General features: G+C 30.6%; 1 protein-coding gene across 10 annotated transcripts; it reads left to right on the top strand.

Annotated features, from left to right (window-relative positions):
- The first annotated feature begins 1,724 nt into the window (after window positions 1-1,724).
- Window positions 1,725-227,945, top strand: LOC142320478 (solute carrier family 66 member 2). 10 transcript variants are annotated; one of them, XM_075358298.1, is made up of 8 exons: window positions 1,725-1,952; window positions 160,667-160,877; window positions 190,542-190,791; window positions 196,928-197,064; window positions 202,702-202,755; window positions 217,327-217,543; window positions 221,644-221,825; window positions 225,495-227,945. In XM_075358298.1, the coding sequence occupies exons 2-8, from the start codon at window positions 160,799-160,801 to the stop codon at window positions 225,509-225,511; spliced, it is 936 nt and encodes a 311-aa protein (XP_075214413.1). In that variant the 5' UTR covers window positions 1,725-1,952; window positions 160,667-160,798; the 3' UTR covers window positions 225,512-227,945. The 10 variants fall into 10 exon arrangements, with proteins under 10 accessions (XP_075214413.1, XP_075214420.1, XP_075214416.1 ...); XM_075358305.1 differs by lacking the exon at window positions 160,667-160,877 and adding an exon at window positions 183,952-184,065; XM_075358297.1 differs by lacking the exon at window positions 1,725-1,952 and adding an exon at window positions 133,844-133,974.
- The last annotated feature ends 28,337 nt before the right edge of the window (window positions 227,946-256,282 follow it).

A 256,282-nucleotide genomic window follows, 5' to 3' on the forward strand; every position in this document is an offset into this window, starting at 1 on the left:
TTGATTTCTAAATCTTTGCTTAACCATGATATAAACTATCTGATACCTTGCAGTATCACCTGGCTTTTTCAATGAGTATATTATTCTATTATGATTGTAAAACTGGATGTGTGCAATTACTAAATTATACTTCGTGCAAAACTCTATAAGTCGGTTCCCTCTTTCATTCTTTTTGCCCAGCCCATATTCACCCACAATATTTCCTTCCTTGCTTTTTCCAATGCTTGCATTCCAATCTAATTATTATGAAATTTTCATCTCCTTTTATGTGTTTAATTGCTTCGTCAATTTCTTTGTATACACACTCAACCTCATCATCATCATCATGGGCACTTGTAGGCATACAGACGTTAACAATCGTTGTCGGCTTAGGTTTTGATTTAATCCTTATTACAATGATTCTGTTGCTATGCATTTTGAAATACTCTACTCTCTTTACAAAACGTACTCCTGCCTGCCCTTTATTTGAAACTGTAAATTATTCTAAAATTGCCTGACCAAAAGTCATTTTCCTCTTCCCACCAAATCTTGCTAATTCCTGCTACATCTACATTTAATCTACCCAATTCCCTCTTTAAATTTTTTTCTAAATTTTCAACCTTTTTTTAGACTTCTAACAATCCATGCTCCGACTTGTTAAATGTTATTTTTTAATTTTCTGGTGACCCTTCCTTAGTAGTCCCCACCCAGAGATCCGAACAGGGGACTAGTTTACCTCCAGAATATTTTACCTAGGAAGGCGCCTCAATATTTTTTATATGAAAATGCAGAGAGTTACATTTTCTTGGAAAAAAAGCAGCTGTAGTTTTTCATTGCTTTCTGCTGTGGAGTACTCAGAAGATTGAGTGACTGAGAGATTTTGATATGGCCATTTAAGTCCTCCTGACCTACGCCCTTAACAACTACTGAAATAGCTGCTGCCCTCTTTCAGTAACCATTCCTTAGTCTGGCTGTCAACAGATACCTCTCCAATAAGGTTGCACCTTCGGTCCGGCTACTCTGTATCACTGAGTACTCAAGCCCCCTCACCATTAGCAAGGTCTCATAATTCATAGATGGAGGATTTAAACGGTATTAATTTAAAAATATTAATGTCTCAACACAGGTAGTTTATATTTTATTGGTACCAATAAAGCCTGACTGCTGCAGACTCTAGGAACCCCTTCCCTTGGTAACTATTGTAATAATAAAAAAACTTATTATTCAGATGATTAATACCTATAATACAAGTATAAACTATTTATTTTTGTACTGTATACAATAAGAAATATTTTTAAAGAAATTATTGTCTGAAGTTAAACAAAATGATAATACATTTTAATTCTGTAAAGAATTGTTTATATGAAAGAATTTGTTTTATATGAAAATAGTTACATTTCTTTCTGGTTTCTGGATAAGATTAATGTTATGATAAAAGGGTATGCCCTGTACAGCGACTGTCTGTCAAGTACAAGTAAGCATTTATTTTCATCGTAGTACTGCACGTTATTGAGAAGAGCAATAATGAATAGAATTCATTTCAGAATTTTAAACGTAAACTTACGTCTACTTCTCTAATTCATTACAATTGTTAATTATATTTATTGAAACCTTAATTATAATTTTTTTAACTTTTAAAATACTCCTACACATGCCAGGTGAAGTCTATCAACGAGAGATTTTACAACGTTTAGTTTCCGACACTGTTTATATCAGCTGTTGAAACATCTGTCAGTAGTCCATTCTGCCAGTTGTCATGGTGACTTGATGGTAGAACTTGTGTCATGTTTTGAAAAGTAACTAAATTTTTGTAAACATACTGTAATGTTTGTTTTGTGATAATATTATAAATGTTGTGGACTGTTCCTGATTTTATGAAAACATTTATTTATTTCATAAACATGGAGAAAATATATAAAGGAAGGCGTGTTCCATAATAGCAGCCATTGCTAGAATTTGGATACTTAACCTAGGTAAGAATTTTAACGTTATCGGTGTTACAGTTAAAAGTTACAGTAAAGTTACAGTTATCGGTGTTACAGTAAATTCTGTTGTTGTAGGCGTTTGTTTATGAATGAATCCAATAACATGGCGTTTTGTTTGTGGTTATAAACAAGCGTTAATGAAATACTTAATTTATTGCAATCTTCTGTGTAGCAGTTAAACGTTTTTTACTTTAATCAAATAAGAAATGTAGTGACAGTTAAAAAAATTATATCATTTTTTAAGTATAAATCGTTTAAATGATAGGTACATATTCCAAAAAATTGCTGCAGTTATACTAAGTAAAATATACTACTTAAGTTAAACTAGAAATCTTTTGCAAATTTTTTCTGTGGTTGTTTGTAGAAGAGAATTTTTTTTTTAATCTGAATATATTATAATATTGTTTCAAATGTTTTTAAAATTGATGTTAGCATATAGATTTGTTTTGCACATTACCTTTCAAGGTTTCTAAGTGTCTAACAAATCATTATTTTCTTTTTTTTACTCTTTTAGTCATAATATAACTTTACTAACTTTAAGATTATTTTGAGTAGATAAAAATAATAACCTTAATTAACAAAGTATACCTAGTTATTGTAAACTGCCTTGATTTTTTATTTATAGCCTCAATAATTTCTTCAATATAAATCACAATTTAAATTTGTATTAATAACAGTCGCTGATAAATTGTTTGCTCAAAATGTTTTATATCTTTGTTTAAATTGAAATTATTTTATGAAATGATTTTTTTCACTCTAATATTATTCTAAAGGTTATAAAAATATCTACAACTTCGTTTACCATTATTTCCAATTCACTCTAATGTTACTATTATATACCAGAGTATGATATTTATTTATAACATAGTTGTATAAGTTGGTTAAATTACTTTTCCCTGATACTTTTACTATTCTTACTACTGTGCTTTTATTATTTTACAGATAGTAAATTGCAACAGTTTACTTTTTATTCATAAGAATATATGTTATAGTTAGTTTGAGTTTTTAAATCGATTTAGACTGTAGTTAGCAAATTTGTTTTTATTTGTTATTTTTTTAAGTTAATTTTAATTAAGGATTAAATGCAGATTGTCCATATGTGCTTGTTAATTACCTTTTAGAGCCTAAACTGTTTGAAGAATTTCTATCTTTTCTATGTTATACATAGTAAAAGTGCATTAGAATGAGAATATCTTTTCTTTAATTGTGTCTATTTTATATAAATTTTATTTGTTATTTTTAAAGAAATTTTCTCTTTTTAAAACTGTTTCCTATATTCATAAATATCTACTGTCAATGTTTGTCACCTGTAATTTTATTAAGAGGTATTCAGATGTGCTAGGCCTATTATAAAGAAGTTACATTACCTTAGATTTTCCATTTGTGAATTAAGGTTAAAACAGGGTTTACCTGGCCTTATTTTAAACATTTAATCTCAGTTTTGATATTGCACTATAAAGATTTAAAAAAGGTACATTGATTAGAGAAATTTTATGTTTTTAATGAACATACATTTTACATAGAATTTCACATGTAATTTAAACTTACTGAATAGATGTAGCCATTTTAAATTGTTTACTCTTTTTGAACGTACTGAGTGCTTTAGGAGGAAAGGAATATAATTTGGGAACTGATCCCAAAGTTTGAAATAAGGAAAAAAGTTCACACAAACTTATGTTTGAAAATACTATTATTTTGTTTTGGCTAGCGAAATATTTTGCCTGGATTTCAGATTTCCTGGTGAAACGAGTTAATACTGAAATTTTTAAGGCCTTTTGTAAGAGGTAAGCTCTTATGTAAGACCTGTAGTTTTCATGTTATCCAGTGTAAAACAGAACTTATTTCAAGATTTGAAGTAGAATAGTTTTGTTAATTGGTTATTAAATGCATACATTTTTTATCAGAATTTGTAGAGAATTTAAATCTGAGAAAATTGGTGTGATAAAGCTATGAAAAACAAATAAACGATCAACTTTTATTAACAGAAAAATATTGTGAGTTTGTAAAATTTAAAAACAGCTGTTTTTAGTACAATAAATTTAGTTCTTTGAAAAATTAAAATACTTATTAATTTATTTAAAAAAAAAGAAATACTCACTGTGGTTTATACTGTATTAATGAACAATTGTTTGAAAATTCCTTCATTGACATCAGTGCACTTTCCAATTCATTTCCTTACATCTTCTGTCACCAACCTAATGATATCTTAATGCTCTTTGATGAGTGCAGCAGCATTGAGAATGCGAGCGATCACAGGTGTGCCTAGCGATTGCAAGTGCCTACCTTTTGCTTATAGACCTTGTATTTCATCCATCCCCATAGCAGTAATATAAGGGAGTAAGGTCCAGTGATCTAGGGCCAATTTACCGGCGCTCTATGTGTAATCCATTTAAATTTTTCCAAGTAATCCAAGTAAATTTTTCATTAAGAATTGTCTTACGTCATTCGTGAAATGTGTTTGTACTCCATCAAGTTGATAGTACATTTCAATTTATTTCACCAATGAGAAACTTTCAAGCACAGCACTAAGAAATTCATTATTTAAAAATTCCAGATAATTTCCTCCCATGACATAGTATGAAGGGAGGAAACTATTAATTGGTTGTCAAAGATGCCACACCAAACCTTCACTGAAATCATTGCTGGAAATTTGACATTTTCTCAAATTTAAATTCTGTACAAGGTTTGATAATGAAATTCGTGCATTTATTTTTAGTCATTTATCAAAGGTATTGTATTTCAAACCTAAAAACATGTATTTTGTCACCCAACCTTACTGTTTTGCATTGTATGTCATGAAAACTACTTACTGGTGATACAGTTCTGGGAGCTGTTTTTTTCAAATTTTCATGTCAAAAAACATTAGAAACCCTCACTTTTACCCCTTATATAAAACACCTTAAATATGTCAGTATGACCTGATTTCACTGGTAGCTGAAATCCAGGCAAAATGTTTCGTTAGCCGTTAACTTTATAGCAAGGTGTTTTCGAACACATTTGTATGAATATTTTTACCTACTTCAAGCTCTAAAATCTGTTCCCAAATTATTTTCCTTGCCTCCTGAAAAACATTGTAGTTATTTTGAGTTTTTAATTTTCAAAAAAATAAGTTTCACAAAGAATTACATTTTTTTTGTTTTTCAGCAGATCCTTCATTAACATTTTACAGTTTTATCAAGGTCTATCTAGTACCTATCAAGCTTTGGTTACACGTTTTCTTTTAAATGAATTCTGATCATTTTTTCTGTTTATTTTTCAATTTGCCCGTCTAATTACTTTATTTTAAAAGTATTCACCAGTACAATCATTAAAATCTCAATTATTACACATCATCTCATGTAGTCACTACATCCAATTAGGCTATTATTATAATTTATACATTGTTTATATGTATTCTCTTTATTAATTAACAGTATATATTTTTGTGGTTATGTACTGCAAAATGCATAGGTTTGTTGACTTAAAATTAATTTTTTGAAACCAAGTATTTTTACTAAATTTTATTGGTATTTAAATTTAAAATAATGACCATTCAAACATTTGTATATGTCTATAACTCAAGTTTCTTTTAATCCAATTGTGCTGCACACAGAGTAAAGTTTATTGTTTATTTTCTAGATGGTGTTTGTAAACTTTGATTTAGAAATTATTATATAACACTGTGGACTTAACATGTGTGATAAGATTATGTTAGTCTTCGTTTAATAGATTTACAATTAGGTTTCTTCTTTTTAAACATACTCTATCAAAATGAAAGTATCTTAAATGTGTGACAGTTTTATTGTTCATTTCTCTTTATCAGAAAATTATTTTTTAATATTACCTTGTTTTTTTGAAGATGTACTATACACAGTGTATCATTAGCATTTTTAACATTAGGTTTATTTTAGTATTAATTGATGTTTCAATATGTACACTGTAGCTAAGAATCCTAAAAATTTGTGCTAATAAACTGTTAAAATGTTATTTACATTTTTTACTTATCTGTATCATTTTATTACCCCAGAGATACACATTCAACTTGACTGATAATTAATTATTTTATAATTGAGTAAATTAGCCGGCCTCCATGGCATGACTGGTAGCGCCTTAGCCTTTCATCTGGAGGTCCTAGGTTTGAATCCCAGTCAGGCATGGTGTTTTCATAGACATGAAATTGCCATTTCATCTCATCCTCTGAAGCAATATCTAATGGTGGTCCTGGAAGCTAATAAAAAGAATTGAGTAACGTAACATTAATATGCTTAGAAATTTAATTAATATACATATAAGAAAATAAAAGTGAAGTTTAATTTCCGTATATAGTTTTATTCTGTTTTTCATTCTTATGCACTGACACATTATTATGATATTCTGTTAATATCCAGACATCTAATACTGCTTTGTTGATTCAGGGTCTAGGCCTTTGCATTCAATTTGATACTGAATAAACTTGTAACTTATTACATACTTAGATTACCTAGACTGGAATTTGTGGTTATTTAGAACGTAACATTAAATTGGTGACTAAGAGATATTATTAAAAAGCCGTTAGTGTTAAAATATAGTGTATTCAAAAGAGGAGGACCCATCACTTAATTTAGTCTATAAATAATGGTTTATTGGCAAAAACATATGTAATAATTTACACCACTGTTGTTAGGTGTACGCTGTCTATTTTGAGGATGGCATTGATAATGTTTTGTCTTCAATTCCTGCTTGGTGTGTGAATTGCTCCTATAAATCATTTCTTTTAAGTAATCCCACAGAAAGAAGTATGAACTAGTCAGATCAGGGGATCTTGGTGGCCACAATCCTTTAGAAATGATTTTTCCACCAAAAACATTGTGTAGCATCTCCATAGCAGAGCAAGCTATACGGCAAGTGGCGCTATCCTGTTGCAAGCAGCACTCATGTTCATCTTCTTGCAGTAAGCCTATGAACTGAACTGTTGGATAATTTCCTGGTAGATGGCAGCATCTACAGTTTTTTTTTAAAACAAGGCTTCTATCATTCATTGCCTTAAAACCACACACCATACACCTATTTTGATAGATTAAAAGAAATGTGCGGGTTTTCACTCTGCCCACAGGTCCGGTAGTTCTGTCTATTAACATACCCATCAAAGTAAAACCAAACTTCATCTGTATAAAACTTTGATCTAAAATGCCAATGTTGCCTCAAGAAGTTCTCGAGTCATTGACAGTAGTGAACCCTTTTAGAATAATCAGCATTAGTTATCTCACGAAAACCTGCATTTGACAACAGATAACATTTCAGCATCCTCTCACTGCAATTTGGACTGAAGTTAGTGAAACATTCTTTTCCTGGCTTAGTCTCTTTTTTAAGAAGATATTGTAACTGCCTCTTTAATGCCCTCTACTACCTGCGTTGTTAAAACTGACGTATTTCTGGTCTAACACTGAACCTGTTTCACAAAATTTTTGAATAATACTTTTCTCTTGTGCTTCCTTTTTAAATTTCTCCCTGAACTTATACAGACGCAAGTCTCTAAATAAGTTTCTGTCACGAATACATGTTCATCAGTTAACCTCATTTCAACAAATACATGATTACGCAACCTTGTTCAAAAGCCAATGTTCAACACAGACTGACAGTACTCAAACGTGCAGGCAATAAACAAATCTTCCCCACTGCATCACCAGTTGTACCAACATTTGGCATATTATTTTACCCAACTCACACCATTATATGAATTTTAACAAAAATATGTATTTAGTATAAGCTACTGAGTGATTGGGTCTCAATAGAAAAACAAATAAACCACCGCATCAATCTCTTTATTTAGATATGCCCCATAAACAGAACTATTTGGGCAAGGATGATTGTCAAGACCCCTTGAGAATAAGGTACCCAAAAAAGAACAAATGTTAGTTTACTGCACCCAAACCATAAAGAGATTAATTAGGATTACAGCCATCCATATTAATAGTAAATTCTGATAATTGAATCATTTTTCCTCAAAGATCCAACAATGATATACTTTTAAGTTATTTTTATTGTTTTAGTTATTTTACTTATAAATACAATTTTATTATAAATATTTTGATTTTATTTGCTTTTAATCCAATTAATTTGTTTATTTAATAAATTAAAACAACAGTCTTGAATTTCCAGAAAGATGACTTGGGTTATTAAAAATGAATGTAGTTTAATTGCAAGTAAATTGGAGTCAGTAGGCTAGCTGATGAAAGTTTAGTTAAAGTTGTTCTGATTTGTGAATAAAATTACAGTTCTTTCACCATTTTAATGTTTTTTTTTAGTTTTTTCACCACTTATTCCCTATCAATTGATAGATATAATTCAAGACTTGCCTATCAGTAGCTTTGATATTTGGTTTTTCTCATTTCTGTTTTTATGTCAATTTATTTTGTTACCTGAATCATTTTATTATTTACATTAGGTGAAAATATTTGAGTATGTGAATCTGTTATTGTCATCCCTATGAAAGATCTATCTATAGTGTTGTAGATAGATTTGGTGGATTAATATGTTTTGTTTTCGTGATGTTAATGAAATTATTTAATTAAAGGTATTAAATCATATTTTTAATTTCTTTAAATATAATATAATTTATCTTCATATGGTAAAACATTAGCTCATTGAAACTTATTTGGGCTAATTATTTTTGTTACTCTTGAGTTTCTTTTATATAACATTTTTTATTTGTTTAACAGTAAACAGTTATAAATGTATGATGTATGTTTCATAATGAAAACTTGTTAACTGGTCTGTAAAATTTTGAATTGCATTTAACTTATGTGTTTTACAAGTTATAACATTAACAAGTATTGTACAACTTAATATTTATACTTAATTTTGTTTTTGTTATTATATATGAGATAATTTTAGGAAGATTGTGATGAAAAGTGACATTTGGATTAGTAATCAATAAATGTCAACTGCTAGTTAATCGGCTTTGATGATCGTTTTGTAATCATTTCTAGTATTTTCTATAAGCCTGTATTAAATCAGCCTATTCAGTTCTTGTCACTGATGGGGTCTTGTTTCATTGTACATCTTTTTATCACAAAATCATAAATGATTACCGGTGATATATATTCAGAGTTTATTTCATTGATTTCAAACAATGAAATAAACATTGATGTTAAATATTTTTAAAAATCTAATCGTTATGAAATGTTTAGAACAGTGCAGTTTTTAAATATTTATTAAAATTCAATGAATAAGAATGCAATAGATATAAATTTGTTCTCTGTTGTTTAATTGACAATAATTACCAACAATATAAGTAAATATAATCTATATATATGACAGAAAGTTTTAATTAATAATTAAGTTTTAATATATATGTTCTGTTTAGGATTTAGTTTATTTTTCTAGTTATTAATAAAAAAAAAAAAAAATTGATTTGAGATTAATGTATTAGATTATTATGAATTGATATGAGGATTGTTTTAGTTAAGTGTTGTATTGAATTTATAATTTAAATTTGCAAAATTGTAGTGATATAGATGGTCAAATATTTTACCACATCTTGGCAGATTTGATTTTTATATTTATAAAGTACAAATAACATTTGGTTAACATATAATATATAATGTATATAATGCGTCTTTCAAATAGTCTTTTGTTTCATTTGTCTCCTTTTCATATGCGGTGAAGAATTGAAAGAATCATTATTAATCTCAGGAACTCATGAGAAAAAATTATCCGAAAAAGGATGAAACTATCATTCATTGTTGTTTTTCTTCAGAACTGTTGTAGATACAACGGATAGGACTATAGGATGGTAATTAATGGGTGGAGAAGTACTTCCAGATTTTGCAGTCGTATTTTTTTTAGGTTTTGTTAATTATTTAATAATATCATACTAATTATAGTTTAGAAAGTGAAAATGCATTTGTGCAGTAATTTTATCTGAGGTGTCTGAAGTAGTGTTGGGACTGATAAGTACAATGGAAGGGAAATGTAGTTCAGTGGTGGCAAGGTGTTTGTGGCTTACAGGTCTAGCATGTCAACTAAGTTCTAAACTTCGACAAGAAATACCGTATATGATTTCTCCTTGAGAATGTCTAACCTTGATTGAGACTTAAATAACAAGATTATAATGTAAATCATTTTATTTGTGTTCGTAGTGATTATTTACATTTTTTTAATACTCTTATTTCCTGGAATTACCAGTATATTGTTAGAAATATCGGAATCATCAAAGTAATTCATCTTATGCTTTATTTACATACATGCGCAAGTGTAAGCGCGCGCGCACACACACACACACACACACACACACACACACATACGCTTATGTAGTTGTTTAAATATTGTTAGGAATATTGTAATCTTCAAAGTAATTCATCTTAGCTTTATTTACATACATGTGCAAGTGCAAGCGCACACACACACACACACAACAGACTTTTGTAGTTGTTTTAATTGCATTGTATAATACATATATGGGTAATTTCCAAAAAAATCTAATACAAATGATTAAAACAAATTTTTCACTTTATTGAAATAAGTATAAAATTGATTTCTGTCCCTGTCTGGTTATTTACACAATAATTTATGAGGGTTCATTTAATCCTATTAAAATTTTCATTAATTTGTTATTAATTTTTTAACTCGATGGTTGGTTGTATGAAGGTGAGCCAAATTTTCCTTGAACTTACATGTTTAATATATATATATATATATATATGTAATTTATTCTTTATTTTTCTCTGCATAATAAAAGTAATAAAAAATAATTTGGCTTTTTCCCAACGTAGCTTTAATGACTACTGAATGAGTTACTTTCTTTTATATCTTACTTCTGATTTATAAGACCATATGTCTGATAATTTTTTTTTATTAAACCTATTTTTCAAATGATGGTAATATTTTCAAAATTAATCACCAATTATTTTATATCTGCTTTTTTAAGTAGGTATTATTCTGGGTTAATATTCTTAAATTATTATTTACAAATGGGATGATTTACTATTCGGATGAGCGGTTAGTATTTATTATTAACTGTGTTGTTTCTTCCACACCAAAGAAAATTAGTATTTTTATTATTTGTCATATAATTATGCACATAATATGCATCTTCTGGATAACTGATTTCTATAACCGCATGTTTTTATTATAAGATTTTATTTTATCAAGCTTCGTTCAGTAATGCCATTATTAGTTTTAATTAAAACGTAACACATGATCGCGTTGTTTAATCACTTGTCTGGAGTTTCATTATGTTTTTTTTTTATTGGTTAGCGATTTTATATCCTATTATGGGAGGACTGTTCAGAAAATAACCGAACATTATTAATTACACGTCAACGGAGATATTTAGTGATGTGTGGTTGGCAGATTGGGTTCCGCATAACCTCCTCTGTAACCGCATGTTCTTGGATTGTTGATATCCGGTTTTGTTTTCGTGTTATTGTTAGTCGATTACGACATGTTTAAGTGTTAGTAGCTGTTATCGGGAGCAACGATACAAAGTAAAATTTTGCGTGAAAATGGGGAAAACTGTCACAGAAATGTTTCAACTTTTGAAACAAGCTTACGGAGATGAGGCTCCGGGTCGTACGCAATGTTACGAATGGTTTTCACGATTTAAAATTGGTCGTCGGTTAATTGAAATGACCCTCTACTAGGAAGGCCTTCGACTTAACTGATGACACCCGCGTTCAGAAAATCAACGATCTGGTGCGCGCAAATCTGTCAGAGGACTTGCAGGAAAGGTTAGCATCTCGATTTGATCATGCCGTAAGTACTCATCGAGTTGCAGCGAAGTTTGTTCCTCGTTTGATGACCGAACTGCAGAATGGACATCGAGTGGATGTTTGCCGGCAACTTGTTCAACAAGCCGATGACGATGAAACATTCACGTAAAGGATCATAACGGGAGACGAAAGCTGGGTTTACGGTTACGACATCGAGACAAAAGTTCAATCAACACAACGGATCTGGAAAGGATCTCCACATCCCAAGTAAGCGCCTTAGTCTTGATCCGACGTCAAAATGATGCTCCCTGTTTTTCGGTTAATGGGATTGTGTATTTTGAATTCTTCCTCAAAGAAAAACAGTGAACCGTGCCGTATTAGCAAGGAGTTTTACAACGGTTAGGTGAACAAATCCGCAAAAAGAGACCAGAGTTGTGGCGAGACAACTCATGAGGTTCCTTCACCAAGACGATGCGCCTGCACACCCATCTTTGTCAATTTGTCAGTTTTGTTTCAAAAATCAGATGACTCGCCAGACCTGGCTCCTTGGGATTTCTTCTTATTTCCGAAATTAAAATCAGTGATGCCATTTTGAGACTGTTAATGACATTAAAGAAAAGAAAATTCGTTACGGACCTTAAAGGCAATTTCAAATGTAGTAATCTAGGACTGATTCACAAAGTAGGAACACCGCTGGGAAAAGTGTGTGAATAGTGGAGGGAGTACTTTGAAGGGACAAGTACCACTAATCTGTAAAATTAATAATAAAGAAATAAATAAAAATAAACTTCGGTTATTTTCTGAAGAGATCTCGTACACATATTTGTTTTATTTAAAAATAATTAAAGATTCTTTTCTGGTTGGTTGTCATTATAGTTTTTAGTTGCTTACATTAAATTTCCATGTCTGTATAACTTGTTTAGTTGATTACGCTTGATTTTTTTCTTACTTTTATTTAGGTCAAATTACTATCTAGTATCTTTATGTTGCTTAAAAATAACTTCAATACAGTTTACTGTAAATTTGTCTAATTTCCTTTTTCTTGTTTCCCCAGTTTTTCAAACATTTTTATCAAACTTTGATGAATTAAGTCGTGTTTCTGTGACACACATTATTGAAAAACTATTTCCTAATAATGTGCTTTGTTAGGAGTCATTCGATGAGCTTCTTAGAGACATAAGGATGATCAATTGTACATCATTGGTATACATTTTTTGTTTTCTAAAATATATATATATATTTTTTCTAAAACATTCTTGCATATATAAATAGTAAATATTTTAGGAAAAAATTATTAATATGATTTACAGAACAAATTGAACCTATTATGAGTAGCAATTTTTACGCCGGTTACTGAATTGCAAAATTATACAATGTTATTCTCCAATATTATATTTATTAGAATTCTAGTATTATATATCAATGTACAACGTCATATTAAGAATTAGGAAGTGTGAGTGAGGTAGTGATTGTCTATCTGTGTAAAACTGCCTATGGACTCTGGTTTTTATACAGAGGATTGCAAAAAACTAAACCGGCAGTGAAGATACATATTGGGTAAAGCCATGCTTCCTATTCCTCATAAGGTATAATTTAAACTTAATTTAGTGTAAGTTACACCGTGTGAAAGTACATCATTCAATCGATTTGAACCAGGCCTTCTGATGTTTTACATGTTAAACTAATTTATTCACCCAAAGATTATTTTCAATTATTGTCAGAAGTAAAAATATGTAGCGATATGTTACTTGCTTGTTTCAATTATTTCTAGCGTTACACCATATCATATTTACAAACTTTGTTTGTTGACATTTTATTTGTTTTAATGATACGCTTGATTTTTATGAGCTGTAATATTGAATTTGAAATACACATACATTTGTGAAATACCCAGTACGTACAAAATTCAGATTTTTGTTATGCGGCTTGTTTTGAATCTTGCACTACACGTGTTGTAATTAGTAATAACATTTTTAGCTGAAATTACTCGATTTGTATAAATTTTATTTTTTTACCAACAATCTTTCAGTAACAAGTTAATGCTATTCATCTTCGTTTATTTATTTATTTTTATGTTAAAAATGTATGTTTTGCAAATTAAGTTAATTTATTTGTGGATGAGCTTAATTCAAATTTTTATTTACTTACTTATGTATACTTACTTATGTATAGTATGTTATTTTATAAATCATATAAATTGTTTGGTTATAGATTATGTTATATATACTATTTATAAGTTATAAAATGATTTTATGTGTTAGAGATTTATTTTGTTTTTTTTTTCAGTTCTGCATATATGTAATAGTAATACGTGATAAATGTCAAATCATACTTGATCATATGTGCTCATTAAAATCACTATTCATGTTATAACATGTTTTATTACTTTTAGATAAGAATAAATTTGTTTTATTATTTTTTTTACGTAGTTATATTTCTTTTATCGGTCCATTTTCACAAATGGCATTTTATCTATTCATATAATGATAACTCAAGTCATCCCTGTGCACGCATCACACAAAAACTATTGGACAGATTTTAATAAAACTTTGCAGGTTTATATCTTAGAGGTTTGGTCATTATCACCAATTTGAATTATCACAATATTCGTATTCATTATAGAAAAAAAATTAATTCGCCGTTATATTTCTGTTACCATGGTAAAAGGAAAAGATCTCTTGAGTTACCGGTGTTCTTTGGTGGTTGGGTTTCAAGTAACCACACGTCTCAGGAATACTCAACCTGAGACTGTACAAGACTACACTTCATTTACATAAATACATTCATCCTCTAATACCTTAACAGTGGTTCCGGAGGCTAAACAGAAAAAGATCTGTATACCGCTCATCTAACCATTAGTTTATTATTATTAAACTTGTACTGTGGAAATTTGTGATTATTGAATAAGTGATTTTCAAATAGTAGGACAATTAGAAAAGAAGGAAAAATAATAATTATTGAGTAATGTTGAAAAAAGGGCATTGGAAAATTAATAATTTTGGAAATTTTGCATTGGAACTTTTGATTCCATAGACTTCAAACTTGTCGAGATGCCACCAAAGAAAAGAAAAGTATTGTTCAGATAACTCCTGCAGCCAAAAAAAAAACATCGTGCATTGCAAACACCTGAACAATGGGAGCTTCATCTACAGCAGAAACGTATCAGATCTTCTACATCAAGAACAAGGGAAATGTTGGAAGAGAGTTTAAGTTGTTACGAGTATTTATCAGTATTATTCTCACAACCATGAGGATAATGAACACAACGAGGGGTTTAGTTGGGTTATTTGGGAAGGGTGAGTGATGTTAGCCCAGACAAGCTAGTTATTTTTATAATGTTATTCTTAATTTTTACTAAATTAAAAAAAATTAATTTTTTCAGATATTTAAACTATGTATATGGATTTTGTGTTGTATTTTTTATCTATTTCTAAAAGAGCAGAAAGCTATTGTTATTAAGAAAATGTTAGGTATTTTTTTAAACTGTACCACCTTGCATATGTAACAAGGATTGACAGACAATCAATTTTAGAGAACAGGCGGACTTTTATCAGAAATTTTTTCTACTAATAGATATATATATTTTTAGCATTTTTAAATTTATTAACCGATTAATAAACCAGTTAACTGGTGCGTGCATGAGATCATGCACGCATGTGGCAAAATTTTCCATTTCTTTTTTTTTGTCTCCAAGATATGAATACAGTTTGTATCAATAATCGACCCGTTGTGAGTGATTATGATACAAGACAAATAAATTAAAGAGCCCTTCATGTACGTCTCATTTCTTTCAGCTCTATTCAATTTATGACCAAAGCGTAGGAGAAGTATATTACAAGAAAATAATTTTTCCTTTATCAAATAATCCTGATCTTTTGAAATAAAATAACCAAAATTATTAGAACAGGAAAATTTGAGAAACAATGCTCATTCTAATTACAGTGACGTGTTGTCATAGTACCTGAACTTCACAACATTCAGTTAGGTTTCTAATGTGGAATTACTTTTATTTTAGTAGCCTCTTATAACTATAGCTCTTCCAATATATCAGTAAAGTGGTTTTTCAAATAATGTATCGTTAAAAAAAATTGAATTCCAAATGAAATTAATGAATTCTTGTACTCATATTTGAATACGTTTGATATTGGTGTATATTCATTGTTGGAGGTCTATTAAAAAAAAAAGAAAAAAGTGGACTAGTACAAGATGGAAACGGCCAAATTCCAGAGTTCTTTTCTTCGGTTCAGTTTCAAAGGAAATTAAGCATAAATCCTTGAGATTCATTCTTTCTGACATAAACCTGAAGGTTTACTTCTGGTTTGTAGTGCTACACCGACACTGTGGTGGGTCAGCCAAACATTTTTTGCAGGGATAACGCTCTGATTTTTTGGTTGTCCTGGGACATCTCTTCAAGGGTTACAAAAGAGCTCGATTACTGTAGCGACCAAAGTACCAATGGTAAAATCGGATCGATAGGTTTACCCTGCTTTAGAGACTGTGGATAATGCACATTTTCCCAGAGATAGAAGAACAATAAACAATTTATCAGTTTACAGTATCTTTTCTAATATCTCTTGTCGGTGTGATGGATGTAAAGTTGGGGTACAAACGGCACAAGTATGAGTTGCTTTCTCTGAGATTAATGACGTTAATTATGCAGCCAGCTCGATAGTACAAAATGTATATTTAATAATCGTTTACATGTGTATATGCTTCCTTTGATATTCTTTTATAATAATGTACATCATTCATAGTGAATTTTTTAATATTATTTATAAATATATTTAATTAATTGTGTTACATCATGTGTGTATTGTGCTTATTCTTTCATGTATGATAATTATTTTTGTAAGAATACGTATTTGTAATACTTTTTTTTTTTGAAGTGATGAGATACTTTACAGTTCAACAATACAGTAACACTTTATATGTATTCTTTAAAACATTTCTCTTTTTAAAGTATTGTTTTATGTATATATGTACATTTATAACGTTATGTGTAATTTTGTTTTATGTTGTAACTAAAGTTTTACCGCTTATGTTAAGATTGTGGTTTGGTGTAAAAAGTTATTTTCTGAAAATTTATCTTTTCCTTTTTTATTATGTGTACTGATTCATTAAGTAAGTAGTACAATTTTGAATAGTTATTTCTTAATTAATTCCCTTAGATATTTAGTTATAAAAGTTTTCCCATCTGATGTTTTTCGCTAATGATTTATAGCTCTACAATATTATAAGTTAATCCTCTGATTTCTTTGGTAAATGTTTTTTTTTTTTTTTTTTTGTCTTCAGTCATTTGACTGGTTTGATGCAGCTCTCCAAGATTCCCTATCTAGTGCTAGTAGTTTCATTTCAGTATACCCTCTACATCCTACATCCCCCAACAATTTGTTTTACATACTCCAAACGTGGCCTGCCTACACAATTTTTCTCTTCTACCTGTCCTTCCAATATTAAAGCGACTATTCCAGGATGCCTTAGTATGTGGCCTATAAGTCTGTCTCTTCTTTTAACTATATTTTTCCAAATGCTACTTTGTTCATCTATTTGCCGCAATACCTCTTCATTTGTCACTTTATCCACCCATCTGATTTTTAACATTCTCCTATAGCACCGCATTTCAAAAGCTTCTAATCTTTTCTTCTCAGATACTCCGATCGTCCAAGTTTCACTTCCATATAAAGCGACACTCCAAACATACACTTTCAAAAATCTTTTCCTGACATTTAAATTCATTTTTGATGTAAACAAATTATATTTCTTACTGAAGGCTCGTTTAGCTTGTGCTATTCAGCATTTTATATCGCTCCTGCTTCGTCCATCTTTAGTAATTTTACTTCCCAAATAACAAAATTCTTCTACCTCCATAATCTTTTCTCCTCCTATTTTCACATTCAGTGGTCCATCTTTGTTATTTCTACTACATTTCATTACTTTTGTTTTGTTCTTATTTATTTTCATGCGATAGTTTTTGCATAGGACTTCATCTATACCGTTCATTGTTTCTTCTAAATCCTTTTTACTCTCGGCTAGAATTACTATATCATCAGCAAATCGTAGCATCTTTATCTTTTCACCTTGTACTGTTACTCCGAATCTAAATTGTTCTTTAACATCATTAACTGCTAGTTCCATGTAAAGATTAAAAAGTAACGGAGATAGGGAACATCCTTGTCGGACTCCCTTTCTTATTAGGGCTTCTTTCTTATGTTCTTCGATTGTTATTGTTGCTGTTTGGTTCCTGTACATGTTAGCAATTGTTCTTCTATCTCTGTATTTGAACCCAAATTTTATTCCAGTCTACGTTATCGAATGCCTTTTCTAGGTCTATAAACGCCAAGTATGTCGGTTTGTTTTTCTTTAATCTTCCTTCTACTATTAATCTGAGGCCTAAAATTGCTTCCCTTGTCTCTATACTTTTCCTGAAACCAAATTGGTCTTCTCCTAACACTTCTTCTACTCTCCTCTCAATTCTTCTGTATAAAATTCTAGTTAAGATTTTTGATGCACGACTAGTTAAACTAATTGTTCTGTATTCTTCACATTTATCTGCCCCTGCTTTCTTTGGTATCATGACTATAACACTTTTTTTGAAGTCTGATGTTAATTCCCCATTTTCATAAATATTACACACCAGTTTGTATAATCTATCAATCGCTTCCTCACCTGCACTGCGCAGTAATTCTACAGGTATTCCGTCTATTCCAGGAGCCTTTCTGCCATTTAAATCTTTTAATGTAAATGTTTTATATATGTATAATTAATTAATTCCTAGTAATTAATCAAACTGTATTTTTACAATGGAGAGGTTGGGATATTATCTGTATTGAAGGATATTGTGTTAAACTGTTTTTCCTGAAAATACTGATATCGAAAGGAATTTTTCATATAAAATTAAGATAAATATTTATAAAGACAAAGTAACATTTTGCAAAATTTTTACTTCTCTTTGAGGAGAGATATTTTATTTTTAGATTTATAGTCGTGGATAAAATTCCTGCAGTGAAATGATTCCAAATAGCTACTCTTGGAGCTATTGATTATCGAAAGTGTGCATCCCAATTTAAAACATTACAAAAAGTGTATTGCAGAAATACATATTTGTAATCGCATACATATTTGAATACAGAATGCACATATTTGGGAAATATTCCAAATCATATTTGAGAACCTTTGATGCACTCTGCCTGTATTGCAAGATACTACGCTGGCTCTACGTGTACGTACAGTTGTGTGTTTAAACTTGTCTAATATCTATTTCCTATTGTAGTATAAAACGTAAATCTTATTCTTGAAGGTACGCTGAAAAAGAAGATGTATCTAAGTAACACGGTTTCTTTTTTTAAGTTTAAAGTAACTTTCATTTTTATTACTTTATTTAATATTTAACACAAAAGCGTACTGCTTACACAAAGATTAATTGCGATAGCTAACTTGAATCCTCAATTAAAATGCGGGTACTTAGATTTACCCTGTAATAATATTGTGCAGTGTACAGTTAGACTAATTTGAGATGGAGTTAGGATTCCGTTTTGGATTGGATTCAAAAGCACATTTTGGGAAAACAGTTATACGTTGAGAAATATACGACATGATCATATTACACTTGCAAATAACATACCGTAAAATAAATAAAAAATTACTACATAGAAACAGTTATTTTCTGAAGATGCCTTGTTTTGCATTAACTGCCTAAACTAAATTTATATGAAACTAGACTTTTGTACGAATATCCTTTAATATTTACGTATTTATTTCAGGAAGAGAAGGTTTTTATGGATAGTTAAATAAAATAAAAAGAGCTTTTGGTACCGTATTTAGTTTAAACGCAGGAAGTTCTTCGTGGTATTTTTTTTTTCATGACCGCGGTTTAAAAAATTTATGATGTACGGATCATGTGATATTATTATTACATTTTTCCGTCGGGATTATTTTAAAATTGGCTACCTAATTCCTCCCGAATGCATCTTCTAAATTGCAATAAATTATAATGATGTTGCTGATAAAGATTCTGTTTAGAGTCGTTTTATCAGGACAGTTGAAATGAAGAAATGTATAGATCATTACTACCGACGTAAATATGAAGGAAATAATAAATTGAAAACTGATGTGCGGATTAAAAAATTCTGACTGTCAGAACGAGGTCATAATTTAAATTTATTTGGAAAGGTAGTACGTCTCAGAGAATTATGAAAGGACCCGTTTATTATTTTTTTTTAAATTGAAATCGTGTACGATTTTTATTATACTTCAATTTAAACCTTTAAGTATTTATTAAAGTTCTTCATCTGTTGTTAACCTCAATTTAATTGCGTATGTGTTTTCAATGACTAGCTCTTGTCTAATTATAGTTGTGTATATATATATATATATATATATATATAAACCAGATTTTCTAGGCGTTGATGTTTGCAACAACGGGAAAATCTTGAAAACTTATTCATTACGACCTCAAAAATTGAAGTTTTTCCAAAATTATTTAAATCATTTATTTCTTGTTCCAAAATATTAAAATTCTTAATATGAATTTACTTCTTTAGTAAACGTAAGGAACGACGTCTGTAAACGTTTTAGAACTTTGAAAGTAAGATTTATAAAGAAGATAAAAAATAAGGAGAGGTTTAATTTAAAAGACCCAGTTTACGTATTTTATTATGCATTTTCTTTTTATTTATCTTTTTATTGTAAAAAAAATAGTATATTGCGTACAATTTGTTTTTTTTTTATTATTATTTTTTTACATTTCCATGGATAACAATCAAATAGGCTGACGTATCTAACTAAATAATTGCGTTACTTACTCGGATCGAATCGATTTCAAATATCGATAGTACCACAGTCTTACGATTGACCTAAATACTTAGTAAATCATGTTGTACCTACTGTTTTTACTTATTAAAAGTCAGATCGTGTAGTTATGCCGTAAACCTTTTTTACAGTTTTAAATACCTTAAAATCTTTTTAACTTATTCAGGGTTCTTAAGTTATCCGTGGATAAATAAACGCTGAAGAAAAATGCTTACAATCCAAATACAATTTTTTTTTATTTTGACTTTTTAATTGAATTAAAATAGCTGTACAGAGATGTTTCTTGCTATTGAACTTTATCGCTCTATCAACGACCGTTGCTAAATTTAAACAAAAATTTCGAGTTTTTTTACTTTTGATGCTGTACTTGCTTACTTAAATTCTATTCCGTGATTTCGAGTTTTTTACTTTTGATGCTGTACTTGCTTACTTAAATTCTATTCCGTGACTTAAATTCTATTCAGTCTGGCTTATTCGTAATAAAGTATTTTATCAGAAACTGGTTTGTCGAGCTGTAAGAGAAACATCATTGGAAAACTTCGGATTTCGCTGATCGATTATGTAGACAAGAGAATTAGTACACCAGATTGTATTAAAATATTTCAGTTTCAAGAAAAGGTTCTCAATTTGACGTGTGTTTCTTTTGTTATTCAAACCGTTCTTTGCCAAATGAAGTTTTTTTAATTTTTTTAGAAACTAAAACTAGCGACTTCGTGCAAGTTTTCTTCGAAACATGAAGTTGCAAATTTTTTGTGTTGGAAATTTCATCGTTTAATATTGAATTTTATTACAGTAAGCTTGTAGTACGATTAGATAGTGAAGTGAACTGTGATATGACGTTGAATGTAAATAAGCTGTGCGATAAAAAAATGGCTTGCTGGAAATTTAACTAAGGATTTTTTGTACGTCAGATTACTCTACCCGCTGAGGTACCTAAACAATTATAAAATATTATCTATTTTTCTATCGCATTAAAGTTGCCGATTAAAAATTTTATGGATAAATAATAAAATAAATTTGTATCGATATATAAAATAAATAATGAACCAGAGATGCGAAGGTAATAAAGTAGATAAAACCAGTGCATGAGAACAGTTTTGAAGTATTAATTGATAATTGAAATATTTCAGCATATAAAGAGTGATTAACTGAAATAGACGATTTTTTTTTGATTTGATGGTATCGCCACATGAATTTGAAGATTGTGCGTGAGGTATGGAAATTGAATTTTGTAGCATATGAAAAATGACATACCTGATCGGGATTCGAACCCGGGATTTCCGGATGAAAAGCCGAGACACTACTCTGCCACGGATATCAGTAAAATGGACTGAGCTAATTTTGATTTCGGAATATGGATTGAGCTAGTTGCGTAGGAGAATGGGCGAAACGGCGACTTCCATTTGAAACTTCCCGCTTTAGCGGGAAGTTAAGTTATTCAGTTAACAATACAGACGTGGACAATAGCGTCCTTAGCTGTAAACTTTTATTTCAACCTGTAAGATAAGATGAGAAAGTGGAAAAAAAAACTACCCCCCCTGTAAACATTGGAAGAGTCCAAGCAGTAGGAAGAAGTCTTCGCAGATCGGCTCTTCGGTACCCCTTAACACTCGGCTTTAACTCTCTATCATGTGGATATTCCTTAGCGTGGTTACAAAATTCCCAAGTTGTTGATATTGTGAAGCAAGATTATCATACCAGCCGAATAAAGTTTTGTCAAGAATGCTGCCCATAATAAATAAAAACGAAGGGCTTGTTAATAATTTACATCAAGAGTGATGAGTCCCACCTTTACCTTTCCGGCTTATTAAATAAAATAAAAAATAATCGAATGCAAACCATGAAATTCTCCATTTAAAGTCTTTTCCACGGTACCAAATTGATTGTGAGGTGTGATTTCATTTTTTTTTTAGAACAGTCGAGCCCCTTTTTTTAGGACAGAAACTGAAATTCGTGCTGAGCGGTATGTAAACACGTTGAAAAAGTGTTAATTCCTGAATTTCATTGTCGCCCGGTTAACAATTTTTTCAGCTGACACATTTTTTTCTTGGACATACATTACTGTATTGCTCGGGAATCGATGATGATTTTGAATTATTTGTTTCCTGATCATTTTATCCTTCGAAACGGGAAATATCCCTTGTCACCCAGATCCCCCGATCTGAATGCATGTTATTTGCTTTTGTGGTGAAGGTACTTAAAGAACAAAAAATCTTCCTAACACATCGATACAAGTAAGACACTAAAACAACGATTTCGGGAAGAAGTCGCTCAAATTCTATTAGACATGCTTTAAAGTATGTTGATTATCCACACAAGGCTTATTGAATGCTTGCAATGAAACGGTCATCTGACCGGTATCATTTTTAAATTATAAAGCAAAACCTCCTTTATGTACTTTCATTTGTTAACAGTTTTTTTTTGTTTTAAATCTATTGTCAGTTATTTACAATCTCTTGATATATCCCATTTCACTGAATTAGCCTTAAGTTAAACAGCCTTTCTGTTAAACGAAGGTGGATAGAATATCGGCTTAATTTGTTAAACCAATATTTTATTAAAGGAAGCCTTACAGCCTGTGCTGGGGAATATAGTTTGTAAATGTATAACGTGTGGAAAAATATCAAATCTAACCAGAATTCGAACCGAGAAACTTCCGAATAAAATCCAGAGACGCTACCACTTCGCTATTACATAATTAGTATTATTCTTAAAAAACCTCATTAATGTAATAATATAATTTTTGTGATATCCGACTAGTTATTTTCATAAATTGGAAGTACTACCGCGCACGCGCGCGCACACACGTACACACAGGAAAAGGAAGGAGAGTGGGAGAGAGAGAGAGAGACAGAGAGGATTTTTAGTAATAATGCAGATTAAATCAATATGTAGTAGCGTGCAGCATGTTTTATATATCTTCTCTTTATCTAATTTGTTTTATCAATTTTTGCAACGTGTATATATTATGTAATTTCGATTCAAGTTTAGATTAAGTATATGTATCGGTTACCATAACGATACATATTATATGTAACGGTTGTAGACTCCTAACACGAGACAGTTACGAAGAAACGAGTCGGTTAACGTTCTCAGAAATGTTATAAAATTCCCGAAAAAAAGATGGCAAATTTACTAAGCAAAATGAGTTATTTATCATTTAATTATATCTTTTAAGTTATCGTGTAACAATTTTAACATTTTTTTCTCGGTATTTCAGGTGTTATAAAACCAGGTCTGCATATTAAATTAGTAAATACGGTTTACAAAACTATTTAATGTACATGTGTATTCATACAAGTGTGGTGTAGCCATGTCTTTTTATAAAACAAAGACTTTGTGTAATAGTAATAGAAAAAAATTGTGTTGTTTCCTTATGGAAAATTTTAAGATTATACTTGTTTTCTAATAATTTTACTGCAATTCTCTTTGTTTTCCTCCTACGGTAATTTTATATAAATGTATATAGTGGTTAGGATTTCAATTAAGAGATAAAACATTCAGCCTCCTTCTACTAGATAGTACATTACGGTGAAAGTGTTTACATTACAGTTTATAACTAATCGATCTGCAACACTATAAAATCCTTTTGTAATATATATATATATATATATATATATATATATGTGTGTGTGTGTGTGTGTGTGTTGGTGTATGTGTATATGTGTGTATATACACACTCAAAAAAAAAAATAATTCAAGGTTAACATTTTTGCTCTTGAGATATCGCAGTGGAAACAAGTCTTCTGTGAAATATGGACAACGTTGTATTGTATTGTATTGTTTTACTTAACTGTTTTTTTTCGGAATTCTTATCTAGATTTCTGTTGACGTGTTTTTATAAAACTGATTCTTTATTGTTGAGTCCGGACAAAGTAAAGCTTGGTTAATTAGTGTATATTTTAGTGAATTTGTAGTAGGAATTTTTAAAACTAACAATCTTAATAAGATTAATGGCATTTTCGTACAATTCGGCTAAAAACTCAAACAATGAAAAGAAGAAGAATCTAGCTTATATTATGTCGTTAAATGAATGACAATGAAGAAGCATTGTGAAATTTCTATGGCAAAATTTTATGATGATGTAATAAATTCGACGAATAGCGATAAAGTTTGCCAAAAATCGATTTTTTTTAACCTTGAAAAAATGTCATTTAAAATCGACATTTAGGTGAATCGGTCGATGGGAGTTCTTTAACAAAGCGAAGAAAGGGAATTTTCTTGTGACAGGTAGTTAACGACATTTAAGTAGCGAATCGGTTTTGTAAGTATTAATAGTTCAAAAATTTTGTAAATTGTACCCCAAATTATTACTTTATGATGATTTCTTTCTCTTGGTTTGAAATTTTATCATTCTAATTCACATGGCCGTTAATTTTGATTTTCCATTTTTCCGGCTGTTACCGACCCAGTTTTTAATTTAGTCGAACGTAGTTCCTGAGTGTAGTCCCACGGACTAAATTCGGGAAGCACAAAGCTAGCTGTGCTAAGCCAGATACTGTGGCGGAATTACTAATGTAGATGTCTCTCGGGGCACCTGCATCTGCATCAGTGGCATCTCTCCCGAGGCCGGACTGAAAGCTGTAGAATGTGATCAGTACGAGGGCAAGAAGATGACCTCCGTTAAAGCCATTACTGGCAAGGAACGGAGGGGGTAGTGTAGCGACCGGACACGCTACGTTGGCGGGATCGGGGAGGAATCGTGATGTGCTAAGCCAGGTTCGCGCTTCCGCGTGCTCGGTTAGCTAGTTCAGAGGGATTCCATGCGGGGCATTCAAGATGTCCAGACGAGGCCTACAGCGAAGGTAATAAGCCGAGTTATTAAATCACCGATGCAAATGTCTACCGAGGAATTTGCATCGGTGACATCCCAACGAATACTGGCTTATTACTATGTGCTAAACCAGCTGTGCGTCCAGCTCCGGATCTGGTGGAAAAATTACTCTGAGTTTCTGATATTACGTGCGTCTGTTAGCCTCTGATGATGCGGAGGGTAACGTCAAAATGTTCATCGCGTCAACCGATTGAGATCTGGATCCGTAGGGATAATAAGAGACCTGCATCATTTAGGGAGGAATAGAAAGTTGTATTTTTAAATCCGGTAAGTTCTGCTTTGTTCGGATAGTCTGTAATTTATCCTGATTTTGCGGACTGTAGTCTCTGCCTTAGGCCTATACAGGCGAGATCTGGTTTCCTGCGCGGATATGCAGGTTACCGAATGCCGAGTCGAGTCCTTCTGGTATACAAGTCCAAGCTGTATGCAATTAGAAAAACTTCAGTTTTTTAGTGTTGTAATGGAGGTATGCGTTCGTATTATCAATATTTTACCAGGGTTATCTTTGTGGTGAAAACTATTACTAAACGCATCGCTGCTGTATGTCGTTGAAAGTTGACTAATTTTTATTGTACGATTAGTAGCGATACTAGTAACAAGTCGTAAGAGTTTTGTAGCCGAGTACAAGCAGTAACAAATTTGGATATTCCGCCGATTTGCTTCATATCGCAACAGCTCAGTATTTCAAACTGCCGGTTAAATGCGGTAGTAATTGCTTGTTTATCAGCGGTTTTGTCTCCTCGATGAGCCGACTGGAGTTAGATAAACGTACCGGAGTAGGATTTTCCACGCCATAGTCTTTTTTGAATCCTATACTGGTTCTGCTCCCGACAAAAATTCTTGCTGTGGCCGTGAGTTGTACTCGAAGCGCCGAGAATTCATTCACACGCAGCTCGGGCGGACATATCGAATGTTCGCTTGACTTTGATTGGCGGTTGGGAATGTTGTTAGATGAATAACATTAAATTTTGTTCTGTGACTACAGCGACACGCGTAGCGGGAGAAACAGTCGGTGTCCTGCTGAGGTAACGGTCAACGCTGCGTATAACAGAAACAGTACTAGAGTATTACATGTGAATGCGTTTTGCAACGGGTAGAACCGGACTTTCAAATTTTTTAAAATCAAACAAACATTGAGCTAATTTTTGTTACCTTTTATCGATTTCATAAAAAATTAGCTTTTATTATTTCTCTCTTTAGAATTTCTTTTAGTTCTAAAATTAAGAAAAACTGACAACAAAGTTGTGATGATACTTCTCTGGCATTGTTATTTATTTTTATATAGTGAAAACATAATAATATATGAAAAAGGTTAAAAAATTAACATTTGATCGGCTCTCCCACCCACAATATTGCCTCGAAAGAATTTTTTTGAGTCCACTTGCACTATTACTTTGCTTAGGGGGACAAAAAAATTCGGTTCAAAAATATGAAGTAAATCGAATTTCGATTTTTAAGGAAGGAGAGAATTTGAGGGCAATTTTTTTTTTTAAACGGTAAGATAAGCATATACACATGTACTGAGCATATATAAAGCGGGGTTATCTTTGCGAAAATGTGAGAAAATTGACCCCAAAAGAAACTATTTATCCCACCTATGGGGATATTGATTTCAAATTTCCCTATTATGCATATTATGCACGAGTCTCTGTGCCAAATTTCATCGAAATCAATTTATCCTGTCAAAAGTTATTAAGCTTCAGTCAGGCTTACACGTACTTACGTACGAACATTACTTCCCCCTTTTTTTCTTTTTTGGAGTCCTGGGTCATGAAACGCCGAAAAATGCAAAAACCCTCTACCGCATTTTTTTTAAAGATTATCATACCTTTCTTTTTGCAGCAAAGTTCTGGAGCTATATTTCCAGGAAAGTAAAATATATATTCCAGGTATATTAAATATATAATTGTGGAAGGGTTAAACAGCTTAAGACCTATGCAGGTGCTTGAAAAGTTCGAGAACTTCATCATCACCTTTTTTTTTTAAGTACTACGTAGTCAGGATAGCATAACAGTTAGGGAAGTACGGTTTGAAATATATGAAAATGTATGAATGGAACGCTTACTTGGCTTGTTTATGAATCAGCAGAATTATTTGCAGGGTATGCAACCATCTTTCCTACTCTATACAGTATTAAAATAGTTTTAATAATGTCTCGTTTGTGAATGCAAACGGTTGTGGTATAAAAATATTTGTAAAAAAATTATCTAATTATTTTCTTTGAAAGTGGACTTAACTTATCACTAATTTTAGAAATAATTTTAAAAAAATTACGCGTGAAAGTATGTGTTTTTCCAGTTTGTGCGTGTTCGGTGAGTTTATAATTTTACTAATCATTGTTTAATTTGTTATTCGATTATTTTTTTTAAAATTCAGTATCATTTGTTAAGTTGTAAAGTTTTAACCGCGTTTCCATCTTAATCCTACGAATTAACTGAAATGGTTTTCTTCTTAATAGATGTGAGTGCACTGATCTCTGTGCTTTGTGGTTTTACTTTTGTATAAAAAATGCAAATATAATATTTTCGCTAGTAGTCTACGAAAGTCTATTTCCTTTATTTACATCTTATATTTGTTTCTCTTGTGCGCTTTATATGTTCATGTTATTATTTAGTTATCGTATTCTTTGATCTGATCGATAACTTCAATTATTCTGATATATTCAATAATCCTTTTTTTAGAATCTGTTAAGTACGTTAACGTTTTAAAAATATGTAATCGGACATAACAATTCATCTAATTATTGGCTCGATTATATTTTTTTATATTTTTAACTTTGCGTTTATCTATTTGTACTTTTATAATTTTTTTCTGTTTAATATTTTACGTATTTGTTTTACAAGTCTACGGGAAATAACTATTAAAAAGAAAAACAAACATAAGCGTCTCACGGTGTCACCATTTCTCGGGTGTAAAATAAAAAACTTTATGAATTTATTTATTTTCGTTTTTTTCTAAAGGCACTGTTATTTTTAACCTACTTTTGAAATCAATTCGAACTGATTAATTACTTTACTTGGTTTACCTAATGAAATACAATTAATAATAAAAAATTTATTTCAACCGTACATTAGTTATAATACTTGAACTAGCCGTAAACAAAATCAATCTTATGTGACCGTCCATTCCAGTTTCTTTCGAAAAAATATGACCTAAACTACTGACAGTCATTTTGTTTTCACGGGAGATTTTGAGATATTAGCATTAATTAGTTGAATATATATGATAAATATTGAAAAAATAAAAAATTTAAAAATTGCTTTTGTAATTGGATTTTCGTTTAATACTGATGGTCTAGACAAAGTTTGAGGCGGAAGTAACAGTTGAATTTTGCTGTTAAAGAGGTTTTTCGCAAATCACGGCCATTGAAGCTAAAGAAAGAAAACAACTGCTGATCGGGCCCAAAGAGGCCTGTTTAAATCTTTGTCATTTTTGTTTCGTTTTAATCAAAAGTTGTTAACTTGTTAAATTTTTATGTTGCTTTTTTTTTTACGAAACTAAGGGTATTTTTTCACCACTTAAGAATATTGACGGTACCTGTGTTACTTTTTATAGGTTACCTTACTTAACGCTTCTAAATAATTATTATAATAAACCACCTTATCGAGAGCTTTAAATCATCTCTTTTCAATGCAAACGTTTGGTTAATATCTCGTTGACATTTTTTTAGATTCATGTAAAAAATAAATGTGAATTAAAAAACGGTGTTAAAATTTAAAAAGAAAAAAATTAATAAAAAACAAAAAAAACTCTATATTGTTAAAATATTTTAATTTGCATGGAGTGTAAAGTGAAATTCTTTCCTTATAATAAAGTTAGAGTGTAAACTCTAACGACGATTCTTATTTACTTATAAAAGTAAAAATCGTTCTTGAATAATTTAAAAAAAAACAAAATATCATAAAACTTTGTCTTTATGATAGATAGAATTTGTTCAAAAAACCTCAATTGATAATATTTTGGGCTATTAAAAAAAAATAAATAAATAAAAAATTTCTTCTTTTCCCTTGTAAAAAAGATAGGTAAAGCATTTCAGTCGTGAAAATTCCTCATTACCAAAAAAAAGTTCTAACTCGAAATTAGCGGGGGTTTATTTATTTATTTACTATAGTAGAGTTTGAAGACAGATAACGCGACATTCTATATAATAATAATAATAATAATAATAATATTCAAAAGTTTAGGGTAGAGATATATTATCTTCCAACTTTCTGATGAAAATAAAAATTTGCTCCTCTGATAACTCCTATCTATAGAAAAGATATAGTTTAAATGAAAAGTAGGAAGATGTATTTTAATAACTCCATAAAAAAGCATGAGGTTCTCCGTTCATCCCGTATGAGTTTTTATACGGAAGAGCATTTTGTGGAAAATTACATTTTCAACATAGATGATTTGAAGATATTTTACTTTATTTTGGTCAACGCATTACTTAGTAGCGTTACAACTCTGATAGTGTAGTAATGATTTGATTATTCAAATTATTGTTTTATAAAAATATATGAAAACTGCTTAAAAATCTTAAATTAAAAAAATAATCGTGTTACTGCATTCCAGACAACCTTAACTCGTTGTTGCTTTGCATTCTTTTTCATATATTTCTGAAGACCAAGATTTCAACATTTACGTTCCTTATGAACGAATTTTGTCCTGTAGTTTTCATCTTTTGAAGATATCTGTCAGTAAAATAACAATAAACAAAGAAAAAATTATAATAAATTTTGAGATAACAGACTTGAAAACCGCACTAAATTTAAAAAGTGCACTTTTTACACGATTGCCCAAGAAGGAATGTAATGTAATTTATGTATTTAATATATGTGTATTTCTTCCACCGTAGCAGCTCAATGTTTGAGCTGCTACAATTTAGATGTATGATCATACAATTTAGATATGATCCCTCGTTGGAATCCTTACGTTACCGGGAGTGTCGTAGGCTATATATAAATAAAAATATACGCAGGGAAAAATTTCCCTCTGATTTCAGTTCTGGTAAAATTTCAGTATAACAAGGGTAAATGTAATGGTTTCTTAAGATTTTTGACCTGAAAAATCGAATAAAACTGGTCTCAGAACTGCATTTTCCGAAGTTTTCATCATATCCAATGTAGAACAAAACTTGGGTGACGAAAAATCTTTTTTTAGGTTTGAAGTACAATAACTTTGTTAAACGACTAATAAATGCGTAAATTTTATTATCAAAACGTGTAGAAAGTATTACTCTGAGAAAATCGAAAAAGTTTATGAAAAACAAACAAAAAAAACAAACTTTTATTAAAAACTTAAAAAATATGAATTTGTAAAAATTAAAAACTCCTGCTTTAAGTAAATAAATTTAGACCTTTGAAAACGTAAAATATTTTTAATTTACTTTTGAAAGATACGTGGGGGTATATGTACGTAACGTTTGTTCCACCGTAGCAGCCAAACAGCTGAACCGATTTAGATGCCTGACCCCTCGTTGGAAACCCTACGTTACCGGGAGTGGCGTATATAAAAATGTTTAAATAAATTTAAAAAAATTGATAACAAAATTATACTTGTGTACACGCTTTTTAATTATCCTATATTAAACAGCAATGTTTGTCAGCATTTTTTTTTTGACAGTCGTATTTTAAAATTTTTGTTTCTTGTTTAATTTCATTATATAAATTTCCACTTTTTGAAGTCGGCGCCAAATTAAGTATCGATAGGTATTGGTAGTTATTTTATTGACTTGACGACTTCTAAAAATTTGTATTTAAAGAAAGATTGCAAAAAGTACTTGAAAATTTATATTTTTTATATAATTTTAAAGGTACATATTTACCTATTAATATACCACTCATTTTTTTTTTTCTAGAATCTGTACACAATGTGCCACTCCTGATATCATGGTAATTTAACGTTAAACCGTAACATTACAACTGGTAGAAGAGAAAACAAGCCATCCATACATACAGACTTTTATAACAAAAAAGGTTTTTAGGTATTAGTTCAAGAGGTTTGGGGATTCCGAAATGTAATTTAGAAATACCGGGATAGGACAACAGTCAATGAGTGACCGGTAAGAAGACTATAATTACTTCCCTGTTTACTGTAATTGCCGAGAAGTAAAAAATTTGTTTCGTATTTATTTTTTTACCTGTAAATAAGAAAGTAATTTTTAACGTGTTCTAAGAGAACTGGTTTCCAGTAAAGAGGAATGGAATTTTGTTAAAATTAAATTTGAATATTAACCTATTTTTAAAGCCGTTGTTAGTTTTATGCTTATAACGTTCCGTAAGAAATTTATTGTTGTACAACTATGTAGACCTAGTAGCATCTAACCGTGTGTATGCACGGTTGGATAAATAATAGTGTAATTTGATATGAATTTTGTCCACAGTAGATGGGAAATGTTTCATTCAGTATACGTACCGACATAGTATAATTTTACGAAGTAATTTTATTGTCAAAAGAAAAAATGACATCGTATTAAATGTATGCTACTATTATTTGAACTGTTAAAATATCTTATGATGAATTATTACTGTAATTTAATTAAAATACATTAAATTCAAGTAGCGTTTATTTAAGATACAGTCAAATGGTGATTACCTGGAATGTTGTACAAGCACGACATAAAAGTCGGTTCTGTAAATTCACTTCGTACGGTGACGTAAGTCATAATGTTTTAACGTGCGTTGGCGAGTTGCATTAAATGTGTTTTACTGAATTACCTAACAACGTAACCGGTAGTTAAAGATTCTTTAATAGCGTAGTTAAAATTATATGTCGTGGGCTTTTTTAGTGTTATTTTTTATTTAAGTTGTTATTTTAAAATAAAATATCGTTCTTGTTTTTGAGGTTTACTTCTCGATCCGGTTTTAAATACAGGTGTCACAATAATAGTTACAAATATTATTCGTTTTAAAGTACTTAGTTTTTATTAAATCACTTAGTTTTATTATTCGGCTTCGCTCGGGTAACTTTACGTACAGCATTGTTTGTTTACATGTACTAAGTTTTGAAACAAAGAGATTTTTTTTTAATCGGTCAGCTGTGTTTTAAGGTAGGAATATAATACTGCTGAGAATTTTCTTATAAAATTGATCGAATCACCTTAATTCAACTTTGAAAAATATGAAAGGACAGACAGTCAAGAGTGCAATATTTTTTTCAAATTGTCTTTAAATTTCGAATTTTTAGAAAATTAGTAATAAAATCATATTAGTAATTCAATATCTTAATTTGGTTTGTATTCAGAAAGCTAAAATTAATAAGTAAGAAAGTCGAGATTAAAAATAATAAGAAAGTTTAACTTTTTATTTGGGGGTGTTTTTTAATATCGGCTTTATTATTAATAAAAGTTTTATTTTATATTATTAGGTTTTTTATTTTTATTTGAAATACTGATAATAAAAACACTACCCGTCCGAAATATAGCCGTTTTCAAGAAAACGCGAAAGTGAAAAATTCATCTGAATAAAATAAGAAAAGGGATGCAGAAAAATGTGAAGACTAGTATCGAACTTAGCTATTTTTAGAAATGTGGTAATGTGGATCATTATTATTAATTTTCTAATACTAGAATTTAATTTATAAGCAGTTACGATGTATTAAGTTCAATGGTGATAAAAAGACCAACCGAGTTGGTCAGTGGTGAACGCGTCTTCGCAAATCAGCTGATTTCGAATTCGAGAGTTCCAGTGTTCAAGTCCTAGTAAAGGCAGTTACTTTTACACGGATTTGAATACTAGATCGTGAATACCGGTGTTCTTTGGCGGTTGGGTTTCAATTAATCACACATCTCAGAAATGGTCGACCTGAGACTGTACAATACTAAGTTTCACTTACACTCATACATATCATCCTCTGAAGGATTTTACCTCCAGAAGTGATTTTGAAGTGAACAGGGTAAAAAAAGAAAAGATGGTGATTAAAAAAATCATAAAGAAAAATCGGATGAGAAACAATCATTATTTTCTGTCAAAGAAAATAATTTTTAGTTTAAAAATTCTTCCGCTTAAAAAATATGGTAAACGCTTACAACAGCGTCATTAGAGGAAGATCTTCTTTACAAAATAAAAACACGAGTCTTCGAAATCGTTCGAAATCCAAAAATGTTGGAAATTCTGTAGAATTGAGAACTCGTTTTTGTAAAATACTTCTAAAAGTAATCGGGTTTCACGATCGTTCGCTCTGTATCATAATCCCAATGATGATGATCTCTGGGGTAAGCATGCCTATTCTCTTCAGTATGCTTCCCCCCTATGCTGCAGGAACCGATCGCACATGCACATCGTGTGTTCTGCGATCTTCTTCTCTCCGCAGTAATCGCAATCCGCGGTAGGTCTCGGCGCGGGGCCCGCAAATATGCCTTAAAAAACCCGTGACCAGTAAGGAACTGGGTCAGCTCTTACCTTAGTTCCCCGTGTTCTCGGCACAACCATCTCTGGAGGTCCGGGATCAGTTTGTAGGTCCAGTTGCCTTTCGTCGACCGATCCCGTCTCTCGTGCCGGTTGCGGAAAGCGATGCCTCCGCATCTGCCTTACCCCACTAGTACGCCTGCGGCATTGCCAGAGATGATACTGTACCCGAAGCGAGACAGCCCTGTGCACCGACTAAACGAGAAGGACCGGACTGGGGCTCCATAGAGTAATTTTGAGAGTACCGCTTGAGATAAGATCTTTCTGCTTCGATTTGCGGGGACCTCTGATGTTAGCCATTATCGCACCGATCGCGGCAGCCGTTTTCTCGGCTTTCGCCTTTTTTTCTACGTGGCATTCTTATCTAACCGCACCCGGAGATATTTCACTGCGAGGCAGTGGCGGCTCGCGTATAGGCGCTGTAGAACTGCAGCGTGCCCTATTTTTACTTGATATTATCGATAACATTTAATATAACGAGTCCTTTTTTCTTTAATTCTTTCTTTATACTTGTACAATATATAACCCTTAAGCTCAATGTCAGTAGCCATCCCCCAGTTCATATAGAAAGATACAAAGATCTTTGTATGGAACTGTGCGCTTCACAGTTCAAGCGGCGTGGTGTTTGGCTGATCTGTTGTGAGCTTGCGCACATAGGAAGCTGCAAGCGAGGCTGCGAGGGAGAGGGATCCTGGCGTGCTGGTGGAAGGTAGTTTTTTTTTTACTCTGCGTCTGTATGGAACGTTCCTTGTTCGTTCTCTTTTCTAGTTTAGTCGGTGGATGGAATATGAAAGTTGTTTAGTTGTGGAAAGCGAGGGCTCTTTGATCGCTAAATACGTCCAAAAAGATGCTGGAAGGGCGAAAGAGAAGGTAATTAATAAAAATTATTTATTTATTTATTTCTGCGTACATAGAAATTTAAATTAAGCACCGTTGGCCTATAGTGTTTTTAAGCGGACATTTTATTAAGTTATTATTTAATAATACTAAAAAATATTATCTGTATTGACATTTTATTATCTATTCGGTTAAACCGATTATGGCTTTTAAGCATAATCTGCTTAAAAACCGTGTACCATATTCTTGGGTGTGATAAAGTGTACAATTAGATCGTTATCCTGCTTCCAGCTATTCTATGTCATTCATTTTTTTCGGTTCTTCTATTTTACAAAAAAGTTTAACCACGGCCTTGAAAAGACCCAGAAAAAAATTTTTAGGAGCAGCACCCTCATTTATTTTAGCTATGAGCCGCCACTGCTGCCGGGGTTGGATGGACTCCTGTGACTGTCAAGTAAGCTGATCCTCGGGTCAAGCTTACGCCAACCCGAGACTACGCCCGCTTGGGTCTTCTACTGTGAAATGCTGTAATCTCTGAAATTCTCCGAATGTGAAAATGCCTTTTATTTTAAATCGTTAATGAATATGAAATCTCTTCGTATTTCATTTGAAATAGGTAGCTTTAACATTTTATCGTATAAAATAAATAATGTACTTTTGTTAATAATTTTAAACAACTATTTTATTTACGGAAGATGAGAATGGATGGCAGACAGTAAAAGGATTTGAACCGTGGAGATAATTTTTATCGAATACGTAAATTACGTGTAATAATAAAATACCTTCTGCTGAGTACAAAAGCTACATATGTTCAAGCGGGTTTCCGGGTCCCAGATAATTGTGTCCGGGAAAGTTCATGCGACACTGAAGCGGCGTCGGCGGCGGTGCGGCTTTTATACGCTTTCACGCGGCTACCGCCCACACCACCCGGTTCTAGCGAACCGGTCACTTGTTCGGATCTTTTTCCCGAAAGGAAAAAGATGCAGCCTCGTACCGAACGACCGAACCGCATAGCCGCTAATGTATCGGAAGTTCGAAGCGATATTATTACAAATATATGTATATTTGTCTAAGATAGACAAATATAGATGTAAAGCGGTTCAACATGATAATTAGCCCCTTCAAGAATTAAAAGAATGCTGAATAGAAGGGAATGAAGAAGTGCACGGAACCGGTTAAGATATTAATAAAAAAAAATCTGATTTGGACACTACATTACTTCCTTGTACGCCTATTTTTAAAAAAGTTTTTTTTTGTTATATGGTGATCGAGTAGTATGGTCATTTGTCCTCGTCACATTATTTAAAATAGTAATTAAATCAGCATCAGGTTCGTCATATGTAAGGGTGTAAAGGGCCCTTACATTCTATTTAAAAACACCAAAATATACAAGACATTTAAACACAAACACTGAAAACACTTTCAGGGTCTAAAGAGCCCCGATATTAAAATTAAAAATAAATAAAATACAAAAATATAAATAAAAAATAACGGCTTCACAATACCGACGTTTCCTTTTTTGGCTCCCATATTTTATTTAAGCACCCCCGGGGCAACCGGAACCGCCGTTAAGCGCCACATCAGTCGCCCTAATTTAAATTAAATAACAAATAAAAAAGGAGATGAAAATTTTATTTGGCTGTAACTCTGGAACTAATGAAAATAAGTGCCACTTCATATGTCGTTGAAAAGCTCTCGATGAGGGCTTGTTACTGCAGTTAAGAAGAGTCCAAAATCCAAACCTTTTTGGTTTTTGGGCTTTTGGACAGTCGATTGCAATCAAAAGAGGAGGTGTACAATTAGATGTTGGAATAGACTTAAATCCAAAATTTCAATATCCTACGTTTAATCGTTTTTGAGTTACGCGAGATACATACGTACGTACGTACAGACGTCACGTACACAACTAGTCAAAATGGATTCAGGGATGGTCAAATTGAATATTTGCGTTGAAATCCGGAAACCGGAATTTTTCACGATTACAATACTTCCTTTATTTCGTACAAGGAAGTAAAAATTATTAAGAATACTTGCGAATTAAAATATGGTTTATTAGATTATAAAGAATAAGTATTTATAACTTTTTCGTTCGAAACGCACTTGGTTGAAGAACGCAAGTCAATTACTGTAACTGTAACTGTAATTATTATTATGTTTGAACTGCATAAACTATATTTTATCCTGTTTTATTTTGTCATTCCCATTTTCTTACTCGTTTGTATATTTTAAAATTACGCTTTTATTTATTATTTAAAAAAAAGGCCTGTGTTATATATAAGCGTATGGATTATAATACCTTGAAATTTTGTGTTTCATTTAAATTAACTGTTTTTAATGATTTGTTATTGTAATTCCAGGACTTTTATAGAAAAAGAATTGTGGCTTTTAAGTGTTGGAATTTGATACCGAGTAAGAGTTTAATTAGCTTTATTTGACGAAAACGAATGCCTGTGAAAAAATAAGTTAAAAAGAATAAAATAATTATTGAAACTTTTAAGTTATTTGTCTGTCTGTTAACTGTAATTAGTATTGTATTACTGTTACAATATTTTTAATATTACCGTTACAAATCTTATTTCTTTTGAAACTGAAGGATATAGGTTATAAACATTTTAACAAAGACGATTAAACTTTTGTCTGTCAAAATCAGTTTGTCTTGACTACGTAACAATTTGTAATGATTTTGTTTTACCATTTTGTGTGGTCGATTATTTTTAAAGTTGATGTGCTTATGAAATCGCTTGCTTGGTTTCTAGAACTGTCGGTGAACTATGAAGATAAGTTTTAGCTTTTATTGCTATTATTTATTTATTTATTGTTATTTTATTTAGTGAAATTGCGGTCCGATTGTTATATACTCATAATGACAACACAACATTTTTTTTGCTACTTTAATTTTGTTTCCGCAAAGCTAATTTTGTTTTCTTTTACGGATTTGTTTGTTAAAATAAACATCCATAAATTTTGTAGGATACGTATTTTGTTAGACGAATCTGGAATATCGATGCTGTTTTTTGTGTCTTCTCTATAAATATAAATTCCTTGTTTTTAATTGCTAGAACATCACCAGGTATTTAAACAAAATAAGTACGCGTTGAAAATACAAAACTGCTATTTAAAAGTCATTGTGAACTGAAATTGACCAGAAAAAAAAACAATAATAGTTTTTTCTTTTTAATTTTATTAATAGCCTTCTTACAAATCGGTGCGTAACAGAGCTGTATTACTTTTGAAAGTATATATAAAGTAATATTGAAAGTATGTATATCTTTGTAACCCTTGTTTTAGGTATAAATATACAGCGAAGGAAACATAACATTCTTTGTTGTTAATTTTTACCGTACTACATAAAGATTAATTTTTTACGCCCCGAAGTTTTTCAACATTTTATAAAATTACTATTATAGTCCGTGTACTATAATTATATTTCGTTTTTTAATCATTGGTGTGTACGATTTGCCGAAAAGGTAGCTGTACACCCGTGTAATACAGTACGCATCTTAAACGGTCGAACCGATTGTGTCAGGAAGATTTGACCGACATATGCTTTGCTTGTCGTATCTAGAACGATGTGGTAATTTCAAACTTTCACAGTCATGTAGTGTAATTTAATTTTACTATCATCAAAAGTATTATGTAATTGTTTTTTTTTTTATCAGGGGTTTATTATATAATTTTAAATAATACATATTTTGTTAGAGTAATTTAATAATAAGTTAACTTCAGTCGGGTTTTATGTAATTGGTTTTTCATCCTGCCCTTTATGTTATCATATTATTCGCAATTAAGGAGATCGGAATATTCATGATAACTTGTTTATTATTTGTTTCGTATAATGCAGTAATCATTTCGATTGCGTTTAAAAAAAAAACATCTCCGTAATAATCACTGCAAAAACCAAAGCTTGATAACAATGAAACTAAGAGGCCATATTTTAATATTTGTTAATTTTATATTTTAGATAATTGTTTTAATGAACAAAATCTTGGAATTTTAATATATTGCGTATATTAAAAAAGAGTATAATAAAGAAATTCAGGAATTCAGGAACAAACTATTTGTTACATACAACGAAAATGTTACAAAAAACTGGATGCAAGGCAATTTGAGATAAGAAAAAACAAATATTCATTTTCTTTTTTGAAATCATTATCATCATACTGTATTCCGCCTGTTGGCAAGTCCCCTGGCACCATGTTGTCTCCCGTGTATCCGTCTCGTGCTTTTCACCTCATGATAACTTCACTAATTTTTATGTCGTTTATTAACTTCAGCCTCTTCCTTTCTATTTTTTTCATCTTCAACGGGAGCCTTCAAGAAATGTATTTATTATTCCTTTTCGCCTAATTATATGACCGATCCAGTTTCCTTTTCTCCTTCTGATAGTCGCCATTATTGTTCTGTCTTCATTTATTCTTCGTAATACGTCTACGTTACTTAACCTGTCCACACATTGTATCTTCTCCATCCTGCTCCAGACCTACACCTCAAAAGCCACGATCTAATTTTTTTCCTTTTTCTCCACTTCCCGTATTTCACTAACGTAGAAAAGCGTATGCCATAGCATTTTACCAATCCCTTCCTCAAGTTACAGATCCATGTTGCTGGAGAGTAGGTATGGGCGCTCTTCTTGCTATTCTATTTTTTCAGCTGTTCCTAATTCGTTTTTTCTCTCTGAATTCCTGATTACTTCACCACCTCTTAACTTCTCTTCCCTCCCATTTAATCCGCTTATCCCTACTATATCCGTTTTATTTATTTTTATCTCCAAGTTTTCCAACTTGCCTGATGACAATAATGTTCTCACATTTCACGTACCGATTTGTACTTCTTTGTTTTTCATGTGACACGTCTGCTGCTTTCCCCAGGAGATCCCAATAGGAAGTCATTTTACCTCCGAAATATTTAGCAAAAGAAGACATCACCGTAGCGCCTGACAAGGTAAAAATAACAGCGGTATTCAGTTGCCTTCTGTATCCTAATGCCGTTGACATCCTATAGGAAGTTTCTTTCGCCTTTGGAGGCGATTTCTCACCCCCCTCGGCAACAGAATGCCCCAAACCCCTATTGCTCATCCGCCTCTGAAAAGGCTGTTGGCACTTGTGCGGGTGGAATTCCTTATCCAGGGAGCCGATCGATCCCTTCATTCGTTACAAACCGACTTTAATATATACAATCGTTGCCCCCCTTTCTCTACCGCGTGGAGAATTTTCCCTTCATAAAATCTAAGACCTAAATGGCATTTCTCGGGTTCTCTAGTACTTTCAGAGAGGCTTTTAGAACTAAAAAACCAAACTTAATTGAGACTAAGTAACGGTATCAAATAAGAGTGTGTTAAAAGAAAATTTACTGTTTTTCTGTCAAGGCCTCCTGTAGGATTTGTAATTGTATTGCGTTTGAAAAATCATCAAATAGGTTTTTAGTTGATTGAAGAAAATTATGAAGAACGAGAATCGAACACGCAATATAATTTTCTTTTTATTTAGTAGAATGACGTAGCTTTTTTAATAAGCATCTCGCTTTCACTGAAATTTCATTTATTCTTTCCATTAATTCATGAAATTATTTGTCTATTTTGTAATAGACTAAAAATACATCCTGTATCAGTCGAGTCCTCTAAAAAAAGGACTGTGATTCGTTATCAAAAGTATTGATTCATGCGCAAATGTATTCACTCCAAACTGTCATGAAATACTTCAAGAAATTATTCTGCGAATATTTTTTATATAAAAAAATTAAAATAATTTCAGTGTGTGTCTATATATACAGAGCTACAGGATAATGTTAAAAATCAGATGGGTGGATAAAGGGATAAATGAATCGATGAAGAAAGAAGCATTTGGAAAAAGGAGAGACAGACCTATAGGGCACATTATTAAGGCATCCTGGAACAGTCGCTTTAATAGGAAAGGACAGATAGATGGGAAAAATTGTGGAGGCAGGCAACGTTTGCAATATGTAAAAGAAAATTTTAAGGATAGAGGTTGTAAGGGGTATCCCTTACAAAACGACGCAGTAGATACTCAATTTGGAGAGCCCGATCCGCGCAGGCACGGCTTTTCTTCTTACGATAGTCAACCATTACTGGCAAGCAACTTCTTGTGACCTCTTTATCTGGAAACATCCTGGTTTATCACCCAGTGGCGTCCTCATCTCAGAAAGTCGAGGCACGATGAGCCCAGTGTCTCAGCTGGTGTTCAGCCACCCATTGGCGTGCCATGGCAATAAATCGTTATTCCTACCTCCAACTATACTATTCCTACCCTATGACACAACCACCCGATGACAAGCTCTCGAAGTCAATATGATTTTCATTTTAAGTTAAACGTTTTGAACTGTTGCTATGAAACAGTATTTATAATAATTTTATCGTTACTTTAATTTTAATTTTTGTATACTTTGAATTATTATTTTTATATACGGTGTACAGTTGTTACGTTTTTCCACGTAAAATAAATGATATCTTTAGTTGTGGTTACTGGAAATTTCTTTTTCCCTTAATGGATGTCCACCCTAATTATTTTTCAACATTTTAAATATTAAGTATTTTTATTTTACCTAATTATTTAATATTTCAAAGGTTTGTACCACTATACAGGCGGTACCATAAGTACATGTATGTAAAGAAAATGATGAATTATCTTTATATCTTACGTAAAGTACTGTTCAGATGGTGCAATAACAAACAAAGTTTAAATAAGTATACATTTCCGAATAACCGCGGTTTGTTAGATCGATAGTGTATGTATGATGTATGGAAATATTAATTTATTAATATTATTATAATCATTCTGCATGTCTGACGCAGTCTGTTTTTTCACTCGTTCTGTAGTTCTGATGTACACGAAACCTTTACGTACTGGTCGATCGTTACCCCAATGAAAAATTGAACGTGAAATAATTACAAAACGATCGATAAAAATGTTTTTGTATGAACTAAGGATAGTTATTTCGTGAAAAAATGTAAATGACAACTTCAGATAAGTCTGGCGCCACGTCGTAGATAAGAGTTTAATTTTTAAATAGCCTCTGCTGGTAAATTACTCGTAGCCAAGATCTCCGTTTTCTCCAAATTATTTTATTTTACTGGTCGTAGAAATCAAAACAAAATAGTGTATTCACAATCTGTACGGATTGATCGGTAGACAGAATATAACTACTACAATGATTACATCAACATCGATGTGAAACCTTAAAATCCATGTACGACGCGCAGGTTATTTTTGCAACCGTCATTCCGGACAAAATGGTGCGCGTGGTACGTGGTTTATGTAATTTATTTTTGACGGATGGCTTTTCTTGTCCTTTTAGCTTTTAGATTTTTTCTTGTTGGTGTAATAGAGGAATATTTTCTCTTTACTACTGCTATTTTATTTGCTTGATGCGTATGGCGTGCATTCTATTATATTGTACAAAGATACTGGAATGTACTTTATTAACTATCCTTTATGTATTTAAAGATTATTATTACAGAATTTTAGCGGAAGAAAATCACACTATAAGAAAAAATAATAAAATAATAAATAATAAACAAAAATCGATATCTATTTTTATTTTTTTTATTTCATATTTTATTTACTCATTTTTTTATATATATAATATATTTATATTTTTTAATATATATAATTTAATATGAAATTATTGTAATGTAAGGAATCTGTTTGTTAATAAATTTGATTACATTGTTTTTACTTAAGATTGCATTTTTTATAGTATTGAATTTTAAAAAAAATATTTATCTTCTTTAGTCTATTTAAATACTTTAATCATTTATTTATCTGACTGATAAAAAATAATTTTAATACGATTTTTCTTTAATTAACAATCATAAAAGAATTTCGTTAACCGGCTTTTTAACTTCGTAAGAACATTTGTAAAAATATTAATAATTTTTGAAATTAGAATTTATTAGAATTTTTTTATCGATTTATGTGCCGGCTTGGTGTGACCTTATCAGAATTTATTTTTAGGTTTAGTAATTATTATTCCAATATACTAAATTTGATTGTTCTGTAGGTTCTCATTTTGGACGTTGTTATTTTAAAAAGGTTAAGATTTCTACCTAAAGTTCACGTAGACATTTACCTTTTTTTGAATGTCATGGTTTATAAGAAAAAAAAATTTCCTCACTAATGACAAGGATTTTTATTACCTTTTTTATATTATATATTTTTTCCTTTGAAAGTTATTTTATTATTTTATATTTAATAAATGTACGGGCAAATAAGAAATATACTTATAATGCGCTGTAGGTTTTTTTTAATAAAATTAGATTTTCAGAAAATAGATTGCTTTTTTCTTATGTTGACACAAATCCATTGATATGTGTTGGTTTTGTAAACATGAAACAATACTGTTGTGTCAATACATAAAGAACTCGAAACTGTGTTTTAGAAGAAAAAAACAGAAGTTTGGTCGTTAACGAGTAGACTCGTTTAAACAAAGCTTTTTTTTTTTTTTTTTTTTTTTTTTGTCTTCAGTCATTTGACTGGTTTGATGCAGCTCTCCAAGATTCCCTATCTAGTGCTAGTCGTTTCATTTCACTATACCATCTACATCCTACATCCCTAACAATTTGTTTTACATATTCCAAACGTGGCCTGCCTATACAATTTTTTTCTTCTACCTGTCCTTCCAATATTAAAGCGACTATTCCAGGATGCCTTAGTATGTGGCCTATAAGTCTGTCTCTTCTTTTAACTATATTTTTCCAAATGCTACTTTCTTCATCTATTTGCCGCAATACCTCTTCATTTGTCACTTTATCCACCCATCTGATTTTTAACATTCTCCTATAGCACCGCATTTCAAAAGCTTCTAATCTTTTCTTCTCAGATACTCCGATCGTCCAAGTTTCACTTCCATATAAAGCGACGCTCCAAACATACACTTTCAAAAATCTTTTCCTGACATTTAAATTCATTTTTGATGTAAACAAATTATATTTCTTACTGAAGGCTCGTTTAGCTTGTGCTATTCGGCATTTTATATCGCTCCTGCTTTGTCCATCTTTAGTAATTCTACTTCCCAAATAACAAAATTCTTCTACCTCCGTAATCTTTTCTCCTCCTATTTTCACATTCAGCGGTCCATCTTTGTTATTTCTACTACATTTCATTACTTTTGTTTTGTTCTTGTTTATTTTCACGCGATAGTTCTTGCGTAGGACTTCATCTATGCAGTTCATTGTTTCTTCTAAATCCTTTTTACTCTCGGCTAGAATTACTATATCATCAGCAAATTGTAGCATCTTTATCTTTTCACCTTGTACTGTTACTCCGAATCTAAATTGTTCTTTAACATCATTAACTGCTAGTTCTATGTAAAGATTAAAAAGTAACGGCGATAGGGAACATCCTTGTCGGACTCCCTTTCTTATTAGGGCTTCTTTATGTTCTTCAATTGTTATTGTTGCTGTTTGGTTCCTGTACATGTTAGCAATTGTTCTTCTATCTCTGTATTTGAATCCTAATTTTTTTAAAATGCTGAACATTTTATTCCAGTCTACGTTATCGAAAGCCTTTTCTAGGTCTATAAACGCCAAGTATTTTGGTTTGTTTTTCTTTAATCTTCCTTCTACTATTAATCTGAGGCCTAAAATTGCTTCCCTTGTCCCTATACTTTTCCTGAAACCAAATTGGTCTTCTCCTAACACTTCTTCCACTCTCCTCTCAATTCTTCTGTATAAAATTCACACAAAGCTTAAATAATTAAATTTGTTGTGGTATTTTACGTTTATATATGTTATTTTTCACAGTGATTTATTTTATAAACATTAATATTAATTTGATTTTATGTACTTGTAATATAAACCTGGAAGAAGTATTTTTTTTTAACTTTGAAAATTAGTGATTCATCTAATTTTTTATTATATCTATTATTCCAAGCGCTGTTTTATATATTGTGATTTATTTTTCATTACTAATATATATTTGTTTAAAAATATAACTATATTTTACGTCAGAATGAGAGAAAAAATCTTGTAGTTAAAATTAAATTAATTTTTTTTGTAGTATTCTGAATTAATAGAGTTTTTTCAAATTAATAGCCAGGCTAATATTCTTTGTTAATTTGGATAAAGTAAGTACTCGTATACTAAAATTTATTATAATTTAAACATTGTTTAAACTTAATATTTTGCTTCTGTACGATCTTCAACATGTCTGGTGTCTGAAATGTAATGAGTACGAGTAAATGGTTTTACATCTGTTCGTAAAATAACCGAACATTTTTAATTACACGCCAACGGAGATATTTAGTGATGTGTGGTTGGCAGATTGGGTTCCGCATAACCTCCTTTGTAACCGCATGTTCTTGGATTGTTGATATCTCGTTTAGTTTTCGTGCTCCCCATCTCCCACCAGGAATACGATACGACGACCATACTTAGACGCGACATCGCTTCCGAGTCTTAGCATATCGTTTTGAATGTACACTCTGTCACCAGTACGACGGCTACGCTGCTGCGACGCAACCTATTGGCAGCCAGTAGTGGGAAACCGAAGTTTTTCGATCTCTGTACGACTAGCATCGCGATAACCATGGCGGAAGAAGCTGAAAATATCGCTTTCGTTTTCGAAGTTGAGAAATATCCTTGCCTGTGTAATTACAACCTGGCTGTGTACTCGCGAAGGGACGTAACAGAAAAAGCATGGGCTGCAATTTCACACGTAAACAGTACAGGTAATCAGTATATTAATAAATATTACGTTTTATTTTCCAACAGTATAATAAATAATATGACTGCAAAATACATAGTTTCCTTCATTTCAAACAATACTTTCATCGCCAAGGAAGGGGTCCTCTACTTCTGAGTTGAAATGATTAGCTAAGAGAGTACATAAGGCTGCGCAGGTTATGTAGATGTAGGGATAGTTTCTGGTCTGACATTAGATGGAGCAGATATAATATTTTCAGGTAATTCAGAAGACGGCAGATACGCGCGATCTTCTCTTTTCCCGATAAAATTATAAAGAACACAACAAGCTTTTATTATAAGATTAATTTTGCATTCACTGCGACAGTGAAGAGCATTCCTAAGTAGAGGGAACTTTTGAACCGGCGCATTCCATAGTTTTTCTTCCTCTACTTAATCTATAATTGAAAACACGTTTTGTGTTATTTACTGATCGCTGAGGATATGGTCTCATACTATAACGTTTCACTGGAAATGCTTCGTCACATACAAAAATAAGAAATCGTTAAACTATTAGGTAAAACACGGTCATCGGGTTTGTTTAATCTACCTCGCTGCAACCACTGTCCAAATTTAGAGGCATCAAAAATGCCAACGTCACTATTTATGCCAGGGAAACCCGCTTCAACCGAAATAAAGTTTCCATCTGCATCACTACACGCCATTAGCACTAAAAGAATGATACGACTTATAATTAAAATTTAATGAGCCTGTGTTAGCAATTTTTTGAATTCTAACATGTTTTTCGTCGACGGTACAGACACAATTCGGCAGATTCCACAGGTCGGAAAAACTATAAGCGATTAAAATCCATTCTCCTTCAGACGGTACGGCCATGTATTTAGATTGTAGTGCATCCCATATTGCTTTTGTCGTCTCGCAGATCACTTTTCCAATCGTATTATTTCCCCGAAGAAAATAAAATGCCAGAGCGTTGAACGTACATTCATTTCCACGGTACCTAAAAGAGGTAAATTTATCTTAGATTTCAGTTTTAATGTTAATCGTTAATTAATTTTGTAATAATTTTTTAAATACACGACTTATTAATAACAAAAATTTCAGTACAAGTAACATAATTATCTTTACACGTCGTACGTTATCTAAGTGAATACAGCTACAGTCGATTTTTCAGTTACATATTGTAAAGAAAAGTGAAAGCTTTTTTCAGTAAGAGAACTTCCTCCAAGTCACTTTTAAAAGTGACTTACTTTTAAGCCCTTTTAAAAGGGTTTAAAAGTAAGTTTTTCTCGATTGAATTACTATTTAACATGTTAGATTACATTTAATTAATTAACATTTTACGTAAATCAATCATGTAGGTTTATCATTTTCTCAGTATGTCTTTTTTTTATCTATAATTATTATACTATAATGTAACACCCTCACTATAAAATTCGCTTTTACTTAGCAAGTTCTTTTTTTTTTTTAAACTTGATCGTGTCTGTATTTTATGATTACTTTATTATTATTATTATTATTATTATTTGTTATATGGAATATAGAAATAAAGGTAGTGTAAGGGAAAGGTCATATATCCCCTCGTATTATCTTCGATTAAACAGGAAATGTTACACAAATCAGACCTTTGATATTTTAAATTGTGGTGTATTCGTTACAAATTTCTTTTACATTATTTTACTTAACATTCCCTTTTTTTTGTCCGACTCGAATTATGAAATTTTTTTAATGGCGTTTTATTACGTAATCAGTTTTAAATGCACTTGTCACTTTATGCCTTTAAAAATCGTATTTTCCATCTTTTTTTTACAATACTGTAATATCGTTTTCGTACAGCCTTGTTCCTCACTATATCGATTATTATTACAGTTTCATATTCACATTCGAAGTTTAAGTCGTTTAACGGGAAAAAATTCGGGAATCATGCTTGTTTTGAATTCATACGCATTCCGAGTTTCTTAGAATTTTTTCAATTTGTATTTTTTACTGTTTTGAAAAAGTAGGTAACAATATATTCAAGTCCCATACCTTTTTGCTGCCAGTTACAGAGGAAATATATGACGTATTAAGAAAATTATTCTCTTTTCTTTACACGCTCAGATATGTTTTACAATAAAATGTTTATAATCAGCTTTGTAATAAAAATAAATGTATTTATAAAGCAACATTAATTATCATTAAATTCTGTTATTTAACATAATTAATATTTGCGAAGAGATTTTTTTTAGAATTTTATCTCTTTTTGTTGTCATTTACTTGCTCAGCATGAAATATAATAAAAACTTTAAGGGAGAAAAATTAATTCTCATAAAATGTAAAAACAATTGTAGTGTTGCACTTGTTAAAAATTTAACCGTGATCGGAGACTTCTGATTGTTCATTGAATTTATAATACGGCCTTTTTATTTTATTGACATTGATTTTTATCGGTGTTATTGAGATAACGATTAGAAAACTGTGACCTTTTTTCTTAGGTATCCATATCTAAAAAGGAATTTTCTGTAAAATCAGTTTATTTGACCTTATTGTTTAAAAAAAAAAAACTTGAACGGTTCTTAATTTTAATGCAAAGGTTATGTCATTTGTTGATGTTTAATTAATTATCAATCTATTTTTATTACCTCATTTTAATCGAATGATTATTTTTATGATGGATGAACCGTTATGAATTTTTAATTTTACGAAGGTTGTATTAAAGATTTCTGATTTTCTACTCGCGTCAAAAATATCTTAAGCCGCGTTAAAAATGTTCATTATATTTTAAGTTACGTTCGTCTTAAAAATTATTATATCGTATTTCACGTAAATCTGTTATCGATTTTTAACAATGAATTTAATGTATTTTTTTTTTTTTAACGTATTGTTTCTCTAGCAGCTACTCTAATTGATTAATGAAGTACGGACAAAAAGCGAAACCGGTTATTGTATATTATGTTTTAAAGTATACATTTTTAAAATTATTAGAAGATAGTTACGGCTGATATTTAAAGCGCGATAAGTAATTAGCAATCGCCTCACAAACGTTGTGATCGATCGTTGTTGTTAAATATCGCTATGTTTCTAATTTTAATAACAGATTCAAGCTATTGCTCTAATTGCAGATATTAATTATTGAATTTACCCGCTAACGAAATAACGATTGTATAATTTGGTTTATTCATTAGATAACAGCTTACAGGAAAGAAGTATTTCCGCTTAACACTTCATATTGAATACTACGCCCGTGGTTATCCTGTAATTTTTAGTTTTATTTTTGTTTTTTCTTTTCGAAGGAATCGTGATTTGTTACGAACTTATTGTATTCTCAGTCCCTAATTTATTCGATTGTTTTAATTATTATGCGTGTTTGCATTCGATCGTAAATATAGATTAAATCAATCGACCGTTATGTAATAGATTAAGTGTCTTATTGCAGTTGGTGCACAAAGCTTTCCCCATGTTATCTATCTATCTATCTATATATATATATATATATATATATATATATATATATATATATATATAACATGCCATGAGGCATTCGTAATAAACGCCCAGCAAAAACTACTGAAGATAAATAGATGAAAATTTGTATTTAGTTACTCTTACGATGTAAGTGTATACTAAGAAAGGATTCTTTGAAATTCTGAGTGTAAAGGGTAAAAATGGAGTAACAGTAAAATTTTTTTTTCGATAACAAATTTAGGTATATACTTGATTTTTGGTACGACTAATCTTCATGTGTGTATCTTAAAAACCAATTTTAAGATTTTTTAAATTCCGAGTAAAAGGGTTAAAATGGATTTAATTTCTTTTTTAGACCTTACTATTCTTTTTAATTTCTCGATCACAAATGAAGATATTAAATTGATTTTTAGTGTGTGTAATCTTCATGTAAATACCTAAAAAGGAATTTCTATTTTTTTTATTTTTTTATTTTTTAAATTCAGCCTTGAAATGAGCCTTGAAGCTCAAGAGGTGAAAAGAACAATCCAAACAGTGGATGCATTCTCATTCTCCCAGTAAACCAGAGAAGTTCAAACGAACCTTCTCCAACAGAAAGTGTATCGCTACTGCGTTCTGGGACCGGAATGGAGTTCTCTTGGTGAAATTCATGGAACGTGGCACGACCATCACTGCAGCCTCATACTACGTGACTCTTCAGTCTACGAAGGACAATTTAGAATAAGCGGAAAGGAATGTTGTCAGGCATTATCTTTTTCCATGACAATGCTCGGCCGCACACTGCAGCTGTAACAAAGAAGCTCCTGCAGCGTTTTCGTCGGGAAGTGTTTGTTCACCCACCATACAGCCCGGACTTGGCTCCATCCGATTTTCACCTCTTTGCTCACATGAAACGCCGGCTACGAGGACAACATTTTGGACAGAAATCGAGCTGAAGACCGGCATACAAACACGGCTGAAAACACAGGCGGCTCCGTTCTACGACGAGGGTATTGGAAAGTTGGTACCACGCTACGGCAAATGTCTAAATCGGAGTGGCGACTATTTAGAGAAATAGCGTGAAATTAAAACCACAATTTTCATTGTGGTTTTAATTTCGTAACCGATCGGACCTTGAAAAAAAAATAACCCTCGTACTAAGAGGTTTATGTATTTAAAAAAGTACGTTAAAAAAATTATCGATAAAGCAACCGCTCCTAAATTTGAAGCGTTATAAATAGTAAATTCTTTAGTGATTTAAGCTACTTTACGTTTACCTCTAACGAGTGGTCTTTTGAACGTTAATAAAATTAACTTATTATTTTTTTTCTTTATTAAATTTTGCGTTACTTAATCTGCATTGCGGAAGCGTTGTCCTTGTGTAGAGGGTAAATAATAACTTGCTCCTTGTCGTCCTTAAAAATATAAATAAACGAGGGATCAGAAAAAAGTAAATTAATTTTGTTGAATCGCACTATCTATCCGTCCGTTCTATCTTTTGGTGCGATGCAAGTAAATCATCTGAAATAAAAGAGGGAATAATCGGGATTCCTCTCTCTGCGAGTATTGATGTTCAGTATACAGCCGGTTTCTGAAGTAAACTAAGTGAAAGTGTCGTATAGCTATCGCATCCATTTCGGTGGGCTTGGCATCCTGATAAGCAATGTTAATTCAATGTAAAAGATAACGAGAAATCACTTCCCTTCTCACTTTCCTTTGTAAGCACGGCATGGAATTCTTGAAAACGTGCATTTCATTTTCAGGAGTGACTTATAACTGATTTTGGACATATAATCATTACATCGCTATCAACGATGAGACGTTATTAGAGTTACATTACTTTTCACTTAATTTTTATCATAATGTTAAGTTGTACATCTTAAAATTTTTAAGTTCTTTATTGAATAGATCAAAGTATATCATTTATTGTATTTTAAAAAATAATTTTTTTATTTCATTTTACTTACTCCGTATAAATCTTGGGATAATTCAGCACTCTCAATCTCAGAAAAAATAAATTAAGATTTTCCAAAAAATTATGTACTCTTTTTGCAGTGTACAAGCATTGTAAATTTTCCCATTTATTAACGTTTTCGTAATGAAAGATAAAATACAATCGATCAACCGGTCACAAAAGGAAAGCATTATTTTATATATACGTATATAAAAAATTGAATGTTGTATTGTTTGTTTGTCTGTCCCGTATGCGTTCCTATACCATACGTCCGATGGCGATGAAACTTTGGTGAGTTGTGGGCACGCCCGCGGAGGTTTCTGAATTAGTTTGAACCGGCTAGGTTGCACTGGTGTCGAGATATTTCGAAAAATTGTATTTATGATACGATTTGGCTTATATTCAGAATGTATATTAGTTACGTGAAAAAAGAAAAATTTTTCACACACTTTCTTTTTCTATATTTATGAAAGGCAATGTTCGTATGTGCGTCCGCTGTACTACTGGACCGATTTACGCGCGGGGAAAAGAGAAAATCGAAAAAGAAAAAAGGGGAAAGAAAACCTAAGGGGAAAAAGGAAGTAGGATAAAAGTGACAGGGTTAAATTTTATGAAGTTCCGTAATGTTAAGTTCTATATATACTCTATACTCAAATCTAGCAATATCAAAGCATTGCCGGGTCAGCTAGTTAATTTATAACAATCATATTACTACAAATAGGACTGAATTGAATTTAAGATAAGACAATTCTTCTAATATAAGAACAGAATTAACGACTACACGAAACCATCTTTTTGTGCGCCTAAAAACAATACATTAACATTGATATCTGGTCGGCGGTGTTCAATTCAGTCCATTTTATTCCGTGTTAAGTGAAGTAATTTACACGAACTTTAAATAATTACCTTGGGGAAACCGTAAAAAGCAGTATGCAGTTTAGTGTTTGTAGTAATTATGAATAGCTGCAACAGTTTTATTTTGTAATTACATCTATGTGTGAAATTTGTTTATACTTGGCCAAGCCAATCTACTAGCTAGTGACGTCACGAGCAGATTGCGTTTTACTACTCGGCCTGAAAACATCAACGCAGTAATAACTATCATATTTACATTTACTAATTATACGCAATACGTAATTAATTCTTCTATAATTTTATTTGAACTAAATTATTAATTTTTAATAATAAACAAAAGCTTACGTACTTTTAATTTTCTTCATGCATCTAATTCAAACTACTAGCAAGTTCACCATCCTCGCTAAACGTATCACTGTCACTGTCATTTTCACTTTCACTTTCACCATCACAGTTTGCACGTTTTATATAACGTTTTGTCATTTCATCTATCAGTGATTCCAGTTTTTCAGTATGTTTTACTTTTTCACTATAGAGTTTCCAGTCATTTTCATTCGTGGAATTCATTTTTCAACATTTGTGAAAGAAAATGTGTTATGACTCGCCACATGTCTTTTTACTGCTGACCATAACATCTCGATCGGATTCAAATCAGGGTGGTACGGTGGGAGTCTAAGAACACGATATCCAAGTGATATTTTTGTACTTTAGTTTTATGTAACTTATTTTTGAACTATACGGAATATGGATTTTCTCCAACCAATCGGTCATATCTTTTCTTCTGGAGTTAGAATTTGGCGCTTTATCAATACCTGTATTGTGATAAAGTACGTTATCAATAACTACTGCTGATATTGGTGGTGGAAGATTTGAAATCGGTTTTTCACGCGCCCATTTCATGAAATTATCTGTATTCATGTTATCGTGGTAGTCGCCACTTTTCGAACTGGCTTTCCCAGTTAGTAATGCGTTCGGAATAAAACCGATTTCCCCTCCAACATGAATTACTATTAAACGGTCACCTTTGTTAATCGGCACATAAAGTCCCTCAACAATACCATCAAACCACAACTTTGTCGATCGATGCGTACTCATAACGTGCGTTTCATCCAAATAAACAATTGTAGCATTGCTTTGCCTGTACTTAGCCATTCGCCTGCAGATATTCAATTCTCTTCCACCTGATATCGGATTTCTCGATTAAAAGTTTTCTGTTATTTTCAGTTTTACGCCATTTGAAACCTAACTTTCAAAATAACAGCTAAAATTGATTCACTGCCTTTAGAATCGATAGATTACTGCAGTTTTGATTCGTTCGAAGAGTAAACATCGGGAGCGATTAGCGTGTTGGTGTTTGATAACTGGTGAAATGCGGAATCTTATTTTCGCGGTAGTGATTGTTGTTAATTGTATAATGAAATGGAACAGTATTTTTAGGGTAAATTAACTTTGCGTTCTACGTGAGTACATATCAACAGAGGATCTATACGCCGTATATTATTCAAAATTTATTATCGGTTTATTATTACTGTTTTAAATTACTATATCGCTATACATTGCTGTTTACGCCGACATCATGCCTAAATGTGGAGTTTGTAATAAAAATATAACCACTAAACATAGTAAAATAGCTTGCACCGACCGCAAGACATTATTTCATGCAAGCTGTAAAAATACGAGCAATGATGACATTGAATTGTTAACATTTAATAATGAAATTTGGAGATGTGAACATTGCGCCTTAAACAAAAGAAAAGATCTTCAACTAGAAACTGCTGTACAAAAAAACAACTTTACACTTGATGACGTGATGTCTGCTATAAATGAATTAAAGAGAGCCCAGAAACGTATGATAAGTGATATGAATGAATCGCCAGACCTCCTACACAAAAAGACTGATGATAACTCAAAAATCATTGCTGACCAGACAATAAAATTAGAAGAGTATGTTCAAAAAATTAAGAATTTGGCAGCTGAAAACCATAATCTTCGTCAACAAGTTAAACAGCTTGAGTTCAGACTTGAGGATGCGGAGCAATATAGTCGTAAAAGTATGATAGAAATTCACGGTATCCCCAAAAAAGATGATGAAAATATTGTTGATACAATTAAAAAAGCGGGAGACGTAATTGGTTTCCAAATTACGGATGAGAGGATCGACGCTTGTCACAGATAGCAGGGAAAAATAATACGTCCGACAGAATCATTGTCAATTTTGTCAGAAGGCGGGATCTAAAATTTATCACTACGTTAAACGTGGGATTTACAACTGATAATACGGTGTACATAAATGAGTCGCTCTGTCCACCAAGGAGACGTCTGTATGCGCTCGCTCGGCAGGCAAAAAAGGTCTAAAGGTTACAAGTACATCTTGCTACGAGATGGGAAAATACTTATGCGTTAGAATGAAAAAGACAAAGTTGTGCAGATTAGGAATGAAGAGGACTTAAACAAATTACCGTAAGCACACTTATTTATGCTAAAATAAATTCTTATTATTTCTAATGATCTTATTAATTTTAACGAATAGTGAATTTAAAATTGTGCACCAAAACATTAATTAGTAGTCTGCGAGAGAAATTTTATGAAGTATTAGTTAATTTATCTAAATTTAAAAACATGCCAGATTTAATTGTTTTATCGGAAATTTGGATAATGTCAAATCAAGTACAAAATAGAACAAAATTATGATGTAATAGCTAATTGCAATGAAGGTTATTAACCTTCATATAGATAAGGTGGAATAATTGTTTATATCAATTCTAAATTGAACTAACGAAGGGTTTCTTTATCTCCGTCTGCATCTGATGCGATTCTTATTGACCTAGTGCACAAACGGTATTGAATATACAATACTTGCACTATTAGATTACATAATAAGGATAAGAGGCTCTTCTTAAATGAATTTAATGATGTGCTGTCTAAAATTAATTTTAATAACCGCATAAAAATCGGTTGACTTTAACTTAAACCTACTTTCCGAATCCCACTTAACAGATGAGTATAAAACTATTTATAACTGCCGTGATTTTGAATCGTTAGTCGATGAACCCAGACGACTTGCAAGTGGAACATGCATTGATCACTTACTGTCGAGAATAGAAAATAAAAATAATTCTGAAATAGTTTGAGTCATTTGCAGATAACAGATCATAGTCTTACAGGCGTCGGGATATCGCATATCTCCAATGTGACGCATTCCAATACTATTAAAAATGAGAATAATATAAATGCTATTAAAATTATCATAAATTCACTTCCCTTATCGCTAAACTAGACTGGCGGGATGTTTATATGCATAACGATGTGTCAGCAGCTTTTGAGATTTTCATAAAAAAATTTACTGAAATAATAAACGAATCTAAAACACAATTAGTGTTACAGGGTAAGCAATTCAAAAAATTAAAACCGTGGATAACAGAATAAATGTGTGAAATTATATCAATACGCAATTCATTATACAAAAAAAACAATAGCGCGCTCTAATAACTTACATTTAATTAATCATTATAAAACATATAGGAATAAACTTAAAATTAAGATTACATCGGCTAAACAAAAATACTATGATAACATGTTTGACAGATGTAAAGGAAATTCTAAAAAGGAGTGGGAAGGAATTAATTCCTTAACCGGTCAAAAAAGAAAAGATAGTTATCGAACTAAATAATGAAAATAATAAAAATATCTCTGAACCGTTTCAAGTAGCTAACATATTTAACGATTTTTTCATAAATGTTGTAAGCGACTTACGTAAACAATTAAATGAAGGTTGTAACGATACAAATAATGACCTAGCAAATATAAAATGTGAAGCGTCATCAATGTTCGTTGAGCCTGCCCTTAATGCTGAGATTGAAAATATTATCAAAAATCTCAAAAACAATAAATACCCTGGTATCGATAGAATAAGCTCAAAAATTGTTAAATTAGCGGTAGATCATATATCACATGTCTTAACCTTTCTTGTAAATATAAGCCTCCAATCTGGGAAATTCCCGGACGCTTTTAAAAAAAGCAGTAGTAATACCCGTCTTTAAAAAAGGAGATCAATATAGACCGATATCTGTTACTCGATATAGACCAATATCCCTACTATCTATCTTCTCTAAAATCTATGGGAAATGTATGAAGAACAGATTAATATCGTACCTCAATAAAACTTCTTTTTTAAATAAAAACCAGTATGGCTTCATGGCTGGGAGCAATACTGAAAAGGCGCTCTTGAATTTTGCTACCCAAGTATTTCAGGGCATAAATGATAAGAAATGTGTGAGCGATGTATTTTTGACAGCTTTTGATTGTGCAGACCAAAATGTCCTCCCACGCATTCTGTGGATGAGTGGTATTAGAGGTGTTTTATTTGATCGTTTGAGAGCTATCTGATCAACAGGAAACCGTGCGTGAGAATAAATGGTGTTTCAGTAATTTTGCTGGGATACAATATGGAGTCCCACATGGATCCGTGTTGGGAGCCATACTATTCATAATATTTGTAAATAGTGTCTGTTCGGCCCGCTTAAAGGTAATGTATATGCGTTTGCAGATGATACTGCCTTGTGTTATGTCCGCAACACCTGGATAGAAGTGGCTGAGGTATTCAATCAGATTTGGACGCACTGCGGTTATACTTTTCAAATCATTATACGATCTTGAGCGTTGAAAAAACTTTATATATCAACTTCTGCTTAAGGGGGAAAATTAAAATTGCCACTTACAATAAAATATAAATGTAAAAAATGTGTGATAAATAAATCAGATTGTTTAGAATCACGAACAACGTGATATTTATAAATACTTGGGCATTGTGTTAGATAACGGTCTAACCTGGAAGAATCATATTGCGCTAGTAAAGCAAAAACTATTAAGCTATCTTAATATTTTATTTTTTAAACAAACTATAACCCAAAAATAACCGTGAGAAAACTTTATTTTGCTATTGCGCATAGTCGACTAGACTACGGCATCGGCTGTTGGGGAGGAACTTTGTTACAAATTTAGATTCCATAATTAAAATCCAGGAAAGATTCGTTAGAATGAAAGTAAAAAAAGAACTACGGATCATTCTTTGCCAATATTTAGGGAATTATCTATATTACCGCTACGTTATTTATATGTTTATAAAGTAATGACAATTTTCTTTATCGGACGTGGTCATAGAGATAGTACGATAACCGAGTATGAACTTAGAAGTAAAAGGAATGTATATGTCACCAGAGCAAATAAGACGAGTTATATGTAGTTCTTTTCAAGTACTACTCCTAGATTGTATAACGTACTTCCTAATCATATAAAGACCAGTAGGAACCTAAACACTTTCTTAAAGCTATGAAGACGATGGCTAATTAATATTGAAAGTATGTTCCATGTAATTACATGATTTACGATTATATATATAATTAATTATTATGCTTTGTACTATCGGTCTTAACATAGTAATAGATTTTTTACGTATATAACCTAACGGGTAGCACCGGATGAAAGTTTTATTAGTATACATAAATATTTGACGACGATTTATCTTCTCTATACTTAACGGCAGAAAAGATAAGTTTCCGCCAGAGTAAATCGTGAATTGAACCGAAACTAATATAAGATAAAACCGTTTCCTTTTTGTCCCCTTACTCTAACTAAACAGATTAATATAAAAGGGATGGTGCCACAAAACGGGCAAGACCCTTGTGGACACCTAATCTTTAATCTTTTACAAAACTTATTTCCGATCATAAATCATACATATACGTATAATTAAGTTAAGTAATAAATATTAATTTGTATTATAAAACTATGTTAAATTAAGTACGATTAAGTTAAGTAACGAATATTAAATTGTATTATAAAACAATGTTAATATTGGTTCTGGACTAACCTAAAAGTACAATTATAATTAGTATTAGCATTACTCCATTAATTATTAATTTTGTAAAAGCGAAAGAAATAAAAGAATTTGATTTTGATTTGAGTTCTTACCTTTTTTTTTAAAGTAGGTAATTCATTCTTCTTTGAATGAAATTCATTAAATGTTCTTTTAACTACACCTAAATCAAAACTGTCCGTCCACTGACAGGTTTCAAACGTCGTTTATACTTTCTCGTCGTGCTGAAACAATGCGATTGAGATGTCGATTGAAGAATCGTGTCTTTTTTCTCTTACGAGTCGTTGAACCTGTGTTCTTGATATCGTAGAAGTAGCAGCAGTTCTTTCTTCGCATTTTTGAATGCCAGTTATACGTTTGTCGTCAGTTAATTTACCTACTTTTAGAGCTTCTTTTTTTATAAAATCATTAACATTATTGGTAATTTCACGTGCTTGACTCCTAAGTTTCTTTTTCTTAACTACGGATTTATATTCTGCCATAAGAAATCACACTAATAACACTCAAACAAAAAATTAATTGCGAAAAACAATGAGTAATTATGAAATAATATGACCGCACAAAAACGTTATCCGAATAGCTTCACTGAACACTATATAAATTGCACTAAAGTTAATTTTTTTATTCACATATTGTGTACTACGAATGACGAATCTAAATATAATCGTGACGAAAGACATCATTTCTAACTGCATCTATAATTTTTTATAGGCGTATACATAATACCAATCAGAAAATTAGTCGTCGGTTAAGGAATTGTTTTCGAGATTGAGTCGAGAATTTTTGTACGTGTAATCAACTCGAGCGGAAAGAATTGAACACACAACATAAATGTTTTGTTTGGGCCCCCGTATTGTTTGTAAGTCGAAAAATTAAACAGAAATAATTACACGCAAAAAAAATATTTTGGCAAACAATAACATGAGATGCCAGCACGTGTATTGTGATACAGACGTTATTATTTTTATCTGTAATGTTGAAACTAACATTATAAAATACAGGTTATCGATTCATTATTTACTTTAAATCTGGAAAATTCAGTTAACAGCTGTTATTTGATGTTACCATGGGATATTTATTTTTGTTTACACTTTCAGCAACGGTCCTAATACTAAAATTATTAACTCGATTTACCGAATTTTTTTCAGTTAGCTGTTTTTATTTTTTTTAAATTGAAATAAATTTTTTTTTTGAAAACCAGCTTATTAATTATTTAAATTCTAATCTAGACACTTGTAGCCGATTAACACGAATAATTACTACATCCAAACAGTCCTTCCGGTATTTTTAAAAATTATATGTTAACGTATTTACGTTCTACATAAATAATTAGCGACAATCCTAAAGTAAAATAATAAAATTAATTAAAAATAAATGTTAAAAAAAATACAGCCATCTTTAACTTTTTGAAATTACAAGTCGGCGTGGAAATTGAAAACCGAAAACAACTTTTTTTCAATAGTCGTATCGATAGTTAAAGTCATTAGCGACTTATACCGGTAAATGTGTAGTCTTCAACAAACTCAGGTCGACTATTCCTGAGACGAGCGGTTAATTGAAACGCAACCACTAAAGAACACCGGTATCCACGATCTAGTATTAAAATCTGAATAATAGCAACTACCTTTATTAGGATTTGAACCTGAAAACTTCCGAATCGGCTGGATTCACGACGACGAATTTACCACTAGACCAATCTGGTGGGTTGCTAATATTTAATTTTGCGTTTTTTTCAAAAAGTCGACGTTTAGGAAGAATATTTTACAATATGAGGTCGATTTCATTTTTATTTAAAAAAATGATTTATTTAGCATTTTTAATTTTTATGTGAAATTCGGATAGGAATATAATAAATCTTGGTGCAGTTTTGTGCAGGAAAACCAACTTTTTGTTGTTTTATTTTGTTCCACGTTCTAACTTGTAGCTTCATAACGAACCACGCTTACAACTTGCTCTGCTCAAACATTTTTTTGACCTTAATTTGAGCGTAATTTAAGAACGATGCGATCAGTCTTCATTACATTTTGACATGGACAACTTCAGATACACTATTACAGCATATCTAAATTTCATTGAAACTGACGTAATAGTTTTGGAGGTTTTCGAACCACAAAAGTATATACATAGTCTTATAAATAATATAATTGCAAAAAAATTCAGCGTTTAAAAAATGACTCGACCTTATGGGAAAATGAGTAAATTACAATAGTTGTTGAATGCGGCTTCCATTAAGCGATTCACATAATTGACTATGACGTTGCATGCTCTTAAACAATGTTATAACGTTTATTGAGGAATTGCAGCGACAGATGGTTCAATTTCGCTGTGAAATTCGGGAACGGTGTGAGGAGTTTTTTAAGGAGCATCCTTAAGGTATCCCCACAAGAAAATGTCAGGCGGGGATAAATTAGTAGATCGGGCCACAACCCCTTCGAAGTCACTTGCCCGTGAAAATACTGATCCAAATAAGTCATAGTGTTGTTGGCTGAATGAGCCGTAATATCGTCCAGCAAAACCACGTTTACTCTAGGCGGTCTGTAGGTATAGTGTTTACAAATTGTTGCACCGTCTGTACGTAGCGCTCATTCTTCACTGTGCTATGAAAAAATGTCATGAATAATCGTTTACGTGCTATTGTACACCAAACACCCACGTTTTTCCGTGCAGATGATGTGAATTTTCCGTACTCCATATACGTGAATTCTTTACATTCACGTATTCATCAAGGTGGAACCATACCCTGTCAGACCGGAACCTAACATCGAGTTATTCCCCGTTTGGCGTTACAGATGACACGATCCGCCGACAGAAAACTATATGCGTAGCAGTGTCTGCAGGTAACAACACGAATTCTTTACGGATTCATCTTTAAATACTTGCGCAATGCCGTGTGGATACTACCGATCGGAGAGACCTAGATAGGCATCGCAAAAACTTTTTGACTAACAGAATTGGCAGCTTGCATGTCGATCACCTTTTCTGGTGTTAGAACTTTCGGTCGACCACTTCTGGCTGCATCTGCCACATTCCATGTCTCTTGGAACATGTCGTACAGCCGCTTGATGGAGGACTTGTTCGGAATTAAGTATGCACGCCGTACTTTTCCCTGAAGGCAAAAGGGCATAACGGCCCTTATGCCCTGGTTCTGAACGTAACAGGCACATATAATGTATCGGGAGACAATTTATATTCTCTACTGTATTGTGTAACCCGTTTCTCCTCAATTAAACCTACAACAAACGAAGAAAACATTCTTCAATAAGGTTGCGTCTCTTTTTGAACATCCGTTATAAGACCACAATTCTAAGCGAATGGTATTTTCGTATTCCTTACACCTCAAGACGCGTAAATAAAATTCATTTTCACACCCGCTCCCATCATGCGACCGAAAGTAATACCGTACTTTTCTTCAAAAAGTCTGTAAATCAGACTTTTTGAAGAAAAAATCTGATTTAATAAATAAATAATAAATATAAGCCCTTCATTAATAAATAATGAACGGCTTAGGGTAACTTCCTGTATGAAAAAAATCCGTTGGCAAGAAACGTCAAAGTAAGAAACTTACGATCAAAATAAGAAACGAATGCAAAGAAACGACATAAAGAGATAATGAATTCCAATTCAAAAATCATCTGTATAAGATATAATTTACAACTTGACCCCTTTAATAAGTTGATCCATTTGCTGAATAGTTAGGCGTAAAGAATCGATAAGAATCTCCTCCTTTATTAAAGGCCGGAAAATATAACGTATGTATTTGACGAAATATATTTTAATAGATTAAATATTTAGTAAATTTTGTTAATATAGAGTATGTAATTAATCTGCTTTCACAAATTATTGCTTAGAAGAAAAGACCCACGCTAATCATTTTAATGCTTAATTTACTCGAATCGACGGTAAATATTTGGTAACCTGTTCATTTTCATTCCATCAATGTGTTGTATAACGTTGCTGGTTATTTTTTTTTATCGCTGTAGATCGACTCTCGCTTATTAATTTGTTCATAAACGAGTGTAATTTTTTAGTTTTATTTTAAGTGATCCTATCCGACTTAAATTATTTGGAAAATCGATCAAGAAAATTTCAAGTGTAACGAAAAAACATGAGTTTCAATTAGGCAGATGTATAAAAACTTTTTCGCGTTTAACGTCGATGCAGGTTTAAAAATGTAATCAAAAGAGGTGATATTCTTGTTTTCCTTCAGATTTTTTATTTTATATTTTAAATAAACGTATTAAAAATGTTGTGAACTTTCATAGATACCAGAAAAGTTATGGGGATAAAATGCGGAAAATATATACCCTCGGTTTTTACTACTATTATGAAGCGAGTTATTTGGCTTTAAACTAATCGGCAAATATATATTACCGCCATCGCTACCACTATACCGTTACCTACCGCTACGAAAATGTACGTAATATTGTCTTTTTTTATTTATGCAAGCGGATTTTCTTGTTAAATAATGTATTATTAATGTTATAATTGTATATGCTTGTGCTAAAAAATTTTCACTTAAAGAACACTTAAAGAATTTTACTTTTTTTAATGGGAATTAAGTTCACTTATTTGAGTTTCGTGTTTGCCGAGTTGTTTAGTTAGCACGAATATCTTGCGTGCATTCAATAACATTAAATGAAAATATTAATTTGATTGCAACGTAAGTTTTGTCGTTGATTCTTTCAAGTAATAAATTTATACATCTTGGTGTAGGTTAACTCGTTTTAATAATAATTAGACTTCGTAAGTTACTCGATTTAAAGTGTTTATTTTTGCTTCGCTTATTACTTCGTATCGGTAGAATTATTACTTTAAATAATTTATCGTTAGGTAGTGTAGTTTTACATAAAGAACAATAAACGTTTACAACCTTGACCGAATTTGGAACTCTTTATTGATGAAAATTTAACATTTTGAAGTACTTCCTGCAAAAACGTGAAAATGCTCCAATATTTCTACAATATTTTAACTTTATTTTAATGAAAACCAATTCAGATGAGATTTTCCTAAATTTAAATTCACTGATTTCACTTTAGAATTGTAGGTTCTCGGCAAGGATAGATATAGACCTAGTTCTATTTCGTTCAGGTGGTCACTGACTACTCCTTTTTGGTGAGGCTTGTAAAAAGCAAAAAGTCATAGTTAAGATTTCATCCTTATTTTAAGATACTATGTTATTTATAAGTTTTCGTATGAATATAACAACATTATTTTCTCTCTCAGTGTGTCGTCTACTTATTGACCAACGGTTATCAAATAACCAGGATTATAGTCTATAGATTCTGTGTTTTACAGTGTGCGATTCTGATTCGGTTTCGATTGTTTTTTCTTTTCTTTTTTTAAATTACTTTCTGTGATAAAAATTTACAAAATTAAAACTCGCAAAATAATTCTGAAATAGTATTCGTAATTTTACCCGTTAATATTCATAAACTACATTTTTTTAAAGCCGTATCTGTGTATAATAGGGGCATTTCATTTTAATTCCACAAGTGCTTCACTATTTTTGATTTTGATAATATTTGGTATACGATAACTATCCACCTTGTAGCGGCCAAAAAAAATTTTTTCTTGAGTAATAGACTGTTTTCTAACTTGCCCACAGATAAAAACAGCCATTTTCGTCACCTTTTCCATGAGCTGTAGCATTCTTATTTTACATTATACAGAGGTGAAAAAGGGCTTTTTAGAAAGAGTAAAGATGGAATTTCATTTTAATGTACTCATTTTGTTACATAACCGAATATTGTAATTTTTACTGAAATTTCGTTTACAAATTGTTGTTTTTTCAAATTTTGGACTCAAAATAAATAATGAAGGGCTTAGGGTAACAGGCCTGCGTTTTACCTTTTAACTCTTAGATACGAGTGGTACTTATAAAAAAAAATTGACTGTTACAGACTGTCCTTCATTAAAAAAAAAATGGCCGGCCAAATCGTACGATTTTGAAAATATCTCATTTTTGGGGCCCGAAAACCACATGCGGGACAGGTAGCAAAAATATGAAACTTTTACAGCAGTAAGTACTGTTTATGTACTTTAAAACCAAATAAAACTTATTTTGTTACTCAAAGGGGGGTGATGAGTAATAAAGCCATCAAAACCGCTAAAAACACCGTTCCTTCTAACCGTGAACAATGTATCAAAAAATTTCACAGCATGTATTTTTTTCAGAAAATGATGTAGGCCTAATATACAAAATATTTTGACATGTCTATAATGAGACGGCTTATATTGTGGATAGTTTGTTACTTAAAAAGTACGACTCGTACACACAAACTCATATTTAAACACAAAAGTGAATAGATATGCATGGACATGAATGTTTGTGTAATCCTGAAGTTGAACATTGTAGAGTAGTAGTGGGATAAACGACTCTTTTTGAGGTATCCATTCTTTCGATTCGATTCTCAGAAAGGATTCATAAAAAAGAATCGTTCGTCCGATTCAACGATTGTTTTACTTGCCCATAATACCAGTAATGTAAACTCTAATGCGCATGCTCTTTTTCTCTTCTTCAGCCATGTTTAGCGGTTCATCTCTCTTTATACTCGTGTTCGACTCGACTGATGCATCCCTACTAAATTTCTTAGATTCTTCTCTTTTCAACTCTTATTCGACTCCTTAATAAAGATTGCTACGAATCGAATCGAATCGTAACTGAGAAAGATTTGGCTTCCTATCGTCTATCCAATTCATTGTTGAGAATCGTAAACAGAATTGGTTTCTCCCGCACCGATTCTCGATTCTTTCGTTCGGTATAAAAAATCGAATCGAAGAAACGACTCGTACTCGATACTTCCCATTACTATTATAGAAGGCTCAGTTACGGTCTTGATTTTAGTGTGAAATGTTGCAATGTTGCTTGTGTTAATACTGTGGTTAGATAACGTACGCTTGTTTGTAAAGCAATTTTATTAGCGGTGAACTTTTCTTTTGTGCGATATCTTTTATTTTTAATGTTATTAATTAGAGAAATTTTTATTTTAGATGTAGAGAAATGGGATAAGAAAAAGTGAGGTGTGTGTAGTTGGTAGTTTTATAATTTATACTAACTGTACTGTTATTGTTAGAATCCTTGCGCTTTATAAAAACAGATTATGGAGTGTTCAATTAGCATTCACACTGAAACAGTATGTCACAAATTGACTTACAATAGATCTTCAGTATTGCAATATATTTTAGAGTTTACTGTACAGCAAATAACACTGATATCTTTAAGAAGCGGGGGTACTGAAACAAAAAATATCTGTACTTTTCATAAAACCGAATATTTAGATAAGTATTTTCATATTAATGGGAAAAGTTGCTGTGACTCGTATAGCTGTTTTAGTAAACGGGTTATGAAATCTCTTCGAAAACTATCTTTGACACTTTCAAAACAAGCAGTGCAAATTTAAAAATAATTCCAGGCAAAGCACTGTTTACAAAATGCTTAAACAAAATACAAAAACCACAAGATGATACAGAAAGCGAACCGGAATGTCAAGATACATTTGAGCCTCAATGTGTTATAGTAGAGTCGGTGAACAAAGTTTGTTCAGCCTTTGGCATTTCTCCCGTTAGGGTTCAAAAATTATCGAGTAGCGCAAAGGAACCAATTTAAAAAAATAAAGTTACAAAAATAGCCGCGTCGGTTACCAGTAAATTAAACGATTCCTTTAATTTAAATATTTCTACAGAAAAAAAAACAGTTTAGTATCGCAGAATTATCCTGATTTAGGTAGGGAATAAGAAGAAGAATTAATCGTTAAAATAAAGGGTAAAATGAAAACAGTTACATCAACTCAGGAAAAAACTAATATTTTAAGTTTATTACCAAGCAGATGAAGCGTTCAAAAAATTCAAAATAAGTTTAGTGTTAGTCAATATTTAACCTGTCGATCCAAACAATTACTTAAAACAAGTGGAATTTTGCCACAAATCGGCAAAAAGAAATCTAGTCACGTAATTGATGAAAATATTATTAAATGTGCCCAATATTTTTACCAGAATGACGAGCACAGCCGAATGATGCCAAGCAAGAAGGATTGTGTCTCTGTAAGACAAGCTAATGGGAAGAAAATTAGTATTAAAAAAAAAGGCTTGTTGTATGGAACTTAAAATATTGTATACAGCCTTCAAAGAAAAAAATTGGTTTTTTAAAAATTTGGTGATTTAAGACCTTACTTAATTTTGTGTTCTGGCTAGTAGGTCAGGTATTCACTCTGCGTACGCGCGCGCGTGTGTGTTACCCACCAAAATGAGAAACTCATGTTATTTGCTCTAAAAATGAAATTTGATTTTAAAATTCTCCTTTCAACCGTGGTATGTGATAGAAAATGTAACGTGCATACTGTCACAGTATGAAAAATGTCCAGGCACTAACGAAGTGCAAGAGAGCTGGGAAGATTTTGATTCTAAGATTATTTCAAATAGTGGGTTGACCGTTGTGTACTAACTACTCAAATTCTTCCATTTCAAGAGTACTTACATAAACTTACTGAAAATTTAAATAATCTAAAAAGGTTACAAGCTAATTTCCTCAATATTAAAAAGGAAAACGATTGGAGGAGGGTAAATGTATTGTAATGGAAGAGTTCTATCAAAATTTTCCTTTTGTGATACAGGATGAAATCCAGTCATACCACTGGTCAAACACTTATGCCGCAGTACATTCATTTCTCATATATTTTAAAAAAGAAGGAAAATTACAAACCCAAAGCTACTGTGTGATTATTGAGTGTTTGAAGCACAATATTACATCGTTCTTCTGCTTCCAAAAGCAAGTTATTAATAAAGTAAAAACAACACTGTTACCACAAGTTAAACAATTTTTTTATTTTTCTGATGGCTCCTCACCCCGGTATAAAAACAAAAACGTTTCGTAAATTTGTGCTGGCATCAAGAACATTTTGAAATCGCAGGCTAATGGCATTTTTTTGCCTCATACCATGGAAAAGGACCATGTGATGGTATTGGTAAAGGGTTGTGACTAAAGCACGCCTGCAGTGGACAGTCGACAATCAAATTGTTACACCTTCTGAAATGTATAATTAATGCAGACAATATTAAAAATATAACATTTATTTTCTGCATCTAATAAGATGTTCAAAAGACTAAAGAATACCTCAGTTCTCGTTATCAGGTAATCATAACAGTCCCGGAAACAAGAACTTTTTGCCGTTATGTTCCAACAAGTCAGAGATGCATTCTGAAGGTCCGGGTGGCCCCTGAATCACAAATATTTACGTTAGTATCGGTACACAAGGACATTAGTGTTTCTGATTACTTTATAGGTTTGCCAAAGCCAGAATGTAAAAATTATGTCTGGTGCGTATACAATGGCAATTGGTGGTTAGGCGAAGTCATTGAAGTCAAAATACATGAAAATGAAGAGGAATATCGAATACACTTTTTCCATCCGCAGGGTCCTGGTACTTCATTCAAGAAATCATTGAGGGATAATCAAACATGGGCTCAGCTGGAAAATATTTTAAAGATTTTCACGCCTCACAACAACTACTAGAAGAGGACACAACATTACACCAAAGATGAATGAGGACTTATCAGTTCTACTCGATAAAAAAAATGGCAGGAGCACTTATATTAATTAAAGTTTGTTATCAAAAAGTGTAAGATTTATTCATAGCTCTCATTACATGCGGTAAAAGTGAATTGAACAATTTGTTCGTGTATTTGAATAATCATTTTGTAATTATTATTTATAATTTTGTAATTGATTATTTATTAATTTTCAATTTATTCATTCTAATGAGTTTAGTTGTAATTTTTATAATTTGAAAAAAAACACAACGTCAGAATTTTTGGATAGTTGTTTACGGGTAGAAAGAACGGTGATTTTAGCGGTTTTGTTTGCTTCATTACTCGTCAACCCCTTTGAGTAACAAGATAAATTTCATATGGTTTTAAAGAACATAAAACGTATGTACTGCTATAAAAATTTCAGATTTTTACCACCTGTCCCACATATGGGTTTTGGGCTCCAAAAATGAGACATTTTAAAAATCTTACGTCTTGGCCGGTATTTTTTGTAATGGACACTCTTTAACAGTCCAGTTTTTTTATAAGTACTACTCGTACCTAAGAATTAAAAGGTAAAACGCAGGCCTTTTACCCTAAGCCCTTCATTATTTATTTTGGGCCCAAAATTAAAAAAAAAAAAAAAAAAAAAATTGTAGACGTAATTTCAGTAAATATTACAAGATTTTCTTATGTAACAAAATGAATATTGAGTACACTAATATGAAGTTCCATCTTTACTCTTTTTCAAAAAGCTCTTTTCCATCACTGTATGATATAAAATAAGAATGCTACAGCTTATGGGAAAAAGTGACGAAAATGGCTGTTTTTACCTGTTGGCGAGTTAGAAAAGTCTATTATTCAAGAAAATATTTTTTTTTTTTAATATAAAAAAATATTTTTCGGCCACTACAAGGTGGGACGTTAACATATACCAAATATCATCAAAATCAAAAATAGTGATGCACTGATTATTGGTGAATTAAAATGGAATACCTATGGATAATTGTGTGTATTTCAATGTACTTATAAATGTGTGTATGGGTATATGTATTTTTTTAGAAATGTCTGTTTTTAATAGGTGTGCTCAATTTGTTATTTAGTTTATGAAAATGCAATACACGTTTTTTCTGTAATTTTCAAAAAATATATGTATTCTTGAGTATAGTATAAAATCAGTCACACCGTATGTGATTCTTCATAATAATATTAACTGAACTAGATTAAATGAAAATAAAGATTAATAAGTGTTGATAGAGATGAAACTAATTTTTTTTTTCTAAATAGTATTATGAAAGGAATTGTTAAAATCTTTAGAAATGCAATCGGAGAATATGAAAACATCTTAAATTAGGGTTTATTTTTGAACTCATCAGTAAAGAAATAACGCGATTAATAAGGTGCTTACTTAGTAAAACAAGACAAACGAAAACAATTCTCTCGCCGGGGAATTTAAAATTTAATCAATTAAACTACGGCCAATGAAGAGATATGAAGAAAAGAATAACGAAGTCATCGAAAACGATTCTAGAGGTCTCTGAGTGAATCATTCTTCCCCTTGCGTTGTTGGTCAGCGGTTAGGAGAAGCGAACAATCGAAATATTCTATTTTCGTCATCCCTCGCACTATTATCGGATGGGTTTAACTTCTACGTTGCTGCCCAATTGAGAATAAATTAATCACGTCCTATCTTGAACCGCGTTAACAAGAGCGTTTGCACTTAAACCCTTTTAAAAGTCGTCAAGCCTAGGTTTTTTTTTTATCCGAACGCTTAGAACACCTTTGAGGTATACAAAACTAAAGATTTGTAACTGATCGAACCGTTTGTTATTATTCCCGTTAAATTCTGCCGCTGACATCCTACTGTTATATTTCTCATTTTAATTAACGCGTGCCAATCCTGAAACAAAAAAAGGTCATTAACAGAAGAACAGGACCAGGTTTTCTGAGGCATTAGCTCGACAAATTCTCTGACAATTTCGTTCTAAAACATCTGATTAAAATAATGTGTTGGTTTTTATATATTAAACGGTTTAATTGTTTGTAAAGTCTAATAAATTATTGTTGCAATATTGTGGTGGGAATTTAATTTAAAATTTTAACTCTAACAGTGTGTCGCGTCCTTTATACGATGAAAATCTAGATGCATATTGTACAAGAAATTAGTAAAATATTTGTGTAATCCTCATAAAAGCATGTCCAAGCTATAATTATTAATTTACCGCAAATATTTCTAGTCGGCGTTGTAATTGTATTTTGAAAAGGACAATTTTTTAACCGTTTAAAAAAATTACAAATTTTATTACGTAAATGTGGTTATTCCGTTTAATTTTTTATTGTATATTGAAAAAAAAACAAAAGTAAACTTCCGTTTTTGTTTCCCATACATAGATGCAAACAATGCGAATAAAAGTAGCTATTGGTTTTTTAACAACACGAATTAAAATATCTCATGTGAAATTGTATCTGTAACGTTTGCTAATTTAATTAATAAAGAAACTTTTAATATTAAAAATTAAAACAAAGATATCTTCCTCCTAAATTTTTTTCATATAGAATCTTGAATTGTTTTGCGTTTCTCGATAAAACTGTACATTTTTGGCAGAAATGTGGCAAAATTTACATTTTTGGCCATGCAAAAATATAAATTTTACAGATTTTAACTGTATTTTTCCTTAATTTTTTTTGAAGCGTAATTTATTTATAACTAAGGGTGATTTACAGCTCTGTAATGTATGCAAGAAAGCAATTCAAAAAGCGGTATCACACTTAGAAAAACGTTAACAAATTTTTTTTGTCTCTGTGTAATTTTTTAATTCTTATTTACAGTTAAGGCAGTCATTTCACAGTAATGAATCTTTAATGAGACGCCCACAGAGATTTTTATTTTTTATCCGTTTCGCCGAGAATCCCTTGGAAATTAGTGGAATTTTTACCCAGATGAGACGATCAACAATTTTGGATTGATTAGCATTAATACTCACAGACGTGTAAAATTAATTCTCTTTTAGAAAATTAATAATTTATAAAAAGCTCAGGAGAACAGGGCACGATTCCTAAACGTACACTGCAGACCGTTTTCGGATCGTGTTGCGTTTGGAAGTTTATAAATGAACTATAACATCTAGCCGTTTGGCTAGAACGTGTAAATCACAGTAAATAATTTCATTCCAGGAAAGGGGGAATTACCTACCGGGTTGGTTTAGTGATGAACGCGTAATTCAAGTACTAGTAAAGGCAGTTACTTTTATACGGTTTTGAATACTAGATCGTGGATACCGGTATTCTTTTGTGGTCGGGTTTCAATTAACCACACATCTCATGAATGGTCGAACTGAGACTGTACAAGACTACATTCATACATATCATTCTCTGAAGTAATACCTGAACGGTAATTTCCGGAGGCTAAACAGGAAAAAGAAAGAAATGGAAAAGGGGGGACGTAAGTCCCGGATAAAAAAAATAAATTTACTAGGAAAAATATACCAGACTGTATTCATGATTTTTTTGTTGAAATTTTTATTAAAATGAAGCCTCAGGGATTAAAATATATGTGTATTATTAACGTATAAACAAACGTTTGGGATATTAAATATGAAAACTTTTCTTTAGTAATACGTACGGGGTGTTCCGAGACGTACTCGTCGAACTTCAGGAAATGATTCAAGACATCAAAATGAGCAAAAAAGTTCATATCGACATAGGTCCTATTTTGCTTTGTTTTTCTTCTGGACGCCATTTTGTAATTTTCAATAAAAAAATTATTTTTCAGGAACTACTTAAATTAAATCTTGAAAATCTAAAACTAGTATTTCGTTCTCTTTTTGAAAACGTCACCTTCAAAAATTTCAAACTGGCGGCCGTGTTAATTTCTTAATCTTTAATATCTTTGTAATTATTTGTTTTATCAAATTTTTATTTAAAAAAATTTATTAAGCATTTTATTTTTAACAAAATGACATTTCCATTTGTAAAAATCCGTTGACAAACAATCGAGTTATTGCAGACTACCCGGCAGTACGCTTGCGCACCTAATGTAAGGTTATAATTTTTAGTATTATTATTTTTTTTTTAATTTACTATTATTATTTATTATTAATCATTTTTAATACATTTAGTGGAGGAAATAAAAACAGGCTAAAAATTGTCAGCTTTCATTACGGTGCGCCCGGAAGGAAAATAAAGCAAAATAAGACTTATGTCGATACAAACATTTTTGCTTCTTTTGGTGTCCAGAATGAGTTCGTTCGGCAAATACGTCCCGAACACTGTATAAGGTGTGAAAATATTTTCGTGAATTTCGGGCCGCCTCCCGTAAATAAAACATCGAAAAAATTTCAATCGAGTCGGATTTTTTTTAAATCGATTCGGCCTCTCTTGGATAAATTGACAATCACCGGACGCAAATTTTGATAACGATTCAGGATTTTTTCTTTTTACTTTTATTAAACATCAGAACATATAATTTTTTTTTCTTATTTGTTAGAAATAATATATTATGGAAAGCGGAAATATAATTCGGTTTATATTTACTTTCTATTTTATATTAAATCTTACTATTAAATATATCACCATTGCGCTTTGATTTCGTCGGTACGATATTGCAAATATTGAATCATCACAAAGGAAGTATAAGTCACAGAGAACTATCTCTACAATACTTCTATATAGAAGGATTATTCAGTAGTTTCCTTCTTAAAATTGTGACGTTTAATTTATTTGTTGTATCTTTGTAATTTATAAAATCGGACTGCGTTTATAGCGTGACTTCCAGCGCAATAAAAATAGGTAATAAGTTATTTTATCTTATCGGATTATTGTATCCGTAAATAATTTTTTTATAAAAATAGAATTGCCTTTTTTTGAGGAGGCATTCTTTACTGAATTCTCTATAATATAAGAATTTAGTTAGATGATAAATTATTTCTGCCTTAACTTACTGACCGTAAGGTCAGGTTTCATATAGACGAAAAAAGGTTGCTAAGAAACTATAAGAGATTTAAATTTTGATAGACTAAATGTATTTAATTTAAGATTTTTTTGCAGTGGAGTTGGAAATGTTAAAAAAAAAAAACTGCTATACTATATTACTTGTGTATGTACAATTTTTTGAATTTATTGATTATTGAGCTGTTTGTTCTTTCGAACTTTCACTTTTTAGTTCTAAAAAAAATTTATATCGATCTTCATTTTTTTTTTCCGATTTTTAGTTTTTCTATTTGATGTAAATTATGACAGTGGTATTCATTCGATCTTTTTACGCTCTAAATAAAAGTATTTCTAACCTGTACCGGCTCGAGGCCAGAATTCAGTAGAAACAATATTTTAATCGAATATACAAATATTTATGTTGTTTTATAGGACTACACTACGTACCCTAAGCCGAAAGGGTGTATCTCAATATACACATTTTTACATTTATACATATACATTTTTGAATTTAGTTTTCTTAATTTTTTTTTACAGCAGTTTTTTACGTGATCGTATTGCACGCTTTATGGTGTAATAATTTATTAATTGATGTATACATTATTTATTTAAAAAAGTTTTATTTGAGAAGAAAATTGAGGTACGCCTATTTGGCTCAGGAAATTCTTAAACTGTTATACGTTCGCTAAATTCAGTTTTGTGTGTCGTTTGTTACTGCTGTAACACATTTATTACGAAATTGACAAATAATAATAACTGAAATTAAGTAACATCGATGTCCAATTACTTATTTTAATTCCTTCTAAGTTATTTTATAAATACACAACAAAATAATAAAATAAGATATATTTTTTAAATTAATTTTATTGACCCGCGGACTACAAAAATCTTTTCAGGCGAGTCACATGCAGATTTAACCGTTGATTAGGAAAATATAAATTAATTTGCATCTATTAGATGAAAAATTTCTTAGGAAATGAAAGCCTGATACGGGATGCTTGTTGTTATTCTTGGGACTGGCCTTGCCATTTTTTCAGATGAAATATTTGATGTCTGGTCTTACAATCATTTCGGTTATGGCATATTGCACGCGTACATAATAATAAAATATCTCAAGTCGAAAGCGTAAAATGTTTTAAGATTGAACTATTTCCTCTCTAGTAATCTTAGTCAGACAAAAAAGTTAAACTTTAATACACTCAGTTATGTTAGGATTAATAAAAAAAAAGACTGGCTTTCATTTTTAATTACTGGTAAGCCAAAAATATTACATCTCTGCATTTGTAAAAAATATAAAATAATAAAGTACGTTAACGAAATCGTTATTCATTCGCACTTAACAACAATTTACGTTCGAGAATTTTTTAATTGATCGAATTTAATACTTATTGAATTCTGATATCTCTCGGGTATTCGTCGATTGATTCGAGATAATAACACAAATTATATGTAGCATTTTATTTCCAATATCGACGATAACTTTTTCCAAAATGAGATACTTGTGACTTATGAATTATGATGCCAAAAGCAAATTCAATTAATACTGGTTTCTAGTGATTTTTCCGTTTTTTCTAAGTTCGTTTTTTATCGTACTAGCAACGTTGCATTAACACATTAACACAGGTTATTCGAGTGGATTGTTTCGGCGCAGATATTCCAGCGTCTTTCTGTTACTTTCACGATTAACAATGAAATAGCGGTGTCCATTACCTTTAGTTTTTGAATAATGATAAAATTTATATTAATAGAATGAAGAAATAACTAAGCGAATTGCGAGAAATCTTGAGAAAACTGATTACATGCCATGATTTAAAATTGACCACCTTTAAAATATAATATATAGAAATAATCGGAAGAATTTGAGGGATAAGTTTAAAATATTCTACTGAATAAAAATATTTTTAGTAAATCAAACCACGAATCGCTAACCCACCGGGTTGGTCTAGTGGTGAACGCGTCTTCCCAGATCAGCTGATTTGGAAGTCGAGAATTTCAGCGTTCAAGTCCTAATAAAGGGAATTACTTTTATACGGATTTGAATACTAAATTTTGGATATCGGTGTTCTTTGGTGTCGGGTTTCAATTAACCACACATCTCAGGAACGGTCGAACTGAGACTGTACAAGACCACACTTGATTTACACTCGTACATTTCATCCTCTGAAGTAATACCTGAACGGTAATTCCCGGAGGCTAAAGAGTAAAGAGAAAAAAAAACTGCGAATCAAAACTAATCTTATTTTGAACGGTGAAATTATTAAATCTGTTTAAAGTCCCCCTCGGATTTTTAAATTGAATAAACACGTTTACAAGTAACGCAAGATTCGACCGACAGTTATAATATAATGCGTTTGTTGTGTAATGTAATTAATTATAATTTAAAATTTATTAGCAATTTATTTCATAGTGCTGTTTGTAGTAATGGCATAAATCGGTATGTACTGATTTTATCAATTGTTAGGTTAGAAATTAATTTTTTTATAATCGTATAGACGAAGTGAAAGTTACATCCAATGTTAATCAGTTTAATTAAGTTACCTTTATTTTAGTTTTTGTAGTGATAACGATTAACATGTATAGGGAGGGAATTCACCCCTTGGGTTCTACTAATCGCCTGGTAAACTAATTCTTCATTTATTATCGGTATAAGTTTGGCGTTCCAATAATATGTCTGTTTAATATTTAAAAGCACCTAAATACGTTTAGATGCTTCGGTTGTTTAGATTTTACTCTTTCCCGTTTATGTTTTTGTAAAACTGAATAAATTTACTATTTGTCAACTGAAAAATAAAGGTTCTCTTATTTTTCAGGCATGTGTGTAGTCTGTTGGCAATATTGTTATTACTACTGCGTTGCGATAACACTGACCTTGAACTGTGTATCCCTTGGTGCGTCACATAGCTAAAAGATGTTGCTCATTTACAATTTTATTAAGATACGTCATTTATAATTTTTATTTATTAATTTATTGTCCAGCTTTAATCGTAGTCTATTCTACAGAGCGTTCGGGAAATTACCGTGCACTGAAATTATGGAAGTGTAATGAAACTTTCTTAATTATTATTTTGTATTTTTATTCCATTATTTTATTAAAAAAACGGGTATTACAATAACCGGAATAGTTTATAAAAGGTGCTGAAAATGACTTCCTCCAACATCAATCGACAATTTGTTTTCAAACACTTAAGCCAGATGATGTAGTGGAATGTCAAGTACGTATGCCATTATTGCGGTTTTTAGTTCGTCAATCGTGCATGGTATGTTTCGATACACTGCTTGTTTATCGCATAGAAAGTAATTGGGAATCAGATCGGGCGATCGTGCAGCCACAAACAGCCTCTCGAAATGATTCATTCACCAGACATTTCGTAAAAAACGTCATTAAACTGTTAGCAGTGTGCGCTGTAACGCCATCTTGTTTGAACCATCCGTGATTATTTCTACTTCTGTTAACCGAATAAAATTTGTTAAAACAGCACAATGACGATCACTGTTAACTGTATTTTGAAAAAAGATTCGACCCGTAATGCACGTTCTACTCACACCGACCCAGATTCCATTATTCGTTTCGTTGTAAAAATCGTTTGTGTAATTCATGGGGGTTAGTTGTCGATCACAGTCGTATATTTTGTGAACTAATATATCCTCCCAGATGAAACCACGCTCATCTGTAAAAAACATAATGTTGATGATACCTACGGAATTTTGGGCAATATAACGTTTAAACCATTGACAATAATTTTGTCTATGGTATGATCTGTTGTAGGTTTCAGTTATTAAACGCATTACGTTGTAGGGGAAAAATTTCAGTCCTTTTCTTACACCTTTATGTCCGGTAGCAAATCCGATATCTTGTTGCTGTGCTAATTTAAGCACTGACTTGATGAACGTTTGGCCATTGCGATCGAAATATCAAGCAGGTTGTTTCGTTTAGTTTAGGTGGTCTGTCACTTCGATCAGCGTCTTCAACAGAGCGTGATGCCCGAAATGTTTTGATAAAGAGTTCAAACTGCATTGCGGTGAGGAACAGTATTTGGAAACTTTTCAGAAAACTTGCCTTTCGCTAAGTCTGTATACTTGTCACCTTCATTAAAGACGTGTTCAACGAGAAAAATACGTTCCTCTATCGAAAGAACCATTTCGTTTCTCGCAACTATTGATTCCGATAAACGAAACACCACGAAACGCTTTCAATCGCAACTTAACAACCGACGTCTTGGTTTATTACTGAACAGCGCCCAACGAACCCACAGGTCAACCAATTTAAGGCAAAAAGAACAGACTGAACCGTATAATTCTAAAGCATACTGCACAACGACATTCCGAACACACTGTTTTATTAATGCAACCCATCGCATCCATATTCGTGCTTAAAATTTAAAGATGTTCGTCAGTTTGTTATAAGAAGATATCTGTTTGTCAATGGTTGTTTTCAGTGTCATTGTGAAAAACTTATTTAGCGTTTACCTGGACCCGTATTAGTTTGGAGTTACTTAGGTATCGCCCTTGAACTCCGTTTTGTTTCGTTCTGATTCTGTCTCTGTAAATCCGTCACAATAAAATGCGATAGATTTGAATTTAGTGATTTTCAGTTACATTGTTAAGGATATAGAAATGAAAATACTTATATAAGGTCTAATTTGTTAAACGATTAAGGTAGGGAACGAAAGAATAGTTTACTTATGATTGGTGCTAATCGTGTGAGTTATAAAAAAAATATTAGTGTATTTTAAGATATATTAAAAACGTTTTTGACCTTTGGTCTTCATTTAATTTGGGAAGACTGATTGAAACATGAAACTTAAAACCAGACAAATTATGATAAATTTTTTTTGTTAAAAGAGGCTGTCCGACAACTATTAAGCCATAACCGATTCGGTCTCCTTTCCAAGTGTTCAATCTGTACGTTTTTTGAAAAGGTCGAATTGTGCCTGTATATTAATAGTGGATACAATTAACCACACACATCTCAGGAATGGTCGAACTGAGACTGTACAAGACTATACTTCATTTACACTTATACATATCATCCTCATTCATCCTCTGAAATATTATCTGAACGGCCGGAGGCTAAACAGGAAAAGAAAGAAAGAAGTAATAGTAGATAAAAAGACGGGCTGAGTTTCACTAGTGGATAATTTAATCCTGAAGAAACACGCGTAGTGATACAATTCGAAAGTTATTTACTAAAATTAAAAAAAATATATATGTATAAAAGCTACATTGAACTTAGTATATTTACCCGTTAACTACTAAAATCATGCACATCGGTACTAAAGAATGCGTTTTGGTAAGTGTGTTTAGCGTTGGTAGCTTTATTTTTTATTGTTTATTTAAGATGCTTAACTTATCCACTTTCCTAACAGCAGTGAAAACGTACACTAGAATAACTGCTAGTTTAATGTAAATATATATACACGTGGATTTGTTTTTGGCTAGAAAAATATAAACTTGTAAATCAGTTAGAAGAAACTCATAACTTTAAAACACTTTTCACGGAAATCAGAAGATAAATTTACCAAGATAATAATAATTAAGTCTGTAATTAATTGAACATTTTATTTTTTCTTCTTCTTTTTATTTGATGCATGAATCATTACATTTAACTTATTCTTCCCTTTAAAATACTTTAAAAAATTAAATTTATTCGTATAACCCGAGTAAAATTTTCAATTAGATTTAACGAGAAACAACTCAATTTGTTGTTCGTTTTCGGAATATGAAAATTCTATCCAAATTCTTGATGGAAATAAACTGTCAGAAATACGTACGTATTTAAAATAGTTACAAAACTCGTCAACTTCACCGATATTAGGAGGGGTTTATTTATACCTTCGTTCAGTAATTTCATTAACTTTCCCATCATATTTTCGAATGTTTTTGATGATAAACCATATCGAGCGACTTTTCTCTTTCATGCCTTCCTCAGATGACACAGAGATTCAATTATTTCAGCTTTCTACCACACACTATCACTGCGGTAATTTAATACTTCAAAATCTACGTAAATTATTCTCGGTATATTTTACATTCGTCCTTTGTTATCTTTAACAGTAAACACTATTTTTAATATAATCTAACAAAAAAAAATAAAAATACATATATATATATATATATATATATTTTATCCACCATTTGTATATATGTACGAGTACATATATACAAATCTTACATAAAAATTGTTGCTTAAAACACCAATAGAAAACACCTGGGGAAACTATCTCGGGCAGCTTTTAAATGACCCATCGGTATAAATTTTTGCAGATGATTCTGAACGTTTCATCTTTATATAAAAAAAAAGATTTCGCCTGTAAAAATTTACATATATTTTTCTAATGATCGGCGGTGATAGCTGCCTAATGTTTTATGAAGTTTAGGCACCTAATTCATTTTTTCCCGATAAAAGTGTTCGTGATTATCTCGAAATCATATTCATAATAATTATGTTGAATTACTTTTTTTTTGCAACATCAATATGTAGTAAATTATGAGTTCTACAACGAATTGTTTTAACAGATTCATGCACGCTCGGCATGAATTATTTTTTCACCTGTATCATATTGCAGCAACATTTAAATGTTTCGCAAAAAGAAACTTTAACCTTGTTTTATAACGAGTAGTTAACTTCGTACCTTAAATGTGACGTGTTATAATATGTTTACATACTAGCGTGACGCGGAATATATTTTGCTCTTTTTAAAATTTATCCAAATTACTTTTATTTCTTATAAATTAATGTTATGTTTCGAAAGTAAATTTTTTATTAAATTAATGAGTTATCATTGTTACTGAAATTTACTTATAAAATTAAACAATTTATCTTAACAGAACTAATTATTCTCTATTAAATCTGTAAGAGTTTTCAGTATTATCAGGGCGTATAATTCTTTACTATAGTAATTATCAACTGTGTTAAATAAATTTATTTAATTGATAATAAAATGAAAATAATGATTTTTTTTTAAATTCCATTTAATGAAATGAATATATATTGAAACTAATCTGTAAGGTGAAAGCGATCCAGTTAACGGTACAAAGTATATACTGGTTCTACCGAAATTCTCTGGAGCCAGTTCAGTAGTTATACGGCGCTCGGTTCGGTCAGTGATCCGAAACTCCGTTCGTTTACTAGCGTTCACATGAGGCTCAAATTGACCGCATTACATATTAAAAATTAATCTATACGTCGATCCAGAATTGTTATTTGTATAAAATTATTTCACGTTATTACGATATAGCTACGAACGGTGAATCTACCTTTGCAGCAGCAGATCTTAAAACATCTTGATACGTATATGATGTATGCAAGCGTGGACGTACTTTGAGAAACGCTTTATCTTTGTGAGTACGCGAATATATGGTGAATTATTAAGCCCGTAAGTTGTTTTAACCGTGCTCAGTGCTGTCGTTATCAGTTGTGCAAAGTTAGGCAATACTTCCAGAGGCGTATTAAATCAAGAGTTATATTGTAACGGCCTTTCGTTTTCAGAATTTTATACAACCGAATAGCTTGTACATATAAATCAGAACGTTTGTATATATGTTTTTGCGCTTGTTTATGTCGATATTCATTTAAAATTCAACCGCTGAGCCGATCTGAACCTTTTTTACAATTATTTTGTCAATCTCCGAGAATGTTTGTAGGCTCAGGTTATCTTGAAAACGTTAAAATTATAAAACCCTTTTTTATCCATTTGTGTGTGTGTGTGTGTGTGTGTGTGTGTGTGTGAGCGTGCGCGCGCGCTCGCGCAGTAAAATCTGGACGGGGAGTGTATCGCAATTTTTCTTACTCTAATGTTTTTGAGTTTTTTGTCGCCTGACCAAATCATATTCTGTAATAAATAATTTCACTGTGATTACGTAGGTAGGTGATTAACGTAATTTTTTGTGTCGTGGACTTAGTAATTCATATGTGTGTAATTAATGTTAGGTCTGTAAGTGTAGTAAAAGCTCTCATCATAGAACCTTTCTTTATGCAAATTTCTTGTTAACGAAATAACTGGCTGATTGTTCTTTATAATTCATGTACCAATCAATGTATCTTGGTTTCCTAAATATTATGCAAAAGAAAAAAATAGAATTTCTCTTTTTCGGCTAAAATGTTTGAATCTACAGATATATTTTAATCGGCGAGCGCTGCATTGCGTTTGTCTAGGGTTAGTGACAAAGCGTTTGAACTCTTTGAACGGAAACGAATGCTATTTTACAGTAGTTGAATGCAGCAGCTGGTTTTTTCCGTTGAATGAATTTTACAAGTAACTTAAGGTCCATCTCAGGAAATGGTAAAGCAGATATAGATATGAATTCAGCACGAGTAACGTCTCTGTAGTTCAGGCTGAATCATTCTGTCACTCCCACGTGCAAGTGTAATTATCGCTTTATGCGTTTAATAATGTACTGGAAGCTGTTACTTGTCTGTCGCCGTGACATGCCGTAAAATTTTTGTCGAGTCTTATTTTCATGTTTAATAACGATCATCGTTTGTAATGCTGTACAAAATTATACAGTTCAGTGAAAGAAAGCATCTCTATTATCGTGTTCCTCTGTACGGTACGACAGAATTTATACTTCATTTTTATAACGGTTTTATTTTCATTAATTTAAATTTACTCTTGTGTTTTGTGCCGGTGAACTTTTATCGGCGAACGATTCTGTCGTTGAACTTAAACCGGGAAAACCCCTCAGTAGCACCGAAAAAAGCGAAATAACCTTAAAACAAGATAACTCTGAAACTGCAGTCCGATACATTGTTCGCAAAGCAGGTAGCGCAAGCGTCAGCGAATGAACAATTTTTAATGTAATATTTTTTAAACATGTTAGCCCTAAAAATACTCGAAAGCGTGTGAAAACAGTTGAAAAATTTTATGATTTTACTAAAACCGCTATAAGAAAAGAAGTCCGTTCGTTTTATTCCAGTTACTAGCTTCCTAAGTTGAACTGTTAAATGCCGTGATTACCTATTCTGAACCGCTGAATTTTTCTAGAAGTAAATTACGTCGTGTTTTAAAATCATTGTTGCTGAAGGATCTGTCAGCAATGGAAAATGTGCTGTACCATTACCTGAAAACTGAAAAAATTCTAAACGCTTCGACCCGAAAATCGGAAACTATCAAACGGTTAAAATCGAAGAACATGGTTCTTCGATTTTACAAAATTGCTTACACCGAAGGCACGATAAAATAACTTATAGTATTATTAAAGTCAGTTAAACAAAAGTATATTCATTATAAAGTAGATGAAAAAGCAAAATTAGAAAATTGTGTCTGTCGCGTCTTCCTTCACACCATTTGAATTTTAACCCGATAGAATTGATATGGGCGCAAGTGAAAGGTTAGATTGGGATTAATAACAAGTTAAGCGATGTAAAAAATTTACTGAGAAGTGTTAATAAAATAGATGGAAATGATCGGAAAAATTTTATTCAACGTGTAATTAAAGAATAAAAAGTCATGGAAAACGTACAGTTTATGTGATAAATTTGGGAAACGATGACAACAATTCAACAGACAGCAGGATATCTGATATCGAATAAATACATTGAGGTAACAAATTTTTTTTTCTGTTTTACTTGATGAAATTTTAATATAGCGGTAACGTACTTTCTTAAAATTTGTAAGATGGATATATAGTTTTCTAATTTTTGTATTACAGGCTGTATTTTTACTTCATTTTATTCTTTAAGAGAGGTACTGTTTTCTCGGATGGATTGCGCTAAATCAAATTAAATTAGAATCGTCATACATTTATGTTTTGGTTTTCTGTCGTTAAAACAAATTACAACAAACCGAAGACTCAACAGATTCAACAAGACTCAACACGTTCTCTTAGCTTCGAGTAGGCCGTAAAAGTCTTACCCACCGGGTTGGTCTAGCGGTTAACGCGTCTTCCCAGATCAGCTGATTTGGAAGTCTAGAGTTCCAGCGTTGAAGTCCTAGTAAAGCCAGCTATTTTTACACGGACTTGAATACTAGATCGTGGATACCGGTGTTCTTTGAAACCCAACCGGGTTTCAATTAACCACACATCTCAGGAATGGTCGAACTGAGAATGTACAAGACTACACTTAATTCATACTCATACATATCATCCTCTGAACAATTATCTAAACGGTAGTTACCGGAGGCTAAACAGGAAAAAGAGAGAGGCCATAAAACTCAGCAAATAAATCTCTGTAGTGTGCTATGAGGTGATGCGTATAATATTATACTGCAACTGCAGTTTTTATTAAGAAATTATCGGATTGCGTATCTGAACGACGTCATAGATAGTCCGAGTAATAATACTGACGCGTAGCTCAGCAGTTGAATTATAAAGAGATAGCTTTGGCTGAGCGGGTCAAACAATGCCATTCAAATAACATCGAATGACGGCTTCAAAACATAATCAAAATAAGCTAAGGAATAAATAAAACAGTCGGTCGTTTTTTGTATACAAAATAATTATTCATTTATTAAATTTAATAATAATATATCCATGTACCACGTGGAATTACCGATTAGTAAACTGGAAAAAGCAAAAAAACATTTTCTTTTTTACATTTTATTAAGAAAATCTCCTTGGAAGATTGAACGTGTGACAGTATTTGTTATTTGCATACTGCCACTAAATAAGTCTATCGTATAAATATTTAATTAAGAGCACAGAAATTATAATAGGTAATTTATCTTAATTATTGTCAGAGCTCGAGTTTCCGTCATATCTTCGTAATCACGTAACCGCAGATAATCGTCCTCGCTTCTGCGATGGGGTTTGAAATACAACATTCGACGATTTTTTAATTAAATCATCCGGTATTTCTGATCGCAATAATCCAATCCTAAATCAGCAACAAAGACTGTTCTTAATTTAACCAGATGTTGTAGTCTTGTGAATCGTGTTAGTCATCCGATTTGCGTAACGTTTACGGAGTTTGGTGTTAAACGGTCGGCTTACGCATATGTCTAGAGGTTGAAGAACAGATGTCATTCCACCAGGAATAATAATCTGATCACACTTTCAAGGAATCGGTCTTTGGTTTATCTCTTCTGTCGTATGACCCCTAATTTTAAGTAAGAAGGTTTTATTAATAAATGCGCTGCGAGTGTCTGAACTCCCAGACGCATTTAATTCAGTCCAGTACTAATTCATTATTCATCTATCCCTTTTTTGTACTCGTACGACTATATCGGGTGGAAAATTTTCACCTTTCGGTAAATGTTTATTTTAAAAATTATATAAGAGGCTAATTTTTCTTCGTCCTGATAATTTTGGTGATTATTAACCTTTACATTTCGTTAGACCTCAAAAACTCGATTTATTTTCATAAATTTAAGAAATAGTTATTGTAAAAAAAAATATATTTTTAAAGAAATTATTCGTTTTAGGTCAAAGTAAATTAATACCTTATATTTCGTCATTTATGCCAATGTTTCGGTAAATTTATTACTAAAACTCGTAGCTTGTAATAGTAATAAAATCGGAGTTACAACTAAATATGCTGAAACGTAAATTCTACGAACTCTAATGAAATTTGTAAACTACAAAATTGAAAAACAGGAACATATGTTATATAACCTTTATAGATTTTCAGAATTGCGGTACGATTCGGTAGATAGAACATCACTTCAACATTAACAGAATTAGGTTTAGATAACAAAACCGCAAATTAATCAAAGCAACGTTAACTAACCCGTACTCAAAAATAAAGTTTCTGGGAGAATTATCTGATCCTTTTCCCAACGAAACCGGCGTAAGATAATAAGGAGGTAGACTTTCTCCACTACTTTTTAAGTGCTCTTGAAAAGGTAGTTAAAAAATTGAACAAAAATTTAGACAAAAGTAGTCGAATAGGACTGGAAACTAAAGGACTAAATATTAACTGTTTAGCTTTCGCCGGTGATATGGCATTATTACCTAAAAACTGGAAAGAAGCTGAAAAAACAAATTAAAGCATTAAAAATCAATCTGCTAAAACGGGACTAAAATTCTCGTTTGAGAAAACGAAAATTTTGACTGATGTTAAAAAATGTCCAAATTTCCTTAGAATAAATAATTAAAAAATACAGATAGTGTATAATTTCAAATATCTCGGAGAACGGATCAGTCGGAATTCTTTCGATAAAAAAGCGTTAACAATTAGAGCTAATAAAATGGAATTAGCTTTCCAGTAACGAAAAACACATATAACAAACAGTCTTTATCAAGGAACTCAAAATTTCGACACTATAAAACTACGATAAGCCGGAAGCACTCTATGCGGAAGAAACCCTCAGACTGTGCAACAAAGGTCTACTAGAAAATCTAGAAAAAAAAGAAAGGAAAATTATAAGAGAAATTTTAAGTCCTAAATTTCAAAATAGTCAGATAAAATTAATTCCAAATAACAAACTTTATACTAAAATTGAAAAACTGTCAGATCGTCAAACTGTCGGAAAAGATGAATTGCATTTTATTCCCGTTTATGTAGAATGAATAACTTTCAGGGAGAAATTTTTGGTTTCTTCCAAAGTAAAATAAACTAAAGACAAATGGTTCACGCAAGTCCAAGAAGACTTAAAAGAACGGAAAATAACTGAAGAAATTGTTAGATAAAGAGAATATTAAAAGATTAAAGTAAAAGGTTCAAAGAATCGCCAAAACGCAGGAACAGCAGAGATGAACTTTCTGAAGAACGATGGAAAAAGATATCAGAAAAATGAAGATGTACTGGGCAGATAGAAAAAAAAGAAGAAAACCGCAAATGAATAAGTGATCTAACGTGTCTAAAGTGAACTATTCGGAGAGAAAAAACTGAATTATTATTAACATAACTGAAAGAAACAAATTTATTTCCAAATTAAAATAACATATAACTAAAATAGAGTTTATTAATTTGAATAATCATTAAACAATCTGATAATTAATTCTCAGGCAGATGGAAATATTTTCGACCGAATCATTTAATAAGTATAATATTAGGAGAGCGGGTGCCACCGTAACCCACCGAGGTGGTGTAGTGGTGAACGCGTTTTCCCAAATCAGCTGATTTGGAAGTCGAGAGTTCCAGTCCTGGTAAATACAATTACTATTATACGGATTTGAATACTAGATCGTGGGTACCGGTGTTCTATGGTGGTTGGGTATCAATTAACCACACATCTCAAGAACGGTCGACCTGAGACTGTACAAGACTACACTTACACATATCATCCTTTGAAGTAATACCTGAACGGTAATTCCCGGAGGCTAAACAGAAAAAGAAAGTGTACCACCGTAGCCGCCGATCTACTATATCAGTTAATTTATTTTCCTATGATAGGAAACTCAGTACCGTATGGCGTACTGTAGTAGGTAGTACCAGAGTACAATTAATCTGACCGATTGTTAACATTTGAAACATCCAAAGTTATTGAACCTGCAGATTCGGATACAGTAGTCGCAATATATTTGTGAATTGTAACTATGCTGTATAGTACGTTTCGTATTTCAATTACGTATACGTTGTTGTTCAATTATGTAAACTCATTTTTTTCGCAGTATCGGATAGTAAACGTAAAATCCTGTATATTGAAAAAAAAAAAAATTAAAATTATTCGGGCATTAGTAGACGGAATAAGCAAGCTGTAATTTTGATCCGGCTTTCTTTACAGTAGGAACAGTATGGTGCAGTAGAGAAAAATTACTGAGAGCGCACTACGAGGGGAAAAAATTGAATACCTGATTACAGACATGTAGATGAAACAATTTTCCTATGGTTTCAGTGGGAATGTAATTAATACTTTACGATTAACTAGTTATGTAGCCTGAATAAGAGTTACAAGCAAATAGACTTGTTTAATGCCGATGAAATGGGTCTTTTTTTTCTAAGAATGCTGTCAGATTAAACACTGACGTTTCAAGGTGAAAAGTATATTGGTGAAGAATTGTCAAAAGAAAAATTGACCGTTCTAGTTTCTATCCATTTGACGGGAACTGAGAAACGGTAGTTATTCATGATAGGCAAATATTAAAAGGTGTGTTGAAATCATTAAGTCGATACTAGTGAAGTTCCAACACAATAAACACGTGTGAATGTCTGGTCCGATCTTCGAAGAAGAAATACAATAGTGGGATAGCGATTTAATAAAGAAAACTAGAAAAAATTCTTTACTGTTGGATAAATGTGCGGTACATCCAGCCAGATATCTGAGAGATTCTTAGAAATTAAAATAGTATTTTACGTACGTCACGCAAATGTGTTGTAACCGATGGATCAGATTGTTAAATAAATGTCTTTATAGTCGTTAAAGAAGAAAAATGCTGCTCAGTTTCATCGAAGAAAAAGAAAATAATGAAGTAGCATTTAATATCTTTCATGCGGTTTGAATTTTTGAAGTTTGGCACACTGAAATAATAAAAAAATCTTTTCAACTTGCCGGTCTTACTATGCAGAAAACGGTTTCTGATGAAGATGAACTTGCTGCTCGATCGTATTAAACAATTAATGTGCCCGGTGCTTCAAGTACATTTATTTTATATTGATGAATTTTCACAGGCTAATGACGAAGTTCAACACCAGCCGAATTTACTAACGATAATATTTTTGACAGCGTCGTCGCCCGCGATGGCGAAGATCTTAAAGTATTGACAGAAATACTGCCAGCACTTCCAATCAAACTACGGATATATTTCGACATATTTTAGATGTCAAGATATTGAGCCCTGTTTGCAAGAACAAGGACTGATGTATCAAATTTAACTGAAGAGGATTATTGTAAGCATTCAAAAATTACTACTTACTTTTAGTTCGTTAAAAAAAAACTAACGGTTTATAAAAAGTACAATAAGTAAAAAAATAGTGTTTTATAATTTTTTAAATATTTTTTAAACAATTTATGATTTAAAAAAAACCCAATTTAAATCTTTTATAAAAGTCTTTTCAAATATTGAATCTAAAATTTGAAATGTTAAAACATAGACTCGTCCAAAAGTAGTGGCAGTTAGAACTATTCCGAAATGAAAATATCGGAGGAAACTTAATAGATTTTTGTGTCGAGTATAAATATTTATAGGTAATCCAAGAATTAAAATAAATTATTTATCATTATTATCTTGTAATTTTTATACTTCCTCTAGCTGTAGTGATTTGTAAATATCGATTGTCTATTTGTAAACACAGTTTTAAAGTGGTTTTAACACTTCTAAAACGTACATTATAGTTGTTAATTTTATCTTATCTTGTAGATTCTAGCAATAATTGCAGTTTAATACTTCATTTTCTTATTGCTTTGACCCCTTTTTTTATCAGTGGGATTATTTTGAAGTACCTAAAACATTTTTTTTTGTAATTACAAATGTTAATAATTTATAGGAATAGTCATGTCCAATGATATTTTAAAAATAAGCTAAGAGTGGCGTTAATATATGAAACCAATATAGCCCAGCAGCAGCAACAGCTGTTAACTGAGAGTGTTTATTCAGTCTGTGGGTTCAGAAGATGAACTCCGGTAAAACCCATCACGGCTTGATACGGATGATTTGTGGCGTGGAGACGTGACGGGATTTTTCCCTTCGGGGTCAGGATGCCCTTTACTCTTTTTCAAATCGTAGCTTCACTCCTCGCGTTTGATATGCTTATTAAATTTACGACTATACATTAAAATCTTGCTTATACTTATTTTATCAGCTTACTTTTTTTTTTGTCTTCAGTCATTTGACTGGTTTGATGCAGCTCTCCAAGATTCCCTATCTAGTGCTAGTCGTTTCATTTCAGTATACCCTCTACATCCTACATCCCTAACAATTTGTTTTACATATTCCAAACGCGGCCTGCCTACACAATTTTTTCCTTCTACCTGTCCTTCCAATATTAAAGCGACTATTCCAGGATGCCTTAGTATGTGGCCTATAAGTCTGTCTCTTCTTTTAACTATATTTTTCCAAATGTTTCTTTCTTCATCTATTTGCCGCAATACCTCTTCATTTGTCACTTTAACCACCCGTCTGATTTTTAACATTCTCCTATAGCACCACATTTTGAAATGTGGTGCTACATTTGTGGTGCTACAAAACTGACGGGTTCCCCCAATCACTTGCCTCTCATAGATTTAAACCGAGCCGGGTAGTCGTATTGCCTGACCCGCTATACCGATATCTCAGGAATCCCACGTTGTAGTAGCTCAGATACTCTTATCTATGGAACAGCCCTCCCCAAGGGCCGAAGTAACTGACTCGCATTGAACGGCGCAAGACTTCGGCGAAGGAAGCTCATATCCGCTCACTTTCAACCGAGTTCCACCCTCCTTGTCTACCCTCCGCCGAACGTCGGCAAAAACAGAACACTGTCATGCCTTCCGACCCTGCTACAAGCAGCGAAACCGAGAAGCACAACCGCGACCGGCTCGGGGCTGCCAATCCTGTACTCCACAGGGAGCTCCTGAGCAGAATACCATTGTCTGTGTGGTCGATATAAATGGAAGTACAGAAGCTCAATATCGTCGCCCGCTCCGGACGTGATCCATATATGTAACTGCACGGACGTGTTGTAACTGTACGTTGTTATAATGATAATTATTATTATTATTATTATTGTAATCATCTTCAATTATCAAGTTTAGCGAAATTTTGTGGGTGTTGATTATTTATTTTGGCTGAAGATGTTGGATCGTCAAAGGTAAAAAAAAATTCCTTCAAGAAAGAGAAGTAACCTTTCTTACCAAAGTCTGCTAAAAGAATGAGAATACTTCAGTACACTGAAACAGTTGAAGCGCGTCCGGGCGATGATAACGCGAAGACGTTTTACGCCCCCTTGAAAAAAAAAATGCTGAAATGCGTGATTGTCGGTTAGCTGTTGACCGAGAGCTAACGCCCAGACTAGAGCTGTAACTTCGTCTACAGCAGGAGCGTATCAGAGCTTCTATGTCAAGAATGAGATGTGAGGGAGGAAAGAGAGCTTTTCAGGCATTAATTATTTATCCTTATTTATTCTTCTCACAACCATGAGGATAATGAACACAGCGGAGGTGCAGGTGGCTGAGCCTCCTGGCTAGACGGGAATGGGGAGCCCTGACCGGCTAGTATTTAATAAATTTGTGTGATCTAATTTGATTGAAGTTTTGTTTAATTATTAATTACTTTTCCCCCCAATCATTACATAAAAAAATTGATTAAAATTAAAAAGTTTAAGTCAAATGTTTACAAAAAAATTTTATTGTGCAGTAACAATTTTTAATTAACTTATGTTATCGAGAAAGTTTTTCTACAAATTTTTTTACGTGGTTTTTTTCTTACCGTTTTTACCAAAAACATGCTAATTTTTATTGTGCTTCTTGTTTTCTTTATTATTCCTCTATTTCTTATATGAAGGCTACTTTGATGACGGCAAAAACTTTACATCTTAAAACTTTTTTACCACAATAGAACGTTAACACCTTTGAATGGAATAAGTTATAAACAGGAGAATTAAAGTAAATTATTTATGGGGAACATACTTTCTGGCTTAAAAATTAATTACTGCTAGGGAATAAATGTTTTGCTTAGGCGTTTTAAGTTAAAAATGAACTTAACTTTACAAATGTGGTCATACATCGGACTAAGTATTGCCATTTTTGTAAGGTTCGTTAGGAGTTCAGTGTTAAAATATACAGCTTATCATAAGTTACTTATCATTGGTTGTTATGTAACTTATTTTTGGACCGATGAGGAAATTAAAAGTTAAGTATGGTTGAAGAATCCAATATCCTTTATAAATTGGCGACGTTATGGACTTTAATCCTTTTGCTTCTAATTTCTAACGGGCCGGCTGTGCAAAGAAAATTAATAACCGTATACATAATATGAATGTTAGGACTGCGATCCGCTCCTGCTAACGATTTTAGAGAAATATCGGCAGATTAGAACTCGTCGGATAGATTTTCTTAATCGGTTCATCTATTCGTGACGCTCTTCATTTCGACCAAAAACTATTAAATCAATAAAGGGATGGATAGTCCTCTCTCATGTAGTGAATATCCGAGTGCAGTTTGTAAGAGACTTAGTATCACCGAGCACTCTTTCCATAAAAAAAAAATTAGTGTTCGATTTGGACTGGCTAAGACTGTTTATCGCAGTGAATAATTGAAATAAGTAGATATTTAGTAGACTTACTAGGGAAAATTGAAGAGTGAAATGCTTTTCTGTTGCCCTGTTCACCGAACCTGATCTACGGCTGCCTATCAGCATGCCGTCCAAAATGTACTCCCTTCGAGTGATACCTTCTTTATTTTCATTACAGGCACTGGCTGCGTAGTGAACATCATGTTATTCTCAGAAAAAGCAACTCTGACTGGTGCCTCTTGTACTTCAGCTGATTTAAGGTGTGTATCCGTTTGACGGTAAAAATCGGCGAGTTATTCTCGATAAAAGCTCACCGATGCATCTGATCGCGATTGGATTCGCGCATTCATAGTACTTTTCCGCGAAAGTGACGAGCTACTCTCGAATAGTTATATTATCGAGGGTACACGCTAATGGACATGCAATAAACTCGCTCTCAGACTCATAGATTTGTACGCAGTTTGAAGTTTGATAACCCACCTGTAGAATTGTTTGCTTTAGGAAAGGATGTCGGAAATGTTATCGGTCCACGGACGAATATACGCTAATAAGTAATTGAAGTTTATGAAGCTAATGTACTGTTATAAAACGTGGGAATTCTGATTACCGCGACAATCATTATAATCTCGTACGTTTGAGGAAATTGGTCCAAAGTTTTCATGTTTGGGTGTTGACGTCGAAAGAAACTTCACAATTTAAATCGGGAAAGTTCAAGTCGTTAAATAATTTGTCATTACAAATAATTACCAATCATAAAAAATGATTGGTAATTATTTTATCTTAACGTATTAATCTTATACAGATTAATGCGTACATTTAAATTACGTAAATACGTCAGTGTATTAAATCATAACTTAATCGCATAAAGAATAGTGTATATAAACAGTCGATATTTTAATCGATTATTATTTAATTTATTTCACTAGAGTTAATATATTATTTATATTTATAAAATAATTCTCAGAACTTTTTTCAGATTTAGTAATGATTGTAACATTACTTAATTTTTCATTTTCAATAAAACAAAATGTAGGAAAAAGAACAAAACGTTTCTTTACTTTTTGAAAAGTAATTAATTCCAAACCTTGAAATTTATTCACGTCTCGTTTTTACTCGTACATACTACATATGATGTTTATATGCAACAAAAATATCTTATCTATAAACAAAAAAAAAAAAAAGAAAGTAAATAAGAGAACTGGTTAATCAACAGAAATTTCAGAGTTGCTGAACATCTTCAATTTCTAGTTCCCGCATTAGTGTACGGTGGTCACTTCAATCATACTACGGCTTAACTCAATAAATTTTTGGCTTGAAATATATATATATATTTTAATATACTGCATTTATATTATACCAGCCGCTATCCTTAATTTTATATCTCATCTTGATTATTTTAAGCTATCGAATGTGGAAAAACTTAGTCGATTCTCGAGATATTGCGCTGAAGTTCCTCGAATGCTCTCTTTTCGACGAGATAACTCAAATAGATTTCGAACTGAGATTACTCCTCAGTTACTAACAGAGTTACTCTCAAACGGATGCAACCTTTACTCACGTCACAAGGATAAGAAAGATTTCGACAGATGGTGTACAGATTGTATCGCTTTCTGTATTGAAATAGTGGAATATTTACGCTAGTTCAACTCGGAGAGGAAATATCATCGAATAAATGTGTTTATAATGCTTATTAATGTTCCCGTAATAATCCAATCTGTAATAAATGGTAATCACCCGCCTTTATCTTCTCCATGTTTTGGAGGGTTTTATATGTGAAGTCGATATATTAAATATTTATGTTAAATCTTGACGAACCGTTTGGATTCGAAGCGCTTTAAAAATAAATTTAAAACTGTTAGAAACGAGAAATTGACCGTTTATCTATACACGCATTAACAAAAGGGATGGAGTTCATATCTGTCGTGGTCACGTATCAGTATAATACTTAATCGAGCTTTTTAGAGATGCTGTACCTTTTGACTTGAAACGTCTTTAAAATCTCACCGAAACTTACGGGTACCAGAACAGAAATCTGTGGCGTAACGAATAGGTCTATATCATCCTGCTTTAATAACTCCCTAACTATTAGTCTCAGGGATGTAAATGCGGTGTCATTTTACAACTTACATAGTCGATACGACTTTGAGTTTGCGTCACTGGCGAACGGGTTGGCGGGGAGGAGTCACAGCGCAGATCGGCGAAAACTGGCGCTCTCGGTCATTTCCATTCAGTGTAGCTCACGACTTAGATGTGATAGCGCGGTGATTCGAGCGTTTGTGTTTAGTGTTTGTCGAGATAGATCGATTTAAGTAATAATAAGTGTATTTTGGTCGGTATTTATGTGTAAAAAATTAAAGTATATATGTAAAAAAGGTATAAAAATTCAATGTCAATCTTAGCCCGCGCAAAATCTAGCCGGAAATATAAATTACGCATATCGTTGGTAAGGGGAGGAAATTATGGGCAACGCACAGTTACCCCGATGTCCAGTGCCGAGCGAGCGAAACTGTTTCGGGAGCGTCGCAAAGCTGGCACGGCGCGCTCAGTCAACAACGCCGACGGCGCGAGCACCTCTACCGCTGCTTTTTATGCCTTATTCCTCTTACTTCTCATATCACAGACCGATGTAGAATAAAAATATTGTTGAATATTAGTAGAAATAAATACCATGTACCATTTACTGTCTGTTTTATGTTAAAATTAAATTTGGTACGCAATCAATGTCTCGTTTTTATTTAGATCCAATACACTAAAAGTGACTCGCCGACATACAGACCGATCAGTTTATCTGTAGAGTTGGCCAAATGAACTAAAATTTTCCATTGCAGACTTTCAGTATTGTTAAAAAAAAATACGATTGTGACTCACATTTGACTTTACAGATAGGTCGGTCGGTCTGTAGCCCGGAGGAACTTCATCCGAGGTCTGTAACAGTTCACGTTAAACCAACGGCCGTGCGTCCCGACACAGCTCCACCCGATTTTTATACTATTATTTGTTTCTAAACAAATAATAGTATATTATTTTAACATTAAACCCATCTAAATTTTAACATTATCCTATAGAACCCCATTTCAAAAGCTTCTAATCTTTTCTTCTCAGGCACTCCGATCGTCCAAGTCTCACTTCCATATAAAGCTACATTCCAATCGTATACTTTAAAAAATGCTTTCCTGGCGTTTAAATTAATTTTTGACGCATCAAAAATTATATTCTGACTGAAAGCTCCTTTTGCCTGTGCTATTCGGCATTTTATATCGTTCCTGTTTCGTCCACCTTTAGTAATTCTACTTACCAAATAATAAAATTCTTTTACTTCAGTAGTGTTTTCTCGTCCTATTTTTTATATTCAGCGGTCCATCAAGTTTATTTCTACTACATTTCATTACTTTCGTGTTTGTTCTTGTTTATTTTCAGGCGGTAGTCCTTGGGTAGGACTTCATCCATGCCATTCATTCTTTCTTCTAAATCTTTTTTACTCTCGGCTAGAATTACTATATAATCAGCAAATCGAAATATCTTTACCTTTTTACCTTACACTGTTACTCCGCATCCAAACTGTTCTTTAACGTCATTAACTGCTACTTCTATGTAAAGATTTAAAAGTAACGGAGATAGGGTAAATCCTTGTCGAATTTTTTTTTGTTAGCGCTTCTTTCTTATGCTCTTCGATTACTACTGTTGGTTCCTGTAAATTTAGCAGTTGTTCTTCTATCTCTATACTTGAACGCTAAATTTATTACACAGAAATGTATTATTTAATGTTTTTTTTGAACAAGTAAAAAAATATAATCCGTAAACAGTGTATTCATTCTATCGTAGATTTAAATTTATAATATCGATGTTTTCTCAGCTGTAGAAAAATTACAGAAGTATTAAAATATCTTAGCGAAAACTTCGCCGAGACTCGTGTCGTAATATATTCACACTTGTGTATTAATGGCGATCATTATAGGCTCGTCGCATAATATGTATACTGTTTTACTATTAAACCCTGCGGCACACGTTTTCCTTTGGGCGTCTTCATTCCAAACCTCTATCTATAGGCAAACTGTAGTAGCAGAAGAAACTACATGAAATGTCACGAATTATATTCGTAGGCAAGAAGATTAATATAAAGTACGGAGATTAGTCTAGCTGTCCAGTACGAACAGTCTTCCGGCTTTTTTTATAAAATGTTTTATAACAACCTTTTATGTTTACCCTAATGGATTAACGGATAAGATATTATCCATCAAGTGAAACCACGAATAAACACAAAAAGTGTTAATATTCCTCCTTCTTTTTTAACAATTTATTAATTTTTTTGTAAATTTGTACATTCCTTTGTGTACGTTTGATTTGTTGTTCGTACTAGTATGGCGTTTTAGAAACCTCTTGTAGTTATCTTTGAAACACAAGAACTATTGATGTCTATGAACATAGAAGTTGTAAGTTCTTTAAAGAAAGAAAGTTAAATCGCCTTTTTAAAGCGTATAAACGGTTTTTTAACGTTTTGTTTAACGATAATAATAGGCTTAATCCTGTTGAGAGATATCCTCTTCATCCTATTATAGATTTCAATCTCAATACTTGTCAACAATTTTTTTTTTTGTAACCGGTGAAAAATTTATGATTGATATCATTTAAATTAGCGATTCTTAGTTTGGTGCTAGAAACCTCAGTAGAATACTGGATAAAAAATCGGCAAGGAACTGTACTTTTTAGTAGAAATATTTTAAAGTCAGGACTTTTTAACTGAAATTTCTTATCCTTAATATCTAAAAAAGAAGTAAAATATGTAAAAACAGTTCAAAATATCTAGTTATTTATAAGAAGTAACGAAGGTTTTTTTAAAAAATGCATCGTATTTTGTATTTGTAGGATCCGTTAATTTAATTAATATTAAAAAAAAAAAAAAAAATGGAAGCTAGGAGGAGAAAGAATAAGGAATGTCAAAAAATTGGTTAAACTGAGTTAATAGTGCTAATTATTAATTTATTTCGTAAATAATCGGGGAAAAAGAAGAAATATCATTTTAAACTCAGTTGTTAAATAATACATTTTTTTTTTTTTTGGTCTTCAGTCATTTGACTGGTTTGATGCAGCTCTCCAAGATTCCCTATCTAGTGCTAGTCGTTTCATTTCAGTATACCCTCTACATCCTACATCCCTAACAATTTGTTTTACATATTCCAAACGTGGCCTGCCTACACAATTTTTTCCTTCTACCTGTCCTTCCAATATTAAAGCGACTATTCCAGGATGCCTTAGTATGTGGCCTATAAATCTGTCTCTTCTTTTAACTATATTTTTCCAAACGCTTCTTTCTTCATCTATTTGCCTCAATACCTCTTCATTTGTCACTTTATCCACCCGTCTGATTTTAACATTCTCCTATAGCACCGCATTTCAAAAGCTTCTAATCTTTTCTTCTCAGATACTCCGATCGTCCAAACTTCACTTCCATATAAAGCGACACTCCAAACATACACTTTCAAAAATCTTTTCCTGACATTTAAATTAATTTTTGATGTAAACAAATTATATTTCTTACTGAAGGCTCGTTTAGCTTGTGCTATTCGGCATTTTATATCGCTCCTGCTTTGTCCATCTTTAGTAATTCTACTTCCCAAATAACAAAATTCTTCTACCTCCGTAATCTTTTCTCCTCCTATTTTCACATTCAGCGGTCCATCTTTGTTATTTCTACTGCATTTCATTACTTTTGTTTTGTTCTTGTTTATTTTCACGCGATAGTTCTTGCGTAGGACTTCATCTATGCCGTTCATTGTTTTTTCTAAATCCTTTTTACTCTCGGCTAGAATTACTATATCATCAGCAAATCGTACTATCCTTATCTTTTCACCTTGTACTGTTACTCCGAATCTAAATTGTTCTTTAACATCATTAACCGCTAGTTCCATGTTAAGATTAAAAAGTAACGGAGATAGGGAACATCCTTGTCGGACTCCCTTTCTTATTACGGCTTCTTTCTTATGTTCTTCAATTGTTACTGTTGCTGTTTGGTTCCTGTACATGTTAGCAATTGTTCTTCTATCTCTGTATTTGAATCCTAATTTTTTTAAAATGCTGAACATTTTATTCCAGTCTACGTTATCGAATGTCTTTTCTAGGTTTATAAACGCCAAGTATGTCGGTTTGTTTTTCTTTAATCTTCCTTCTACTATTAATCTGAGGCCTAAAATTGCTTCCCTTGTCCCTATACTTTTCCTAAAACCAAATTGTACATGTACAGGATAAAATCAAAATCTGCTTTATTACCGAAAGAGGTTTAACTGTCAAAATTAGGGCATCAAAAAAAATATAAAAATTTCGGGTTTAAGTTTGAAAAAAAATGGAAATTTAATTGAAGAATTTCGAGTTAATTCTGAGACATTCATTGTAATCTACGTAAAAAATGACCCGTAACAGGATTGAATTTATTTTAAACGTGGAAGAAGTTTTTGCTATTAAACTATCGAACAATAATATATATTTTTAAACATCGAAGAACTTCGTGCTATTAATCGATCACTGAAAGTAAAATCTTTAAAAGACGTATGTGCTGAACAGGACTATTCATTCATCGGCTAAGAGCGTTTTGATCAGTCTGTGATAATTAAAATAAGACAAAGAGAACATAATCAACGGCTTATAGAAATTTAATTTTTATTCTATGAAGCGTATTTATAAAATTCATTTAATTCCCAAAATAAATAATTATTACCAATTTGAAGTAAAATTTTGTCCATCAGAAGCAAAATTTGGTTTTTGAAAGCTTATATTATTATTATTATTGTTTATACTCTTATATTATTTTAATCTTGATTAGTTTAAGCGTAAAAATATTTTATTTTGTAGTTGTTTTAAGTATTTTAATTATTTATGATATTGTTATTATAATTGTGCAAAGGATTGTTATAAATTTCTAGTCTAACTATAATATTTTGTATTTTTAATGTTAGGTTTAAAATTGCATTTATGCATTGTTTAATCGAATTATCGTATAAAGTGCGTATAATAAATTTGTGTGAATTATTAAAAACATTTCAAACTAACGCGCGCGTGGTGTGTGAGCGATGTATATTGTATTTTTTAAAACAAATATATTTTAGTCTTTAAATATTAAATTCAATTTCGTCAGAAAATTGTTTTTTGTAACACAGTTCTTGTTTTTCTCTTGTACCGTTCGGTTTTTCCCCCTCTATTCCGACTACCTTTATGCAAGAGAGGGATCGTGATGAATTATGTAATAGTAGGCTAATAGTTAAGGGTGAAAAAGGTTAAGGAGACTATTTAAATTATTCTTAAACCGATTCAGTTTTTGCTATCTAACGTGTACTAGTCTAAATGCAAAACCAAATATTTCCTAAGTTAGGTGCTTTCACTTATACATTCATGATAAAAATTATTATTAATTATGTTTGTAAAATGTTACTGTTTTTTAATTAGTAGCAATCTTAATTGCAATCATAAATCTTGTTTTATTCGAAAACCTTTGTATTATTTTTTTAGCGTAATTTTTCTTTTAAGGTTTAAGTTTGTATGTTTAATAGCAACGTTTAATTATTCTAAACGAATTTCATTTTACAAGATTTTACCACTAATATCAAAATAGTTACTTTTAATTATTAAATTAATAGGGCGATTTCATTTACGATTAAATTATTTCATTAATTAAAATCAATTAGTCCGTTAATTAATTTTATATGAGGTTATAAATTCGCTCAAAGTTACCCATTTTTTATGAGCACGCAATTAAATATAAATCGGTGGTGGGGATATTAAGAATAACGCTGGATTCTTTCGTGCGGTTTATTCTGTCCGTAAATCTGCGAATGAGATGTATATTTTTGTGCCGTGTGTGATAACATGAACGTGGTTTTTTCTTTATTCTTAATATAAGATCAACGTATATCTTTAGCCGATTTATTTTAAACTAGCATTTCCCTTTGCGGCATCGCTCGCAAAATACGTAATCAGAATTTGAACGTGATATAAAGTTCCTCAACGCCGAGTTTATTTTATTTTTTTAATTATAAAAAAATGAGTAATTATTAAAAAATACAAAGTATCTAAAAAAGAAATGCGCATTTCGTTTTTCACATTTTTTTCAACTGATGCATATTTCGTACTATTTAGATACATTAGTTGAAAAAAAAGTAATAGAAAAAATAGCCGGTCATGGGGCTCTGTCCCCTGGGTTTGTTTCATTAAACTCATTCTTACGAGAATAATAATGATAAATTTAAATTAAAGCCTGTTAATTTTATAAAAACTATCATCGTATTGTAATTTCTTCGGAGTAACAGTTTAGTCACTACAGGACCCGAAACTTTGAATGATCTGAAGAACGTGGTTGTGAAAACAGTCGGCCTCCGTTTTATAAATAGCAGTTATAGATGGTTACCTGTCCTTAGTACGGGTAAAACTGTATTTTACCCGTTTCTGAGCGTTACCCTACAAACACCAGTAGGACGTGACCGTACTCCGTTTCTTATACTTACTAATTTTTTTATTTATTTTGTGTTTTTTAGCCAAGCAACCGGAAGCAGGTGCATCAGTCGCGTCGCACCCCTTAAAAGATAGAATTCCAAAAAAACTCGAAAATTGTTTTTATCGAAAGAGTATTTGGAAGCCCAAATCTACCGAATACTATAATCGTTTAGTATAGTCGGAAATGCGGACAATTTGCTATCATTGTTCAAAATATTTGTTTATCTTCACCCCTTCCAGTTTCGAAAAATTAAAATTTGAATTTTTATATATACACATGAAGATAACACCAAAAATAGATTGATATCGTCATTTTTTACCGAGAAATTAAAACAAAATACTCTATTTTATCACTTAAAACTTGGCGTTTCAAAATATCCTTTTTTAATGTGCAGTTACACCGTAAGAGAAGGTGAACATAAATTTATATCAATTTATCTGGGCGTTGATTATAAGTCAGTCAGGACATGTTGTTTTACATATATATAGATTTCATTACATATGAAAGCGATTTTTTTTTTAAATTCTGCTTACTAAAAAATTAATTTAAAAAATACGCATTAAGTTTTAGAATTGTAGTAACTTTACCTTACCTTCTTTTATTTTCCTGAGTTATCTGGTGGCATCCCAACCCCGTAGGGGAAGACACCCACCTTATGACGCTTTCGGTCGCCAAGTGTTGATAGCCGTGTTGGGCTTTAACGGGAGGGTTATCTGGTGGCAATGTTAATTCGTAAAAAAATTATGTAGTATTATCCGAGTATGATACTTATAATACAGTATAATTATAACCTGCCGGGTTAGTCTAGTGGTTAAACTGGTCATCGCAAAATCAGGTGATTTTCGAAGTCGAGAGTTCTAAGGTTGAGTCCTTGTATAGGCAGTTGCTTTTATATGGATTTGAATACTAGACTGTGGATACCGGTGTACTTTAGTGATTGGGTTTCAATTAACCACACGTCTCAGGAGTGGTCGACCTGAGTCTGTTCCAAATTGCATGTTTACCGGTACATATACATTTACGTTGCACTACATCAGGCCTGGCAAGCTGAAGCTGGTACCAGTAATTGCATTTGCCTGCCTGTACATCACACACACACACACACACACACACACACACACACACACACACACACACAGAGAGAGAGAGAGAGAGAGAGAGAGAGAGAGAGAGAGAGAGAGAGAGAGAGAGAGAGAGAGAGAGAGAGAGAGAGAGTGTGAGAGAGAGAGAGAGAGAGAGAGAGAGAGAGAGAGAGAGAGAGAGATCCGGCAGTGGCTTGAAAACTGGTTGAAGATTGAATGTATTATATCAGAGTATGTGCGTATAAATTCTGATCGTTCGGATCCAATTCAACCTGAATAACGGTTAACGTAAAAGAAATTGTTTAAATTTTTATGAATTTGAAAAAAATGTTTGGCTGGACATATCGGTTTTGAGTAGCTTTTAGATGGATGTCCCGTTTTTTTTTTTACTTAATATGTATGTAACATAAGCTTTTACCACTCGTACACATTTAATAGTATTTTTGCGATCGTAAGACTGCGTAATATTTCTACTATAAAAAAATATTCTCGGTGTTAGATTTACGTAAAGATTACGTAATGGAGACGAATAACTAAGTTTTACTTAGTGGAATTAGGAAAAAGATTTACCAATAAGCAAACACGCTATTTAAATATAACTTACATTTTATGTGTTTTTGTAATCTACATTTATTTTTTTCTGCGGTTGTTATACTTGTAAATTATCTGAATATACGAGGCGTCATTCAAAGATATTTTCTCTCGGAAGTTATTATGTTATGTTCACCGTCAGTATTTGTGTTAATAGATCGAAGGTGCTGTTTCTTGTAGACCTCAACATCAACTACATTTCTTTGGGCGTGGCATACAGATTTAAACAAATATTAGATTGTGAAAAATATTGATTAAAGATTACTGAATGAATCGTCGATTAAAAATGTATACTTATTTATTAATTTTGCTGTTGAAAATTCGGTTCAGTGAAGAAGGTTCCGAGAAACCGCTTCTTTCTTATTTTCCTGATATAAGATAATTATTATTTTTAAAAATAAATTTGTAATTTTAGGAGAAAATTGCGACTCGTGTCAGATCGCTTCCAACTCGCTCCGATTATGTCAACTAACATACTTATCATAATGTTATTTTAAAGTAATAATGTAACTTCCTAAAAATACTTAGTAAATTCGTCATTAATCACTATCATTAAACAAGAAAATTATTAATTTGATTTAAATTTATACATATATGTATGTAATATATATTTACACACCGATAATATTACAGATAAAATAATAATTATTTGGAAATTTATATGTTTATATATACAAAGCCGGTAAACTTTTATGTTACAAAAATATTTGTTACATTAGTTCGTTATAAATTTTTCGCAAACCGATCTTAAAATTAGATGGTATTAATTCGTGAATGTTAAGAGCATAAAATTTTATTTTGATCAAATTCGTACATTTCAGGTAACTGAAAAGAAAACTTATTCTACTTTGGCATTATTTGACCGTTGGAAAATTATTACAGTCGCGTGATTTATTTAGCAGGATTTTACAACTAGGAATGAAATCTTCTTGCGTGGAGCTTTAGCTTTAGCCATAACTAAACGCGCTAGTTTGTGTTCTATTGTAATATTGGAGAGGGCGTTAGAAGATCAGATAAGCTGTTGGCATTTTCTACCCAGATGTTATTCCTAGTTGCGTAATATCTTGTTTACAGCCGCATTCGTTTTAAAACAAATCGTTTAATGTAAAATGGTTTGAGTCGAATTGGACTGAAGAAAATGGAAGTATTTCTTATACAATTAAAAGAACTTTTTTCTTTGCGCGATTACGTCCTTTCAAGTAGCTTCACTACAAAGTTTTAAAAGATTTTGCATGTAATACGAACTAAGTTGTGGATTATTATTGAAAAAAAGACTGACTTTTTAATATACGGTGACATAATCATAATGTATCAGCCGTTTATAGTATCGAGTTTTACATTTTTTGGAGGGTTGCGGAGGTGGCGCGCTAGTAGCTGTTTTTGTCAACCAGTTCGTAGATATACTCGTACGCGGTTCTGTAGAGCTACTCTAACAACATAAATAGACCTTTATTCTTAGTTTTATCGTTACGTAAACATAGTGACTTCCACAAAACTTTTCAAATTGACTTATCGAAAAGTTCCGAATGAGTAAGGGGATACCCAGTTCTCACGTTTTTGAACTACAGCTATTGCCGATAAACTCATTATGTAAACGGCTATAGATTAAACAATTTGTATGTATTCCCCTATTGTGTTTCATTTTCAGTATGGCTAGCTAGTACCTCCTTAAGGGAGGCGTATACCCAGTAATGTAGGGAAAAATTGCAAAACATTTTTTGCTTTTCCGATAGCCTAAAGTCTGCTGAAAATAACAGTGCAATTACTTTTTTATATGTAAATTAAAAATATATATAGAAAAAACCAAACTAATATTCGTGCCATTCGACGGTCTTTTTTTTTTTAAATAATGAAGAAATTTCATTATGAATTGCTCGGCTACTGCTAATCATAAAAGAATGATTTTTTTACCCACGACGGAACGGAAACTGCATACACGTTTTGGGTAAGAGGCTGTATGTGTATGTCTGTTAACATTTTCCTCAAAAACTACTGGACCGATTTCGATACGGTTTTTTGCAATACATAGGTTTCACTTCAGAGCAGGTTCTTAGACGTATTTTATGGTTATAGGACACCAGGGGATGATGCAGTCGATGTGTTTCTCTAAAACGGTTGGGCCGATTTTAATGTGGTTTTTGCATTTTTATAGAACGACTTTTGAACGTTTCTAAGTCTTTCTAACTCCAGCAATGCTACATTATTGTGTGGATTATTATATTAATTTGCGCTGGTCAAGTATACTAAACTTAAAATCATCATAAACGTCCCACTTTTGGGCGCAGGTATACTAATCTTGAAAAAGTAATAAATAAAAAATACAATTAAAATTTTTTTTAAACCACGACGAAAAAACCGTAAAGTGAAATAATTAAATGATTGTATTTTTACCATATAATCCTCTGTGACTTTGTTTTGAAGACAAAACTAATAATTTTGTTTGACCGTTGTGCGTGACCCGTAGACACCATAAATAAGCTTTAGTTATCATCATAGTCGCGCACGACGTTAATCAAAATCGAAATCCCAAATTTCATTGTCTTAAAAACAATATAACAGAGAATTATATGGTAAAAATACTTTTTAAGATTTATTTCGTCGCGGAGTTTTAACATTTTTAATTTTACACAAAATAATTTTTTTTATACTTTTGAAGAACATAAGAAAGAAGCCGTAATAAGAAAGGGAGTTCGACAAGGATGTTCCCTATCTCCGTTACTTTTTAATCTTTACATGGAACTAGCAGTTAATGATGTTAAAGAACAATTTAGATTCGGAGTAACAGTACAAGGTGAAAAGATAAAGATGCTACGATTTGCTGATGATATAGTAATTCTAGCCGAGAGTAAAAAGGATTTAGAAGAAACAATGAACGGCATAGATGAAGTCCTACGCAAGAACTATCGCGTGAAAATAAACAAGAACAAAACAAAAGTAAGAAAATGTAGTAGAAATAACAAAGATGGACCGCTGAATGTGAAAATGGAGGAGAAAAGATTATGGAGGTAGAAGAATTTTGTTATTTGGGAAGTAGAATTATTAAAGATGGACGAAGCAGGAGCGATATAAAATGCCGAATAGCACAAGCGAAACGAGCCTTCAGTCAGAAATATAATTTGTTTACATCAAAAATTAATTTAAATCGCAGGAAAAGATTTTTGAAAGTATATGTTTGGAGCGTCGCTTTATATAGAAGTGAAACTTGGACGATCGGAGTATCTGAGAAGAAAAGATTAGAAGCTTTTGCAATGCGGTGCTATAGGAGAATGTTAAAAATCAGACGGGTGGATAAAGTGACAAATGAAGAGGTAATGCGGCAAATAGATGAAGAAAGAAGGATTTGGAAAAATATAGTTAAAAGAAGAGACAGACTTATAGGCCACATACTAAGGCATCCTGGAATAGTCGCTTTAATATTGGAAGGACAGGTAGAAGGAAAAAATTGTGTAGGCAGGCCGCGTTTGGATATGTAAAACAAATTGTTAGGGATGTAGGATGTAGAGGGTATACTGAAATGAAACGACTAGCACTAGATAGGGAATCTTGGAGAGCTGCATTAAACCAGTCAAATGACTGAAGACTTTTGTAGCTCTTTTCTTTGACTAAATAGGTTGCAATTCTTCCGTGGGATAGCACTATCACAAAGGTTTTTCAAACGGTTCATTAACGAGTATTTCATCTTTTGTCATGTCCATAATTATGTTGCTACTTATAAGTTTTAACTAACACCTTTGTTTTGGTGTTAATGTAGTTTGTTTTGTTTTCGTGAATCGTTAGTAAATTACTTTAGAATGTTTATATTCTTTTCAACTCGATACGACTGTTTATTTAGAGATAGAATATTCCAAAAATGTGTGTAATTGTTTTAATCTGTTGTTGTGGTTTGTTTGTTAGGTTATGTTGACGGTAGGACAGCCTGTAACTAATTATTGCTAACATTTGTTAATTATATTAGCGAATATTTTTCTACATAAGTTTTATTATTCTATATTTAAGTAGATTATGCCTGGAAAAAAAAGAAACGACAAAGAAAAAAAGCTTACCAAAAATAAACAAATTGAAGTTGGCTCGGAAGAAGAGATGGGAGACAAAATCTTAAATGTTTGTTTACCGTAAATTAAAATACATTGTTTCAAAGGAAACAAGAACAACTATAAAGTATAAATGGATGATTTTTTGTTGTTCTTTCCAGAATTTCATGCTTTGTCATCTATAAGAGGCGAAACAATTTAATTTTTTTAAATTTTAAAAATATTAACTCAAAACCCTCTTACAAATTATAGAATGGAATTTTATCTCTTATTCCACTAAATTTAATAAGTTTGGGGCAAGAGAACTTTAGCTATGACTGTCTTCTTCATGCCTTGTATTTCACTTCAATTTTTATTTTAGTGAGAGGGAAGGGTGGAATGCTAATTATGTACTGTGAATGTATTTCATTTAACTACAAGAATCAAATTATAAAATATCAACTTGATATGACTTCCAGGAAAAAAAATCTTTTTGTATACTCCCCCGTTATGATGGGTTTGTTTACGCGATGGTAGTTAAGTATCACATGATTTTACAAAAAAATTAAAAGAAGTTGTAAATTTGTATTTCTTAGACGTCTTTGAAGTAAATTTTTGTGGTTTCTCGTTCCCCAAAGAAAATATTTAAGTAGTTCTTTAATTTGTTGTGATTGTTCTCATATGAACGAGTTTGTTGATGAGTGTAGTAATTACAGTATTTTAATTGAAAACTATGGTATTCCAGAAACAGTTTTTTTTTTATAAAGGTCCAAATTTTTTTGTTTTAAGAAATGCAGGTGATATTCAGTTTACAACTTAGCATCTGTATTCTGTTCGCCACAGGGACTGACTTTATTATTAACGTCGTTATTCTCAGAGAAAAATCTATTATACGAGTACTTTACATTATCATAGAGTAAAAAATACCGGTTAATGAAATACTGTGTTAATCTAAATGCTTTACATTATCAAAGAGTAAGAAATACTGATGATCGTGCAAGCGGGCGAAATTTTGTCCAAACTCGACTTTTTGTACTTTTTATTTTCCCGTCTAGATAGCGATATAGCTGTAAAAGGGAATGTGTTGTAATCGATTCAGTTTGGGCATATGCAGTTTTCACCGGTTCTTGACGTTTTGACACCTAAGGAACCAAAAATACCGGATGGAAATTTTCTGGTTGTTAATGTACGTGTGTTCGGTGTTGGCCTCTAAATCACCTTACATATCAGGACTACTGGATCGATTTTGACCAAACTTTTTCAGATTACTTCTATATATGGAGCATTGATGGCATTAAATTTTCAACTTAAAATGAAGGCGTTGAGGCTGTATAGCAAGGTCGCCCTCAGTATCTCGAGATTTCGCCTAATTAAAGTCATATTTTTCTTAGGCACACTTGTTAACAATTAACAAATAATATTTGCAAAAATGTTTTTTTAAAAATCACGCCCCTACCTGAAAAAATGCTTTAAACTACCGCTACGTTGTGACGTCACAGGTGAGCGGTAAAATTAAATAAATGGATAATATTTAAAGTCTAAAAAAGTTACTCGGTGTGACCGGGTCTTGAACTCGATCGCCGGGTTGATTCGGTACCTCGTGCGTTAAGCTTCGCGTCTACACCAGTCTGCCGACCGTAAAAGCGAAATTTGTTCTATGTAAGTTGTGAAATTATATTAGTTTAGTTAGTCCCGAACGTCACTGGTAGTACCCCCACACCCACCGAATCAAGTGCGGTATGCGCGCGCTCTTTAGTTAGAATAGTTGAATTAAATAAACGAAGAATTATTGTTTAACCCTGGAGAACTCGCGTGTGGATCTTTCTCTCACGGCTATTTCGTTTTGCTACTGAATATTTGTTTGGTTTATATTTGTATTTTAAATAATTTTAGAATAAATAATGAACGTTTATTATAAAAATACATAGTTTAATTTACAAATAAATGAAGAAGTACGTATATTAATTAGCATCAAAGACAAATTTTACAATTAAAATAATGTAATGAACTGTACGCTTACAATAAAAAAATTATACAAAATTACTAAATAAAAGCGTGTATTTTTAAAATGAGAAAAAAAAATTAAATTACAATAGCTTAACAATAGATTGTCCGATCGATTGGCGCACAAGTTCCAAGTATATACGGTGTGATCAGGACATGTAGGGTTGTTAAACTTTCCGCAATTTTTTTTAGTCTTTTTGTTTTTTCTTTGTGGACAGCGGTAGCAAAACCCAGGCTTGATTTCACCCGAGCTAGCTGCCTGTTCTTCTTGTACCCTGGATTTATTTCATTCTTTTTCTCTTATCTATTGGCAATGCTTTGATCTGACATCTGGCATATAAATGAGCTTTCATCAGATTCAAAGCCAGTTGCTTTAAAAGTAATCTTTTACAGTATATACTTTCTTCTACAGTTCCTGTATTCAATTTAAATATAATTTGACAACTTATTCCACCAGTGTTTAAAAGAGAAAAGAATACAGTCAATCGCTATCTACAGCGTATTAGAGAAACAGAATAGACGGCTTTCGTTTCATCCATAGTATCCACACCTCAGTCGTCATTCATTTCTATTAACTATTAAAGTTGCTGATGTATTTGAAACGTGAAAGAAAATCTCATAGCGCGAGTCCGGGCGGTTTAAATAAAATGATAAATATTTAAAATTAAGTTGTGTGTGTATGTACGTGTAAGCCCCGTGGATCAGAAACGACCCACAGTTGTAGGACGTTCCGCGCGACTGACGCGCGGAAGTCTTACAACTGTGTTATCAGCTTTTTTTATTACGGTACGTCATAACCTTTTATACGTCATTACCTATGAGGAAGAAAAAATAACTTATATTAGAAGGAAGTTAATTGAAGGTAGAATTCAGCTTTTCTTACAGTTTTGCACAGATTGCCTATCGTTAATGTTCTACCTGCATTTTTATCTGTAATCGCTAACATGTAACATTTTTATTTCAATATCAAGGTTTTTCGGAATATTAAAGAAAATAAACCTTCAGTTTAACTCCCTAAATTGTGAGTGGCCCCGACCGACTATATATCGTAACGATTCAATAATGAAATTACTGAACGGTTGTAGAATGAGAGACGTTTTTCATATTCGTTAAACTAAGGAAATGGTTTTAAAATTGTAAAATAAGATTTTTATGATTGCTATGTACTTTTCAACGCTTATTTTTAAAGTCGTTACGTTTAAAAACACACGCGACTTGTATTTTATAGGTGAGTTTTTATATAGGTCGCGTGTGTTTAAACTTTTACCTATTGAATTTACGGTATACATTATATTAGTAAATAACTTTTAACACCGAGTAGAGTAATATTAATTGCAATAATAATGTTTCTCGAACGCGTTGCTCGTTTAAGGAGTATTATTCCGGATTACTTAATTTAGACCTACAGAGTCAAGGTACGAGAACCGGTGTGGTGTTTATTGAACCTTTGTTTATTCTAGGATACATACACGGATACGGTATTACTGTGGACTATCGTTTAACTCAACTCTTATCGGTAAGTTTAATCCCATCGCTTTGTTCTTGTTAGGTTGATATTTTCGATTTACCTAAGGTGGATAGATACAGATGAATTTTAAAATAGATAACATTTTAAAGCGTTTTACTTAGTTATTTAAAAATGTTTTTTATACGAGTTTTTTTCTGTAAATTTAATATTAAAAATGCGTTTTGTATCTTAACAATCGCTATAATCAGTCTGGTATTTCTTTATTGATAAGTTTTAAGCACGCGTTTCATAATTACGGTGAAAGGTCGGTTGGTTTTATTTTACTTCTCGACCGGTTTAATTTTTTTTCTTTTTCTTTAGTGTGGAAATATCCTTTTTTTTTTTAAAAAAAATTTGACTTAAAAACCCATGTCGAAACGCACAAAACAGTTCTATACATATTTCCGATTAAGTGCGTAATTTCCTTGTTTTCCTTATGTAATTTTTGAACCTTTCGTTTTTTAGTTATCTGTCATATTAAAAAAAAAAAAAGAAATTGCTATATCAGTCAGAAATGTGACATAAAAAAAAAATTATTCTAATAAATCGATTAGAACAATATAATAAATAAAGGTAACTTTCAAGTTGATCATATTTTAACTCTTAACGAAGGGGCTGTTGCAACTTATTTAAGTAATCGATAGGCGTGTGGAAGAATTTATAAGCTGCCCCAGCGTAGACTATTTGAGAAAACCTAGCTTGTAAATTAATTATTTTTATCAGTCAGAATATTCGGATTACTAATACCGCAGCGTTAAGTTATAGTTTTAGTTTTAATGTTTTATAGACGCCGGCCTCCGTGGCGCGAGCGGTAGCGTCTTGGCCTTTCATCTTGAGGTCCCGGGTTCGAATCCCGGTCGAATGATTTATAGCGTGTGTACTACACACGCTACAAATCAATCATCTCATCCTCTGAAGCAATACAATAAAAAACCGAGGTTAAAAAAAACCGTTTTATAGACGTTTTGATAAGCTGCCTCGACATACTTGAAACGGCAGTCTGTAACTAATGTCTTTTATCAGTCTAGGAATAATATAATATTACGGTATTTATTAACGTTACGTTAATCTTATATCGAGAGGAGGGAGGATTTATTAACTGTTCAGCGAACGAACTCGAGACGATAAATTAATTGTTTTTATGAATCTACTCAGATTACCAATATTAGTATTTACGTTGCATTGTATTATTGTTACAAGTTTTCTATTTAATCGTATTATGGAATATAAAAACAAATACTTCATATTTTCTTCATCACTTACGGCAAAATGTATTGGCATCGCTCAGACAGACATGATATTGTGGTTATATGTTAGTATTTAATAAACCGTTTTGATCTTAATTAATTTTTTTTCTATTTTCCATATGTAATAGATACATATTTATTTTGTTCGCAAAACATCACGGCTTTTTTTATACTATTGTCAATTCCATTAGGTTTATTATAATAAAAAAAATTAATGAATTTTTTTTTTTGAAATAGAATATTTGTTTTTTTTTTTAATTTATTTGTATTAATGTTGAAAAAAAATTTGATAAAAGTGACCTTTGATATAACCTAATTAGTTCCATTATATTATAATGTAACATAGATAATGCAACGATAGTTCTGTATTTAAATAATTATAATATCACAATATCCGCCGTATGTTAATTTTACTTTAATAATTATGCTTTTGTTGAGTTTGGGTAAACGTTCTGTTTGTATCGAATCGGTAACAGATTCAGTTTTGTGCGCTATATTATTTTTTTTAAATTATATACGTTTAAGTGTAAGGTTACAATTTATATTATAAGTAAATTTTTTTTTCTGTTGAATTTGTATATTTATTTATTTCTTAGAAAAATAATTTCGACTTTTGTCAGCAATTATTTTTTGTTTTGTTTTTCTAAATAATATTTTACCGTAGTATTTATTTATTTTTATCGTCTTGATAAAGTAACATTGCTTAGCTTGTTAATGTTTTTAAAAAAAAGGCACAGCCATGGTCGAATTAACATACAATATTGTATATATATAATAACTCATCGTAAACGTTTTACAGCGAGAACCGTGTAATTATTCCTTAAGGTTGAGATTTGTAACCGGACATTTTTTTAATAAATATTTATCTGTTAACTCTTAATAGTAATTCTTTTCGCTGTGTAAGTACTGTAATTATTAGGTAATTAAAAACAAAAACTTAAAGGTGAAAAATAATGCTTTTCTATCCGTTGTTTTATTCCGACTTTTTGATGTCGGCGTTAAAAAGAAAAATAACTACAGATAACGTGCTGATACTTAGCTTGACACGTACTTAAACATTTTTAAGTTTAATTTATTTTACAATATGCACACCTTCCGATCCTATCTGCAATTTAAGAAAGGAGATCGCTATCCGCACTACAATTTCTTTCTTCCGATCTCGTCATTAGTCAGTACCGCTGAGACTCCCGCCCTGATCACACCTTCGAAACGGCACCGTTTTTGTCGAAAAATCAAAAAGTTGTGGTTGCTCTTACGACATTGTTGATCCTCCAAAAGCCCCCGCCAGAAAGGAAATTTTGAGCGAAAAAGTGGCTGAAGGAAAGAAAGAAATTTACCCGTTCGATATTGTTGAAACGATTGAACTCGGACGATTTCCGAATTTTTTTACGAACGAATGAATTTTTTGTACGGAATTGCTGAGAATGATAAAACCCTTCTTGATAAACAAAAAAAAATCGTAAATAGATTATGTTTTGGTTAGTTCTTGGTTGCGGGATTGTGTGACGTCATGCTGTTTAATTATACCGATAGTCACATAAATGATCCAGTAACTACGACAAAATATTTTCAAATCGTTTACGTGCTAATGTAATTTTTCGGTTTTTAAAAAAATGTCACAATCTTAATACGTTGTGTATCTAAAATCACTTGTTTCCAACAACTGAAATATAACAAGTGTTTTATGATAATAGAGATCGAGGGTTTTTTTTTTCTTTGACGCTCCCAAATTATAAATTATTCTTTATAAAAAACTTTATCCGGAATGAGACTTAAAAAATTTATTTCCCTTCATATGTAAATAAACCATTACGGTGTGTATAATAAAAGCTATTTAAAAAATAATTATGCGCCGTCAGCATCTTAAAAAAAAAAAAAATTTAATTCATGAATTATTATTCACGTTTTTATGTTTTATGAAAAAGAAAGGAACTAGGTAGTGGTTTATTTCTTTAAGGAGGTAATGTTTTCGTAATACGCTTCATGAATACAGATTTAAACTAGTTTTGAGAGACATATATAACATACCTTCTTTTCTTTTTTAGGTGATTAATCGTTTTTGAAATTTTTAATCTCCAGGCTATAATAGAATGAAAATATCGCTCTGTGAAAAAATACTTCCTTATGCTTCCGTATATTAGAGTTAAAAAAATAATGTTGTAATCTAAACAAATTATGTACGGTTGGATATATGGTGGGAATTTTTATCTGGATTTATTTTAAGAACTCTTTACCTCTTATCATAAATTTAGTATTTTATCTTCTTCTATATTTAAAATAATTAATCTTATAACATTTTTTACTTTGATGAATTAATTTTAATTTTTTTTTTTTTTTTGATGAATTAATTCCATGTCTTAAAGCGTATAATATATAAAATGTTTACTCGGATGATTAAGCAAAAAAGCTGACAACACAATTGTGGTTTGTTTCTGATGTACGGCTTACACACGCGACTTAATTAAAAATATTTATCGTTTTATTTAAATATAATATTATTTCGTTTATTTAATTCAATGATTCTAACTAAAGCGCGCGCTTATACCGTATTTAATTCGGTGGTTATGGCGGTACTAGCGGTGACGTTCGGCGCTAATTAAACTAATGTAATTTCACAACTTACGTAGAACAAATTTCGCTTGTACGGTCGGCAGACTGGTGTAGACAACCCGGCGATCTTGTTCGAGACCCAGTCGGACCGAGATACTTTTTTACGCTTTAAATATTATTAATTTATTTAATTCTACCGCTCATCTGTGACTTCACAAAGTAGCAGATTTTTTTTTGGGGTGGGGGTGTGATTTTGAAAAAATGTTTTTGCAAATATTGTTGTTATTTTTTACTTTTTAACAAGTATGCCTAAGAAAATTGCGACCGTAGTTTGGCGAAATCTCGAACTGAGGGTGACCTTGCTCTACAGCCTTCACCCCTTGACCTATTAAATTGAAAATTTAATGGCATCTGACCAAGTTTAGTCAAAATAGGTCCGGTAGTTCTGGAGATATATTTTGATTTAGAGGCTAACACCGAACACACGTACATTGAACATTAACATCCGGAAAATTTTCTTCCAGTTTTTTAAAATTATTTACGGTCAAAACGTTTAGATCTGATGAAAACCGCATATGCCCAAATTAGACAGACTACAAGATTTTTCCCTTCTAGAACTACAGCTCTTCTATAGCCCTACCTAGACGGGAAAGTTAAAAATAATTTTGTTAGAAATTGGTGTTTAGGTAATAATGATTTTGGGAAACATTAAGAAAATAATTTTCAAATAACACCGTTAATTTCCAGAAATAATATTAATTTTTAACTTGTAAACTTTTATTAATTTTTTTAAAGTGATATGTTATTATCTGGATGCAATAAGTGGTTTCAGGTGATTTCTTATCGGTAAGATTTGGTTAATATTTTCATCAAGAAGAAAGCGGTAGATAAAAGTTAAAGAAATACAATTTTTTTTTTTATTTGTTTGAAGTTCAAAATATTATCATTTTAAGTTGTATTTTGTGATCAAACACAAGAGTATCGTCGATTTAAATTTGTAGAAATTTTTATAAATGTAAATTTTTTAAAATTCAAACTAAAATATAAAAAGTTATTCTATTCGGACGGAGTAAGATGTTTTCTATGATAAATATTATTTTCAGTTTTATTACAAGGTAGGCTTTTTTTTTATTTATTACTTCTTTTTTTAAATTTCATGATTTTTTATTTTGAACTACGGAATCTGTATAAATGATAGTCACGTAAGTAAGAAAATATACATTTATTGTTACCTTGTCGTAAAAAATTCTCTCCAGAAGAATTGGCATCGCTAACAATTGGATACGCAAACTAGTAAACTCCGGATTGTTCAGTCGGATATTACTATATATAAATCATCATTCCGGCCGTCACGGAAAGAGGCGATGGCATTGTCAGATTACGAACTGGATCATTCGACCATCTTATGAATCGTGAGCTTCCATTTTTATTTCTTTTATTTGTGTGTGTGTGTGTTAAATTATTATATAAATAATTTTTAAAAGGCAAGAGCTTGAAATTATTGCGACTGGAACGGTAAAAATTTTATTTATATGTAATATATATATATTTTTTCTTTTTCTTTTAAATAACCGCTTGATTAACTGTTCTGTAAATGAAAGTACTTTGATGCTCACACACTAAGACCATATAACTACGGCCTGTTGCTCGATAAAGACCGGTCCGACTGATCGTTTTCTTCCTAAAGTTGGAAAACTTCGCTCGCTGTAGCAGAGGAGCATTTAATCATGTTTATTTATAAATATTACTTCGTGTGGAACGTATCAACGATATTTCTCATTCGTATACGAATTTTTCTCACCCGGTTTATGGATTTGAATGGCCGGTAACCGGGAAAATGTTATGCAGAAGCAATCTTAACCGGTTGAGGTAAACTAGAAAAGATTATTTATTAAGCACTTAATGGTGCACAATTTTAGATGTTTTTTTGCGCCGTTCATACGAGCTTTAATTCGAATACGGTTATAGTATACCATTTAGTAATCGAGAAAGATACTTTTCTTTAATTTTTTTTTATCGGTAGATTTCAATGTTGAAATGAAATTAAATAGTTTAACGGTAAGGCGATCGGAGAATAAAATAGTAGCAGTTTAAGTCATTAAAACTATCCGTTTGGATGTCGAATGAACTTCCGCCAAAAACTCAAGCGCAAGAGTAAAAAATAAAAGCCAAGAAGAGTCAAGCGGGAGGGAGGATGTACAATAATTGTTAGTAAGATCGCGACCAATCGTTCAGTTAAAAAAACAAAAACATAGCCGGTAATAACAGTTTTGTTTTGTGCATTTTTCTTTATATAAAAGCCATTTTCACTGTTAAATATTCATCAGTTGACACATTTACATGTTTTTCTATTTTTTCTCATCATGCAAAATGAAACTGTCATTTTCCATTCTTCTCCGTCAGCAAGCAAACGTACTTTCGTCTATTATTTCGTCGAATGACGCGTGCTATCACAGTTCAGAAATTATTAGGATATGATCAAAAGATTATTATGAAAATCTGTTTTATAAATTATACATAAAAATGCAGTTTAATAATGATAATGAATAATTATTATTAATTATTAGCAAAAATAATATAAAGGTAATTTTATATTTTTTTGTATTATTATGAAAGGATAGTAAAATTATAGCTGAATTACGATCACTTGATCTCTATGATAATATAATTTCCTGTTAAATGAGAGATAATACACACATATATATTTTTTTTCCCCCGTTATGGTCTGTTTGGACCGCGTTGAACTTTTTGCACAACAGATGTCTTCCGTCTGTTTTCCTAGTACAATTTCATTTCGTCTCGTTTAATTTGTTTTTGTTCATCAGTTCACAGCCTCCCAGTTCTTGTCTTATCTGTAAGTTTCCGGAAAGTGTGTTTATTAATTTTATCTCTAAACTCAGTTCTGTTACACTCATCGCCTTCGTTCAGTTGTAATTCGCTGAGGTCCCTTCTTCGACTGAGTCACAAAGCGACTGTGTTAAGCTTTTTAGCGTGTGCTGGTCGTCTTAGGGGAGTTTAAATAAAAAATGAAAAAAAGGAGGTCCTTCTTAACTTCGACGACCCGATCCGTAGTCGCTTTCATATTTGTTAAAAAACTAAAGACGCGCTTCGTTAACCTATCATCCGACATCCTGAGTATATGACCGTAGAACTTGACCCTTTGTTTTTTCATCGTCGACGTCAGCGATTCGTTGTTCCCTTTATAAAGTTCTTCGTAACTTCTTAGTCTGTAAGATCTGTCTTCTAGTTTTCTTGGTCCCAATATTTTCCTCGAGATTCTTTTTTCACGTATTTCCATTTCCTTCAGTTCATTATTTTTCCTGAGTATCAAACATTCTGATGCGTTGAGCGCCTCTGGTTTGAGCACGGTAGTGTAGCGTCTTATTTTTGATCCGTATGATATATTCTTTTTGTTGTAGATATTCTTTGTTATCCCGTATGCTCTTTCTAATTTCCTTGTCCTTTCCGTGTTAGCCGCCTCATCGAGTCCATTAGCTTGAATAATTTCTCCAAGATATTTGAAACGATCGACTCTCCTGATATTCCCTCCTTTTGCTTTTATTTATTTCTCCTTGTGATAACGGTATTCCATGCATTCCGTCTTCTCGTAAGATATCTGTAGTCCTGTCCTTACGGGTATTTCCTCTAGTAACTCTATCGATTCTCTAGCCTCTTCAACATTTTTTGTAATTATTGTTATATCATCTGCAAAGGCCAAACAATCCACTTTTATTTGGTTTTTACCAGCTCCTAGTCGTATTTCTTTTAATCCGTTTTCCTCTTTCTTCTTCCGCCATTCCCTTATTATTTTCTCGAGGATTAGATTAAACAATATTGGCGACAGCCCATCTCCCTGCCTCAATCCCGTTTCAACTATATATATATATAATATTTTTTTTTTTATTATTTTTTTTAATACTTTCATTTATAGTAGCATCAGCTAATAAAAATTATTATTAGCGACGTATCAGCGGTAAATTTGTAATCTTGAACAAATTCAGGTCGACTACTTTTGAGACGTGTGGTTAATCGAGACCCAACCACCAAAGAACCAAGAATAAAAGTAACCTTTATACCTTTATGAGGATTTGAACCTGAGAACTTCGACTTACGAGATTAGCTATTTCTTTTTAAATTTGAAATCGTCCCCGTGGTACGCCATTTTTAACCAAATCGTATATGCTACTCAGCTGGGATACTGACATTCGGAAATTCTCTACAAATGTTTGATACGTTTTTTTAAAGGATGCAAATCGTGCCTAAGTTACCTTTTCCTCAATAAAATAAGGCAGTTTAGAAAAAAAAGCTGCAAAGAACGAATTTAGGCTTACTACTTACGATATTTTAATAAATAATACAGTTATATGAAATAGGTGTAGACAACGGCGGTCATTGCTGGGAATGTAAGGAAATCGTCAACTACAAAAAATTTAATTTTTACGTAATTTTAAAAGTTAATTTTTACGTATTGTATTGACTTGTATTTTCAAACTGATCTAAAAACATTGTTTTTAAAAGAGATGCCTGTTTATTTTTCTTAGAGAAAAAGAAATAATCAACATACAGTTAAACAAGATATAACAAAATTAACTGATCTCACAACCACCAAAAAAATAATTTCATTATAAAAATATTAGTGAATCTCCTTATCACAAAAACAGAACGAGTAAAACAAAAGATGAATAACACAAACCCCCAAAAAACACTTAAGTGTAAAGGTGCTTCTGAAAAAAAAACAATTTTTTGCGCCTAATCTGAAAAGTTGATATATAAAGAGACTGAATTTCCATTACCTTCTCTCAAACTTCTCTAAAACAATCCTTTACTTCAAACGAAGAGAAAAGATATTCAATAAATTAAGTAGTACAGAAACTGAAAAAATATTACAAAAATAAAAGGGCTGTTTCAAAGTGTAACAAACAACTGGTTTAGAAAAAAACGCGAAAAAAACGAGCAAGCTATTTAATCGTTAAGAACAGCATCTATTTAGCGTAACATTATTTTGCTACGTATTATTTTGTAATTGAAACAGCCTCGTAGCGAGTGGATTTTGTAATTTTGTTCAAGATTTTGCACGACTTAACTTATTAAATATTTTATCTCTTTGTTTGAAGCAAACAATTGTGTTTTAGAGAAGTTCTGGGAGTAAGAAATAATATTAAGTTTATTTGTATATCAATTTTTTTTCGGGTTCGGGGCAAATAATTGTTTTTTGAGGGACACCTTTTCTTTGAAATTGTTTTTTTGTTAAACACTGTTGTAAATGTTAATGATTCACTAACACTTTTACAATAAAACTGTGTTTTGGTGGTACTGATAGATAACAGTTTATTGTGATAGTGAAACGAATAATTAAATTTAAATAATCGGCAAAAATGTAGCGTGAATAGTGTGTAAGTATTGTTAAATATGAATAATTTAGTATTTGTACGCATAACTGTGTAAAAATTTTTAAACAAATTAACGGTGTTGAATTTGCAACAAACAGATTGGTGTCGTCACTAGAATAAAGATCGACGTGTTTTTAATAGTTCGTTTAAATTATTCTTAGCATAGATGAGAGCATTTAAATTATCCTTTCCTTCAAAATATTGTATCGCTATTATTATTTTAATGTTTCTTTTAATAAACGATTTTGAAATCGATGAACAATCTAACGGGTTCTTTCTCTGAAAGGAGATTTAATTCTGTTCATGTACCTTTGTTATACGAGTGTACTGTTGTGAGTCTTTTTTTAACTCCCTGTAATTTTCATTAATTGTTGTTCTGAAACATATTATTATTATTATTATTTACTTTGTGTTTCTTTATTTGTATTTCTATTGTGCTTTTTTCCTTCCTGAGTAATTACTGAAAAATGCCCTGTAATTGTATAGTTGATATGTTTTATTCATTATTTAAACGTATTACTTTTGATCTGTTTAAATATCAGCGGAACTGTTAAAATTTTGGAAACTATATATTTCTGTTGTTATTAGTTTCCAGAATATTTTATTACAGAATATAAACCTAAATTTATAATTTCCCATATATTTATAACTTTTTTTTTTAATTTAAAAATGTATAAATATTTTTTATTAACTATTAATGAAATGGACTCAGTTTGAAGTATTTTTGACTTTTAGAAATTTTTTTTAGGGTTTCTAGTAAGAAACTTTATCTGTTTTCTTACTACTGTACCTCCTTTGATCAGGAATATACTATAATTTATATGATATATCTCAATAATATGTAATAAAATATTACTTTATAAAATCAATATATTGTTATTATAAAAACGTGTCCGTAGTACTTTGTATTCAGTAACCTAGAGGTACCCGTTAACCGACTTTAACTAAGATTTTCGGAATAATAAGTGTGTTATAGACATCTGTTCTATTAATTTTGATTTCAAAAAACTACAGTTAGAAATTGGTGATTATAACATTTTAAATAACTCGACGTTTAAGATAAAAAGACCGCTTTAACTCTGAAACGTTTCTAAAAGAAACATTTTTTAAATTAAAAAAAAATTCTGGGTGTTTGAAAACTAATTTACTTAAGATAAGTCGTGTTTCGAATGTTTTTATTCTTTGGTGTGAGGAAGGGATTATATAATTCACTTGAAAAGAAGGCAAGAGGGTAGAGGGGTGTACAACCCCTCCAAACCGTACAGGTTTGGATTGTAATTGTACGCTTGTATTTGTATCATGCGTCCCGCTTTTCTGTAATCTATGCGTTGCAAACTGTATGGGTTGATACGGAAACTATCGTTCACTCGCATCGTAAAAGTTTATTATTTTCGTATGTATCTGTATCATGTTACCGTATCATCTTCTTATTGCAAGTAACGATACGGCCGGGAAAAGGAATCGAGTAGAAGCGATTCGAATCGTGTAATGAATCGTGTATCAGTGTCACGAAGAAGATAAATATGGATACGCATCTTCTCCGCAAAATTTAATGGCAGCGGTGCGGTATGATACTGTGTTCATGTATCCACGGCCTTCATCGGGTGTGTGATAGACGTACAAGAATCCGGACTTTTGGTAACGCGATCTACGAAGTAGTTGACGGATTGTAAGCTTAACGTTTTATTTTTAATGCAAGTTATTTAAAGAAAGAAAAACTCTTGTTTTTTTTTACTTATTATTTTTTTTCATTTCTATTAGTACAGAATGATTTATTAACATTTTCATTGTATATACCATAGCATGTCTAATAACAATGTCCTTGAAATAATCTTATTTATTTTTACCTATTACGTAATTTTAATAATTAATTAATTAATTTATATCTTTTAATCTTTTAATTAATTTATTATATCTAATTTATTATCACCGTTTCGACATGCTTTTTCAAAAATTGTTTCTCGCAACAGAAGTTACGTGGGACTACAGCGATTCAAAAATGTTTAATTGTTTAGATTATTATTTACCTGTTTCGGATCTCTCCGTTACTTCGGTGATTGGGAACGCAATATCAAACAAAAATTAGAAATTAAAAAAATTCTTAGATTAACGTAATGGAATGTTAAATTTTAGTAAAGTCTGCTATGTTTTGTATCTCACTGCTGTTTAAAGATATAACGTCTTTTTCGTTTCTTCTCGATAACCGCGAAAATTAATGAACAGCCATTACAAAATTTTAATGGTAGTTTTCTTACGAAACGTTTACCACAGTTCAGTCACCAACTTCACTACTATATAAATCATAAGAACCCAATATCGATAGATAATATTTTTATCGACTTAAGACAATTATGTGATTTACTAAATATAAGGCTAGTCGGGCCTTATTAGTGGCCCGACTAGCTGGTCGGGCCACTATTCGCTTGTCCTTGCCGTCTAGCCAGACGCCTGGACCTGGAACCCCGCTGTGTTCATTATCCTCACGGTTGTGAGAATAATATTGATAACAATTAAAGCCTGAAAAGCTCTCTTTCCTCCAACGTTTGTCTCATTCTTGATATAGAAACTTCTGCCGTAGACATAAATATCCCTTTCCCTTTTCCTATACCCTGGAGAACCCTACATCTCGGGAAGAGGTTAAGGGTAGATAGCTGAAAATTAGGTATGTTTTAAAAACGAAATAAAAAAACGGTATTATGTCGTCCAAGGAAAAAAAATCACAATTTCACCTCCAAGGAGGCTAGGGCCTCGTTCTATGGGTTAAAAACTTTCCCTGGGATAATATGAATGTATCCTTGAAATTTCAAAGCGATCTGTTAGTTCTCGCGTGAAGCTGTTGCTGTCGGTCAGAACCGCCACAAAATTTTGCATTTATATATTAGATGTTAAAATAATGTATGTTATTTAATTCAGTATTTTAATTCGATCCAGAAAATCGATACTTACGTAAATCAGTAACTTGTAATGTTGTATTTTTATCGGGTTATTTTTATTTTTATTTTTTTTTTTGAATTTTTACGGGCATCGACTGCTAAGGTCATTAGCCCTCGTCACATTCTTTAAAAGAAATTATCATCTCCATCAGGATCGTCATATGTAAGGGTGTAAAGGGCCTACTTACAAATATACAAATATACAATTTTATTTTGGTTTCGGGTTATTTTATTTTTTCAATGAAGTTTATCGATATTTAACTATGATACCTATTCGATAGTGAACTTCAAAATTTCCGCAAAATTTACAAAAATTATAATATTTCAAAATATATTGCGTCTTAATAATTTTTTCTTGGAAATGTTTCATCTTTTTTACGAGTGAATGAATCTATAAAGTGCTTCTATATGTGTTGGAGTTGATAAAAAAAAAAAAACAAAACGTTTCCCTGCCCAGGCGTATGCTTTAATTAATTTTCGAGCATCGAACAGCCAAAATTATTTTAACGTATAGTCTATTTCTCATCTATATTAGGTTATGTCTTCATCCCATAAGTTTTGTTTTCATCGGTTATACAATTATTTCCTTATGAGAGAAGAAACACGCAGACACTAATAAGTCCGATTATTTAATATGTTTTAAGTCTTTGTTTCACAGCGAGAGTAAGTACTTAAATTCCCCTATTAATTGATAAATATTGATTACTAATTAAAAGAAAATTCGTACTGAAGCACGGCTAATATGCAAATTGTATGTTATATTTATATAAATTGATAATTTTATTTAAAAATATCTGATGTGGACACCACATGACTTTCTTGTACGCCTGTACGTAAATTATATATATTTTTTATTTATATATTTTTTTTTTGTTATTATTGAATTATTATTTAATGTAAAATTTATTTATAATTACAAGTTAATAAATTATTAATAAATCAATGTATTTAAATTTTAAAAAAAACTTAAAAAAGGAATGAAGTCTGATTCGAACCGATGTTTCTTTTCCCCTTGTAAAATCCAAATTTATCATTAATTAAAATTTTATTGGGCTACTACTCTGGAACCGATGAAAATAAGTACCGGTTATGGATATACCGTTGAAAAGCTCTCAAGGAGGGCTGCTTATTACTGCAGTTAAAAAAAAGTCGAAACTCCAAATTTCTTTGGATTTTGGGCTGTTTTTTTGTACACTTTTAATCCAGTTGATTGCAATCAAAAGGGGAGGTGCACAACTGCATGTTAAAACAAATCTACATCAAAAATTTCAACATTCTGCGCCTGTTTGTTTTTTAGTTATGCGAGGTACATACGTGCGTACGTACGGAAGTGAAGACGCGCCGAAACTACTCAAAATGGATCCACGGATGGTGAAGATAGGTATTTTCGTTGAAATCTGAAAACCGAAATTTTTCGCGATTACAATACGTAGTACAAGGAAGTAAAAAGAAAAATTATGACTTTTGATGGCTTTTTTAAATGAATTAAATAAAAAAAGGAGTTTTCTATTTTCTATCTGTTCAAAATTTACTTTTTACCAAACGGATCGATTACGGCGGAGATCCTTAGCTTACCCTCAGTATTATTCTATTATAAAGTCGTTTCTCTGTATTCATTTTGTTTAAATGTAAGTTTCTGTCTTAGTTCTTTCTTGCGAATGCTTCTTATTTTCACAAAAGTTTTGTAAACGGGAGTTTCATAAAAACGCTTGTGTAGTCATATTAATTTGTTTATTAAATAACAGGCTGACGCCCGGTAATAGTTTCTTGATGTTAAATATATTTTTTTAGCTTATGAAATTACCAAGCCTGACCGGGATTCGAATCCCAGAATCTTCCCAATGAAAGGCAGAAACGCTAAACTCCGCCAAGATAATCGGCGATGAAATTTTATTAAAAAAAAAATCTTTTACAAAATTAAAACCGATACGGAAATATTGCACTGAAAACGAAAAAAACAATCTACTTTTTAAAGTAGACTCGAAATTAAGGGTTAATTGGTTGTTTTTAATTTAACATTCACATAATGAAGTTTTTTTTAGTCTTTCACGTAATTAAATTTTTTTTTGTCTTTCACATAATGAAGGTTTTTTTAGTCTTTACGACAGTTTATTAAGTCGGTTACATTTTTGTCCGTTGTTATTTTTGTTTTGGTTTTTTAAACTGACGATTCGTTAATTAATTCTGTTGTAATATTGATCATTTGATAAATTGATTTTCTGTATAACAATTGGTTTTTTTTTTCAGTGTTTGTCGACTCTTTAGTTAATAATTGGTATAAAGTGTTTGTGCGCGCGTTCATATATATATATATATATATATATATGAACGCGCGCGCGTGTGTGTGTGTGTATTTTTTACGTTTTTGTTGCCAGTATCTGAAGTGTATGAGTATATAGATGAGTGTGACTTTTAACTTTGTGCTTAAACCTCGTGATATTATTTTATATATACACTTGTCATTAGAGTTGAGACAAGTGAAAAAAAATCGGTGTTCTTTCATGAAGAAAAAATAAACTCGAGTGGTTATAACATTTTTATTAATTTAATAATTTATTATGTTTGTGTTTGATAAGATATCAATATTTTTAGACCGTAGTATAATTATTATTGATATTTCATTTTAATAATATTAATATGTTACATCACGTGATTTGTCTGAGTTTAAAAAAAAAAACTACATATTTTGACTATGATTCATTCTCAACGATTATACTTATTTATTTATACTTAGTATATTTTTAGAGAAACAACCTGTATTGGTCCAGATAATTATCAGTGTTTACTAATTTTACGATGGAAAAAGTGTTACTTGTTCGTTTTTGTTTGGTGAATAGCTAATTTTTTATTATTCTATTTTTATTTTTTTTTGTTAAAACTTTAGAAATCTTATCTTTCGGCAGTTTAAAATGTCAGTAAAACCATTTTTGACCGACGGAAGGTGTCGGATTTTCTATTTAATCTTTTAGAATTACTATAAAAAAATTATAATTTTCAGAAAAAGAGTGGCATAGCCGCCTACATTCAAAATGAAAACTGTTATTTAACTTAACCATCACTTTTTTTTAATTGGAGTAATCCGTTTCCCGATTACTATTTAATCAACGTTAATTATTTATACCGCGTGAAGGATTTTGATTAAATTATAATTAAGTGACGAAGAGTCTCTGCTCAAATCTCGTGAATAATTTTAGGAAAACATTATTTTTTAAAGTTTATTCTAATTAGAAAAATGTAAAAAATAAATTCACCTACAATTGTAAGCGATAGGTGATAGATGCCGTAGTGTAGAATAACTTTGATGAATCCTTTGTTTTCAGTAACAAAAATGTATACATTATACACAAAAAAAATAAATTTCTTTTCTTGTTAAAGGACACATCGTCAAAATTAAAAAGTATACGCGTCCAACACGTTTAATAAACACTCCTTTTTTTAATATCGTCAGTCATTTCACCGATTTGAACTAGTCTCCATCCGATTTTTCTGTTCTGTGATAATCTTATAAAAACTAAATTATTTAATAAATTTGACACTAATATACTAATGATCTAATATAGATTAGTGGATATTAAATAAGTAGGCATTGATCCTTTAATATTTTATGTGTATTTTCGGTTTTAAAATAAGATTTCTTATCTTTATACTGTTCGAAGTATGGTGGGTTCAGGATAAAAATCTCCTTCGCTTAAGAATTTCGGTTTGGTAGCGTTTTTCAAAGAAATAATTTATTTAAAGATTACCAGTTAGAGTTTTGCTACTTTTTTCACGACTGTACTAAAAGGAGTGTAATGTATTTTGGATGTATATATGTATGTATGTTTGTTTGTTCCACCGTAGTAAGTTAACGGCTTAACCGATTTAGATGTATTACCCCGTGTTGGAATCCTTACGTTAACGGGAGTGTCAGAGGCTATATAAATATATATATATATATATAGTGTGTGTGTGTGTGTGTGTGTGTGTGTGTGTGTGTGTGTGTGCGCACACACACACACACACACACACACATATATATATATATATATATATATATATATATATATATATATATATATATATATATATATATATATATGTTTAAATCAATTTAAAAAAAAAATACTATATACGAATACTACATGGAAAATTGTCACCCGCACGCTCTTTAATTGTCCTACATTAGTAATTATCCTGTATTATAGAGCAATATTTTTTTTTTTTTTTTGGCAGTCGTTTTAATTTTTAATAATTATCTTTCGTTAATTGTATGTTCTTGTGAGTTTACGACACTGATACGGATTACGTTTGCAACACATACTTGAAAAAAGTTAGATGAGGATGATTATATTTAGTAACTGAATCCGACATTGGTTTTTATGGCAGTTTTTAAAAAAAAATTGATTTTTATTAAAAAAAGATCTCTGTATAATCGTACACTTGTACTTTAATTTTCTTCTACTGTTTTATTCTATTAATACTTAACGAAATTTTATTAAAGAAACCATTTCAATTATGTTTTTACGCTGCATGACCGTTTTTATTTAATTATAGCAAAACACATTTTTTTTTTGTCTTCAGTCATTTGACTGGTTTGATGCAGCTCTCCAAGATTCCCTATCTAGTGCTAGTCGTTTCATTTCAGTATACCCTCTACATCCTACATCTCTAACAATTTGTTTTACGTATTCCAAACGTGGCCTGCCTACACAATTCCTCCCTTCTACCTGTCCTTCCAATATTAAAGCGACTATTCCAGGATGCCTTAGTATGTGGCTTCTCTTCTTTTAACTATATTTTTCCAAATGCTTCTTTCTTCATCTATTTGCCGCCTCTTCATTTGTCACTTTATCCACCCCTCTGATTTTTAACATTCTCCTATAGCACCGCATTTCAAAAGCTTCTGATCTTTTCTTCTCAGATACTCCGATCGTCCAAGTTTCACTTCCATATAAACCGACGCTCCAAACATATACTTTCAAAAATCTTTTCCTGACATTTAAATTAATTTTTGATGTAAACAAATTATATTTCTTACTGAGGGCTCGTTTAGCTTGTGCTATTCGGCATTTTATATCGCTCCTGCTTCGTCCATCTTTAGTAATTCTACCTCCCAAATAATTAAATTCTTCTACCTCCATAATTTTTTCTCCTCCTATTTTCACATTCAGCGGTCCATCTTTGTTATTTCTACTACATTTCATTACTTTTGTTTTGTTCTTGTTTATTTTCACGCGATAGTTCTTGCGTAGGACTTCATCTATGCCGTTCATTGTTTCTTCTAAATCCTTTTTACTCTCGGCTAGAATTACTATATCATCAGCAAATCGTAGCACCTTTATCTTTTCACCTTGTACTGTTACTCCGAATCTAAATTGTTCTTTAACATCATTAACTGCTAATTCCATGTAAAGATTAAAAAGTAACGGAGATAGGGAACATCCTTGTCGGACTCCCTTTCTTATTACGGCTCCTTTCTTATGTTCTTCAATTGCTACTGTTGCTGTTTGGTTCCTGTACATGTTAGCAATTGTTCTTCTATCTCTGTATTTGAACCCTAATTTTTTAAAATGATGAACATTTTATTCCAGTCTACGTTATCGAATGCCTTTTCTAGGTCTATAAACGCCAAGTATGTCGGTTTTTTTTTCTTTAATCTTCCTTCTACTATTAATCTGAGGCCTAAAATTGCTTCCCTTGTCCCTATACTTTTCCTGAAACCAAATCGGTCTTCTCCTAACACTTCTTCCACTCTCCTCTCAATTCTTCTGTAGAGAATTCTAGTTAAGATTTTTGATGCACGACTAGTTAAACTAATTGTTCTGTATTCTTCATATTTATCTGCCCCTGCTTTCTTTGGTATCATGACTATAACGCTTTTTTTGAAGTCTGACGGAAATTCCCCTTTTTCATAAATATTACACACCAGTTTGTATAATCTATCAATCGCTTCCTCACCTGCACTGCGCAGTAATTCTACAGGTATTCCGTTTATTCCAGGAGCCTTTCTGACATTTAAATCTTTTAATGCTCTCTTAAATTCAGATCTCAGTATTGTTTCTCCCATTTCATCCTCCTCAACTTCCTCCTGAAATTTATTAAAGAAACCATTTCAATTATGTTTTTACGCTGCATGACCTTTTTTATTTAATTTGATTTGATTTGATTCTAACGTATGTGTACTTTGGTTATTGAAGTTGATGTTAACTTTTGCGATTGTTGAAATTTTCATTCCGATACTGACAAGGACTAGTTACAAAATTATGACTGGATTTAATCTGAAAAAAGTGTAATATAAAAGAAAGGAATTTACTATAACGAATCGTTGTTTGTATTAGGAAAAACAGGTAAAAGCCGGCTTCCGTGGTGCGATTGGTAGCGTATTGGCCTTTCATCGGGAGGTCCCGGGTTCAAATCCCGGTCAGGTATGGCATTTTCACACGCTACAAAAATTGTCATTCGTCTCATCCTGTAAAGCAATACCTAACGGTGATCCCAGAGATAAAAAAAGTAAAAAAAAGTAAAAGTGTGTGTGCGTTTGCGCGCGCGCTTGAGTGAGAGACTGTATGTAATGTAACTTCAAAGCGTTAGAACGAGATCGAACTAATTTTTTTTTACCGCGTCATATTCTATATTTAATTTATATTAAAAATTTCATTTGGTCCCTTGTGTATCGTGACGACTCTTTGCCGTTTAAGTTAGCCTTTATTATTACTGTATTTCTTTATTATGTGTATAAAAATGTAGTAGTAATATCAGGTCAGGTCTGATCCACGTTTCTTTCTTTGATGTTGACGTTTATTCTATACGTTATTTTCGGACTTCTTTTATTTTAAAAACCAAAGAGATTTTTTAATCGATTTATAATATTTCTATTATTTTGTTTTTATCCTTATATCGATTGATATGTGGTTATTTAAATTTTTGTACTTTCTGTAGGCCATCGTTTAGTGACAATTCATTGTTTTTGTAAAAAGATTATTCATGTAAAATTCTTACTGCTTGATTTTCTTGCTGGTCTCTACAAATTTAGTTTGCAAAAACTCTAAAATGCTTTTAGTTTTCCCTTCGTTTATATTTATTTATTTATTTTTTTATTTCATTTAAATACATGGTGGTTTATAAAAGAATTTACTTTCGTTTAGAAATGATTAAACAGGATTATTTATTTTTTTGTGATATGACTAAGTGTTCTGATACTTTTCGAAATATTTTTATAATTTAAGTATTAATACTGTTTTAATCAAATTTTCTTTTGTATCAAAATTGTTACAAAAAGTAAAAAAAAAAAAAAAAAAAATCGGCCAGCCACAGATTTTTTACTTTCTTTTACGAAGTAAAGGAAGTATTGTGATCGCGAAAAATCTCGGTTTTCAGATTTGAACGGAAATATACATTTTGACAATCTCTGAATCCATTTTGACTAGTTTCGGCGTGATGTTCGTACGTTTGTATCTCGCATAACTCAAAAACGATTAGCTGTACAATTTTAAAATTTTGTATTTAGAACTGTTGTAACATCTAGTTGTGCATCTCCCTTTTTGATTGCAATCGACCGGGCCAAAAATGTTTATACAGTCAGAATAAAGGGGGTTTCAGTTTTGAAGCATTTGGATTTTGGAGTTTTTCTTAACTGCAGTAATAAGCCTTGTCGAGAGCTTTTCAACGGTATATCATAAGCGGTACTTATTTTCATTGATTCCAGAGTTGAAGCTGAATAAAATTTTAATTAATGAAATATTTGGATCGTACATCGGTTCGAATCCGACTTCATATACATACATTCTTTTTTAACTTTTTTTTTTAAATTTATATATTGATTTATTAATCATTATTAACTTGTGATTGTAGAAATGGTTTTAACAATAAATAATAAAATCAATAATAGCAAAAAAAAAAGAAAAAAATCACAAGTTATTAGTGAAATGTACTTTTCATTTTAAGTCAAAATTTTTTTGCAGAGTTTAATAATTATTAATAAATCAATATATTTAAATTAAAAAAAAGTTCAAAATATATATATGTATGTATATGAAATCGGATTCGAACCGATGTGTGCGTGATTACGGATCCGACACGTTTCACTAACACCACATATCTGCTTGAGCAACATGAAATAGAATAGACTAATATGAAATGCTAAGGGTTGAATTAATAATTGTATAAATATTACATAAAAACTAACATTTTAGCAATTGTGTAACTGTTCACTTTATTAATAATTGGAGGATCGTAATCTCACTTTCAAATGAAATAAATTTCAATGAAGTAGACCAAAAAAATGTGTATATGTAATTTAATAGGCGTACAAGGAAGTCCATATGGTGTCCACATAGATTTTTTTGTACGGAACATAAAACAATCACGAACCGCAAATTTTGGGAATGGGGTATCCATTGCTGTCAGTCTAATTTTTCAAAATGTCTATATTAGCTATTAAAATGGTAGTCAATTTTTCAGAACCCCGTGCAGATCATCCAAGTTATTCTAGCACGATTAAGCTGGATTTACACATGTACGAGTAGTGCTGTGCGCTAACTGTACCACCGTGTTGTGACTGTTTCAAATGAAAAATAATCTAACCCGCTTGAAATCCTTAGATAGGCTGTTTTCAATTTTCACCCGTAGGACTGTACGCATACCGTATTCAGATCTTACGCTCTTCGACTGCTTCGAAGAGGAATCATCAAGGTCATTATGACAGATGACATTCCACGTATTTTCTGATTGAGGCGGTAAAAATGATGGTGAAAGGTTTACCCGATTACATTTATTGCATGTTTCCACGATGATCTGATGAATGGTACTACGGGAGGGACATTCTGTAACTCTAACTTAAATATATTTGATTACTTACGGATGGTAAAAACCTGAAATTAATAAAAAGGAAAAAAATAGTAATTTAATATTATTGCACAGATATGCGATTAAATAATTTATTATTATTTTAATAAATAATTACGCGATAAAAATTTCTGTTCTCTAAAAATAATGTATTCGGCTACTTTAACTACTCGGTGAAGAATATATGGCCTAATCCTACAAATAAAGTATCGGTAAGAAACATTTTTTTATTAAATTTAAAAAATCAGCAAACCTCACCGGTCCGATCTGGTGAAATTCATCGCCGCCATTTAGTGTTTTGCTTTGTAAGCTTAGGTCTTAATAATTCCACTAAAAATTTTAATTTATGAACACTTTCGAAAGTAGTTTATGAACTTAATCGAATCTTCTTTCAGTTTATTAAATATCGTATGGAACTCTTCTTCCTCTTCTCTAGCCTAGCATATATTATGAACCCAATAGATTTTTTCTTTTTTTTTTGTTTTCTTCCGTTGTTCTTGTAGAGCTGATAGGCAATAATTACGTCCTCTTCGTCTAGTTCCATGATACTAAGTTTCCGTCTACGAACGAGAAAGTACTAATGAACTAAAAGAAAATTAAGATGGATGGAATATGCGCATAATGTTTTAACAACAGTAAACTGAATTCTGTACGAGCACAGTACCATATTTGTAAAATGAGACGGTCGAAGACATTTAGCACAGTACTATATGTGTAAATCCAGCTTTATTGCACAGATAGAAAAGAATAAGGCTGATGTCGGGTTACGTTTAGAATTTGAAGTGAGGGAATTTACTCGATATGTTCGTGGCCTTGTAACCTATTTTTCTTCCGCTACGATATTATCATTTCCTTTCGGTTTTCCTTTACCGGTTAAATATTTACAATACTAAAGGTTTCGTAAATATAGTCCGACCTTTATTTACAGTAGAATAATTTTTTACTATACTCAGGACTTACCTGACCGGTAAGTTATTTTCTAATTTGCAACGCGGTACCGTATTAGTTAATTATCGACACGATTAAATTTTATCGTAGCGTCTCAAGACCGATATAATCACAAACACTAAAGATTTTCATTTTTTTAATATTAAATGAAATTTAAAAAAAAAACATTTGTTTTAGAACTGTACATTTTTTACGGTAGATACGTTAAACCTTTAAAACAGGTCGTGTCAGTAAAATTTAACAGTATGCCTAAATATAAATTAAGATGCAATTTTATAAACGTTCGTGTTTTTATAAAACGTATTCCCTCTTTTGAATCGCTTCGTAAAGGTAATGTTGTTCTGGGATTTGGGAAATTACAATTGCTGTTGTGTCGATCCGATCTTGTTAGGCCTAAAGCTGTACAGGCGTGTTCTCTATTAACATTATTCACTCGGGTATTATACTATTAATTCATTCAGGTTATACAACATTATAACGGGTCGATTTTGTGAATACATTATTTGTTAGAGCATAATGCTGTTTCTGTTCGCCAACTTTAATTATGTTAACTATTTTATGTCGATAACACTATTTATTCTTTTATTATTTTACTATATACTATTTTATCTATCTTTTTTTTAAATATTTCCCCTAATTCTTTTACTATTTGAATTCACGCGCGCACTTGAATAGTGTTTTTTCATTTTGTCGTTTGACCGGTTACATCGGTAGAATATGTGTCGGGAGTGGCGTAGATGGTTAAAAGCTAGAGGTTCTGTATTAGAGAGATCGATTTAGGAGATCTATTTTTCCTGTTTAGCCTCCGGGAATCACCGTCAGGTATTATTTCAGAGGATGATATGCATGAGTGTAAATGTACTCTTGTACCGTCTCAGGTCGACCGTTTCTGAGATGTGTGATTAATTGAAACCCAACCGCCAAAGAACACAGGTATCCACGATCTAGTATTCAAATCCGTATAAAAAGTAACTGTCTTTACTAGAATTTGAACGTTGGAACTCTCGACTTCCAAATCACCTGATTTGCGAAGACGTGTTCACCACTAGGCCAACCCGGTGGATGATTTAGGAGGTATGGCCAAAGCATTTACAATGCTAAACGTCTCGATATGCTCTCCAGCCACCGTTGTGTTGACTAGGAGGATATCGGTGGATGTAACGAGCTACAGATTCACTCAATATACGAAGAAACGTCGCGGCTGGTTACGGGACACGAATAAAATAGAAATTATTAGAAATCTGGAGACTTCCGGAACATCATGCCAGTCAATCGTTCGATCAAACGGTTGAACTTTCTGGCCGATTTAAAACTTTTTTCGAAATTTTTAAAATAAATTTATTTCATAGTTACCGAAATGTTGGCTTTGAATTAAAATATTTACTCGAACCATCCTCCCTCCTGATGAAACATACCTTTTTTTTAATTTACTTGTTCAGGATTCTCTTTAATAAAATTGAAAATTATTATGAGATATTGTTTGAAATTTTGAATGGTGTTTACGACCCCTTACTACTAAAAGTAATATTTATATTTAAACTCTGAGGATGCATTCTTCCACGAAGATTTAGGGATTCAAGTTCGAGAGATAATTTTTTTTTAATTACATTTGTTTTTAATTGTTAAACAGGATGTTTACATCCTGTGAAAACGTTTTTGTGAAAATTTTTTTTGAGATTTTACTTTTGTCAACTGATAAAAATAAAGTAAAGTTTGAAACTATACTAAAAATAATTTTCTTTTAAATTCTAAATGAACTGGTCCTTAATTCCCTATTTGACGAACCGGTTTTTAATTTTTTTTTTTTTTTTAATCTACTTGATAAAGAAATGGTAAACTGATGGAACTGTTAACAATTGATTACCGGTACGTATTAATTATCATAGAACATATTTTGAAGTTTTTCAATGGAAGCTCTATCTCAATCGGACGAAAGTTAGTTTTTGTGATTTTTCTTGCCGTAGTTTCATGTTAGAAAACAAAAATTGTTCATAAATAAAATATGAAAAAGATGTTATCGGTGAACATTTTTTTCGGAATTTCAATCTAGGGTTCCTTCCGGGAAGTAGAAAAGATGTAGTGCACGTAGAAATGGACTGAAATAGGTAATTCATTCGGTCTATAGTAATAGTTTTTATACGAGATATCTGGGTTTGATTACCGGTTCCCGTCACCGCGTTATTACTATTATTATTATTATTATTACGTAAGTACAGTATATGCATAATTTGATTTCAGAATAATGAAAGTATATACCGTCAATAAACAAGTGACTTTCTGAAGGATATTTTTTATGGTTTTTTTACAGAGTTGTGGGTGTGGGATACGTTACAAAATAAATAACAGCTGGCTATTTTCATTCGTTTCCTTTCGTCGTACAATTACGTATAATGTTACAATTCGTTTTGTTCAATTCAATGTTGATTTAGTATTCAAGTGATGCGGTTAAGTATAATTATATTTTTATATAGTTATAGACTAGTGAATTATTTACACTAATAAAACAATTTAATTTTTTTCGGGTACGATTAATTCATCACGCACAAGTTTTAAAGCTTGTGCGTGGGAATATGAATTAGAAATTGTTTAGCGTATAAAAAACGACTACTACTACTCCGCCGTGGAGATAAGTGTTTTAGTTTATATTTGTTGTCTTTTGACGTGACATGCAGGTTGTGTATCGGTATTATTCGCGGAGGTAATTGTAAATATTAAAAGTCGGTCCAGATTAGTGGGAAAGCTTTTGCTTAGAAGATTATTATTTAGAGTTTGTAAGATGTGTTATTTATATTTAGGATTACTTATTATCTGTTTTTGATATAACTTATAATTCAGCTATTAGTATGCGAATTTTAACGTGTTCTTTTCATCAGTCACTTGGCAGCTTTAATGGATTTCTTATTCGTTTTCTTTTGCGTCAGCTTTAACCTCAACTTGTTTGCTGTATCTACGTTATTTTTCTTTTACACTACTTCCTTGATTACTGTAAGCCTATATATAACTACACATTATTGCTACAACCTATCAGGAAGGTATGACGTCATACAATAAGGAATTTATGTACGCGCGCACACACACACACACTAGTTGAGGGCTGCTCTTCGTTGTTTCTTACTTCCATAGTTAACAAGGCTGCAATAATAAGCGTATTTTTTTCTTCAGTTGCTCTTCCTTAAAACCTGGTGATTTCGAATTTTATCGACGCACTTGATTTTGAACTTTCTTCTGTTAACCTTATTTCAAAAGTATTCTGGTCATCCACTTCCCCTCTGAAAAATCAATGCTCTCTGTACTATTAAAAAAGGTTTTTCATATTCATAATCTTTGTTTGATGATCGAATTTATCTTCTTCCTGAAAGATTTCCAATCTTATTTTAACCAGCGTCTTTTTTTACTTCACCCTTATTTTACAATTTTTTTTTTATTAGTAAAAAAAAAAATTCTTCTTTTGTTTTTATTACGGTTTCGCCTTAATATTTATTATTATTATTATTATTATTTTCCTTTCTATTACACTTCATTTGTTTTGTTTTACTTTTATTTATTCTGTTATCGAGCTCTTAATTCGTAATAATGAATCCATACTATTCATTATATATTTTAACTCGTTTCTAGGTAGTTTGAAGTAAAATTACTAATTACAGTAGTAATTTTACCATAAACTACCTAGAATAATTAAAATTTATTTTGAAGTAAAATTACAGTATTATATTTACAAATGTGAACAGCTTTATTTTTTCTCCGTAATTATGTAAATATTTATAAAAATACCTTCAGAATAGTGATTCGAGCGCGTATTATAATTTTCTTTTTTTATAATTGTTTTATTTTCGTAGCGGTATATGATCTGCTTTTCAATAACATTAATTAAGCAGAGCAACTTACGTCAGAATACAAGAAAGAGCATGTTACCGCGCATAAGGATTGCCGTTAGACATCGATCGATCTCAACAGAATATCAGTTTCTTGTTCTTCTATCGATTATTACATATGTATTTAATAATAATCTGTCAGTTTCTGCCCGTTCGTCCTTCGATTCCTATATCCTGGCCTCTAACTTTTCGTTTTACTTTTCTTATTTATTTTTTTCTTATTTTCGTATCTTCTTATTTCATTTTCTTAGAATTGAATTGACGGTCTAGATTACTAGAAAGCGTGTTCTAAATTGTCACTGAATTTTATGGGCGATTCTTCTGACGAATCGTCACAATTACTGCTATATATTTATTAGTAAATTAATATTTTGTAAATTATTTGCATTCTTCGTCATTTCTAATATTTTATTAAAATTAATTGTTTGTAAGTTGTAATTAGTTTTGAAAGATGGCAGAACGTTTGATTTATTTCACCAGAGATGAAATTTTATTATTAATAAAAAAAATTAATTTTAATTTTATTAAAATAAAATTATTACAATTAAAATTAATATTTATTTAATGTGGAATATCAATTATTTTTATGGAAATTATCAAAATAAAAAAAAAGATTTCTCACGTTCGATTTCTGGTTGACCTTCATTTAAGCTTGATTTCGATTCTATTTATTGTGGTCGTCGATGTATTTAACTTTAATTGGAAATAAGCTTTACACATGGAAGTTGGATTTTTCTTTTTACATAATCAAGAAAAAACATTACTTTTTTGCTTTAAAGTTATTTTGGAGTAAGTATTATATTTATTTTAATAGCTTTTAATTTATGGTATCACCTTTCTTGAAATTGCCATAATAAACTTATTTTGTTGAATGTCGAATGATATTTATAGAATATAAAATTCTATTTGGTGAATTACAGTGTGGAGTGTATATCGTAATTTTGTGCTTATTTTGTAGTAACTTGCTAGTGTTTAAGCACTCTAAATGAATAAAAATGTAGTTTTTAATTTTAAATTTAATGAATTGTGTTTTTTTTATGCAAGTAGATAATAATCGGTTATATTTTTGAACAATGAAAAGAATAAAAACGAAAGTTTACGAAAATGAAAAAGAACATTCAAATGCTTACCTCACTCGTCCTGATGTAGTCGATTGTCGTGGCAGTCGTATATATTAGTCCGAGACAACACTGTTCAACATTTAGGCATTACATATTTACACCGAATGATTTCGTACATTTTCCCCCAAGGTGTTCTATTTACTTTGTATTACGTTTATTTACCTAAACGAACTTTTTGTTTTAAATTTTATCTAAACGTTTACTTATGTTCGAAGAAATTAAACTTTCTTATCGCATTTGTCATTTTTTAAACATGTAAATTTTTTAACGGTTCAGTTTTGATACGACTGAAAAGTTGTTTAATTTTTAAACATAGATTTCAAGAAAAAATGGCAGAGATGAACTTGGAAAATTTTATGTCTACTTCATTAGCGCGAAACGGGCTTAAAATGTAGTTATCGGTAAGCTTTATTAGAAGTATGTTTTTTGAGCTTATAAATTTAATTTCCTTCAAGTAGTTTGTATATGTAGTCGTTAAAACGACTTAATTACACGCGTCGATGCTTGAATGCAACAACCCGGTTGGAAATATGTTTTAACTTATCTGTGACGCTGTCGGTTATCATTTCATTGCATTTATGTACAGTGACTTGAACATTTTTTTTTTTATAAACATTTACGAACCGTTTATAAACATTTACGAACCGTTTATAAACATTTTTTTTGGTATCTTGTTTTTCAGTAATAATTGTATTCTTGTTAGTGTAACCGGTATGCTAAGCATATCGTAAGTTATTCCCATCAACAGATGCAGATTTGTAAAATGAAATACTACGTCTACAGATTATACCGGAAAAGTAATTAATGGGCTTCGATAATAGTTTCTTAGAATCCTGAATCGCTTTTACGTTTCGCAAATATAACCCGTAGTCCGTTTTTTTTCGCAAGTTTTTGAAAGAGTTAGTTTATCAATTAATACATTCTTAATGTTTAGATTAGAACTATGTTCTATTGAACACATAGACCACAGTAAATAACAAAATTTTAAATGTACATGCTACATTACTCTTGCTGTTAGTATTAGAAATTTTTATGTAGAAATTGAATTTCCATATTGTAAACGTGTAGACTATACTGGTGTCGGACTTTTACCTACATTTTTGGTTTTGCTTTTGGTTTACGGCTTGTGTTGTTACAATGAAATTGGTTTTGTTGTTTAATCTTTTTTTTTTAGTTTAATTCATCAAGTTATCTAACGAACACGTGATCTCATTAATTGGATCAAGGGAGATAAATTTCTTCTTAGTACTTAAATTTTAATTCGATCGGACTTAAGGGTGGGGCATAATTAGCAGTTGTTTTAATTTTTTCCAAAACAGCTTACTAAAAAAAATTCTTGAAACTTGAAGAAAAATATTCGTCTACATAAGTTCTAACGTCTTAAATTGTGCCCTTATTCAACAAGGGGATACGGCCGTACCTAAATTTTTTTGCTTAATATTTCTAATCTGTTTAAGAACCACAGTAGGCCAAAGTATTTTTTGGCATGAGATCTTAATTGTATTATGTTTAAGGTATCTACAGACAAGTGGACGAAGTGGTCCACTTGTCTGAGCCGGGAAAGTTATGGAACTCTTACTGGCTTTTTAAAAATAATTATTTTTTGTTGTTGTAATGTATAGGGTATACAATTTCGGGATTTTAAAGCTATTTAATATATCTTATCTTGGCTATACAATAAAGAAGCAAAAATAAAATGAAAGAGTAATTCTTATATTTTTTCCTTCAAGTATTCAATATGAGCAACCGATAGGTGAGTTCGTTCCGTACTTTAACCAGCATGTTTGCGGGGTAGCGACAGGTGCTTCAATCATGTGCCTCAGATCGGGTAGATCAGTTAGTAGCGGAGACACATCAACAAAATGCTTTATAGAAACCCCCAAAGGAAAAAATCAAATGGAGATGAGATCGGGTAACCTTGAAGCCCGTCGCAAACATGCTCTGTCATCGGATCCGTTCTGATCGATCCAGCGATCAGGGAAAACGTTGATTCAACCGATCCAATTCAGAGTTACGCCTCTGAGGAGGAGGCGCACCATCTTCTTGCTAAATAAAATTGATGGTCCATATTGCAGTCGAGAAAACCACGCACGCAGCATATCTAAATAAGCAACTCCTGTTACGCTCTCCTTTTACTCTCCCTTCAGCTAAAAAGAACTGCCCGTAAATTTGCTTTCGGGGTTTTCCACAGAAAACATTTAATTTAGAGTGTCCCTTTCGCATCGTAAAAGGTCACAGGGATTTTCTGATACGGATATTGGGTGTGCTAACTTTTCCACTAAGTTGACTCATCACCGATCGCAATACGACCAAGAAAGTCGTATTTTTCATGCTGCAGCATTTCGATTGCTAATACGGTACGAATTTTGCAAACCGGTTTGAAGTCTACTGATTACTGTAGGCTGCAACAGCTGTAAACGGTCTCCTTAAAACGTTTCGTACTGTCATCACCGGTATCGTTAGTTCGCCTGACCTTCCTTACAACATTTTTAAGATCTAACAAGAAAGGCTCCCCGATAAGTCCAACAACACTTTCTTCAGGTTCTTGTCTTACAGCTATACTCTTCCCTTTATACAAACATCTGGTCGTTTCAAATTTCTATTATGCCATCGACGAATGCTATTGTTACTCGAAGGATTACAATTAAACTTTCTTCGGAACTCACGTGGAACTATAATTACAGATCCACATTCAGCAAACTGCTAAACACATAAGGCTTTCTGTTCAGGAGTCGCCATCTTTGCTAGCGGTTTTGTCAAGGGGAAAGATAAGGGAATTAATCTACGGCTATGCGCACAACTAGAACTGTTCTTTTTGATCTTTGATTCTAGTCTTAAATCAACACTGTACGCCTTATCCAGGAGATATAACAAATTAAAACCCCCGACATCGTTTATTACACTTTGTATACTTTTTGAAAAAAATCTGATGTGGAACCCCACATTAATTCCTTTTACGCCTATTAAAAGTACATAAAATTTTATTTCATTAATAACTTTATATTTTTTTATTATTATTATTGTTATTATTATTGAATTATTATTTATTCTAAATATTTTTTTTACAATCAGAGGTTAATAATTATTAATAAATCAATATATTTAAATTTAAAAGCAAAGAAAGGAGATTTCAGATTTGAACCGAATATGTCTTCTCCTTGTGAGATCAAAATATTTCATTAATTAAAATTTTATTTGGCTTTAACTCTGGAACCGATGAAAATAATTACCACTTATGATATATCGTTGAAAAACTTTCAATGGGGGCTTATTACTGCAGTTAAGAAAAGTTCAAAATCCAAACGTTTTTGGGGTTTTTTGGACACTTTTGGTTCAGTCGGTTGCAATCAAAAGGAGAGGTGCTCAACTAGATGTTACAACGGTCCTAAATCCAAAATTTCAACTTTCTACGGCTAATCGTTTTGACTTACGCGAGATACATACGTACGTACGTACAGACGTCACGCCGAAACTAGTCAAAATGGATTCAGGGATGGTCAAAAAGGATATTTCCGTTGAAATCTGAAAACCGAAATTTTTCGCGATCACAATAATGCTTCCTTTACTTTGTACAAGGAAATAAAAATGTTGTGTATTATTTATATGTGTGTATACAAAAAAAACATTACGTTTTCTGGTTTTCAAACGTAGTTTTTACATATGTACTGTCAATACAAGTAAAATTATTGAAAATATTATTTTTCAAGTTTTTAAATAAATTGTCGACTCATCTAGAAACACGCTGTTCTCTAGTTCAGTTGGTCTGTGGCTCTGTTCGTTAGCCGTGGATTTGATTTTTAAAAAAAATATATTTTCATTTCATCAGCCTCTTTTCTTTTCTCTTGTTAAAATTCATGTTTAAGCCTAGCCGAGATCTTGTTATGGAAATATATTTTGCCTTTGCTATTGTTCTACCTTTGCAATTTTAATAAAATTGGTGTATTTATTTGTAAGATCCTATGTGTTGCGTTTGTTGAGAAGCATAATTAGACGATTACGTCGTGAATAATTTAAGTTACCTGTAATTTTAATACGCCAAAACATTATTTGAATAACTAAGTCGTAGAAATTTCTCCGCCAACTTCGATTCTTGTAGTCGTGCACGTTTTGTCGTAGACGGTAATATAGGTTTTTTTCTCGCTTATGCTCGATTTATGATCGCATTGGTTATACGTGCTACGATTAATTTTAGTTTTATTGCACGTTGTACCTGTTTTATGATGACTATTGTTTTACGTTCAGTTCGTTTTCATTCAATAAAAGTGAATAATACTAATAATAGAAGCCGGTGGCCTTAAATTATAACGCATTAACGGAACTTTACTTTCCTAAAGTTTTCCTTTCTATTGCATTTATATTAGTTTATTAAATTTTAGTTGCAGTTTTACGCTTGAAACGCTAGTTTCATTTCTTTGATATACTTTGTTGTTAGAAAATTGGTGGATTTATTTTTTTATTATGCCTAACAGACCGCGTTTATATTTGACCACCCGTCTTATTAGTTTGTTTTTCGTTGTGTTTCTCGTAAATTGAAATCATTTTAAATGTAGAAAGACGTATAATAAATAAAAACATCTTAGAAAGTTATTTTTTTTTGTCTTCAGTCATTTGACTGGTTTGATGCAGCTCTCCAAGATTCCCTATCTAGTGCTAGTCGTTTCATTTCAGTATACCCTCTACATCCTACATCCCTAACAATTTGTTTTACATATTCCAAACGTTTACAATTATTACCTTCACAATTATTTCCTTCTACCTGTCCTTCCAGTATTAAAGCGACTATTCCTGGATGCCTTAGTATGTAGCCTATAAGTCTGTCTCTTCTTTTTATATTTTTCCAAATGCTTCTTTCTTCATCTATTTTTCGCAATACCTCTTCATTTGTCACTTTATCCACCCATCTGATTTTTAACATTCTCCTATAGCACCGCATTTCAAAAGCTTCTAATCTTTTCTTCTCAGATACTCCGATTGTCCAAGTTTCACTTTCATATAAAGAAATGCTATAACTTTCAGATGAAAGTTCATTCATAAAAGGAGAAAGTTCATTATGCGAGGGAAAAGTTTGCGATCGTTATGTTAGTTCAAGGAAACACTATAATCGATTATAGCGAGTTTATCTGTCGAAATAACGGTAATAGGTATAAATTCAACCGTATACATTGTACTGTACGAAGAACCAAAGTCTCTGTATGAAATATAGTTTGTTTGTTAGATCGGTACTGTCTTACAAAATTCGAGAATTAGCTGTAGCTTTTTAAATGGTAATCGAATTTAAGGTATATAAATATGCATTTACGAGAAGAGATTACCCGGTTGTTTTGTACAACTTACTACGTAAAAGTTATATTTCATTATTTTTTAGCGGACTGCGCCTTTAGGAGAAAGTTTGTATTATACCGTGCGTTTTCTATTTCTTGCTCTAAAATAAACGGCTTGACCGATTTTCTTGAAACAGAAACCAAAGTGTTTAATATAATTTTTGAATAAAAATCTATTACAAGACAAACCGGAAAAAGCAAACGTATTTATTAAAAACCCAAGATTCAAGTTATAGAAATATATCAAATGAATTTAGTTGAAACGAACGGGTTACAGTGAAAACTAAAATTTTAGTTCTTTTACGTAATTTTTTTAATCGGCTTCAAAAAAGCGGATGTTCTCAATACGATCCTATGTCGAATCATTTTTTATTTTGAAGAGGCAGTTCCGCTAGCGATCCCGTCGTAAGTATTTTTCCAGTCGACTTAAGTTGACTGTTTAAATGAAAAATAATCTGTCTATATTGACAATTTGAAGGTATTTTTTATTTTTTGTCTGCATCATTGCTTCGTATTGGATTTTTATAACGTAATTTAATTAGAAATTTAGAATAAAAGGAAAAACATATTTTCTCATCGTAAAGAACTTTGGTTCACGTACGATTTATTTTTGCATTTCGTTTCTTATTCTCATCAATTCGCTGGATTCTCGTTTTTGTGGTTTTCGTATCGATAGATCTTTTTTTTTTTTTTAAACGAGCAGCGATATATTCTAAAAAAGTTATATTTCGTCCTGGAAAAGTGTTAATTATATTAATTTTTAAAACTTTTTAGTGTTTCATCGAGAAGAAAAGATTAGAAGCTTTTGAAATGCGGTGCTATAGGAGAATGTTAAAAATCAGACGGGTGGATAAAGTGACAAATGAAGAGGTATTGCGGCAAATAGATGAAGAAAGAAGCGTTTGGAAAAATATAGTTAAAAGAAGAGACAGACTTATAGGCCACATACTAAGGCATCCTGGAATAGTCGCTTTAATATTGGAAGGACAGGTAGAAGGAAAAAATTGTGTAGGCAGGCCACGTTGGGAATATGTAAAACAAATTGTTAGGGATGTAGGATGTAGAGGGTATACTGAAATGAAACGACTAGCACTAGATAGGGAATCTTGGAGAGTTGCATCAAACCAGTCAAATGACTGAAGACAAAAAAAAGTGTTTCATCCTAATTAAATTCTAAAAAAAAAAAAAATAAAAAATATTTTTCTCCATAAGATGGGAACAATTTTGTAGGTTTACCTACAAAAGTTTGTATTAAAAATAGGAATTCTATTATATTTTTCTGTTTCAACACTTAGCAGCGTTAAAAATGTTGTAGTTATTTGTGTATAAATGAGTCGTTATCAGGGCGTGAACGACTTGTTTTTAAATAATATTTATTAGTTTACGTGTAATAAGTACTCCACCCCGAATAACTGGAGTCGTGTAAATTTTTCTAACTTTATTGTTTCGTTTTAATCTTACCCCTTGAAAACTTTTTTGTTGATTACACGTTTCTATATAAGTTGTTATCGCAGTGCAAATACACAAAGGTCGTATCATTAAAGGGCATATTTTTTATATTTTTAAAAACAGGATTTTTTTAATGAAAATATTTCTCTTTAATATCGTTTTAAATATTTAACGATGTTCTAAAATATCATACGCAGAGCGCAGGATTGAATTTGTGCTAATTTTACAACCGGTTTATTTAATCGTGTTACAATTTTTTTATTTTTAAATAGAAATAAAAAAAAAAGCTGACAACGCAGTAGTTTCTGATGCGCAGCTTACACACACAATTTAAAATATGTATAATTATGTAAATAAAATATTTATTTAATTCAACGAGTCTAACTAAAGAACGGCGTGCACACCGTATTTAATTCACGCGGGTATATCAGTACTAGCGGCGACGGTGAGCACTAACTAAAGTAATGCAATTTTTTTGTTGCAAATTTTGTTATTTCTTAATTGTTAACAAATGTGCCTAAAAAAATACGACCTTAATTTGGTGAAATCTCGAGATACTGAGGGTGACCTTGCTCTACAGCCTCACTCCCGTGACTTTTTACGTTGAAAATTTAACGGCATCGATAACCCAATGTAGAAGTAATCTGACCAAGTTTGGTAAAAATCGATCCAGTAGTTCTGGAGATATAAGGTGATTTAAATACCGACACCAAACGACTTTGGGTTCCTTAGGTGTCAAAAGTCAAAATCCAGTAAAAACCACATATGCCCAAATTGAACCGATTGCAATACTTTCCGTTCTAGAGCTATACCTCTTCTATACCGCTATCAAGGCGGGAAAGTAAAAATCGTTAAGTGTACGGATAAATTTTAATTTTATTTCACGGGAAGAGCTAATATTAAGCTCTACTTAAATGTCAAGTATGTATGGCAACATCAGTACCGACGTTTATATTATAATTAATGTTTTTAAAACTTACTTCACTCTTTAAATTGATTAACCGGTTGTTTTTACTTACACTATTGCAATTATATAGTGTAATTATAAAATAAATAAATATATATATATATATATATATAGCTTAAAGATTTGAGCACTTTTAATTCACTAATGAAAATGAAAATAATTAACAATATTAGTTTATCAATTTACTGAACCGTATAGCGCTAGTTTTAACTGTTTCACGGCTAAATGACCGTGATTTATTTGTACACATCGCATGACATTATACAGTCAAAACCTTACCCCCACTTTTTTGATCGTAGACGAGGTATGTCAGTCGGGGGTCATGCGCTAACGTAACACGCGCTAAACGCTTAACCATCGGGGATGGTAATATCGCCTATCATTTACAGGTGCTTGTTAACAGAACTAACTTTTCGCTTGTTTATCGGCCATTATTTATCTTTAAATACGGTAGAACTTATATAATATCAAGTTCAACTATTTATTATCATTATTTTTTCTTACAATATTATGAGTCTGTCATACACTCGTACGTATTCGGGTTTAGTTACGCGTGTTAGTCGTAACAATTATTATTATTATACGCCTACAAAAAACATAATTACATTATAGATTACCGATTATGATTTTATATAAGGTTAGTTCTATTTAACGGTAATTTTATTTAAGTGTTTTAATTAAAATTATTTGTTTAAATATATATATTTATATTTAACTGTTTATTTCACCTTCATATTATCGTATGTAAACAATACTTTTTTATTATTTAGCAGAAGTTTTAAAATAAATATATAATTTATTTATTATTAACGTAAATTGAAAATTTTTAACTTATTATATTGCAGTTATTTATGTACTTTTATGTTTATTTTATAGGTTAGAGGATAATAATTACTACGTTAAGCTTTCTGAATTAGTTTTAATTAAGCTTTCATTTAGGTCGTCAGTGTTATGAGTGAAGTTCAAATTTAAAATAAAAATTTTTTAAAAGCGCTTCTTAAATAAGAAGAAAACATTTTTTTTTAAATAATTTCTTTATAAAAAAAATATATTCATGAAATAAATTAGAAAAAAATGAGGTAAATTTTCTTGTCCAAGAGCCCTAAAGGATATTTCATTTTTAATTTATGCGAGTATATTATCATTTTACTTTTTACTAGAATTTAGATTTATCAGGGGTTACTCGAATTAAATTCGTTTAAATAAATAAACAGCTGTTTTAAAAAGTTAATATTTAAGATCGGGAATGACATTTAAAAAAAATATGTTTTTGAATGTTCTCAAATCGTTTAAGAATAACTTATTAATGACTCGATTCCTTGGCTGATGAAGTTCAAAATTTAATAGTAAAATTACTTCATATACAGGAATAATACTACTGATTGTCAGGAATGTACTTTAAGCGCTTCTGGAATTGTTAAACCTTAAACTGGCCAACATCCATACCATACATATCACTTGCATTTAACATTTTTTATATAGATTTTTTTAAATGTTTTTTGTCGGTGACAATGAAAATATCTTAAAATGAGGAGGTATACAAAAAAGGAGGGTGAAATTTTGATTAGTGGCGGCAGTTCTTTGTTTTTCTCTCTATTGTAACACTCAGGAAAAGAAACATTGTTAACTAATCGTTTTTAACAACCAGAAAAATAAACTCTTGTTTAAATTTTTACTGAAAATATATTAAGAATACATTAATTCAGTACTTAATTTGGATCAATGCATTACATTACCGTGTCAAAAAATAATGAATAATAATACAATAATTTGACTTAATATACATTGTTATACAAATAATGTGGATTAAAAACACTTATAAAATATAATATTTACTTACTGATAGATGGAATTTTTATAACAGGTAAGTCGTAAGGGATTTTTTACCAATGATTATGAGGAAGTCGTTTGTTAATTTTATTCGTGTTTTTAAATATTTGAAACGACTGTGCTTTGATTGTTTTTCTGTAGACTGTAGACTAATTTAAATTATTCTTAGTAAATTGATAAAATTATAAAGAAATAAAATAATAGATCGATTGTGTTATTTGAAAGAGTAAACAAGTAACTATACAAAATTTGTATTATTCCTTTAATAATATTTTTGCATGATAATGGAGATTACTTCTTATTACTTAATTTTATTTACTTCATTGCTAATATAAGAATGACATTTTTGAAATATTTTATCAAGTATCTAGTTTTAAATCATTTTTTTCTACTCTTTGGAACACTTTATGCAAGATCTTTGAAAGTTTTATGATTTACTTAAGAAGTATACAGAGCATCTCCTCTAAATGGCAATCTGTTAAGTAGGAAGTTACATGTGCTACAAGATGATTTCAAGATGTTCTTCACGTAACACAGGATAAAATCGTAACTTTTATTAAACGAATAGATTCAGAAAAGAGCAAGTTGAAAACAAATGATGCACAAAATAGTAGATTTTTTTGTCGAGAGCTACTTCATTTGGAAAGCTACATCGAGGCTTTGTTTTTCATTATAATAGTACATACGAATCGGGTAGCAATTAACACTTTTAACAAAGGGATGAAGAAACTTAAAAATATGCGATGAAGTAAATTAAACATTTTTCTTACTGGACGCATAGATGACTCGGTCTTCTATTAGGAAAAGATTATCACTTTCTGTATCGGTGAGATGGTCATAAACAAAATTGTACATTTCAACCCCACAGAGTTGGTGGTGGTGAACACGTCTTTGCAAATCAGCTGATTTGGAAGTCGAGAGTTCCAACGTTCAAATCCTAGGAAAGGCTTTCATACGGATTAGTTCATAGGTTATACTAGTTCCAGCCGGTGTACGAGCTTGTGACCTCATGAGCAGACTGCGTATTACTACTCGGCGTAAACATCAACTCCGCGTATCAAATTGAAATATTACTTGTTATATTTTACGCGGTAATAACTACCATATTTACATTTAATAATTATAAACAGTACGTAATTAATCCTTTCATAACCTTTATTTGTACTAAATTACTAATTTTTTTAAATAAGCAAAAGTTTATTTGAATTTTCTTCACGCATCTAATTCAAACTTCTAGCAAGTTCACTATCCTCGCTAAACGAATCACTATAACTGACACTTTCATTTTCACTTCCGCTATCGGAGTCTACACGTATAGTATTACGTTCTGTCATTTCATCTATCAGTGGTTCCAGTTTTTAATATTTTTTACTTTTTCACGATAGGGTTTCCCAGTAATCTTCATTCGTGGAATTAATTTTTCAACATTTGTGAAAGAAAATGTTGTTATGACTCGCCGCATTTATTTTTACGGCTAACCGTACAATCTCGATCGGATTCATATCAGGGTGGTACGGTGGGAGTCTAAGAACACGATATCCAAGTGATATTTTTGTACTTTAGTTTTATGTAACTTTACTAATTTTTGAACTATACGGAATATCGGGTTTCTCCAGCGAATCGGTCATATCTTTTCTTCTGGAGTTAAAATTTGAAGCTTTATCAATACCTGTATTGCGATTAAGGACGTTATCAACAACTACTACTGATATTGGTGGTGGAAGATTTTGAATCGCTGTTTCACGCGTCTATTTCATGAAATTGTCTGTATTCATGTTATCGTGGTAGTCGCCACTTTTCAAACTGGCTTTCCAAGTTAGTAATGCGTTCGGAATAGAACCGATTTCTCCTCCGGCATGAATTACTATTAAACGGTCACCTTTATTAATCGGCATATGAAGTCCCTCAAAAATACCATCAGACCACGGGTTTGTCGAATAATGCGGACTTAAAACGTACGTTTCATCCAAATAAACAATTGTAGCATTGCTTTGCCCGTACTTAGCCATTACCTGTAAATATTCAACTCCACCTGATACCGGATTTGTCGATTAAAAGTTTTCTGTTATTTTCAGTTTTACGCCATTTAAAAACTAATTCTTTCAAAATAACAGCTAAAATTGATTCACCGCCTGATCACTGAAGTTCTTGCCTAATTTTTTTTTAAAGTAGGTAATTCATTCTTCTTTGAATGAAATTCATTAACTGTTGTTTTAAGTACACCTAAATCAAAACCGTTCAGTCTACTGACCGGTTTCGAACGTCCTTATACTTTTTCTACGTGCTGAAAGAACACGATTGGGATATTGATTGAAGAATCATGTCTTTTTTTCTCTTCTTAGTTTTTGTACCTGTGTTCTTAATATTCCAGAAGCAGCAGCAGCAGTTGTTTCTTCGTATTTTTGAATGCCAATTATATGTTTGTCGTCAGTTAATTTACCTACTTTTAGAGCTTTTTTCATAAAGTCATAAACATTATTGATAATTTCATGTGTTTGACTACTACGTTGTTTTTTTTTAATTACGGATTTAAATTCTGCCGTAACAAACCGTACTAATAACACACGAACAAAAATAAAACAAAAAAATAATGTATTATAAAAATTTGCAAAAAAACAATGAGTAATTATAAAATAATATGACCTCACAAAAACGTTATCCGAATACCTTCATCGAACACGTTATAAACCGGACAAAAGTTTATTTCTTTATACGCACATTGTGTACTACAAATGACGGATCTAAATATAATCGTGACGAAAACCATAATTTCTAACTGCATGTATAAATTTTTTGTATGTACATTATACTAGTACACCTGTACATAATACCGATCAGAAAATAGTCATCGGTTAAGGAAGTTATTGTTTACAAGATTCTGTCATTAAACATTTTTATACATGTAATCGACTCAAGCGGGAAGAATTGAACACACAGCAGCATAAATGTATTGTTTGGCGCCCGTATTGTTTGTAAGTCGAAAAATGAATTAAAAATAATAATTACGCGCAAAAATAATGTTTTGGAAAACAGTAATATAATGAGATATCAGCACGTGACGTCACAAGCTTGTAGATTCGCTGAAGCAACCGTAACTGTGATTAAATTTAAGTAACTAATAAAACAATTATTCTTTTTATTTTAGTTTATTTTTGAAATTGAATTTAAGGTATTGTACCATTTGTAAATTAATTGTTTTACAATAATTTAGTTGTTGGAATAAAAAAGTAGTTAAAAGTTTAATAATTGTTTTTTTACTTAAAAAATATTCACTTTTTTACAGATTAAACTCTTGAAATTGATTTTATGTCTCTCTGTCAGTTTGATATTATCAATGTTAAAAGTAATAGATTTTTTTCTATATTATCATTATTTGTATAGTAGTTTCGTTGATTTTATTTTTAATATATATATATATATATATATTTTTTTTTTTTTTGAATTGATTTATCTATTCTATACTTAAAATATTTGAAATTATCTTTATAATACAAGCATATTAAGATGTTTTTATATTATATTATGCATATTTTATACAGTAAAATGGAGGTGTCATGTCAATAAAAAGAAATTCTTTTTTAAAATTGAGTCCTCTGGGAATTGCTTGTATATATATATATATGATTTTAACTTTTGTAAAACCCTTTTTGTTGACGAAAGTTTCGAAAGTGCGTTTCATCATTTTTTAAGGCTGGTGTAATTATTTTTTTTATTCTGTATTTTCAATAAAATAATTTTTAATAAAAATAATTTGATAAAAAAACAAGAACTTTTATTATTATAAGACATTCATTATTTATATATTTTTTTGAACATTAAGTTAATAAAGTTGATGGCTTTGAGTCAGATTTAAAAGTACTCTTTTTATGTGGAATATTCTTTGTGTTGGCTTTTTGCTCAAAGTATACACTTTAATAAGACAGAAAATAGTTTATACTAATTATTTAGGTTTTTTTTTCTGTAGTACCTCAAGTATGAATTTTCATCATATATTTTAATGAGGATTGTTTCACAATGGTTGTCAACCGTCTGAAGTACAAAAGGGACAGTCAGAGTTGCTTTTTCTAAAAATAATGATATTCATAATTTGGATAGTCTATGCGGTGAACGATGTAAATATCCACTTGCAAGACTAAATATTAATATTTTGATTGTATCGACAAGCAGATATGTTGATGTATATTTGGCTCGTTGAAGAAAGCAATGGGAAACTGTTAACTTCTCACTCATCCTACTAAGTCAGGAATAGGTTGCTTATTATTTTTGAAAATAGAAGGGACTGGTACCAAAGAAAGATCTTCTACAACCACTACGATTATGACATTTGACCATAATATGTACATACATATATTTTATTGAAGAATCTGCGATATTTGAAATATTATCGGTGAAAAGTAATGAACTATGATTCATTAAATTACACAAGATATTCAGAGGTATATTCAGATTGTAATTTCTTTTTTTTATTTGTCTGGGAAGCTTTTACATTTTAGTAAAAAATAAAACTTACGGTAAAAATGATATCCAGAAATTTTACTTTGGGTTTTGCTGACAAACTATATGGGGCCTGCTTGCTTGTTTATAAAAATATGGTATTTCCTACTTGAATGGATATCCCTCAACGAATGAGGGATTTTGGGCTGAACCAATAACTTGGAGAAACTTGTTAAGATCATTGCTTTTTCACTAATCACTCCTTTCCCTTATACTTAATCCCTTTCTCCTCGCTGGCTTCTGGCTTGTTTTAGGTAGGTGTCAAGAGGATAATAAATTTGTGAGGGATTGTAGAGTTCATCCTTGGTAATTTAAGTGCTTTTTTTGACATGCAACTCTGCTTATCTATCAACCTCTATAGAGATCTTAATTTCTGTCTGGTGCAGTGCAGAAAACTCACATTTAACTTTAAATATCTCTCAAGCAAAGTAGATTGCTTTTTCCCTCAAAGTACATATATACAGTCTCAGAGGGCCAGAGATGAAATAATATTAATGCTCTAATGTGTAGAATGGGTATACTAATGTATAGCATGTTTTATCTCTCCCCGTTCTATACATTAGAGCATTAATATTGTTTCAAGATAACTGATGGGGTAGCTGTATAATAGATTTAGATGATCTCTCTCTCTCTCTCTCTTTTTTTTCTGTAGCCTCTGGAACCTCTGTAAAGTATTACTTTACAGTCTCAGGTCAACCATTTCTGAGATGTGTGGTTAATTGAAACCCTACCACCAAAGAACACCGGTATCCACAATTTTGTATTCAAATCCATATAAAAGTAACTGAATTTAGATTTAGATGACTTTTTTCCTCTTTTTTTTTTTGTTGAATCGTAGGAACCCCATTTACGGGTAGTGTCAGACTCGCAACAAGTTCTGCAAGTGTTTTAAGTGCGTATGTGTAACTGCGCCCTACCGACTAAACTTCCTATCTCACCACTTCCCTTCTTAGGGCCGTACCCGCAATCAAGCATTACTCAGCCCCAGGAGGTGCCTTCGAGCTCAGGAAATCCAGAGTCCCCGTACTTCATCGCCGACGCCCATCCATGCAAGCGCGGACGAACGACGACTTCACAGGAGGCTATCCTTCGCCCCTTCGCTCTCCGGTCCCTTTCTTCACCTGTTACACTGGGCTTTCTGTAGGTAATCTATTCTACTAGAAACCCCTCTTTCTTTCCTCTGCTTCCTTAGTCCGAGGTGTCGCCCTAGAGAATTCCTCAACTACTCTCCAGTTGTCCTCCGAGTTTAGCTTATACGCAGTCAGATCTTCCGGCTCTAGTCCACTGATGCCAGCACGTCCGCGGTGCTCTTCCCACTCCGGTCAGTGGAACAGCGTATGCGCTACTGTGTCTCGGGCATCACAGTACATGCCGTCAGGTGACTCCCGCCTGCCAATACCATACAAGTACGACTCAAAATTAACATGACCCGTTATCAACTGTGGAACATGATAACTCATGTCACCATGTTTTCTCTTGTTCCATACTACCAGGTCGGGTATTAATCTCCTCGTTCTGGCTGATTTTTCTCCCATCCCAGCCTCCATTGTTCTTGCCAGACATGCAAGGTTATCGATCTAACCTCGGCTTTATTCTCATCACCGTATCTGCTGATTCGCTCTTTCACCAAAAGATTAATGGGAGGGACTCCCGCGAGTATGCACACTGCATCGTAAGATGTGGTCCTGTATGCAGCATTTACACGTAGCAGGGATTTTCGTTGTACTCTTTTTAACCGTAGAAAATTTCTTTTAATGTTCACGGTAGCTCCCCAAACCGGGGCTGCATACAAGAAAATGGATGTTACTGATTCCTTTATGGCCTTAAGTTTGGACGCTCTCGGGGCCGCGCGTGTGAGATCATTAACCAGCTTAACTCAGATAAGGCAATTTCGGCCCTGTCACAGATCGCCAGCACATTTTTGCTGAATTTACAAGATTTATTTATGTGACCCCTAAGTATTTCACCTTGTTCATGGATTGAATACGATGGTCTCCTACTTTCCACTCGATTGGCTCAATCCTCCTCCTGCCTGTCAGGGTGATAGTAGCATTTTCCGAGTGCTAGCTACCAAGCCATGCCCTCTCACCTACTCCGTTATCGAAGAGAGGGACGAGTTGTCCCGGACTTGGATCTCCCGTTCAGTCCTTCCATTGACCAGTACCGACAGGTCATCCGCGTAGGCGATGGTCTCTGCCTGCGGTGGTAACCATACATCCAAAACTCCGTCGAAAACGATGTTCCAAAGGAGGGGGTTAAACATTGACCCCTGTGGAACCCTCCCAAACATCTGGAAACGGAAACAACCCTCCAGGGTCTCAACAGAAACCCACTTGTTGATATTCGCTGACCTGTCTCAATAGGTATATACCCTTATCCCTCAGGGCTGCCAAAATAGCATTCCATGTTACTGAGCCAAATGCATTTCGGACATCCATTAGCACAAGCGTAGGAATGCCCCTTGTTCTCCATGTTCCACTTCTGGTCTCAGCTGCCCAACTCACAACCCTAGAGATGGCCTGCGTGGTTGACCTACCCTTAACAAATCCGTATTGATTCGCGTGAGTGCCAGCTCCAATGTTTAACTCCTACACAATACGGACCGCCAGCATTCTCTCAACTGCCTTAGCCATATTGTTCAGCAAACAAAGAGGGCGGAACGCTTCAACCGAGTCCTTACTGCTCTTAGGGAGGAAGACTAGGTATGCTTTCTAACAGCATGTAGGGAACGATCCACTTTCAATTCCCAGTTGACCATATCAACAAGGTCCCATGGGATCTGACTAACCAGGCCTTGAGCACTTTGGCCGGAACCCTATCGGGTCCCAGATTCATTTTATTCCAAAGCTTATTAATCGCTGAGACGACTTCTTCCAATGTCTCTTTCATAGACTGTGGTTTCTACAACCTCCTGTTCGGCACAAGAAGACTTTCACCACCTCTCTTAGCCCGATCCTCCGACAGTACTGGCAGACGCCCACCAAACCTCTTCATAACGATTTTTTAGGCCTGCCCCCAAAGATCATTGTCTAGATTCTCGCATAATCGTCCTCATTTCTGTCTTTTTAACGTTCTTGATTCCGAAATATAGGGATTTCCTGCACTCCCTGTACTGTTGGGCAGCCTCCTCGTGACTCTCTCTGCCGGACCGTCGTTGACGTTGCAGAAGCCTCCTACATCGTTGAAGGTCGTTACGCATTTACGCCATTTTTGGCGTCCACCAGTAAACTGGCGTATATTCCCTACGTCTACTTGCTATCCGGTAAATATCGTACTTGACAACCTCCTGCAGGGTCGCAGGTGATAACTGAAACCCATCTCTTAGTCTCTTCGTGACGTTCTTGACTACGGTGTCCACCCGGTGGTCAAAAAATCTTGGAGGTAGTCCACGGCCCCTAACTCTTAGATTTAGATGACCATTTTTTGTCCCTTTTCCTCATGGACGGGCCTACGTTTTCATATTACACAGCCTTGAGGGTGCCAGTTGGTTTGGACCTCCAGATGGTCATGCCACACCCGGCTATGCCGTTCCTGACAGCACCACCCAGTGGCCAGGACTCGGTCTTTTCTTTCTGCCAAGCCTCTAATCTAGGGTCCCCAAGGGGTTCCCAGACGGGGACTACGGTTTATACCTTTCCCCTCCTAAAGATCCCTAAAGTCCCCGTTCAATCATCGGTAGTTGGATACCGGAGCATCTCCCCCTTCTAAACGGGGCTATCCACTCTTCCCTACTCTATTCTCCACCTCTTCAACGCTCGTCTACCTCCTCCGCCATCTTTTTCCTTTTTATTCCCCCTATTACCCTACTGAACAAACTCCAATTTCTTTCTCCATAAACCATAGTCTCCACAACGTTATCAAGGATCACTTTCTCAACCCGATTCCTCATCAAGTGCCTCTCTTCCTCCCATCTTGGACATAGGAAGCTCTCTTTGCACAATAGACACGCCTCACGATGTCGGCTCTTTATGGTGCACAAGTAGCTATTAAAACTACCGTGCTCTGACATGAACTGTATAAGCTCAAACGTAAGCTCCTCATGCTTACATTTGAGCCACGGCGTAATACACGGAATTAATCCTCTCGTCCATTGGCCCACCTCTGCTCTGGACCACCTCTCCTGCCAACACTCTTATCAACTCCATCCTAGCCACACCCCTCGTCCCCCTTCCTCAATCTTTCCTTCGCCAGAAGCTCCGGTGGGAGGAGCGATGCAATCATAAGGATCGCCTCAGTGGTGACTGTCCGGTAGGCTCCGGCAATGCCAATCGCCAGCCGATGCTGCAGCCCTTCCAGCCTCCAAACAGCACCTTCTTATCTAGCTTCCTCTTCCTTACCTACACAGCATACAGGGGACGCACCAAACCACCGCCGCAGCATCCTCCACTTCGATGAGCTCGGCCCGTTCACCCTACTCATTAATCGATAGAGACAGCTGAGAAGGTTCTACAAGCCTTGTCAACCGTCTCCAGAATATGTGGCTGGAAACCCCTTCCGATATCCAGCCACACGTCTAAATATTTCGCCTTCCTGACCGGCTGTATTTCGATGTCTCTCACCTTCATTTTGGTAAGAGCCAGATGCCTCCTTCACGCCATATCTACCAATTTGTTTTTTTCCAGCACAAGAATAAGTCCCCTCAGGTCAACCTGTCGTCGAATATGGTAGTCGCCTCATTGCCCTTCCTGGTCATCTCTGCCTCCATCCTTGCCACAACAACATGGACACATCATCTGCACCATGACGCCCTCTGGGTATTCAACCCCAAGAACGCCATTTTATGACAGGTTCCACAGAATAGGCCCTAAAATGGAATCCTGTGGGCACACCACACTCCATGGTCACTTTCACTTCGCGTCCCTCTCACGCCTCACAACCACTTTACTCACGCAGTAGTGCTGCAGGATTCTTAGAAGATAAGGAGCAATCTCTCTCCTAACCAACTCATCCATAATGCATCCAAATGGCAGTGCATTGAATGGATTCTTTACATCTAATAACTCTAATGCTGGAATGGTCCTTGTCCCCTGTGACCCTTTCACCGTGTCAACAATCAGGCCCATGACCCTATTGATGGCATCCATCGTAGTACGCTCCTTTGAGAATCCATATTGATGCTCGCTATAACCCCCTTTTGCTTCTACCTCCTTCAGTAAGCGCTCTGCTAGCATCCTCTTAAACAGCTTACTAATATTACTTAGTAAGCACAAAAGGCATTACTTTGTATCCACTCCACCATGTTAGCCTTTTTCTGCTCAGCAGGCAAACTTCCCTGTAACAATACCATGTTAAAGGCTGCAAGCACCTGGCCAGCTGCCACCCTTAACATAGCCACCACCACCGTATTCATCACATCATCTAAGCCATGGCTGTTTTTACTCACCACCTGAAACTCTGGACCTTTACTCTGGTAAACCCAAAACAGCTTTTACTTTTTAGTCTGGGCCACCCGAAACAGCTCCTCCAGGGAGAACAAATGGGTGTTCATCGCTGCAACTTCTCTTGTATTTAACCTCTGGCATCTAGGAAACAGCACCTTGATGCACAAATGCAATGTGTCCTCTGTTAGGTTGGGTAACGCTCTACCAAATTTACCCATGACAATTTTGTAGGCATTGCCCCAAATATCCTCTTCCAATTTGTTGCACAACTCCAACCATCTTTCAATTTTACTTAACGAATATTTCTTTATATTTTCCTCCTCTCTATAAGCAAGCATTTACAATCAAGGGTCTCCTCACATGATCCCCTTCTGCTGGTCTGCTGGAGCCTCCTCCTAGCTTGCATACATCCCTCTCTTGCCTCTGCAACCACCTCATTCTACCAGTAGGCCCCCTTCTTATTTGCCCTTCTCATCACAAATGTCTCCTTCGAAGCTCTAGCCATCACCTCCGTCAAGTACCCTGGCAAAACCAACGACATATGTCCCAGGTACTCTTTAATCTTCTTCATACACTTATCTAACCCACTTGAGGAGAGTAGCCTTCTCTCATTGACCACCACATCCATTGTACTTCCATCCCCAACCTCAAACGTGATCATTTGATGGCCGCTAAGAGATTCTTCCTCTAGCATCTTCCATCTATTGGTCCTCCATGCCAGCCCCAGTTAGACGAATGTAACATCAATAAAAGAACTGCCGTTATCCCTCACTAGGGTAGCCACTTAACCATCATTTAGAGAGACCAGTCCTAGTCCCGCCATTATCTCCTCCATAATTCTGCCCCTCTGGTTTGTTACCTGACACCCCCAGGTCACACTCTAGGCGTTTAGATCTGCTGACACAACCACCTCCTTCCTTCAACGTTGCTTCACTCTCTCTAACTTCTCAAGACAGGTATCGAATTCCTACTGGGTGCAGTTCGGCAAAATTTAACAACGAAGTAATACCACATCTGGTAGTTCAACCCAGATGAAGCCTTCTTTACCCCCACTCGCCACGATCGGAATTTGATCCCCAATCCTGTACATCATCACATTCTTTAACTTACCTATAGCCCAGCCACCTTCCTCAAGCTTTCTGAGGCTGGTCTAGCTGTGAACATGTCTTTGCAAATCAGCTGATTTCCAAGTCAAGAGTTCCACTGTTCAAATCCTAGTAAAGGCGGTTACTTTTATACGGATTTGAATACTAGGTCGTGGACACTGGTGTTCTTTGGTGGTTGGGTTTCAGATAACCACACATCTCAGAAGTGGTTGACCTGAGACTGTACGAGACGACACTTCACTTGCACTCATACATATCATCCTCATTCATCCTCTGAAGTAATACCTGACATGATTCCCAGAAGTTAAATAAGAAAAAAAAATTAGGTTTGCATAGGGTATTGTATATCCGATGCCTTTCTAATCCACACTTCCAGCACTTCTCTCACAAGTTGGAATCCTTAGCCATATGTCCCATGCCTCCACAGTTTTAGATGATCTGACATGCAACGAAGCCACTCCTGAAAGTTCCATAACCATTCCAAAGAATGACCAGCAATTCAGTGGGAGGCTTACTAATGAAAATAACATACATAGTGGTTTACCGTTTGGTTTTACATTGAGCTGAATTTACATTGTTCATCAAGCCAAGACTGTTATTGAATTATAAAACATTATTACTATCATAGAAAGAAACTCGGATCAGTGCTATTTGTATTTTAGATGCTTTACCTACAACATAGCTATAAGAAAGACTGTTGTGATAAATGAATTAATGTACATGTCTTTTTGAGGGACAGTTGCATTATACACATTCATATTCATTAAGGAGGCATTGAAGAGACAAAGACATAAAAGAAGATTTTGTTTAAAACTATTTTTAAAAAGTATTAAGAATTGATGATAGACAGACAGCGGATTATGTAATGTTGAAAGTAATAAGTATTATTTCATTTTATATGTTAAGATAGTTGTTTATTTAATAATTATATAACAAACATTTATTAGTTGTAAATTGATTTAATACATTTACTTTTTAACATTTTTATACTGTGTAGTTACAATATAAAGTATAAAAATGCATTTAAAATTAAACTAATTTGATACAGTATTACAAAAACATATTTCATTTGTTCTTATCGTGTTAATAATTTATTTAACCTTATAATACAGTTTAGAAGTTGTAAATTGTATCAATTTAAAATATGTCTTAATTGTGTGATTAGTTTTGATATTCTACTGATGTTTAATGAAGTTATTCTGTGCAATTTAATAATATCGTACTTTAATAAATAAGTATTTGAATTTATAATTTATACTGTTGTTGGTTTTATATAATAAAAACAATGTGATAAAATTTGACATAATTTTATAATATATGTATTTTGATGTCCTTTCTAAATACCGGGAAAAACACATCTAGAAGATCTTTAATCTAATAGTGCTTTATGTTGTTTCACAACAGTACTATCTATAAGACTATTGAGGAAAGAACTTGAGTACAGCTGAAAAGGGAAGTGGTAACTTCTGGATGTATATTTTTGGGTATTTAGTAAGTTAATTGTATTAAAATTTATTAATTTAAAAACATAATGATTTCGCTGAAAACCTATTTTTTTTTTAATCAGTGTAATATTTTAATGATATTTAACATTTTAATATCAGTTATATACGAAGTATTTCTTGTGCTTAGTAGAATTGTATATTAATTTAATCTAATGATCAATTATTTAACTAATGGATCGTACATTTTTAAATTGGATTTGCTGTCTGCTCAGTCAGTTATCATTTTTCTATAAATTTATTTTTTCTTTAATCAATCATATTGACACATCAGGTGGTAGGTGTGTACCTAGGAATAAATTCTTTTTCCCCTTGTTTACTTTAATCATATCCTAATGTGTTGAAGAAAAAGAAGAAAACAAGGCTGTAGGTGTTAAACTGTAAGGTGTTTTTATATCGGAAGCTTTGACAGGCAACCGTCATTTTGATGTTTACTTAATGCTAGTAAAAACACATTAAAAAAGTATATTCCTTACTGAAAAACTGTCAATAAATTGTGTTTGTATCATAAAAAGGTGTAAATAATGAATGACTTCCTTTCTAAGTGATAGACATTTTAAATTCTTGTGAAAATGTAATGAAATGGCTCTTAGAGTTAATGTAAGTAGTTTTTCTTGTTGTTTATTAGTAAGTAAAAGTAAATGTCAATTCGAATATTTGAAGGACAAGTGGATTGTTACTGACTACATGTAATTTCAGATCCATATAAATATATTTAAATCTGAACTTCAGATTTTGTTCAGTGCATTGTCATAATTTTTTTTTGTTTTTAGGTAATTTTAATAATTTATTTTAGGAGGGATTAAAAATTGTGTTATTCAATAGACACTTATGGCATTAAGCTGCCGTCAGACAGGAAACAGGAGTCTTTTTAGTTGGCTTATAGACAGTTCTCTCCATATGATCATATTTAGGATGCTCTGGCTGTTCAGGTCCTGGAATCCAATGGATCTGAGGTTGAACTACCCTTGGGGAATTAAGTAAGAGATAAGCAACTCATCTAAGTTAGAAAGCGCAATGCCTTTCTGCAATGAGTTTTTGTATTACCAGCTTTAATACACATTGCAATAAAAATTGCTTTTTATGAATTAGAGCCACCCAAAAATAGTGTAATTTCTGATAGCACAACCTTGTCCTTCCCTGTTTGTAATGTTTGGATGAACCCAACTAAATTATGAACTGTCAATTAGACACCTTCCATTAGAGGTGAATATTGTTAACAGCTTTTTATTTATCTTAAATTCTTATTTTTGTGTAGTTGTGTTAAAAAACTGCTATTTATTTTTTAAAAATAAAATACTATATTGGTATAGTAATGAGTTGATTTTTTTTTTGGTTTGGAAGAAAATCAGGATTGTTTGTCCTTACCTGACTTTAACTGATTTATCAACATTTTCATTATCAGTAAGACAATAAAAACAATGAAATACAAGAATTTTATGAAAATTTTATTTAAAAAGAAATAAAATATCTTTACAGTTAGTTGAAACAATCCAAATAGAAATGAAAATTATGTGAATTTATGATAGTAAAAAATGTTGGTAAGAGAAAATGGAAATTCTAGTAGTAGTAACAAAGACTTACCTTTAAAATAATGTACAACAAATTTGCACTGCTGGATCCACACTTGACATGAATGTGTGTAGAAACCCAGTTTAGTTATAGTTATTTTAATGGAACGCTTCGCTAGACTTGACCAGGCTCTTGAAATCCTTTTAAATCAGTATTATTCCAATTTGTCGTGAGTTTGAATATGATTACTTCCCTCATTATTTTTAAATAATCTCAAGATCCTTTCTTATAGGTTGTCCTTTATGTGAGTTCTTTGTTTATTAAAACACATAAATCCTAAAAAAACTTTCTTTGGTGCATTAGGTTTATATCATATCTACAGTTACATAATAAAAGATAATTAAATCATTATGGTTAAATACGGATACTTATCATTATTGGTAAAAGGCTATTTTGGAGTCTGAGGACTATTGTATTTTTCATACTGTTCTCTAGGAGTTTATGGCAATTTTATAAATTTGTTATAGATAAATTTTGCCATTTATCTTTAAGTAACTTTCACAGTTCTGAAGTTGTAAATTTTTACGTTACCTAATAAATACTCTACAAAAAAAAAAAAAAAATTTAAATTGGGTAAAGTAAAAACTTTACCCAATTTAAATTTTACTTTGACTTCATACATTTACTAACACACATTATATTTTATACATTTTAGGAAAATAGTTTTGCCTTAAAATATTTGAAACTGACTGTTTGTCGGATCTTATCTGACTTAAAATGTAGATTATGTAAAGATGTTGCATATAGTGTATTCATGGTATGCTTTAAAAAAATTCTGATCTCAAACCTATAAAAATATATTAACAAGTTTGATCATCACTGTAAAATGCTACTATGAAGAAGTCAGTATAAAAATATTGTATTAGTAAATTCTGCAGTATTTTAGTAATTCTGTATAAATTTTGTAGTGTAAGTAAAGTGTACTAGATTGACCAAACAACAATTCCTGGTAGATAGTCTCTTGATATATAAAAATTAATTTAAATGTGTTAAGAAAGTGAATTGTTTCTTACATATTGACTGGAGAACAATTGACTAGTTGTGTAAGATGTGTCGGTAGACATGGAAGTCTTAAATATGAATAAACATTTGTGATAAAAATTTCATTCTGTTTTTCAAGAAAGAAAAGAATCCTCCTAAAAAAAATGTATGACAATCTGTACTGTATGAATATTATTGCTGGGAATGGTACTTTCTTAAAATTAAAAAAAATATTATTCCCCACCTAAGATCATTGCTGTTGACACCTACAGCTGAGATGACTACCAATTAAATGAATGCATTAACTTTTTAATTTATGTGGAAGCAGCATGTTACAAGTAGTGCACCCCATTAATTAGGTCAGTAGTCATGCCTGCTGTTGTAACTTAGTATACAGTGGACTTCAGATAAGGTAGCACAAGTAATGATGCCTTCTTTTCATATAAACATTTTTAAAAAAAATTGTTATAGTTATAATATCCTTTTTATATATTATTGCTACGCTGTCATTTTTTTTGTTTAATATGAATTATTAATAAATTAACAAAAGAAATATATGCTATATAGCCTTGACTGATTGGTGTTGAGGTAAGCATACTTACTTATTCATTCAATTGATCGTAGCTTTGATTTCCAATTTCAGACTGGTGTTTTCTAAGCGTTAACTATAAAAAGAGTTTTTTTAAAGTTTTGGGGTATCTTACAATGAGCGAATAAGTATTATCGTAAAATGTGAATGTTAAAGTACCATTTTGAGATATTAGTTTCTACATAAACTAATAATTTATGTATTTCCTGTTTATTGCTCTTTAATTCAATCTTTTTTCCAAAATATTTTGTTTTTGTCTATTTTCAATCCAAAATAGCGAATATAAAATTTTATTGAATTTTTAAACTAGCGTACATTTTAAAATAGACTTGAATATCTGATATCACAGTTGGTTAGTGATATCCTGTCTAAATATGGAATTCCATGTTTACAACAATTAATATAAACTATTTTTTAAAAAGTTTACAATGATTTACAACCTATATCAATGAAAAAATCACAATTTTTACTTTTCTCAACTTTTTATGTGTGTGATTTTTGGGAATAACCTTACAATTTCTTTCCAGTCATATTTATGAACTTTTGGCTTATCCCTAATTTCATTTTTTTTTGTTGATGTCAGTTCTGGATTGGTTCAACAAAACTGTGTATGATATAATTAGAAAACATATACATCTTATTATTAGGTCTATATGTTTAGTATTACATGTCATCAGTTTTGATCTTTTTTATTTGAAGAAAGTTTACAAAATTTAATTAACCGGTGGAACCCTTGTAAACTTAAAAATTATAACATGTAATATTATTTCTTCATATAATTATATGAAGACATAATAATGTCTTCAGGTAGTTATGAAAAATTTTTTTATTGTTATGGAAGTGATGCCAACAGTAGTAGTAATACCTTCTACAACTGACAATAGATCAGTTTTTCATGTTGCGTGCAGAAGAAAGTGATATAACAGTTTTAAAATTTTGTCTAATTGAATAATTGAAGTTTAATTTTTTTTTTAAAGCTCAGCCTGATTACTTGGTAACAGTTACTGAATATCAAATTTTTATAATAATTACGTAGTGATAAATTTATTTTTTGTTAAACTAATTTAATAACTACGCTGTGTATGTGTTATTTAGTAATAGTATATGTTTAACATTAATATATTGGTTGTGGGTATAATTGTATTCAGGCTGTTTGTCTGTATTGCAGTTAAGTCTTGTTGAAGAGAGACGCCAGTTATCCTGTACTGTATTCTGTGTGTTGTGAGCGTCTTCTCATTTTGTGTTGATATTATCAAGTAATAGTGCACACACAGCATGTGCCTTGATCTGGCTTGTTGCTATGGCTCTTGTTTTGTCAGACCGTACAGCAGTATTCGAATTAGTACCACAACATGTGGCTCGACAACGCCGTTGTTATGGTATTACCTTTTTTCCTTATTTACCTATGCATTTAATATGTCACTAACCAATAAATTATTATTTTTTAACTTTTTATTATAATTCTTATAGCTCTTGTTTAGTGATGTACATAAATTTATTACTTTGAATAGTGTGGAATTTATTTTTAAAGAGTAGGATTTTAGTCCAGGGGACATAAAATTAAGGATAAAAAGCGAATAAGATATTTTTTTATTATAACCTAAGCATTAAAATGTGTTGATATATTCAAGTCTTCGCCAATTAGTATCTGGAAATGAGCCGGTATGAAAAAATGATGAAAAATTTAATATTTGTTTTTTCCTCTAATTACTTCTTTTTTATCTTTTGAGTTTTGATGCCTTATGTGGCTATAGAATTATACATAATTTTCTATACAAAATACATTTTCTGCACCGATATTATGTCTCATTGTATTGTATGCACCGATTGTATTGTAAATTATGTCTCATGAATAATTGAGATATTTTTTTTATTATTTGTCTTAAATATAGATTGTAGGTATTGGATGTCAGTTCCTTCCAACATTCACTGTAATTACCGTTACTGGCATAAGCTACATGCACATATCTAATACCAGTTGTTTTTTATACTTAAATGTATGCTTAAGTTAAAAAATTAAATAAAGAGTAATAAAATGCCGATAAGTGAATGTGTACTACCCTTGTTGAGATTGTGCGTGTTAGTGCACTTTTAGAATCATACTTGTTCATTGACGAGTCCTTTCTTAGCTCTGTTTTTATTGTAGAAAGGAGTCAGCATCACTACACTCATTATTTACAAATGATATGTAGACACATAACAATAAAGACACTGTTAATTCAGTTTCATCGTCAGTTATTTTTTAATTATTCACAGAATTGATTGAAACAATCTTCTCTATGAAATGTTGAGAATGTTAAATATATATAATACAAATGGAAGAACATTAAATGTTATTTAAAAATGAAAAAAAATTTGCCCTTTTTACTAGATTTTGATCAGTTTTTGAGTTCGAAGTAACTAGATTTGTTATTCATTACATACTTTTCTGTTCAGAAATAAAAAAAAAATACATAGTTATATGTTTCTAAGGTTTAGAAGGGGTTCCTTTCCCTGGACTGTTTTATGGTACTTTTATTTCATGTATATAATTACTTACACATTATCACATTATTAAAAATTGGGAGAATAGTGAACTAATATTTAGTTGGCATGGCTTAATGCACTTAATTTAATTTTTAATTGCAATATTATTATCATTATTAATTCTACTATTACTATTTCAAGTTATTATTTTTATTTTTTTGTTAATTTAGTCTGAATTCAGTAACTATTGCTTTCTAAGAATGGTGGAACAGAAGTGCTTTCCAGTTTGTGCATTCCTTAGAGATTACCTCCTTTGTAATCCTTCTCCACTCCAATAACGGGATATGTTTGCATTAAAAATTTTCTGATATCAATAATTACTATTTATTAAATATCTGTTAATTAACTAAGGAAAAACTATTATTTAATATAAATGTTAACACAGATTGGTTTTTATTAGTTCAGAACATTGTTGTATTAGTTTATTATTTATTTTATATGAAATATATTATAGATTTAGTCAATCTCATAGCCTTGAAGTTTGTTTTATATATATGTACGTGTATGAACAGGATTATTTTAATAATAAATGTTGGCGTATAAACATGAATGAGTATACAAGTTGATTCATTAAAACTGACATACAAACATCTTATTACAAACATTCTCCATATAACCAAATCTGATAGTTACATGGTTACCTACCGACCAACAACAGAAGTTTGTTTTGTTGCATCTGTACAACAGCATCATGTGGTGTTATTATTTTGTTAAATTACTTATATATCTTGTATGAACAAGATTATACAAGTATAGAGAAGACGTATTATACAAGAAGATATAAGTATTATATAAATACATAAGAAATTTTGTATTTTTATTTAGTCAGTGAGATGTGTACCTAGGTTGTGTTTGTTGTGTTTGAATATTGAAACTGTTACTTTTTTATTAATTTATCTTCAGATTTTATACGCATTCACTCTCTTTTCCATATTATTGTGTAAATTTGTATCATCATATTATAATTTATCATCTTGTTTTTCTATTCTATTTTGAGAAGATTGTTTTGAAAACGTTTATTGATTTATAAAACTACAAAATATGGAATTTATAAGTGATGTATTTAGTTAAAGGGTATGTTTATATAATATTTGTAAGTGAATGAAATGAAAAATAATGTGATCTCTGCTTGTGTGACACCAGCTAATGTACAGAACCTAGGCAACACCGGTTAGTTTTATTGAGGTGAGGGTTATAGAATGGTGGTAGGAGGGCTATTCCTAAAGGAGTAATCAAATCGTTGTTAAGCATTATACTGCTGTGTGTGTTAATACATTGACAAGTTAAGAGTGTATGACAAAATTACACTGATTTTCTATATAACTGATCTCTCCTATATAACTGATCATATAAAACTGGTCTCTCTTATATATAGAGATCAGTTCAAAATTAATATATAATGAATTTGTATTTTTTTTTTTTATACTAATCATAGTTATCAATCGGTCATTGTCTTGGTTTGAGGATGACTAAAATTACCCCCTCCCAACAAAAATTAATAAATTAAAATCCGGATGGAGTTTCTATACAGTTGCTAAAGTAAAAAACAGTTTCCAAATTGATTCAATGACAGAGGCTTCTGAACTAAACCATACAAATACCAAGTATTGTAACTCTACTGGTTCCCATATTCTTAATGCAGATTTAATGGAATGTCTACCAAAATTAATTAAAAGTTTGCAAACTTGCATCCTAAGCCTTTAATTCAATTTATACATTAAGAATTAATATTTTCTCATGCTTATTTTTATCTTTTAGCTGCTGTTGTTTAGCTTTATTGGTTACTTTTGTTATTTACTTGTTTATTAAGGGAACCTTATAACTGTTGATGGAGGGTATCCTTTGAAAATATTAACATAATGTATTGTATTCTGTAGATAAAGGGGATGATGAACTTCATTCCTTACAGTCTGAAAATTTATTTAAATTATTATGGTTCCATAACACTTGAAATATCTCAGGAGTAGTCTGATATAAATTGAAGGGGTGTTAAATACAAAAAATTAATTAATTAATTAATTGCAACTAAATAACTACTAATAATGTAAAATAACCAGAGGTAATTTTGTATTTCTTAAGATTGTATTATTTACTTTTCTTATCCTCATGTTAATTAGTTATATCTCATTTTACTTAAATTTTAATTGCAATTTTCATTTTTATAATGTTTTATTTTGTAGCCAGATGAAACTGTGTAACAAAAGTGGTTCTACGTTTGTATACTGTATTAGATTGAGTTAGAAATTTTACGTTAAAGAAGAATTGTGTGGGAGAATGTTGTTCACTTGTGTTGTTTACTGATATAAAGGAATTTATAACTAAATTTTCCTTTGTTGACTAGATCTATTGAACTTTATGCACATGCTTTTATCAGATACCATATTGTTGCTTTTTGATAGAATTATAAATATGAATTTTTTTTTTTTTAAATGATTTAGTGGTCAAAATAATGTTTGTTTTTGTAACATTAGCGCATGTGTGTTTGTGTTTCCCATTTAAAAAAATTAAAGGTATACTGTAATTCCTATTACATATAAAATATGAGCTATGAATTTCTTGTTTGATTAATCAAATAATATGACTACTGTTTATTCAGAGATATTTTTGCTTTACATTTTATTACAATTTATTAAGATAAGTTATTTTTCCTTTGGTTGAAAATGATTTAAAGAATAGTTATTTTTCAATATTATAAAAAATAATAGTTTACATTTTTATTCACATTATCACAACTGATATATTATTGTGGATTTGCTTTGAAATGTTTTTATATGATAAGCTGATGTCTATTACGACTGGTAGTGGTGGTATGATTGGTTATGTGGTGGTATGGTATTATAAATAGTGTTTCGGGTTTGAATCCTGATAAGGTCTGAATTTTTTACGCACAATAAAATTCATTTCTCATCATCAAAAAAAAAAAAAAAACACCTAGGAGAGTGTAACAATAATTTGACATCAGCTTGTAGTTGCCAGAGTGAATAATAATTCATTTTTACTGTTATGTTTTTTATGTACTTTTTTAGTCGTAACAGAATATTTACCAGAAAAGAAATAAAATTTTCTTTTATGGCTTGCTATAAACATTAGCTGATGTTTATCTGCAATGCATTTCTACAGTCAATGTTCATAAATGTCTGTAGGTTTATGTTAAGGTATACACCTTATTTGAAATAATCTACCTCACAATAAATGTTACCAAACATCTAATCGCAGATGGTACAGATCCTGCCAGATCTTGCTTGAAATTAAACTTTTACCAAGTTAGTAACATAGTTAATAAGCAAGTAGCTAGTAAAATAGGTGATGTTCTCGGACCAGCTTAGCCTTGTAAGTTTTTCTTTTAATACATAAAATACGATCATACATCTTACAACCTCAACTACATCTGTTTTATACATTATGATTCTTTTACATAATTTTATTACTTTATTCTTTTACCATTTCTGCTCTAAAACTTTCTTCTAGAATCACTTTCACTACCCCCAGATGCATTGATATATGTGTTTCATATATCTTGTCTTGCTTTTACAAGATTCTACTACAAATTTTTTCCCCCCCAAAAAAAACCTGTATAATTTCATACTCTTATCAACCCGCCTAATTTTCAATGTTCTCCTGTAACACCAAATTCTCTTTTTGTTGTTTTTCTGGCTTTCCTGTTGTTTATTTTTTAAAGCTATAAAGTGTTAAGTTTCTTATATAACATTTTGAGAATATCTTTCAAATTCTTATATCTATGTTTGATACCAGATGATCTCTTTTTTACACAAAAGCTCTTCTGCTGTATCCTGTGCTGATTTATTATCATTTACTTAGTTTACCCTTTACAATTTTCTTACATTTAAAACAAAATTCTGTGACTTTTTAAATATTTTTTTCTTACCTATGTTAATATATAACAGTTTAGGCTTACTTTCAATAACTTCTCATTACTTTAAAAGTAATACACACTTGGTTGGTTGACGCATATGTGTGTGTGTGGAGGGGCATGTGCGCATGTCTTATTTCTTACATTGCTTTAATGCTGTTTGGAAATATATTTCAATGAGTATGTAATAATACATGCAGTTTCTTATGAATTTCCTGGTGTCAAATATATTATGGTGGTGGTGTCAAATAACACCTGATTGTGATTAAATCTTAGTTATTTGGAACAGAAACAGATTAAAGAGATGGAAGAACTTTCAGTAAGAAATGTAGAGAATGACAGTCATGTTTTTCATGGTCAGAACTACTCTGCGTTGAGTTCATGGTACTCTTTTATATTAATTTTGTTATAGTTTAAAGTAAACAGAGTTACCCTTCATTGTATAGTTTATTAGTAAATAAATTTTCAAAAATTACTTTTACTTTTAAACAGATAGAAAAACAAATATTTTTGCATAGTTAAACTGTGATAATTTTTTAAAGACAATAAATCTTGGCATATTAGGTTAGATTTTATTATTTGGTCTCATATTCTTTTTATTTATTAAAAATAGATGTATTGATGAATGAATGAATGAATGAACTTATTTGATATTTTTTCTGATAACTGATTTCTGTGTTTAATGTCTATTGCTGCCAATTTTTTTTTATGTAGATTACAAAGAAATTATTATTCATCTTTTTTTATCTTTTCTCTCCCACTCTCCTCTCTTCTCCCTTCCATCTTGTTTTTTTATGTTATTAATGATTCATCAGCACAGCTGAAGATGAATCATACGTTTGGTTTCTTATATTGGATTGTCCTGAAAAGAAATTGTTTTATAAACTGTTTACATAAGTGGTTTTAATGGATGTGGATAGAAACATTTTTCTGCATTGACATAATGAAAAATTATGAATGTGTATGTGTGATTGCCAACTTACTTATAGGAGTATGTAAAAGGTATGTATGTGCAAATGGCATTTTATATTAGCACGTAGGTACACACACGCGCGCGCGCGCGTGCGCACACAAAATGTTTAAATTAAATTTATTTTTTTTACTATCTTCAGTTTTGCTGCTTTATCTATTATATCACAAAAAATTTAGTAATAAAGTGAAAATATTTAAATTTTTATGATTTACTTTAACCAAAATGTCACACCTTAATTCTATTTTTTTTTTTTTACTTTCCTTCTGTATTGGAGGAATGTATTATCGTTTTGAACATTTTTGACATTTTCTATCATAATAATACATCTTATGTATTTTTTTATCATCCCTGACAGTTCTAGATAATTTCAGAAAAAATATATAGAATATTTTTATATATGTTAATAAATTTGTCTTCATAATAGACTATCATCCTTAAGAGTAATTTTTTAGGTATATTTCAGAGTTAGCTCCTACTAAAATTGAAATTCTCTTTACATTTAAAAGTCAGTTTAACAATGTTTTCAGCATGAATAATATTTTAGAAACTTAAAAAATATTTCAGATAGAATGGAATGTTATTTTAGTTAAAAATTATAAATATTTTGTTAGTTTGTAATTGGTTTTTTGATTTTTTTTTGGAAGTAAATTAAATTTTAAGACTCCATTAAATTTTATTTGCTAACTCAAGTGTAGTAAAATTACTTTTTTTTAGGAATTTTATTCAGGTTTTTTGTCAACAGTGTCTTAAACCTTCTTAAATGAGAATCATTAAAAACAAAGTCAATAATAATACTGTGAAGAATATGGTGGTTATTCTTCAAATGATTAACAAACAATTTAATAAATTTGCTAAAAATATTTTCTGAAAGCATAATTCAACTTTTAGAAAGTAAGTCGTTTCATTACATTCACTTTTTTGAAAATTTTATCATATCATCCTCTCATTGAATACAGCCATTTTTTTTCTAATCAGCTTTGGAGTAAAAGAGAATAAAGATTGTATGCTTATTGATTGAAATAATTCTTTTTGTACAACTTAAATAGAAAAAGACTTGTATTTCAGTTAATGTCTGTTAGGTTCATCATATCATTGCAAGGTATTCATTTTTTTGCATTTGATGATTAATTTTCCACATAAACATGAAGCTTTTTTCTGAAAATATTCTATGGAAATTTTTTAATGAATGAAAAATGCCAAGTCTGACCAGTATTTGAATGTGAGAACTTCAGAAATGAACAGATGAGCTAGTACAATCTGCCATGAAGAATAGTGTAGTGAATTTTATATAATACTATTTTTAAAGATAATTATTTGTTTTTAAATATATTCAGTTGGGATAACCAGTGGTTAATTCGAGAGTGAAATCGGGCAACATTGTATTTTTATGTAGTCTCTTTGGTGTTGGTAGCGCGTAAACTTTTTTATACTGTAAAGCATGTGAGCAGGAATAGTATGTCTGTATAAAATGATACATTATTTGTGAGTGTTGTTTGATTTTATCTGTTAGTTTAGTTTTTATTACGTATTTATAAAATATCGTTTACAATGAAATGTTTGTATGTATGTTAGAATGTTCATTGAATTTTCATGATCACCTTAATTTTAAAATCTTAAATTTTGTTTCTTATGTGTCGTGCTGTAAATTCCTTGGTTATATATTTTTTCTTAGAATATTGTTGGCTTCAAAAAAAAAAAATAATTCAATATCTGTGTAACTGATTACACAGTTTTTTAAAAATTTTATGATGTAATTTATTCAGTCCAACAACTATAAATTGCTATCCAATTACTGCTGTCCTTCCTCTTTATGAAAAAAAAAAAATTATTTTTACTTGAATGATTAAAAATGAATCTGATCATGTGGGGAAAATTGTCAAGTTTGATTAGGGTTGAAAGCAGAACCTTCAGGGTGGAGTCCATTCATTGAAAGCAGAAGTGGAGGCATTACCAGTTCTTAACTGAATCTATGACAGTACGTAAAATATTTATGAGAATGATTAAAAAGTATTTTTACACCGTTTTACTTCTTAAATATTTATCATTGTGACTGATTAACCTTAAAAATATTTTTAGAGAGTTAAAAAGTAAAATTTAATACATTTATAGAGATAAGCTTAGAAGAAAATGATGATGTCTTGTTTTGATTTAATTTTTTTATTATTACTTTTAGGAAGTAAGTCGCACAATAGTTATGAAAGATATATGTTATGTTTTAATTTATCTACCATGAGTTAAAATTTTATTTGTATTTGTCGATGTTAAATTTTGTTTTATAAAGTTAATTGGAAGCAAGGACCAGGTGCTCTAACAAACTTTATATTTTACTTTATAAAAACATTATTTACTTGTTAATTTAATCTTTCCATTCTCCAATCTTTCACTTTCTCACTCTGTACCATTAAAGAGCAATAGATAGTGATTAACATACTTTTTCTTTTCAAATAATTATGATTATCCACAATATATGAATATTTTGTAAGCGTGTTTGTTTTATTTTTGTTTATTCAGTATATTAATGTTAGTAAAATAAAGAATAAGAGAGGAAATTTAAAGGATAAAGAGAGAGTATGTCATCATTATTTATGGCATTCATTTTAATGAACATTTTATTTATTAAGTCTGACTTTTTTTATTTGCAAATTATAATGAATGTAAGCATGAAACTGTTCCTCCTATTGTTATAAAGTAGAAGTATTGATTTGTTCCCAATTTAATTTCATTAACTCTGTGTTACTTTAAAAGGATTTGTAATCTATATAAACAAGTCATGAATTCCATTAGGAGTTATTACTTACAGTCGGGGAGTGCTCTTTTTTGATAGCGATGAAATTTCCTATAGTATCTTATCATATCTTATCGTAGTAGCAGCTTAACGGCTTGAATTGTTATTTTCCATTAATTTATTTGATCAGTCTTTTCTTCGAATTTATAAATCAATAATCATATCCTGTAACCCATCCCTATCCGACACCGTAGAAAAAGTGTGTTTTATATTTATTATCGTATCTACAGTTTTCTAATCTTTATTTTTCATTATTATTTTGTGTTGTTACATTAACTTACCTTATTTGAAGTATTTCTTGTAGATATTTATTTATAAATAATATTTTCCATTTAATTTTATTATATGTGATAAAAGAAAGATTAAAAAACAAATTTGAAAATCCTTTGAACTTTTGTGGAGTTACTTTTTTGCCTTTATGTATAGATGTTTTGAAATTATAGTCCTGTTAGTTTCTTTTAGCCAGCCTGATTGCTTGCACGGGTTGTTTGATGGTTTTAGTATAAATTCTGGAGCAGTTTGTGGAAACATTTCTCATATTTGATAAATTACTTTGTTTAATGCCAGTTTTTTATTATTATTTTTTTTTTACCTATTGTGAATATATTTTGTTTCTTGTTGTATTTCACTTATCATTTAATGTTTGATTTGATTCTATTAATTGCTGACTTGTGGAATCTGTTTTTATATATAGTAGTTTAGGTTTTTTTTTGTATTTGAAATTAAATGAACTTCCTTGTTGTCCTTTATAGTGTTTTAAAAAATGACAAATTTATACCTCTAAGTAGTTTTGTTTATCTGTGTTTTTGGGGAAAATAAATACAGTAAAAGAATACGAACAGTAACTGGGATATATATATCTCGAAATTGAAGTGTTACTATCTTATATGAATTGAGTTTGTGACCTTTTATGAATCTATATCACAAAATTGAAGTAGTATGTCAATTGAAATTGCAGTACTTCAGAAATTGAAATTACTTCATGTAGGTGATTCATAAAATGTCTGTAAATGAGCTTTATATTTTGTGATTTGTTGTTGTATTATAACAATTATAGCTATGTGATAATATATAATTATTACAGCTATGTGATATCTACTAATACAATATGCTGTATTTTGTTAATAGAAACAATAATGAAATGCACTCATTAGTAATTCAGTAGATAGTTTTTCTAGCTGGTCAGAGTTGAAAGCAGCAGCTCCATGTACTTATATGAGACAAACCAACATTTATGAACCAACATTTTTGAAGGACGTTTACAGTAGTAGTTTAAAAGACTTCAGGTCATTAAATTATATTAATTTTTCATATATGATTTTAGATAGTCATATTTTAATATTAATAATCATCTTTTATTGTTTATTTAAAATAATAATTCATAACATTTACTTAAAAGATGGTGGTCTAAATTTTGTGTTAAACAACTAATAGTAAATATTGCTGAGATAATTGTCTACATTTATGTTATTGGTGGCATTTTAGGGTATTTTTCATCAGTGATTAATTGGTAGCATTTCCATTAATCTAATCGGGTCAGCCAGTGTTTATTTTCATTATATGCATCACTTTCACTCTAGTTAGCAATTTGTTAACCGACCTGTTGTTGGTAGTAGATATTCATAATAACATTTAAACACTTTCACATGTACATTAAAGCTAATGAAAGGCGGAACCTCATCTTCCTTTACTTTAGTTTTTTGAGTTATACAGGAACTCCAGTTTATTAATTGTGGCTTTAGGAGTTCGCATTTTATCCTACTTTACACTGAAATTGTTATTAAATTTCCAAAATGCACATTTCATGAGATATCCAGATGTTGAAGAAACATCAGATAATAAATTATGCATTCTGCAGTCCTATCTATTTTATTATCTTGTTTTTTAAACAAATCATTAGGATCTGTGTAATTATTGTTTTATATATTAAGTTTTACATGAATTTCTTACCTTTGAATGCCATTAACGTTTTATGTATAATAATATCTTTCCATCTCTGTACAAATTTCTAGATGCGGATTCAGGTTTCCAGAACTTCTATCTACATTTCTTATCATTTTCCACTCTTTTCCAAACTGGATTTATCATGATATGCAACATAGGTTGACAAATGCAATTTTAATTCTAATCTATGCATTTATAATGATGACCCAATTTTTTTGGTTTCTAGCTGTATTCTTTTCAGTTTTTTAACTAATACTGTGTTCTAGACCTTCTACTGGAGAAATAAGACTATCAAAATCAATTAACCCTTAGCATTCCGCAATAAATATTCAAATATTTTTAATACAAATTTGGAAATTATTGTTTATCGTGTTAAGGTACCAACAAGTAGTTTAAATAATTAAAATATAAATGACTCATGTAAGTGTCTTTGCTTCTCTTTTTTGCTGTTGTTTACAGTTAGAAAATAGCTGTAATCAATATAATGGTTTAGTTGAGGACATTTAATTTATATGTAAATCATATTACCTGATCGACTTTGTTTAATCGTATGTTTAAAATTGATTTTGTTTTTGTTTGTTTTTTTAATATATAAAAATAAGTAAAATTTATATAAATTTAAATTGGGGTTTTAAGATTAGCTCAATATGTATATTAGCTCAAAGGTATATTTAAAGCAATATTACTTTTAAAGAATGATAAATTTCTGTTTATTTATTTAAAATTCACAATAATTATTATATTATTATATTATGCTTCTTAAAAACTGTTTTTTATGTTTGACATTTGTTAAATTACTAATTAACACATCAAAATTTTAAACAAAACATAGAGAATTTAATTCTGAACAAAATGGTGTAAGATAAGTTGAATAAAACAAAGAAAAGTTAGAAAAATTCAAATTTTTTTTTAGAATTTTGCACAATTGTTATGAGATCTGGAATCCTGTGATTTGGAAAACTTATTTAATATTCCACTTTAAATGTAGCATTACGATTACACACACCCAAAATGAATACCATAGCAGTGTATTATTCCTCTGTTGTAAATAAGTACAGCATTACTTCAATGGCAAACCGATAACACTCAAACTAAAATTCACAGAAAACCTTCGCTAACGACAGTACAGTTTACAGTATCCGTTATACTTAATGTATCTTACAGAATGATTTAAACACTAATACAGTATTGTTCATTGTTAGTAGCTGTTATTTTATTCCCAACTTTGAAATAATAATTTTTCAAATGATTTATTTCTGTTATTAATAATTATTTATTTATTTCTGTCATTTATAAAAAAATGATTATCTAAGCAATTTTTTATATTTATTTTTATTTTACAATTATTGTGTAATTTCCATTTTTTTTTAATTTTCTAACAGCAATTTTTAATAGTGAATTTTGTTTTTACAAATTTTTCACATCACCAAAGAAGAATTTGGTTTTTGTTTACATTAACTAAGTATTTTCTGAGAAATGTAGTAATGTACTGTTTCTAAATAAAATTCAATGTTTTCTGACTTTACTTTGTTTTAATCAACTTATCTTACACCATTTTGTTCAGAATTAAATTCTCTTCATGTTCTGCTTAAAATTTTTTTATGTTTATTACCAATTTAACAAAATTATTGTATGTCAAACATAAAAAACAGGGTTTTTATCCCAATTTATTGGTTTTCTCAAAAACTACTGCAGATTACTAATTCTGCTGCTTACTTAATGTCCTAAAAATTTCAGTGCGACTATTTCACTGGGATAGCTGAAATTGGAGTGAAATCTTTAATTAGCCATAACTTACAAACGAAGCATTTTCAGACATGTTTATATGAACCTTTTATCATTATTTTTATGAATAGAATAGGCTATCAAAGTTCCGGGATAATCTCGTGATACACTCACTCTCTCTCTCTCTCTCTCTCTCTCTCTCTCTCTCTCTCTCTCTCTCTCTCTCTCTCTCTCTCTCTCTCTCTCTCTCTCTCTCTCTCTCTCTCTCTCTCTCTCTCTCTCTCTCTCTCTCTCTCTCTCTCTCTCTCTCTCTCTCTCTCTCTCTCTCTCTCTCTCTCTCTCTCTCTCTCTCTCTCTCTCTCTCTCTCTCTCTCTCTCTCTCTCTCTCTCTCTCTCTCTCTCTCTCTCTCTCTCTCTCTCTCTCTCTCTCTCTCTCTCTCTCTCTCTCTCTCTCTCTCTCTCTCTCTCTCTCTCTCTCTCTCTCTCTCTCTCTCTCTCTCTCTCTCTCTCTCTCTCTCTCTCTCTCTCTCTCTCTCTCTCTCTCTCTCTCTCTCTGTGTGTGTGTGTGTGTGTGTGTGTGTGTGTGTGTGTGTGTGTGTGTGTGTGTGTGTGTGTGTGTGTGTGTGTGTGTTTTAATATATATATATATATTAATAAAACAATCCACATATGAACAAACCAAAATACCAAGCTGAATATAAAATAGGGTAAAATAGGGTTCTTTTGTAAAATAGGGTTTTCAAATCAATGAGTTCATCATTTAAAAAAAAAAGATTATTAGGTAATGATGCATTACATCAATCAGTTAATATGAAAAGTCTGATAGCTATCATGATTCAGTGATAACTGATAATGACATTTTATCAGTTTTTATTTGTTTGATGTTATCATAAAACATTATATTAATTGGTAAGTTTATTAAGGCTATTACTTTGGCAGTAACAAGTAGTTTTTTATTAATTTATTAGTTATAGCACATTAGTCATGCTCAATATAAATTTATATCTATACATACATACATATTATTATATCATATAATACATAGTAACTTATACAGACGTTACATATTATATCTGTACACATACATATGTGTATCTATACGATATTAAGTTAAAAGATACTAACTGAATGAGATGTAAGAATTGAAATTTTTATTGGAGAGATCTGTTCATTTAATAATGTGCTTGTTGATTCATTTACTATTATTTTTTGAGCTTGATAATTGATAGAATTGAGTATAATAGAATAATAGAGTATAATAGAATTGAGTATTGATAGAATTGTGTATAAATTATTTAAAATATATTGACTATATGTCTTATACATAAATGTGTAAGTTTGTGGATACATTCATGTTATCCCAGAGAAGGTTTTAAGCCATTAATTGAGGCTGAAGATCTCTTGGGGATTAAAATATTAAAGATATCAATTAAATAAACAAAAATTAATCCTTTTACTTCATTATATTTCTTTTACTATACCAGCATAAATATAATGAAGTAAAAATTAAGAATAATTTGTTGTGTATGTACTGTAATTACATATCAGTTGCTTTTTTAAATAATACTGAAATTTTAAATATTAGATGTTAGTCATAAATTTAAAAAAAATAAAGATTTATGGATTAAAAAGCCATAAAAATTTGTCAGTCTCCTGTTTAATTAAGATATATTTATCAAATTTATCTGTCGGTGGCTTTACAAATTGAGAAACTGATACTTTTTTTCTATTTATAATGCCTATAATATAATTATAGGCATTACTATAATATAATATATTACTATAATATAATTTTTAATCTATTTATAATTTAAATGGTGTATGAGGTATAAGAATACCATACTGTGCGACTCATTTTTTGTCTTTTAATTAGAAGTTATGAGTTCAAAAACCGGTCAGGCAAAATTCATTTCTCATCCTCATCATCTGATAACTTTAATCGGGCATAAGACCTATTACTTAAATAAGAAAGTGAATAAGTATATTTTTTATAACAACAATAATACATGTTAGTATTTGATTGCTATTGTTATTGAAATGTCTGTTACTTAAAATTTTATCAGCCTTATCAAGCTTTATACTTAAAATCTTATCAAGTCTATCAAGCCTTATACTAAACTGTTGTAGTCTCTTAAATCTTGTATGGCAAAATAGTTAAATATATAAAGCAAAAAATAAAATATACCTTTTATGTAAAATTATTTATTTTGAAGTGCTTTTAATTGTTTAGTTATTATTTTTCAACTAGGTTTTGAATTTTGCTTGTATGATTTGTTTATATTAAAGAACATTGTGTAAAATATTCACTCAAGCAATATTTATATAGTGTTCGTGTTAAATGAAATGTTAACATACTCTTGATAAAAACTGTACTGATTAGATATTGTCTTTTTTCTAGTAATATAACTTTGAACCTATTTTTATTTGCGTAACTTGTGGTAATGAGATTATATTAAAAACATTAAACTGATACAACTATGATGTAATGACCTTGGCCCAAATAAGGTGGAAAAATGTTGTGTAGTTTTTAATTTTTCATTAAAATAAAAAATCTACTGAAAAGTAAAATATAAATAACAGTTGTGAAGTAGAATGAGATTGTTTTGAAGTAAAGTGTATGTTCAAAAAATTGTATCTTGGTTATTGGTGGTACTGTAAACCTAAGGGTTATTTAGAAAACAGTGATTTAGTATATATTATACTTGGTCTTATTTGAGTTAATGTACCTTGCTGATTTCACAGCTATTTTCTTTTGCTTATATAATAAGAGTTTGAACTTCATCTTCATGATTCCAGATACACCTTCCTTATCAGTTCTACACTATGTTCATAAAGTAATGGTGGGATTTCAAAACTGTTTGTCTTTATAACTATGCGTAAAAAATATTTCAGTTATACTTAAATGAATATTGTTTATAAAATTCCGTACACTATTTGTTTGGTGTATTTCCAGAGGTAAGTTTTAAGGAAATCATAGTGGTTGTGCTGCCTACCCATCCCTTTTTAACCAAAGCTGTGGAAATATCACCTACAGAAAATCAAACAATGTTACCACCATGCCAAGAAGTATCATTTTTTCATTTATTTGGGACACTGTGTTTAATTCAACATATCTTGATAGTCATATCATATTGTAGTAAATGCCAAAAAGAAAAATGTGTCTAATTACTGTATTCAAATGTTCACTTTGGATCTGTATCACATTTATATCATATAGAGACTTGTAGCTTTAAGTGGATAACACTTACAGATGAGCTGCTAGAACATTTTGTTTATACAAATGCTGGAAAATCCCAATGACAAATGTTATTTTCAACAAGTGGCTTTTATTTTAAGAAATTGTTAATATTTATGTCATTGATACTCACTGATGCAAACTTAAGGGAAAAAACACTGAACCTTCTTCCGACTGAGTGTACTAGTCATACAATGTGTTTGAGTGGCTTGATGCATTGTGCCATTATTATTTATAGCTTGGAATGCATTCAAATCCCGCTGTTCAATCCAATTCTTTTCAATGCGATGTTATTAAGTTTCATAGTTTGATTTATTTAGCATTACTAAGTTTAGTAGCATATTTTAGGAAAATGAAATCTCACCATAACTCTTAAGAGATGCATTTGTGTTCATGTACAACTACAGCAAAAAGTTTTTTCTTTTCTTTTTTAAATTTAATAAAAGTATTTAGAAATTGTCGATTTTCCACTCTCATTTATTGAGAATTTATTTAAAACTTTTTTTATTCTGTTTGTATTAATTCAATTAAGTTTTATCACATTATTGATTAATATTTTCTACATTGCTGACTCATTAATCAACTGTCAGTCTCTGGCTGTTTGTTGTTGTTATATATAGTCTTGTATGATTGGTCCTATTTAAAGAAATGGATGTTTCAGATTGTTGACCAACACGATGAAATGTAATTATTTTTTTAAAGGAGTTTATTGTGTACTCAGTACTCCTTAAAAGTCTTGTTGATAATAAATTATTTTACAAACCATTTTTTCTATGATGTGATATTCAACATTTTTTGTCATGTGGAGAAATGGTTCAGAGTGTTTCAAATTTGAAAGTTGTAATAATAACAAACTTCCTTGATTTAAAACAATGATTAATTTTGAAAAGATTACTGCATTAAATATATGTAAAAATATGCATGAGTTGTAGCAAATTTAAAACAGTGGCTGTAAACAAAACAAAATGAAAGTTATAATTTCTAACACTGAAATTGGAAAAAAATCCAAATTGTTTTTTAAAATGATTTAAGTTGTGTATATTTTTGTGAATGAGTATCTGTGTGTACATATGAATGTGTTTGCATCCAGGTATTTGTATATGCATATTGTGTAACAAGAGTATGTTAAAAAATTAGTTTGTGTTTTTGTATTTGTGGATGTATTTCATAATTTTTATGTAGGTGTTCTTATCAATGTCATAAATTTAACAGAGTGTTAGGTTAGTTATCATTTAAAATATTAGTTAGTGTGTTTATATGTTGAATGTTATGCGTTACATTCTTTTATAGAATCAGTTTGTCAAACATTATTTTCTTTGAAAATATTTGATATTTTTATAGGTTACTAAAGAAATGGGTTTTCTCCTTGATTAAAACTGGTTTGTGTTATTACTGTATTCTGGGTACCAGACTGTATTAAAAAAAATAAATACTATAATAAAAAAAATAAAATAAAACCATTTTTATAATTTCTTTCTAATCCAGTTACAGTATATACTTGAATGTTCTTGAGGCAAGCAGCCTATTAAAGTCTATTTGTGTTATTTATGTGAGTGTACAGTTAGGTATTTATAGATTGATTGTATGAACCCACCAGATTGGTCTAGTGGTGAACGTGTCTTCACAAATCAGCTGATTTTTGAAATTGAGAGTTCCAACATTCAAATCCTAGTAAAGGCAGTTACTTTTATATGGATTTGAAAACTAGATTGTGAATACCGGTGTTCTTTGGTGGTGGTTGGGTTTCAAGTAACTACACATCTCAGAAATGGTTGACCTGAGACTGTACAAGACTACACTTCATTTACACTCAAACATATCATCCTCATTCATTCTCTAATGTAATACATAATGGTGATTCCTGGAGGCTAAACAGGGAATAAAATAGATTGATTGTATGCTATTACAGAAATCTTCAGATGCAGCTTTGTCAATTTGTTGCTATTAGGCAGGTACATCCCATGTTCTTCTGTATAATTTTGACATTCAAATGTAAATAAATATGTACAGTATCAATGAAAGTGGGAGTTATTTCTCACTTCTGGTTTAATCCTCCTGTAGTCTTTTCCTTTCAGTAATTGTAGATTTTTCATCATTAAAATAAAAATATTTCTTGGAATTATAATTACATTTTTTATTTCATTTTTGAATTATGTGTGCAATTTCAATTATTTTCATTAAAAGTATTGTGAACAAAATAAGGCCGTTGCTTGTTATTGTTCAGCTATTATATTTAATTTCTCATATGTATTTAATGAGTTGGTAATAGTGGCATTAGTTAAATTTTAACTAGCTTTGATAGCTAAATTTATCTAGGTAAACTTGTTATTAATAATGACTGGAAAATTGCTTTAAAGTGTTATAGATTACTTTCAATGACATTTTAATATTACCTTGATATTTTAATTTATGTATTTTTCTATGTTAAAGACGTATGTACTGTTTGGGTAGTTACTGTTATTGTATTGCGTAGTATTTTAACCGTAAAATTGGTGATTATTTGAAGAAGTAGATTGAAATTATTACCAGAAAGAGTATTTCTGTAATGTTATATACATATTTGCAGTCTTTTAGTTATTACATTTCATATAAGGTTTTGTGAATGTGGAAGTATGTAGCACACTTTTTCCTCAATGACTACATCTTATGGTGAAAAGTATAGGTTTTTATTCTGTCCATAATCGATACTGTTTCTTATGTGTGTGTATTTTGTTATAATAATTTTATTATTATAACAAAATATAAATATAAATATATACTCTGATTCTTTTATTTTATAATTAAAATATTTTTCATTTATTCTATATTACAGTTATTTATTTCTTCTAAATGGTTGTCTGTATTAACTAGTTTATTTCCTGTTAACTCTGATTTGTGTTTTGAATCTTCCTTTAATATTCATGTGATAAATTTGATAATTAATTTTGAGGGATTGAAAGATATTTTGATGTTATATAACAAAAGGATGAGTACAAAATTAAGTAAATTTTGTTAGTGCAACCTCTTTTACTGAAATTGTTTTGCTGTTCTGTATACTCTCTTTCTTTCTCTCTCACTCTGTGTGTGTGTGTGTGTGTGTGTGTGTATGTGTGTGCGTGCGCGCGCACGCACATGCATTAAAATATGACTTTTTGGACTGTACTTCTAATTTCTACACATCCTTACACTCGTTGTTATGTAAATTACGGTTGGTTCCGAAAAGAAAAATGGGGGTTATTCTGTCAAATGAGAACACACCATATGTTCACTTTGGAACTGTAATGTTTGTGTTCAATAAAGATTAGCAACTGTTTGCTATCATTTGACATCTTGATGTTTTGTCTATGATTATTTCATTATGCATGAAATACAGCCTCATCTCTGAAAACTATATTGTTTAATAATTTTTCATTGTTTTGTGTTTGATAATGAATTAATAATTTTTTTTACAACTGACACTATTCTTAAGCATTTGTTTGATGGACTACAAGTAATAAATTAAAAAAAAGTAAATATGTAAAAAATTAATTCAAACAATTTATTCATACATTATTTTTACTCAAACTATTAATTAAAGTTTTTTTTTGGAAAATATTTTCAGCAATGCAGTTTATACAGACTTTCCCTGATGCTCTAGGTACATGTAATTCCACAATGATTACACTGAAATTGTGTCATTCTGCGTTAAGAAAGGGTTTGTGGTTTTTTAACTTCTTCCCCAGCAAATAATGCATCTTTACCTAAGATATCTTTAATTTTACTTTATAAGTTTTGTTGCATAGTTATTGGTATAGTCATTTTTCCAACCAAGATGCCGTTAGATCTTACGACATTTTCTTTGAAAAGTTTTGCTGTCAAATTGGTTTTTGTTTTCTCTTACCATATGTATATGAATCATATGAGAATTTATGAGACAATTCTATTTGCCATAAAAATAACAAAGGGGAGTTATCTTTATGTACACATATTACATTGCTCAAGGTATTTACAGTAGCTTGTAATCACAATTTATTTACAATAACTATTTGTTTTTAACACTAGTACTTCTTACAGTTGATATGTGCACTTAGACATTACATAGACATGTGCTTATGAATTTTTGGTAAGCAAGTCCACCCACATCTTTTGAGGTTACTGCCCTGACAGAGTATTATAACAACTGATTGTATAATGCTTAAAATTTATACTTTATTCAACAGAAGTTAGTGAGTAATGGATTTTAAGGGTTAGTCTTGAGCACAGATCATCATTGATTCCTTTGGACTCCTTATGTTGGGGTGCTATATAACCTTCCAATTGATTCATCATTAACAAATGCTCTCATTAGAACATTTTGCATGTAACAAGCTTTAATTGTGATCTCAGTAGTGAATATTATTGTAATTTGTTGGTTCAACACATTAATATTCACTAATTCAAATTTTATAAGCAAAAAATTCACTTAACCTTCTGAACTGCCCTTAACTCAACTGAGGACATATGTGTTCATATTTATGAGAATTTGCATGAACAGTAAATTATTTATTGAAAGGAATTTGAATTATTTATGTTTTTTTGAAGGAGAACCTTTGTTCATTTGCAAATATTGTGTTTGTTTGTGTAGAGTAACATAAAGATGTATACCCATTTTGGAATGAACACAACACAGGTAATGTTTCACCAGATTTTATTATGTCATTTATGATAGGTGGCAAAAATTACATCTGGAAGGTGATGACCATCTTCCCTGATTCATGACTCAAGTTGAGAAATGAAGCTGACCCACACCTGTTCCAGTTTCTCCTGTATGATCTGCTGTACCTCTCTACAAAAACCTGTCTTCAGTTGCTGTAGCTGTACAGGGTTTCTTGACATACAATCACTCCTTTGAGTATCCCCACAGGAAGAAATCGCACATATTCAGGTGTAGAGATCGAGGGGGCCAAAGAACATCTCCAAACTTGGAAATTCTAATCACCGCCTCTCACATTTCCATCTGATGTGAACACGTGATGGTCCACTGACCATTCAGGCATGGTAACTGAAATAAATGACATTAGTTTACACAAATGTGATGACAAACAAATTACAGGTTGGAGTAACAGTGCTCATGTTTGGTTCATTCCAAAATGGCTGTACATCTCTGTCATTCTGTATCTACATATTTTTGTGAATAATACTTATTATATTATGTTAAAAAATTAGATCTATCTGTGGATTTACATCATAATTTTTTTTTACACTGTTGATGTCAGCAAAAAAAAACAGAACTAATCTTCATAATAACCATTAATATACATTTCAGTGATTAGCATGCTATTTTGTAATGTTTGTGTTGTAAAAGTTAATTATTATGTAATATTCATTAATTAATTAATCTTTTGTTAAATCTTCAATGAAATTAGTTTGCTAAGTGTTATTTTTGAGGGGGTTTGGTAAAGTTTTAATTATTACTAAAAAATAATCAAGATAGAAACTTAATTTTTATATGTTATTCTTAAGACTTCTCTACACATGAACCATTCAGAGTTATACATTTCTCCCATCATTTCTTGACCTTTTGATGGTTGCCATTGAAGAACTCTGCAGATTGTATCGAAAACAATTGTTTCACCTCTTCAGTGATGTCATTTGTGTTGCCAAATTTCTGATCCCGTCATGGTTTTTTAAGTTCTGAGAATAAGAAAAAGTCACGCGGAGCAAGATTGGGAGAATAGGGTGGATGTTGGAAAATTTCAAAGCGATATCATTTCAATTTCTCAACTGCACCTCGAGATAAGTGAGCAGGTGCATTGTCAACAAGAAGACAGATAGATGCCTTTGGAGATTATACCGCACTGTTTCTTGATCAGAGCATCACACAGTTTGTTCAGCAGTGTGCAGTAATAGGTACCAGTGATGGTCTGATCCTTCTCCAGGTAGTCTATTAAGATGACTCCGTGACAGTCCCAAAAAACAGACAGCATGACCTTCCCTGCAGACTTCTGCACCTTAGCCTTCTTGGGGGGAGGTGAGCTGTTGTGCTTCCATTACTTGCTCATCTCTTTGATCTCTAGATCATATTGATAGATCAAGAATTCATCCATAGTTACCAGGCGACCAAGAAAGTCCTCTTTGTCTTGCTCCAAAAGTTCAGCATCTCCTTTGACAGGTTTCGCTGTGTTTGCTGCTGAAAAGGAGTCTGTAACCTTGGAACGCAGTGTGCTGACACCTTTTACATGTGCAGTTCTTCATGAATAAATTTCCTTACACTGCCATAACTAAGATCAGTCTCATTCATCATCATTTGGATGGTTGTTTTTATCATTATTTGGATGGATTGTCTAACTGGATAAAGTCCTCCACTTTCTTCTCTGTGAGAGCATCGTCCGTGAGTGATGGCCTTCCACATTTTGGGTTGTCTGTGAGGGACATATAGCCAGTTTGAAAATTCCTTTTCCACCTCACAGCAGTGTTATATGACAGGCTATCATTTCCATAAACAGCCATCATGTCATCGTGGATTTGCCAGGCACTGTAACCTTTCAAATGAAGGAACTTAATCACACTGCGAGCCTCTATCTTCTCCATACTGCAGGTTACTTCAACCTATGGCTTACCGAAAACAAATCATAATTAATAGCTGTAATTTACAACATTATGTACATAAAGATCAGTTAATATTCAGAATAAATTTTATCAATTTATCTTGGTTATTTCTTAGTAATAATTGAAACTTAATGATAACCCCTCATATTTTCTCTGAAAATATTTTACTTTTTTATGGTTATTGATTTGAAATAATTTGTATACTGTGTATTACAGGAATCAGTGGTGGTGTGTGTGTTGTATTGAAAAAATGAAACAGAGAGTGCTGACCTCTCATAATCTGTGAACATTAAGGACTTTGTTTTAGCTTTATACCAGCTGGGCAAATATTTCTTTTTTTTTAAATACATTGAACTGAACAATCATGTTGCATTTTTAAGTCTTATTTTTGGTTGAAATTCATGAAGTATGTTCATGAATGCTGTATGCACAGTAAACTTCTAATATAATATGAAATTAATAAAGTCCTGGAAGATGATAAATTTCATCCCTCACAACTTTTAATGAATTCCTTAATGTGTTAATTGTTATGGCTTGTTTTTTTTTGCTATAAAAATGATTTAAAGTGTCAGTGAAATTATGTCAGATGTTGATTAACTAACACTGAACAAATAAGAGTAACTGATGAAGTCATAGTATGCATTATGAAAAAATTTCAACCAAGGCCATATTATAAAGCGTGTTATTCCCATCTATCAAATTATTCTGTTACCAGAATGCAATTAATTATAAAAGTATAAACAATAGTAATAAATAATAAAATGTAATTATAAATAGAATATTTATAATAAGTAAAAAAAGTTGTTATTTAATTTATAATTATAACTTAATGTTTTTGATTTTGGCAGTTTTTTTAATAAAAACAAAAAAAATCATTGTTAACCTCATCCTGGTCATTAACTAAAAGATGCTAAGATATGCAGTTACCCACCAAAGAAGAACTTTATCCAATATTATATAAGGTTAGTAATCATGAGAATTTATTTTTTAGGAAACCCAACCACCTTTGACGGGATATGGATAACAAATATATTTATTAATTAAACATGTTTTAAACCACTAACCTTATTAATGTTTATTTTCTAAGATTTTACTCCCTGAGATGATTTAGGTTTTTTGAGATATTGTTTATTCCTTCCTTAAACATACAATAAAATAATTGAAAGGTATAGAAAATTCAGTAAAGAATAAATGATGTGGTTGAAAAACCAGTTTAAAAGACTTTCGAAGAAGTTTAAATATTTTACAGTCTTCTGCACTGTAGATGTAAACTGCATTGCTTTATTTTGGGGAAATTTCTAATTAATTAAGTTAATCTTTACATAAAGTAAAATTATGTTTTTGTATCTTTATTTAAATTATGCTTTGTACACATTTGTTTGTTTAGGTATTTCGTAATTTTGGTACTCTGGGATGGTATTTTAATCATGTTTTTACTTCTTTTTTCCTTCTACAAATTAAAAAAATCAAATTTTCATTCAGATTTATTCTGTACCAGTTATTTATAGATAGGGTTATCTTTATCAGTGCTAATTGCATATGTGAATAAGTCTATTGTTTTGAGTTTTTATTTATTGATTGATGTTAATTTTTTTTATATATTTTGCACATTGAAACTGTTATATTAACTTTTCTTACTAAACAAGCTAATATAATTATAAGTTAACAAGTTGTGGTACAAAAATTACAGTAAGTACTTTGAATCTAATTGGAGGGAAATTATTTTGATAATTATAATAATTTTATCATATTTTAAACAAGCTCACCAAATCACCTGGCCAACCTTTTTCTTTTGCTCCTCACTGTCTCAGAAACTTCATTTCACTTCAAAATGCTAGCGAACATGACATCGATTATGTTATTTGTGTCCAGCGAACCAGTTACCATCACACACTGCGCCTGTGGAATCGTCCACCTATCACCCACAAAGATTACATACTCTACATCATCAAGGGCAACCTGGCCAACCTACAATAAAAAAATCTCTCTCAATAAACACCAAATTCAAACACTATTGTTCTGTTGTTAAACCTGAGGTAACCTGTGGCTGCAAACCACTATTCAAATTAAACAACAGATCATCAACTGATACATTACAAAAGGCAGGCAGTAGAATCATCAGAACAGTCAACGAAAAACACCAAATAAAAGGACATTGGCAGATCCTACCTAATGAGGTGGTATACAAGGAAAGCGAATCAATAGTGCACACAGTGCAGAAAAGAAGTGTTGCTTTTTGCAGCTACATCTCAAGACTACTAGAAACTTGGCTCACAAAAACTACTTTTAGAAGAAAAAAAAAGAATATGACAGTTGCAGGACTGGCCGACGGAAGTGAACAGAAGTGAAAACTTCAAACAATCATTACCGATCATTGGTTAATAATGATATTTTATTCTATTACTGATTTCACTGTATTTGATTATTTATTTTAGATGACAATAGACTACTTATTAAATGCATTTATAATATGAAGTAATGGTTAATTAAATAATTTGACAATAAAAATTAAATTTATTTTCTTTATTAAATAAGTCTTAGAAAACATTTTAATTTTAATGATGAATTATATTATATTTTACAATATGTTATTACATTATATTATTATTTTACAATTTATTCTTTTACATTATTAATTTCTACTCTATTTCTGTAATATTTATATTATTTGTGTTATCATTATCTTGAGAAATTTCTGTATTATTTACATTATTTATATATCTGATTCTTCTAAAAATGAAACAATTGATTTACGTTACCTAAAATATGAAATAAACACTCCTGAATGAAATCTATCTAAATATCTCTTAAATACTTCATCTGTTGTTGTTTCATACCGTGTTGCACTTATATTTTTATCATTAGACATTATTAAGTTTAATTAATTTTAAAAAGTCTACGAGTGGCTTTGATGATTCTTCAGCAAAATTTATGTTGAAATCTCCACTGAAAATTATAGGTATTTCATGAAAATTTTGAGCTTGACAATGCAATTAAAATTGGGAATATCTATAGGTTGTTTGTCGTTCATATGAGTTTCTGATAATGTTAGTACATTTGATTGTTGTACAATAGTCTTTAAGATCTTGTGCGTGTGCTTATAAATGTTGACATTTAATTGATAATATAGATAAACCTCTTCTTTATGTAATGAAATCACTCAATGTTTTACTGATTGTTATTAGTGGATTCAATGCAAGCCTTTTGAATTCCTTTTGCAATGATTTTACTGATGTTGAATTTCTTCTTCCATGATAAAATATTGGGTATTATCTTTTGTTACAATATATAACCATTCTATAGAAGTAACTCTTGACAAAGCCACATATACTAATTCTAAAGAATGGCTTTTGTCATATTCATAAGCAATTTCATCGAAAGTGCCTCCTTGTGATTTATGTATTGTAATTGCACATACAGATACAAGTATAAAATGCTTTCTTCTTGTATTTATTGTTATTTAGTGGTATTGTAGATGTCCTTGTAAAAATTGGTACTGCATTCAGATTTATGTTATATTTTTCATGTTACTTTTCCATTTATTTCTGATTTTTCTTCTATTTTTTTTGGAAATAACATCGAAATTATTATAATATCACCGTCTTCATTTCTGTCCACTTGACATAATTTACCAACCGTTCCATTAGCCAAGCCATCTGAAACATCTACATTTGTAGTTAATATGTAGTATTTATCAATAACAAAGATTATTTCATATTTTAATCCTCTAGTGTTGATAGTAGTCATTTTATGTAATTTTTGTTTAACAAAATTTTGTTGTTCTGAGTTATGACGTCCAATATATACATCTTTAGCTGCTGAAACGATTTTATTTTCTGCAGCACTTAAAATATGATTGTTATATTCCTGTACTGCCACATTACATAAGAAAAATTGTACAGTGTTTGGATATTTCATTTCCGCTTCTTTAGTTATAAATCTTGATTCAATTAATTGTAACTCTTAATAAGATAGTTTTACTCCATCTCCTATTTTTGTCAAAACTTTTACGAACATAATATTACTTCGTCTCATTACTTGTGATAATTCAAAAAAATTTAATCCATGCCATAGCATAGGTCCAGTAATTTTTATTTTAATTTGTTTGTATGTAGGAGTTCCCATAACTTGAGGTAATTGCCGTAAGTCTATTAATGTAATATCTAAACCGCCAAAATTTGATTTGAAATTTGAAAGCGTATAAAATATATGCTTTATCTACCACGTTGCGTGTACTGTGCCTATATATATAGATTTATAGAAGTATAATTTATGCATTCTTTTTAGAATGTACTAATGTACTGTATTGCATGTATTTAGAATATTAGAATGTACAATATATATATAGTGCTGTGCTGGTCTTGGTTAGTTGTCTTAAAATGCAAGAGATGGCGTGGATTGATGTGAGATTATTTGAATAGAGTTAAAAATCATTAAGTAGGTATATATTTAATTAAAATAAATTATTATTGCTAAAAATAAATATTTTATCAATTCAAACTAATTTTTAATTATTAAAAATTATTTCATCTAAATTAGCTAAAACCAACAATTTAAAAAACCTATATTAAACTATTTTAAAGTACGCAGTCACACATCAGCGCCATCTGCTGTATTTTGGGAGAACTAACCCATTTATAATATATATAGCTCTCTCTAGTGTCTTGTGACGATTTTTGATTACGAGTCAGCTCTTTTTTTCCCATGCAAAAGTCTATCCCAAAATTTCCGCACAACGCACCTAAAGAAGTTTTCACTTCAAAATCAACTTGTTCAAAATAATCCAAGATGATTTGGAGGAATTAGGCAAAACAATGGGACAGATTGGTGAAAGACAAGAGAAGAGAATTCTGAAAATCAAGGGCATAAGATTTAAACAGAAATCATTTGAATGGAAACAATACACCATGATTGATGAAGAAAGGGCAACTAGAATGGAGAGAATGAAAGGGTTTTGGAAGCCAAACCTTGACTTCATAAATGGATATCAGCTGATTCAAATTTCCCAATATGGTATATAGTGTGTGCGTGCGCGCGCGCGCGCGCGCGCGTGTGTGCATGTGTACGTTTGTGTACATATTAAAAAAAAGGTATTATGTCATTCTATAAAGTCTTTCTGGTCCAGTTACAATAAGAGTATAGTAAAAATACTATTTAAATGGACAAGCAACCTCGTCCAGCTTCCCTGTGTTTTCAGTTTTTAACTGTCTGAAGCTACACATTTTTCTACTACTTCATTTTTAAATAATTCTTACAGATGTTAAAATGTAAGTAAGTATTTAAAGTTTGATTCATAAATTTCAGAACTCTCCTTATAACACCTGTGTTGATATGTACCAGTAGTTATATAGCTTACAGCTGCATCCCTTTTTCATGTAGTGAGTGTAAATCCTTTTTCATATAACTTGTTACACGTCTGTTAAGCAGACTCCAGGACGTGCTGTTTAATATCTATAGAATGTTGGCCAAGAATTAGTATCAAGTGTTAACTTTAAATTTTAACCAGTCTGGCTTTTTGAATTGTCTACCCCCTGTAAAGGAAGACAAATGCGCCTACTTATTAACACAGAGTTATTAGATGAGATGTAATGGCCACACAAGTGAGAAAATAGGAACTATTTTTTATTTCTAGGTTAATTTTTATATGATCAAAATACCGCTTTTTAGTATCTGTTGCATACATTTTGTCACTAATGTATGGAAATTATTAATGTAAAATTTCCTTATTAGAAATTACTGTAGGTTAACCCATGCTGGATTATGTACAATTCAGCATGGATTGTACCATGTAAGATAACCCAAGTAAGATTATGATCAGGAGCATGTGTAATTTATATTTCAATGGAATTATGTAGTGGTTTGTAAAATAACAGAAAAGACTGGAAAAAATTATTTTGTTTTAATTGTCTTCTTCCATCCAATTATAATATATTTTCTTAAAAACATGTTTTTTTCTTACTTTCCTCCTCAAACCCATCATTTAATTATCTGTTACTTTTATTTTCTTCTTGAGCTACTATAACAACTTTTACTTGATGAAAATTCTTTTGTTATTTCAATTGGCCATAACTTATATTACTTCACCTTCCATACTATTTCATTATTTCATTGTCTTAAAAATTGTTTGCTTCATTTATTTATATTTATACAAATTTGAATGTTAGTAGTAGTGAAGATTTTGAGAAAATATCATTCTTATTATTTTATCCTTAACACCTCATATCTTCTGACGTCAACTTATAAACTTTTTCCATCAGTTGATGAACAGTACTTTAATGATGTGAATTAAAAAGCTCTAATTAATTCAACGTTCAATAGTTTATTAAAGATAAGAATAAAAATACGGAGTTGTGAAAATTAATTTTAATAATATCACAACTCAAATGTATAAAATAGAGTTATAATGTACTATTGGAAGTAGATGTTGTTAGTCGTATAATATGAATAATACAGAACATATACTGCATTTATTTATTATTTTCATGTTACCTATAATATTTTGTCTAGTTTTATTGAATATTTTCTTTCCCACATTTTATATGATTAGAAAGAATGACATTTAAATACTGATAATAGGTTAGTTATGAAAAATCATATTAAATTAACAGTTAATACTTTAATGAAAGGATTTTAAATTTATTGTAATTATGTAGATGAATGATTATGTACAGCAGAATATGAATAACATGTTTTTTTAATTAGATTGACTGTTTCTGTGTTATTATTCATTTAATATAGTATTAAGGTAATAAGATTTTATGCAGTGTTTTGGTATAATACATCCTGAACTATCTTATATGATAACATTATCATTTTGCAAAATTTATGTCTTTTTAATTCTATTTTAACATAATTGTTTTTATATTACTTCTGAGTGGTTTAATGCCATAATACAATAAAGATAAGCTAATTATTAAATGATGTAAAATTTCTCTGAATTTAAATAAATTGATCACTTATTTCAATAAGTTTAACTAAACTGTGTTTTGTCTAGTGCTAATGAAATAATCAGATCAGACCATGACTCTGCTGTGTAATTACTAAAATGTTTGTTCTTTAACTTATTACATTTAATCTTACTGATAATTTTAAGTGTACATAAGTCTCGATAAACATTACTTTAATAAAACATTTAACAATCAGTCATCCTTTATTCTATCAAACATTATTCTATAATTCTTTTGAAATCATATTAAAAGATACTTTTTTCCTTTTTCGGACAAAAACGTAGTTACATGTGAAAAGTAATAACAGTTAGTTTATAAATGTGAATTGTGTGACTGCTATATATTACTCTTTTTTTTTGTTGTATTTATTCTTTATTGATATACATTTATTAATTACATTTGAGCAGTGAAACTATTATTTTATTCTGTAATGGGGTTTAAAGTGCTAGTTATGTTATTTAGTTTAATATGTGTATTATCTTATCTTACAGCATGGCAAGTTGTAGTGAGCATACGGAATTTTCTCGTGGAAACTGTGATGGATTATTTAATAAAAGAAGTACGAGAAGTAACTTTCACCAAGGTCTTCAAATGGATTTGTTCCACCCTTATGATATTTGGTGGTGTGGTACCCTTCATCCCCCAGTATAGAGAAATAAAAAAAAAAGGTGATGCCGAAGGGTTCTCGCTGTATGTGTGCCTTGTTCTAATATTTGCTAATACTCTCAGGATCTTGTTTTGGTAAGCGGCTTAATAATTTTACTTTGTAATCCCATGTATTTATTTATAATCTTTGATTTTATTGAAAATCTGTTATTTTTATATTTATTTTTAAGGTTAAAATGCGTTTTGTAATGTAAATTAAACTATCAACTTATTAGTCAAACAAATGGTTTGTGTCATCAATGATCAGCTGTTATGACCACTGTTCTATAATGCTACAGGATCCAGTTTTAATCCATTTAAAATTGTAATTACTTTAAAATCAGTGAAATTCAATTTCACTTATATTTGGTACTATGCTTGTATACTATTACTTGGTATATGCTTATATTTGGTACTAGCAATGATAATTTTAATCTGTGTCATGGAAGTTAATGATTTGGACACATTTTTAATATTGGAAATAGTAGTAATTGGAACATCTAATACTGTTGCATATGTTCATATGTTTTACTCAAAGGAATTGCAAATAAATCTTTATTTTCCTTTTTCAAGAATTCATAAGTATGATGAATTCTGTTTCTAAAACGTTTTAAGATTGTATCGTTTTTTAAATTTAAATTTTATTTCACCTAAAAAAAATTAAGACTAAAACATATCGGGATGCTTGTACGTACCTTTATTGTTGATGCAAGTCATTCATATAGATTACAACAATCATACTTGGAGTTCCACTGTAACTCCAGAATTTTTGTATTAGTTTTCATGAAATAGTTATGAAACAGTTTGTTTAAATTGCATGAGTAATATAATAATTAAAAACAATGTTTTATTTTTATACTAAATGTGTTAATTTTATCATAAATACAAAGAGATAATTTTGTGTATATAATTTTGTAATAACGTTATTGTTGAAAAATACTTTTAAAACTTTTAAGAAAATTATTATTTATTAAATAGTTATGTCAATAATATTAATAAAAATAGATTGAAAATAGCACTGCCCAACAATGAAAATGTTTCGGGCTCAAAAATAGCTTATTCTTATGCATTTCTATTACTGAATTCAAAAATCACCATAAAAATGACCAATTAGCTCTTGGTTTGGAGATAAAATGACATGTAATTTTTTACCTGATCTACATTTTTAGTTTGGGGATAATTTTATTTTTGGAGTTGTTAACACCTGTTAAATAACAAAACACAATGTTCTCCAGCTGTTTGTAGGTTATAAATATTATTACTGTTGCTGTGACTGTGAGTTTCATATTGTTTGGTTGTAAATAGTGCAGAATTTCTGTTTTTAGAGTGCTTTTGAAGTGAAACATTTTTTAAATCAAAATGCTAGAAAAATGTGTAAATTCAGTGAATAACTTTTGTTACGTTTGTGGTGAGATAACATTTTCATCACAGAAACGCAGTCTGACACCTCTTGTGAAGACGAAGACTGCCTATCAGCATTATTTTGGTATGAAAGTAGGGAACCAGGATAAGTCATGAGCGCCACACATATGTTTCAGCTCTTGTTCAGTTATACTATGAGAATGGCTGAAAAATAAAAAAAACTATCAATGGCTTTTGCTATGCCTATGATTTGGCAGGAGCCTACAAACCATACAGATAACTGCTATTTCTGCTTGACTTCACCTATAAAGGCAGAATTGTCAATGAGAAAAAGAGGAACAGTTCAGTACTCCAACCTTCCAGCTGCTATTTGATCTATTCCACATTCAGGTAGTTTATCAGTTCCTACTCCACCCCAAAATTATGAGCTTGAAGTAAAAAAATGAAGACAGTGTGGAAGAAGAACCCAACAAGCCTTCCACATCTCATGACTCTTATTATGACAAAAAAAAAGATAAACCGCACAGACTGAGTCAAGCGGAATTGAGGGATCTTATTTGAGACCTTGATTTGTTAAAGGAGAAGGCAGAACTTCTAGGCTCAAAACTACAGAAATAGAATCTTCTCCAACGTGATGTCAGGATCTCACAATACAGACATCGTCATAGGGATCTGCTTTCTTTTTTTAAGAAGAAAAACAATCTTATTATTTTCTGCAATGTTAATGGCTTGATGAAATGTTTGAACTTGAATCATGATCCAACTGATTGGAGGCTATTCATAGACTCCTCCAAGCATAGTTTGAAAGCTGTATTACTTCACAACAGCAACCTTCTGTCTTCCTTCTACTCCTGTTGGTCATGCAGTTCACATGAAGGAGACTTATGCAAACATGACAGTCCTCCTAGACTGACATCAAATATACTGAACACAAGTAAAAAATTGTTGGGGATCTAAAAGTCATCGCTGTACTCTTAGGAATGTAACTGGGGTACACTAAATCCTACTGCTTTTTATGTGTGTTGAACAGTAGGGATAGGAAATCATATTATATTCAAGCAGACTGGCCTACAAGAAATCTTAACTCTAGTGAAAAAATGTCATTGCCGATATCTCCAAATAATGCTTACTCAAGTCCACACTCTTTGACTTTTTATTGAAATAAGAATTAAAGGCTATGTTATTGTAAGAAATACTTTTTTTGTAAACAATTTTAAAAATATAAATTAAAATTTTTAGCATAAAATTATATATAAACTTACATAAATTGCTTAATCTTATACCATACAAATTATAACTAAATTCAAATTGTACATATTTGATTAATGAATTAATTACAAAAAATTAATTTATATTATTTAAATCACAAAAATTGATTTTTTAAGTAAAAAACTAAATTTATATAAATAACTTGATCCACCAAGTACAGAATAAAATTAAATTAGGTAGGATAACACACTTACCTTATATCATTATATATCACAATTTCAAGATTTTTTCTTATATTCATTTGATCCAATCTTTTAATTATTCTCATAAAATTACATATTATAAATACACAACAATAACAAAATAAAATATTGATAAATACAGTAAAACAAGATTTGTTAAAACTTTGGAAATAAACTTTAAAATCAGTTCAAATCAAAATGGAATTAAAATTAAATTTTCCTTTTGAATTTAAAATTTTAAATCAAAATTAAAAGTTAAAGATTCTATATATATATATATATATATATATATATATGTCGTCAAATAATTTATTAAAAAATATTAATTAAAAGTTGAAATGATAAATATGTTAAAAAATAATGAATATGTGTGTGTGGTTTGGCTAGCCAATATTATATTACTGTATAGGATTTTATAAAGATTAAAATCTTATACAGTAATAAGATTTAATTTTAGGTCAAAACTAAAAATTAACAATATTTAATAAAGTGCTGCTATCTACTGCAGCCTTTATAATCGTGTCATCCTCATACCCTGTTTTTTGGCTGATCAAGCGGAATCCATTTTTATATTTATATATATAAAATCAATCTTGTCTAAACTCGTAATTATTATTATTCATTTTACATTTTTTAATTTCTAATATTTTCAAATTAGTGTAAATATCATATATTGAATGTTTATTATCAATAAACATATACTGATAACATATTTGAAAATATTACAAAGGTTTATAACAAAAATAAGTTAAACCTGCATAGCAGACAAACAATCAAATAATAAAACATTTAAAAAACATTCTACATACCTGATTCACATAGTGTATATAATTTGGGTAGAATTTACAAAATAAAATGTAACGACTGTGACCATATTTATATAGGAAATACCTCTAGATATTTCAAAACCAGATTTTCTGAACATTTCAGATATTATAAAAATGGAAAATTAGGTTTTTCTAATGTTTTGACCATCTTATTGATAATAATATAATCTCTCCTTAAGGTTGGCGAACCTGTGTCATTCATGGCCATGCTAGTAATGTACACACTGCATTGTTGTCTGTAAGTTGTCGTGTTATAGTATCTTTGATTTCACGTGAGTTACTAGGTTATAAAATGAATGGAAAAATTGATGTTGCCGCCGACTGTGGCAACTGACATGTGTTTAAAAAACACGTTTTTTAAACTTTCAAAACGTTAAGCTGGCTGAAATACACAGGCAGTTGGTTGCCTATAATGTAATGAATGAAAGAAACGTATGAAAATGGTGTGAAAGATTTAGAAATAAGAGAATTAATGAGCAGGATGAAGAACGTTCAGGGAGGTCCTCGATAATCACCGAGAACTTGTTGAAACGCATCAATGATGAAATCAGAAAATATCTTTGCTCAACTATTTCTGACATGGCTCTTTTTCATGATGTTTCAAGAGCTGTTATTGGTCGTATTGTTCCACCGTATGGGGTGATAATGACGATATTCTGGGATATGGAAGTTTCACTTTTGGTTTATTTTATACCTAAAGGTCAATCAGTAAACAGTGACAACTACTGTGAGCTACTACATTTACTGAAGCAAAAAATCAAATTCAAAAGACATGGTAAACTTTCTAAAGGCATAATTTTGCTTGAGGATAATGCTCAACCTCATACGGACAAAAAAAAAACAATCCTTTGCCTTCAAGATCTCGATTTTGAGCTGCTGGACCACCCTCTATGCAGTCCAGGGCTGGCTCCAAGCAATTTTCATCTTTTTGGCCCATTAAAAGAAGAGCTGTGAGGGAATTATTATTGATCTCATGAAGAGGCCATAGAAGCGGTGAAACATTTTCTGCACACCAGACTGAAAACTTTCTTCCAGGAAGGAATTCAAAAGGTCGTTAAAAGATGGACTAAGTGTATTGATTTTTTTAATTTCACCTTACTTTTTGACTTGCCCTTGTATTATCTCGTTATGAAATCCAAGCAATCAGTTTTGGGTGTTAAGATTGGTCTCTGCCCTATTACTCAGTTTTATGTCATAAAGTAACATAAATTTTTATCTAGAATGCAGAGTAATATTTTCTTAAAATTTATGTATTATTATAAATAATTTTGTGCTGTTGGTAGTTGTATCCTCTGACCACCTGTATAGCTGTGTGTGTATTATTTTAACTATTGAAATTTTGTTAATAACTTAATTTATTAAAAGCATTAAACGATCAAATGCAAAACCAATTAGGATTTCTGAAAGAATCTTTTTTCTTCTGAAACATGAAGTAACAGAATTAACTAATCACATATCCGTTTAATGTTTATTTCAGTACTACCACTTCATTGAATTATTTATTTTTCAATTTTGATACTTATATATATTATAGGAGTGAATGAAGTTGTTTATTAAGAACTTTACATTTTTTTATAGCTGGCTGTTTAATTTAATGAGGTATACCAGATACTGATGTAGGATATATTTCACAGGAAATAAAGAATCATTGATAACAATAATAATGATATATTACTCCCATCCTTCGTAAAAATGGCAAATCGCTTTAAGGATTATGGCCAGCAGTGAATACTTATTGCCTAGTAGGGGACCTTGAGCTATCATATACACAATATTGTTCATCATAAGCTGCAGTTTTTATTACATAAAACTGTGAATACTACCAATTTACTAATTACAGGTACTTTTTCAGCATCCTTCTTTTTTCTCTTATTCTTAATCCCTGTTTAACTACTGTTCATTCCGTGGATGTAGGGTGGATCCTATTCAGTATATAATGAGGATGCTGGGATGAGTTCAAGAGCATCCTTGAAATGATTTGGTGGTTTCCCTAAACCCCAGCTGCTTTTGAGAATCAACCTAGGAATTTTGTTTTCTGTCTGGTGACTGCACAGAATCCCTAATGACTGAAGTTCCTATTTGATAAAGCTGAACCTTGTAGTTCTTTGTGAAATTCAAAAAGGAAAAACAATTTTTATTTCCAGTTTTATGAGAAATTTTTAAAATCAGATTTAAGGAATTGATTACATAGCTTACCATTGCTGTGCACCACAAGTTAGAAAATGCTAAAAAACTTTTCAGCTAATATAAAATCCACTGTGTATGAAGTATACGCCATACTAATTAAAAAGATAATGTTACAAAAAAATCCTTTCCAGATTTTATGGTAATTAAGTTTTCATTTTTGTAAATTTACCTTTCGAAAATGTTAAAATAAAATAAAGCCTGTATTTTGATTCCAGTAAAATATCTGTAGGTTTGTTAGATTTTTCATTTTATAAAACATAAAAAACAATGTTCATATGACTTTCTTGTAAGCTAGTAACAAAAAATTGTTTAATTCAGAAATAAAAAATGTGTCCAGTTAGCAAATATCTGCTAATTGGACATATTTTTATTTATGCAGGTTTTCAGACTTTTATTTTTTTTTAGGTTTGGAAAACGGTATGAGCTTCCTCTTTTAATTCAAAGTTTTGTTATGAATTTTGCTATGCTTGTAATGGTTCATTTATGTGTAACTGTTCGCCATAAGAGTCAGCTCATACGTGGACCTGAACATTCATTTACTGGTATGTATTACATTATTTTACTGTTAATTTATCTATTTTTTTTTATTTAATATAACTGCACATCATTTTAATTGTTTTATGATTTTATTACATTGTTATTTTATTAATTATTTAATTGCAATATGTATTTGTTTCATGCTTTATTATATATGTTTGTATTTTTATGTGTTTAAATTATTTGTTTTTTTTTTGTAATGTAAGTATTTGTAGTTATGGATTTTTAAGCAGTTTGATTTTTATTTGTTAAAAATCAGGTGTTTATGTTTTTAAGTATTAATTTCTCAATAATTTATTTCTGTTACACTGTATTGGCAGGATTTTTAAAATTGCTTAATACTACCCTTCAGAAATTACTAAGGTCTTAGATACTGCTGGAAGATTTGGTTGAGAAAGATATATATAATAAACCTATCTTTGGGAAGATCTTATGAGATTTGGTTAGCTAGTCCATGTCTTGTTAACCAGAGGTGGAGTTGTCATACTTTTACTGCTGTCATAGCAACTGAGAATTTGGTAGAAACCAGATTAAGTAGTTCTACTCACTACTGCTCATCAATAGTTGAAACAGTCTGCACAAATATTTTGAGTAATGTACTTAAATAAATGAAACGCAAAACTGTTTTTGATTGTGAAAAAAATTTTGTTTTGTTCTTTCTCTTTTAATAAAATGTGGTTGTTTTTTTTTGTAGTAAAATATTCTATTAAAGGAGTATTGATACAACTGGTTAGTTGCCAAATTGGATTGCTTTCTAGGTATTATATAAAATATCATAAAAATATGTAAGATCCATGTTATTCTCTGAATCAGGGTATAGAATATTAAATGGTTAAACAAAACATTGGAAGTAATACAAAATTAAAAAAATATATGTATACATTCAGTCTGAAATTTGGTTAGAACTAGTGAGGTAAGATGAAAAAATTACTAGGGTATTTGGTCAGATTAAGTAAGTTGATGGAGGTCAGGTTACATAAAACACAGAATTGACATAAGGCGAGATTAATTTTGCATTGATTACAATGATAAATATAATTTTTGTTTCCTAACATGCAATACATGATTTTAATATGTTTTTTGATGCTGAAAACGATTATATACGTAGAATCTTTTTATCACCCACAATTTTGAAAAATTGTTTAATTTTAATTAAAGATTTTTTTCATTTTTCAACAGACAGTTAGCATTTTAAGCTCCTATATTGTATTTTGTTAGCTCATTTTTTATTGTTTAACTTTGTTAATGTAAGCTATAAATAAACAATACCAGACAAAGAATTAAATCATATCATAGTCACTTATTATGACATCATATCTTATACTGAAGAGTGAGCCTTCATGGACAAGATTAATCATGTCTGTGCAGGTCAAAATATGTAGCTGAAAACACAGCTGTGTTGTTTGTATTAAGCACTGGATTTAGGAATGAATTAGTTTTGTTCATTCTTATTGCTGTCTTAAGTTTGTTAACAGTGCAGTATTGTAATGCCTGGAAATTGTGTAAATGATGTGGATGCCTTTTATTATGTATGTGGTGAGTTTACCATAAAATCAAATAGATAAAACATAACACATTTAATTAAAAAAGGATATCATTTGTACTTCCAGTGTAAGATCAGGATAAGACATGGGCTTCTCATATAATATGTACTGATTGTTCTGTATATTTAAGAGGATAGCTGAAAGGTACATGGAAGGCTTTGTCATTTGGTGTACCTATGATTTGGCATGAACCAAAGGGTCATGTAACTGATTGTTATTCTTGTTTAGCAAGTGTGTCTGGAATTTATAAAAAATCTAAACGTACTGTAAAATATCTTTCATTGCAATCTGCAATCAGGACTGTTCCTCACAGTGAAATTATTCCAGTTCCTGAGCCACCTGTAAATGTATGTTTCAAAAGCAGTGATGAATCAGGCAATACTGAAGAAGAAAACAGTGATTTTGAATTACCTTCCAATAAGCTAAATCTTATATGACAAGGTGAATTAAATGACTTGGTTAGGAATATAAATTTATCAAAAAATTTCTACACTTAAGACAAGTTCATAAACCTGAGGACTGGCACCTTTTCATAGATTTGTCAAAGTATAGTTTAAAAGTGGTTCTACTACATAACGGTAACAAATATCCTTTGATACCATTCGCTTAATGGTATTGATTTGAAAGAGACATACAATGTGATGAAAGACGTTCTTGAAAAAATAAATTATAAAAAACGTAGCTGGAACATATGCAGTGTTTTAAAAGTTACAGCTATTTTATTAGGCATGCAGGTAGGCTATGTTAACTATATGTGTTTTGTTTATGAATGGGACAGCTTAGCTAGGGATAAACATTATGTTACCAAAGAGTGGAAGAAACAAGACAACTTAACTCCAAATGAGAAAAATATTATTCATGAGCCCTTAGTTGCACCCAAAAAAATATTTTTACCCCCTCTCCATATCAAGCTAGGACTAATATAAAATTTTGTAAAAGCAATGAAGAAGGATACTTTTCGATTTTTGTACATGAGGCAGAAATTTCCAAATGTAAGTGAAGGAAAAATTAAAGAAGGAGTATTTGTTGGTCCTCAAATAAGAGAGTTGGTCAAAGATAATGTATTTAACTCAATGTTAAATAATGTAGAAGTGCAGCTTGGGCTTCATTTAAAGACGTTTGCAAAAGTTTTTCTTGGCAAACAAAAAAACGAAAATTACCACGATATTGTAAATCAACTTCTTACTTCATACAGAGCTATGGGATGTAATATGTCTTTGAAAATCATTTCCTCCATTCACATCTGAATTTTTCCTGGACAACCTTGTAGACAGAAGTGACGAACACGGTGAACGATTCCACCAAGACATTTCAGTGATGGAAAGCCGCTATAAAGGGTAATGGAATACTAGCATGCTAGCTGATTTCTGTTGGACATTAACTTGGGATGTGCCTGAGGTTATTTATAAAGAAAAGCATCAGTGAAATTATTCTAATACAGGTATGGCCATGCAATCCTCTGTACAGTAATGCTTAACTGCAGCCCCGGAGGTTAAACAGAAAAAAAATGGTATGGCCATGCAAAATTATAATTTTACAGATTTTAAATATATTTTCCCATATTTTTTTTTTTTAAGCGTTATTTATTTAAAACTAAGGGTGATAGAAAAATTATATTTACAGATCTGTAATGTACGCAAAAAAAGCAATTCAAAAACTGGTATCACATGAAACATTAAAAAAAAGTTTTTTGTCTGTCAGTGTTTTTAGTTGGAATAGATTCAAGCACAAGCACTACAGGTTTTTACAAGTCTGTTCCTTCTTTTTGGTAGATTTAATTTTATTATGTTTTTAGGTGATTTATTTAAATATTTTTACTGTAAAACTGCACATTAAAATGTTATTATTAGGAATTACATTTTTTTTTAAATGTTAGTTTATTTTGTATTTTTTATTCCAAGACAGTATCTCATTACCTAACCATTTTCTTGGCCTAATTTTTATTTTATTGTTATACTGTACAATACTTTTTTCATCACCTGTTAATATTCAGGTAATAAAAATGAAAGCTGTTATTTATATAATACTATTAAATTCAAGTTATTTTTATTTCTTAGTGAAAAATATTTGAAGGTTGTAATACCTGCACAATGGAATCTTCTTATTTGTGAATTCAGTGTTTGTGATTTCATTATAAATAGTATTATTTTCTGTTTGCTTTTGTTTGCAAAATTACATGATATATTGCAGTAATAAAAATGGTTTATCTACCCGTTTCCATCATTTCATGACATATTTTGTAAATATGTCATCAAATACCAAACTAAATTATGCAGTAATTATCTTAACTTATGACTGTTTGTTAGTTTATCTACTTGTTCATTAATCACGTAAGAAACATGTTTATGAAACTGTCAGGGTGAATTTACTTAATTAAGATTGAAAACTACCTCTTCTAGACAATGACCTACAGTTGTTACTGAGCATTCTTCTGTCTCTCTGTCTTGATTGAACATTTTTTTAATATTTACTTTCTTGGTTATGCATTATATTATAAATCTCATTTGACACCAATTAATGCCCATAAAATATTGTACAGCTTTTGTGAGAAAAAATTATTATTATTTTTTAACACAGTTATGACTTTTTGGCAAATTACACTTTTGTGATTCATTTGTGCTGAATACATTTTCAAAATTCAACTTTTAAAGGACAAAAATTAAAAAAAAAATTAACAATCTCACAGTTTAAAACAAGTTTTTCAGGTAAACTATTTTAAACTTTTAATTTGGTGTAAACCATCATATCATCACAATTTGTTTTGTTATTACTGAGGATGCAGACGAGCAAGAAATTTATGGAACAAAAATTTGTGCTTGTGAAATTAGGTAAAGCTTTTAAAGAAATTTTTTTTTTAATAATTTTATCCAGATATTCTTCCTTCTGGTTATATAGCTTTAATGGCATTCTCTAACAATCGCTTTGGTCTCCCTCTATAATTATGCTAAATGGTTGGTGTGAGTAGCAACTTATGTTAATATAAGTGCTCTATGTCTAAAATTATTTCTTAATTTTTTTTTTTGCAAAATATTTTTAAAATTTGTAGAGTAGAAAACTGAGTGTGAAACCGATTGTTTGTTTTATCTATTGGTATTTATTTTAAAATATCACTTCTCTTTTGTGGGTACCATGTGAACTCCAAATATAAATCCAACAGTCTCCTGTTGGTGCTACATTACGCTTAGTATGGTGTACATCTAAATTCCATACTCTACAAACTGCATGTGAGCTCCTCCTTCACAGGTCTCCAAAAGATATCTGTATTACATTGTCTCTGCTGAATTTTTAATTTTTTTTATACTAATGTTAGTTATCAGAGCAACATTCTGTAATTTAGCCTTACTTCAATAACTAATTTACATATGCAATACATATATTAATAATTATCCTGGCAAATAATTGAATTGTTATTGGATAGTGGTCATTATATTGTAACACCTTAGTTGTTGCATAAATAATAAGAGGGAACTTTAAAACAAATATTTTATAAAATTATAAGTTATTAACTTCTAATCAAGCAAAGTTAATTAGTGTTGATGAATTCATAAAGTATTTAATATATTAAAAGTTTACAAAATATCTTGTGTGCATTTTATTTATATATTTTGCAAATTGTAAATACAAAAACCATGGTAAAAAGTAAAAGAAATGAGATTTTTCTCAAAAATATGTGTGCAAAACGTATTTGAAATTTACACAATTTACAGCTTTTTATTAGGTTGAGTGGGGATTTCACATTTGAGCTCTTTGAACCCACTCCTGAATTTATAAACTGCCTTGATTGGTTTATGTGTAAAAAATTGTTGAAATAAAGTTTGGAATTGATTTACATGAAATTAATTCTTCAAAATGAAACTAATCAGTTTTTAATTTTTTTTATACTAATGTTAGTTATCAGAGCAACATTATGTAATTTAGCCTTACTTCAATAAATAATTTACATATGCAATACATATATTAATAATTACAACACTTATCTTAATTATATTAAATAGTTCTTTTAATTTCATGTTGAAAGTGTAAGTTAAGCTGAATAAATAATATGCAGATTTTTTTAGGAACACTTTAAGTCTTTTTTAATGATTAATTAATCTACAGGCGGTGTAAATGATGCTTACGTACAGCCAATGCAACAAAACTGGTTTGGTATGGGTATGTTTATCATGCAGTATTTATTACCCATGTATTTTTTTGTAGACCAGTTATTGTAGATTTTTATCCCTCAGTCCATACTAATAAAGAAAAGGAAAACATAGAATAGATTACCTAATGCCTAAAAATAAACATAATTTTTGTAGTTCTGGTTTATCAATTAATATTTGAAATATTATTTGTAGTATTAATAATTTGCATGTAATTTGATGATTAAAAGAAATTATTATCCTAAAAATGGTAATTTTTAATAATTATTTTAATGACAGTAGAGTGTTTCTTAGTTTATTGTTGAATAGAACTTGCATTTACTTATATTGCATTTAGTTTTTTATTGAGTTCATATAAATTTGTAGATAATTGTATTATAATATCACATTCTGTTTCTAAGTTTGTGTTTGTTTTAACTTAGTAGAATTAACTGGAAAAAATTAATAATAACTTATAGTAGTTAATTTGTTTTGATTGTGTTATGAAAGTTGCACTGAATTTTTTTCTGCAATGTAGTTTGAAGCTTTGTTATGATTTTTTTTAAAGTTTTCTTAATAATAATAATATATTAATAATTTGGTACATAGAATAGGAAATTAAATTTACAGTTTACGTTTTTCCCTTTGAATCCAGAATAGTTCTGTTGAGGGACTATAGTCTTTTTTAGCACTTTTCTTTTATAATTATAGAATATTGGCTATCTATTTATGAGATTTCTTTAATGAAAATTATTTCAATTGAAGGATTTATTGTTTCATGGAAAAATAATGAATTGTTGTTGAGTTAAACTTCTCATTGTTTTAATCCCTATAAAAATATTTGTGCACTATGATGCAAGAAACAATCAAATTTCAATCAATTACTTAATCATTTGTAAATCATGGTGATAATTATTGAAGAACTAGTTCCTCCATTTTTTTTTTTTTTTTTGAAAGAGGAGAGAGGATTACCCATCAAAATTTTGACTTTTAAAAATCACTGCAAGAATATCATTGAGAAAACAGAAATACTTTTTGTTACTTTCATGACTGTTATTTTTTTTAAAAATACATCTTAGATGGAAAATTGAAGGAGGGGGCTAGAAATGAGAAGAGACTGAGTTATAGTGATTTTTGGTGTAAAAAAAATATGAAAAAAAAATCTCTTAAGTTTATCTTCCCAGCCCAATATCTTTTTTTTTGTTTTACAGAATCTACTGGTTATCTGGTATCTATAGCAATTAATTACACCAAGATTTATATTAAATTTGTTGTCCTGTAGTTTTATGAACCTAAACTATGTTTTAGAATGATATAAATCTAAACGTAAACCTAGAATGAGATATACCTAAAATAATATAAAATGAAATTTTGGATTCCACTGCTACACTATCAGAGTGGAGTTATTATGATAAAATTATTAAATATATATTTAATAATTTATATATATTATAATACAGTAAATATATATCTATTATAATAATTATGTGTATATATATATTATAATATGAGGTGTGGCTACTAAATAATGAGACTAATGCTGCTACAAAAGAATTGCGCATGTGCCAAATTTGTATGACCGACAACTGTGTAGCGTTCTATTGCAATTGTTGCCACTCTAGTTTCTGTAGACATATTAGTCTGGCCGTGGATAACATTTTTGTTATGCTGAAAAAATGATAAGTGGTTTATTAGAGCAAAGAATTGTCATGAAATTGTATATGAAACTTAGAAAAACTGCTACTGAAACTTATCATTTATTAAAAAAAGTGTATGGCAATGAAAGTTTATCACATGCGTGGGTTTTTGAGTGGTTTAATTGTTTCCAAGATGGCCGAGAAGACGTTGAAGATGATGATCAAAATTCAAAGCAATGATGATTGTTTTTTTGATATTCATGGGAAAGTGTGTCTTCACTGGGTTTCTGAAGGTCAAACTATTAATCACCATTACTGCCCTTGAGGTTCTTGCTCAACTCTATGAAAAAATAAGAAAAAAGACTCGTTGTGGAAGAACAAGTCATGGGTTCTTCATCAGGACACAGGCTCACACTGCATTGTCTATCAGGTTTCTGGCCAAGTATAACATCCCAGTGTTAGACTATCCGACTTACTTGCCTGACCTAGCGCCATGTGTCTTTTATCTGTTTCCCAAGGTCAAATCTGCATTAAAAGGAACAAGATTTAAGACCATTGAAGCTGTGAAAGAAAAAACGGCATGTGTCATGAAAGAGCTCACAGAAAAAGACTTCCAGCACTGTTTCAAACAATGGAAAATACGCATGGAGCATTGTAGGGATGCAGGAGGGGGTGTATATTGAAGGGAATAATAACTAAATATGTATTAATTTAAAATATTTTACAGCATTAGTCTCATTGTTTAATAGCCACATCTCGCACGCACGTGTGTATTTAATAGTTTTATCATAATAACTCCATTTTGATAGTTATTATGATAACTATCAAAATGGATAGTTATCCATTTTGATAGTTATCAAAATAACTATGCATTCTGGATTCCACTGCTAAAATAGCAGTGGAATCCAGAATTTAATTTTATATCATTTTTTTGTAGCATATAAAAATGCCATGCCTGCCTGGAATTGTATCGGGACCATCTGGATGAAGGGCTTGAGTTGTTACCCCTCCACCGTAGAGAAGTGGTGGCTTCAGTGGCAAAATAAACTTAACTGTTTATTCTTTGTTAAATGTATTCTGTTTCTTCTTCACCTCTCCTGATTCTATTCTTTAGTATATTTGGGTTACCTAAGCCAGTTTCCTCATCCCACCCAATTCCCCAGTCCTTTCTACTTCTATTGTTTTCATTTCCTTCAGAATTTTTGTTTCCTTTCCACAAGAGTTCCTTACATTCAAGTTTTACAAACTTTGTATTAGTAATGTAAACCTTGTGTTGTAATCTTAATATTACTATTAAAATTCCTGTTATCCCTTTTTTAGGCAAACACATTTTGTCTCTGAATCCTGGAATGACTTGCATTGGAGATAATCTGATTGACAGGGATGCTAGTGATGAAGCAGTTTTCTTTAGAATCTGTAACAACCTTTATTTGGGAGGATTTATCCAGTTTTTCATTTAATAATCCCCATTTTTAAGTTTGTTGTTTCCTGAATTGACTGGAATAAAATCCACCTTGTTTTGAAAATAAATTGAAGATTAAATCTCCTGCCCTTTAAGGTAAAATCTGTTCAACAAGTTTAACAAAGCTCTTCACTGATCCAGTTTCCTGCTTGGATTGGTTGCTCAGTTTTAAGCTGGGTTATGTGGTTTAACTGAAACATCTCTAATGTTAAATGTCTGGAGAGGCCAAAAATGTTAATATTACTTCTAGCACTCTTCTATTGTTAATCATGCCCCTATATGCCTCTAAAATTATTCATATTTTATTAATTTTAAATAGATGAGTTTTATAAAATTTAACTTTCCACTGATAATTGAGGAGCTCGTGTTGTACATACTAATATTTATTAACTACAAATTGAGATAAGATGTTGCCTGAGTGTTCATTTTTCAGTCGAGTTTTTTCTTCAACTTTATAATAAGACTGTCTTGGGAATTAGCTTTGTTTATTTTGTTATGTAGTTGTCCAGGAAACGTTTTTAAAATCTGTTAACAGGAATGACTTACGATTGATTTTTCTTTTGGTATTTTACCTACTAAACAATTGACAGTATTATTAGCCTGTTTTTCTGCACTGTTATATATTGTTTATGTTATCATTTTTCTTTTATATTATTATGATTACTATTTGCATAGTTTTCTATTTTGTGTAGGCCATCACTTGTACTGCTACCTTCAGCAAATATAGTATTAAGAATCCACTTTTTGATATCCACTCACAAATACTGTATAGGCAACCTGGATTGGTCAAAAGATTGAATCTGCTTTTCAAGTTGAAATTTCATGTGCGAGATTCTTTTTATTTTATTTTCTAGAGTAAATCAAATGAGGAATGCATTAAAAAAGTAGAGACAGCAATTTATGTAGTATATACAGAATATGTAAGAGCAGTATACATTTGTCCTTCACAGAGTAAATTTTCCCATAATTTAACTGACATAATAGCCCTGTTTTTCCAGGAATTGCATATCAACAAGTCAAGTTCACTAAGCAGTTGATATTCAATTCAGTTCTATAAATCAGTTTCTTTCTTTTCATCATCAATATTGGCTGTATAAAAAAAGGTCATTACTCTTACAGAATGCAGTTCCTACTGTCTCTTGTATCTGAGGTCCTTTACTTATGTCACACTCTTAAGAAAGACTTTAAATTAGTAATTTAAAGCATCAAATTAATGCATCTCTTTTGTTATTAAACAATGTAGATAATATGTAGAAACAATATAAACCACCTGAGTTCATTAGGAAACACGTTTTCTTTGTATCTTATAAAAAATTATAGAAATTAGCCTTCACGCAAATCCAGAAAACCAATGACAGTGAATTTATGTAAAACATAGTATAGGTAGTGAAGGTATGTAGAGTTAGTTAATGATTTACTCATAGTGAGGAAGCTAAAAGTTGATGATTGTGATGTTATTGTACAAACATAACTTCATGTACAGCAAGAAAAAGCTTTTCTTTGAAGTGTTATTTTTTATGAATCACTTGATAAAAGATATTCAGTTTTATACTCTAGTAAAATATATTCTTCACTCCATTATTGCTGTGATTGAGATGTGAAGAAAATGTGCAGGAGTTAAATTATGTCAATTTATATATAACAATTTTTTTTCATCTATTTTGTCAGTTATAGATTATTATCTTTTTTTTTATAGATTATGTGAAATAATTAGTATACTTGTCACTATTTATTTTTCATTTAACTATTTTAAATATTATTTAGGAAGGTATTATTCTGAATGGGGTCATTTTAGAAAACTTTCTATTTTAGCTCTCAGAAAAAATAGGAATTTTTTTTACCAAAACATGCATTTTTATACTAGTGTATAGCTACATAATTTTGCGTATGGAATGGAAATGGGTTCTGACAAAAAAAGAATTCCTATTAATACTAATAGGCATCACCCATTTATTATTAAAGAAAACAGTTACTAGTCAGTGAACATCTTTACAGAAACATACATTATTTCTATTACATCCTGCACTTCTGTGAATCAACATTATAGACAGATGTGCTTCTGAACTAGTAATGAGTATTTACTAGGTTTGTAATTTTTTATTTTGTCAATTACACTACTTTATTAACCATGGATTAGTTAGTTATCTTATTTTATGTTATTGAATATAGACTTTGTATTTTTTTCAGGTTTGTTTATTCCAAAGGTGATGACCGATTGAAAAATGCATGTTTTCTTAAATAAAATTTATTGTTTAGAATGCTAATTTTGTAGTATATATCTGGGACTTTATTATTAACTTTTATGTTTTTTGTTACAAATTCACATGCATATTAATCTATTTTTTATTAAAAGATAGGACAATGCAATATTGAATTATTTATTGGATATTAAATAAGAAATTATTACAATTATTATTTGTTAAATTAGCTATCTTGTGCGTATATGTGTGTTGGTGTGGGTGTGGTATGTGCACGTGTACGTCCGTGTATCAGTATGCATAAATAAATCACAAATGAAATTATTAAATCATAAATATGCCAATTAAAGGTGTCTTTTATTCGTTAAATTATGTCAGTTTTTATTTTATTATTAAACAGGAATTTCTTAACTATTTATTTATTGAGTACAATGATGTGAATTACATAACATTTTTTAAACCTTGTCTTCTGCTCTTTCAGTGCACTTATTTCAGTTGTTGGAAAGCTTCTTAATTTCAGAAGAGAACAACTTATGGTTACATGTTTTATCCTTGTACTTTATCAACGATGATTTTGTCATTTGAATTGAATTTTACCTTCTAAAAATTACTTTTCTTTCTAAAATTACTTAAAAAACCAAACTGATGATATTCCATTGGTGCTAAATCTGGAGTACATTATTGATGGCTAACACATTTGCTTGAGGTCTCATAGCATTTTCATAATTAGAATGACAGTGTGAGGGTAAGCATTGTTTTAGAGGAAATAAATAGAAAACTGGGCATCTTTTTTGTTCTGTAAGAAAGTTAAAGTAGAATATTTACTATGAATTAAAAAAAAAATTTCCATTATTTTCCCAGGTGAACATGAGTCTTACGCTTTGTGATGAAGATGAGCTAGAATGTTAACATTGTGTTCATGGTCAGCTGGACTCTGTGGTTAATGTGTTTCAATAACTCTTGAATGTACCAGTGTTTTAACTAGGGTTATAGTAGAGTCTAAAAACTTGTTTCTTTCCTTTTCACACCACTGCTGAAGTTGTGCAATGGGAGACAATATTTCTTTTTTAGGTTACAAAAGGTGTGGGTCTCTTAGTATTCTGCTGAATTTGAGATGATCTTATAATGTTGTTTCCACATTTCTTTATGTTTTTCTTATGTATTGTTTCTCCATTTTTTGCATATTTTCTTAAATAAGTACTTTGAATTAGTCTGTCTTAATTAGCAGAGGTTTTTATTCTCTGAGGAGCATGTGATTCATTTCAACTCTCTCCAGACTCACTTTTAACAAATTACTCCATTTACACTCTCTGAGCTGCAAGAAATATTTGTTGAGTGTCTCTCTCTTTCTTTCTCGATTCAGAGTGGTTTTTAAGTCTCATATATGTCTGAGATGGAATGACTTCTTCATATTTTAAAAATTTAATTGTAATTTGCTGCACTATAATGCTTTCTACCTCCTACTAGACACAGTGATTACAATACAAGGGATAGGAAATACAGGGATAAAGAAAACTTTAGCCATCACAACTGATTGACAAGTTCAGACTCTGGAGTGTTTATTAAATAAGTTATCTTGCTTTCACTAAGAGCAGAGCATAAAAGTTCCAGTATTTGATACTCTTTTATATATATATTTATATAAAGTCGATCACTTCCATATTTTATCATCATGAATTTGATATTGGTTGGATATTTTTGGGGACTTAGAATGACTTTACTGAATTAACATTTTCAACCCATTCCTCATCCATTTAATTTTACAATTCTTGGTCCATGAGCTGACACAGAATAAATAAGTTAAAAAATTTTATACATAAATATCTGTGATCACTGTATTAATAACCTACGTAAATTATCATTATTATCATGAAAAAATTGAGACTGAAGAGATCTAAGAATTAAAATATGTTAGTTATTTCTTTCTTTTAGTTGGTGAGTTTTGTTCAATTACTCTGTTTGGAGGTTAATTGTTAATATTAATGTAGGTAATTAGTAAAGTAGAATGTACATTATGTTTGTGTGTTATTAAAAAAAAAGATCATAATAATAATTGTTAAGTCTTTAGAGCTAGGATGGATTGTATTAATTGTTGATGAAAGAATGAGATAATGTTCTTCTAGGTAATTGAATTTAATTTGTAAAAATACTAAATAACATAGGTAACATTAGACAATGAAATACAGACGGGATTCTTAACGCAAATGAATGTATGAACTGACTCGCAAGCCAGCACTAATAGAAACTAGAGAGCAGCACTAGCTGGCTCAAACTAGGAACGGAACATACCGCCCACCAGTTATAATTCTAAAATACAAAAGTAATATGCAAAATGAAAAAGTAATATATGAAAATAATCAACATAAAAATCTTGAAAGTTCACAAGAATTTGAAGCTACTTTAAGTACAAATTCCAATATTGCCAATGGCAACAAACTACAAAAAAATAAAATCAAAAAATAAACAAATACATGAAAATAAAAGTTAAAGAAATTTCATTCATTACATTTAGCATCATTTAGGTCATTACAAACATCTGAATTTGGAAGAATAAGTAATCTATTAATAGATCTTTAGATAATGGTTTTGCTAGATTTTACATCAGCTACTCTAACTAGTACATTGTCACCTGGATATACCTTAACAATTATTCCCAATTTCCACTTTAGTGGAGGGAGATAACTTTCTTTTACTATAACTACATTGCCTACACAAATGTTATTGGAGATCTTACAATTCACTGTTTTGTAATTTGCATATAATCTCTATTGTTATAATCTTATGCGACTGACTGCATGTTACAAGTTATTTAAAACATATTGAATTTTACACATTTAATACTAATGCCACTCATATTCCTGAATGCACACTGTCCGATAAAAGTTAACATTCATATAGTTCTTATGAAAAATTAAGTAATACTATTTAACACTGTTTATAAATACCACAAAATCCTGCCTAGTGGACCACAAATGCAATATTAAGTCTTTAAGAGCTAGGATGGACTGTATTAATTGCTGATGAAAGAATGAGACTATGTTCTTCTAGGAAATTGAATTTAATTCGTAAAAGTACTAAATAACATAAGTCACATTAGACGATGAAATACATGACCGCGCCAGATGGGATTCTTAACTCAAATGAATGTATGAACTGGCTTGCAGGCCAGCGCTAATAGAAACTAGAGAGTGGCACTAGCAGGCCCAAACTAGGAACGGAACAATAATAATAAAGCATTTTTTTTCTAAAATTTTAATACAAATTAAATATCCAACAAGAGCGTGAAATGATTGATTCACATTGATAGATGATGCATACTTATGCTCCATTTTTGGATAAGACCCGTTGTAATTGTTTATTATTGAGTTATAATCATAAGATTTATTAAAGTGTAAAAAAGTGTACGTCTATAAAAAAAAATTCTTGCAGTAGTCAGTAATTTTTATTTTTTTGAAAGATTGGGGCTGTGTTACAATCTAAAGGAACACTTTGTAGTAAATGAAATAGATTTTATTAGAAAGTAATAGACGAAGTATAAAATAAAGTTGATTTTATTAATTAAAAGTTGTAGATTCTAACCGAATCTATAACTTTTTTTTTAAAAATGTAATAAGAGACAAATTAAAGAACAAATTAAAGAAATTCTCAGAATTGTAGTAATAAGAAACTGTCAGAAGAGAAATAGAAACAACACAGCTTAAAACTAAAGGGAAGTTGGAAGAATAGGAAACTGACCAGAAATTAACTATTGAATGCAACCTATAATGACAAGTGATAATCCAAAAAAAAGTTGCAATTGTTATCATTAAGTTACCTGTTGTATTACATCTTAATTAATTAATATAATATACTTTTTTTTTTTTTACTTTAAGAGTAATCTTCTAATAAATGTAATTCCCAAAAAAGTTTTTACTTTTAGTTTGCATATAAAATACAAATGAGAATTTTTTAAAAGTTACCATTATTTACAGTTGAATGTGAAATAATTTTTGTATTTCACAATGTTCATGTTAAAACGTATGGGTGACCATAACAAAATGATTTTTTTTTTTTTTTGTCTTCAGTCATTTGACTGGTTTGATGCAGCTCCCCAAGATTCCCTATCTAGTGCTAGTCGTTTCATTTCAGTATACCCTCTACATCCTACATCCCCAACAATTTGTTTTACATGCTCCAAACGTGGCCTGCCTACACAATTTTTCCCTTCTACCTGTCCTTCCAATATTAAAGCGACTATTCCAGGATGCCTTAATATGTGGCCTATAAGTCTGTCTCTTCTTTTAACTATATTTTTCCAAATGCTTCTTTCTTCATCTATTTGCCGCAATACCTCTTCATTTGTCACTTTAGCCACCCATCTGATTTTTAACATTCTCCTATAGCACTACATTTCAAAAGCTTCTAATCTTTTCTTCTCAGATACTCCGATTGTCCAAGTTTCACTTCCATATAAAGCAACACTCCAAACATACACTTTCAAAAATCTTTTCCTGACATTTAAATTAATTTTTGATGTAAACAAATTATATTTCTTACTGAAGGCTCGTTTAGCTTGTGCTATTCGGCATTTTATATCGCTCCTGTTTCGTCCATCTTTAGTAATTTTACTTCCCAAATAACAAAATTCTTCTACCTCCATAATCTTTTCTCCTCCTATTTTCACATTCAGCGGTCCATCTTTGTTATTTCTACTACATTTCATTACTTTTGTTTTGTTCTTGTTTATTTTCATGCGATAGTTCTTGCGTATGACTTCATCTATGCCGTTCATTGTTTCTTCTAAATCCTTTTTACTCTCGGCTAGAATTACTATATCATCAGCAAATCGTAGCATCTTTATCTTTTCACCTTGTACTGTTACTCCGAATCTAAATTGTTCTTTAACATCATTAACTGCTAGTTCCATGTAAAGATTAAAAAGTAACGGAGATAGGGAACATCCTTGTCGGACTCCCTTTCTTAGTAGGGCTTCTTTCTTATGTTCTTCAATTGTTATTGTTGCTGTTTGGTTCCTGTACATGTTAGCAATTGTTCTTCTATCTCTGTATTTGAACCCTAATTTTTTTTAAATGCTGAACATTTTATTCCAGTCTACGTTATCGAAAGCCTTTTCTAGGTCTATAAACGCCAAGTATGTTGGTTTGTTTTTCTTTAATCTTCCTTCTACTATTAATCTGAGGCCTAAAATTGCTTCCCTTGTCCCTATACTTTTCCTGAAACCAAATTGGTCTTCTCCTAACACTTCTTCCACTCTCCTCTCAATTCTTCTGTATAAAATTCTAGTTAAGATTTTTGATGCATGACTAGTTAAACTAATTGTTCTGTATTCTTCACATTTATCTCCCCCTGCTTTCTTTGGTATCATAACTATAACACTTTTTTTGAAGTCTGATGGAAATTCCCCATTTTCATAAATATTACACACCAGTTTGTATAATCTATCAATCGCTTCCTCACCTGCACTGCGCAGTAATTCTACAGGTATTCCGTCTATTCCAGGAGCCTTTCTGCCATTTAAATCTTTTAATGCTCTCTTAAATTCAGATCTCAGTATTGTTTCTCCCATTTCATCCTCCTCAACTTCCTCTTCTTCCTCTATAACACCATTTTCTAATTCATTTCCTCCATATAACTCTTCAATATATTCCACCCATCTATCGACTTTACCTTTCGTATTATATATTGGTGTACCATCTTTGTTTAACACATTATTAGATTTTAATTTATGTACCCCAAAATTTTCCTTAACTTTCCTGTATGCTCCGTCTATTTTACCAATGTTCATTTCTCTTTCCACTTCTGAACACTTTTCTTTAATCCACTCTTCCTTCACCAGTTTGCACTTCCTGTTTATAGCATTTCTTAATTTCCGATAGTTCCTTTTACTTTCTTCATCACTAGCATTCTTATATTTTCTACGTTCATCCATCAGCTGCAATATATCGTCTGAAACCCAAGGTTTTCTACCGGTTCTCTTTATTCCGCCTAAGTTTGCTTCTGCTGATTTAAGAATTTCCTTTTTAACATTCTCCCATTCTTCTTCTACATTTTCTACCTTATCTTTTTTACTCAGACCTCTTGCGATGTCCTCAAAAATCTTCTTTACCTCCTCTTCCTCAAGCTTCTCTAAATTCCACCGATTCATCTGACACCTTTTCTTCAGGTTTTTAAACCCCATTCTACATTTCATTATCACCAAATTATGGTCGCTATCAATGTCTGCTCCAGGGTAAGTTTTGCAGTCAACGAGTTGATTTCTAAATCTTTGCTTAACCATGATATAATCTATCTGATACCTTCCAGTATCGCCTGGCTTTTTCCAAGTGTATATTCTTCTATTATGATTTTTAAATTGGGTGTTGGCAATTACTAAATTATACTTCGTGCAAAATTCTATAAGTCGGTCCCCTCTTTCATTCCTTTTGCCCAGCCCGTATTCACCCACTATATTTCCTTCCTTGCCTTTTCCAATGCTTGCATTCCAATCTCCAACTATTATTAAATTTTCATCTCTTTTACGTGTTTAATTGCTTCATCAATCTCTTCGTATACACACTCTACCTCATCATCATCATGGGCGCTTGTAGGCATATAGACGTTAACAATCGTTGTCGGTTTAGGTTTTGATTTTATCCTTATTACAATGATTCTATCGCTATGCGTTTTGAAATACTCCACTCTCCTCCCTATCTTCTTGTTCATCACGAAACCTACTCCTGCCTGCCCATTATTTGACGCTGAGTTAATTACTCTAAAATCACCTGACCAAAAGTCGCCTTCCTCTTCCCACCGAACCTCACTAATTCCTACTATATCCACATTCACCCTATCCATTTCCCTTTTTAAATTTTCTAGCCTACCAACCTTTTTTAAGCTTCTAACATTCCACGCTCAGATTCGTAGAATGTTATTTTTTAATTTTCTGGTGACCCCTTCCTTAGTAGTCCCCACCCGGAGATCCGAACGGGGGACTATTTTACCTCCGGAGTGTTTTACCAAGGAAGGCGCCTCCATTATTGCTACGTGAAAATGCAGAGAGCCACATTTTCTTGGAAAAAAAGCAGCTGTAGTTTTCCATTGCTTTCAGCTGCGCAGTACTCAGAGGACTGAGTGATGTTGATACGGCCGTTTAAGTCGTCCTGACTCACTCCCCTAACAACTACTGAAAGAGCTGCTGCCCTCTTTCAGAAATCATTCCTTAGTCTGGCTCTCAACAGATACCTCTCCGATATGGTTGCACCTTCGGTCCAGCTACTCTGTATCCCTGAGCACTCAAGCCCCCTCACCAACGGCAAGGTCTCATGATTCATAGAGGAGGAACAAAATGATGTTTGTATTTAATAGATTACTGAAAACCATGACTCGTTTAACTACAAGAAGAATTCTCTGAAAATATTGTCAAGTCTATAATTCAGTTTCTTCCTCAGTTGTATAATAATTTTTGCTTTTGTTAATGGTAAAATTATACCCATCTTAAAATAGATAGAAAACCCATTTAGTATTTGGTAAAATTGTACATTTGAATACATGGTATACTTTTTGGTTTTCAGTTGGTTTTTTGTCAAATTTACTTTTATGAGCAGTGTTTTTAAGAACCTAAACTCAGCACACTAAGGCTTTCAAAAGTAAGAAAGTAAATGAACAAAAAAAAATATGTATATATATATATTTTATTTGATCACACACCAAGCAACTTTCCTAACTATTAATTAGCCATCATGAATATTACATTAACAGTATTACCATCTACAAAACAAATGAAAAAAAAACTTGAAAAGTCGATGGTGAGAGTCTGAAAAAGGGTCCAGGTTTAGTAGCATCATCATATGCCCCGAGGACGGTAGGTTCCTTCCATAATGTCCATCTCCATTCTTATCTATTCTGTTCTTATAGGTTCCATTTTCTTTATAAAATGTATAATAATTTTTATTTTTAGCACCAGTGTCCTTTCTTTGTGCCTCTGCACATTACTTCTAACAGTTTTTATTAATACTTTTCCTCTGATATATCCCAGCCAGTTAGGTTCCTGTTGTGATTAAGTTTGTATTCTCATTCATTCTCCTTGTTACGTTTTCATTTATCATTCTGCCATTTAATATTCTTTAATTTCCTCCCTACCCATAAATAAAAGCCTCCAGATTTTCTTTTTCCCTTTTTCTCAGTATACATGTTTACACATCCATGCAGAAACACATTAAATGTAATATATCACAAGATGCTTGTTCTAACTTTATCTTATATAATTATTTTATGTACATTGTAATATTTCTTTTAATTTACTGCTTTGTTAGTCAGTAGTATTATTGTTTTTAATTCATATCCATTTTTGTAATTTTTTTATTCATTTTTGACATGAGATTCTGCCTTCTTTTGTGCAGACATTTATTCATTGACTTACTGTCTCCTCTCCTCATTACTTTTTCCTAACATTTATTTTCATTACATATTTTGCCTAATGTCTCTAATTTTGAAATGATCTATTGAATATCTTGTAATTTATATCCTTCAAAATACCATTTGGTGAAAGGAATACATTGGTTATTGATCTACATTGTAGTAATTTTTCTTATGGCTGTGAAGCATAGTGAAGTAAAAATATTAACTATACTACCAGTTCCTGGAGGAACAGACTGAAGTTGTCACTTATAGGGCTGAATATCAGTTGTGTTTCAATGGGTTTAGCATGCTGATATGTAAATAGTATCCAGCAATTCAGGTCGGTGAAAAAGGCGGTGGGAAGAAACTCACTTTTCCAAGAAAACCTGACATAGGATGTTTATTAATCTTGGGAATGATTGGTATCCCATTTTAGGTCTCTATGAGGATTGTAATTATGGCATCAGCATACATGCTTGAAATTTAAAGTGCTTTAAATATTTTTTTTTTAGTTCTGATCTCTTTTTATTGAATGTTTAAATTGCCTTTCATTTTCTACACTTCTTTTATTCTCCTTTGTTCTTATTTTGATTTCTAACTTCTTGGACCTTATACATTAATTTTAAGTGCAATGTCAGAAAATACTGCTCTGATAATATTAGTAAGATCCATTTTAATATTAGCTCTATGAATATTCATTACAGAATGGAACATGTGCATAGCGAGAAGACTTATCACCTATTATTTTTTAGTTAGGACTTAGTCCCTTACTACTGGATCTTTTTTGTTGCTGTTAAGTTATTTTATTATTATTATAACAAGATTAATATTTGATTTTTTATAAATTAATCTTTTTAGCTTTATTGAATTTGATATACTTTTATTGAATAGATAAATTTAAATAAATAAATTGAATGGTTTTGTTGCAGATTTTGATTTCAGATATTTTTGGCAGTGGACTGATTTTCAATCTTATCTGGAATTTTTTTTATTTATGAGTGTATTTTGTTCATTAATAACATTCCTATTAATAAGATTTTCCATATTTATTGAAACACTTGGATTCCTCGCCCTATTCACAGAAGCAATGTTAGCTGTTCCCCAGCTGTTAAAAAATTTTCGCCTACATTCTACAGAAGGAATGAGGTTTGTTTTTATTATGCTTATTTATTTTTTGAAATAATTCTTTTATTGTATTATTCAAATTAATATGTTATATTAGAAATTTGTACATTTGTAAATTATATGTTACTATAGTGGTTGCCATTAAAGATGGCATTTGTATTTAAACTATTGCATCTCAGTTAAAAAAAATTGCACACTAAAAATGAAGGTACCCTCAGAAACTGCAGTTATTTTTGCTTCTAACAGGATTTGGCTGATTTTAGTTACTGTCATTCATTTGAAAAGTAAGGGTATGAAAAGCAGAAAACTCATGATTTTTCTGCATTTTTTTTTTGAGAATGTCAACTTTGAATTACTGTAAAATCAAATCTGATAAAAATTTTCTACTTTTGGAAGAAGATTTGACGATTGTTTCTCAGTAATTATAATTAACATTTATCCCAAAACTAATATTATTAATGCATGCAGAAATTTTTTTATGAGACAACCTTAACTTTAGTTTCTATCAATATTTTACACAAAAAAACACATCGTCGTAATACTTGAAACAATTTGAATAACATGATAGTATTTTGAAGATAAAGCATTTAATATTAAGCCTTCAACTGAGGTGGGAAAGGTATGGAAGAATCCTTCAAAATGTAGCCACAACTAGTAGTTGAGCGTGCATCTTGTTTGTTGATATACAGACCAACACATGTGGGTATGGTTTAATATTGCCTTTCACACAGTTTTCCAGGAGTAAAAACTCTTACATGGAAGTCTGAATAAATAAAGTTAAGACCCTCAGTTTAGAATCATACAAAAATTGTTTGTAATGATTACTTACAGTACTCAATCTGGAACTTGTTCTGATAAAGCTTTATCTTCATTGTTGTCTGAACTACGAGGGTTATTTTTTTCAAGGTCCGATCAGTCACGAAATTAAAACCACAGTGAAAATAAAAAATTTTTTATTTGTAACAAGTACTTACATAGTTACGCTATTTCTCTACATAGTCGCCACTCCGATTTAGACATTTGTCGTAGCGTGGTACCAACTTTCCAATACCCTCGTCATAGAACAGAGCCGCCTGTGTTTTCAGCCATGTTTCTATGCTGGTCTGCAACACGATGTTTGTGCCAAAATGTTGGCACATGAGGTGAAAATCAGATGGAGCCAAGTCCGGGCTGTATGGTGGGTGATTAAACACTTCCCAATGAAAACGCTGCAGGAGCTTCTTTATTACAGTTACAGTATGTGGCCAATGATTGTCATGGAGAAAGACAATGCCCGCTGACAACATTCCTCTCCGCTTATTCTTATTCACCAATATTAACCTTATTCACCAATCTTATTCTCCAATATTAAAGCGACTATTCCAGGATGCCTTAATCTATGGCCTATAAGTCTGTCACTTTATTCACCCATCTAATTTTTAACATTCTCCTATAGCACCACATTTCAAAAGCTTCTAATCTTTTCTTCTCAGGTACTCCAATCGTCCAAGTTTCAGATCCATATAAAGCAACGCTCCAAACATATACTTTCAAAAATCTTTTCCTGACATTTAAATTAAATTTTGGATTAAAACAAATTATATTTCTGACTGAAGGCTCGTTTCGTCTGTGCTATTCGACATTTTATATCGCTCCTGCTTCTTCCATCTTTAGTAATTCTACTTCCCAAATAACAAAATTCTTCTACCTCCATAATCTTTTCTCCTCCTATTTTCACATTCAGTGCTCCATCTTTGTTGTTTCTACTACATTCCATTACTTTCGTTTTGTTCTTGTTTATTTTCATGCAGTAATTCTTGCGTAGGACTTCATCCATGCCATTCATTGTTTCTTCTAAATCTTTTTTACTCTCAGCTAGAATTACTACATCATCAGCAAATCGTAGCATCTTTAACTTTTCACCTTGTACTGTTACTCCGGATCTAAATTGTTCTTTAACATCATTAACTGCTAGTTCCATGTAAAGATTAAAAAGTATCAGGGATAGGGAACATCCTTGTCTTACTCTCTTTCTTATTATGGCTTCTTTCTTTACATGGTAATTATTACTGTTGCTGTTTGGTTGCTGTAAATGTTAGTAATCGTTCTTCTATCTCTGTATTTGAACCCTAATTTTTTTTAAATGCTGAACATTTTATTCCAGTCTACGTTATCAAATGCCTTTTCCTTGAAAAAAAAATTACCCTCGTATCAAATCATTTTCAATGATCATCCTGTGTAAATGATCCTTGGATGCTAATTTAAACTAACAGATATTAATTAGAACTTTACAAATATAATTCTAAAAAATTAATGCCTGATATTTGCAGAAATTTTTTCTGCACCTAATGTTAACCGAAATGACTGAAATGTGATAGTTTTACTTAAACAACCTGTATGCTTAAATAATAGTAGTTTTGTGCTAAATCTTAATTATAATTATTGAGAAACAATTGTTTAATCTGCCTGCAAAAGTAGAAAATTTTTATCTTAATCGGTTTTGATTTTATAGTAATTCAAAGCTGATGTTCTCAAAAAAAGTGAAAAGAATTGTGAGTTTCTGCTTTTTCACCCTTAATTTTCAGACTAACGACTGTAACTAAAATCGGCCAAATCTAGTTAGCACAAAAATAATTGCAATTTCAAACGATAACTTCATTTTTATTGTGCTTGTGTGTTTTATTTGTGTTTTTTAACTGATATAATAGTTTAAAATACAAGCACCATCTTTCTTGGCAACCGATATAGTATGCTATTTGCTTATTTCTCATAAATTATGATAATTTCTTAAGTTATATGTTTATGTGGTACAAGTAATGTTGTAATTAATATTCATAACACAATTAATTAAGGCCAGTGTATCGTACTTACTCGGTAATAAATAATACTTAAGGTTATTGTATGCGCTTTAATTCATCATTTACAACATTTTAATAAATTAATTAAATAGTCCTGTCAACTTTTCTAATTTTTATGAATTGTAAAAAAAATCTACGATACAAAAAATTGACTTTCTTTTGATGATTTTATGTGACTCCTAATTTATTGAAAATTTTAAGAATTATATTTTATATTCAACATTTCTAAAAAGTAACAAAATCTAACTTCCTATAAAAACAAAACAGCTTTTGGGATATAACAGCTATTTAGTTGTTTGTATCAAATTTTTTCTCAAGATTAATATTATGTTTGGTAACATAAAAGTCGTTGCTTCACGAGCATGTTTCTATAACTTGGCAACAATTTAAAAAAATCTATATATTTTTTTTTTATTAACATACTTGGATATTCAGGGATTTTGAAGAAGTAAAGTTAAGGAAGAAAGTAGTTTTTAATTTCAAGTGACACACCAGTTTCTCATGTTTTTTTTTTTAATTTTTATTAATGCTATTAACTTGTTTATTCAGTTAATTTTATTAATGTTCTGTCTTACTACCTATTATTTGATGATTCCCTCCAATTAAAAAACTCAAATTCAGTTATCTTTTTTTTTGTTAGCTTCTAAGTAGGATTTTAACATCCATGTTATATGTTACAAGTAGTTTTAAAATATTTCATATTAAATATATTTCAATTAATGGCACTTCTATAAAAATTAATCAAAGATAAAAATATAAACTACTGACTTTTTAATTGGGATTAATGATCATTGTTAGACAATGTAATCTCAAGTAATAAAGGTAGACAGTTGATCGATTACAATATTGCTTACATTCATGTAGAATGCCATGTTGAAATTATGACCGGTGGGTAATGAAGTAATTTTTAACATATGGAAATTCATCCTCGCATTGTTTATGTTGATGTATGTTTTATTTTGCCGTTTACGTAGGATAGATAATTGATAGAACACTTTAGTGTTCTGGTGCAGACATTTTGCAAATCTCAGATTTGCTAAATTTTTATGTTTTTTAAGTTTTATTTACAGTAGATATATTTTATAATTGTTGGAATTTATGCCTGTTAGCTTGCATTACTATGCTTTAAATCACCGATTAGAAACGCCAGCGGTTATGAAATAAAGTGGCTACACTTTTAATTTTTAAGGAAAGTCTTCAAACCTGAATATAACATTTATTCTTAACTATAATTTTTATATCCTTATTAAATTTTTAATTTTACCATTTTACTTTTATTTTCAGTGTGTTAATGGTTTTGATGTGGACTTCTGGGGATGTATTTAAGACATCATATTTTGTGTTAAGAGAAGCTCCAGCTCAGTTCTGGATTTGTGGTGGTCTTCAGGTATTCATAGATGTTGTCATTCTATACCAGGTTTATTTGTATAGAGATAGTATGGGTCTAACTCTGCCTTCACATGCTGGTAGAACCGATTGATTAGTAGTAATAAAATTATTATTAATAATAATAATAATTATAGTAATAATAATTAATGAACATTTTGTTATATTGAGCCGTTGTTATTTGATTTCCTTATGTCACTTATTATTATTATTATTTTTATTATTATTATTATTATTATGCTGTCACTTTACTATTATAATATTATTAGTAAGTAAATTAGGTTAATAGTATAAAAATTTAAATGAACAGGTGCTGCCTTCATTTTATATCTTATGTCAGATTATATTATGTAGATGTAAATATATATAAATATTATATAAAAAATTATATATATATATTTTTTATTCTATTTGTAAAATATACTTCAGTCTTCTTACCAATTTGATGATAAATATAATGTTATTAGTGTTGTTATAAGAATTATTATTATTACAATTTTTATTTATTATAAAGTAACAGACAGAGTTTAAGATTGATTATGTACGGATGTATATTTTGTTATCTGTATAAAATTATAAACTTTTGTTTATTTTTTGTCATACTAATAAGTTTTAAGAGTTTTTAAATGTTGTTGTTATATTTTAATTTTTATTAATATTCATAGTTGATCGCTTTTCTTTGCAGTAACAGAATATCATTAAATTGTTATTATAATGAGGGTAAACTTCTGTAAAAATAACGTTCTCAAACAGAAGCAAGCATGGCACTGTTTGGATACTTTGTTTTGAAAGGTTTTTGTTAAAAAATTGTTATTCAAATAAAGTATTTTTTTTATTTTTTTTTTTCTTCATCTTTTATGACTGCATAGGATCACTTTTGTTAGTCCATTATCTAAATTTCTTCGAAGAGACTGTTGCCTTGCAGTCCTCCCAGTACTTTTTCATGTATTCTGATCTCCTTGACTTTTCTGGTGTTGAAAATGTTTGTGTTGTGAGTTTCTTTCATGCGAGTGTGAAGCGTGTGTTTTTGCCCTTGAATTTTTTCATTTAATTTTATCTTGTCTCTGGTGTTTTCTGGTGAAGGCCAATTTCCTTCAGATCCTGTCTTATTTCTCTTATCCATCTGCATCCTCATGATGTTTTTAAAGAATCCTAGTCTTCTCTTATGCATGGTATCAGTGATATGTTCTAACTCTTTATACTTGACTTTGTTGGGCACCATTCACCACTGCCTGTCTTCCTGGTACTTTTTGTTGAAGCAAATTCTTCCTTCAGTTTTATGGAGACTGTCGGTCTTTGATTGTTCATTCAGGTGGAATAGTGTTTCCAGTGGCTTCCAGTTTTATAACTGTATTGTAGTGTCTTATTTTTACATTTATTTTCTTTTTATTACAAATAAATAATATATATATATGTCTTCTTTAGTGCCCTGTAACGTGTATTTAATTTTATGCTTTGTATTATATGCTATATTATAAGTACATAAGTACATTAGACTGGATTAATTGTTGCTGACTGAATCCAGTTCATAAGCAGACAGTTAAAATCAAAGGTTTTATCAGTCTTTATTTATGTAAAACAAAAAATGTTTCCATTTCTTTAAAGGCAATTAACTTGAACTTTTATTTTCAGAAAGTCTCATATTATGTAAAAAAAAAATATTTCATTTATGTTGGTTAGTTCCAAAAGCTTTGACTTCACTAAAGTAACAAAACAGTACATTATGTTATAAATATACCAGAATTTAGAAATAATGTGGAATATAATAAATTATTAATTGATGAATGGGAATAAATATTACATATACAAGATTAAAGAAAACAAATAAAAGATAAGTTTCAGATTAAAAAATTTTCATACAGTTTAGTTCACTTACTTCAGTGTGATAGATAAACCTCATTAATACATACGCTATGGGATATAGCAAATTGTATTATATTTATTGAAATTAAACCTTCTGTTGTATTCTATTGACAAATTTGAAACAGATTGTGTATTAAATATGGCATATTCTGATATTTAGTTTTAGTTTTATATTTTTTTATGGGTCAGATACATTTAAGTAAAATTAGAAACTGCCCCTTTTTTCTGTTTACTCATGTTTGTAACATTTTACATGACAATGTACAATGTTCTGGTTATATTATATGGAGTTAATTAAACTAATTTTAATGCAATGTTTATGACTTATTTTGAATACAATGACAGTTATATTATATGTATTAAGTTTTTAGTTGTGTTAATTTTTTCTGCAACTGATAAGATATGTATAAATATCTTGTCTATCAGGGTATTCAAATATTAGGAGAAATTTAGTTAAAAATTTACATTTAGAATCAAATACTGATATTAAAGACAGTGCTTTGGATTTGTTTAATTTTTTAGGTTTTGCTAGTTTGATTATTTTTTATTTTTGTATTTTATACATATATGTATAATTATAAAATAACTGTAAAATTGGTTTGATATAAAAAATACTTCATGCTGAAGGGATTAGTTAGTATCAGCTAATCTTTAAATTATTTGTAAAACTTTCAGTTTATATTTCTTCATAGTTCGATTTGTGGAATGTTTAATTAAATATTAAATATAAAAATGTAGTAAATGAAACTTATTTCTGAAACATAATTTTCTTTTGATAATTAATTACTGACTTTTTGTAAAATGTTGATCTGTTGTGAGGTAATTTCTGGTAGTTCTGACATTAAATGTTCCCTTCGGAGTTGATGATTTAAGCAGGTTAAGTGAATACAAGATATAAAGGAGTTTTTAGCTCAAATTTTCGAGTAAAATGTGTAACTATTAAATTTATTATATAGATTTTATTTCGTATAAACTTTATTTCTATTTAGAATCGTATGAACTATATACAGCTGGCAAGTATGCCTCCTGAAATAGGTTTCATTTTTTCTTATTTATGATATTATAGTTTGTTTTATGTAATTTTCTAATCTTTTCCCTGCTCTTCATTATTTTATGTTTTTTTTTTGTATTATTAAAAAGAAATTTATTTATATCCATTTTTTATCATTAGTTTCAGAAATGTTTTGTTTAATTTTAATCCTGATAAAGAAAATCATTTAATCAGATATTTTTGGTAGCTCATTTATAATGAATATTTCTTTGTTCTTTAATATTATTTAGTAATGCAGCTAGAAAATTTAGTTATAATTACAGAGCTTGATATTATTTGTTTATTTTGAGTCTATCTCATTATTATTATTCATTTTATGTTAACTGTCACTCATACATAACATTGCTACATATTTTTATTTTTTTTAAATTTATTTTTAAAAGTTATTAATTAGTTATTATTATTTAGTTTATTATTTTTACTCTTACATAACCAACTTAAAGCTGGTTACCAGTTTTTTCAAAATTTTTACTAATGAATATACATACTGAAATGATCTAGTGGATTTTCTTAACTCCATTAATTTATCTTTAGAATGCTTTCCCTGATATTAAAGTCACTCTAATATCAGTTACTTAATATTAGTTTTTTATAATTACATTAATGAAAGCTATGTAAAAGTTGTAAACTTAAAACTTTCATTCAGATAAAATAATTTTCTACATTTTAAGTCATTAAAATTTCATATTTGTTATTTCAGCTTATATCAATGCCAACAGGATCTGGGGAAAATGCTCTAGATATGTTTCAAAGATAAACAGATATTTTTGTTAAATATATATTACACCACTAAAATTTTACCTTTATCTTACTATACTTCCTTAATTTTTTTCAGAATGCCACACTACCTAAGATGTTAAAGATGTTGTAGGATCGTTGTAACTGATGCAACTTATGATTTAACACAGAACCAAAGTTTTCATATTTGTATTTTTCTGCCTAGAAATGTACTTTATGTATGTAAAGTTATTTAACGATAAACATTAAATTTTATTACTTAATTTTTAATGATAGTTTGAAACTATTTAAATTTATTTTAAAGTATGATAATTTGTTATTAAAATATTATATTGTTTATGTAAGTATGCTAAATAAATAATAATCATTTACTGAATTTATGTTCCTATATCATCATAAACTGTGCCTTTATTTTATAGTTTGTTATTTAATTATACATTAAGTATTCCTTGGACTTTGTTCCTGGGTGATTAGTTATTGTTAATACAGTGTAAATGATAAGAATTTTTTTATGTATACTTTGATCGGTTGTTGCATCAATCGTTATCTGGCAATGTATTTTCTTTGAGAGGAAATGGAATGGAAATTTGTCACTGCTACCTTATAGATAGAATTGGCGATTGTTTTACCAGATTTTCATCTGATAGTGTTTTGTTATTTACTGGTATTACTTTAACTAGTTACACTTTGTAAGTTTATTTTGAAAGCCATGTTCTCTCTTAAAAAATGTATGTTCTGAATTGTCTTTTTCACTTAACTTCCGCTTATATTGACTGTATGACAAGAAAAGCAATTGAACAATTTTCTTATTTGTGGTATCATTTTCAATACCAGGTATCAGTCTGTGTAAAAAATTAGTGTTATTATCCAAAATCTACTATTGTGCTGTAATTTTACTTTTTCCTCTTTTCTATTTTCCTCATAAGTTTCCATTTCCATTCTTAATTTTTGTAATATCAAATTAAAGCTATACTGATTTTATTTTTTTCAAAAAAAAAGATAAGCTGCAACTTCAAATGATAAAATGATATCTCTTTTTACAATCTCTCCTTAGAAAAATGTTTAAAAAATTGCTTCTCTTTTAATAATGATATCTCTAAAATTATTGTTAATAATTAATATATTTTTTATCAGAATGAATAACAATATAATTTATAACTGGACCTGACATTTGTTTAACATAATATTTTTTTTTTTTAGAAAGAAAATTAGAAACTTATATACATGTTCAGATTTGTATGGACAGATTAAGTTTTTGATATATATAACTAACTGTTATTAAATTAAAATTATAAAATAGACGATTAAGTATAACTGTAATGTTTATAATACTGTGAAAAAGTTGCATAATTTCAGGCTAGCAGTGTCAAAATATTGATGTGCATGCATAATAGATTAATTTTTTATGTACATATTGTATAATACATTATATATATTTAGTAATCTTATTCATTAGAAAAATCCAGAGATCAGTAGATTAATATAAACAAAATTGTAGTATCTTAACTTCTGTCTGTCACTTATTTTTTTAGTTCCTTAAGTTGTAACAGTATTTTTTTCTTTTTAATATTCATTTTACTGAATATCTTTGTGTATAATAGTTAATAATGTTTATTATACATTTTGGAAATTAAAAATTAATTTAAGGTTAAACGGTGATAAAATTTTACATTAAACAATTAATGAATGTGTTAATTATCATTTTAATTTAAAAGAAAATATATTTACTATTCAGTCGATCGATTTTTGTTTAATTACTTTTTTTACAATTTAAAATCAAAAATTTAATTAAGCAAATTAAGTAAAGAAAAACACTATGTTTATTAATGACCAAATATTTTATATAATATTATTATGTAGATTTATCATTAGACATAATTAAATATTTAAATTAGAAAAAAAGAAAAGTATAAAATAAATAAATAAAACATATAAGCACCATTATATAATTAAAATAGATATATTATTTATATGATTTATTTTTTAAATGTGTTACTATATGAAATTCTATTTATACTGTTGATAGTAATAGTCTTAATTATTGCATTGTTGTTCTTTATGTAAAGATCTGTCTAGTTTTCTATTATCAATCATATTTGTTACTTGCTTCCAAGAAAAAAGTATGTGTGTGTGTGTGTGTGTATATATATATATATATATATATATATATATATATATACATATGCACATATAAGATGTAAAAAAGATTGTTTAGCATACTGAAGTTGATTTTGTCTAGTTTATATTATATAATTATATACTTATGTTTGTATTAAAGTAGTAGGTTTTTTTTGTATACTACAGTTTATTCTGTAAGTAGTAGTTAGTTTCAGTAGGAATTATCTTTAGTTAGTTATAATTAATATGTAGTGCTTTGTATTGTATATATTTAATATAAGTAAAAAAAAGAAAGAAAAAACCATTAGTAAATAAAGCACATGTACTTCCAAATTTTTTAATATTGTTTAATACTCATTTATGTATTTTACATGATGTATGTTTATAAATAAGTATTTGATTTGCTTTATAAAGTTATTTTTAATTTTTTTGTTTTGTGTTTTTTTTTTCAACATTAATTAATGTTAATAATCAATCATTAATATTATTTTAATTTAATATTAATCATTACAGTTCTTGTTATTTATATACTACTTTGTATTGCGAGAACTGATCATACAGAGTGATTTTTTAGTCCTGTTACCCAATTTTAAATGTAATTTAAGAAAGGGAAATTTAGGTGGAATAAAAAAAATGTATTTGTACTTACAAAAGAGATTTAATAAAAAGCTATTACTTACATAATTGTTAAAGAATATGCTAAAAATTCCCACCCCTTGCGGTTATACACGCATGGACTCTTTTCAGCATATCAGCAGAAACCTTTTTAAGAGTTGCATTGGAAATATTCGTGATTAAGTCTGTAATATTGATTTTAAGTTCATCAATAGTGTGAGGATTTTTTTGAAGGCCTCGGACTTAATATAGCCCCACAAAAAGTAGTCAGGAGATGTGAGGTCTGGGGACCTTGGAGGCCATAAGCCCTTGCTTATTATTCGATCATCAAAGTACTCTTGCAGAAATTCCACAGTTTCTCGAGACGTGTGGCATGTAGCGCCGTCTTGCTGAAACCAGCAATACCATTCTTGAGGTTCCTGGAGGGACACAAATTGGCACACAATATTCCTGTATATTTCACCAATTACTGTCTGTTTGAAGAATATGGGTCCGACTATACAATGACGAGATATCGTATACCACACACCAATTTTTTCAGGATGCAAAGCTTTGTCTTGTAAAGCGTTAGGATTTTGAACCGCCCAAATTTGACAGTTTTGACTGTTCACATAACCATCAAGATGGATCCAAGCTTCATCACTAAAGAACACTGTGTTTAAAAATTTGATTCCGTTATCATTTACGAGAGACCTAAATCAACAGCAATATTGCAATCGCTTGTTTAAATCTGGAGGCTGAAGCTCTTGGACTAATCGTACGTGTACGGATAAAATTTCAATTTTTTAGCAGCTTTCTGAATACTTGAATATGACAAACCAACTTGCGTGGAACGTTTTTGTAAACCTTTCCGTGGAGAATCGAGCAATCTTGTTTTCACATTCTCTAAAACGTCATCTGTCAAGCGAGTTGGTCAATCGCTACGTTTTCTGTCGCAAACACTACCTGTCTCTCGAAATTGGTTTGCTAGCCTAAAAATTGACATTTTTTCTGGCGGAGAAACACCAACAAATTTAATTTGAAATGATTCTTTTACACTCGCGTACGATTTTGTAGCAAAATATTGTTCAAGAATGAAAACTCGTTCTATGGTAAAAGACATTCTGTTCGTAACACGACCGGAAACGGCACAAAAGTTTACACAGCTCAAGGAGAATCAACTCATACTGCCGTATCTATACCGGTTGAGTAACACTATCAACTTTGTGTCACAAAACAAAATTTCCCTTTCTTAGAAAAAAAATTACCTGACATTAACAATACAATTGGGTAACAGGACTAAAAAATCACCTGTAGTTTACTACTACTACTCACATGTTTTTCAATAAGCTTTATTACTTGCAGATTCATGTTGTACACTACATCTGCCATTATTAAAAAAAAATAGTTATTTCTATTGTTAAGAGATATGAATCTTCTTTGATCATGACTAAAACAGCAGCATGCAGGGAAACTCCACACAACTTTTTTTAATTTCAGTAACCTATGTACAGGTTACTGAAACGGTTTCATCCATCGGCAGTTTATTTTACAATTCACTTTACTGGATTCTGCTCCCTGAGATGTGTTTCAGATGTTATGGCATTACCACGTTATTAAGTTTATACTATACATTAACTTATTTTTAAAGTTTATATTGAATGTATCTATTTACATTATTCATTGCTTACATTACCAGCTTAACAGGAAATATATTTATAAAATGATGTTACGCTGTTATAAATTAAATTAAATTCAGAAGAATTGGGAATGAAGATTACTGAACTAGAATATATGTAGTACAAACTATCTCCTTTAACAGAATTTGAAATGCGAGTAAAATTTGGACTGCTTTTTTATTTATTTATTTTTTAGATTTGTTGGTATTCAAAATTGCATTCTAAATTGTGTCCTGAAAACAGAATCATAATAATTGTAGGGTTAAATTAATTGTATATAGGGACAGTTCTTTTTAGTTTTTAAAACTATCATTTTCATTCGGGGGACCAAAAATGCAAATTTTGTGATTCCTTAAACAACAAAACATATTTATCAAAAGCACTAGGTAATCCTAAAAAATATGGTATAAATATCATGTACATAACTGTCACTCAACTGAAAATTGAACTGATTTTTCTTATATATCATAATGTAAAATTAAACTAACTTTAAGATCTATAATGAGTGGTTGGGAAGAGTAATAAAATTTGATTTTTTCTTTAATGTCCTGACTGTAATGTTATCCATTGAGAAACTTGGAGGTTCTGAGTGTCTGTTTGTCTTAATAAAAAGAGATATGAATGCTGATGATTTACCAGCTGGGTTTTTTTTTATCGAACTAACTGATGCAGCAGGAAACTTTAATTATATTATTTCACATCTCCCTGTTTCTGTAATATACTGTAGATTTTATCATGCAATAAATTGCAGTTTAAGTGTTTGTAAATTGTCTGTCATTCTTCCTTATATTTCTCAGATTACTTTGTGGAATATTTGTAATGATTATCATTAATGTGAAATTTAATGATAATAACTTTTTAAGCCATTACCAGATCTTGTCATAACACATCTTCACTGTTTTGTAGATTTATATGTTCAGTTTTTTTAGAAATAAATGTATTCTTGATAATTATAAAATAAGTAAATGTATGAATTCATTTTTGGAAGATTTATTTGTGTATCAGAATTTATGTTTTTGATCACTTAAGAAAAAAAAAAAAACATTTTTTGTTTATTCATTATTACTTTTTTAGGGAAATTTTTATTAATAACCTCCCCATATCTTACAGGAATGTTTACATTTAGTTTTCCTAATCACAATAAAAATGATACATTGTTTAAATAAAATGTAGAACAGTTTATAAAAGTAGTTATATATAACCTCTATCAATATGTAACTGATTGCATTCTGATAAAGATACATTAACCCATAAGTGCTAAGTGATAATGTGTAGTAAGCGGTACTGTATTCAGTAATTCAAATTGTGGGTGTTGACTCTCTCATTATTCTATAAACATTTTATTGTACATTTATATAAACATTTCTATTATACATTTATTGTAATTGTTGTTTCTTCCAGCACTTCCACCTGATACATTAGTTGTTATGTAGATCTTTGAAAAATCTATAAATTTACGTTAATGCACCCCTGTGCCATAGATCTATCAAATGCTTCGTTTAAATTAGTAAAAACTGTTGAAGGTTTCATTTGCTTTTTTTTACAGCATATACTTAATATTTTAATTAGTACACAGATAAGTTATTTATTAAGTTACCATATTCCCATACTGAAATTGGTTTTAATATACTGTACAGTACTTACAGCTCATTCAATACTCTATCATTTCTATGTACATTTCATAGAAATAAACCCATATTCTTTTTTTAGGAAGGCCTTACATCAGCTTTGATAATCTGTTTATTCAATTTGAATCTTGTGTCGACTTCATACCACATCAATTCAATTCTTAAAAGTATATTTCAGAAAAGACTTGAATTTTGTCTATGTTGTAAGATGAAATGGAATAAGTGTTAATAATAAAATTTTGACCAGCAGAGGTTTAGCTAATGGAAATGTGAGTCGATTAAGATTAGCAGCAAAGAAAAGAAATGGTGGTAGATGATTTTTATCTGGCTAACTAATAATACAGTACAAAATTCATGGATTTGGTTAAAAAATATGAACAAAAAATGTTCTCAGTTACAATTTTGTCTCAACTTGCATGTAAACATATGGAAAATAGCATTTTGAACCAGGTGCTGCAAGAAAATGGAATTAATAATTTTCTTTGAATTAATCTTTATGATCAAGATAGACATTTTGTAATTACTAACCAAAGGGATCAAAATGGCAATATAAAGCAGAAAATTGTTCTTTATAAGTTTAAACCATGTTTAAATGTGATGTGACCTGAAACATATTGCACATTTCAGATTTTTTGTAGTATTAGTTGTGTTTCATTAATCCCAATAGTTAACATTTACCATATTTTTTCTTTTACTTATCAAACTTAGTAAAATAACAAAAGAACAGAATGTATTAAAAATAAAAAAAAAAATATTCCTTGATTTTTACTCATATTTTTATGTTTAGAAAATAACAGCGTAAAGAATTATTGGTCAGAAAAAATTAACTGTCAGCCTAGAAAAAAAAAAATATATGTATTATTTTATTTCTTTACTAAAAATAAATCTATTTAAATATTAAGAAGAAAACTTAGGTATTTTTCACGGCTGAAATTTATTAAATGCATTTACGTAACTTTAACCTTCATTAAATACATATGTACATATGACACTTAATCTCGTTATACTTGATGGTCAAAGTATTACCTAATAGTGATCATGTTCATGTTTTTATTTTTAAACTTAACATGGAAAATAGTGATGGTTAGTTTTTCTAAAGAGATAATGTGATTTGATTAACTTTAAAATTATTACCACTAACAAGTTAGGAATTTTATTGGAAAAATTTCTTTTATATAATTTAGTTTTGCTTGATTTTACTATAATCTGTTAATATTTTAATTTTAATTTTTCAAATTTTGAAATAATTTTTACCAGTTTTGTTTTTAAAGTTATATAAAGCCAACTGTAATAAAATGGCTATTCTTTAAAAAACAAATGACAGATTTTTTTTAGCTGCACATTATTTATAACACATTTTTTATTTTGGCAATAATCACTTACAAGGTCGCTTGTTTCTTCTATGTAAAAAATAACACTTTTTAGGAGATTATACATTAATTAAAGTATCATGAAAGTATGCTGAACTGAATTAATGCTTGAAATAATCATTGTGAGCTGCTAATAACGAACTGTGAACATTAAATGAGCAGTTTTTTTCTTCTGTGGAAGAGTGGAGGGAGATCTACTTTATTATTTGCTGTATGGGTACAAATAATGCTGTGTAGGACTTTCACGTAACCCACCGGGTTGATCTAGTGGTGAACGCGTCTTCCCAAATCAGCTGATTTGGAAGTCGAGAGTTCTAGTGTTCAAGTTCTAGTAATGTCAGTTATTTTTACACGGATTTAAATACTATATCGTGGATACCCAGTGTTCTTTGGTGGTTGGGTTTCAGTTAACCACACATCTCTGGAATGGTCAAACTGAGACTGTACAAGACTACACTTCATTTACACTCATACATATCATCCTCGAAATATTTTCTGAACGGTAATTACTGGAGGCTAAACAGGAAAAAGGAAAGGACTTTTACGTAGTTAAAACAGCCATTGCCAAAGTTTTGAATTTTATCCTTTTCCAGTAGTGGAGGATGAATTTGGGTTATCTGTAAGCTATCATCTCATATCTAACCCACCTGTTATATAGAACTGAATATTTTTTCAAAAGAGTATTGAATTTGGATTGCACAATTTAATATGTTTCTGAAGGCATTTTGAGTTTTTATAATGTATGTTAAAAAAAATTAATATAAGTATAAATATACTTTATATCTTATATAACCATAAAATAATTAAGAGAATTGATTTTTTTAGAATGTAGGATAATGAACATTCTTAAAATCATGTAAAGCTTAATCAAATCATTATAACATTGAAGTAAGACCTGTGGATTGTTTCCCTTCAGTCAAAGGTTATAGTATTTTAAATAGAAATTTCTGTCTAAATAATTATAATGAATATTACACGTGAAGATAAATGAAAAATCAAACAAAAACTCATTGTTGTGTTAGAAAATGTAAAAAAGTAATTTCATTGCTGTCGAAATAAAGTGTATTTAATATTAAAACTCAGTCCTATAAGATAGATCTATTTGATGTATATGATATGGTAGGTAACCTTCAATCAATGAGTACATTTTTCTGCTTATTACTCAATACAAAACTCTTAGTAAGTGTGACCTCAGTGCTTCCTATGTGCAGCAAATTTATATCATTGCCCTTCTTTTGGAAATTTTTTGTAAAAGAAGTACGATATGAACAGAAGTAATAAATACTAGCTAGGAAAATAAATATTATGAACTGAGAATTTTACTTATTTTATAAATTCCTTTAAGAATGGAAGTAGGAAACTTTTTTATTAACCAGATTTTACTGAATTCACATTTATTTTTACATTTTCATACTATTTACAGTGTTGGTAGATTGAATGGCTTCTTGTATAAATATGGCACAATGCAAATTTTTAAATCCTAGTGTAGTAAAACATTATTAATATTATTGGAAAAAACAGAAATAAGTTTAAAATGTTGCCTAAAAATGTTAGAAAACAGAGCTAAAATGCTACCCCTATTGTCCTTCTACAACAGGAAATAAATCATTTTAAAAATGTATTGATACTTTTAGTTCATTCATAGTAGAAATTATTTTTAAAAACCCACAGTAAGATAGATGGTTTTATCACCGTAAAACAAAAGACTCAAATTATGAAAGAAATCATTATTAGTAGATTTTTGATGTTCTGTATACTAATAGTGTGCAGAGAAATTAAAATTTAAAACTAAATGATATTTTATTTTTTTATTTGTTTTAAAAATAAATATATTTTTAGAACTAGTGACTATTACGACCGCGATGGACCTGATTTTAATAGTATATGAATTCATCATTTTTTCCAAGAGTGAGCTACTCTTAAGTTAAGTGGGGAAATCTAAGTCTGCCCCCCCCCCCCCATTGTTTATAAATTTATGAACAGATTGAAAATAATTTTTTCATCAAACCTCAGTGAACACTATGTACTGTCTACAAAATTTTATGTAGAAAACCTATTTTACTTCCCTATTGGTTATAAGATGGTCCCCCAGCACGGGATAGATGGAGTAAGAATTGTAGTAGCCAGTTGCATATAGTTATTCTCAGGTACTTTTCTGTAGAGAAGAAAGGATTATAGACAAGGTAATGCCTAGGAAGTTCTACAGTTCATATGAACTATCCACTAAGAAGACAACAGATGGTACTTGTATAAATGGTTTTTGTGAAATTTCTTAATTTTAAGCAGTTTTACAGTTTAGTGACTCGACTCGTAAAATTAAAAAAATTTAGACATTTTTTCAGTTTTTTACATATAAAAATGTTTTATTAATTTATTCCTGTGATTTTAATGATTTTTGACAGCATCTAGTCACAGATAACACGTGCAAGAACTGCATGCTGGTGTATAAAAGTGAGCACTTATTTTCAGTTTGTTTACACTGTGAAATGTACTGACTTTCTTTTATGTTTTTAATTTTAAAGAATTTAATGTTAAAAAATATGTTTAACCATTTCACTTGGGGAAACAATTTTTAATAAAAATTTGATGATCACAGACAGCAGACAAATAAACAAGTATAACTTAAAAAACATTTCTGTTGTTTCATCCTAAAAAGATAATTGGATAAAATCATGATTATAATATGAAATAAGTTATTGTCATAGAACAAAAATCCTGTACATAATTAAATAACCTTGTGAACAACAGTTGTCTGAAGGAAAACTATTGTTCACAAGAAATTACTGTTCAAAGGACTACTTGTTCACATCTTGAATTAAAAATACTGGAATTTTTGCTATTAATTATTCACATTCTTTTGCAAGATTTTGTAAGATTTTACTGTATAACAGGAACCTATATTTATTTATTTTTTGTTGTAAAAATTAGTTTTTATTAAAAAATTATGATTTTGTCCAAGTATTATATTATAGTTTTTCTCAGGATTCTTAGCAATAGCTACAAAATTTGCCTATCATCAAAAAAATGTTTGTTGCTAAAATTTTACCTTTAGTGAACTATTAGTTTGTATGTTTGATACTGTCCACCATAAACAAAAATCGTCCAAAGTTAGTTTACATATGAATTACAATATTAGTATAATAGTAGAAATTGTTGTTTGATGTACGAGTATTTGCATTTCTAAGTAGAAAAAGTAGAGTAATTAACTATTTGTATAAGTTTTAAAAATATTATGTTTTCTTACATTTTTGTTTCTTTTTATTAAAGTGTTAATTATATTTTAACTTTTAATTTTTGTTTTGATTTTTTTTTGTGCCAAATAGTTAAAACATCTTTTAAATTCTAGAATAGAAAAATGTGCAAGTTTTTCAGTAGGTATGGGCTCATATTTGTAATAATTATTTAGTCAGTGAAGATGAGGTAAAATATTGCACAGTTTCTTGTGTAATAATATTTATTACAGTCTAATACAGTTATTGAAGGGTTTCTTTGGTTTTTTATTAAAAAAAAATTACAAATAAATATATACATACATAAATGTTTACAATATACATGAATGATATTAACATAATTAATTTTTATTTTCTTAATATTTTTGAGATTAAATGTAATCTTCTAGTAACTTCTTGTGTAGGTTAAAAATAAGATTTGTTGATAAAATATAATTATATATAACTAAATATTTATATGTATTGTTCATTATAGTATTAAATAGTTTAATCAGTGCTAGGCATTATGATTGTGTGTGATTAAGGATGCTGTCTAAAAAAAAACTTGAGAAGCTAGAAATTAAATTTTTAATTAAATTATTTCTTTTTTTAATTTATAGTATTTATTGCAATATTTCTTGTGTAAATAAGAAAAAGAAGAATTTATATTTTTTTTAAATTACATACATTTATAAAAAAAAAACTCAAAACAATTATAATCATAATTTTTATTATTAAATATAAAACTTAAATGCTTTCTTTAATTGGCTATAAATAAATTTTATTAAAAAACTGCACTACCGTATAAAAATGTTATATAAAGCACATTTTAATATATTAATAAAAAATTATTGGGGAACAAGATGAGTGGTTTACTACAAAATGCCCATTTCTTATTAATTTATTGTCTAATTATAATTATAAACAACTTAAATTGAATAATTTTTTTCTTTTGATCCAGAACCCATCAAATAATAGAAATTTTTTTAAAAAATATTTTATTTATTGATGAACTTATTTTATTATTTTACTATTGGATATGACTTTCCAAGATCATGAAATTAAATTACAACAGTGTTGTTTTATTATTTTGTGCCTATCTACTAACAAAACCACTGTAATTACATACTTTTATTATCTATTATAATTTCTTCTTAAATTCTACAATAGTCTCTCTTCTAGGAGGCAGTATTCTAGTGTTTTTGGTTGTAGATTATGTATTTTTTTACATTAATGAGTATGGATACAAAGATGATATAAAACAAATCTCAAAGATAAGGTATTAAAAATATTATTTTCCATTAAGATATAATTTTGTTTATGGTGGGGACTGGATTTAAAGCAGAAGGTAACAAGTCTGTTTAAATTTAGTTTCTATATTATATATAGTATGCATACATAATTAGTTTAATTTATTTACGACTAATGTTAAGTAAATAATAAAATTGAATTCTATTAATTAAGGTTTATAAAATCTGTACTGCAATATTGTTATAGTTAGGATATAATATTTGTAGTTTTAGTGATTTTAGCAACATAGGTACTTGACAAGTGATATACTGTGTGTAAATATAAACTGGTAATAATAATAATAGTATGAGTATACTAACTTCAGTAAGTAATAGTATTTTTCTGTTTTGTTTATTTTATAATTTTATAAATGTTTTGTTTAATTTACTGTTTACTCGATTATTTAATAATGTCCAATTACTATAATTTTATTTCCTATAAATAATTACTTTATTTTTATTATTTTTTCAAACAATAGAACACTGATTTAATTTTCTATAAAAAAATTAATTCTGCATTTTGTAGTAATAAATTTTATTATCATTAAGTAACTTTCTGTCAGTAAAAAAGCAGTAAAAGTTAGCTAAAGTAAAAAAAAAAAAAAAATGTATTTCTAGTTGTAAAATATAAATATAAAATGTTCAGTGTGAACATTTCAATGTTCATCTGTTCACATTGAATGCCATAAGAAAATTATAGTAAGAACTATCATAATTTACTTAAATAAGGTTGCATATATTTGATGTTATTTACATTAAAAATTTAGAATTTGATTGCAGATAACTTTGTTTTACAGGCTATCTTAGCTTTTAAAAGAAAGCATGTTATGTATCTAAAAACTGCATGTACTTTAATTTTTCTTTAATCTTGAAGGAACCATACAAATAATAGTTTGTCCGTAGATAAACTGGGATGGTTTTTCTTTATTATCACATGTTTATATAAAATTTGTTTAAAAAGTAAAATTAAAAAAAAATAAGTAATTTCTTGTAAATATACTTTATCATAAAAAAATGTTCACTACAAAACAACCAAAACCATATTTATTTTAAAAAAACTACTTAATTTGAACAAGAAAATTCAGTTTTTTTTAAAAATAAAAAGTAAGATATGTTTAATTTCATCCCTTTAACACTTTATTTCATGCAAAAGGTAAACTTTTGTAGCAGTTCATGTTTGAACACTGACTCCTCAGGTTTGATTAAATTTGATTAAATGGTTATTTTATTCTCTTTCTACTTATTTCCATTCATGTAAAAAAAATTATATTAAACTTCTATTATTTATAACTACCAGTTAACTCATAAATTTTGTTAATTAATTTTTGATTTAAGCTATATACAATTACAATACTAGAAATGAAATATTTAAATCAATTATATTTCTGTGTAAAAGTTTTCAGTTATATCAAAGAATTCAGTCAACTTCTTCAATGATTTTGTTATATCATTTTACTCTTTATTTTCACTTAGTTCATATCTCAATTTTGAGTAAAAAATAAAAAATTTCTTTCACAAATATGAGAGTTTTTCATGATTAAATGACAGTGACATTTTTTTCTGTTAAACAACGGCATACTTAGTGAATAGATAACCAATAAAATATGAAAATTGGTTCGTACTGGAAAACATCAGTGACAATGAATGAAAAAACTATTTGATGTAAATATAATTTTAATTTTGGTTAGAAAGCTGGTCTAGTTAGAATGATGGTCCATTACACAACTGAGTTCCAGAATTCATAACATCTTGTGATGTGATAGAAATATATTCATTATCAGATAATGAAAATTTTAAACATTTCTCTATTTTCTATGCATGGATTTAGGAAAAATGCTGCCAAATTCCTTGGTGTTCGAAAATATTGTAAAAATGTTTCTACTCTACTTAGCAGTACAAAATTTGGTAATTCTAATACGCATAAGTGGATTAGTATGAGTAGTTAGGTACAAGCATAAGCCAATTCATATCCACAGATTAATAGTTCATATATACACTCGAAGATAATATTGCAGTCATATTTGTAAATAGTGAAAATACTTGCAACCATATTTTTTTACATTTATTTCATTTTGAAGATGCTGCAGAAGATTTCAGTTCACTAACACTCCTTATGGTTTGAAGATAGCTGAAACTAGTGAAGTTCATATATTTACACTCTGCAGCATGTGTAGTAAAGGATTTTTATTATAAAAATGAAGTCAATCTTATTTTTAGGTTTATACTTCTTCTCAAAACAATGATAAAAATATAATTGTATACATAATTAATTTATGATAACCTAAGCAATAAATAAACTTAAGGATAGAAAACATAGTGGTAATCAATGTTCATTAGCTATCTATTACATCTCACTGTATAATATGCATTAAAATTTCCCATCACAGTTTTCTTGTTAATCAGTGTACTATTATATGTAAATTCCAGTGGTGAATTTGTTTATACAGACCCTGTTTTGGAGATGGGGAAGAGTGTTTTTGTACGTATAATTTTATGATTACTAAATCTGATGACTTAAGCTATGGTATCATGTTAATTTATTCTCAATATCTCATCTCTTTCAATTTTTAATTAGCGTTACTTCACAATCTTATACATTATCAGTTGACACAATTATTAGTTAATCAGTTCTTACTTAAACCAAGCGTTCATGACCAGAGCTGAATCCTAGTGATCAAATTATACCGATAAACATAGGTATTTAAAATGAATAATTATGTAACGGTCCTCTTTTATGTGCTGATCCTGCAGCACCAAAAAGAGCTGTCAAAATGGCTAATCAGGGATGATTGTAACCACTTGCCTGATTGGTAAGTGTATTTTATAACCACTAAAGAGCATAATCAGGCATAGGAACTTCTTATGGGTGGAAGAGGGCTCCCTCTGAAAGAAATAAATGTAGAATGTTGTATAATTTAGAAAAATTGCTATGTTATTAATCTAATGCTTTTTAAACAGCAGCTTCTAAAATAAAAGTTTCTAGTTTCTATTTGGAAAAAAATAACAGTATATTTTCAGGTACTGAAAAAAATTTAACTGTATATTTTGTTACATACTTAATAAGATTTAATTAAAACCAGGGAAATGTGAGTAGTAATTAAATATTATAATATTTATTGTGATTATTCTTAAGAAAAAATCCTTCAGGTTTGGCTATTACATGCATTGTCATATGTAATTATGATATTTCATAATGATAGTCAATTGTTGATAAAGATTAGTTAATTGTTGATGTAGATATCACCAAAGATATCAGGGGTCATATAGCATAGAGTTCATAACAACAAAAGCATAATTTTACTCTAACAAAAGAAATTGTTATTGAAATATCTTAACATTCAGTTTAGGTTTTTTAAGAAGGAGGCATGTACAATCTGTGATCTCTCTGTATTTCCTGGTTTGTAAGATTTAGCATTTCTGAGGATTTTATTGTGCAGATGTCAAATTGTAGAGGGATTCCTTATCCTTTATTTAGTGTGGTATAAATATTAAATAAACTGCTAAGTAGCAGTTTTTTAATATTCAGGGATTTGATTAAAGTCTACTCATTTATTCAATTTATCACAGTAAATATATACAAACAATTTTAATATTTAAAAAAGGTAATCCAAATTTGAGTGATTTCCATTTGTTTGTAAAATAACAAATTTCATATGTTAATGATGGTAACATTTATATTTTTAGCAGTTCTTCCTAAAATTCAAAGTAAATGATGCAGTTAATTAAAAACAAATTATAATAAATAAATAAATCATAATTATAAATTAAACTTCTTTGTTACTACATTTATATAGATTAACATTTTTTGCAGTCTGGGCTGTTCATGATAGAACATAAATTGATGATATTATCCTGCATTGATGAAAATCAAATTAATTAACAGGAAAATGATACGTAAATGTGATTTTGTGATTGCTGTTATTTTACCTGTGTGAAAAACAAACTTTTTATATAAGGTGCAATATTTTGTATTTTTCTCAAGATTTTTACTCTTGCTTCTCTTGAAACCAGATGTTATAAGACATTCTGTGTTCAAATCCTCTTCATCCCTTTTGACACCCCATTGTTTTTTTATATTTGTTAATAAGAACATATGAAAAAAATGATACAAACTCACCACTGTTAATTTTTTATTTATTTTTAATTACGTTTATTAATTTTTAAAATTATTTTGTAATTTTAATTTATTGTAAAAAAGAAAATTTATAATACTGTATGTATTATAAAAAATTGTAACAATCAAAAGTGTTTTGAATAATGGATATGTAATATTTATATAAGGCAATACTTAAAATTAGTAATATATCTTCATGATTAATAAATCATGTTTTATGTTCCAATTTAATGCTATAAAAACCACAGTTCTCTCCTCGCAATACCCTCCTTATAGATAAATAATTGGTTTTGCTACAAAAATTTTTATTAAGTATTTGGTTTTAATTTTTAAAGATATGAACATATCTTTTATAGGAAAACATTGTTTTCCCATATCTTTTGCAAAAATTCAAATCAAATCTTTAATGTAACAATTATTTATTCAAAAATTGAAGTTTTCATGTTTAGGTACATAATGCCTATGTTTCTTGCTCATAAAAATGAAGATTTAAAAAGTATCTGTTTATATGAAGGCAAGTCAAAAAGTAAAGTGAAATTGAAAAATCAATATATTTATTTATTTGTACTTACATAAATGATACACATATTATTTTTCAACATAATCCCCTCCTACCTTTATGCTCTTAGTCCATCTTTTAATGATCTTTTGAATTCCTTCCTGGAAGAAAGTTTTCAGTCTGGTGTGCAGAAAACTTTTCACTGCTTCTACGGCCTCTTCATAAGATCGATAATGATTCCCTCGCAGCTCTTCTTTTAATGGGCCAAAAAGATGAAAATTGCTTGGAGCCAGGCCTGGACTGCATTGAGGGTGGTCCAGCAGCTCAAAATCGAGATCTTGAAGGCAAAGGACCGTTTTTTTTTTTTCTTTGTCCGTATGAGGTTGAGCATTATCCTCAAGAAATAATTATACCTTTAGAAAGTTTACCACGTCTTTTGAATTCGATTTTTTGCTTCAGTAAATGCAGTAGCTCACAGCAGTCACAGTTGTCACTGTTTACTGATTGACATTTAGGTATGAAGTAAAGAAAAAGTGAACCTTCCATTTCCCAGAATATTATCATTATCACCTTTCCTGCAGACATCTGAGTTTTGAACTTTAATCCTGTGGGAGATGAAGGATGTTTCCACACTAAACTTTGTTGTTTACTCTCGGGTTTAAAGTGGTGGACCCATGTCTTATCAACGCTTACAAATGAGTCTCCTTCGTTTCAAAAGCTTCTGGGAAATTTTCAAATGATTCTCTTTGTGGATGCTCGTCAATTGACGTGGAACCCAGCAAGTACAGACTTTTCAAAAGTTTAAAGAATCATGGATGATTGAAAATGCTGAGCCATAACTTAAATTCAACTCACTTGCAATGTCATCAACTGTAATTTGTCAATTACCGAGAATCATTTGTTTAACTGCTTCAATGTTGTCGTTAGTTTTTGAAGTGGAAGGCCTACCTTGCTGCTGCTCACTACAGAGAGAAATCCTACCATTTTTATAGTGATCAATCCATTTGTAGAGATTGCTTCCACTCAAACAACTCTCTTCATATTGCTGCTGCATTTGATGAATAATCTCTGCTGGTTTCACCCCTTTTGAACTAAGGAGATGTATTACTGCTTGCATTTCTTCTTTGATGCAATCAGACAAAGGAACACTCATTTTAAACAGACTTTTGAAAACTATCACAAATACTATATACTACACAACGTGCAATATAACAATACTACACAATGAAACAAATACTTTCATTGAACAGTTAATAGAGGTTATGAGTTAGCAGAACAATCATTGCTGCATAAATGTAATTGGGAGGGAAATCAAAATTTCTACTTTACTTTTTGACTTGTCCTTGTATTTTGTTTGACTTTCATAATAAAAGCAATAATTTCTTTTTTTGTCTCTTTTTTTTATAACTTGTTCATTCTTTTAGTTTGCTATTTTAGCAGCTATCTTGGCTATGTTAATTTATTTGGTCTTCCCACTGAATCATATATTCATAGCTTCCTAACTAATTTATATGTTTTTGTAACAATTTTTTTTCTTTTAGTCTGTTTCTGTTCAATAGTTCTTTAACTGTCTTCTAGCATTGCAATAATTTCTTCTAACATGTGCTAATAAATGAATATATTTAATTACATAACATCTTCTTCATAAGGTAACCCTGTCTGTTGCAGAAACTACCTTCTCAGGTAACTGTTGCTTCTATATGTAGTTGATTTTATTATAAACCTAAGCCAGGTAAATGATTTGTCTCTACATGAAATTGATTTTGTGATTGAATATACTGGCCAATAAAGTTAATTTGTAATCTGTTTTTGCTTCTTACCAGTTAAAAAATTGTATCCTATAGTCTAATATGTTAACTTCTGATTTTATCCTCCGGAATGTAAGCCTTATACTGTTGTCAGACCTAATTCACTTATTTCTGTAGATTGGATCTCTCTCATTTTTAAAATATTTTTGTTTCCTAGAGTATTATACCTGCAGTGCTGGTCTTGTAGAAATTTATCCAGTTTGTTTCTTTCTTTTATAGCTAAGGTTTTTTGAAACATTTTGTAAATATTCTTAAACCTATTAGGTTTTTGTCATCGTTGTTATCAATAATAAAAGATTCTTTATACTCTCAATAATTAAATCTAGATATCTAATCTAAGATCATTACATTCTTTTTACCTGCGGATATTTCCCATAGAATGCCAAAGCTTTAGCCTTTAGGCAAACAAGATCAAAATCTTCAGAATAATAAACCCTGTCTGTAACATCTCTTTAACCTCTTGCGTAATAACAACTTTATGTAACAACTAATATTGAATTTTACTTTCACACATATTGTATTTCAATCATAAGTTTTACCCCATCTTTGGTTAACAACATTTAAAAACACTTCTCTCTGACAGCTTTGTTTGTTTTAACTAGTGTTGTGAAAGTGATTGTCTACATCAGTAATACTTGAGATACCCTTGATATAAACCTAATGACTTAATTTGAGGAAAAGTAAGTCTCCTTCTACCTTCTTCTAATTAATGTTCCATAATTTTGCTACAGTTAAATTAAGTGACTTTTGAAAATCAATAAGATTTTATTCCTTACACTTATCAGTCGACTATGTAAAAAAATCATCTACTGCTGACCGACCATTCCTGAAACCTTTCTGTCCTTCCCCAGTGTATTCAACAATAACTTTAAACCATCTATTAATATATATAATAATTACATACATATATTTAATATAAGACTTTTGAAAATAAATAAACATCTTCCTGTAGTGAAACTTAAGATATGCAATTAATTATAATTATCTAAATAACTTTAGGAATTCTGTTCAATTAAATTTATTTTAAAGACAATTATTTTTTGAATGGTTTATTTTATTTATAATTCTACAAGGTTTTTATATTAGTCATGTAGGTAAAGTATTGTTATCGTTATTTTAATATGTAAGTAACATTGCTTAACGTGTAATCAAATTAATATTGGATTTATTTTTAAAAAGTATGCGTATACAATAAATCTACATTGTTAATTATAAGTTTTTTATTTGTTCTATTCAGTTTAAATTTTTAAGTGATATTTCAAATATATTGAATTTTAATAGTTTATCAATGATGTTTTATATGATATAAAATTATTTATTTAATAATGATCTCTTGATAATTTTTATTTAAATAATTTTATACTTGTACTGTTGCATATATATATATATATATATATATATATGAATGTATATAGGTTTGTAAATGTGTATTTATTTAAAAATAAAATAATAATAATAATTTGATATCTATCACAGTTAAGATGTAGTGCCTTAGCAGCTATATTATCAATATCTGTTTAATTTTATATTCGTAAATTTTATTTACAATTATTATTATTAAAATTACTTTTTATGACTAGTATGACTTGTATTATGCTGTTTTGCTTTCTTTTCAGATCTATATAAGATAAGTGTTTGTTATATAAAATTACCATTTACAGGCTATAATTTTTAGAATATAATATGTCCCATGTATTTTGCTATTCAAAATTTCCTAGTTATAAATATAACATCCTGTAGTATTTATCTTGATTTAATTTTTAATTAAATAAAATACTCAAACTGTGTATTTTAATCTATTAAGAATTACATATGAGACTTTTCTTGAAATTATTATTTAAACTATTATTTTTTTACATTTATTTTGAAATGAACATTAATATATAGAAAACATATCACCCTAATACAACATAATGATAAGTCTGAAAAAATGTTTGATTAATAACAATAAAAAATTAATTAACAACAATAAAAAATTACAATTAAGTTATTAATAACAATAAAAAATGGAAATATGATTAAGAATGTTATTTTTGTAAGTTAAATAAAAATAATCTGTAATTACATTTATGCATTTATGTGGGCCTAAGTGTGGGACCATAAAGAAATAAACTGGGGGAAAAATTGTTTCCAGTATTTCATTTCAAGTTTAGTTACTCTTTCATTTTGCATGGATAAAAATGTCTTCGATTAATTACTATATGAAATTATTGCTTATCAGATACTATTATATGACGGCTTTTTAAAATATTTATAATGTAGCTACAGGGTTTTTTGTTTTTTAAATTTTATTTTATTTTTATTAATTCCATTATGTAATTATTTACTATGAATTATTTTATTAGTGTATGTGGATAATATATAATTATATTTAAGATGTGATTTTCCCTTTTATTATATATATAAAACCTTTGCTTTATTTGAACTCTTTGATCTAGGATAGACAGTATTGTTGCTTATCAAACCTGGTTGCGGCATTGCTGCTTCATTATCAACTGTAGGGTTATGAAAATAAATTTTTAGCTGTGTAGTGTGTTTCCTAATAACTTTTAACTTCTTTAAAACTCTTTAATTTCAAAATCTGAATGGTAAGCTTTAGAGCTTTCAGTAAGTAATTTAGTAAAAAAAACACTATATGCAGTTAGATAATGTTAGTTATATTTTATTGAAGTTAACATATTAAAATTTAAATTTGGCTTGTACCATTTTTATTTATCCATCCCACCTCAGGACTACTGCATATCTATGCTACTAATAATTTTAGTAAGATAAAGAGAATTCAGATGACAACTGATGTATGGTGTTTATTTTTATCAATTGCACATTAAAAGTAGTGTTTGCACTTAAATAAATCTGTAAATTGTAATTTTATATAAAATTACATAATTTTAATTTTTAAAAAAAGGTATACATATTCTTTTATTAATCTGATTTCTTCTTGTACAAATGATAAATACTGAATTTTTTTATTAATCTATTAAAATCATGATAATGTTAATAATAATTAATGAATTTTTTTATTTTGAGAATTACTAATATTTTCCTGTATTAATAAATTTTTAAAAACTATATTCCATGCTTTAATATTACTTTAGTAATTCGTAAAATTAATAGATAGTATTCAGATATTGAATAAACTAGCTCATTCAATGTGGGGCACGTTGCAATTAGAATTAACTTAAAAACTTGAATGAAGTGTTAGGAAGCATATTTTACTACATTATCGTAAGTTGCACAAAAATAAAACAAAATTTGTATGAATTGTAAACAGAGTACATTTCTGTGTTAGAATGAATCTTCCTGTCAATGCTGCAGTGGCATTGTAGTGTTAGCTGCTGCTAATGTAATTGATAATGTGTATAATTAATTAAGTCATCAACTTTATTTTTAATATTAACATAAAAAATTTATAATGAACTGAGATTTTTTATCAGATCTCAAGAATTACAAGTTTAATTTTTGTGAATAAAAAATTGTTGTAATAATTATTTTTATTTTTCATTGTGACCTTATAGCTTTAACCTTATAAAAAATTGTTTATATAACTCAAAAAATTAAATAAATTTAACAATTTTAAAGAAACTTTGAGTTCAATAAAATATCTGAGCGATTGTCAGTACATTGATAGCATTATGGATGGGGCAGGGAATAGGGTAAGACTAAAATATCTGGTGTTGTAAGTACCTCTGCATATCATCTGTGTTCTACATTATATCTTGTCCAGCTGTCACATTTTTTGGTTATTGGGTAATGCAATTAGATTCTTAATATTTACAGTTAAATTTACAACTGGAGGGTTACATAAGACCTTCTAGAAGTAAATTAGTTAATGCATTGAAGAAAATTACTACAAAAAGATCTGCTTCCTAACAGAATAAAGTTGTGTAATAATTTTTTTTAAAAATCAATGTTTTATAAATATCTCTTAACTTCATAGTAGTAAATAGAAGTGTAATTGATTATTTTTTACATAAGATAAAAGTTCTTTTTTGATTAAAAACCTATTTTTACACTATTCAATTGTTATTGTAATATTATATCTTATTTTGTTTTATTCTGGATGAAACAAAATGTTGACAGTTTATATATAAATAATAAGTATGGTAATAGATAATAAAAATTCTAAATCTTTACTATCATAATCAAACCCCAGAGTGTTTTGATGCACAACACTCCAAAGTGTTTTGAGTGTTTTGAAGCAACCCAACCCCCCCCCCCGCTAGGGGGGGGGGGTTGCTTAATGTTCACTAGTTGAACAGATTGCAACATAAACATTAGAAAAATAAATTTTATTGTTCACAATTTTTCAAAGCAATCCACATCTCATTGTAAACAAATAATATATTATGTTTTCATGCATTAGAATGTGTCTGAGCTACTAAAGGCTTATTTTGATACTTCCATTTATACACAATTGTAGGGACGAACAAATGTTGTTCTTAAGAAACCTTGACACTGTTCGTAGGTATTTCTTCATTATCTGAAGGGAAAGCTGTTCACATCAGGATTTATTTAAGCTGTTAACCCAAAAAAATTGTTCAGAAATTTTTTTCTCCCATCCAATGTAGTGGTGTTTATTGCTCCCTAATTTCTAATAAATTAAGGGTTAAAGAGAGCCTTGAAGTACTAATTAGAGTGGTGGGGTTATCTATTTTTTTGTGGTGTCTGTGTGGGTAGATCTTCTCTTTTACATATTAAACCCTATTTTTTTATCTTTGATCTCTTTCTCACTTCTATATTTTGGTTAGACTTAAATTAAATTGTGGTTGAAGATATAGGAAAAGCATTTGGTCACATGTTTTTGAAATTAATATGGTTTTTAGAGAGTAGCTCTGCCTATACTTATCTCAGGGTTTATGGCTCTACAATAAGGACCAACCTGTGGCTGGGGTATAGTCAGGACTCTTAAATCCTCCAATTTCATACATGCATACAAATATAAGGGTGAATATGACAATTTCATACAAGTTTTGTCTAGACCAGAGTGTATATGTTGCCCATAGCATTACTTTCAGTGTTACTGTAATGCATCTGGGTTGGCCAAATAATTGTATAAAATTTAGGTCACAAAGATATAACATTTATGAAAGATATTTGAATTTTATTTATTGTCTTCATAATTTTTTAAAACCTTTGTCTTGGATTTGATTTTCTTTATTTTATACATTACACAACAAAATGTGAAGCTTTTCTCAATTTTGAAGTTCAAAAATAGCTCATTAGATAATAGCTCATTAAATTTCACTTGCATTAAAATTATCCACACAGTGACAGAATTTCTAATGCAGTTTTCTAAAAAAATTCATGAACATATTGATTAATCATCATTGTGAATGAACAACTGTTATAAATAAATGAAATGCATGTAAATAGTACATGCATTTCAATATACATCATGCAATATGTACATCCACTATGTACTACTGTACATATTGGGCATTCAAATTAGTGATGAGGTCTCGCTTACTGGCTGCTACTATGGAAAAAAATTCTAAGATTACAAGTCATGAATTAACTATGTTATTTTTACTTACATTTGCCAGATATTTAAAAAAATTTACATGAAGTTTTATGAAATTTATGTAAATTAACAATGTGTATAAGTTACTAGTTTATTTGATTAGTTAACAATTAATTATATAATTAGTTATTAATTAATATGGATGTATATATATATTGTGTGATGTTTGGTCATTGTTATTTTGCTAATTCTGCCCAGTTTAATAAATTATATAAATATTAAAATTATATTTAAAATCATATATTTTTTATCTTAAATTTGAGTATGTGTACATTATATAGCAGATTGTTGCATATTTTTTTATCATTATTTGCTTTTTTTACCATAATCATTTTCCTTATATAGTAATCTATTATTATTTAAGCTGAAGTATATTATTATTTGTTTAAATAAAGAAATATTAAAAATTATTGTTTATGATTTCCATATTAATGTACTATTTCTTTCATCTACTTAGTGCTTTTTGTTGAAGTTTTATTTATTTTTATTTTTTACCAGTTATTGCGTTGCATTTTGTTTGCCGAAAGTTTTTTAAAAAAGATTTAGCCACCTATATGCATCTAAGTTATTTAAGTTTAATATTTGTATGTTGAATTACTTTAAATGTATTTTTATTATAATGAAACCTTATAGTTGTAGAATGATTGACTGAACGAAGAAAAGTCCTTTTTAACTTGATTTTTTTTGCATTTTATCTGTTTTTTGTTTGTGATGCAGTTCCAGCTGATGGGTTTTCAGAAGTTTTTGAAATTTTGCAGCAAGGTTCCTTGTAATTAAGCCAGAATGTCACATGATAACAATTTTTCATAATTTTTTTGTTTTAATGCTACATTTCTTAAATGAAGTTGATAGAGAAATATAGTGATGAACTTTTCATACCAAGCCACCAATGTTTGATCTGCTATTCATTCTTGATGTAAACTACTTTTGATTTCACCCACTCTTTCTAGGCTGACATTTACTGGCTGCTTTACTCTTTCAAATTTTACTCCATTGTTAAGCCTAATGTTTGCCTGTCACACTGTCCTCATTCTACTATAAACTTTAATGCCATAACTATTAAACTTATAAACTTTAAATAACTATTTAATTTAAATTGGTTTTTAGTAAATACAATTTTTTTATCATTTACACCTCAAAACCTTATTAAAAAAAAATACATGGGGGATACAGTAGTGAACTTCCTCATTAGTTTGTGGTGTATCTATTGCTTCTAAAAAAGAGTGCTTTTGATATTTATAATGCAGAAGATTATTTTTGGGTCCAACTAAGCTCTTTTACAATCTGTTACAATTAACAACCCCTTTTTAGTGTATTTTAATATTCATTTAATTAATCCTGTTTGTTGTAACCAATTATTTAATTTCAGTGGAAAGTAAGTAGATGATATATAAAGATCTCACAACTAATAGCTTTTTAATTATTAGTAATACCTGTTGATTAGATAGTAGTGCAAAGTATCCACTTTGCACTACCCTTTCATTTGTTTTTCTGTACAGGAACTTAATCTCCTGCACCTGTACCTTTCGCATTTTAATGGTATTAGCTCACAGATACCATCCAGCCATCAGTCTGTGTTTAGCTTTAAATAACTATGTATAAATCCTGGCTTGCTGATTCGGTAAATGAACTTACTGAATGTAAGATTTTTGCTTTACGCAAACCTTGCATTCAAGGTTAATCTTTGTGTAGGTCAATCTTTGAACTATTAATATGTTTGCTATGTGGGGCACCGCCATAGACGGCAAACATAATAGAATTATGAAAACTTTCAGAATATCATGGTTCAGAGGATGTTGTTGTCACTATATTTCTTAATTACACCTTATTAGTATTAAAATAAACAGTTAGTGTTAATTGTTCAAATAAATGAAAATGTTTTGTTTTGCTAGTATAATAGTAACCTTGCAATCTAAGTACAAAAGAAATTCAGTAATAATAATAATGTAGTATTAAAAAATCTACCTAATATTCATAAATTTCAGCTGTTGACATGCTTTCTGTATTAAGTGGAGAAAGTAAAAACAATTTACTAGTAGTTAAATGAAGAACACATTTTATATTACTTAGTGCTGTAGAGTAACACTGAAGATTGCCAATACAGCTTCAAGCTAAGATCCACACTAGGTCTGAGGTTGTGAGTGGAGAGAGACCACATGTATTCTCTCTGTAGAAGTGGCTTAGTGATGGAAATTTCATCTTTACCATTCCCATATGTCACATCTATGTAAGAAAGAAGATGACAGTTTGAAATGGAGAATTTTATGAAAGATCATTCCAAATATGTTGTTCTGAAAAATATCAAGAAATTTTTTGCAAAATTTCATAAAAATTATACAGCGTGTTTGGTTGTAGCTATTGTAAACTCTATCACAAACCTACAGACAAAAAGTCAAAAGAACCAAAAGGTTGAATTCAAACAGGATTTCATTTTGCTCAATCTGTTATTAACGTGATTATAATCCACCATGTCTTAAATTATCATCAAACATTGAAAATTAATTAATTTAGTTTGCTTATTCGATCCCCAAACTTTGGCTTTTCATACACTTTTTCTCTCTGATCAGATGTCAGTTGGAAAATCATCACGTTCCTGTGGCATGACATATTGAAAGCGAGTGGAATGTTTACAAAACTGACAAGCAACTCACAGTTAGTAGAATGCTGTCTGTGTTTACCAATAAGATTGACAAGATCTTGAAGAAAAAAGTCAGAAAAAAAACCGTGCAAACCTAGGCACATAAAAATTATACTCTTTAAGAATACTCCTTACATAAACTACACATGAAATGAGTGTCTTGATTATAAAAAAAAAATTGAGAATATAAAAAAAGAGGAGATTTAAAAATAATATGAATCAATAAACACAAAAAAGTGATAAATAACCACAACAATGAATAAAAGCTATAAATCCTAATAATATAACTAATACATATGATCCTAGTCCAAAACATAAATTACTCTAAGAGTAGAAAAACAAAATCGGAATAAGTTATAATTTTTTTAAAACCATTTTCAACACAAGCAGGTAAAACAGATGAAGTTACAGTAATTAAAGAAACAACCAGCAGCGGAAAGTATTACAGCGATACAAAATAATTAAAATGAATAACTAGTCACCGTAGGTGACTAAAGTAGAAGTATAAATTAATGAAGAAACAGGTGTAGAAGTCAGCCATATTAGCAGGTAATCAAAAATAAAAAGAAAATAAATCTATTTTATTTTTTAAGATATTAATCACATTTAACCCAAATGCAGATCAGTTATTAAATATTAATTTCATTTAATATCCATCAAAACAATTTAAAAAAAACAAATTAGCGAACTATTTCAAATCTGTTTCTACAATGTTTGTATAGAGGTAAACTCATAAGTAACTATTTAGTGGAGGACACCGAATGTTGCAATCTTTATTTCGTGTAAAAGTCAATAACCCATTGGATGTTTCCCTTACAAAGAAATATTTTAATTAAATTTCACACTTTAATATAAAATCCGTTCAAAGATATTAGAAGAAAACTAATAAAAATATAAAGTCTGGTACCATCTTACCTGCTTGTACGTAGAGGCAAACGACTTAAACGGTTAAGACCATCATGTACGTAAATACTTGGCCATAATTTTGTGCTTAATTATTAAGCCTATTTCTAAATGAATAATTTATTGGATTCATTAACCCAAAACGAATAATATTTTAAGAACGGGCATTTTTCCTTGTCGGATTGGGGCCAAAATTTATCGGAAGTTATAACTGAACGCAAAAGAATATTTTTTCCAAGTTTCATGAATTGGTAGAATCCGTTTAGGAATTACATATAAAAAGCTCTATAACAATTAAGCTAATTATATCTGTATCCCCATTTCTTATAGACTTATAATTTCAGCATTGTAAAACGACTCTTACAATGCTACCGTTGTTCCGAATTTAAAGTTCTTGTAACGTTCCCGCAAAAAGTTGAAATTTTAAAAGGCAAGTAACCCTCTCTATTGTCTGAATAAGTTAACAGTTTGAATAAACAATTCGATTGCATATGCCTTTCCCACAAAAACAAAAATATTTCTATCGTGATCAATTGTTTCTGAATCGAAATTTTATGTGATAACTAGTATAGAGTTAACAAAGTTCTTCATGAGTGTTAATTGAAATATTTATATGTCATCGGCGTTTTGTTATAGTCATTATTACCGGGTTACAAATGGTTATCCATTTGTTACAGATTTTTTTCAATATATAACAAAACACCATATTGATTAAATATGGATACGTGAAGAGTATTCGCAAGTAAGTTTATATCATGGTTCTTGCCAGTGTAACACGTACGAATAGACCGAAGAAGGAGAGGGGAATATCGTTTCATCTGTGAATATACGAGGTGCGACAATAAAGTAATGAGACTGATGTGAAAAAAAATGTTGGTTACCGTTTTAGTCATGTTTAGTGTTGTCTCCTTCAAAGTAGTTCCCCTCTGATTGCTCACACTTATTCCAGCGCTTCAGCCATTGACGGTAACATTTCTGGAACTCATCTTCTGTAATATCCTCCAAGACCCTCGTCACAGCTTTTTGGACATCTTGTGTTGTTTGAAAATAGTGTCCCTTGACCGCCATTTTGACTCTTGGAAATAGAAAAAAGTCGCACGGAGCGATATCTGGTGAATAAGGTGGCTGTGGTAGTACTGAAATTTGTTTTGAGGTTAAAAATTGCTGTACTGACAGAGCAGTATGGGATGGCGCATTATCGTGATGCAGAATCCAATTATCAGCAATGTTGGCACGGACACGAAGAACTCGTTTACGAAGTCTTTCTAAAATTTCTTTGTAGAAATATCAGTTAACTGTTTGTCCAGGAGGCACCCGCTTTTTATGAGCAATTCCCTTGGAATCGAAGAAGCACACAAGCGTGCATTTCACTTTTGACTTTGACATCCGAGCTTTTTTTGGTCTGGGTGATCCCTTTGAGCACCATTGCGAACTTTGGCGTTTTGTCTCTGGATCGTATTGAAAAAACCAACCTTCATCACCAGTGATAACACGGCTCAACAAATCTGGATTGATTTCCGATTGCTCTAACAGATCGGTTGCCCCACTTTTCCGTGTTTCTCGCTGCTGTGTGAGATTTTTGAGGACCATTTTTGGACAAATCTTTCTCATACCAAGTTCTTCAGTTAATATTAGACGAACCGTTTCTCGATTGATGTTGAGTTCTTCTGCAATCATTTTCACGGATAATCTTCGATCAGATCGTACGATTTCACGCACCCTGGTCAAGTTGACATCTGTCCGTGAGGTTGATGGTTGTCCACTGTGGTCTTCATCTTCAACATTCGTTCTGCCATCACTAAAAATTTTATGCCACCGAAAAACTTGAGCTCTTGACATAACCTCCTCTCCAAAAGCCTTCTGAAGCTTACCATATTTTTTCACCCGATTTAACGCAAAAAGAAATGGCATTCCGTTGCGCAATATTTTGCGGTTTCATTTCTGTGACGAGTGACACAAACACGTGTTCACTTATTACAGCACAACTCACGATTGAGCAGTTGCAACAATGTGCCGCTTGGACTAGAAGTAGCTTATAAGCCAAGGTCAAAGATGGTGTGCCTACGCAAGCTGCGGGGTTGCCACATCTTGCAAAGAAAAATCAGTCTCATTACTTTATTGTCGCACCTCGTATAACAATGAAATGTTTATTTGTGATACGTTTTACTATACTTTAGACAGCAACGGTTCCAGCCCCAGACAGGGTGAAAACTTGCCTAGGCCAGTTTTCATAAAAAATGTCAAAATGAGTAGATAGGAGATCACTGAAGACTAATCTCTCTATTAAAGATCTCACAGCATTTATAAATAATCAGTGAAAACAGATATCCAAAAATCCCAATTTAATCAGAAAATTCAGTTTTAACTTGATTATTATGTTAACCAAACAATATTATAAAGTTGGCTACTTAGCGATGATATTTATTCGGTTAATAAACAAGAATATGCAAGTAGTCATGAATTAATCTAATTCGTGTACTTGACAAACAAAAAATAGTTTTGCTTGTTAAGCACATGCTCCAAATGTTTTGCCTGCACCTGTTGTTTGCATTCACCTACAATGTATGTTGGTGCATGGGAGCCCTGAAAGGTGAGTAGGGGACTGGAGTTACTGCAGAGACTGCACATCCACTGTCTGCTCGGATATATGCCGGACCTCCACCAGAATCCCAGACCAGATCTCCAGGTTTGATAGCTCTGGAGTGGGGACGTACTCTGGTGGCTAGCCTTGCTATGAATTAACTCATCATACAAGTTGAACAATCTATCTTGGCAGAGGGTTCATGTAAACACTCTCCTTTAGAATCAGTGTGTCACCAGAAGCGAAACGGAAGAAGTCATTTATCAGGAAAATTCAGGATGAGGTGAAGAATGTGCAGAAAACTGCCTTCAAAAGCAATTCAGCCAGACGTAAGTACCTTGTGATCACGAAGGAAGATAGTAATTTCATAGGGGAAGCCTCCTATCTTCCAAAGTAGATGGGAGAACATCCATCTTTAAAGTAGATGTTAACGAGCTTTTTCTTAAAGCTCGTGAAATAACTTTGTGCTGGTAGCCCAGTAAAAGAAATACGAAAAACTTTCAATGGACGAGATAACCAACATCAAGTCGCAGAATATTTTTACTTTAAATAAAACGAGTTAGTCTGCTGTTGATCCCCACAGCATTATTAATACATCAAAGGGTGTTGTCTGCAGAGATTTACTTAATTGTTCTGAGCGAGAAATCATCAAGGAGTTGTCCAAATAAGGAGTAATAGAGTGCCGAAGGCTGAACATGAGAAGGAATAGCGAAGTTCTAGTTTTTGCTTCTCATGTCTTCACCTTTTTAATAAACCTAACCTACTGGAGAAAGTGCATGATGGTGTATATTGTCTGGATGTGTGAGCTTATGTGCCACAACATATGCGATGCTTTAGGTGCCATCGATTTGGCGAGGTTCAATATGAAAGACTGTAAATATGTGTGTGCAACTGCAAAGGACCATAATCATGTGGATCATGAAACTGTTCTGTT

The sequence above is a fragment of the Lycorma delicatula genome, chromosome 2, assembly GCF_047948215.1.
Source record: "Lycorma delicatula isolate Av1 chromosome 2, ASM4794821v1, whole genome shotgun sequence".
In the NCBI taxonomy this organism is placed as follows: domain Eukaryota; kingdom Metazoa; phylum Arthropoda; class Insecta; order Hemiptera; family Fulgoridae; genus Lycorma; species Lycorma delicatula.

Coding starts and splice junctions, on each gene's coding strand:
- LOC142320478 (XM_075358298.1), top strand. CDS start 160,799: ATGGCTCTTGTTTTGTCAGACCGTACAGCAGTATTCGAATTAGTACCA. Junction 160,878..190,541: donor TCGACAACGCCGTTGTTATG/GTATTACCTTTT, acceptor CTTATCTTACAG/CATGGCAAGTTGTAGTGAGC. Junction 190,792..196,927: donor ACTCTCAGGATCTTGTTTTG/GTAAGCGGCTTA, acceptor ATTTTTTTTTAG/GTTTGGAAAACGGTATGAGC.